At 46.8% G+C, this 230,699-nt stretch overlaps 5 protein-coding genes and 1 long non-coding RNA gene across 16 annotated transcripts; 3 read left to right on the forward strand and 3 right to left on the reverse strand.

Annotated features, from left to right (window-relative positions):
* Positions 1-40,161: 40,161 nt before the first annotated feature.
* LOC149857345 (uncharacterized) lies at positions 40,162-40,838 on the reverse strand. The gene is made up of 3 exons (XR_016444314.1): positions 40,733-40,838; positions 40,479-40,626; positions 40,162-40,256 (listed from the first exon to the last, which is right to left on the reverse strand). It is a non-coding gene; the product is annotated as an uncharacterized LOC149857345 (long non-coding RNA).
* Positions 40,839-54,794: 13,956 nt separating this feature from the next.
* ADGRG3 (adhesion G protein-coupled receptor G3) lies at positions 54,795-68,405 on the forward strand. Its single transcript, XM_090063175.1, has 12 exons — positions 54,795-54,842; positions 56,032-56,191; positions 56,779-56,917; positions 59,602-59,745; positions 61,749-61,871; positions 61,966-62,005; positions 63,143-63,243; positions 64,171-64,283; positions 65,317-65,597; positions 66,034-66,127; positions 67,125-67,414; positions 68,225-68,405. Exons 3-12 carry the CDS (start codon positions 56,879-56,881, stop codon positions 68,365-68,367), a joined length of 1,368 nt encoding a protein of 455 aa, XP_089919301.1. The 5' UTR covers positions 54,795-54,842; positions 56,032-56,191; positions 56,779-56,878; the 3' UTR covers positions 68,368-68,405.
* Positions 68,406-75,221: 6,816 nt separating this feature from the next.
* Positions 75,222-87,666, reverse strand: LOC149857347 (zona pellucida glycoprotein D-like). The gene is made up of 9 exons (XM_090063940.1): positions 87,649-87,666; positions 82,829-82,895; positions 81,979-82,143; positions 80,336-80,541; positions 79,177-79,334; positions 77,973-78,218; positions 76,872-77,031; positions 75,941-76,085; positions 75,222-75,322 (listed from the first exon to the last, which is right to left on the reverse strand). Exons 1-9 carry the CDS (start codon positions 87,664-87,666, stop codon positions 75,222-75,224), a joined length of 1,266 nt encoding a protein of 421 aa, XP_089920066.1.
* DRC7 (dynein regulatory complex subunit 7) lies at positions 86,444-112,197 on the forward strand. The gene is made up of 19 exons (XM_090063479.1): positions 86,444-86,475; positions 88,049-88,195; positions 89,140-89,286; positions 89,633-89,807; positions 92,161-92,286; positions 93,056-93,250; positions 93,648-93,806; positions 97,749-97,967; positions 99,352-99,480; positions 100,956-101,028; positions 102,127-102,255; positions 103,711-103,839; positions 104,798-105,024; positions 106,421-106,636; positions 107,607-107,717; positions 109,247-109,357; positions 109,837-110,031; positions 110,400-110,539; positions 111,846-112,197. Exons 3-19 carry the CDS (start codon positions 89,159-89,161, stop codon positions 111,937-111,939), a joined length of 2,556 nt encoding a protein of 851 aa, XP_089919605.1. The 5' UTR covers positions 86,444-86,475; positions 88,049-88,195; positions 89,140-89,158; the 3' UTR covers positions 111,940-112,197.
* Positions 112,198-114,477: 2,280 nt separating this feature from the next.
* KATNB1 (katanin regulatory subunit B1) lies at positions 114,478-146,090 on the forward strand. Of its 4 annotated transcripts, none has more exons than XM_090063136.1 (20): positions 114,478-114,501; positions 115,072-115,364; positions 118,045-118,175; positions 125,201-125,318; positions 127,969-128,069; positions 128,667-128,708; positions 130,354-130,437; positions 131,429-131,544; positions 132,061-132,132; positions 132,366-132,516; positions 133,625-133,812; positions 134,160-134,290; positions 135,089-135,139; positions 135,333-135,409; positions 136,018-136,137; positions 138,124-138,273; positions 138,713-138,789; positions 139,345-139,419; positions 143,309-143,425; positions 144,122-146,090. In XM_090063136.1, exons 2-20 carry the CDS (start codon positions 115,325-115,327, stop codon positions 144,252-144,254), a joined length of 1,974 nt encoding a protein of 657 aa, XP_089919262.1. In that variant the 5' UTR covers positions 114,478-114,501; positions 115,072-115,324; the 3' UTR covers positions 144,255-146,090. The 4 variants fall into 4 exon arrangements, with proteins under 4 accessions (XP_089919262.1, XP_089919259.1, XP_089919260.1 ...); XM_090063133.1 differs by having other exon boundaries at positions 114,488-114,549; XM_090063134.1 differs by lacking the exon at positions 114,478-114,501 and adding an exon at positions 114,523-114,598.
* A 3,590-nt stretch (positions 146,091-149,680) lies between these two features.
* KIFC3 (kinesin family member C3) lies at positions 149,681-197,892 on the reverse strand. Of its 8 annotated transcripts, none has more exons than XR_016444187.1 (21): positions 197,529-197,548; positions 196,019-196,136; positions 189,235-189,421; positions 180,150-180,346; positions 171,492-171,557; positions 170,561-170,701; positions 170,196-170,435; positions 169,552-169,725; positions 166,094-166,241; positions 165,329-165,459; positions 164,976-165,087; positions 163,507-163,688; positions 163,045-163,149; positions 162,066-162,196; positions 160,465-160,588; positions 158,965-159,094; positions 157,877-158,106; positions 154,812-154,946; positions 153,634-153,774; positions 152,599-152,642; positions 149,681-152,279 (listed from the first exon to the last, which is right to left on the reverse strand). XR_016444187.1 is itself a non-coding variant. In XM_090062876.1 (21 exons), exons 3-20 carry the CDS (start codon positions 189,362-189,364, stop codon positions 152,638-152,640), a joined length of 2,490 nt encoding a protein of 829 aa, XP_089919002.1. In that variant the 5' UTR covers positions 189,365-189,421; positions 196,019-196,136; positions 197,529-197,548; the 3' UTR covers positions 149,681-152,279; positions 152,599-152,637. The 8 variants fall into 8 exon arrangements, 6 of the variants coding, with proteins under 6 accessions (XP_089919002.1, XP_089919001.1, XP_089919000.1 ...); XM_090062876.1 differs by having other exon boundaries at positions 153,634-153,742; XM_090062875.1 differs by having other exon boundaries at positions 153,634-153,742; positions 154,794-154,946.
* Positions 197,893-230,699: the final 32,807 nt, after the last annotated feature.

The following is a 230,699-nucleotide window of genomic DNA, read 5'->3' on the forward strand; positions in this document are numbered from 1 at the left end:
CCCTGCCCTGTGCCCCTTATCTGATCTGCTACTTTGCATTCTGCTTCCTGTCCTGTGCTCCCTGATGAATTGCTGCTCTGCTTTCTACTTCCTGCCCTATCTGCTTCTGTGCTTCCTTCCCTGTTCCTCCCTCTGGTGCATGCCACACACAGAGGCTGCCCATGCTGCCAGCTTGGCACACCAGCTGCAGATTGGCCACTCCTGCTGTACATCTTTCTGTGGCCTCCTCTTCCTCTTAAAATCATTCCATTCTTGTGTTAGATTCCCATTTTGCAGATTCCCAGTTTATGGCAGAATGTCTGAATAAACTTTGCCTGAGGCTTATCAGAGGGATTCTCACCAGAGCTCATGCTATTCCTAGTTAATAGTGATTTTATGAACAAATTATTAGCTTTCTCTGCCATGGGCATAGCAGGGACTAATTACAGCATTGCCATGAAAAGCTGAATTCAGTAAAAGTACAGAGACCACGCACAGCTGATATACATTTTGCACAGATTAGTTATTTCCAGTTTGCCTTGCCCAGCTGTGGATACTGCAGGACCCTTGTAACCTCTGTGTTTTGTTCATTTCAAAGTGACTAAATTGCAACTCTCTGGGCTTCTGCATACTAACAAAATACCCTAGGATTTTTTTCAATACATTGAGAAAATACATGGGGAAGAGAGCTGCAGTGGAAAAAGGGGTCAGTTCTTACAGCGTTGCTTTGCTTTAGTTTCTGGATCATATTTTTAAAATAGGGCTTAGCAAGTGAAAAGACACAAACTTGTATTTACCTCCAGCAAGCATGTACTTCCAATTCTAGGCCATAATTCTGTTTCTAGAAACAAGAGCCTCTATGGTCTGCACAATCTATTCTCTAACCTGATCTAAGCTACTTAGGAGTCAATGCAAATCATGTTCTGTATCTCTTTCCAGGGTGCTTGCAGATAATGTGTATATATTTATTACACAGTCTGGATTCAGATGAACCACAGATAGAGAAGCAAATGAATATAAACATGGGGTTTTGCTTTCTTGTGTAGTTTGACAGCTTCTCTGTGAGGTATGAACAATGACACAGTTGCTACAGCCTCCCACTCTTGCCAGGTTTAGTAAGTAGCATCTTATCTTTCTCACAACATAAAGCCTGTCGCGTGACAGTTCCTCTCTTGCAAGGCAAACTAACTAACTCAATCCTACAAAGCAGGACTGAACCAAGGTGTCTCCAATTTAGCTTAGTGCCATCTCTAACTGTAGACAGCAGTGACGAATGTGTGTGGCTCATGGGTCAAAGAGAAGGAGCATTCACACAAGCATATTCCTGGACCATATCCAGTGGGGCACCTGCTATTTGTCCCGCACTGTAATGGCATGACCACATGCTCTGAAAACAGGAAACGGAAAACTGAAGTTTGCACATACCCATGGTCAACCCCCAAAGGCTCCAAAATCATGAGTCAGATGTCACAAACATAGAGCCAGGCTCTAGCATCATGCAATTTTTTTTAAAAGGGTAGTATTGTGGTTTTGCTCTGCCTTTTAATATTTTATCCTTTTCTGCCCACTCCCAGCATGCAAACATGTGTGCTGTTGCACATGTGCAAGAAAGAAGATGTTATTCCTGGCAGCAGGAGACCTCACCCCAATCTTGGTCTACCCAGAAGTCTTGTTCCTGACAGTCCCTCCTTCACTTCTGTCCCCTGACCTCTTCTGTATATCCTAGATTTGTCACTCCTCTCTACTGGATGCATTGGGATCCTCTCTGGCCCTAAGTTTAGTGTAGTGTTGACCCACTTCAGTTACTGAGTCAGGGTGTTGGGCCATCCCCACACCCATGACCCCGTACATCTAAATCGAAAGGTCAAGTACTATTGGTCCATGCAGTACCAAGTACTAGAGATTCATGCTGTGTATAATTGACCTACAACTGATCAATAGTACCTGCTGAATGTTGTCCCACTGGAGTCTCTGGCCCTTGTTCCTGTGCTGTACGCTGCCCTCCCCAAGGCACTTTTTCCTGCAGACTTTGATAGCCCTGTCTCTACCAAGCTTGTATCCAGGTTCCTTTGTGTCCAGGAGATCAGCTACAGGGGTTCTTCACCTGCTTTGCACCCTTCCCAGGGCACCCTTCCCAGGACACGTGCAACAGAGTGGGATGGTGAAAAGCAGAGGAGCCATTCCCATTGCCCAAAGCAAGGATAGGATGGATAAGAACCACTCTGGATTCTTACTGCTCCTTCCTCTCTTCCTCTAAAAGCTCTGTTGCTTCCCAAATGGACCCTGTTTCCTGCAGCATCCCTGATAGGCCACTGTAAGAGATGAGCAGTGGGGCAGGCAGACAGTCACAGGATTTTTACCTGGCCAGAGCTGAAAGTCATTATAAGACTAGTGCTTTGCCAGAAGACAGACGTAGAAATTGGTCTGAGCCTCACAGGGTGTGTCTATACATACCATTAATGCAAAGCAATAAAAATATTGTGCTGGAGTTTATTGCTGCTGGGTACCACATTTACACAGTCACATAGATGGGACATAGGAGCCCTGACTGGCAGCCCAGGGCTGCTCCAACTGGGCTCACTGTGCTTCCAAGGGGCTGGCTGAGGCATGAGGTTGGTCCAGTGTGGGGCTAGCCAGTAGGTAGCCCCCACCCTGAAGCACCCTTGTGCCCCTCCTCGCCCCACCAGTGTATACACGTGCATTGCTGCACGCTAAAGAATTCCAGAACAGGATAGTACTTGTATTTACAAGTACTAACCAATGGTGGAGTCAATTCTGTGTTCTAACAGGGCCACATGTGTAGATGCTCAGACTACTGTGGAGCTAATTAGGCAGTTCCACAGTAAGTGTCTTGTGTAGATGTGCCCACAGAGTTGGAAACACTGCAGGTACTGTGCATGTACACAATGACATGATCATGCCTAACTGAAATTAGTTTGACACACACTACATTTTACAGCAATGCCCTGTTGGCACTGGATTTATGACATAGGTACCTTGTTCTGGGGGGGCCCCAAACCCTCAGACTGACTACAACCTTTCCATTTGATAGTAGGCAAATATATTGATACACAGTGGTAACAAAGAAGAAGAATACAAGCAATTCTATAGCTACCAATCCCAGGGCTATCATTAGAGTCAAAATACATCTGGACAAGATGGGAGCTTCACTCTGAGGTTCTCTCTTGAATTTCGGATGTCAGCAGCCTGGAGGTTGGAGGTCGAGGGCTCTCCCCCGACCCCCAGTGGGGTAGATGAGACAGGCTGGTAGCCCTCTATCCATGGTGACTTGGGTTCCCCTCTCAGGAGACCCCTCTCAGGGGCCCTTCTCAGAGCTGGGGGCCCTTCGTCTCTGCTTTTTGTATTCTTTTTCTCTCCTGATGACTCTTCAGCTGTGGCTACCACTGTTTGTTCTTTTTGTGGTCATCATACTGTCCATGTTCTGTCCTGTCAGCCTATTTCTTTGTTTCACAACCCATCAAATGCACATATCCGAATTTGGGTTTTCTGGGTCTTCCTAATTTGGTCTGCTCCCCTAAAACTGGAACTCAGAGGCCCCCCACTCTTGGGCCTTGTGAGCTGGTGCCATCTTATCTCATGTTATGGAAGATGCCCACAATTTCCCAGGCTATGTGTACATTAGGCCTCTGTGAAGTGGCAGGTATTCACTTTGGATTTGAATTTGGTCGATTCGGAGGACAGTGATTCAATTCAGAGATTCAAATCACTGTTCTGATTCAATTTGGCCAAATCAGATCTGAAAGATTTGATGCCGCTTCAGAGATTCAGCCAGAGACTAAACTGTGCCTGAATCAGCACTGGGAGCAGGACTCTGCCCTGCCACCACTTGCCAGCCAGTGCAGGGGGGCAGCTGCTGCCACTGCTTGCCAGCTGGCGCAGAGGAACACGGGATGTGAGTGCAGCAGCACTGGGAGCAAGAGCTATGCCCTGTTGCCACTTGCCCTCTTCCACCTGGAGTGAACTGTGCCTGCATCCCCGCCTCCGCCCCAGCTGGGCAGCTTATCTCAGCCCCAATCCTTCCCTTCCCCCTCCCCCAATCCCAACAGACTTGACAGCTGTGTCAGCTGCCTGTTTAGTCTATAGCCAAATCTTTTCTGAATCTTTTCTAAATCAATTCAGATGCTTTGAATTGATTCAGAGCTTTTAATTGGTCTCCTGATTTGATTCAGATTCAGAGATTCAGTCCCTGAATCAGGCCGAATCTGCTCTGAATCAAATTGACTACCAAACTTTGCATAGCCCTAGTATACAACCATTGGTCTTGTTGCTTATATATCTACGTGTATTAGAATAATGGTTCAGGACAGCATCAAGCATTAATTGATTTATAAAGGCCTGGTTGTCACCCACAGTTCTAACAGCCTTCAAGGTAGACAGGGTGTTTAAGCCAGGCCTTTGGAAAACAATAACCCTTGATGCTGTCCTGAACCATAACTGTAATACATATGTATTTTAGGGCTTTGACTTCCGTTTCAACATTTTGACAGAACAGTTTCATTTTTAGTTTCATTTCATTTTGAAAGCACTGTTCCATTTCGTTTCTTTGAAACTGTTTCACTGTTTTGACACTGTTTCGACATTTCGCCCATAGGCTATAATGGGGAATCACAAAACTTCCTATAACTTTGTCATTTCTAGCCTGATTTGGATGAAACTTGCAGGGATGGTAGCCCCTTCTGTGGGCATCATGCTTGCTAAATTTCAAGGAGATAGGTTGCAGAAGTTTCTGGGAAACTGCACCTCAAGATGCTGACAAGCAAAACTGTCACTTGCCAGCAGTGGCAGCCTCCTGTCATCCAGCAGGCAGACCTGGAAAGATTGGTGCTGCCACTGGCCCCAGCCAGCAGCAACAGCATGCTGTCATCCAGCCTGCAGATCCGGGGACCAGCGCCCCCCAGGAGGGCTGGGGGTGGTGCCAGAATCCTCCCAGGTGGAGTGGTTCCCGTTTCTGTGTGGGATGACAGGAGACTGCTGCTGCTGACTGGGACCGATGCTGAAGCCAAGCCCAGCTTCGAAAATTGAAATGTTGTGAAACTTTTGAAATGTTTGAGTTTCATTTCAAAGCTGTTTGGAAGGCTTTTGTTTCATTTTGATTTTGCTGTTTCGAGTTCAAAACACATCAAAAAAGCTTTAAAATGAAACACATGGCGAAATTTCACACAGCCCTAATATACCGTATTTTTCGGACCATAAGACACACCTGACCATAAGACGCACCCAGTTTGACTCATACCGCTTGGTATTACTATTAAAGGGCACCAACCAACCTGACAGGCAAGGCTTTGCATGGCAGGAGAGACTATGTGTGTCTCTCCTGCCATGACGGGCTCCTTGCCTGCCTGTCAGGGCACTGTGCTGCATCACATAGTCCCGGCCGGGACGTTACCTGGTACCGTACCTAGCTGCCTCCTGTCTCAACGTTCTAATCCTGTCAGTCTGTCAGTGTCACACACACACACGCAGGGGAGGCGTGCGCTGTGCCGATCATGTGACCTGACTGACTGACTGACATTGAGACTCCAGGAGGCGGGACTTCCCCCCCCCCCACAGCAATCCACAGCATGGGAACGGCAGCGGACAGCGGACAGTAAGCGGGCGCATGGGACCGCAAACAAATGTTCTGGGGAACCACACCTTCGGACCATAAGACGCACCCTCGTTTTCCCCCCACTTTTGGGGGGAAAAAAGTGCGTCTTATGGTCCAAAAAATACGGTATTTACCTACAAGCCAATTTCCAAAAGCAAACCTCTAAGTGTTTAGCCATCATAGCCCACCTTCACCCATGAGCAAAGCCAGGTCCTTTTCTCATAGTTTGTAAATTGCCAGAAAACTCACCAGGGTCAGGAACAATACTTGGTAGGAGCTTTAGTGGGCTGTACCTCCATTTTGTTCTGTTTTAACTTCTGACCAAGTAGTTTGAATACCTTTATAAGATCTATATTTTTCCTTGAAACACCTGATAGCCAAGTCCCTTCATTTCTTTGCACCTTTGTGCCCTGCTGTGGTGGGCAGGAGGGAGTGCAAGGAAGGGGGGGAGGGGAAAGGGGGGCAGTGATATGCCTCTGCCCTGCCTCTGCCCATCACTCCTAAGCCACAGGCCCCCCAGCCTTGCTGCTGCCTCTCACTCCTGACCAATTATACTCCACACCCCCAGCCCTGCCGGTGCCCCTCACTCCCAACCCACAGCCCCCAGCCTGCCCCCCCAGCCCTGCCAGTACCTGTCACTCCCAACCCACAGCCCCCTGCTCCCTCCAGCTCTGCTGCCCACACAGTTTGCATGCATACAAGCACATACACTAACTGTGTCTCTGTCTCTCTTACCTGGAGCAGCTGCCAGGCCCATGTGCAGAGCACATGATCCCCTGACAGCCAATCACCTTCCCCTACTGCTCCCAGCCCTAAGCAAGCAAGCTGCAAATGCCAGGTAAAAGCAAAGGCAGGGTCAAAACAGACATTTGCTTGCATTTTAAAAACTTGCCCAGACACAAGGACAGGGGACCAAAAGAGAGGACATGTTTCAGAAAACCCAGATGTATGGTAACCCTATGCAACAGCACCGTGGCTCTTGCTGTCCCTGCACATGCACTGCAGCCATGGCTCCTTGCGCAGTTGCGAAGTGACCAACCTCTGGGATCCTCCATCTCCATCCCTGACTCCCTGGTCCTCCTGGCTGTGCACTGCTCTATCTCTAGACACCACCAATAAAATGTTTTATGTCCATTCCTCATTCAGAAACAGACATAGGACAAGAATTTAAAAACAAGATGGTCCACTATAAAACATTACCAATGGCGAGCCTACAGCTAGACCATCCATTGGGCTGAGTTCTACTGTGACTTCCAAATGTAACAATGTTAAAATGAGAAATGCCACACTGGGTCAGACCACAGGTCCATCCAGCCCAGCCTCTTCAGAGTAGCCACTGAGGAGACTTATAGTTCCCAGTAAGTGTAACCCCACTGCCACTGTACAACAACTATATAATAGTGTATAACTGTCACTGCCCTCGCAGAGCAGAGACTTCATGCAAATGGGGGGAAGTATTTATGCAGGGGCTGCCCAAATTGATCCATCCCCTGCCTTTTGCATGCACCCATGGCTTCTAGCATCCAGGGCTTCTGGGATTGTGAACAAAAGCCATACAATTGCTCAAGGATCCTTTTGGCACTGTTGCCACACTTACAGTATCATCATGAGTCTCACAATATTCAGTCTTTCTCTTACAGTTTTGAAGTTATATAGGGAGAAAGACCTATTTTTATTTGTTTGTATACATTTCTTCACTGCACCACATCTTCATTTTTGAATTTATATAGGAATACAAATACATTTATATATGTGTAGAAAAGATTTCATAGATTTCATAGACATTAGGGCTGGAAAGGACCTCGGAAGATCCTTGAGTCCAGCCTCCTTGCTCCAGATGACTGGCCAGGCACCCCATATGCCTCGCAGCTCACCAGTCCCGCTCTGAGCACTGGCCTGAGGCCCGAGCTCCCAGGAACCCTCATTCTGGCACTCTGCTGCCCCTCAAGATCCCAATGCCTTACCTGCTGCTGTCCCACTTCCCCAGGGAAGGTAAGGGGTTTCCTCAACTCACCAGCCCAGGTCCCTGCTCCACATAAGGATGCCGCCTGCTGCTTCTTATCTGCAGTGGAGTGGGGGTCTGACTGCCGCTCCTAGCCTCCAGGATGCCTGGCATGTCCAGTATACTGTGGTGGGGCCTTGGGGCACCAGCTCTCTGCCCCAAACCCTGGCCACTGCTCCCTCTCTGCTGCAGGGCCGGAGGCACGGCCGACTGCCTCTGCCACCTTCTCCCAGAGTCTTTGAAGCTCTTCAGAGGGGTCTCTCTGCTCTCTCTGTTGGGCCAGCTCACCCAGCTCTTCTTAGGCCTCCTGCATCATTCCCCAGAGTCACTGTCAGCAGCCCCCATGCCAGTTTGGTTGCTCCTTTTATCCCCTTTGGCAGTCCCTCCCTGGCTTGCAAACTGGCCAACCAGGACTCAGGGTGGCTGACCCCCAACTCCAGCCATCCCCCTTCCATGCAAATAAGGGTATTGAAAACCCCTTCTTTTGATTGGCTTCTTCTTTTCCTCAGGGCAGGGCTCCCCTGCTCCACCCTTGGGGTTACTCAGAGTTCATCAGCACTTTTTCTTGCCCAGGGTAAGTATCTCAAGCCAATCTGGTGAGCCCACATTGGCAGTCTGTTACATGTAGAAGGAAATGAGATTGGTCAAGCAAGACCTACCCACAACAAACCCATGCTGGCTATCCCTTAGGATGTTGCCATCGGCCAGTCTGTTAAGAATGGCCTCTTTGATTATTTTTTCTAAGACCTTCCCTGGGATAGAGGTCAGGCTGATGGGCCAGATCCACTTTCCTCCCTTTCTTGAAGATAGATATAACATTGGCCTTCTTCCAGTCATCAGGTACTTCACCTGAGCGCCAGGAGCTCTCGAAGATCCGTGCCAGAGGTTGAACTATGATGCTAGCCAGCTCCTTGAGTACTCTTGGGTGTAGATTGTCAGGGCCGGCTGACTTGTCCAGCCTCTCAAGGTGTTCCTTCATGAGGTCAGCATTGATGGGGGGTAAGGAATCTCCCTCATCCAGGCCTCCCTGTCCCATAATGGGCAGGGACGTCCCATGGGACTGGTGAAAGACTGACATAAAGTACCCATTTAGCAAGTTGACTTTTTCCTGGGCGTCAGTTGTCAGTTGTCCCATCTGGTTAAGCAGGGGCCCAATGTTGCCCTTGCTTTTCCTTCAGCTCCCCATATATCTAAAAAAGGACTTTTTGTTGTCCTTGATACTTGTAGCCAGTTGGAGTTCCATTCCAGCCTTGGTTTTCCTGGTTTTCTCCCTGCAGGTCTGGACCTGTGCAGAGTATTCCTCCTTGGAGGTGGATATAGTCATCCATCCCTTGTAGGTCTTTTTAACTGCAGGAGATCCACTAGTTCCCTGGAGAGCCAGGGGGGCTGCTGTGCCTTCCTGCTGCCTTTCCTCCGTGTTGGAATAGATTTAGCTTGTGCACTGAGGATCGCTTCCTTGAGAAGCAACTACTCTTCTTGAACTCCCATCTCCCTGGGGTCATGGTCCCTGAGGGCCTGACCGACTAGCCTCTTGAGCTTATCAAAGTCGGCTTTTCTGAAGTCAAGGACTTCTGTGTTGCTGACTGACTTGCCAGCTTTACGGCGGATGGTGAAGGTGATCAGCTCGTGGTCGCTGTCACCCAACTTCCCATCAATCACTAGGTCGCCGATTAGGTCGTCCCCTGTAGCCAGTACCAGGTCAAGCAGCGCTTTGCCTCTCGTTGGCCCATAGACTTCTTGAGTCAGGTAGAGGTCATCCACGCACAAGAGAAAGCTTTACACCCGCTCAGATTTAGCTGAGTGATCTTCCCACGAGATGTCCGGGTAATTGAAGTCACCCATGACAACCAAGGCCCTGGAGCAAGCAGCCTCAGTCAGTTCCCGGGCGAACTCCTGGTCAAGCTCAGGACTTTGAGTGGGAGGTCTGTAGTAGACTCCCACCATTGTGTCCCCTGTGCCGAATTCCCCACGAATTTTTACCCAGAGGGTCTCTAGCTGTCCATGCTGGTCGCCAACATCAGCTTGCAGGGACATGTAGCTTTCCTTCACATAGAGAGCTACACCCCCACCCCTTTTGCCAACACGATCCCTCCTGTATAGGGTATAGCCCTCTATACCCGTGGTCCAGTCATGGGTGGAGTCCCACCAGGTCTCTGTTATCCCAATGATATCATATTTCTTTGCACTGAGCAGGAGGACGAGCTCGTCCTGCTTGTTGCCCAGGCTCCTGGCATTAGTGTACAGGCAGGCAAGTGTGCCCTTGGGGGCTCTTGCCTTGCCCACAGATTGTGCCAGGGCTGGGGCAGGGGTGGGCTCCCTTAAGTGCCCCCTTAAGTGCCTTGGTCCGCTGGCTTTGCAAGGGCTGTTCAGCAGGCCAGCAGGGGCAGTAGTCCCCCCATCCCCCAGCGGGCTTAGTTTAAAGCCCGATGGAGCAGGTCAGCCAGTCTGGCTGAGAAGAGCCTCCTCCCCAGGGGAGAGAGGCGGAGGCCATCTCTTCCCAGCAGCTGGCTGCCTCTCTCGCCAAAGAGCGGGCTGTGGTCATGGAAGCCAAAGGCTTCCCGATAACACCAGCGCCACAGTCTTTGGTTCACCGCGTGGATCCTCCTCTCCCTCCTCAGCCCATAGCCCAAGACCGGGAGGATCGACGAAAACACCACCTGAGCTCCCAGACCCCTAAGCCCCACTCCCAACTCCCTGTAGTGCCTCATGACCTGGCTGGGGGTGCTCTGAGCCATGTCATTGGTGCCCACATGAATAAGGAGCATGGGGTAGTGGTCTGTGGGCCGGAGGAGCTGCGGGATCCTCTCCGCAATGTCTCGGATGCGGGCCCCCGGGAAACAGCAGACTTCCCGGGCTAAGGGGTCGGGGCGGCAGATTGCCCCCACAGTGCCCTGCAGGATGCAGTCTCCCACAACAAACACCTTACGCTTTGTCTTGGGGAGAGCAGGGCCAGTAGCTGCGGTCGAGCCTGGGTTGCCTGCGGGAGCTGGCAACTGCGTGAGCTCTGCTGGGGCTGCAAGAGGTGCGAACCTGTTGCTAAGCTCCAGCGGGGCAGGGGCCTTGGTGTGGCGGGCCTTGAGGCCCTTGACCACCTTGGTCCATGCCCCTGACTGGGCAGAGCGGGAGGTCCCAGAGTCCTCCTTAGTCGCGGAGGGAGACAGTGCTCTCCCCTGTGGCTCCCGGGGGAGAAGGGCCTGGCAGTAGGAGTCTATCTCCTGCTCACAGTCCCTGATGGCACTCAGTCTCTGGACTGTGGCCTGGAGCTCCTCCAGCTGGCACGCCAGAAACCCCAGTAGGGAGCAGACCCCGCAAGGGGAGGTGGCCATGCTCCCGGGCCCCAGAGCCTGAAAAAGGGACAGGCATCCCCCACAGCCAAGAGCCAGGGGCTCCGTCTGCGTGGAGCCCAGAACCATGGGCTCCGTCTGGGTGGCCGTCTCTGAGGTGTGCAGTGGAGGGGCCGTAGAGCCCGAGGGGACCCTCGGGGTGCGGCGCGTGCCCATCCGTGTCATGCCTCTGGTAGGCTGGCTACAGCTGGGTCTGGCTATGGCTGGGGGGGGTCGCAGGCAGGGTCTCATGCCCTCCCATGCCCTCCCCTGCACGAATTCTGCGCTAACTCGAGCGCCTGTTTACGCAGCCTGTTCGCACGGCTCCGGTCGCGTGGCTCCCTGGGGGGATGGGCCAAGTAGGGGCCTGGGCGGGGGCTTGACCCAGCCCGGCACCAGGCAGCGGCCTCCTCCCAGCAAGCGAGGAGTTAACCCGTTCCCACCATGAGCCCACTCACCTCCGGCTGTGCTGGGGGTCGGCAGGGGGCTCGGCGGCTGCTGAGGGGATGTCTAGGGGGCTTTGGGGGAGTGGGGGCACAGCAGGCTTCACCTGCGCGTCTCTCACCGCTCCAGAGCCTACCTGAGTGTCTAGATCATCGAGTCCAACCCCCTGCCATGGCAGGAAAGAGTACTGGGGTCAAACGACCCCAGCAAGGTGTACATCTAGCCTACTCTTAAAGACCCCCAGGGTAGGAGCCAGCACCACTTCTCTTGGAAGTTGGTTCCAGATCCTAGACACCCTGACCATGAAGTTGCACCTCCTGATATCTAGTCTGAATCTCCCCTCTGCCAGTTTGTGACCTTTATTCCTGGTCACTCCTGGTAGTGCTCAGGGGAACAGGGACTTCCGCAGTGCCTGCTGGCCCCCTCTGACTGGTTTGTAACAGGCAACTAGATCCCCGCTCAGCCTTCTCTTGTGGAGGCTGAACAGGTTCAGGTCCCATAGTCTCTCCTCATAGGGCCTGCCCTGCTGCCTCCTGGTCATGTGAGTGGCCCTTCTCTGGACCCTCTCCATGTTGTCCACATCCCTCTTGAAGTGCGGCGCCCAGAACTGGATGCAGTACTCCAGCTGCACCTGACCAATGCTGCATAGAAGGGGAGGATCACCTCTTTGGACCTGCTTGAGATGCATCTATGGATGCATGACAAGGTACGGTTGGCCTTGATGACTGCATCCCCACAGTGCTGGCCCATGTTCATCTTGTAATCAATGATGACTCCAAGATCCTTTTCTGCCTCTGTATTGACAAGAAGGGAGTTCCCCAACCTGTAGGTATGGTGCTGATTGTTCCTCCCCAGGTGCATCACTTTGTACTCGTTGGTGTTGAATCCCATCCTATTCTCATCTGCCCACCCCTGTAACCTGTCTAGGTCAGATTGCAGCCTATTCCTCCCTTCTAGCATGCCCACTTCACCCCACATCTTAGTGTCATCAACAAATTTGAACAGGGTGCTATTTCCCCCCTTGTCCAAGTCACTGATGAAGATGTTGAACAGTGCAGGCCTGAGGACCAAGCCTTGTGGAACCCCACTGCCCACATCCCTCCAGGTCGAAAATGACCCATCCACTACCACTCTCTGGGTGCAGCCCTCCAGCCAGTTGGGGACCCATGTGACTGTGTGGGTGACAACACCACAGTCCCCCAGTTTCTTAATGAGAACGGAGGGATTCATCATCCTTGTTACTCTGTGGTACAGAGGGGCTAAGTGGCATTACCTGTAAGGTGACCAATGGTTCTTCCTGCCACTGATCATCAGGGAACAGGGAGCAGTCTCTGAACAGCTGAGACATGATGATGATTTCACCCTCAGGAGGGGCTGCTGCTGCCGCCACTTCCTCCTCCACCTCCAACTCCAGCCCAACCCTGATGCTGAAAGTCTCCAAAGCCAGGTTGTTGCCCTTATCCGTGGAGAGGATAACAGACAGCTTGTCATAGAAGGGGGCAATTGTGCGACCTGCCCCAGAATGAGAGTTCGAATGTTTGGCTTTGTAAAATGCTGATCTCAGGGACTTGATCTTGCATCAGACCTGGGTCCAGTCACAATTGTGCCCTCGCGCCTGCATGCCTTCTGTGATCTCAACATAAACAGACTTATTCCTCCTACTCTCCAACCTGTCTATAATCCTTTGCTCTGACCAATGTTGATTAAGTCTTCCAGTTCTTCCTGGCTCCAGTTGGGTCCACAGGTATTGGAGGTATCAGCCTCCTGGGCCATCAGCTCCATACTGCTGGCCTTGGCTTTCTGAGATATGGCAAAGCAGTTGGTGGTCAACAGCACAAATGATTTGTGAAAAAGTGGCTGGCAAACATGGGGAGGGGGCCACCTTTATACTCAGGCTGTGCTTGCAGGAGGATCTGAGACAATTCCATGGATTAGTCATTACCTGTGAATATCAAAACACCCAAAGGTGATGAAGCACCCCAGTTAACACCAAAAAAGACCTGGTGATGGGGCAACTAAGGTGATTGTACTTTGAGATTGTGGAAGAAATCAAAACTTCATGTTGTGGTTGAATCAGAACTGACCTGCCAGCTTTTCTTTAATTAGGATTATACTGTGATCACAGGGAGAATTCCAGACAGCAAGGGAAATGACCCACTTGTCTGTTCCAAAGGAATCCTCCTACTCTCTAAGTTTTCAAGCATATTTATACTTAAGAAAAATAAAGAGAAAAAATATACAACCTTGGAGAAACCAAAATAAGTTTACTTAATTGGACATCTGTGCACAGGGTAATAAGGCATGGAGGATTCCTTATCTCAGAACATGTAACTGAAATAAGCAGTATCAGCACTTCTGGTCTTTGTCTGTTTTCCTAGTCAAGCAGGCCAGAAGCCTGACCAAATGTACTACTACCTAACAAGTTAGATATTTATAGCCATTAGCCTTTTAACTTCTAGTTTTTCTTTCTCTTTACTTTCTGCTATTTCAACATACAAATTATATACTTCGTTTCTGGTTGATGGGCTATTCTGCATTTTCTTGGCAGCACAACTTAAGCAACATTGTACTATCATAAACACTAGGCATACTCCAATAAAAACAACAAACAATAACAACAAACTATGAATGACGGTAGAGCCTAAGGAACTGAAAATAGAGCTAAACTAAGAACTCAAATTCCAACTATCTAACTCATGCAATTTAGCTGCATCTTTTAGAATAAGTTTACTTAAATCTTGGATTTCTTCTGAATTATTGGGAATATAAGTACAGCATTCTTTACCTATTAAAGCACAGACTCCTCCTTTGCTGGCTAGTATATAATTTAATGCAAGTTGGTTTTGCAATGTCATTTGCCTTTACTTCATTTCTATATTTATTTTATCAAAACTATCAGCAGTAGCATTAGCAATCTTTTCCAGAGATGCTGCAACTTTCTTTATCTTGGACATTGTTAAGCCTGCGCCATAGCTGGGGAACATTATACCCCAAAAACTTTGATTTTCTGTAATTTTGCGAACATTGCAAATTTTTCCTTTAGGTAAGTGAGTTATAATAGTAAAGGCAGGATACGCTGCGGATACATAGCACATTCCTCTCCAGCCAGAGGGAAGATTTTTATAGGCCTATCTCCACACACAAAATAGTGACCAGCTAATGCAGTGAATCCACCTGTATTACAGTGTGGGGACATCATCCATTGTGAATAATAGCCTGAAAATTGACCTGCAGGGGAATATTTAGATATCCAGGAACCATTAGAAAACCAAGCACCATTTATCTTAAATTCTACCTTGCACTTACTGACTCCTGCTGCAACACAAGATCCATTACAGGTCCAACAGAACTTTCCAGCGGTGGCATATGCTAATTGTACATAGTCAGACCAGTTGCAACTTACATTCTGACAAGTTTTGTTTCCATGAAAATCTGAATAGTAAGGGGCTAACATCTGAGTTGCATTCAAGGGTATTGTTATCATGGGTATTCCTCCGGTAGAAGAGATAGGGACATGACTACATATCCAACAACAAGAGACATTTAAATCTATCCCAATTTGATTAACTAAAGACATTTCATTTTTATGAAATGTTCCTCTTTGTCAGTGCGGAAGTGTAGTTTAGTTTACAGAGTTTCTCATAACTGATGAGTCAAGTTCATATAAGATGGCCCAAAAAGAAATACTGAGAACTACCCAAATCACAACTAACCAACTCCACCTCAGGAACCAGGAAGTAGGTAGAGGCCTTTTTCCTGTCCCGAAGGGCATAGTGGTGTAGTTGGGGCACATCCTCTTCACTCTGTAGTGGCAAATCCTCTTTGCCAGTAGACACTTGGCTCACTACTGGTCTTGAGCTCTCCTGCTGGCAGGTGCTAGGCTCACTACCAGTTTGTGGAGGCTGATTACAAGATTGATATGGAGGAGACTTTGGGTCTAACGGGGCTGATGTTTTCTTACTGTGTGAAGCGTGGATTCATGTCTGGAGTCCTTGACACTTTATTGCAGTGTTGGTGGTCAGGAGTACCTGAAATGGGCCTTTCCAGTGAGGTTCTAGCGATGACTTTCATTGATGGACTTTTACATGGACCCACTTTCCAGGCAGGATAGAATGGCATGGCTCATCTGGTTCTTTGGGGAGAGCCGCATGTACCTGTGAATGAAAAACCTTAACACATTTCATTAGTGCTTTGCAATAGTCCAGAATAGTATCATTAAGTGAATGTATATCGCAAAAGTGGGAGGCAACAGGTGGCGAGGCGGGGAGCCTCATGGGTCTTCCCATTAGAATTTCATGTGGGCTAAGCTCAGTCTTTTGGTTGGCAGTAGATCTCATAAGGGCTATGGGAAGTGCATCTGGCCATTTTAGGTGAGTCTTAGCACAAATTTTGGCCAGTTTATTTTTCAGAATGCCATTTTCGCATTCCACTTGTCCCAAGGCCTGTGGATGGTATGGGCACTGAAAGTTCTGTTGTATCTGTAGGACTTTGCAGACTTCTTTCATTATCTGTCCAGTAAAATGAATTCCTCTATCAGAGTTTGGGGATAAAGGAATACCAAACCTTGGAATAAAGTCTCTGAGCAACTTTTTGCTTACAGTGATGGTGTCAGGTCTTGCACATGGGTAGGCTTCTACCCATCAAGAAAACATACATACAATAACAAGAACATATTCATAAGAACAACATTTCTGCATTTGAATAAAATCTAATTGTAAATTTACAAACAGTCCCCAAGGTGGGGGATGTGCTGCCTTCTTTGTTTTTACAGGCTTTCCCACTTTATGGGCTTGGCAAATAGGACAGGTGTGGCAGTACTGTTGAGCCACAGATGGAAAAGTTGGAGCAAATCAATCAAGCTTAACAGCTTCTATCATCCCCCCTTTGCTCACATGTGACATGCCATGGTGTATGCGAGCAAGATGAGGAAGAAGGACCATTGGGGCAACCAGGCGGCCGTCTGGGGAGCACCACAAATGATCAGGGTGTAACAAACACCCAGCCAGTCTCCATGTATGTTTCTCTGGTTCTGGAGCCTGATCTTGGAGGAGGGCAACGTCATGAAGACTTGCCAATGGAGACTGGTCAGTTGGAATAGACAAAAACACAGGCGTAGCCTGAGGAGTGGAAATAGCCGCAGCTTTGGCAGCAGAATCTGCCAGAGCATTCCCACATGTAACATCATCATAAGGTTTCTGGTGAGCTTGGCATTAATAATAGCAACAGCAGAAGGTAATTGTAAAACATTCAACAAGGCATTTACGTATGGACCATTATTAATCTTGGCACCTTCTGAAGTGAGGAAGCCTCTTTGTTTCCAAAGTTGACCATAATCATGTACAATACCAAAAGCACAGCGAGAATCAGTATAAATATTAACAGGTGCACCATAGGCCAGGGTGCAAGCCCTGGTGAGGGCCACAAGCTCAGCAACTTGAGCTGAATACACTTTAAGTGATGACTTTCATTGGGAACATACTCCATATCCTGCAACAAGGGAACCTTTTGAGTTCCTTTGACATGATCCATCAACATAGAATACTAGATCTGGGTTTTGCAAGGGGTTGTTGTCCTTTAGATCAGTGTGGGGCATTGTTAGGTAAGCAGTAACAAAAATGCAATCATGGGTTCACCATCCAAATGGGTAGGTAACAGAGAAGCAGGGTTTAAAACAGGGCACTTAGGGTGACATTTCCAGCAGAGATATGCAAGATTTCATACTTAGTTAATCTAGCATTTGAAAGGTTTTTTGTTTTTAGTAAAAGGGCTGCTATAGCATGTGGGACAGCAACAGTAAGGGGAGAACCTAATACAAGGGTAGAGGAAAGTTCAACAGTGACAGCAGCTGCAGCTACAGCACAGAGACACGGAGGAAATCCAGCTGCAACAGGGTCAAGAGCAGAGCTATAATAAGCAACGGGACAGTGCTTGTCGCCGTGTGTCTGAGTGAGTACTGCAAGTGCAAATCCATCCTTTTCATAACAAAAAAGAAAAAAGGTTTAGTATAATTGGGAAGACCTAAGGCAGGAGCTTGGGACAGAGCGTGTTTAATAGAGGCAAAAGCGGCTTCAATCTCTGAAGTCCAGGGTAAAGGCTCAGGGGTATTAACAAGAGTCAGATTTTGCAATGGCTTGACTATAGAGGCATAGCCGAGTATCCACTGACGGCAGTAGCCAGCCATGCCTAGGAAGTTACTCATTTGGGACACAGTAGTTGGTCTAGGGATTTTAAGAATGGCTTCTATTCTGGAAGAAAGCAGTCATTCTCCAGCAGAAATATCATGACCTAAATAGTGGACATGAGGAAGACAAAGCTGCAGCTTTTCTTTAGATGCCTTATGGCCTTTTAGGGCAAGAAAGGTGAGGAGAGTTAAAGAATCAGTTTTACAGGCTTCAAGGGAGGTACAGGCCAAGAGCAAATCATTAACATATTGCACAAGCACAGAATTTTCTTTAAATATTATGTCATCTAGCTCTTTCTTCAGAATTTGAGAAAAAAGAGAAGGGGATTCAGTATAGCCCTGGGGCAATTGCGTCCAGGTATACTGAAGTCCTTGATAGGTAAATGCAAAAAGAAACTGGCTATCAGGGTGTATAGGAATAGAGAAAAATGCAGAACACAAGTAGTAAAATAACAAGCTTTAGGAGGAATATAGGCCAAGATAGTAGCTGGATTTGGTACAACAGGAAAAGTAGGTAAAACTGCAGGATTTACCATACGAAGGTCTTGTACAAAGCGATAGGTATTCTTTTCAGGTTTGTTTACAGGAAGAATTGGCGTATTACAAGGGGTCTTAGTCAGGACAATGATACCTTGCTTTAAAGGGGCAGTTATAACAAGGCGTATTCCTTCTTCAGCTTCTGGACGTAAAGGGTATTGAGCAACTTTGGAAAAAGGCTTAGCTGGGTTTAATCTAATTTTTACAGGCTGGGCATTATGGATTTGTCCTATTTCATTAGCATGCTGGGACCAGAGAGACAGAGGGACAGCTTTTATGATTTCTTCTTGCAACACAGAAAGATCAAGGAACTCAGGCTTGTCGCGCTAGGTTGAAAATGCCCAGTTGTGGCTAAGTCAGTGGGCTGGACACCAATGAGGACGCAGTTTATGATTAATATGCAATATTTATTTGGCTTTAACCTATAAAATATTGACAACTCAAGTAAATGATTTCCTATATAATACTAATCTATAACAACATACAATAATCAAACAATCGACGCTGAGGAGCAATGTCCATTGGGTCATGAGGTTCGGGTCAAGGCCCCTTGCTTTCAAAACCACGAGTGGTTTTGGTGCGGCTGGCTAAGGCCCTAGTCTCAGACCTGGTCAACGGCTCATATTTCTTAAAAGGTCATGTAACAATCAAAATAACTACAAACAGCTAAACGGGAAATTACATCTGTTGAGTCACGGGGTTCAGGTCAAGGCCCCTTGCTTTCAAGATCGCGGATGACCTTGGTGTGGCTAGCCAAGACCCTAGACCCAGACTTGGTCAACGGCTCATGTCTCTTACAGGAAAGACAGACAAATACAAACATAAATGACCACAGTCTTATGTGCACGCTTACCACTACAGCAAATAAAAGGAGTGGCTTCATGGCTGGGAACGTTAATCTCTTTGCGGAGGCCTCAAGAGTGACCCGAGGCAGCACTCGGGGGGGGCAACCCTGCGGGTGATCAGTTCGTGGGCCCTTTGATGCTTGAAGTTACAGTTCGAACTTCCCCCGTCAGGGCCTCGTGGCTCTACTCTTTTATACCCTTACTCTTTTTCACTTATTTTAACTAGCCAAATGTGTTACCTTCCTGCCAGCATCCTGTTCACTCGTCAGTAGCCCCTTCCTCGCTGCAGTCCCCTCATTGTTTTCTGCTTAGCCAGTTATGTTGCAATTTCCTTCCTGCTTCGATGGCAGTTCGATGCAGTTGACTTCCCTGAGCGTGACAGGGGTCACCCGTCCAGAGGCCTGTGTTATGGCCCAGCATTCTGCCATTTCGCTGCGGCCTGGCTATTCATCTGGGGAGATGCCCGTGACAAGGCTCAGGAGGTGAGCTAGCTAAAGCGGCAAGTACAGCCATTTCGTTATCACAGGGGACATGTAAATAAACACCATTAGGAGAGCAATAGATAGTACAGCCGAGTTTACAAAGCAAATCTCTGCCTAAGAAATTAACAGGAGAACAAGGACTAAGGAGAAAGACATGTTGATCAGAAACAGGACCAAGAGAAACATGTAATGGTTTGGAAACAGGATGAGGAACTATTTGATTTGAAATTTCTACAGCATTTACAACAGCAGAGGAGAGGGGAGTTGTGGAAAATTCTTCAGCTCGAAGAGTAGAGCAGCTACTAAACATTTTGTAGAAATGCCATTTATCACGCAAGAAATGAAGGTATCATCTTGATTAAGTGGGAGAAGCGGGGCTGTGCTGATGTTACTATTTCTCAGGCTGGCCTAACAGGAGGCTCCCTGATTAGGGACAGAGAATTGAGTGAGAGGAGGTGGTGGTGGGTTAAACGTCATCCCCAGCTGGCCAGGCTGGTGAGGACATTGAGCCTTCCAGTGTCCTGGTTGGCCACAATAATGACAACTGTCATTATTTTGGGACTGAAACCCTCCTCATCCCAACCAACAACCACGTCCCCTGCCTCTGAACTGTCCCTGATGGAAACCTCAGCTTCTACCTCTACCTAAAGTCTGTAATTGTAATGACATGAGCTTAGTTTCCATGGATTCTTTTTTCTTTTCCTGGCAGGTTGTACAATGGTTTGCAATGGTGACTAGTTTTGCAAGTGGCTTAGTCTGCCAACCTACAGCAATTGTGCACAACTGTTCCTGGACTTTAGAAAGAAGTCCGTGGACAAAGGCGGAAGCAACTGCTTCTGGGGCAGTTTCAGCTGCGTTTTCAATACCAGAATGTCTTTCAAATACTAGTTTCAAGTGGTCCGTGTAGTCTGCTGGGGATTCTCCTTTATTTTGTTTACAGTTATGTATTTTGGCCCAGTCAGTGTTCCTGGGGCAAATTTTAAGCACAGCCTCAAGGAGGCATCTTTGGGCATCTGCTAAGTGATCTCCTATTCTGGGGTCTTGAGTAGGCCAAGTAGCCTGTGTGATGAGGCAGTTGCAGCCCTCAGAGGGGAGAACACTTCTCATTAATTGGTTCAGATCTGCCCATGTTGGATTATAACAATGGATTACATTTTCCAATTCATCTCTAAATTTCTGGGGTTCCTCTCTGATGTTGGGAAATTGTTTAACAAGGTTTAGGAGATCTCCTGGGGTCCAGGGGACAAGGACTGTAATTGTAGTTTCCCCATTTGGACCTTGCCCTGGAAGTTGGCGTAAAGGCATGAGCTGAGCCTTTTTAGATTTTAAAGAAGGGTCTGGACCATACTGGGTACCAGACCTTAAACAAGAGGAGGGGGTTGAGATTTCAGGAGACAGACACCATGCCTCCGGTGGATGTGGGCATGACCCAGGGGCAGGTGACGGTTGTTGAGTGATAGTTTCCTGGTGAGGTGGGCTAATCCTGCTGGAAGAGTCTATTTGGTTACTTTGGACTTCTTCAGGTTCAGATTGTGCCTGGGACTGATATGGGGGTGGCACATTAAGAAAATCAATTATATCTTCTGCAGATTCATTCTCAATTATTTGTGGATAAAGTTGTTTTGGTGCTGATGGTACTATTGATGGGGGGCCTCTTTTTCGTGCACTTTTCTGTTTTAATTCCTTTAGCTGAGATTTCAGTTTCTCTTGGGAGTCCTTAAGAATCTGAACTTGAGATTCTGGACGTCTTTTGAAAGCTTCTTCATACCAAGCAAAAAATGTGTCCCACTAAGTCTGTGGTATATTATTACCTCTTAACTCAAGGTCTCTGCAGAGATGAACAATTTCACGTAAATCAAATGTTCCCTCCAGGGGAAACTGCTGGCTAAAATCATCTCTGGTATACCAATTCCATTTATCTAGAAACTTACAACTTTTATGGCCATAGTGTGTGTATGTGTACAATGCTGGAGTCCCTTTTGGCGGAGCCGGTATGTCTTTAGACTTTCCGCTCCCCATATCTTTAAACTCAATTCACACAGGTCTTTCATACAGGAATGGCTTATTCAGGGTGTCTGGGCAGGTTGTGAGATTTGCTAGTAGCACAGAGATGCTGTGGCTAATGTCCAAAGACAAGACTCCACTGCAATAACAGCACACAATGCAGTTACTCATGGTTAGACACGGCTCATTTATGAGGGTGGGGAAAGGGTAAACGTGTCCACTGGGTCATGAGGTTCCAGTTGGACCCCCTTGCATTCAAAACTGCCCTTCCGGACAGCCTTGGGGTGGCTGAACCCAACCATAGTCTCAGACCTGGTCAGTGGCTCATATTTCTCAATTCATACTCTCAGTTCACACAAGGGAATTTCTGCATTGAGGCACGAGGTTCAAGAGCATTTCTTTAGTCTCAGCCTTGGTCAACGCTTATCGTGGAAAACACTTACACTCTAAGAGTTTCCACCTTGCACCCTTGCTTTTGAAGAGCACACAGAACAAATCTGTTGTCTTCGGGGCAGCTGCACAAGGTTTCCACTCCTGGCCTCAGAGAGACCTCCTAGTTCTTTACAGAACTTAACTCAATTCACACGGGGAAATACTTTTATTGACAACAGCAACACAGAGTCTTTAACCTTAACTCTTTCTACTCACAGTTACTACTTACACAGCGGGTCTGACAGTTCTGGCAGAAAAAAGTTCGGATAGGGTGAGCCTCAAGCAGTGAATCAGGGAGACACAGAGACAGCCTCTCACTGAAAAACCCCAGTAGAGTTTTCAAAAGGTCTCTGACCTTGGTTTGGCGCCAGGGCTTCAGTGAAGAGATGTCTGTGTCCCAACTGATCACTCCAGGTGTCTCTATCCGAGTCACGGCACCAAATTGTGGAAGAAATCAAACTTCACAATTCAAGAGGGCCAACTTCAATGAGTTCAGGAGATTAGTGGGAGATGTGCTGGGTTCTCAAGGGCAGGGGCACTCAGTGCCCAAGATCAGTGGTTGTTCCTTAAGGAGACGATACTCAGGGTCCAAGGGGTGACCATCCCAACAAGAAGCAAGGGGGGCAGGAGTGCCCGAAAGTCCCCCTGGCTCACCAAGGGCATCCGGGAATGCCTGATTGCCAAAAAGGCGGCATACACCCGGTGGAAGGGGGGTGCTATCTCCAAAGAGGAGTATACCTCCTCTGCTTGGGCCTGTAGGGGGACTGTCAGGAAAGCTAAGGCAGACATAGAGCTAGGACTTGCATCCAAAATCAAAGATAACAAAAAGTCATTTTTCAAATATATAGGGAGGATGAAGAAAGCACCAGGAAAAGTGGGGTCCCTGCAAGATCCTCTGGGCAATCTGGTGGTTGCGCCAGAGGAGAAAGCAGACCTCTTTAACCAATTCTTCACCTCCGTTTTCTTGGGCAGGGACTGGGACTTCCCCACCGTGATGCAAGACGAACTGAGGGGAATGCCTCCAGACCTCAGGCTGGGGAGGACTGGGTTAGAGAGCTTCTGGAGGGAGGAGCTGGACTTGTTCAAATCAGCAGGTCCAGATGCTCTCCACCCCAGGGTTCTTGAGGGAGCTAGCAGGGGTTATTGCAGGGCCCTTGGCACGGCTTTACGAGTGCTCGTGGTGCTCGGGCTGGGTGCCGGATGATTGGAAGGTAGCCAACGTGGTCCCCATCTTTAAAAAAGGGAGGAGGGAGGACCTGGGCAACTATAGGCCCGTCAGTCTTACCTCAATCCTAGGGAAACTCTTTGAGAAGATCATCATGGAGCACATCTGTGATGGGCTGGGTTTAGGGATGATGCTCAAGGGCAACCAGCATGGTTTCATCCGGGGTAGGTCATGTCAGACCAACCCGATTGCCTTTTATGATCAGGTCACAAAAGCCTTGGATGCAGGTGTCGCCGTGGATGTAGTTTTTCTGGACTTCAGTAAGGCCTTTGACACTGTTTCCCACCCCATCCTCATTTAAAAAATTGGGTGACTGTGGCATTGATGCCTACACAGTCAGATGGATTGCAGGTTGGCTGAAGGGTCATACTCAGAGGGTGGTGGTGGACGGGTCATATTCAACCTGGGAAGAAGTGGGCAGCGGAGTCCCCCAGGGCTCGGTCCTTGGGCTCGCGCTGTTCAATCTCTTTATCAGCGATTTGGATGACGGGGTGAAAAGCACCCTGTTTAAATTTGCTGATGATACCAAAATGTGGGGTGAAGTGAGCACACTAGTAGGGAGGGAAAGACTGCAGCAAGACTTGGATAGGTTACAGGGGTGGGCTAACAAAAACAGGATGCGCTTCAACACTGACAAGTGCAGGGTGCTGGACTCAGGCAGTAGTAACCAGCAGCACACTTATAGGATGGGAAACTCCCTTCTTGAGAGCACGGAGGCGGAAAGGGATCTTGGAGTCATTATTGACTCCAAGATGAACATGGGCCGACAATGCGAGATTACGGTTGGCAGGGCTAACCGGACCTTGTCGTGCATCCACAGGTGCATCTCAAGTAGGGCCAAGGAGGTGATCCTCCCCTTCTACGTGACACTGGTCAGGCCACAGCTGGATACTGTGTCCAGTTCTGTGCACCCCACTTCAGGAGAGATGTGGACAACATTGAGAGGGTCCAGAGGAGGGCCACCCACATGATCTGGGGACTACAGGGCAGACCCTACAATGAGAGCCTGCAGGACCTGAACCTGTTCAGCCTTCACAAGAGAAGGCTGATGGGGGACCTGGTGACAGTCTATAAACTCACTAGGGGGGACCAGAAGGGTTTGGGAGAGACCTTGTTTCCTCTAGCGCCCCCTGGCATAACAAGGAATAACAGCCATAAGTTGTTGGAGAGTAGGTTTAGATTAGACATCTGTAAGAACTACTTCAAATAGAAGGGGAGGCCATCACCAGGGAGGATTATACTGCAGTTGATCAGGGGTGCAGGCGGGCAGTCAGGGAGGTAAAGGTGGAGATGGAACTGGGACTAGCTTTCCTGATCAAGGACAACAAGAAGTCCTTGTTTAAATATATAGGGGGCAAAAAGAAGGTTCCAGGTAACGTGGGGCCCCTGCAGGAGACGCTAGGAAATTTGGTCATCATACCAGTCGACAAAGCTAACATATTTAATGATTTCTTTGCCTCCGTCTTCCTAAGTAGGGACCAGAACAGCCACCTCCCTGCTGGGACCCCCTTGGGCCCCAGGGGAGGCACACCTGGGCCAAGGGTTAGCGAGGAACTAGTTAGGGAGCTTCTGGAGGGACTGGACGTATTCAAGTCAGCCGGCCCGGATGATCTCCACCCTAGAGTTCTAAAGGAACTGGCCGAGGTCATTGCAGGACTCCTGGCACGGCTTTACGAGCACTCATGCTGTTCTGGTGTGGTGCCGGAGGACTGGAAGAGGGCCAAGTTGGTTCCCATCTTCAAAACAGGGAAGAAGGAGGACCCAGGAAACTACAGGCCAGTTAGTCTTACCTCGATCCTAGGCAAGCTGTTCGAGAAAATTATGCTGGCACACATCCATGAGGGGCCAGCAAGGGACTGCATGCTTAGGGGCAACCAACATGGGTTCATCAGTGGCAGGTCCTGTCAGACCGACCTGGTAGCCTTTTACGATCAGATCACCAAATCCTTAGATGCAGGAGTAGCAGTGGACATAGTCTTCCTGGACTTCCAGAAGGCTTTCGACACTGTCTGTCACCCCGTTCTCATTAAGAAACTGGGGGACTGTGGTGTCGACACCCACACAGTCACATGGGTCGCCAACTGGCTGGAGGGCCGCACCCAGAGGGTGGTAGTGGATGGGTCCTTCTCAACCTGGAAGGACGTGGGCAGTGGGGTTCCACAGGGCTCGGTCCTTGGGCCTGCACTGTTCAACATCTTCATCAGTGACTTGGACAAGGGGGTAAAAAATACCCTGTTCAAATTTGCTGATGACACTAAGATGTGGGGGGACATGGGAACATTGGAAGGATGCAACAGGCTACAATCAGACCTAGACAGGTTACAAGGGTGGGCAGATGAGAATAGGATGGGATTCAACACAGACAAGTGCAAAGTGATGCACCTGGGGAGGAACAACTGGCACCATACCTACAGGTTGGGGAACTCCCTTCTTGTCAGTACAGAGGCAGAAAAGGATCTTGGAGTCATCATTGACCCCAAGATGAACATGGGCCAGCAGTGTGGGGAGGCAGTCAGGAAGGCCAACCGTATCTTGTCATGCATCCACAGATGCACCTCGAGCAGGTCCAAAGAGGTGATTCTCCCCCTCTATGCAACACTGGTCAGGCCGCAGTTGGAGTATTGCGTCCAGTTCTGGGCACTGCACTTCAAGAGGGATGTGGACAACATGGAGAGGGTCCAGAGGAGGGCCACTCGCATGATCAGGGGGCAGCAGGACAGGCCCTATGAGGACAGGCTACAGGACCTGAACCTGTTCAGCCTCCACAAGAGAAGGCTGAGGGGGGATCTAGTGGCCTGTTACAATCCAGTCAGGGGGGATCAGCAGGCACTGGGGAAGTCCCTATTCCCCCAAGCACTACCAGGAGTGACCAGAAATAACGGTCACAAGCTGGCAGAGGGTAGGTTTAGGCTAGATATCAGGAGGCACTACTTCACGGTCAGCGTGGCTAGGATCTGGAACCAACTTCCAGGAGAAGTGGTGCAGGCTCCTACCCTGGGGGTTTTTAAGAGGAAGTTAGATGAACACCTTGCTGGGGTCGTTTGACCCCAGTACTCTTTCCCGCCATGGCAGGGGGTCGGACTCGATGATCTACTCAGGTCCCTTCTGACCCTAGAAACTATGAAACTAAGAACTACTTCACAGTTAGGGCGGCTAGGATCTGGAACCAACTTCCAAGGGAAATGGTGCTGGCTCCTACCCTGGGGGTCTTTAAGAGGAGGCTTGATGCCTACCTAGCTGGGATCATTTGAGTCCAGCTTTTTCTCCTGCCCAGGCCGGGGGTCGGACTTGAAGATCTATAAGGTCCCTTCTGACCCGACTTCTATGATTCTATGAAGATCCAGACCATCCACACACACACAGTTCCTGCCACCCTGCTTGGTGCAGACGGGTGAGAGGCTGCTGCTGGGAGATGGGCAAAATGGAGAACGAGGGTGCAGTACGTGATATGATGGAGGACATGGAGCAGGAGGACGAGGTGGGAGAGGAGGAGGAGGACGCAGTCCTGCAAATGCTGTTTAACTAGGTAGTACTGCTGGAACGCTACACTGTTCAGTGGCAAGTTGTGTTCCTGCTTTAACAATGTTAAGACGATACAATGGGTACTCAGGGGAATGCACAAATGGTAGTGAACAAGTGGAACTTGACCAGGCTCTGTTGAGAAACCTGAGGAGGACCAGCAGAATCCGCACAGTGTGGGCCCGTGAGAGCAGCACAGACCGGTGGAAATGACTTGTCCTGACCACTTGGAACAATGAGCAGTGGCTGGAGATGTTCCCAATGAAAAGGGAGATGTTCTACCATATCATCTTGATGCTGGGCCAACACATCACGAGGCAGGACACAAACATGCATCAGGTCATCCTACCAGACAATAGGGTTGCAATGGCCATTGTGAAACTGCCCAGCCCATCCAGCCTCCACTACATTTCCAAGCAGTTTGGTGTGGCTGCCTGCACAGTGGGGCAGGCACCTTGTGAGGTATGCCAGCTGCTTAAGAAGATCACTTCTAACAAATTTATCCACCTGGCAAATCCACAGCAAGTCACAGATGTCTTTAATGAGAAGGGGTTCCCGAACTGCATGGGAGCTTTAGACAGCACTCACATCCTAGTGCTGTGCCCTGCAGGGAGTGGGAGGCTTTACACAAACAGGAAAGGATATGCCTCCATGATCCTGCAAGCCACTGGGGCTGGCTCATGAACATTTTTACAGGGTGGGCCAGCAGTGTGCATGATGCACTCATATTCTGAAACTCCCCTCTGGCTGACCTCATGGAGAAAGGACACTATGCATCTGGCATGGAGGAGAGAGTGATCCATGGTGTTGTCATTCCCCTGTTATATTAGCAGACACTACCTACCCCCTAAAGCCCTGGTTCATGAAACCTTATGGAGGGTGTGTCATTGGCCCACAGAAGCTGGCTTTCAGCTACCACCTCAGCAGTTGCAGGATGGCCGTGGAATGTGCGTTTGGCCGACTGAAAGGACAGTGGAAGGTGCTTATGTGCCAGCTTGACATGGATGAAGAAAATCTAACGCCTTTTATTGTGGCAGCCTGCTAGCTGCACAATATCCACAAGAGCTGAGGAGAGGTTTTCAAGAACTCATGGGAACAAGAAGCGTAGCAGGCAGTGGAAAGACAGCAGAGACATGGGGCAGCAGCACAGGGACCAAGGAGATATCCTTAAGGAGAGGCTGGTTGGGCGGCCTTTGTGCGAGATTGTCTTGCAGGATACATTGCTGACAACAACCCCTAAGGAGTGCTTTGTTCCAAAATAAATTCTTTGTTTTTCACACTTTAAAATTTGTGTCTGTCTACAGGGGCATGCGATGTTGTGGATGGGGGACCGAAGCGGGGACAGTTAGGGGAAAGGCAGAGGAAATTGGGACTGGGCTAAAGGTTTGCTGCTTTTCCAGACTGTGAGTGGTTTGCAGGAGGGGGGCATTATGCATTATCACCCACACATGAATGAGCCCCTGGGAAGGAGGGGGAACAAGCCAAACAGAAACACAGATTTTGAGAACAAAAAATCCAAAAACATTTATAAAGCAATTCACAACAATTCACAACACACCTCCACAAACCGTATGTGGCACTACACAAACAGATTGATGGTGTACCTGGCCAGGGAACTGGAGGGTTTCCCACTGATCTTCATATAGTTTCCAATGAGCTTGGAAATGCTGTAAAATATAATCCTAAAACAAAAACAAAACAACCCCCCCCCCCCTAAAAAAAACCCCACACCCCAAAAAAGGCAAAAGATCACCAACATAGGCAGCAATTGCCTATCACCCAGGCAGCAACAAACACCCACCCACCTGCTGCTCTTATTATATACGTAGTTATTAAGTCGTTATATTAATGAAAAATCCCATGGTGGAATGGAAAGGGGAAGGAGGGGAGGATTCACCCATGCAGCTTCTCTTTTGGGATTAGGACTGGGTTCTTGCTATCTTGTACTGATGGAGAGAGACCAGACCAAACCAAACAAGCATAGGCAGGTGCGTGTGACAAGGATTTTGAGGTGACCATGCCCATGCCCAGGGAGACTCCCAGAGTCAGGAGTGCCCAATGACAGTCCAGGGACTGGGGAGCCCAAGTGGTACACATGTGCCTCCTGCTTTAATACATTAGGGAAGATATTCTAGGGGATAAATTGGTATTTGATTGACTCCTTCTACTGACATCTGCAGGGAATGACACACAGGGGCTTAACTTGCTTGAAAGCACCGTTTATGCAAACACGAACGCCTTGTCATGGAAACAAAAATGCACCACACCCAAAAAAAGCCGCATTAAAATTTTTGGGTGGTCTACATTAACTCCCATGTCATCTACGCACGGCCTTGGATACTACATTCAAACATGTTTATTTTAAACCAATGTGGTCATTTTGAACTGGCTTACTAAGGGGGTTGTGGCTGTCTTTGGGCATTCCAGCCTGAAATTCTGGCCACCTCCACCCCCCCACCCCCCCCAGGGCTAGTGTGCCACGCTGCTAATTCCCCTGTGGAAGTGCTGTGGGGCAAAAGGTGGGGCCCCGCACAGCCTGATTTGCCTCAGGCCCCGCTCGGATAATCCCCAGGGAGGGGCACAAATGTAAGCATTGGCCCCTGGCAGCCAGGGACCCACAGTACGCCACCGGATTTATGTACATTGAACTTCTGTTACAGATTTAAACCAGTTTCTGATCACTTAAACTGGTTTATGTGTAACTTCTGGCCCTAGCCCTACTCGAAGCTGCCAGTGCTTTCTACCCACTAACTGGCACTAGGACCAGGCTGGAAGAAGGGATGTGTCTACACAGCAAGTGTTAGGAAGCATTTATATACCCAGAGTCCCTGAAGGGTTTGTATTCCTGTTGCTAAAGTTTGATCATTTCCAGCTGCTATTGTTACCTATGCCAGCTGGATTGAGGCAGGCTTTCATTTTGCTGTGTAACACACCCAGGAATGAGGCTAGGGTGAAGCTTTCATGGCCATGTCAGAGTGAGCAATTCCTGACCATGTTACTAAGAGAGTTTTCCTCCTTTTTCCCTCAAGTGTATAATGTAACCCAGGTGGTACTCCAAGAGGTACCCCCTCTCCAACTGAAGGGATCAAAGCAGGTGCACATGCACTGTGGGAGGTGTAAGGACTCTCCTCCCCTATACAGCAGAGCCAGACCACCAATGGAGACTTAACCATGTACCTTTTAATACTGGGAACATAACAGGCATAAATCAGGGGGTATAGTGGACACTACAATGCCCCAAGGGGACAGGATTCAACAAAGGTTAGACACTTACAATCATTGACAAAAACAGGGTTAACAAAATATAAAACACAAACAGCAGAGCAAACAACACTGGTTGGTGAAATATAAAAAGGCACAAAATGCAAAATGTCAGATGACACGGAAATATAGGGCCTAGGTACCTGGAGGGGGAGAAAGACAATAGCCCCTTTTCACTGCAAGAAGGTTTACTTCTTGTTATCGCACTCATCCCAAGTCACCTCAGCTGTGAAACCCAGATCACCTATGTGGTAGGCAGGAACACTGCAACACAGCCACCACTGGTAGCACTGCTCCGACCTGCTGGGGGTCTTGACCTTCCCAGAGCCCCAGCCTCACGTTAAACTGCCTGGCCTCTGATTGGAGGAGCTGGACACAGAGCTGGGAACCCCTCAGGTCACTGCTCAGATCCTTGCTGGAGCGGGGGGCCTCTCCTGCCGGCCGCACGCCGCGCTGCTGAGGGTCCCACTGCTGCCTGCAGGTCCTGCTCTTTCAGACTCTTCTGGGGCGCTGCTCCTGCCACGCTGGCTCAGTTCTTACCAGCTCTGTGAAGCCGCTTCCTTGTTGTTCCTGGCTGGTCTCTCCTGAGACAGCCCACACTGCCCCTTTTATCCCCCTCCAGGTGACCCAAGGGGCCAATCAATCTGATCCAGGTCACTGCCAGCCAGCCTGTCACAATAAATTAGTGAAGTCTCTGGTTCTTCACACCTTTCTAGAATCTTTGCAACCCATGGCCAACCTTGCAAGCCTCAGTGACTGTGAGAAGCCCTTTTCATCAGTGTCTAGCCAGGTACATGCACCCTTGTCTTGCAGATCTGCCCCTAACTTCTCTAAGCTTGTGTGACTTCCAGTTTAGATTAATGCAATGTGATCTTTTTGGGCCTATACTTGAGGGCTCCTCAGAAGCTCTATCTGGGGCAAAATGGTTGGGATGCATATATAAATATTATATTAATTCTTAGATCGTTTTGGTAGCTTCCTTGTACTTCTGGATGTAATTCAGTTGTTGACTTTGGTCTTGAAAACTCTCTACACCTTGAGTCCCACTCCGTGAATGGCTGTCTCTGTTGACGTGGTCCAGCATGGCTGTGGAGATCAGCTTGGGCATAGCAGACAGTAGTCTCTAGGTGAGAATACTGAGGGACTCGTTCTGGGCCATGACTTATGTAGCAGCTTCAACTATGAAATTCGCTTCTCATCACTAGCCCAAGAAAGCCCACGTCTAATGGGCTTTGATTCTTACTTCATGTGCAATATGATTTGGAGCAGTGCCTTTGAAGCCACGGCAAGTGATCATTCAAGCTATTTGGGGCAGATTTGCAAAGGCCTAAAAGCCAGAAGGACATTTAACTCTGATTGCAAGTCAGTGGGAGGTGGCCATCTCCAGTCCTCCCTGTACATTTGAAAATCTCCCCCATTGTCTCTATGGCTCAGTTCAAGGTTCCTGAGGTATTCGCCACCTCCCCAAAGGCTACTGAGACTGCGCTTTAACCCATAGGCAGTCATTGGCTATTTAAGGAATTGTAACATGCACCTCAAATGGAAACATGGTTTTTGCAAATATTCAAAAAGGAATAAATAATCAATTAAATGCCAGAGTCTCTAACATCTGAAATAATATATTTTTGTTATGTGTTGAATGTTTATATTTTTAAACTGTAATAGGGAGAGGAGGATCCACGCAGTGAACCAAAGACTGCGGAGCTGGTGTCATCGGGAAGGCTTTGGCTTCCATGACCACAGCCCGCTCTTTGGCGAGAGAGGCAGCAAGCTGCTGGGAAGAGATGGCCTCCACCTCTCCCCCCTGGGGAGGAGGCTCTTCTCAGCCAGGCTGGCTGACCTGCTCCACCGGGCTTTAAACTAAGCCCGCTGGGAGATGGGGGGACTACTGCCACTGCTGGCCTGCTGAGCGACTCTTGCAAAGCCAGCAGACCAAGGCACTTAAGGGAGCCCACCCCTGCCCCAGCCCTGGCACAATCTGTGGGCAAGGCAAGAGCCCTCAAGGGCACACTTGCCTGCCTGTACACTAATGCCAGGAGCCTGGGTAACAAGCAGGAGGAGCTCATCCTCCTGCTCAGTGCAAAAAATTATGACGTCATTGGGATAACGGAGACCTGGTGGGACTTCACCCATGACTGGACCATGGGTATAGAGGGCTATACCCTGTACAGGAGGGATTGTGTTGACAAAAGGGGCGGGGGTGTAGCTCTCTATGTGAAGGAAAGCTACATGTCCCTGCAAGCTGATGTTGGCGACCAGCATGGACAGCTAGAGACCCTCTGGGTAAAAATTCGTGGGGAATACGGCACAGGGGACACAACGGTGGGAGTCGACTACAGACCTCCCACTCAAAGTCCTGAGCTTGACCAGGAGTTCGCCTGGAAACTGACTGAGGCTGCTTGCTCCAGGACCTTGGTTGTCATGGGTGACTTCAATTACCCGGACATCTCGTGGGAAGATCACTCAGCAAAATCCGAGCGGTCGCAAAGCTTTCTCTCGTGCATGGATGACCTCTACCTGACTCAAGAAGTCTATGGGCCAACGAGAGGCAAAGCGCTGCTCGACCTGGTACTGGCTACGGGGGACGACCTAATCGGCGACCTAGTGACCGATGGGAAGCTGGGTGACAGCGACCACGAACTGATCACCTTCACCATCCGCTGTAAAGCTGGCAAGTCAGTCAGCAACACAGAAGTCCTTGACTTCAGAAAAGCTGACTTTGACAAGCTCAGGAGGCTTGTCGGTCAGGCCCTCAGGGACCATGACCCCAGGGAGATGGGAGTTCAAGAAGAGTGGTTGCTTCCTTGAGATATGTGGGGAGCCAGAGGAAAAGCAAGGGCAATGTTGGACCCCTGCTAAACCACATGGGGCAACTGACAACTGACGCCCAGGAAAAAGCCAACCTATTAAATAGGTACTTTGCGTCAGTCTTTCATCAGTCCCATGGGATGCCCATGCCTGCTATGGGACAGGGAGATCCGGGTGATGGGGATCCCCTACCCTCCATAAATGCTGACCTCGTGAAGGAACACCTTGAGAAGCTGGATACCTTCAAGTCAGCTGGCCCTGACAATCTGCACCCCAGGGTACTCAAGGAGCTGGCGAGCGTCATAGCCCAGCCCCCGGCATGGATCTTTGAAAACTCCTGGCGCTCTGGTGTAGTGCCCAAAGACTGGAAGAAGGCCAATGTGGTGCCGATCTTCAAGAAAGGGAGGAGAGTGGATCCGGCTAACTACAGGCCCATTAGCCTGACTTCTATCCTGGGGAAGATCTTAGAAAAGTTTATTAAGGAGGCCATCCTTGATGGACTGGCCCAGGCTAACATCCTAAGGGATAGCCAGCACGGGTTTGTTGCGGGTAGGTCTTGTTTGACCAATTTCATTTCCTTCTATGACCAGGTGACCTATCACCTGGACAAGGGAGAAGAGATTGATGTCATATATCTTGACTTCAAAAAAGCCTTTGATCTGGTATCCCATGATCACCTCTTGGCCAAACTGCCCAGTTGTGGCCTTGGCTCCACCACAATCCGCTGGCTGGGAAACTGGCTCCGTGGTCGGAGGCAGAGGGTGGTAATTGATGGCAGTCACTCATCGTGGTGCCCTGTGACCAGTGGGGTCCCTCAAGGCTCTGTCTTGGGACCCATACTGTTTAACGTCTTCATTAATGATGTGGACATTGGAGTCAGGAGTGGACTGGCCAAGTTCGCCGATGACACCAAACTTTGGGGCAAAGCATCCACGCCAGAAGATAGGCGGGTGATCCAGGCTGACCTGGACAAGCTCAGCAAATGGGCAGACGAGAACCTGATGGTGTTTAACACCAAAAAATGCAAGGTTCTCCACCTTGGGAGGAAAAACCTGCAGCATCCTTATAGGCTCGGCAGTGCTACGTTGGTTAGCACTACAGAAGAAAGAGACTTGGGGGTCATCATTGACCACAAGATGAACATGAGCCCCCAATGCGATGCTGCGGCTAGTAAAGCGACCAAAACGCTGGCTTGCATCCATAGATGCTTCTCGAGCAAATCCCGGGACGTCATTCTCCCCTTGTACTTGGCCTTAGTGAGGCCGCAGCTGGAGTACTGCGTCCAGTTTTGGGCTCCACAATTCAAAAAGGATGTGGAGAAGCTTGAGAGAGTCCAGAGGAGAGCCACGCGCATGCTCAGAGGTCAGGAAAACAGATCTTACAATGACAGGCTGAGAGACATGGGACTCTTTAGCCTGGAAAAGCGCAGGCTCAGGGGTGATCTGATGGCCACCTATAAGTTTATCAGGGGTGACCACCAGGATCTGGGGGAACGTTTGTTCACCAGAGTGCCCCAAGTGATGACGAGGTTGAATGGTCACAAACTCCTGCAAGACTGTTTCAGGCTGGACATAAGGAAGAATTTCTTTACTGTCCGAGCCTCAAGGTCTGGAACAGTCTGCCAGCAGAGGTGGTTCAAGCACCTACATTGAACACCTTCAAGAGTAAATTGGATGCTTATCTTGCTGGGATCCTATGACCCCTTTGGGCAGGGGGCCGGACTCGATGATCTCCCAAGGTCCCTTCCAGCCCTAATGTCTATGAAATCTATGAAATCTATGAATATGCTTACAAATCTGAATTTTCATTATTAAAATTCAGCAATGCTCCCTACTCTGATGCTGTCTGAGGTTGGGGCGTGATTCTGTTTCTAATCCACAGCCCTGGTGTATGTTTAAAGGAAACTTTCTGAAGGTAAAAATGTAGTTCTAAGTGCGTATCTCTGGAAATCCCCATTGGCCACAGAATCACAGACTTACATTCCCCAATGTATATCATTACATGACACTAGCCAATTGCCCATCAAGAATGACGGGGGGGAGGGGGCTGGGGTGGAGTGCTGTCACCTAACATCCCATGCTGCCGCTGCTCTGCCTCTTGCAGGAAGCGGGGGGGGGGGAACCTGAGGGCCCCCCCCAGTGCAGCTTCAGAATCATGACAGAGCTCGCCCATGCTTGGAACACTCTGATTGGCTGTTTCCATCAGCTAATCAGAGTGTTAATAAAGCATTACGGACAGACAGGCAGGCAGGCTGTGGCTTTTAGAATATTAAAAGCCTTTTTGGCAGGCATGCCACAAATTACTGTCCCTGCACTGCCACTGTGATCCCTTTCCTCAGCCTGCTCTGCTTTCTGCTCCCTGTCCTATGCCCCTCACCTGATCTGCTACTCTGCCTTCTGCTTCCTGTCCTGTGCTCCCTGATGAATCACTGCCCTGCTGATCACAGCAGTTTTACAGACAGCAAATGAAGCTTCTCATTTGGTAGTCTCATGAGATAAGTAAGCATAAAGGGATACTGAGGCACAGAAGGCTTAAGCAGCTGCCTGAGATTACATAGGAATGTGATCACAAAGCCCCACCCAGCGCTTTTGGAATCAGGTAGCACTCAGGGAAACGCAGTTTTGTAGGCCCTTTACAAGAAACCAGAATTGCAACAAAAAAAGTCCAATTTCATAACCCATTTCTCTTCCTAATGGCAACAGCCCACAACATCCTGAATTTGCCTAACTGCTCATGTCAAAACAAGTAATGATTCCGTGTGTAAAATACTGAGCTCATCATATATTATCCTAACAAATATGCTTCAAAGAGCTTCTCAGAAAAGGATAAATGTCCAGAAATCCTGGTGCATTGAACATGTAGGCTTTGAACATGTGGTGCACTGAACATGTAGGTGCCTGGCCCCACCCCCTGCCTGCCTCCCTGACACCCCTGATCACTTCCCTGCCTGGCCCTGACCCCCACCAGCCCCCTGGCGCCCCAATCACTTTCCTGCCCAGCCCCACCCCCACCCCCCGCCAGCCCCCGAGGCCCCTCCAACCCTGCCCTGCTTGGCCCCATCTCGTCCAGACCCCCAACCCCACCATCCCTGCCCCCCCCCATAGTTTAAAAAAATGGGAAAAAAACCCTGGCACTTACCGGCAGCTCCAACTGCCATCTGGCTGCCTGGGGCCCTGCTTGCACAGTGGGGGACAGAGAGACAGCCCCAGGGGCACCAGCCCAGGCCCTCCTGTCCTCCGCTGCCCTGTGCTGCCCAGGGGGCTCTGCCAGGAGGCCCTGGAGCCCTCCTCCACCTTCTAAAGTAAGTAGAGGCTTTTTTTCCCATTTTTTTCCCATTTTTTTTTTTTTTTAAGTGATGGTACCTGGGGTTGTGGGGGTACCCATGGGGGCCTGGGGGTGCAAACTGTGGGGTAAGACTGGGCAGGGCAGCCATTGGGGGGGCTGCAGCAGCTGGCAGGGGATGGGGTCAGGAGGGGCAGCAATTGGGGGGCTGGGGTGGGGCATGTGGACCTTCTGGGGGGGTGGTAAACCCTATGGGGGCCATTTGGCCCCTGTTGGGGGGCTGTAGCCATTGTGTGGGGGCCATAGCCCTGTTGGGGGGCCGTAGCCCTTGTGTCAGAGATGAACCCCCTGTTGGGTGCCACAGCCTTTGTGTGGGGACTGAATCCCCTGTTGGGGGCCATAGCCCCTGTGGGAGGGCAGCAAAATATATATTCATGAATTCATGAAACATGTATTTAGAGTTCACTTTATTATTATAAGTGACAAGCTTTAACACTGTAGATATATCAATAAAACATTGTCCAACTGACCGCTGTCTCTGTCTCACTTTCCCTCTCTCTTTATAGTAGTGATCTTTTGTTTTAATTCTGGAGGAACATGGATTTTGGGATATTTTACAGAGTGACTTTGGGATTTTTTTTGTCAGGGATTTTTCAGTTTTCCAATAGGGAACACCAGAATTCCTGCTAGGACCCTGCCTGCTCCGAGCTGGCACTTTGGACCCAGCTGGCTGTGGCTGACCTCCTGGCCAGTTGGGGCAAAACATCTTTTGGGTGATAGCTGCCCAGATGGCCAGGCAGGGGCACACATGGCAGTAGTGTCACACAAAGGCCACATCGCACTGGCAGCTGGCCCAGAGGGGAAGATGCCTTTACTGGCTGTGCAGTCCCCATCCAGGCCTGGCAGGTGCACAGCAGGTCAGAGCTGGGCAGCACCCCCCATTGCCAGACCCCTGTAGTGGGTTGAGGGTTCAGAGAACTCTCAGGGCTGCTTCAGCAGTGCAGCTGGCACAAGGGGTAGTGTCCCCAGGTACCAATTGGCTGGGCCCCAGAAGCTTCTGAGGGCAAGTAGCAGCTTTTTATACTGCTGGGGACAGCACAGGTGCCAGCCTTGGGCTCTAGCTCCCCCTGGCTGCAGACCTGGGAGGAACCAGGCAGTGTTATTTTGTCCCAAGTGGCACAATTTGCTCCACAACAAAGTGCATGTCCAAGCATGTGCGCTGAGGCAAAAAGCCCTGGCTCAAATTTGCACCACTTTTATTTGAACTGCTGCAAGCGGACATGCTTGGATGTGTGGACGTGCCCTTACAGTCCTTAGGGCACATGTTCTCACATCACCTTTTGGAGACAGGGCTGTGATATTATCCCCACTGTATAAAGAGGGAACTGACATACAAAAGAATCTAAGTGACCTTCCCAAGGCCTATGGCAGAGCAGGAAAGCAGACTTGATTTCTGAAATCCTACATTAGGCCTCTGACCGGCAATGCTTCCTTCCTCTCTGTAACCTGGCCTTGCACTCACTCCCAAACTTCCTTTCCCTGAAGCTCTGGGAATGAGAAAGGGAAAATGCAACCCAGACCTCTGAGGAATAGAAACTACCTATTCCTAGCAGGGCAGTGCTGCATCCCCAGAATACAGGACATCCCCTTGGTGCGGGCCAGGACCATTAGCCCCCTCAGCCAATCAGTGGTGAGGGGCGGTGCTGCCTCCTCCTCCTCAGCCAATCATCAGGCCCCCTTAGCCAGTCAGCAGCAAGGGATGGGGCCACTACAAAAAGATGGGGAAAATGGCACTGGCATTGACTTATTGGTGACTGTTATGATAAAATATTTATTCTCCTTTATTTTGCATTTTTCATGACATTGAATGCAAACAGTTGCAATTTTGTTTGAGAGTACAGGCATACCTCGTTTTATTGTGCTTAGCTTTATTGCGCTTCGCAGATATTGCGTTTTTTACAAATCGAAGGTTTCTGGCAACCCTGCGTCGAGCAAGTCTATCGGCGCGGTTTTTCCGTCGGCGCCATTTTTCCAACAGCATTTGCTCACTTCGTGTCTCTGTGTCACATTTTGGTAATTCTCGCAATATTTCAAACTTTTTCATTATTATTATATTTGTTATGGTGATCTGTCATCTTTGATGTTACTATTGTAATTGTTTTGAGGCGCCGCGAACCGCGCCCATATAAGAAGGCGAACTTAATCGATAAATGTTGTGTGTGTTCTGACTGCTCCACCGACCGGCCGTTCCCCCGTCTCTCTCCCTCTCCTTGGGCCTCCCTATTCCCTGAGACACAACAATATTGAAATTAGGCCAATTAATAACCCTACAAAGGTCTCTAAGTGTTCAAGTGAAAGGAAGAGTCGCACGTCTCTCACTTTAAATCAAAAGCTAGAAATGATTAAGCTTAGTGAGGAAGGCATGTCGAAAGCCGAGATAGGCTGAAAGCTAGGCCTCTTGCGCCAAACAGTTAACCAAGTTGTGAATGCAAAGGAAAAGTTCTTGAAGGAAATTAAAAGTGCTACTCCAGTGAACACACGAATGATAAGAAAGTGAAACAGCCTTATTGCTGATAGGGAGAAAGTTTTAGTGGTCTGGATAGAAGATCAAACCAGCCACAACATTCCCTTAAGCCAAAGCCTAATCCAGAGCAAGGCCCTAACTCTCTTCAATTCTATGAAGGCTGAGAAAGGTGAGGAAGCTGCAGAAGAAAAGTCTGAAGCTAGCAGAGGTTGGTTCATGAGGTTTAAGGAAAGACGCCATCTCCATAACATAAAAGTGCAAGGTGAAGCAGCAAGTGCTGATGTAGAAGCTGCAGCAAGTTATCCAGAAGATCTAGCTAAGATAATTGATGAAGGTGGCTACACTAAACAACAGATTTTCAATGTAGACGAAACAGCCTTATATTGGAAGAAGATGCCATCTAGGACTTTCATAGCTAGAGAGGAGAAGTCAATGCCTGGCTTCAAAGCTTCAAAGGACAGGATGACTCTCTTGTTAGGGGCTAAAGCAGCTGGTGACTTTAAGTTGAAGCCAATGCTCATTTACCATTCCGAAAATCCTAGGGCCCTTAAGAATTCATGCTAAATCTACTCTGCCTGTGCTCTATAAATGGAACAACAAAGCCTGGATAACAGCACATTGGTTTACAACATGGTTTACTGAATATTTTAAGCCCACTGTTGAGACCTACTGCTCAGAAAAAAAGATTCCTTTCAAAATATTACTGGTCATTGACAATGCACCTGGTCACCCAAGAGCTCTGATGGAGATGTACAACAAGATTAATGTTGTTTTCATGCCTGCTAACACAACATCCATTCTGCAGCCCATGGATCAAGCAGTAATTTCAACTTTCAAGTCTTATTATTTAAGAAATACATTTCGTAAGGCTATAGCTGCCATAGACAGTGATTCCTCTGATGGATCTGGGCAAAGTAAATTGAAAACCTTCTGGAAAGGATTCACCATTCTAGATGCCATTAAGAACATTCGTGATTCATGAGAGGAGGTCAAAATATCAACGTTAACAGGAGTTTGGAAGAAGTTGATTCCAACCCTCATGGATGACTTTGAGGGGTTCAAGACTTCAGTGGAGGAAGTAACCGCAGATGTGGTGGAAATAGCAAGAGAACTAGAATTAGAAGTGGAGCCTGAAGATGTGAAGGAATTGCTGCAATCTCATGATAAAACTTTAACGGATGAGGAGATGCTTCTTATGGATGAGCAAAGAAAGTGGTTTCTTGAGATGGAATCTACTCCTGGTGAAGATGCTGTGAACACTGTTGAAATGACAACAAAGGATTTAGAATATTACATAAACTTAGTTGATGAAGCAGTGGCAGGGTTTGAGAGGATTGACTCCAATTTTGAAAGAAGTTCTACTGTGGGTAAAATGCTATCAAACAGCATCGCATGCTACAGAGAAATCTTTCGTGAAAGGAAGAGTCAATTGATGCGGCAAACTTCATTGTTGTCTTATTTTAAGAAATTGCCACAGCCACCCCAGCCTTCAGCAACCACCACCCTGATCAGTCAGCAGCCATCAACATCGAGGCAAGACCCTCCACCAGCAAAAAGATTACGACTCGCTGAAGGCTCAGATGATGGTTAGCATTTTTTAGCAATAAAGTATTTTTAATTAAGGTATATACATTGTTTTTTCAGATATAATGCTATTGCACACTTAATAGACTACAGTATAGTGTAAACATAACTTTTATATGCACTGGGAAACCAAAAAAATCATGTGACTCGCTTTATGGCGATATTCGCTTTATTGCGGTGGTCTGGAACTGAATCTGCAATATCTCCAAGGTATGCCTGTATCAAATTAATAAAAGTAATTATTATAACTAATTTTTATCATAATATTTATTAATTTTCATACTATACCAAGAAAATAAAACCAACAAAAACAGTAAACTATAAACTAATATGTAAAATACAATAGGAAGGCGAAACCATAGCATTACAAATAGATAACTGAACATACATACTGCTCAATTGAAATAATTGAGCAAACACACTGCTCAGGGACCTTACCTCCCCACCATCAGCATTCAGCACAGATACTGGGCACCTGGGAACCTGCCTTGGCCACATTCTGGTCAGAGCTGGGCTCAGTGGGATCAGTGAGCATTGGATGCCTGTGGCAGAGCAGCCAGCTTCCTGGTGAGACCTTCCCCTCCACCTTTAGGAGACAGACAGGTTTGCCTTGATGAGCTGCCCCAGGACCCTGGAGGCTCTTGTGCTCAAAGCTGTCAATCCCCACTCAGCAGGACACCCCAGGGACTCACCAGGATGCTCTGTGGGTGCAAAGACGGTGACAAGAGCTTCCTCCCAGTCTCACTGGTGTTCCAGCAGATACAAATGCAGTGCTCCACCCATCTGCTCTCAAAGCCGTTATCTTGTACTGAGGCAGTGCAGGGGGGTGTATATACAGACCAACTGACAGCTCGGGTCCTGACAGCTCAGTTGTTCCCGGGGCCCAGGTCCACCTGCACACGTGTAGGCCAGGTTCAAGGAGCTCAGGCATGCAACAGCTCCTCGGCTCTCACTGTGCCTACACGTGCATTGCAGCCATGGCTCCTTGCACAGGCATGGAGTGACCAGCCCCCGGGATCCTGCACCTGCCTCCCTGCTCCTCCTGGCTGTACACTGCCCTATCTCTGGGCACAGCCAATAGAATCAGGAGGACAAATGACTGACGTGTATTCCCACCCATGAACTGAAAAACAGGATAGCTGTTTATTCCTCATTCAGAAACAGGGGACAAATGATATAAAAACAGGATGGTCTGGTATAAAACAGGACCAATGGCCACCCTGCAGCTAGACCATCAATTGAGCCCAGTTCCACTATGAGTTCCAAATGTAATAATGTTAATATGAGAAACGCCGCACTGGGTCCGACCACAGGTCCATCCATCTCAGCCTCCTCACAGTAGCCATTAAGGGGACTTGCAGTTCCTAGTAAGCCTAGGCCCACTGCCACTGTACAACAACTATATAATAGTGTGTAACTGTCACTGCCCTCACCAAGCAGTAACTAGATACTAATGGGGGAAAGTATTTATGTAGGGCCTACCCAAATTGATCCATGACCTGCCCTTTGCATGCACCCATGGCTTCTAGTATTCAGGGCTTCTGGGAATGTGAACCAAAGCCATACAATTGCTCAAGGACCTTTCGGCAGTGTTTCCCCCTTATAGTATCATCGCGAGTCTCAAATATTTAGCCTTTCTCTTAATCACCTATTATCTCAGGGAGCAGGGGCTTTATGGAAGAAGCTCAGCTTTTAATTAAGAGAAAGACAGCTTCTAGCTCTCACAGTTGGGGAACACAACATGTAATTGTGATCCTGAATGACTACTGCATCTTCATGCATAGAAAAGAAATGGCTTTGGCTGGAAAAAAGAATGATTGAAAATGTTTTGGTGCTTTGGGTCTCTTACTTCCTAAATGACAAGAGTTAGTGGTAAAGGGTTTGAGAAAGCTTGATGAAGCGTCACACTTCTCTGATTTTACTTAGATACACTGCAAAACATTTGAAAATAAAGAATTTAAAATGCACCCAAAGCACCAAAACATTTTCAATCATTCTTTTTTCCAGCCAAAGCCATTTCTGCAATTCAGTGTGGATGTGGGTTGTTATAACTGAGGTGAATATTCAGTATTCTACAAAAGCTGTTTTGCCCAACTCCAGTCACAAGGATACTATTTTTGATGCTCTCTCATGCTCTCTTTTACTTTCCAGGACTGCTAGTTGACTCCAAATGTCTTTGGGACTGGGAATATATGGTGCCATAGAGGTGTGGCACTTGAGTACTTGATGGATTGGGATGGCAGAGACTCATTTTAACCAGCTGCTCCCACATATCTGAACCATTTATACCACAGACCTTAGCACAGAGGAGAGAAGCAGTCCACTGCCCAAACTCTTGGAGACAGAGGGGCTTCAATGGGAATGTAGGTCCCCAAAGACAGATAAGGAAACCTCAGGGCTATGCCAATTCTGGCTTTAGCTCTAGGGCAAAGCTAAGCAAAACGAAACCACAGGCTTCAGCAGGAGCTTTCCAACAGTCATTCAACTGCCGGGAACCTCGTATCGGCACATTTGTGTTAAAATCATACAGGAAGGAGTGTGAGGTTTACACAAAGGAAATGAAGACACTTCCATTCTTTTCTATAAAACCGCAAGTCCAGTTTTGGCATCAGACTGAAAGAAAAAGAAAGAGAGTAAGTCAGAGAGGAAAGACAGCACAGAAAAACAAGGTAGCTGGACAGAAAAGAGACAAGAATGGTGAATTGGCTGCACAGTGTTAAATGGTCCCTCCTGGTGACAACCCTGATCTTCCTGTTACTGCCAGGTGAGTAAAATGGTGCTAATATGGCAAAGTTCTCTGCTGGCACAGAGAAGAAAGGGGAGGAATGAGGCTAGTTTCATCAACCCTCTTGAGAATGTCTTTACCTCTTGTAACCATTTTTGTAACCCTTCTTTACGGTTTACATTGACTGGGTTGTATATTGCACTATAGTTGCATAGTTTCATAGTTTGTAGGGTCAGAAGGGACCTGAGCAGATCATCGAGTCCGACCCCCTGTCATGGCAGGAAAGAATACTCGGGTCAAATGACCCCAGCAAGATGTTCATCTAACCTCCTCTTAAACACCCACAGGGTAGGGGCCAGCACCACTTCTCTTGGAAGTTGGTTCCAGACCCTAGCCGCCCTGACTCTGAAGTAGCGCCTCCTGATATCTAACCTAAACCTACCGTCTGCCAGCTTGTGACTGTTATTCCTGGTCACTCCTGGCAGTGCTCGGGGGAACAGTGACTTCCCCAATGCCTGCTAATCCCCCCTGACTAGTTTATAACAGGCCACAAGATCCCCCCTCAGCCTTCTCTTTTGGAGGCTGAACAGGTTCAGGTCCCGCAGCCTGTCCTCATAGGGCCTGCCCTGCTGTCACCTGATCATACAAGTGGCCCTCCTCTGGACCCTCTCCATGCTGTCGACATCCCTCTTGAAGTGCGGCGCCCAGAATTGGACACAATACTCCAGCTGCGGCCTGACCAGTGTCGCATAGAGGGGGAGGATCACCTCCTTGGACCTGCTTGAGATGCATCTGTGGATGCATGCCAAGGTGCAGTTGGCCTTCCTTACTGCCTCTCCACACTGACGGCCCATGTTCATCTTGGAGTCAGTGATGACCCCCAGATCCCTTTCCGCCTCCATGCTGATAAGAGGGGAGTTCCCCAACCTGTAGGTATGGTGCCGGTTGTTCCTCCCGAGGTGCATCACCTTGGACTTGTCTGTGTTGAAACCCATCCTATTCTCGTCCGCCCACCCTTGTAACCTGTCTAAGTCTGATTGTAGCCTGTTGCATCCTTCCAATGTACCCACGTCCCCCCACATCTTAGTGTCATCAGCAAATTTGAACAGGGTGCTTTTTACCCCCTTGTCCAAATCGCTGATGAAGATGTTGAACATTGCGGCCCTGAGGACCGAGCCCTGCAGAACCCCACTGCCCACGTCCTTCCAGGTTGAGAAGGACCCATCCACTACCACCCTCTGGGTGCGGCCCTCCAGCCAGTTGGCGACCCATTTGACTGTGTGGGTGTCTACACCACAGTCCCCCAGTTTCTTAATGAGAACAGGGTGAGAGACAGTGTCAAAAGCCTTCCGGAAGTCCAGGAAGACTATATCCACTGCTACCCCTGCATCTAATGATCTGGTGATCTGATCGTAAAAGGCCACCAGGTTGGTCTGACAGGACCTGCCACTGATGAACCCATGTTGGTTGCCCCTAAGCATGCAGTCTCCTGCTGGCCCCTCCTGGATGTGTGCCAGCATAATTTTCTCGAACAGCTTGCCTAGGATCGAGGTGAGACTAACTGGCCTATAGTTTCCTGGGTCCTCCTTCCTGCCTTTTTTGAAGATGGGGACCACGTTGGCCCTCTTCCAGTCCTCCGGTACCTCACCAGAGCACCACGAGTGCTCATAAATTTGTGCCAGGGGACTTGCAATGACCTCGGCCAGTTCCTTTAGAACTCTAGGGTGGAGATCATCCGGGCCGACTGACTTGAATACGTCCAACCCCTCCAGAAGCTCCCTAACTAAATCCTCGCGAACCCGTGGCCCAGGTGTGCCTCCCCCGGGGCCCGAGGGGGTCCCAGCAGGGAGGTGGCTGTTCTGGTCCCTACTTAGGAAGATGGAGGCAAAGAAATCGTTAAACATGTTAGCTTTGCCGTCTGGTGTGACGACCAAGTTACCCATGTCGTCCTGCAAGGGCCCCACATTACCTGGGACCTTCTTTTTACCCCCTACATATTTAAAAAAAGACTTCTTATTGTCCTTAATCTGGGAAGCTAGTCCCAGTTCCATCTCTGCCTTGGCCTTCCTAACTGCCCCCCTACATCCCTGAGCAACTACAGAATAGCCCTCCCTGGTGATGACCCCTTCTTTCCACTGGGTGTGAGCCTCCTTTTTAGCAAGGAGACATTCCTGGATTCTTTTGGTGAGCCACAGAGGCTTGTGTGCTCTCCTGCTCCCTTTGATCCTCGTTGGGATTACCTTCCTTTGGGCTTGGAGGATCGTCTCCTTAAGGAGTGACCACTCTCCTTGGACACCTGGCTCCCCTCCCCCCTGGGACCTCAGCGCTTCTCCAACTATCCTCCTTAGCTCGTTGAAGTCTGCCCTCCTAAAATCTAGGGCCGCTGCCTTACTGCATGCCTTTGCCACCTTGCGCTGGATGGTGAATTCCAGCAGGCAATGATCGCTGTCGCCCAGGTGGTCGAGCACTCTCAGCCCCCTCACCAGGTCATCACCCGTGGCCAGCACTAGGTCCAACAAGGCGTCCCCCCGGTGGGGCTGTGCACCTCCTGGGTTAGATGGAGGTCCTGCACTCTGGCCAAGAACCTATGGGAGCGTTCAGACCTGGCTGACTGCTCTTCCCAGCAGATGTCCGGGAAATTCAGGTCCCCCATGACAACCACATCCTTAGCCTTCACTACCTCTGTGAGCTGACCCAAGAATTCCTGGTCAAGCTCTTCTCCCTGGTTGGGAGGTCCTTTCTTCTGATCATGTGTAGAGAGCTTGGGCTGTTTCCCTACTCTATCACCAGCCCTCTGGTATCATAAAGGCAGTGGCTGGTAGGCTCATTCTTGTGCCGCCTGTATTGTGGTACAGCACATTGCCGACAATATTTTGAACTTCAGCCAATCCACTGGAAAGGGTTAACCTGCCACTGCCTGACACGGAGCCCACTGGGCATAGCAAGGGATTGACTTGATTTCTTGCCAGGCACTGTGGGTACACCTAGAACACAGCTCCAGCACCAAGGATATGCCTGGCCCTACACCCTCTAGCCAGAACTAGGTGAATCATGCCACACATAGCAATGAAAACACTGTCAATATAGAGTGCAAGCACTCTCTTGGGGCCTGTTCCAGCACCTTGAGTAGTCAGGGTGGGTCTTTCCATTGACCTCAGCAAGAGCTGGACCAAGTGCTAAGGCAGTATTTTCACTTGCATTCTGTGAACATTTGTTTGAAGGCAATATTGATGGAACAGAAAAAATGTTGCAAATGCTTATGGGCTTGCTGTAGCCACTGAAATTAGCCTGAGACCCTGTTAACCCTTGGAGCCCACATTCCCAGCCAACAAATGCAAATGAACTCATATATGTGAATATGTAGCACACCTATATTTATTACTTTAATGCCAGAGGCAATTAGGGAAAGAGCAAGATAGGATGAGAATGGAGAGTGAAGGACAATGTGCCTTATTAGAATCACCCATGTGCACCTTACAATTGCACCGAAATGAAAGACACTAGGGATAACTGGGCAGACCTTCCCCTGGTGTAGCAGAGATCTGTTGATTCCTGCAGTGCTACACACGGTTACATGAGCCCAGGATCTAAATCAGCATCAACAGCATTCTTATGCTGGCAGGTCAGTAGGGCAAACTGCATACGTGATATTAATTCATGGTGTGTAGATGATACTTAAGCACTGTTATAGTGCCCTGTGTGTCATGAGAGATCTAAGACAGACAGGGCTTTGTTTGCATGCTTCTGTGCTGTGGTAGGGTGACAAAATGTGCTGCAAGCTAACAGTGCATGACTTCAGCAGGATGGCATGGATCCATTCACGATCTTCATGTGACTGTTCAGCATTTGTGAAAGTTGTTGAGGGAAATTACTCCTTGTCAGGATGTTCCACTGATGGTCTCACTGCTCCTCCCCTTCTGAACCCTCTGACTGATCTCATATGGTGATACCAGGCAGGCTTGCTGCTCCTCTGCTGTTAGAATCGTTCCAAAACTAATGTTTGAATGATTCTAAAATTAACAGGAGTGATAAAGTGAGGCAGGACACCAGGAAAGCTCACTATGAACTGAGGATATCTCAAGGTGTGGGCAGTGGAGTCCCCCAGGGCTCGGTCCTTGGGCTGGTGCTGTTCAACATCTTCATTAGTGACCTGGACGAGGGTGTGGAGAGCACCCTGTTCAAGTTCGCTGATGACACCAAGCTGTGGGGTAAAGGGAATACACCGGCAGGCAGGGACCGCATCCAGGCAGACCTGGACAGGTTAGAGAAGTGGGTGGATCTGAACAGGATGCAGTTCAACAAGGACAAGTGCAGGGTGCTGCACCTGGGGAGAGGGAACCAGTACTGTGCTTATAGGTTAGGGGCTGCCCCTCTCGGCAGCACAGAGGCAGAGAGGGATCTTGGAGTCAGGATTGACTCCAGGATGAATATGAGTCGCCAATGTGACGAAGCAATAGGCAGGGCCAACTGCACCCTGTCCTGCATCAACAGGGGTATCGCTAACAGGACCAGAGAGGTCTTGCTCCCCCTCTATGCGGCGCTGGTCAGGCCGCAGCTGGAGTCCTGTGTCCAGTTCTGGGTGCCGCACTTCAAGAAGGACGTGGAGGACCTGGAGAGGGTCCAGAGGAGGCCACTCATATGGTTGGGGCCTCCGTGGCCAGCCCTATAAGGAGAGGCTGAGGGACCTGAATCTCTTCAGTCTCTACAAGAGGAGACTGAGGGGGGATCTTGTGGCTGCCTACAACCTTATCAGGGGCCACCAGCGGGGACTCGGGGAAAGTCTGTTCACCAGGGCCCCCCTTGGGGTCACCAGGAACAGTGGCCACAAGCTGAGGGAGGATAGGTTTAGGTTAGATATTAGGAAGAACTACTTCACTGTAAGGGTAGCCAGAGCCTGGAATAGGCTTCCCAGAGAGGTGGTGCTTTCACCTTCCCTGGAGATCTTCAAGAGGAGACTGGATAGGCACCTGGCTGGGGTCTTATTACCCCTGCCACCCCCAGTGCTTCTTCCTGCCTATGGCAGGGGGTCGGACTCAATGATCTGTCTAGGTCCCTTCCCACCATTGATTCTATGATTCTAAGGTCACATGAGCCAGAGAGTCTTCCAAGATGCTTCATTCTCAGAAAAACAAGGTTATTTGAGTAAATGTGATATCTTTTACTAGACCAACTAAATAGTTGGAAAAAATTGTTGTTTACAAGCTTTGAGCACAAATCCCCTTCTTCAGGCATAGGGAGAATCTGCTGTTTTGTGTTCTCCTGGACGGAATATAAGCCACTGAAGGTCTGTGAAAATGCAAATCCGCGGTAGTGGAGCTCAGAGACTATGGGACATAGCTACATTCTATCACCAGGTCAACTTCCCCCTTTCCCCAGCTACCTGTCTCACACCTATTGTCTCCCATTCCCTCTGATCCTCACTACCATGCATTTGCATTTTCACAGACCTGCATTTTGCATATTGGCTTCTATTCTGTCCAGGAGAACACAAAACAACAGCAGATTTTCCCTATGCCTGAAGAAGGGTGTTTGTGCCTGAAAGCTTGCAAAGAACAATTTTCCAACTATTTAGCTGGACTACTAAAAGATATCACCTTTACCTAAAGAACCTTATTTGCCTATGTCCTTAGACCAACACTGTTACTACCAACACCCTTGTTCCCAGAAAGGCTCATTCCCTTAGCCTTACTCATTGTTCTGATGCTGCTTCTCTTCTTCCAGCTGTACTTACTGCCCCCACTAACTCTTCTTCCATTTCCCTTTTTTCCCAGATTGTGTCAGAGAACAAAACAACTGTGCAAGTGAGTTTTCTCTGCTTTGAAGCAGTATTTTCTCATCCCCATAACACTTCCACTGCATCCCATTTTCCTACCTCTGAGACTACAGTACTTCAAACAGCCCCTTGTTTGGGATCATTTTGCCTCCATTAGCTCCAGAGACACCACCAAAACCATTGTCCTTGACATCACTAAGTTCCAGAAGGGCAATGGCAGTAAGGAAAAATAACTATACTGAGGAATCATTCTACCTCCCCCAGGGAACAGTGCTGCATCTTAAAAGAGTGGCCTGAGGAAGGAATAGAGTTAAAAGATTGCTTCCTGGTACTGCTACAACAGATCTGGGCACTTTTGGGGCAGTAGTGTCAGTGCCTCGTGTCAGCTGGCTCCCTGTGGATTCTGGAGTTTGAATAGAGACCTGGCTCTGCCCATGCCTGGTTTTTACCGTGTGGGAACTCTGCCCACTCCTGCATCCTGAGAGCTGGGACCTTCAGTTGAAGAATCTGCCCCCAGGACACTGGTGTTATCCACAAGATTCCCTTAGTTTAAGCACAGCCTCACCCAGAATGCCAGTAAGGTGGAAGCTCAAGTCAGCTCCTCAGGGGCATGCAGCAAATGAAGCAGCCAGACACACAGGCAGTCCTTGCACAGGATTACTGAACATCAGTGATCCTTACAGGGCAGCAGAAGAGAAACACACATCTGGACAAAATAATACACTTTGCAGAGTTTTTTCTGCCTATGTTTCCTCACCGCAATAAATTAGTCTTTGGTCTTGGGTCAGTGTCCTTTGGGGAACCCAGGATTCAGTGCATGCAACCTTTGTTTTTTCTTTAAAATGACAAAGACTTTCTCTCTTTGCTTCAAGGCAAACCCTTAGCTGGCCACACAGTTAAACAATCCCCTCCCCTCCCCTCCATTCATTGGGCACTAGGGACGCTTGGACACATCACAATTTTTGCCCTTTCTTGTGTTCCAGCAATGTTACTGTTTGCACAAACATGTTTCCCTGATACTTTAAAAGTCTTTCTCGTGTACTAAAGTAAAATTCATCCAGATGTAGTTTACTTTGAGTCGCCACGAACCAAAGCATTGTGTCCATGGATTCCTTATGTGCAAACGCAAATGAACGTAAATACTTGTAATGATCCCATTGTCCACCAAATGGTACTGCAGCTTTTTTGCGTTTCACCACTTTGTCCAGCAGATGTTGCTTCAAATTGCACTTACAAATGGATGAGATTGGCTGCCCTGTTTCAGTAAGTGGGTGTGATGTGTTTCTTCAGACGCCAGGTGTTTTGCATGCCAGATGCTGCGGTCCACCTAGCCCAACATGAAGCAATGTTCATTCTCCCCCACCACTCACACCCTAGTCATGCTCTGGCCAGGGTGACAAAGGCACGATCACCCCATTATATGCCCCTGGCTGAATGCAGCCTGTAGCTGCTTTTCTTTTCTTGTGCTGCCTGCTGCACCATTTGCAATTACACAAGGTCACCCCACAGTCAGACCCATGGCAGCTGGCAGCCCTTAATGAGAACGGCACAGTTAGCACATAATCTGCCCCAGGTTCAGTCCAGGAATGAACTGCTTGCATGTCTACAGGGGGGAGGGGGGGGGCGGGGCGCCATGGACTGCTTTCATTTGTCTTTCAGTCAGGACACAGCAAGTGGCACACAGCTTGTCATAGCAATGAATGCATACAACCCATAGCTGTCCTTTTTTTTGTGCTGGCTGCTGCACCATTCATGATTGCACAAGGTCACCACCTCTCCCGCCCCACCCAAGTCACACTCATAGCAGCAGGTGAGATGCTGTTATAGTAAATGGCACCCACCTATCTTCAAAAAAGGGAGGAAGGAGGATCCAGGAAACTATAGGCCAGTGAGTCTTACCTCAAACCTGGGGAAGCTTTTTGAGAAAATTATTCTGACACATATCCACAAGGGGCCAGCAGGGGAGATTATGCTTAGGGGCAACTAACACGGGTTCATTAGCGGCAGATCCTGTCACAACTACCAGCTGACCTTCTACGACCAGGTCACCAAATCCTTAGATGCAGGGGTGGCAGTGGACATGATCTTTCTGGACTTTTGGAAGGCCTTCGACACTGTCTCTCACCCTGTTCTCATTAAAAAACTGGGGGACTGGTGTCAACACCCACGCAGTCAATTGGGTCACCAACTGGCTAGAGGGCCGCACCCAGAGAGTGATGGTGGATGGGTCCTTCTCAGCCTGGAAGGACGTGGGCAGTGGGGTTCCGCAGGGCTCGGTCCTCGAGCCCACACTGTTCAACATCTTCATCAGTGACTTGGATGAGGGGGTAAAAAGTACCCTGTTCAAATTTGCTGATGACACTAAGATGTGGGGGGATGTGGGCACTTTAAAAGGAAGGAATAGGCTGCAATCAGACCTGGACAGGTTACAGGGGTGGGTGAATAGGATGGGATTCAACATTGACAAGTGCAAGGTGATGCACCTGGGGAGGAAGACCCAGCACCATACCTACAGGCTGGGGAACTCCCTTCTTGTCAGTGCAGAGGCAGAAAAGGAGCTTGGAGTCATCATTGATACCAAGATGAACATGGGCCGGCAGTGTGGAGAGGCAGTAAGGAAGGCCAACCGCACCTTGTCATGCATCCACAGATGCATCTCAAGCAGGTCCAAGGAGGTGATCCTCCCCCTCTATGCAGCACTGGTCAGGCTACAGCTGGAGTATTGCATCCAGTTCTGGGCACTGCACTTCAAGAGGGATGTGGACAGCATGGAGAGGGTCCAGAGGAAGTCCACTTGCATGATTCGGGGACCGCAGGGCAGGCCCTACGAGGAGAAGCTATGGGACCTGAACCTGTTCAGCCTCCAAAAGAGAAGGCTGAGGGGGGATCTAGTGGCCTGTTACAAACTAGTCAGCGGGGATCAGGAGGCACTGGGGGAGTCCCTGTTCCCCCGAGGGCTACCAGGAGTGACTAGAAATAACGATCACAAGCTGGCAGAGGGTAGATTCAGACTAGACATCAGGAGGCGCTACTTCATGGTCAGGGTGGCTAGGATCTGGAACCAACTTCCAAGTGAAGTGGTGCTGGCTCCTACCCTGGGAGTTTTTAAGACAAAACTAGACCTTGCTGGGGCTGTTTGACCCCAGTACTCTTTCCTGCCATGGCAGGGGGTCAGACTTGATGATCTGCTGAGGATCCTTCCAACCTTACTAACTATGAAACTATGAAGCTATAGGAGGGGGTAGACTGCACCCCACCCCCTCCTAGCATTGCTCCTAGCACTGAGTGTGGCAAGGCCATAGATGCCATGATCCCTTGCGCTGCCACGCTAGTCAAGTTTATATAGTCTTACCCCATTCTGCTTACCCTAATGCACCTCTGGCCTTGGCAGTGCCCATCACTCCTAACCTGTAGAATCCCCAATGTGTGCCATGCCATGTTGTCACCTTTTGTTGCCACTTGGGGATTTACTGGTTTTTCCAGTATTGCAGGGTAAACAACCTTCTCTCCTATTTCCATCAGCAAACCCAGGAACAAATAGCCTGGGACCCTGGCCTGATGATGTCCCTGATGGCCACCCACATTGAAAGAAAAGAAGACAGATAATTTTATCTTACATAATTAACCTATACTGATTTATTCACCTGAACTTATATAAATAACAAGTCAACCATTACACAATTTTCAAGGTAACTATCTGCAAGAAGCAAGAACCTCAGTCAGTATTCAACAAGTTTCATTACAAGACCTTGTTTACAAGAACACAGTAACTATATCTGGAAGGAACTGCATTAATTATAACTGTTTATTTGCAAAACCATAGTGGAAAATGGTGGCATTATCTTTCATGTCTTATTGTTCTCCATTGGAAGAAAGAAGATAGGCTTGGCCCTATGCTCTCAAAACCAGCTTATTGGCTTCTCCCCTACAAGCTTCAAAATACACTAGAAAATCCACCATGGGAGATTTCAATACAGCCTTCCAGCAGCATATCCCTGGGGAGGGGTCAGTCTGGGACCATGCACCCACTGTTCATGGGGTCCCTGGAAAGTAACTGTAATTTTAAGGAGTGGCACAAGTTACCATTAACTGGTAACATGGGCCAGGGCACACACCATCAGTAACAAACCATTTGTGCCACGTTCAGCACCCACCTCCAGCTACACAGGTGGGTGCTATTAAGGGTTGTGGGGGTGCACGTAATTAACAGGGAATGATCAGTTAAACTCAACTTACATAAATAAGCAACCGTTACACATTATTCAAGGTAACCATTATCAAGATGCAGTACTCTTCACATTTGTGAACCTCAGGCAATATGTAACAAGGACATATTTCATAAGGCAGCAGTAACCATAGGAAGTGTTGTTTATACTCAACTCAGCAAACAGGCAATAAACAATCATGAGCAATACTCAGCTACTATCGCTGCACATAAGCAATTCTACATTTCTGCTTTTCTGCGTTTGTGAGCTGGATTGCCCTTCTCTCCCTTTCTCGTGAACGCCTCCTGTTGTGAATCCGTTGGTGGCCACCCAGCACTCGACAACAGACTCCATGTGCCTGCCTTACTATCTCCCGCAACCACACCATGCAGATATTGATGGCACTGATAATCCTATCTGTCTGGACACCATTCGTAGGTTTCGTATGTGGTCTGTGTTTTTTCAGCGGCAGCAAAGATGGCAATGGCATATCAGTCGGAGCTGAGAACAGGAAGGAAGGAAGGAATGTGGGGGATTACTCTGTGCTTTAAGAATCAGAAGACCACATTAGAAGCCTTCTGCAAAAACTACCAAGAAAGGCTCACCTGCCTATCTGCTTGCCTGCCAGCCTGCCAAAATAGTTGGAGTCCAGGGCAAGCAGAGCCTCCATGCTTTGCATTGTCCTTCACCTTCCACCTTCCTGCCCAGTCCCACCCCACCTGTTACTTAGCTGTCAGTTGAATTAACCATCCACCTCGCTCGCATCTCTTGTCAGTTGACTGCAATCACCGATCCCGCCTCTTCCCCCTACCCCCTCACAGCCCAACTTAATCTCAGGTGTCATTTCACATCTATAGCTGTCCCCCATGGTTTAACATACCAGGTGTGGAGGACAATGTCCCTGGTCGCTCCCCGTTGGTGGTCTCATCAAGGGCTAGTGAACAGCTACCGTCTCCCTTGCTTGAGGCAGCAGGACTCACAGTCAGACCCATGATTGGTGATCTCTCAGGAGCAGACAATGGCATTTGAGAACCTCCATTCATGGTTGGACATACCAATAATGCAGCACGTTATGAACTGGGGTGCCACTATGATGAACTCTTGATACTCCATGTAGGAAAGCAGCTCTCACACTCTTGAACTCACCATGCACTCTGCTGCCATCTTGTTGTGCCCCACTGGGCAAGTCTCCCTGGAGACATCCAGGTAGATGTGCAAGTTATTAGTTGGGCTCTTGCCGACGCTGAACTGTTTTAACACTTCAGGGTTCCCCAGCACCCATACCAGGCTTTTAGTTGCTTCATAGGACCATGTTTTCCCAGCCTTACACACCCTGGCTGACTGTCTTCTTCCCTCCCTGGTCTCATCAGAAGACAGGTTGCAGACACAGGCAGACCTGGACAGGCTCGAGAGTTGGGCAGACCAGAACCAAATGAAGTTTAATACTTCCAAGTGTAAGGTGCTCCATGTGGAGGCAAACAGCCCTCAACATACGTGCAGGCTCAGTGGTGACAGCTTGATTTGCACCACGTCTGAAAGGGACCTCAGGGTAATGACTGACTATCATATGAACATGAGCCGGCAGTTCAAGGTGGTGGTTAGCAAGGCAAACAACATGCTGGCATGCATCAACTGATGCATGTTGTGTAAAACTAAGGAGATGATATTCCTGCTCTACTCAGCACTGGTGAGACCACAGTTGGAGTACTGTGTCCAGTTCTGGCCACTACACTTCAATAAGGACACGGAAAAACTTGAGAGAGTCCAGAAAAGAGTCACCCGTATGATCAGGAACTTGCAAGGCAAGCCATACAAGGAAAGGCTGAGGGAACCACCACAGTTTTATTACATTCTCCCCTTACCCCAATACCACCATCTGGCAAGATGGAGGTGGATGAGGAGCAGTGGAGCAGCAGCAGCAGCAAATGGTAAGTTTGCAGCTGAGGGGGTGGGTGTGGCACCTGTTCTTCATACTTTAATACTTTGAGATAACTTTTATATTTCTTATCATGCATTCCAGACACACAAGTAACAGTGAGGGTGGACGCTGTGTGCCAGACCTGGCCCCCGGGATAAAAGGCATCCAGAGTTATATATAGGTAATGTCAGAAATATCCCACCGACTTTCTTTGTATCCTGTAGGGAAGAGGGGAAGAAGGTGCTTTTGCGGGACTACGGGCCAAAACCAAACTTCTGCTTCTTTGTTTGTTCCCCTGCAGAAGACAGAGAAGATCAGAAGTAAAAAATGGTAAATGAAGAAAAAAAAAAGTTAAAGACAGAGAAAAAAGAACAATGAAGGAATAAATGAGACTTAATAATAGTTATAGATAGAGAGATAGTAGATGTGGATATGTAAGCAAAATAAAAATAGAGTATAGAATAAGTTTAGATAGATAGTATAAATAGTATAAATAAGTATAGATAGTACAGATAGTGTAAGAAGTGTAAATATTAGTAATATAAATATTATAAATAAATGTAAATACATAAATAAATATAAGTACTGTAGATACTGTACATAATATAAATAGTATCAACATTTTAATGTTTTATAATAGTTTATAATATTTTTAAATGGCCTTAAATAGTTTTCATATTATATAATATTTTCTGATGCTTAATAATATTCCTAGTGATGGTAGCATAGCTTATTTTAGTTATACTTAGGTTTATTTATCATAAATGATTTAATTACTTAAATATTTATTCAAATTTTACTGCTGTATCTATGATTCTTCTGTTTATTTACCCACTTAATTTATTTAGTGTGATGTTTTGGATCATGGCATTTTCAAAAAATTATAATAAAGATTTCAAATAAAGATTTGCCGAGGTTTATTTCACAGGCAGAATGGGCTGTGAGAATTCAGACTTCAGGGGTGTGGGCCTTTGGAGTGGCATGCAGGCGCTGGAGGAGGATGCAAGGGACAGGGCACCTATTTGGGCAGGTATAGGAAGCTGTGCAGCTGCATGGTGTGGTGATGGGTGATGCATGGTCAGGGTGCAGTAGGGGGCTGTGTAAATAAAATTGCCAGATGCGACAACTTTTTTTTCCTCCATAGGCAAATTACCGTGGGTTCGAGGGTCAGTTTGGGAGTGGGTGAGGTGGGCTTGTGACCGTGGGTTAGTGTGGGGACCCCTAATTTCAGGGGCTGGGGGTTCAAGAGTGAGGAGGGAGACTACTGGGTATTACATGTGCCCTCTGCTGTAATTCAGTACCGTTACAGAGCATAAGCAGGAAGTGGTATGACTTGTAAATTACCATCTTACTCTGCTTGTCTCCCTCAGCACGGGGGGACAATCCTGAATCATGCTGTCCTGAGACCCTGTCACATAACTCCCAAAACCTGGAGACATACAAGAAAGTCATCAGGCTGTCTGTCACGTGTGACAATCTGTGGCAAACAAACAGTGATCCTTGCATCTGTTTAAGGAAAGAGATCCTCAGGTAGGGGTGTGTGCACATGGGAAGGGAACATGATGTGTTTACGTAGGCAAAACTGTCTTGGAGCAAGTGGTATGTGGGCCTTTTCTGCAGTAGTGGGACGGTTAATGCTACGGCAGCTATTCCAACCTTCCCTCAAGACCCAACGCAGAAGAGAGGGTCCTGTCCCAGAGTCCCAATGTCCTTGTAAAGAGGAGAAGCCTGTTTCAGGAACCGGCCCTAGCATTTGGCCCTTTCTTCTCCCAGGGAGGAAGGTCTTGTGCTGAACTGCTGATTCTCACTCACCTGTGCCATAACAGGTAGTTCTCATAGTTTATACCAGTTGGACATGTTTCTCTCTCACTTTCCAGTCTGACAGAAATATAAAATTGTCTGTGCTGAGAAAGTACCTACCTTGGTAAAAGGTTCTCAAGTAGCTCAGGCCAAGATGGCCTCATTTTGCCATCTCCCTGCTTGTCCCCTGTGGGCAGGACTGTCACTCATGCATTGGACTCAGCAGGCATCACAGAACTCATTGGTGCATACACTGTGCTCTGTAAAGAACAACAGTGCCAACTGATTGACTCGACTTGTCCCCTTTCCCATTGCAGGTACTGGCTGGACTTTGAGGACCTCATCACCACAGCATATACACAGGATAGTCTGGACCTAAATTGGGCAAAGATACGAAGTCAGAACATCAGCGCCACAATGACCCAAGCTGTTGTCTTCACGTTGATGCCTTCTGAAGTATGAAACACAAATCTTTCTAAGTGGTAGCTCTTTCAGAGCATGGAAGATATAAGCCATTGGGTCTAAAGAAGTGATTCTCAGCTGGGGTGCCACAGTACCCTAGGGCATCATGAAATCCTTTTAAGGGTGATGCAGACAGTGCCGCAGCAGGTGGGGAGGAGGAGGGGTTAGTGGGGTGACTGCCCCAGGCGCCGAAGTGAAGGAGGCGCCAACAGGTGCTGCCCAGCTAGGTCGGGATGTGGGATGGAGCTGTGAGTGGCTCGTTTGGGGGGCCCACAGATGGGGGAAGAGCAGCTCCACCTGCTCCATGCACTCCTAGCAATCATGAAGCGGGCATGTGCCCCCTCCCCTTCCACCCTCCCGGATCTGTACACAGGACAAGTGCAGGCTGCCACTGCTGTCTTTGCCCCGGGTGCCAAACTTCAGTGCTTTGGCACTGAATGCAGAGTCCAGAGTGTCTGAAAACTTCTGGCCTGCTGTGGTCTTTCTGAGTTCTGTACAACAGAAAAATCATTCTATTATTCTTCTATAGTCGAAAAATGAGTGATAGTTAAAAAAGAGTTGCATTTTTCAAAGGTTGTCTTGAATTTAATGAGAGATGTTTTGAGTCTAAAAGGGATGAGAAACACTTATATAGAGTACCAAACAGACTCCTCAAGGCACTGGGGATATGATGTTATGTAACTGTTACCATATATACATACCTGTGAGGATGCAGGAAAAATGGTCTCTCCTGCTAGTACTATGCATCCACCTAATGCACTCAGATGTTTCTCCACATCCTACATCCCCAGTTGGACTCGCACTGGAGTCATGAACTTGGATTTGGAGCTACCAACACAGAAAGTTTGAGCAACTCTTCTCTACTGGTCAGGAGTAGGACCTCTGATTTCTAGTCCCAATTTCACCACTGATTCGCTGAGTAACTTTGGACAAATTATTTCTCACCTGGTTTTCAATTCCATCATTACAGTGGATATTATAATATCCACCTCACATGGGATTTATGAGAATGTAATAGGGTCTTGATCCTGAGACAGGAGATATTAGAGGAGAACCAGGTGCTGTCAGCAGATGATGTGCAGTTCAATATGAATAAAGGCAGAGTGCTTCACCTGGGGAGAAGTAACCTGCAACATGAATATAAGTTATTTCCTAAGCTTGGGAGGGGATGTCCTAGCCAGCATGATGGCTGAAAGGGACCTTGGGGTTACGGTTGATCACAGGATGAATATGAGCCGCCAGTGCAACACTGTAGTTGATGGAGCTAATGGCATACTGGGATGCATTAGCCAATGCATTGTGAGCAGGGCTAAGGAAGCCATCCTTCCTCTCTACTTGGCATTGGTGAGGCCCCAGCTAGAGTACTGTGTCCAGTTCTGGGCACCACACTTCAAAAAAAAACATGAAGACTCTTGAAAGAGTCCAGACAAGGGCCACAAGAATGATTAAGGGCCTGGAGGACAAACCTTATTGGAAAGACTAAGGAGAATAGGATGGGGTTTAACACTGATAAGTGCAAGGTGTTGCACATGGGGAGGAAGAACCGGCACCACACTTACAGGTTGGGGAACTCTCCTCTTGCCAGCACGGAGACGGAAAAGGATCTTGGAGTCGTCATTGACTCCACGATGAACATGGGCCGGCAGTGTGGGGAGGCAGTCAAGAAGGCCAATCGTACTCTATCATGCATCCACAGATGCATCTCGAGCAGGTCCAGGGAGGTGATCCTCCCCCTCTATGCGGCACTGGTCAGGCCGCAGCTGGAGTACTGCGTCCAGTTCTGGGCGCCACACTTCAAGAGGGACGTGGACAATATGGAAAGAGTTCAGAGGAGGGCCACTCGTATGATCAGGGGTCAGCAGGGCAGGCCTTATGAGGATAGGCTACGGGACCTGAACCTGTTTAGCCTCCGCAAGAGAAGGCTAAGGGGGGACCTTGTGGCCTGCTACAAACTGGTCAGGGGGGATCAGCAGGTATTGGGGGAGTCCCTGTTCCCCCGTGCGCTGCCAGGAGTGACCAGGAATAACGGTCACAAACTGGCGGAGGGTAAGTTTAGATTAGATATTAGGAGGCGCTACTTCACAGTCAGGGTGGCTAGGGCCTGGAACCAGCTTCCAGGGGAAGTGGTGCAGGCTCCTAGCCTGGGGATGTTTAAAAGGAAGTTAGATGAGCTCCTTGCCGGGGTCATCTGACCCCGGTGCTCTTTCCTGCTAAGGCAGGGGGTCGGACTAGATGATCTACCTAGGTCCCTTCCGACTCTAGCTACTATGAAACTATGATCTCAGACTGTTCAGTCTGGGGAAGATAAGACTGAGGGGGGACTTGGTGGCTGTGTGTAAATATGTAAGGGGTGAATATCAGGAGCTGGGAGAAAAACTGTTCACTAGGGTGCCCCAGGGGAAGACAAGGAGCAATGGCCATAAACTGTTAGAAGATGGTTTCAGGTTGGATGTAAGGAACAACTTCTTTACAGTAAGGATGACCAGAATCTGCAATAGACTTCCCAAGGCGGTGGTGCAGTCCCCAACCTTGGAAGCCTTCAAAATGAAACTGGACAGACACCTTGCCAGGATCATTTCATCTCAGCAGTATTCCTACCCAGAGCAGGAATAATATTTTGAGGATTCTTCCTGCCCTTAATTTCTATGACGCTCATCTCTTTTCATCCCATGATATAGGTGCCCACAATGATAGATGTGAATGGAAAGAGGAACACAAGCAGTGTTAAACTCCCCATGGAGATTTTTCAGTCTTTTAACAAGACAGATCAGGTCACAGTGGCAGTGACCATGATTAACAGTGGGGAATCGGGACTCTTCAAGGTAAGAGCTGGTATATTAGCCATAGCAAAGGCCCATCCAGGCCCTTCTCCACCCTGCTTCTATCACTGAACAATGTGTGATGCCTTCAAGGAAGGCAAGTGCACTCTTACTTTTTTTTTAGCAACCATTTATCCTCCTGGATCATGGTGTATGTATGAGGGCCACCCAGACCTTCAATACATATGCCTGGGCAGGAATTTTTGGAAGAGTGGCTGCCCAGACTTTCCACCCTCCTCCCTTTAGGGCACTGAGGCAAAATCCAAAGACTAGACTGTGTCCAGATATTTGGTGCCTCCATGGCTATAGTTGTATAGGAATCAAACCCAGATTTCCTGTGTGATAGACAAGGATTCTACCACTGAACCACACAGGACTCCACTCTACTGTGCTCCATTGCTTGTATAGTGTTGAACGGGCAGGAAACAATCCCTTCCTGACCATGACAGTGATCCCCAGATGCCCTGGAGCATGAAATACACATTTCCTCACTAAGGTGAAATTGACCATGGAAAGCAATCAATTAATTCCCTAGGACAATGGATAGATTGCATACCACCAGTTTAAAATGATACATCCTTAAGTACCTCCAGCAAATTTTTCATACACATAGGTAACAGACTGTGTATTAAAACAGAGGCAGGGGCAGAGGCAGGGGTGGGGGCAAGGGCCGGGGTGAATGGGGCCCTGGAGCAGGTTGGGGGATGATCAGAGCCCTGGGCAGCTTGTCCAGGGGCATGGGAGGGGTGTCTCCTGTAGCTGTGTGCACTCCAGGTGAGGCAGGGGGGCACATGCACCCCAAATTTGTGTGCAAGGCAGAGGCACACTAGGCTCTGCAACCTCCTGCTGCTGCCTTGGGAGCCACATGCAACACTGTGTACCTCCCACACACTGGCTACACTGCTTCCCCTGCCCACCCAGGGGCAGGAAACACCTGGTGCCGTATGCGGCTCCCCAAGCAATGGAAGCAAGATGCAGAGACCAGCGCACAGCAGGCAGCCTACCTCTGCCCCGTGCACAAATCCAGGGAGCATGTGCCCACAATACTTCCTCTAGGGTGCACACAGTGACGGGAGCCCCGTCATGCCCATGGATGGGCTTCCCAGAGCTCAGACCATCCCATGCCCTGCCCCAGCCCCAGGGCCCCATTCACCCCAGTCCCTGCCCCTACCCCTGCCTCTGTCATACTCCCTCCCTCACTGTGGGAGCCTTGATCTGCACCCCCATTGGCGACATGTAAGGGGTGTACGCGGGTGCATGTGCACTCAGAGCTTGGCAGTGCACCCCCTGTAAAAAGCACCATCGACACTGCCAGCAGCGTGCCACTGACAATGCTGCGGCTGCCTGCAGGAGTTCCCCACTCGCTGCCGACACGCCCCCACTCCCAACTGCTGCCAACACCTGTGAGTGGTCACTGTGCCCTCCCATCCTCCGGGGGCACACAGCATTCATGTGTACCCTCCTGCCCCTTCTGTCCTCCATGCTCCTTCCCCCCTACACACTTACCTGCTGGGCACTGCTCCACATGAGGCTAGGCTGCATTCCTGGCCACCTGCAGTAGGCTGCAACTGGGTATCTGTGTCTGTGCATACCCTGCCCTCCGGCCTTCTGTCACCTACACGCATACCACTCACAGGTTGTCTGCATACCACTGGTGGTACATGTACCACAGTTTGGGAACCACTGCCCTAGGCAGTTCAGAAAGGAACAAGCCAACTGGCTAAACTAGCTTGCTTTGACCCTCATCACCTCTAGGACCAGTGCAATGGTTGCTAGTGACACCATGATTCTTGGTGGGCCTGAACCTGGAGCCTTTAGATTTTAGTAGCTCATGCTACTGTGTGAGCTAAGGAAATATGGCTTGTTAGGTATGGTATAGAAAGCTCATAAGCCTCGCCACCACTCAAGGACAGAGCACAACTTGAGTGGATATGGGTTATACCTTAGCCTGGCAAGCTGAGGTTCCTGTTTAAACATACAGACTAATTATGGCCATTGCCACGCAGGAACCGAATCAGACAGGCACTGTCCTAGACAATGTAGTTATCAGTGTGAAGGTGAAGGGCAAGAGGATCACTGGACTCCGTGAATGCATAGAACTCAGCTTCTTGCACAAACAGCTGCCTCAGGTGAGCTACAGTCCCTTTAGCCCTCCCTGCAATCTGACGTCTTTCCTCCTCAATGAGAGACCTCCCTGATCACAAACCTTCTCTGTGCTTTCAGAATTTGACCCGCCAGTGTGTCTTCTGGGACTTTAATAAAGGTACCAACCCTGCCTCTGTTCCTGCAGTACTGAGAACAGACCTGCACTCTACACAGGAAAAATAGTCAGGCTCTGAACCAATCATGGAAGAGCCTGAGACAAGAGCAAGGCAAAGAAGAAGCCGCTTGTCCACAAAGGGTGCACCAGAGTGTGACAGAATCCTAGGGACCCTATTGGCCTGCCAGCTCCCCAGCCCTGAGGGTTAAGAGGGCCCATCTTTATCTTTGTATCAGTGAAAATGTGCTCCATGCCAAGTAGGGACATTCCAAGCACCTTATCTGAACTGCGGCAGGAGAGGGGCCGAGGGGAGGCAGCACTCTACCTCTTCACATAGGGCTGCTCTGGATGTGGCACAGGCTGTTGACATCTCATCTTCCTGAACATGGATAACTGCTCCCTGGGGGCTGCCATTTTGGAGCCCCCTCTGAGTTGGCCCCTGGGGCAGATGCCCCACTCACCCAAGCCCAAATTGTGCTGTGGGCTTTTGGTAGCATACTTGGGATTACTCAGGTTGCAGTAGCTTGCCGTCTTGGACTTGTTGTGTGTGTCCCACTTGCATTGCTCAGAAATCTGAAGCACCCAATCCAATGTCCATGCCAGTTCAGTATGTTTGGATCTTACCTTAGGCAGATGAGAGCCACTAGAAAAAAAAACTATTAGTATTTGAAGAATAATCCTCAGAGATGTCATGATGACCAGACCTCAGAACTTCTCTGTGGCCAAATAATTGATACAGGATCCCCCAGAGAAGTAGACTGTGAACCCAAATACTGAATGTGCTGCTTCATTCTCATTACTTTATATATTCAGCTTCTGGGTTCTGACAGGGTAGCCATGGAGAGTGTGTGTCAATACTTACACTTGCATTTATTTAATCTCTATAGTTATATATACATCTAATCTGTATACGTCTCTTACCACTGTCACATCTGAGCATGTACTATAACTGTTCCACACTATGCAAACAATCCCACCCTCTACATATTTCTTCATCCTTCTCTTCTGACTCAAGAAGCTGCATGGTATTTCTTTACACTGTGGTGTTAGATCTCCAGTGTGCTTATTAGTGTCATAGAAAGCTCACACTGAGGAAGTGCCTGATTTATACTAATTGGCTTTTCTGCGTGACTTTTGTAGGTCAGAATGGAGGATGGAATTCATCTGGATGCCATGCTAAACTCCATGACACAAAAACCGTGTGCTGCTGTGATCACCTAACATTCTTCACTCTCTTACTGGTACCAAGAACACTTCACATTTATTGTTTTGATATTGGCTGTTGCCACTCAGGTCACACATACTTCATTTATCTGAACCAGAGCTATTCTGGGCATGAACTAGTGTGGTTTTGTCCAAACACTTCTTCTAAGGAGGTATAAAATCATCCTAGCCCAAATGACAAATCTGGATTCCATCTCTGTACTAGCCAAAGTTAGAAAATTGGAAGCAAATCAAATCCCATATCTTGGATTGATGGATGGATGGGGGAAACATTCTTGATCCAGACATCTGCCTTGCAAACTACCTGTAAATTAGTGAAGCATAGAGAATTAGTAAGTGTTCTTCTCCAAGTCTGAGTGTCTACAAAATTACTATAATCCATCATAACCATAGCTAATTCCTGATCCTCCTCCCCAGCCTTGGGTGGCATGTCAGGGGCTACTTACATGTCGCTGCTGCCCCTCTCTCTCCTCTCCACTGAATGTCGCCCAAGGAGTAGCATCCTTGCTACTTTTACTTGCGTGGTCTGAATAGGAATAGATTTTCCCACTCAGGTGGCATATCTACACATGCATTAATGTGCCATAGTTACTGTGCATTAAGTTGTGTACCTGTAATAACAAGTACTAACTCAAATCTTAATACCCAGTGCTACTGCATGCATTCATTTTAAGTGATGCTAATGTGCAATAGACTAATTCTGCTGAGTATTAGCACAGCTTTTACGATGATGCACTAATGTACAGTTGAATTAGTCTACTGTGGATTTAGCATCTCTTGTAGATGCGCCCAGGATGTACCAAACAACAGAAGTCTTTGCTGTTATTCTCCTCCAAGCATTGTTATTCTTACAGCTCCAGCAGGTTGCTGAGTTGTAATATACTGCTCACTAATTTCATACCACATCTGTGCCTGAGCTAACTCAGAGCATCTGTGTTTGACAGAACCCATCCATAGACAACATCACAGCACAGTCCTTGTTGACTACAACAAATGTTGGTTGTGGAATTTCCATGGTCTTCTTATCCATCACCATTATCCTGTACTTCTTTTTAAGGTAAGGTGCTTTCAGCTTCTCTCTAGGATGCCAGGAATTATTCAGTGGAAACATGGGTTTGGAAGGGATCTCAAGGTTCATGTAGTTCAGATCCCTACAAGGACTGTCTCTCTAGAATTCCCAGTGGTTTCCCATCCCAATGCTAGCCAGGTCTAAGACATCCAATGTCACATGAGAGTAGAGGCATCCAATCTGCTTTGGCTGCAGGCAACAATAAAATCTCATTCCTTTTATCTCAGTCCAGTGCACCATCCACAGGACTACACTGTCTTCCCAGTGGTAGAATGCAGGGACTGAGAATGCGAGTCTACCCCTGATGAGAACTGCTGCAATTCCAATGATTGCAGTGAGTTTATACCTGCTTATACCGGGACTGAGATTGGCCCAGATTCTGCCTGAAGCCAAACAGAAGACAGGGTTGGGGGGAAGAACAGCTGTTCAAGATACTGTTTCTTGGTGAATCCCTCACACTGCAGTCACCCCATTGCAAGGGCCATTTAGTACCATTCCTGGTGAGCTGTTTCCCCTCTCTGCTGTTTACTCTCAACCCACTTCATTATTGTTTGAGTTGGGATTAAGTTCTGAGGCACAAAAGAGGGTTGAGGTTCATGGCACTGCTCAATGCACACATACACATGATAAATCTGCTCCAAAGAGCTTCCAGTCTCTTACCTGATGATCATCAAGTCTTCTGCCTCCTCCAACCCATGTTTGGTTCCCTTGTTTTCTCCCTCCTTCCATATCTCTCTATTTTTTGTTCCAGTTGTGAAGATCTGGATTTAAGATGTGACTCTCCCAACATGGTGGGAGGGACTAAATCTGTAACACAAGTTTCTGGGCATCCCTTGACCATATTCCTCCTATCAGTGAATGCTGACAAGGGAGTTCATCACCCCTCCCTCACTTCCTAAGTGGCAAGAGAGAACTGAGTCCTCAGAAGAGAATGATGTCCTTTGATCTATGTAATCTTTTCCTTCCTAGTGCTTTTCCCAGGTTGACCTCCATTTTCACCAGCCCTCATTTTGTCTCTCAGGTTTTTTTACAAAAAATTCAAGTCTGACAATACAGTGAAGATCCACATGAATCTCAATGGCAGCTTGTTCATCCTGAATGTAGCCTACTTGCTGAACAATGGGATTAATCCCCTGGACCATCCAGGGTTATGCAAGGGCCTGGGAGGCTTCACTCACTACTGCCTGCTCTGCTGTTTCACCTGGATGGCCATTGAGGGCTTTCACCTCTACCTTTTGGTCATCAAAGTCGTCAACACATACATACAATACTACTTAGTGAAGCTGTGCCTCATAGGCTGGGGTAAGAAACATTTCCCCCATGTTGCTAGGACCCATCTGGTCGGGTTCAGAGCAAATTTACTAGCCAGAAAGTTTTAGGGAAAGCTCTTAAAAGATGCTTCAAACGCATTTGGGACTAAAGTTTGACATTAAGAGGACTAATAGCCTCCTCTGCATTTAAATATCATTTTTATCTAAAAACATCACTGGAGAAGAATGTTACAGGTGTGGAGAGGGCACCATAACTCTGCATAGAGACTGGCACAGGGAGCCCAGATCTTTCCAATCTAGATTCCCATGTTATATCACAAGTTCCCTAAATGGCTTCCTACAATGTCTGCTGTCTCTTAAGAGGTCAGAGCATTTAGGAACAGAAAATGAAACCAAACACCAACATCCCCTTTCTCAGGGATTCAAAGCTCCCTACAATTCACTGACTGCTCCTTTGTTTTACTCAGGGTTCCCTGCTATTGTGGTCACTATAACAGGCAGCATTAACAGCTATGGAGAATACACCATTATGGATATGGCAAACCAGACCACACTCTCTCTGTAAGTTACCTGCTCTAACATGCCTGCCTGGACAAAGCTAACTTAGTCCTGTTCCTTTTCATTTGGGAAGAAAACTGGACAGAACTTTCCATTTATCTTTGAGCTGCTTGATCTTCAAGACCCTTTAAGACCTTTTATATCGGAGCCAGCCTCTACTATTCCTTAGCTTCACATCTGGCTTCCTTTCTAGGTTTCCAGTTAAAAGTTACCCACAGTAGGATTACCAAGCATTACCAAGTCCTTCCTGCTATATCCTAATGCACATGCATCATCTGCAGGCACATTTGTGGGTTTCCATGAGTGTTGTGCTACAGCGCTTTCCTTTCACAGCACTCTAACATGAAGTTCCTGGGGACACCACCACCAGCTCTAGAAATGGAAAGGAAAGACTTGGGAAACTGCTGTACATTCCTTGCATATGCAATATTCCCCCTACCTCAGTGGGAAATTTGGGGACACAAGGAAAGCAGGATCTTTGACTTTACCATTTGTGCTTATTCCATACTGCTTCATCCTGGTCCTGCACAGGTGACAGTGGATAACATTTCCAGTATTCCGGCTGCTCCTAAGCTTCATTCACCTAGGGGCATTTGTTTAGAAGTTCTTCCTGCTATATCCTAATACACATGCATCATCTGCAGGCACATTTGTGGGTTTCCATGAGTGTTGTGCTAGATGTAATTCCAGATGTAACAGAGAAGCTGGAGTGGGAAGACTATTAGTGCTCAAAGTCGCAGGATGGAGGCACTCAGCACCAAAGTGTTCCACACAGCAGAAGAGTCACTCCCTATCCTGTAGTTCTCCTGCTTCCATCATAATTGTCCCCATGATAATGCATCTCCTGCCTTTACAGAAGGAGGAGCTTCATGTAGTCAGGCCCTTCAGATACGGAAGATCAGATTTGTTGGTCTTCTGTCCCTCTTGATGGGCTGGCTCCCTGGTCTGAAAACTACAACTAATAATCTCAATCTACATTCATTGTTGCTATCTCTTGCAGGTGCTGGATAAACTCTGACCACCTGACCATCCATTATATCACTGACTGTGGCTATTTTGGCCTTGTCTTCCTCTTCAATGCCTTGGTCCTAGGGATAGTGGCCTGGAAATTCTTCAGCCTTCAAAGCATAACAGCAGGGAAGGGAGAGAAGACACAGGCCTGGAAGGGGGTCCTCACAGTGCTGGGGCTCTCTTGCCTGCTGGGAGCCACCTGGGGCCTGGCTTTCTTCACTTACGGCTCCACGTCTGTACCAGCACTATACTTCTTCAGTATACTGAACTCGTTCCAAGGTCAGGAAAGCTCTTGGCTACAGCACAAGCAAACCTCGCTACAATAGCAGTTGTGTGCAAATACTGCCCTGCAGCTGCACTGGTAGTTCATCAGAGGCTATCTTTATGGTACATAAAGTATATGAAACCAGATCACCACTGCCTGCCATTTTAACAGAGAGATTTCAGTTGGGCTAAAATCCTAGCAGGCAGTACTTCATCCTGAACTAAATGGCAAAGCTAGCTGCAGCAGGGCATGTTGGAACTTCTCTGCCAGCCACGCTTCTTTGGTAAAGAGGCTGGCAGTGCGAAGGGCCATTTCTGCAGGTACATTCTAACTGCAGTGCTGTTAGGAGCACTTCAGTTAAGGACTGGGGCCCCTCACAGAAGTGGAAGGTTGTATTTGCCAGTGGGCAGAAACAACAGTGTGAGTATGGCAACCATCCCATATCCACTGGCTGCCTGGAAGCATTTGCTCCCAGAATCCATTCTCTCATGGGTGAAAGATTACTACCAAAAGAATCAGAATAGATGGAGCAAATCAGAGCTTAGTGGTTTCAACTGAACCAACTCAAATTAACTTCGGAAGTCCTTGGGCTTATTGAGGAAGGAAGAATGAGCTTTGGGACAGGTGAACTTCCCACTGGAAGCAGCATAAGTGGGGTTGGAGCTGTTCTCAGATTGAAGATGTTCACACTGAGACCAGGAATTGGCTCAAAACTCTTTAACAACACAACCTGTGCCAGTAGCCAGAAGGCCTTGCCAGCAGATGGATTCCCAAGTCTCCATGCCTGACCTGCTAATGGTATCTTTCTTTTCTTGTCCCTACAGGTCTCTTCATATTCCTCTGGTTTGTACTCCTGTATTTTCCAAAGAATGAGGCAGCCACATCCTCCTCCAATGCTGCCAAGGATGAACAAGTCACAAATGCTTTCCACAGTAGCCATATCCCCAACCCGTCTCCCTCATTCTAAGGGAGCCATTTTGGACAAAGACCTGCCTTGCAAGTGAAGCCAGGAACTGGGGATTTCATTTTCCCATGTTCTGTGTCTCATTCTGAAAGCAATATGCACTGGAACATTGAGTGTTATACCTGGTCTCAAGCACAAGAGTGGCTGGGCCCTTCCAGGCCACAAGTACATACATGCTCTTGGGTCACTAAGCATTACATGAAGAACCCTCACATTTTAATTGACCCACAAGCTGTGCACAGAACAGTCTCCTAAATGAAGTACTTGTATTACATTGCTTTATCTGAAGTTTTCCTGGAATAACCTGATAGGAGTTTTTGTTTCAGTTGTATAATTCTAGTACGGCTTAGCCTTCTCTTAGAACTGCTATAACTATACTAATGGGCATATGCAAATGAGCCATGCCCACTAGGCCTGTGCGAGTCGGCAGTGATCAGATCCGGCTTCGCATCCGGCCACTTTGGATGGCCTTGATCTGATCCGTAGCTCCAGATCAGTTTGCTGCTTCGATCCAGCCTAAGCGGCTCCAAAGCTATGGAGCCACCTTGGAGATCCAGCTATAGGTTATCATGGGGGATAAATTAAATATCTTTAACTTTGTTATTTTAGCTCTGATTTGGGTGCAACTTGCAGGAGTAGTAGCCTCTGCCGAAAGCATGAAGCTTGCCAAGTTTCAAAAAGATCGGTGCAGGGGTTTGAAGGGGAACTGCAACCCTACTTCGTGAAAGCAAAACACCTGTCACGTCTATGTGTTACACCACAGGGGGATGAAACCTGCAGGGGTAGTAGCCCCTGGTGAAGTCACAAAGCCTGCCAAGTTTCAAGACACCCCCAAACTGCTGACAGGCAAAACTTATCATGTGGGTGGGAGCTTGGCGACTGCATCTGTCTTGGGGCACAGGGGGGTTAAATCTAGTGCAGGCCTGAGCGCTGGGCCCTGCCAGGCCACAAAGCCTGCAAACTGTGTGCGTCTCGCTGGCAGTAAGCCCCAGTTAAGCCTCCTCCTCCCCTACAGCCTCCCACCTGGTCCTCCGCTTTACATGACATCAGATAAAATAACTTAGCTGACTCAACACCAGTAGCATCAGCAGCAGCATCAAAGGTACCCAAACAGAACTATCACAGCGCCTTTCTTTTTATAAAGGAATTGACAGCAAGAGGTAAAGATGTTGTGTTGTGTTGGACATATGATGTTATTCATGGTGTGTGATGGCTTATCTTGCCTTTTTATGTCTATAGGTGTATTATGAAAAAATAAAGGAGTACTTAAAAAAATGTATCTTGGGAAGCTTTAGGGTTGAAAACCCCTTTGACAGGCTGAGGAAGTACCTGCAGTTGGTCCTGGATGGAAAGAATAGTAAAGAAGCTAGAGGCTGGCCTGGCCTGCAATGCAGGCAAGAAAGCCAGTCAGTGAAAATGAAAATGGAGGCACTGGGGGGAGGGACAGGCTAGGGTCGGGGTAGAGAGAAAAGGGGGATGTAGCAGCACAGCTAAAAGTTCAGAAGTGCCTGGGGTGTCAGATGTCCAGCAGGACGCAGTGTTCCAGAACTCCACTAAGTATATTGAGTCCATGAGTTTCTGTACCTACTACCTAGGAGGCTGATGAAATGCAGTTCATAGGCCCAGCTCTGAAAAGTAGTTTGCATTGTCATTTGTTCCCTCTCAGGATCAGGCCTGAGAGACTGGAGGCAGAATTTTTTTTTGCTGAGGACTGTGCCCCCACAGGTAGTTGGGTTTTGTTGTCTTTGATAGATTCTGGTGTGCAGCTTGTGGGGGTACTGGAGATAGTTGGCAGGTTTTGTGTTTTGAACTGTAGGAAGTTGGCTTCAGTTCTGGTGTTGCGGTTAGGTGCTTGTTTGAATGTACAAACCACTTTTCAGAGCTGGGCCTATGAACTGCACTTCACCAGCCTCCTAGGTAATAGGTACAGAAACTCATGGACTCAATATACACAGTGGAGTTCTGGCACACTGCGACCTGCTGGACATCTGACACCCCAGGCACCTCTGCTACATGCCCCTTTCCCCGCTACACCCCACCTCAGCCTGTCCCTCCCCCCCCGATGCCTCCATTTCCATTTTCACTGACTGGCTTTCTTGCCTGCATTGGGGGCCAGGCCAGCCTCTGGCTTCTTTACTATTCTTTCCATCCAGGACCAACTGCAGGTACCTCCTGAGCCTGACAAAGGGGTTTTCAACCCTAAAGCTGGCATCCCGGGCAGCTAAGCTGAGCTCACCGGGAGCCTCACAACTGCACTGCAACCAGCAAGCATCAGGCCTGTCAAAGACATGACAGGTCTGGGTGTTCCTCAGCCAGGACTTTGTGTGTGCATTATCTGGAGGTTATGGTGCCTCCTACCCGCCTTTCACCAGGGGATCGTTGGTCCTGGCATTTACGGGGCTGCTGCGCCACCAGCAGTCCCACCAGGCCTCCCTACCCTGGCAGGGTGCAGCTTTAGTGGTCATGCCCAGGACCTGGGGCCTCCTCCTTCCCCATAGCCCAATCCCATACCTCCAAGTTCGTCCTGGCAGGGGATTGAGATCAGCAGGGACATGTTCTTCGCCTGAGGGCTGGTGATGCAGTTAGTGTCCCCTCCAGCTGAGATCAGGGCAGTACTCAGCTTTTCAACAACTCAAAAAAGGAAATTGGTGCAGATGGAGTGAGGAGGGTGGCACTCAGTTCATTTGCACGTGGAGCTTGGGGAACCCCAGCAGCGGGAGGTTCACCTTCAAGAACACCAGCTGCTCCACCAACGTAGGATCCAAGCAGGTGCGGTGGGGTGTCACAACGTCCCCAGCAATGCTGAACACCCTCTCACTTGGAACACTGGTTGATGGACAGGACAGGTGTCGCTGGGCAACCGTGGCCAGATCCTGCCATATCTGCCTGTAGTTTCCCAATAGGCCAAGGGGTTGCAGTCCAGTAGCTCCACATCCTCAGCGAGATAGGTAGCCACTGAAGCCTCGGTGCTACCTGCCCGAGGCTGGGGCCTGGTGCGTTAGGACCCCAACATTGAAGCCATGCCCATGGCTCACACTGGCAGTGGCTGGCATGGATGAGACTGCCTGGTGCTGGTGCTGGCAGTGCTGGCATGGGAAAGTGGATCCTGCTCGTCCGCATCCCCTCACCTCTGCACTTTGGCCTCCCCAACTTTGTTCACCAGCACCTGCATCCAGTGATCGAGTGTTTTTGGGCTGCCAGTGCACATGCTCCCCTTCACCCTTGGGTCACACATACCCACCATCATGTGGACCGTACTGGACTGCAAGGGATCCAGCCGTCTCCTGATGCCCTCCTTCAGCCGCCTCACCAGTGCCTGCACGTCTGGTGACAGCAGCCTGCCCCAGCCAGGAACACTGATCCCCTGGAACCTCTCCATTTGGTTCTCCAGTTCCCTCACTAGAAGGATCCCCTGGCTGAGGAAGGCATTGCTGGTGCTAAGGGTCTCAGTGGCCTCAAGGAAGGGCTTGAGGACTACCAGCATCTGGGAGATGGTACCCCACTCAGCTCTGTTCAGGGGGGCACTGATCCCTATCTCCCCAAGCAAGGCCATCTTATGGATGGCCTTCTGTTGCTCTACCAGCCTCTCCAGCATCAGGCATGTGGAGTTCCACCGCGTCTGCACGTCCTGCGTGATTCTGTGCTGCAGGATGCTGAGCTCTGCCTGTTTCTCCTACATCATCTTGCCCCCCTTGCTGCTGCATTGGAAGTAGCCTGCCACCTTCCTGCATTTTGAAATCACTTGGCTTGTAGCAGTACTGGTGGCAGTGCCATCACTGGCAGCCCTGTCCCGCTCCAAGGCATCCCTCACTATTAGGTGCAGCCTGTGTGCTGCACAGCAGATACCAACTAAGTTGGCATCACAGACAGCCTTCACTATATTGACCCCCTTGTCAATGACCATGAACCTGCAGGTGAGCTCGGCCTGCCCAACAAGCCACCCCTGCACCATGTGGTTCATGGCCCCCATGATCTCCCTTGCCGTGTGGGACTTATTCAGGACCTTGGCTTGCAGTAGAGCCCACTGATGGCCTGACTGAACACACCAGTGCCCTGTGAGGGAGAGGTAGGTGCGATTGCCACCCTGGCTGCTCTAGATGTCTGAGGTGAAGTGCAAGGCTACCTGTGGCCCTGCCTTACGCAGCTCCTCCCTCAAGTACTCCCTGCAGACCTCATACAGGGAGGGCACCACAGCCCTGCTAAAGGTGGTGCGTGTCGGCACTTCGTAAAATGGGGCCAGAAGTGCTACGAACTGCCTGAACCCTGGCCGCTCAACTAGGGAGAAGGGCTGGCTATCCAGAGCAAGCATCTCCCCAGTGCTCTGGGTGATCTCACTCACCTTGGGAAACATGCCCCCCCTTTCTGTCCACCTTGCCCCCACTGGTCCAGGGTGACCTGCCTCTGCTGTGGGGTAAGGGGGCTTTGGAGCAAGCGGGGGGGACTTCCCTTTTGGCACACTCGCACTGGTGCCAGGTTGAGCAGTAGGAAGAAGGGCAAGGGGGTGCTGCCTCCTCAGATGCAGCAGCACAGCCATGGTGGAGAAGTGCCTCATGTCCTTGCCACAGCTTGTGTGCCTTCAGCGGTGCTGGCAGACAGCAAACCTGGGATCATCTGTCACCTCAAAGTGACCCCACTCTACACTACTCCCCCGCTTCTGGGTTGAGGGCGAGGATCCTGCCTTCTCCCCTTTCTCAGCAGGCTGAGGCTGAAAAGCAGGAGGAGCTGCCTTAGCTGAGCTACTTGCGTCCACAACCTCAGCCTCCTCCAGGGTGCTGCTTTCCAGAGGAGACCTGGGTCTAGGGGAAACGTGAGGGGTGTGGAGCACTCACTCCGATTCCCCCTCAGTCCCCAGAATTGCCTTAGTCAGAGCGCTCAGCATCCCTGGTTCAAGCTCCAGCTCCTTCTCTGGCAGTGGGAGGCTCATACTGAGAGCTGAAATTGGGGTGGAAGAGGCAGTGATTCCACTGCTGATGCCCACTTCTGGACTGAGCGGAGGTGGTGCAGATGCAGGGATGCCAGGTGCAGACACTGATCCCACCGCCTGGCTTCCACGGGCAGCGCCGATGTCACGGCTGTTGGGGAACAGAATGCATCTGTGTTTGTGATGGGGGGAGCTTGCAGCTCTAGCTCTCCCCCTAGCCCCTCTTCCTCCCCTGCCAGAAGACCTGGCACCTGCCTTTCCAGCACGCTTCATATTGATCTTTCCTGTGCTGCAAAAGGTCTGTGTGTGCATGTGAATCTTTCTGTATATCTGTCTGTCTTGTTCTGCTGTAAACATACCTACCCACTTCTTCATAATAAGAAAGAGGAGCACGCAAGTCTCAGTCTAAGCATACCTCTCTGACACAGTTGCTGACAGGGAATGAGCTGCAAAAAGAGGCTTTTATGCTGTTTCTAGTCCCACCCCACAGATGATACCACTGGAAAGGTAGCCAGAGAGAAATCCTTTTCACTGGCTACCTACAGACATCAGTCTTCCTCTCCACTCCCCCTCTCTTCCCCCCCCCTCCATCCCTCCCCTGCTCCCCACCCCCCGCCTTCTAATTGTGCCTCAAGATGGCCGAAGCAGGTCTGAAGCATCCGAAGTGGATCCAAAGTGCTTCAGATGCTCCAACCCGCTTTGGATATCATTGCTGAGATCCTGCTTCAATCTGGATGGGCCGCTTCAGATGCTGAAGTGTCTGAAGCGGCTCCGGATCCGAAGCAGGATCTGAAGACTCACACAGCCCTAATGCCCGCACAGTTTTACATGCAGTTGTGGGGGCACCCATTGTTTCAAAAGGTTTGTTCTCAAGTAGATTTGGGGAGTTTGCTACTTCAAATCACCTCCTATAGGAACCCAGGAAAGAGGTGCCATGACAACAGGCACCACATTTGTAAGATTTGCATGTTGTGCCCAAACTGAAAACATGGTACCAAGGTTCCAAAGTCTCTGAGGTAACTTAAGCATTAAACCTACTATCATAGTTTGCTCAAGACATATGTTTGGCTTATAGAACAGATCCTGTGCCTGAAGATTGTATGTTGTATTAGTCCCTCTGTTGAACAGTTTATTAAGTCACTTGTCTAGCTGGCTATAAATGTGTGTCCCCTTGCAGTAAAAAACCCTGTGGTATGTTCACCTGAAAAATTAACTAAATCCAAGAGCCAGGGGATCATGGACAAGAACAAGCTGTGGCAGTACAGACTGGCTAGGAGAGGAGGAAGCAGTGTTACAGGCTGATGGTAAAGTAGCAATTTGCATGAGACTCAAGATACAAGCAAGCAAGTTCTAGGTTTTGGTTTCCATGTTAACAGCCACACTAGTGTTGCTTTAAAAATCTTTTTAGTCAATCTATTCCCTGAAAGGACCAACACCAACAGCAGAGTGCTTTAGTGGTTCACAAGAATAAAACAATACTGGTTTAAAAGAACTGTATGCCCTCAGTGACCAGGATGAAATTGCCGGCAGTGTGAAGGGCAGTTTGGCACCTGATTCACTGACTTTCATGGGAACTGAACCTGTCAAAACTGTGCTCCTTAGAATGCAGGCCCTTAGCTGAACGTGCTGGTATCTGTCAAACCACCTGTTTTCAGACAATGGCTAGGCTTTGTGAATCCAGCAGAGCACGTATACACAGGGGATTGGATTTTGTGCAACAGGTCAGGGAGTAAGGAAGATCTGCTGACTCTCAACAGCTAGGCAATACAGGGGACACAGAAGCTTTAAGTAGTTTAACCTTTTGCAGCCCAGTGCATTGTATCATCTTCTCTCAGCTAGGGAAAGTAGTCTATTCTTTTGAAAAAAGTCTCTTTAAAGAAGCAGACAGACAGCTCTTCTTAGCTATTGTCAGGTTTATTTGGAAATGACACTGTGTTTATATCACTCGTTTCTTCATAACTATGACTACAGCAACCAGAATGGAGAGACCAACCGCGCACAGCATTACCGCAGCACCAGGAATCCAGAGGTGTGCTGCTGAAAAGAAAATAAATGGTTGCGTTCTTTAATCTTCCTGGCAGACCTTATGCACATTAGTAGAACATCTCCCATCTCAGTGAATGTTGGGAGGGTGGGGTCACTTCCTCTGATATGAAAGAGCCATATTATCTACTAAACATCACGAGTGAGCAAGATACATCTAGGCAGTGAAGACACACCCAGATTGTCATATCTGTGTACTTCAGGGCTATGGTTTAATCAGTTCCTTGCTCCTAACATTCATTAAAGAGCTAGCCCTTAGCACTCCCTTTCCAGAATCAGTACCTACTCTGCTCTTGATTCACCATCCACCTTTTCCTGATCTTCCAAGCAAATCAGTGATACAGCACAGACAAGCTGGCTGAGGAGAAGGCAGGTTTAGAGAGTGGGATGAGGCTCTCATTACCCATTCTACAGCTTGTAATTATGACCCTGTGCAGATTACAGTCTAAGAGCATAGAGATGTTAGCACCTGAAAGACTCTGAATTTCCACATTGTGGGGTACCGAACACAGCGGCCTCATTCAACAACAAAGCATAACCTATAGAGGAAGTGTCACTGCCCTTGCTCCACTTTGTGCTGCTCCCATCCTAGCCAGGAAGGGATATACATACCCCAAACATCCTGTTGTTCTCTACTAGAGTCAACGTCCTGTGCTCCAGAGAGTGGAGAGGCCAGAAGATGGATGGGTCCATAAGAGACAATCTTCCTGTAGTCATCCTCAAGAGACCTTTTCCTCTTGAACTTCCTAGGACATTCCTATGAACAAAATAGAGATGAGCAAGCAAAGATATGGCGATGAGGATATGTTTGCACTTTCTTCTTTCTCGTACACAGGAGAAATATCCCATCCTCTTGATTATGAGCTCGGCTTTCCTTCTTACTAAATGAATATTGTGCCCAACTTGTCGTTTACAGTGACATCACAATGAAAAGCCTGCAATTCCAAGTTTATATAAAACACTATAAGCTACATAGAGGTTAGCAGCTTGTTTCTTCAGCATTCAGGCAAACTGAAAAGCTACATGTAGATAGCTGTCATTAAAAGAAAGGCTTAAGTAAAAGGTCTTCCTCCATAGGTTAGTATTTGGATTGCAAAGAGGCAAGAAGAGGGCCTCCATAACTGAGCAACTGTCCCTTAAGAGGAAGCAGTCTGGCTGTGTTCTTCCTTTATGAAAAAACTAGTCAGAGCCAGGTGGCTGGCTGGGGAGAAACATGATAAAGGACACCATTTTTAAAGGGGCCTCAGTTTGGTCTCCTACTGCACATCCATGAGTCTTGTGTGATAAAAGCCTTCATGTGGCTAGCTACCCAAGTGACAGTCATAAAGAGGAAGGCTAGTCTGAAAATAAGTGAAATCAGGGCTCTTGTATCTTTACTTTATTTTTTTAATGCAAGCCAGCTCTTATGGAATGTTCTTCATTCAGCTGAGTTAATTGAACTAAATGTTGTGTGGAAGCAAAGCTCTCTAACTCCAACAAGCAAGATCAAAGGAAGAAGGTTTCTTGGCAGGTTAGGTCACTCCTGATGGCAAGGAAGCCTTACCCTGACGCAGGGCTCAGGGCCATCAGGATGACACAGCTGAACTTGGCAGTGCAGGAACACCTGAGAGTAGTTGGTAAACTTGAACAGCAGGAAGCTGAACTTTGCCATGGTGCTATTTCCAATAGCACTGATGTACGTTACTGTCTCATCATGTGGACATCTGGAACAGGGGGAAGCCAAAGGGTTGAGTCAGCCTAGGCCTTTCTGCAGTATGAGATGTAGGTCCCCGCCACCCCACCATGTTCTGTCATTGGAAAAGACTTTGTATACGAGAAGCCTTGCTTTCCACAGAACAGGTCAAATGGAGATGCCAGACACAGGTAGAAATGGGTAGACTTTTTTCAGCATTTAGCAAAATGAAAGATTTTTCTCATCAAACATTTTCATTTAATCTCCAATCTTTTCCCTCTCTTCTCCCACACATTATTTTCCTCCTATTCCTCCCCTTTCCCCCACTGGAATAGTTGGGGGAAATGAGAAAAAGAAACTTGCATTCTTTTTTCCTCTGGAAAAAGAAACTCTTGAATTAGAGTCTCCTTCAAATTTAAATCTCTTTGTTTGAAGGTTTTCAAGAAAAGTATGAATAAGTATCTGTCTGGGATGGTTTAGGAAAATAATCTGAAAATTAATGAGATCAGGGCCCTTGTATCTATAATTTAAAGATACAGGTATCTTTAATGATGAGCATCAGTTTAGGGAGATCACCCTTGAAGTCCTTTCCAACACTGATTCTATGATTTTGATCAGCCATAATCTTTGAGTTTGATTTTCTTGGTGGAACACTGCAAAGTGCTGACTTACCTTTGCTGTACTGATGTACTATCAGCAGAAGGATCTAAAGACACATGTTCTTCATAGCAACAATTGCTTGTGATTATATAACTATCACTTATGGGGTAGGCAGCTTTTCTACCTTGTTATCAGCATTACTAAATCCCTCTCCTGCCTGTATCTGGAGGAAGACAGGAGCAGTCTGCCCCTTATTCCACCTTACAGCAGCAACGAAAGATGTTCTCCCTCCAAAGATGGGTTAGGGTTAGGACACATGGGTTTTCTTATGCTCCCTTTGGCATGAGAAAGCTGGAGCCCTGCCACTCTTACCCCTTCCAGATAAGCTGGTGCCGCACTTCCTGGTTGGGGTCTGCAGTTGGGGTGGTCCAACAGTCCTTAATGCTCAGGAGGAAGTATCGCAGCAAGTTCTGCCCTACCAGCTGCAGCAGGACATAGAGGGTCTCCGTTACTGGGAGGACAGCAGGCTGATGCTGGTAGGGCTCCATGTAAGAGGAGGTCTTGTATAGGTTCATGGTGACATTGAACTTCCCTTCTTTGACAATGAACTGCACCTGCCTAGGAGAAAATCAGGAAGACCAGGCCTCGAGTTAGAAGAAGGCAAGACGGAAGCAGCACCAGACATCACCAGCCACTCATAACAAATGCTAGTGGAAAGTCCCAGTACCTCCCATGTGGAAACCTTTTGCTGGCACCCATTGCCAATCTTTAGTGACAGCCATGCACAATGAGATAGGCCTCTAATCTGGAGTATCTGGGCAGCATGAGGACAAAAGAGAAAGAGGGTTCATGGACATTGCCGTTCCCATTAAGGTTGGCCTGCTGGCCTATTTGTACAGTACCCAAGAGATCTCTCCTCACACACACCTCAAGAGGTGTTAGTTGGAAGTGTTTTCCTGAGCCCTCTAGCTCACTTATGAACTGCAAGACAGCTTGTTTGCATTAAATGGGTAGGAGGAAAGGTTGGTCTCCAATGTCCATGTTCTTATTAATGCATCTCCTGAAAAGTGAGACCCTCACTTCCCTTCAACATGTGCACCTAAACTATAGGCCAGCTTCAAACAAGATGGACACCTTGCACTCGCCTACCTACAAGTTTCTGTGGTTTCACTTCACCCAGTGTGAAGAAGGCAAGTCTGCCTCCGGCCCACTTGGGTCTGCAATCCAAGTTGGTCATTTGGCTCACTCTGAGAGAAGTGAGGGGAAGGGGCTTTGACATGATGCAGCTCTCAAAGCTTGCCCCATTCATCTCCAGATCTCTATTTCATTCAGGGGACTAATTCTCACAGCTTTTTTAAATACAAGAGACCCCTATTTCAGAGGCCAAAGCAGACATCACCCCTATTGACTACTGATGGAATTTTGGATAACTGGGATCAGATCTTCTATGTACAATTTTGACAGTGCAATATAGGCAGAGGGTAGAAACTACACAATGATGACCATGCTGCACCACTGGCCCAAGGGCAGAAAGAAAGCCGACACATCAAGGGAAAAGAGAGTGCAAGCAACTCACGTGTCAATGGCAGTGAGGGAGAAGGGAAGCCCAACAACCTGCTCATAGGCATAGACACAGGTGAAGTTCAACCTCAGAATGACACTCCTGGAGATCACACTCTGGACTTCCCTGTCTGACTCTATCACATTGGAGTAAGATACATGTGATGTGTTTTGCTGGAATGGGAGAGAAACGGTCTTCAAATCACATCCTTCATGTCAGACATGTGCTTGACTTTGTACTTGTCATGGCTTACCTGCTCCTGCCTGTAGCAAGGAGGTCAGAGGCCTCTGTTAGATACTGCTATTGATCAGTTTCCCAAACTGGGGTATACAATGAACTGCTAGAGGGCAAGTGAGAAGAAGGAAAGAGAAATCAGAGGAGGGAAACGGAGGAAAAGGAAGAGAAAGGAAAAATCAAGAACAATTCTACACTATCATTTGGGTTGCAGGAGAGGATATGATGTGGTTGCAGCAATGTAAAGTGTTGCTCTGTATTATTCATAACACAGAATCATAGGGCTATACAGCACTATCAAACTAAAACATGGGGCATGACACCCCTGCCCCCCAAAATTAGGGAATCATGGTAATAGACTTTCAATAGGAAAATGCATTGTATGTTCCAAGGCTCTGCTGTAGCAGACATGGTTCAGCATATAGCAGTGAAACAGAGATTTGTGCTGCACAGAGACATTAAGCTAAACCACACCTCATAGGTGTCCTATGGGACAAGAACTAGGACTTTATACTCTGGAAAGGAACTTCTGTCTCTTGATTAGTGAAGCTTTCCATTAGCTGGCAACAATCCAATCCAATTCTGAGGCTAAAGCCCCAAGAGATGGTGTTGTAGTACTACTATCTCATGGATCATTGGGAGCTTTTAGTTAGGAAACAGAGAATGAAGAGCACCATGCTCTGTTGGACAAGCCAAGCACTGTGACCCCTGAAGCAATTCAGCAACAGTAGAGAAAGAACCACTGACCATCCTACATGTTTTACATTGGCCAGCTTTTCAGCACTCTATTTATTTATTTAAAGCTAGGACCTTTTGATACCAATGCTCTTCAGAAATAAAATAAGATATGCCCACTTGTCTATCACCTTGGTATTGTGTCTAGGAATGGCTTCCTGTTCTTCCAGCTTCTAATCAGAAGTATCCATAGATGGACTCTTACCTGAATTACTGACCCACATACAGTATGGTTCTTGCCAGTGAGAGTGGCTGCAAAGAAGGTCGCTCCCCCTTCCTCTTTTTCTGACACCTTGCAAGTGCTGTTCTTCAAGTGGACAAGTGCCAAGGGGATTCTTAATAAGCTAAATGCTTCCTTCCTCACCATCATCTTCATGTGATCTTCCTCACATGTCAGCTTCAGGACCACATCTGGGGAAAAAGTGATCTGGAATAGCAATAAGGATGAGGCCTGAAGGGGCCCTCGGGTCACCTGTGGTATGACCCAGCACAACTGCATGCAGTGCATCATTTTGACAGTGACTAGAACTGCCAGTAGGGATTTGCCCCCCTCAATTGACAAGATCATGGAGGATCCACTGCTGCCTCCAAGCTGAAAGACATGACTTTTAAGTTTAGAACCACAGAACCACAGGTCCTGAACTTAAGTCATCATGGCTAAAATGTCCATAGAGACGTTACACCATATACCATCATCCTGGGAAGCTGAAAGGGACTCTTCTGGCTAAACAGCAAACAGCAATTTTGGTCACCTTTTTCTGGAAGCTCTTGATTTGGCTATGCTGAAATCTCTTATAAGTAACTAAGGGAAAAGCAGGTTCTCTCAGCCAGAGGTTCTTAAGTTTCCTCCTATTGTAAAGTCTTTGTGTTATGGACTCTTATGGATATCTTCTCACAGACTCCCCATTCTACATCAACACAGTGTTCATTTTATCATAGTGGCAGGGGGATAGGCTTAAGTTGACAAAGGGCAATTGCCCTTTTTTAATACAGTGACAGTGAGTGAAGCTGCTTAGTTAAGAAAAAAGGAGGAGGGGGTGTCTGCAGCAGTAATCTCTTCTCTCAAATGCAGCTCTTCATGTTTATTAACATCGGATCTCTATTTATCCTCCTGCAACATTGTCACCCTCTGATCATGGCTGAGTTAGTCCAGAAATCTGAAAAAAGACAAAGCAGCTGAGCTAGTGCCAGTAACTTTGCTCATTTTGCCCAACTTTTTTGGCTCCAAAAGGCCTTGAAGTGGGTTACAACCAGCAAGATTCATTCTAAATAGATTGAAGAATACTGAACTCTCCCAGAAGCACCTCCAGCATGTCCTTAGAAGAGATGGGCTTTCTGTGGGCCACAGATCAGCATAAGAAATGTTGTCATAGGGCCAAAGTGGGCTTCTGGGGTATTAATGCTGCTGTAGCAAGAGATGGCTTAGAGATCCACCCTTGTTTCCCCTCTCCAGGATTGGCAGACACCCACATTTTCTTGTGGAAAGGAAGAAATTAGTTTCTCTCATTTACTGTAGAAGGCAATTATTTTATTACAAGCACAGCTGTCACATGAAGCCTTCACCACCATTGGAAAAGATACCAGCATCATATCAAATACCTGCCCCATAACACTCTAAGTAGCTGCTCCTACTTCAGCAAGTCCTTTTATCATAGCAGTTGATGGAGACATGTAATGGAATGTAAAGGACTGACAAAAGCTTACTCACAAAAGCGTATGCATCGCGGATTCAATTAGTCTATATGGTGCCTCTCTACCCTGCCTTCAGACTTTGGTTCAGTGCCTGTGAGTAGGCTGAAGCAGAGCCCAGTGTCACACCCACCCTCCGGTCTATCTCCCTAGGCCTACCTTGACAGAATGGCCCAGTGAAGCCAGGCTTGCAGATGCAGGGTGATTTCTCCTCAACTCTCTGACATTCTCCCTGGTGTTTACATGGATTGGGCCAGCAAACATGTGGACTTCTTTTGGGACGAAGGACAGCTCCCATTCTGCCATGTGGCTTCTTCAGATCAGCTACATCAGAGGGAACATGCATGTGCTTAAAAGAAGAATGACTACTTGTAATAGTGGAGCAAGCTCCAGTCAACTCATGCCCAGGTCTGAGTAAAGGCTCTGCTCAGCAGGGGGTGGGACATTTATTTAAAGCAAAAGCAGAGTCTCTCTTATTTGAAGTCACCATTTAGATTCCCAAACAATCTTTATGTCAATGACTGACCTCTCCCGAGGCACCAGAAATTAAAGATACAGTCACACTTGAGCACCCACCAAGAAAGCTTCCATCTTCCGTTGTTTGAGCTGAAACCCTCAACATCTAATCTCAATTACATTCATGTTGCATGTTGCATGGACCAGTGTAGAGCTCAATGCACTAACTCTAGTACTGGGAACTATCCAGCTGAGCTAGCATGGTGCTCCTATGAGTTAACTTGCTTTGCTCAGAGACAGGGTGAATGTGATGATTTTACAGCCTCTGAAGAACTGTCACCACTGGCTTGGCAGGTAGTAGGCTTCCTACTGCCAGAAGAAGAGAATGATTTCACTGTGCTCCCAAAGCTTTAGTGTAACAGTTGCATTTGTGTGTGTGTTTTCCTCCTGTTTCCTCCCTTCCTGAAATCCTTCCTTTCAAATTAGGATTTCACCCTCCTTTTTCACATTTTATCTGGATTTGTCCCTCAAGATGTCATTTAAAGAAACTCACTATGGTAGCTCTCACTGCCAGCCAGCCAGAGAACAGAGATCAGCATCCAGAGCATCACAGTCGCTCCCTGAAAAAACAAGCAGGTTCCAGTTTGTTTGGATTTCTAGCATGCTCATCAGTTATCTGTGGAGATGCTGATAGTCAGTTATAAAGAATCCTCTCATAGCATGATAAGATGACATACTTAACCTGTCTAGAAGGCAGAAAGCACACTTTCCTTTACAATTATGGTTCTCCACTTTTTTCACTACCCCTCATTGGTCCCAAGGTATCTCTCAGAAAATGGCAGCTCTTAGCTTTCACTCCTTTTAAAATTATTATTATGGGAAAATAATAGAGCAATTCTTCTGCTGCAAAGAACTCGCAAAGCTCACAGCAGGTTGGAATGGTTTTGCCACTATAGATTCCTATTTGAAATCTCTGGGTTTATTTTTTGAACCATGTGTAAGTGTTTGCACATCTAACAGTGCTAATATTTTGTGGGACTCCACAGCACTACTGAAAAGATCTTACGGCACCCCAGGGTGTTGTGGCACCCTGGTTAAGAATCACTGCTTTCACATTAATTCACAGGCAACTGGTAGGAGGTACACAGGGGTGCACATGCACCCCCGATGGGGCCAGTGCCGCCCTCCCCCGCCGATGGCTGACACTGACACTGTCGGCTGTGCTGGTGCCCCCCTGACAGGGCCACCACCATCGGCGGCTTCTGCAAGTGCCCCCCCAGATTCAGGAGGCACCAGTCACTCAGGAGTTAATTCATTCAACATATGCAGCTATTTTTGCCTTGCATGCTTAGCTTACCCAGATTTTGGAAGAAACATTTTACTCTAGCAAACAATGTCATTAACTCCCCATGTGGTCTCCCCATCACCCAGCTGTATTTTTGTACATTTCATATGTTATTTCTTCTACTTCTAATGCTGTTTATTCCATTTGAAGGCCACCAAGTCAATGCCTACCCTCCAGGCATGATCAGCAAAACCTCATTCCCATCACCCATCCTACTGAAGACAAAGTGCAGGAACAAATTTTGTTTTACAGAAAAGCACTTTAGAGCGTAGCCAACCAGCCATTCCACTGACTCAGGGCTTGAAAGATCAGGAAACAGATAAAAATAAACGCAGATGACAAGGGACTGACCTCTTCCCCTTAGACCTCAGCCTCTGATCAAAATCACACAACAAAGTCTTCAGTAAACACTCACAAGAGAGGAAGGAAAGGGTTGTTCCTCCACACAGGGTCCACTTTTATCTTTTAATGAAATGTAAGTAAGTTTAAGTTACAAGGTGATCTTTTTCCTCCTACAATTCCTTCCACAGGTCTAAGGCAAGAGGGATTGCATAACAAAAGCTATGAACATGGTTTAAATTTATGTCACAAAGCAATAAAGTACAAGGCTACTTTCTTCTCTTCAAAGCTTATGCTTGCTCCCAGCAATCAAGCCAGACACCAGGGGTAGTTCCTTGCTTGAAGAGTTCTATGGCTTGGCACACAAGAGCGCTGTAAACCTGAATCCTGTATTTGAGATCTTATTCCACATTAGCATGAGCTCCTGGAGAGGGCATCAGATGGATTCTCCATTGCCCTATGCTTCGTGCAGTCATTTACATGAGAACAAAAACCTCCTGTTCTCATTTGGCAGCACTTGTACACTCTGATCTAAACTTTTTCTAGCACCTACAGTAGACTTTGGGTAAGTCACTTATTTCTGTGTCTCACTTCCCCATCTAGGAAGTAAGGGGTGTTAATATCCAGGCTTCACTTTATGAAGCCCTGCACTTTGCTCTGTATCAGGCACTACAATAGATAAATGGATGGAGCACTGTATAGATACACTACAATTATTAGTGCATTACTCTTATAGATCTGAATTAGACCAGTCTTGATAGAGGCTAACAGAAGAAGTAGAAACCAACTGCATTCCTTGAACCTGATTCCCCACTGCTGGTTACGTTATGAAAGCACTGATATCAGTGCCAGGCACCTGTGAAACACTACTGTTCTAGCTCTTTGCATACACCTTACCTAGGTGTAAAAAACTAGAAAAGGAGTAAAACAGTGGGGAATCAGGACCCTTTATATGAAGGGAGACCAGGATTTAGGAAATCCTGCCAATTGCTTTAATGACGAAAGAGAAAGACAGAGTTGTCTTCTTGGAAGCTACAACCTAGGAAGAAAAATCCACCACTTCAGCAATAATAATACAGAGATATTAATGTAATTAGCTTTCAATTTACTCACCATTCTCAGGATATTATAACCTCACTTGCATACAACTGCCCACTTTTCTGTTTCCCTTCACCCAGCTGGGCTCTTTATATCATCTTTCAAGAGCTGATCCTTCCCCATCCCCCCCTCAAACTTCCCCAGTGATTGCATCAATCCTTTAATTGTGGAAATGGAGGAAGTACTCATCAAGAGTACCCATGAACATCTTTCCTTCTAGCTCTCTTGTCAAGGACCCTGACATAACGCAGAGAGAAGTCAATGAAGAGAAATCTTTGCACTCTCCCCTTCATGATTCTTTTTTGTTTGTTTTGGTAAGACAGATAGATCCCAGTAGCAAGACTAGGAAGAGACAACATTGGCATGGACTGGTTTCAAATAACTCTACTACCAATGCAAATATATGCAAAGTTTGACTATATACATACTTCTACTCTGAATGGTTTTTGGTGGCTTGTAAAATATAAAACAAAGCAAGCACTACTAAAAGTCTCACAAACAATATCAAGAGCTACAACTCTATTCCTATACACTACACCTTTGGTCTTGGAGGGAATCCTCAAACAGTGGTAAACCACTTAATGCAAAGATTCTGAATGTTTTATAAAACCCAACAGTTTATGGATTACAGACCAAATAAAATTATTTAAGATAGCATAACCTCATCAGAATTTATCACTACTTTCATAATATTATTCAAGACTCAAATTGCTTGAATCAAAAGACAGAAGAATTTCAGACTTTACTAGCAAGAAGAAAAAGAATACCTTGAAAATGTAAAACAAGTGCACACTACAGGCTCAGAAACCAGCAAAGAAAAATAACTCAACATTTTTTATTAAAAAATATTTGCCAAATTAATATTAACAGACTCCCCCCCATAAAGTACATGTATCCATGTTATCATGTATCCATGTTAAAGTACATGTATCATGTTAGTAGTGAATTTGCATTGCCCTTTCATTGTTTCTTTGCAGTGTGTTAAGGCAAAAGGTGATGAGGGAAACCCTGATTCTGAAACCGAATAGAAGAAAGGAGAGAAACTCCTTGATCAAATTTCTCAATCCAAGATGAACGAATTACAAATGGTAAACAGAGAGCATTGAGGTGAAAATTAGATGAAGGACCATAATTAGATGAAGGTTCAATAACCATGTTCAGCAGAGGATGCAGTGTGGACCTGCTCTAAGCTCAGTCTGTGAATATTTAGGCCTGGATTTTAAATTTTCTTTCTATGTTAATACTCTGCAGCAGAGTTACATGGGAAAAGCACCAGCTCTTTCTTAAGCCACCAGTCAGGCTCCTTTCTCTTACAGGGAACTACTAGAAAAGCTGAGACTACAACTCCCAGAAGCCTCAGCCCAGACACTACAGTTGCCATGGTGAGGGAGATCAACAGGCTGGGAGCAGAGAAGCTGGTGAGGCTGTTCCTGGGGCTCCTGCCTGGGATAGGGGGAGGGTTGCAGGGAGAGGGATTTGGTTGTTGGGGAATTGATGCTTACCACATGGGTTGGGTGTGTCTCAGAGACAATTGCTCTGTAATTGCATGCAGGGGGCACCAGGAGATGTAGTCTAGGGTAGTGGAGGTGTGTAAGTGGGAGGCAAGGGCTATGCCAAACCCTGGGAGAGAAAAAGGGGGTGGGTGTCCATATGGGAAGGAGCAGGGGACCCCCAGGACTGTGGAGGAAGGAAGCATCTATTGGCTGGGGCCATGGTGGAGGGGAAGGGCACTGGTGGAGGAGCAAGGAAGCAGCCCTGGGCAGGGAGCCCTTTGGGCAGAGATGGGGAGCACCACAGGGCATTGAGAAAGGCTGTGGCTGAGGCACAGGGCAAATTCAGCCCACATACAAGCTCCAAGGGAGCAGTTATATTCAGAGGTGAATTTATCTGTCTAAGCAAGGAAGGCCAAGCTAAAAGAGCTGGTGCAGCCTTCCCAGGGCAAGGAGGGGGGGTCTCCGTGCTGCGGACAGATGAGACAGCTCTGAGCTATTCCCTCCCAGACAACATGAGTCTTGGGGAAACTGCACTGTAAATCAGAAAGCCAGACTTTTAGACTACAACAACAGGGGAGGGAGTATTCAGGGCAGGGAAGGATCACCTTGAAAGGTAGGGGTGAGGCAAGGAGAGGCTGGAAGCTGGAGGAGTGCCTGGGAGATAGAAAGAGATAGAATTGGGATCATCTATGACTGGGGGAGGGGGTGGGGCTTGACCTAGCCTTGGTCTTGATCTGAAACACCCTGTGGTCATAACTCGACTGAATGCAGAGGGAGCAAAGTTATGCATTGGCACAGCACGGTGGTTGGAGGAGATGGAATCAGAGGAGGGAGCTTCTCACTGCACCAGCAGAAGGAGGGGACCTGCAGGGGACAGTGCTGCTACATAACACCAAACAGAGGAGGGGGTTGTTCCCCACTATTTCCCTATTACTTTAGCCCTGCTACTGCCCCCAGCCCTGTTCCCCAGCAGAGGCTCAGCAATGCAACTAATAAATGCAATTAATAAAAACAAATATGGAGCAAGGTGGGAAATAGGGGAGACAGAAAAGCTGAACACATACATAGAGCAACAGATTTACAGATGTGGGATAGTACCCAGAGATGTACAGCCATAGGGTTGTCAATGATGAGATGAGCTGGTTCACTCTGGCTAGAAGCTCCACTCAGGTGGGTCTGGTCAAAGCAGAGTCGAAAGGCCAAGTCAGGAAGAAGCAGAACTCAGGGGAATGGCCCAGAGAGAACATCCAGTGTGAAATCCCTTCTTCCGTTCTACCCTTCTGGATATTTCTAGCTTAGTTCAGTAAATGTCCTCACCCTTCTGCTTTCCCCACATACCTTTCATACTGCCAAGCCAAACATTGCCTGATAAAGAGGTGTGTGTCTCCATGTTCGCTTGCTATCTCCCCCACAGCCCAAAACACACTTGGGGTTAGTTTGACCTAGAGAAACAGTCCTTGGAGATACTTATGCTTCTCTGCTATTTATTTCAATGTAGAAATTCTTCACTGAAGAACACTTACAGAGAGGTCTCAGAGCCCTCTGCACAAACTTAACCAAGAGTCACACAACTGCAAAACAGCACATTAGACAGGACTGAAGACACTGGAAAGTGAGCTGTATGAGGACAGGTGGAAGAAAGTAGGTATGTTTGGTTTGGAAAAAAGGCCAAGGGGGGACATACTAGTAGTTTTCAACTGTTTGAAAGACATCCAGTGGAGATGCATTATTTTCTCCATACCACAAAGGGCAGGACACATGGCAATGGGTCTAAACTTCCCAAAGTAAGTGCAGAACAAATCTCGGGAAATTTCCAAACTGTTTGAGCAGTAGAACAATGGAACAGGTTGTACAGAGAAGCTTTGAAATCTCCTTCTTTGGAGAGCCTAAGCCTAAGCCTCTGTTTGGGATGGTTTAGGGATAATGAATCCTCTGCCTGTGCAGGAGGTTGGACTAGATAACAGTTGTAGTTCCTTCAAGCCTTATAATTCTGTGATTCTATTAAATGATCATGGGACTCCAGCACTTTGGCCTACTGCTTAATAGTATTTCAAAAAGAAATACATAAGACATTTACATGGAAAAATGGGAACATCCAGAACTTTCATCATAAAGCCTGAAACGTATATATTCTTAAAGAGACCAAACCCTCAGGCTCTGTGGTACAAACCAAACTATGACTAATGAAGATCAAGAAGAAATTCCCTGTTGGGAGTTTTATTCTGTCTCTGCTTACTGAAGGCTTTTCTTCCTTCAAGCAGCTGGTGATGAATATTTCTAGCAACAGATTATTGGACTATAGGTAACACACAAGTCTAATCCAGTCTAGCAGTTCCAATGAGCCTAATCAATCAAATCAGTAATAGGCTTCTTGCTTACTCATTTCCCAGCCATATATCTTACTCCTTTGCAGTCAGCATCCACTGTGTGATTAAATTCATACTCAACATCAGGTTTTCCCAAGAATCCCACTCCCAGCTAAATCAGCTCTTCTCATCCAAAACACATCTGCAAGCAAAGTGTAACAGTGTTTCTGTAGCACCCAGTTCCACTCTCCCAGTCTCACTCTGGCAAGTGTTTTTCACCCAGGAGCCCTTGAGGGGACAAAATGGAGGCCCTGAGGGAGAACGAGGCAGAGGAGAAAGAGGAAGAGAAAAAAGCCTTTAAGATCAGTGATGAACTCCAAGACCTAGAGGAGAAGTTGTCGAAGATTCAAGTCCATATTCCAAACATGCTGTAAGCAGGGTGCATGTGTGTATATATGTGTATGTGAGAGAGAGAAATGAGAACTTATGCTGCATTTCTTATATGTTACCCATTGGATCAGATTTACAGAAGTCATACAAATGCACTTGCAGGCCTGTTTGTCTGGTCCTGTTCAGAAGAGCTTGTTTTCATTATGGCAAGAAGCTCAGTCAAGTTTAATTCCCACATGTTTGGAAAGATGCATCTCTAAATATGACCTCAAATTTATTTAATTTGCAACAGTTGTTCTGGGGAATAACCTAAGGGACTGCCCAATGCATCTAAACTTTGATATTTTCCTGATCTGTCTCTCTCTGCCTCTCCTAATTATATGAAGTGAATTTGACTGGAGCTCCATAGACACCTCTCAGTTACCAGCTTCCTATAAGATAAATTCTGCTAAGGAGAAGATGATGCTGCATATAGCTGCCAATTTTTGCCGACAGTACACACATCTCTGCCCAGACCGCAAGGAGCTTTTTCTTCACCCATTAAATGAGTGTGGTGTGGAGGTAAGAGATTGTCTGGGGAATGGGGCATCATGGATAGTCTGGATTCTTCCTTTTTTGCATATTGAGCATATTGATTATATTTTTATTCATTCTAGATATGGTTTTACTTCAAATACATTTAACAGAGAATTCTTAACTGTCCAGGGTTAAGATTCACTCTATTATCTGTCTCTTAAATAGACGTAAACAGTGCTGAAAACCCCAAAATTGTCCAGTTAGTGCCAATGGTATACACCTACCACCCCAGATAAACACTCCTCTCACCAGCTGTATGCTGGTCAGATTAATTGTATACTTGACCCATAGGTTGTACAATGACTGCACTGACTGTACACACACAACACTGATTATACCAACTGTACACTTGACAGAGCTAGCAGGGGACTGGACTCAACTATCTTCCGAGGTCTCTTTCAGCCCTAATGTCTATGAAATCTATGAAATCTGTTGCATACACATTATGCCAGTTGGGTCTTCAGCAGGACAGTTGTTACAGTACACGTGGGGAACAGTAACAAAAAGACAATGAAAAGTGAATCAAACCAAAAGAAATGCCTGAATCTAGAGGTCAACTCTTAAGATCCAAAGTATGTTCAGGCTCAGAACTTTAGGTATTTAGGTCTTAGAGGGCACGTCTACACAAGACGCTTAACTTTATATTAGCATAGTTTACTGTGAAGTAAGCATGTGTGTCTATATGTAATACCGAGTAAATTTGCTACCTGCAAATGTTAGTAGCAAATCTTGGCATTAGTAACAGCACTGTAATGCTCATGGAGATACCTGACCGGGAGCAACATCTACTCCAGGCCAGCCAGCCATCAGGGGGCAGGAGATAGCTGCCCCCCAGAGCTGCCTGCTGTCAGGAAGGGCTCTGCCACAGGAACCTGGGTGGAGACTATGTCCCCCTGCCCCAGAAGCAGGAAGCTCCTTTTCCCAGATTGCTATCAGGAAGCAGGGAGCTGGTAGACCCTTATCTCCCAGCCTGAGCCCTGTGATAGCAGAATTCAGGCTGAGAGATAAGGGTCTCCCAGCCCCAGTCCTGCAACCATGGAGCCAGTGCTGGGAGCTCCTTACTAGTGGGGGCAGGGGATCTTGTTCCCCACTCAGCTCCATGAGTGCAGAGCTGGGGTTGTTCCCCCTCACAGCTCCATGCTCCCCCAGCCCCACCCTCCGTGCCTGGGTGAGAACAATGTCCCTGTGCCCCAGCAGCCGGGAACTTCTAGCCCCCATTCCCCAATCATGATCGTGAAGTGGGAGCTGGGACTTCCCTGCATGGGGAAAGTTCCTTGCTCAGCCTGGAGTTGGCTGGGACCTGCCCCTGACCAGGATAGTTCCCAATTAGCCCCAGGCTGCATGGGGAAGCAGTGCAGCCTGGCGGTGGCTGAGGACTGTCCTGTATCAGACAGCCTCCAGCCAGCTCTGGGCTGCACATGCAGCCTTCCCCGTACAGCCTGAGGCTAGCCAGGAACTGTCCTGTTCAGGGGCACATCCCAGACCTGTGCCCTCATTGGGTAATTGAGACATGGGGCTTGGAAAGAGCTACAGGGGTGGGGTAGGTCCCAGCCCCAGCCCCAGTTTGTCAGTGGGGCAGCTTAGCAGCTAGCAGCAAGCTAGTTGCCCCACTGATAGGTTAGGGTAGGGGGCTGGAACCTGCCTTTCCCAAGCCCCATGCCCCGATCAGGGAGTCAGAGCCAGGAGCTCCCTGCTGCCGGGGCAAGGGGACATTGCCCCCACCCCAGCAGCAGGCAGTCCCCCTGGGCTAGGAGAGAGCTGTCTTCTGGCCTGGTGTTCCCTGCCAGCTGCTGAGCCAGTATCTAGGGGGAGCCTGGAGCTCTCCCCGGTGGGGTCAGGGGCCCATTGCAGAGCTACAGAGACCTGGGAGCAAATCTTCTCCCTAATCCCTGCATGTGTAGACATCTACCGCAAAAACCCTTACTGTAGCTGACTGTGCTGAAGACCTTCTATGAACTGTTGCTGCTGGCTGTATATCAGTAGCTATCAGGCTTCTAAGGGCAGTTGGAAGTAGAAAGGAGGGGCCTGATCCTGAAAGGGGCCTTGTGAACTCAACTCTCATAGGCTGAATTGGGAGCTGCTGAGTGAGCCTGAATGTTTCAGCTGAGGACAGACAGGGGTGTATTTTAGAAAGTGCAGTGATACGACCTCTCCATCCCTTATATATCCTACCCCAGGACAGGCAAAAAAGTTGTTGCTGGAGCAGGAATGGTAATCAAGCTCTCAAGATAATTAGAAGGGAGTTGGACATTAGTTCAAGCCTGCAGGCCTCAAACTCCCTCCCTGTTGTGTGATCTTCTGTGCAGTTACCTGCTATAACCGTCTTGTTGCTCTACAGAAGTTTGTGAGCACCACAGTGCGTCCGACCCTACTGCCATACCCAGAGCTGTACAACTGGGATGGCTGCGCCCGATTCGTCTCTGACTACCTCACAATGGAGCCTCTTCCAAACCCTATTGAGCCAGTAAGAACTAGGACTTCCTCTGATTCTTTCAGTCACTTTCCTTGGCCCATTGGGAGCCCAACATTGTTAATGGTGAGGGGTTTCTCATTAGGGTGTCACACTGAGACAGCCCAGCTCATGGTACTCTGAAAGGCCTTTTGCCTAACTGCCCCCTCCAACATTCACCTAAGGGCTGATAATGACCATGGTAAGAACTCCTTGTTCATTTTTTAGCCAGAGCTCCTGTTTACTTCAATGGGCCCTTGTGTGTGTTTTGTTTGGGTATGTTTACATTGCATGGGTGGTCACTTCCCAGGGACACGTCTTAAGTAAATGCATGCAATATATACCAGACCAGGCCAGATTCTGACCCCTCACCCTATGTAAACCCAGAGTGGCTCCTCTGAAGCAGGTTCACACAGGTTAGCTGGTTGCTTGTTGAAATCATAGAAATCATAGAGAAGCAGGGCTAGCAGGGACCAAAAATCCCTTATAAGGAAAGTGATTGCCAATGGGAAAAGTAGAGGGAAATAGTGAACTTGGGCAAAATTACTTCATACGCAGGATACTCAGGGACAGGAAATAAGCTAATAGGGCAAGTGTCTGAAGCAAACAGCTACATTTTCCCGTTGGGTACTGGTACTTACTTACATGTAGATCACACTGCAGCTCAGCAGATTTCAGTCTACAGGGCCTTGGTGAGTGTGATATCTTTTACTTTGTTTCTGGAGAAGGGGGAGATTCAAAGATATGACTGTAAGTAAAAGAAAATATATCCTGCTCTTTTAAGCCTAGCTGCTTGTTCTCCCCGACCACTATCCTGAAGTACCAGAGAGGAAACTGCTTTGACTTCAGCATGCTGCTCTGCTCCCTGCTTATTGGGGTTGGGTATGATGCCTACTGTGTATATGGCTATGCCACCCGGGAGATGTGTATGATGGACGAGACCAGGGAAGTGTGCCCTCTGCTGAAGAAGTCCAAAGAGGTGAGGACCTTGGGCTGAGCAGGATGGGAGGGGCTCCACTTGCTAGACATATTTAATCGGCTATAATACAGTGAAAAGTGCCAAGCAGGTTCGATATTACTGGTGTCTCATAGGTCTGTGACTGTTTAACATTTGACTTGTGGTGCCAAATTGAGGTTCCAATATATATGACCTGAATCAAGGAGTGTCTATAGGACAGGTCACTGAGTGCTTTTCCCCTGTCACCACTGGGACCTGTTTGGGCTCCAAGAGTTCATGGGCTCCCAGACCCATTGATTACAATCCCACAAGCCTGTTGAGGAAGCTGGATTACAAGGTACTTGGGATCTGCATGTCCTCTGGTCTCTGGCATGTCCTGCTGGGTTAAGCAAGGCACCTGGATCCTCTGCTCCTACAGGCTCAGAAAGAGACAGTGAAGGAGAAGACTGAGAAGTATGCAGTCAAGCCCCCACGTGATTTGCGCAGCAAGTTTGAGCTGCAGCAGGCAGCCAAGAAGGAGGCAGAAATCCAAGTTGCAAAGCAGAAGAAACAAGAGGAGGAAGAGGAAAGGATCATGGTGAGTAAATGTTTATGGATTTTCCACCTGCATCCCAGCAACGAGATCCCTGACAGAATGCCTGGCTCTTCAAGGTACAAAGTGAACCCCAGTGCTAAGGTGTGAGGTGCCCTCATCTCCCACTGACTGTAGAAGACTGGTGACCTATGGCAAATTGTTAGTATTCAGAATCATAGAAAATTAGGATTAGAAGGGACCTCGAGAGGTCATCTAGTTCAGCCCCCTGCTCAAAGCAAGACTGTCCGCAGCTATATCACCCCACTGAAAGCTGTGTCTATCTGGGTCTTGAAAACCTCCAAGGATGGAGATTCCATCACCTCCCTGGGTAAGTCTGTTTCAGTGCTTTACTACCCTCCTACTGAGAAAGTTCTTCCTAATATCTAACCTAAACTTCCCTTGCTGCAACTTGAGTGAAGACAACTGTGGCAGCCCAATTGTATGTATCACATGTATACTTCTGTCCAGCTCCAAAGAGAACTACATGTGCTAAATTTCTGCTCTCAGCCCCCTTCTAAGAGAGGATGGTAATACTATCTGTGCTGTGCAGATGGAGACAGTAAGGAACAGAAAGGTTAGGACCTACATTTCTGAAAGTGGTCACTGAATTTTAAACTTGTCTTCTTACAAGTATGTAACATGATCCACCTTGGACCTGGTTTTTATAGGTGATCATAGAATCATAGAAAATTAGGGTTGGAAGCGACCTCAGGAGGTCATCTGGCCCAACCCCCTGCTCAAAGCAGGACCAGCCTCAACTAGGTCATCCCAGCCAGGGCTTTATCGAGCTGGACCGTAAGAACCTCTGAGGACGAAGACTCCACCACCTGTCTAGATAACCCGTTCCCATGCTTCACCACCCTCCTAGTGAGAAGGTTTTTCCTAATGTCCAACCTAAACTTCCCTTGCTTCAATTTGAGACCAATGCTCCTTGTTCTGTCATCTGCCACCACTGAGAACAGTCTAGACTCCACCCTCTTTGGAACCGTCCTTCAGGTAGTTAAAAGCTGCTGTCAAATCCCTCTTCAGTCTTCTTTTATGCAGACTAAATAAGCCCAGTTCCCCCAGCCGCTGCTCAGAAGTCATGTGCTGTAGCCCGCTCACCATTTTTGTTGCCCTCCACTGAACTCTCCAACTTCTTCACATCCTTTCTGTCAGGGGTGAGATGTGGAGGCAGAACTGGACACAGTACTCCAGATATGGCCTCACCAGTGCCAAATAGAAGGGAATAATTACTTCCCTCCATCTGCTGGCCACACTGCAGCCCAGTATGCTGATAGCCGCCTTGACAACAAAGACACACTGTTGGCTTGTATTCAGCTTATTGTTCACTGTAACCCCCAGGTCCTTTTTTGCACAGCTACTGCTTAATTAGTAGGTCCCAAGCCAGTAGCAGTACATGGGACTGTTCCATCCTAAGTGCAGGATTTTGCACTTGTCCTTGTTGAACCTCATGAGATTTCTTTCGGCCCAATCCTCCAAATCCAGCCGACTCCCAGCTGGTAAGTACTAGGGGCACAGGAGGGGGGGCTGGGGAGTGGATCATGGGGGGACCCCTGCCAGCCTTCCCTAGCTCCCCTACCCACCCCATCTCCCAGTACTTTAAAAAAAAAATCCCGGCGCTCACCGGGTCCTGGTGGGGGGGAGAGCCCCACTGCCCCCCACTGCATGGAGGTCTCTGCCACGACACTTGCAACGCCCCCCAGCCTCCCCATGGGTGCCCTGCCTGGGCCAGCTTTGGCCCTTTAAGGAAAAAAAAACCCCCAAGAAACGCCCCAGGACTCAGAGCCTCCCACATGGCACAGGGCAGCGGGGATCACCCCCTGCCAGCAGAAGTAGTGAGTCCGGGGGCGGTGGTTCTTAAAGAGCTGGAGCTGGCCAGGATGGGGCACCTGGGAGAGTGAGGTGGGGGGGGTTGGGCGGCTCATTCAGAGACCCCCATGCAGCGTGGGGCAGTGGGGGGCAGCAGAGATCGTCCCCTACCTGGCAGCACCCGATGAGGTCAGAGTTGTTTTTTTTAACAAGTCCCAGGAGCTGGGGCAGGCATTGCCAAGCTGCGAGGGGCAGGGGATGAGCCTGGCCTGGCTGATTCAAAGATTTGGCAGCAGCCGAATCTCCGAATCAGATTCAGCTGAATCAAATCGGGACAGTGATTCGAATCACCAAATGAAATCACTGTCCCCCGAATCGGCCGAATCTGAAACGAAGACTAGCTCCTTCACGCAGGCCTACTACACATTAGGGTGGCCTAATGCACATTAATTTAGTACCTCACATTGGAGGTACTAATTTAATGTGCATTAGGAAAAGTGCATGAATGCACATGAAGATGCGCCTTCTGAATCTTATCCCTATCCTCCAGCGTATCTACTATTGCCTGCAGCTAGGTGTCATCTGTGTTGAGCCCCTGCAGTCTCTTTTAACAGAGTCATTGTAGATGCCCAGAACGTCTGAAAATCAGGGGGAAGCTGGACACCTCAAAATTAAGACACAAAAAATTAGAAGTCACTTGTGAAAAGCTTAGCATAAGTGGGTGCATCTACACGTGTGCTTTACTGAGGAATTGACTAATTAGTTTCGTAGTAAAGCGTCACAGTCTATGCATGCATCAGTATTAGGGCCCAGTAAATTAATTGACTCTGCCATAGGATAGTACTGTCAGGTGCAATACTTTCCTACGTCAGAGAAATTTACTCCACTAAAATGTACGTGTAGATGGTGATGGAGACTAGCTTGAACTTGAGGGTGCTAAAGTGCAGGGGCTGCCTCCCACTTAGCCCCACACTGTAGCACCCTTGTGCCTCAGCCAACCTCTCTACTGCCCAACACTGCTACCCAGAGCCTAGGGTTGATCCACCAGGTCCTCTGTCAGCCTGGAGATGCTCCATGCTGGCTCAAACTGCTATGGCCCCAGGTGCACATGTAGACACTGTGCCTACGAGCAGCTGACTGGCGCAAACTGCACCAGAGTTTATCACGTCACCTTAACGGCACAGGTAGATGCACCCAATGACTTACAAAACGTGACTTGGATAACAGACCTAAGACTAGAAATCAGGCGCCAGAGCCTAGGCAGGCCCAAATTGATGTAGCTGGGTTAATAAGGGCCTGTCATCCTGACCAATATTGTCTCAGTGTTCCCCTGTCCTAGTGCCCTGTGGCTGCTAGTATTCGTCTATTATCTTAGGTCTGGTATTTAGACTGGAAGTTCTTTGGGGAAGGGACCATTTTTTGTTCTGTTTATAAACACCTTACAAAACAAGATTCTAATGAAGCTAGATGATTTTCATCAGCTGAGGCTTGGGGTTCAAGAAGTTCCAGTCTTATGCCCATCCACTCTATCCTTTTATCTCACTGACAGCAATGACAGGACTAACCTACTGCTTTCTGATTGCTGTAGAGAAGAGATGCTTCACCTAATCAGGGAGAATATTGGGCCAGGTTGTCAAAGATATTTTGGCATATAATGGGAGTTAGATACCTAGGTAGCTTTAAAAATCTAGCTCATTGTCCGTAGCATGTTGTGTTTAAAGTATATTTGGTGCCAAAATGAATTAATTGGCTGCTGAACAGTTTTAATTTCTGTTTTTTAGTCTCTAGGAGTGAATAGGTACCTGCCTTTTAGCAAAAGAAATTGTGGAGAATTACTGCTGCTCTGCAGAGGAAATGAAAGCCAAAACTCTTATGCTCCATTCCACACCATATGTCTGACTCTGCATATGGCGTTGAGTGAACATTTCACTCCTGTGTAGCTCAGTTTACCCATCTATAAAATGGGGATGATAGTATTTTGCTTCACAAAGGAGGTCCATAAGGTTTCATTAATTATTAATTGTGAAAAGGCTGGAGATCCCTAGAAGGAAAGGGGCCAGAGAAGGACCAACTAAGATTGTTTTTGTATGGAATTGTAACTGCAGATAACCAGTGTATGTCTCTATGCTACAGGAAGCTGAGAAGCCAAAGCCAGACTCTTTGTATGGGTTACGTGTCCATGCATGGGTTCTGATTTTGTCAGGGAAGCGGGAGGTGCCAGAGAGTTTCTTCATCGATCCATTCACAGCAAAAAGCTACAGTACCACAGATGGGCATTTCCTTGGTATCGAAGCCCTTTGGAACCATGTGAACTACTGGGTCAATATGCAGAGTTGCTTGAATGGCTGCAAGGTAACTGTCCTATTTGAATTGCTCCTGCACTGTAGGACAGCAGCTATCAGACATGGGTCATGGGAAAAAGGTAGACCTATATGTTCACCCATTTTCCATTCTAGTTACACCAGCTTTAGGACCAGAAGCTGCAAAAAAGACTGCACTACATCCATGGTCTGAGCCTTAGTATAGAAAATAGGCTCAGTTCCCTTGGGCCACATGACCACCTAGCTTAGTTTCTCCAAAGTATCTGCAGAGCTGTCTCCTTAATATGTTGTGCCCCTGAGAAATCTTTCCAGCAGAGAAACCTGGCTGCATGTCCCTTCCCTATGTAAAAGCCTTCCAATCTCTCAGTTCTAATCCTCAAAGGCATTTACAAAACACCTTTCATAGACGAGTCTATGAACTTCACTTCATAAATCTACTGGATACAAACAAATCATGGACTAAAAATAGACATTGTATTTATGGCACATTTTAACCTGCCTGCCATCTGATAACTCCAGGTAACCTGTCTACATTTTACCAGCTATATTCTATCACCAGTTCAACATTCCCCACTTTCCTCCCCCACCTACCTGTCTCACACCTATTGTTTCCCATTCTCTCCGATCCTCATTGCCATGCATTTGCATTTTCACAGACCTGCATTTTGCATATTGGCTTCTATTCTACCATGCAGAACACATAATACCAGCAGACTCTCTTCTGCCTGAAGAAGGGTGTTTATACCCAAAAGCTTGCAAAGAACATTTTTTCCAACTGTTCATTTGGCTTAATAAGATATCACATTTACCCAAAGAACCATGTCTGCCTGGTAAAGAGGAGGCTTCCAGGGCCTTGACAGGGATTATCTACCAAGGGTGGCAGAGGACTTGACCTTGCTGTTTCTACATTTTGGCTGTTCTCCAGCTGCTATAAGCTTCTGGGGTCATGATAGACACTGCAGGTTAGAGGCCTCAGGATCACTCCAGCTGACACTAAGACCAGACCAGAATAGTACTGTTGGGTACAATACTGTCCTACAGCGGAGTAATTTACTCTGACACTAAAACCAGACCAAGCTTTAGAACAGATCAGGTTCAAGTGCATCCGGTCAGTCTCTGCTCAGGTACAATTGGGCCTAGGGCTTTTAATACAGAGGTGGAGCTCTTGGATTTTGATAAGCTGCCAGTAAAGCACTTAGCTGGACAAGAGTCTGACCATCCTCTTTCATTACAACTAAATGTAAGGACTCCCTCAAATAATTAAATCTCCTCAGGGTACTGACAGGTCCACTATATCTGCTGCAGAATGGAAGTAGCATTCAGGTTAGTGCCTCATGCCAGATTTTCGCTTGGCATCAGCATGTCCAGCAGGAGAGCCCTTTAAAGGTAACCAGGGGTTGTTCTATATTGCTTAGGATCTCATCTTTGACCTTGGTAACCCATTGAGGTGGGAGTTCATGCTGCTGGGGGCTGATAAGCCTCTTCTGTTGCTTCCAAATGAGGAGGAGGAAGAGGAATTAGCTGATGAGGATCTGGATAATTTGGTAAGTAAACAGATTCTTTGTTTCCACAAGGATTTATTGTTACAGGAGATTATTCATGCATGCTACTGCCCCTTCGTTGATAGAATTAGAACTATTCTCCTCTTCGCGTTAGAAATTCTTGTTTAGTAGATTCGAAGGGGACAGGTGCTTTTTCTGGAACAGGAGAACCTAAATTCTGTTCCCATTTCACTGTGCAATTACTAGTTCTTCAGTATGTGGCCTAACGCCACCACTGACATCCTAGTGATTATATGTTTGTTACGGTACAAAGAACTTCCGAACTCTGATAGCTGGGACTGATACCCTGAGCTCATCCACACTGAAGGGCCCTGTATGAAACATTTAACAATAAAATTAAATAAAATTAAAATAATAAATTTTACAGAACATCTTCTACCTGTCCCTCAGCAGCCTGGCTGCTGAGAAGATGAAGGAATAAGGCAGCTGAAGGAGGAAATACAGAATCACAAGAGAAAATAATTAGAGTTATTTAGCCATATTAGTCTGAAGTCAGACAGAAGGCAGGACAGAGTGACACTTCAGAATCTAACTGGTTCAGAGGCATAAGATTTTGTAGGCAACAGCCTACTTTGTTAGATGAAATCTATAGCAAGATGCTATCTGACAAAGTTGTCTGTCACCTACAAAAGCCCGTCAAGAGAAAATAATGTTTATGAAAAGGAACAACATCCTGGTATGAAGAACACAGGGTGATAGTGTAGGAATGATATCAAAACATCCTAACCTTTTATCTAATCTGTTCAGAACATGCCCATCACGAGGATATCTGAGTCCCTGCCATTGATTATGTAAAATAAACAAGCAAATCCTAGGTTCTAACGAGCACTTTCTTCCTTTATCCTGTTCTTTTTCTTCTTTTTCCACATCCACATCCACATCCATGTTAAATCGAAGAAACTGATTCTTTTAGGCAAGAGTGGGGCTCAGCTAGAGACAATGCACAGGGAACTTCCAGACAGAATGAACACAATAGTGTTCCTTAAAATATAATAGTCAGCTGTAGTGCAAAGATCTGAGAGATTTATTTCTGAAGCAAAAAATAGAACTCACTGCAACACTGTAAGGTCAAGAGTGTTCAGCCAACTGAGAGACTGCATTGACTACACAACCTGAATTATTTTGTATGTGAATTGTAGGTGCAAATGCTCAACTGCATGCCTCATGAACCATGCACAGGGCTATGTTTCTGGGGAATACAACAGACCTCCCTCACTTGCATAAGCCAAAATGTGCTGTGTGAATGTAGCCTCAGGCAGTGTGTGTAACCAGCATGAAGGATCCTTCATTGTACCACTATTTCTCCTGGGAGTTGGTAAAACCTGGAGGAACCATAGTCTAATACAGTAACATGGTATTTCTAGAGAAAAAAATGCCTCCTGTCATAAGAAGATAGGTTGCCAGGTATATTCTGGTTAACAGTCACATAATATAACATCATTGCTCTGTCTTGATAGGACAAAGAAGAGGAAGAAAAAGGTTCTGACATGCCACCATCCTGGGTAGAGCCAATTCAGATATCTCTGAAAGGTATTTTTTCTTCTTTTATTGTATGGTATAAACATTTAATAGTATGTTTATTCAGTATGTGTACTTCTTGTATACCAGTCAGTCAAGCAATGAAATAGTAATAAATCAATACACACAACAGGAAAAAGGCAGGTTACTTAACTTCAGTAGTTGTATTTTGGCCCTGGGGAATGTTCCTGGAACTGAGAACATCTGTCCTTGCCCCTCCTCTGACTATGCACATAAATTTGTTTTCTGTGTTTCCTTGCTAACTGGGTGATTTTTGCTTCTGATTATATGCTCTCCTGGTATTACCTAATATAGGCTATCAAAGCACAAGCTGTTACTTCTCATTATCATAATGGTTAAAGAAGCTGTTTATGAACTCTGGGTTCTCTCCCCAGGTAACACACTAGGGGACTTTGGGCAGTTCCTTCACATCTTGGTGACTGAGTTTCCTCCACTAAGATGTGAAGATTACTTTATGAAAAGGTTGTGAAAGCCTTGGATGGAAGGTGCAAATTGTTTTTACTGGTCAAAGAATTTCCATAAAGTTAAAGGACTTGTAAATGAGAAATTCAGGGGGTAACAGAAGTTGTCCCACATATAGTCTCATCAGTGTTCTACAACTGAAAGGCTCTCCCATTGCTAATCTCTGCTATCCAGTCACCAAGGACTATTACTTTCTTTTATAATCTAATCTAGTTATGTTTAGCATAACATGCATAGAGGCCATAGGATAGTATCAATCAAGACAATCCATAATATATAGTCACCGTGCCAAATATAGACCCTACTGCTGTCAATGGCAATTGGATCAGGCCCAGTTATTTGAGGTCCTGGGTGCTCTCAGCATTCACTCAAGTCAGCAAAGGGAGATCAGCCCCACACAATATGTTCTGACAAAGCAATGGCATCACCTTCCTCTAGCCATGGGCAGCATCAGTAACGGTCTTTCTCCCAAAAAAGGATTTTATGAGTTTCTCAGCTAATTTTGACAAGGGAACCAATCATTCATGCCGGGTCAGTGGTTTCATTTCAGTTGAATTCCTTTGGATGCTGGTCTCCCCTGCTAAGGGCACAAAATTCTTCTCACATAATTCTCTTTGCCATGTGCAGAATTTGAGACCCGCTGTCCCCAAGGGAAGAAGGTGATCCATTACAAGAAGGCAAAGCTGGAGAAATGGGCACCTTACCTGAACAGCAATGGGCTGGTCGAGCGCCTCACTGTCTTTGAGGATCAAGACTGTAAGAGGGATGAATGGACTCCTTGAACAATTATATTACTGGGGCAGGTTGGAAATGGTACCAGGGCAACCATTTTTGTCATTGTTTCTTCTGTCCTTTTCCTCTCCGTTCGAAAATAATGGTTCGCCTCATGTGCTTCTCCAATCATTTATTCACATTCCCTCACACACTCCCATACAAACTATAAATATTTCCAGGATTTTAAGAGATTCCTGCTGGAGTCTAGCTTGTCTTAAGGGATAACTGAAATGTTGTTCAGAGCCACTGATCAGCTTCACACATCTTTACCTGACTCAGGGCTGCTTTTAGTATGTGGATACATGACATGTATGCAGTGGAGTAAAATCTGGGATAAATTACTCAGTCATAAATTTACTATATTGTAAGAAGCAGGCACATGACCAGCTCTCCTAGGTCAGCTGCCTGAACAAGGAGCTTTACAGCCACTAGGTATCAGGGGAACAGCTTTACACTGAACAAAGGGGTACCCTGGGCTGAAATTGAGTAGTATAACCAACCTTGGTGGATTGTTAGCCCTTCATTTTCTCAGGTGACATGTTTTGTGCCCATGTCCTTTTTCCTATGGAGTAAACTTAATTTGCCCCATAGTAAATATGTTGTATGCCTGTATCTTTATTGTATATCTAATCCATGCAAAAGTCAAAGTTGTGAATGCAGCTCATGTAGGCATACCCAAGCTAGCTTCTAACAAGCCAGCTTTGTAACTGTGGCAGCAAATAACTCATGTGAACTAATTGCTTTGATGTTCCTTCTGCTTTCATGTGGCTCTTGCATCCTGCATTGAGCTCTCTCCTGTCATGGCTATACTGTACCTTTGTTAGTTAGCTTGGGTATGTCTACATGAGCAACTATCATTCCTTCCCTGCAATGCAGACACCTATAATGCACCATGGCACATACACAAACTAGAAAGGAGGGGAATGTGCTGTGAGGCTGTGTCCTTCCCATAAAGCAAGTCTTTGCTGACTGATGACTTGATCCTGCTGGCTGCTGAACATTCTGTATATGCGTAAGTGCTTAAGCACATACTTAGTTTGAAGCACATCAGCCATTCTAACTCTGTACATGCAGGAGCTGTGGTTGGAAATTTTTGTATTTTAATTTCTCATAGGAAAAAGAGGACTGCAGCCACTCCATTTCCACTGAAGTTAATAGCTGCCATGCAGCTAAATCCCCTTTCCTAGCAATCTCTTTTAGTTCAAGTCTTCCAATTTTTTTCCCTTACCTCTTGTGTAATGATCCTCATGGAGTGATCATCACAGACTCCACAGGGCTTGAGAAGCTGGTGATGGCATGAAGCTTCCTAGAACTTCCACTTCGACTCTGTAGCTCAGTGTGACCCACACAATGACCTTATGCTTGAATGCTTTCATCTGACATACAGAATTTCTAAGGGGAAGTAAGGTTGTGCAAAGATGCTTGGTCTCTTGCTAGGTACCAAAGTCCTGGAGGTGAGACAGTGGTTCAAAAACAGAGAAGACTTGCTGGAAATGAGACAAGTGAATAAAATAACAGAGGTGACTACAGAATACTTCAGCCCAGGACATGTATTAGGTCTCAAAGGTATAGAGTTCATCTTCCTATGGCATTCAGAGAGTCTTAGTGACCGATCATCCTTGATACAACAGAGAGCCCATATAAATGGAACTACCAGCTATAGGCACAACCAGCATTTTCAGAACCTGTGGCATATATGCTATGAAGCGGTGTAGGGAGGAGGGGTGGATGCTGACTGCCAGAGACTGGGGCCAAGGGGAAATACCAGGCACAGCACTTTGCACCATGGCTGCTTTTACTATGGCATGGGAATCATGTGCTGTTGTTTGTACACCTAACACAGTGCTAATACTGCGTGGCACCTTGAAGCATCCTTTAAAAGAGCTCATAAGACCCCTGGGTGCTATGGCACCCTAATTGAGAATCAGTATGGTTTAAGGTATGTTCAGATAAGTGGATTCTTTGGGTAAATGCATAGCCTTTTTCAGTCTCAAATGCTATGCACTTAAACAACACACAGTGCACTAAAATAAGATAATGTAACCATTATAGTTATACTGGTATTGTTCCCTGTATGGACTCTCTCATTCTTGTGTAAAGAGGGACTTTTTTTTAATATAAACTATGTTTGGAAGAGGTTTATGCTTTTTTTTTTTAAAAACCACTGTTTTCCAAAATAAAGGAGTGACATCAATACACCATGCAGCATCTTCCCACACAGACTGTTAAGTTTCATAGTCTGCAATCTTTGGGGGATTGGAGTCAAGCCCTCATCTATCCCCAGTCCACATGTGTGAGGGCATGTAGTGTCCTCATGAAACCTCATGGCACAGAGGAGTGAGGGGGGGAGTTACTCTCTTTGCTTCTCAGGTGACTCTGTAGTGACTAGTGGGACAATGACAAAGTAATACAATTTGTCTTGCTTGGCAAGAAAGACAAAACTTTCCCATAAGAGTGATATTTTGCAGCATCAGAAGCATTATTATTTATTTTAAAGCTCAAACAGGATCTCTCTCTACCATAGCCCATGTCTATAAGTCAATGAATCCTGAGACTGAGCGCACCATGGAATTTTACAACGAGACACGTGTAGATGGCCTTCAGAAACGGGTTGAAAATGCCTGTGAGATGACGGAATACTTTGTAGGGCGGTCAGATTTCCTCTACTACCGGCACACGAACTTTGGCAAAAGGACAAAGAGAGCCCAGATTCTTGTTGCTAACCCTGATGCGAATGCCAGGCCAATAATGGTATGCACTGGAAAGTATCAAAAATGCTGGAGCTGTACAAATCATACTGATCCTATTCTCATGGTCTTACTTAAAGTTCACACATTTTCCCTTGGCATATATAGCCAAGGCATATCTCATAAGCCTTGTGTAGGTTCTCTGCCTGCATATGGGCTTGTTTGACCCAGGATATTCTCCAAGTGGCCAGTTGCCCCAAATTCTATCCAGCAACCAAAATGAAGCCACAAAGCTAAGTCTTGTGAAATCTGTAGAAGAGAAAATGTTTAGGGATGAGTTGGACAGAAAAGTTTACAATATCCCAAAATTATCAGGTGGACTTATTTCTGTGGTCAAACCCCAGACTAGCTGCATTTATGGTAAATATCCCACATAATACCACCAATGTTGTGACTTTTACTGTGTCTTGAACAAGAGGTCATGGAAAGCCCCCACTGATACAATCATCCCTATCCACTGAAGGCACTTAACCACGTGCTTAATGTTAAGTATGTCCTTAAGTGCATTCCTGAATTAGCTATCATTACAATCCTTCTGCCTTTGATACCCAAAGTATCAAAACATGCAAAATACCTGGCACCTAATACCTTGACTGGACCATGGCTTTTCTAGTAGAACCAGGATTGTACAATACTTCCTTGGTACAGATTGCTACCGAGATGCCTTGGATCTATTCCTGGGGTTATCCTCCAATACAGCCCTTCCACTGCCTGAATCCAGCTCCTTAAGAGTCATCTCAGTTAAAGCTACCTTCCATCTCCTATTAAAGCCAGGTGTTTTAATGGACGGAGAGCCTTGAGTTCCCTTAAAAAGCCCTTATCTATCTTCCTTTCCCCCTAAACAGATCTAATCACAGAGGAGGGGATTACTCAGAGCTGATTCCCTGAAGTATGGATCACATATCCCACCACTTAATATTGAGCCAGATTGTGCCTGATTTCTATGTGCTAAAAGGGAAAAGTTGTTCCCCTTCTCCCATGTGTCTCGGGAAACTGGTGGTGGCATAATGCTTCCTGGAATTTGTGCTAGTATAACTCAGTTCAGCATGACCCACACAAGGGTCTTGTTCTTGAATAGCATAATCTGCTCCATAAGCAGTAGCTGTACTCATTGGTCTAAACAGCTCTTACTGTTCCTTTCCAATCACATACGAGAAAAGTAAGACCATGGGCCTAGCAATAAAAGATGCTATTATAGTCCTACCTTGAATACCGTTACAACCTTCAGAAATCTAGATCATGTTACAAAGAGAAACACATTAGATTTGGGATGAAATCCTTATTTTCATTATGGGATTTTTTCTTCTACCTGCTAATCCCAATCCCATCAAATTTTGTCACTTTCCTGTGCTGTCTGATAGGTTCTGACTTGGTTATATCTCATTCCTTACCCTTCCTAGCAAATCAAAGAGTGTTTCCATAGGAACCTAGAAAAGCCAGCTAATGAAGATGTGGCAGAACGCATCTTTATGATCTCTGAGGAGCGGATCCTGCTGACATATCACCTCCAGGAAAATTACATCACTGCCTCCAAGAGGGAGTTCATCAAACGGGCAGATGTGGATAATAAAGGAAACAAGATCATCATGACTCCAGACATGTGCCTCAGCTATCAGGTATAGAACAAGTGTGTAAATTATTTGGAGCTTTCTGATTTATACAGACATAAGGGAAAGCTGGAAGTCTTACTAAGATATGCAAAGACTCTAATTCGAAGGCTCAGACTGACAGTTCAAGAAAGGGAAGCTGAAACCCCTTTCTGTATTTTCATCCCAGAAAAGGGGACTAGAGATGAGAACACCTGAATTCTAGTTCTATCTCTACCACGGACTTGTGTGAGGCTTTCACTTAAGCTGTCCATCAGTTTGTCTCGCTAAAAATTGAGATAATACTTATAGCAGAGTGAACCTTAATGCATTGTTCATAAAGCTCAAGATACTTAAAATGCAGTATAAAAGTGTCAAGTATTGTTATTTGGGTAAATTTTGGCAGTTACAGTGGAGACAGTCAATTAAAGTTATCAGCATAGGTGACAGGCAAATCGGGCAAGTCTACCTTGATAGTTCCAGTTCTGATGGGAACTTGGGAAATAGCATGCCTAAGAAAATCAGGGGAATCAATCAATTTTGCTTTTTTACCCCTGTAAAAAAGATTTCCAGAAATATATAATCCAGTGAAATGAACCACCTAACTTGAGTTTCTAGCAAATGGTCTGGACTTTCTAAGCTTTTACACATCACTAGAGCAGTGTATCACATGATTGTTTTGCTTTATTTAAAAAGTCTATTTATTTCTATTGGAAAGTGCAGGCAGAGCTTCTGACCTGTTACAACCTGAAGAAATGCCATTCTACCTAAATCACAGCAGCAGTGGCAGTAAAAAAGTAAACAATCTGCTGACTGGTCCCCTGAAGTGTTATTTACAATTAACTCTTAGCCAGGGGCTAAGATGATGCAACTCTTAGCCAGATCCTCAAATTATGGAAATCAACAGAGCTCAGTGGAATTATATCAGTTTATGCCAGCTGCATATCTGGCCACATGTCTAGACAGTGATGCAATCTATCATTGGCATATTGGTGTTTAGGTGGGATCGTCTCAGGAAGACAAGAAGCTGATCCATCTGTACAAAATGATGTTGAAGCTAATGGAGGAAGAGAAACACTTAAAGCATCAAGTCTGGGAATCTGGAACAGAGGTAATATGGGAATTCTCTAAGCTAAAGTTAGAGTATGACAGAAGTCTGGACTTAAATGTAGCTAATTCATATCTCCACATCATTCTATATGTTCATATATTATCCAGTAAATAAACAAGGATAAGTGTTCTGATAACACAATGCTGGTCTCTATCCCAAATTATGCAAATATGACTTGTGTTGAGTCACACAGCCAGTATACCCTGCTCCTGTTTTATAGAAAAGGGGATAATCTAATAGCAAAGGACTACAATAAAGAAGCCACATGGTGGAATATCTAGAAATACATCTGCCTTTTGTAGAGCTAGATAGAAGGGAAGGCAAATAGTATCCAATCTAATTGTGAGCTAGTAAGAAGTATTGTACCTAGGAATGAGATACACAGAGGCATTTTAAGCACCTCATATGGGAGTCAGGTAGATTTTAAGCATGTAAGTAAAAAAATAAAAAGCAATTCCAGAAGTCTTCACTTAAGCAGCCACAAGATGTATTAGGAACATAGACTCTATCAGTAAAGGCCACTGGAGCCAAAGATGAGAATTAAGCTTGTGAGGAGAATGCCCAGCAGCAGTGGGTTAGGGAATGAAGATGATGGAACCAGTCTGATAGCAAAGTAAAGGGCCACCAAAACCCTAGATCCATGTACTATGGCTCTACACACCTATAGTTCACAATGTTACCAGAGTATCTCAGTGGGATTATAACTACACCCTTCATGTGTTACTGTTTATTCTATATATAAAATAAGCAAAGTGACATTTGATTAGGATTACAGTAGGTGTTACATATTTTTAGACACAGTAGAAATAGTTGAAAAGACAATATGCCTAGCGTCTAAATTGGGTATCTCTGGATTATAAAATCAACTCTTCCAGTGATTTACTGTATGATATTAAGCAAGTTTGTTAATTCCTTTGTGCCTCACATTCTCCATCTGTGAAATGTGAGGCTTCTTTAATTTGTAAAGGGCCTTGATATCCTTGGATAAGAGGTACTGTGCTCTTACACAATATTAGGAATAATTTATAAATATTTTCTGGAAGTATATATTGCAGTGAAATGAACCACCTAACTTGGATTTCTAGCAAATGGTCTGGACTTGCTGAGCTTTTACACATCAACAAAGCAGTGTTTTATATGATTGTATTGATGGCTTCTAGTATACAGCAGAATATATCAAAGCCAACACAGCAGTTTTTAGAATCAGTAGGAAGCTTATGATGTGAGAAGAGTTCTGGTTAATTCTACCAAAGATTCTATTAAAAATCTCATACCAAACTGATATTCTTGTGAATATCAGTTATTTCTCATGATAAGTCCCCTTTGAAAACGATATTATTTTGGTTATAGTGATGTAGCATTAGCGTATGAATACAGGCAGATAAGCCCCCTATCAAAATTGTTTATAAGCAGATACAGTTGTACTTGCATACTTTTCCCTTGCTTGTGCCCTCTTAGCAGAACAAACAGATGGAGGATGGTAATTTGATATAATACAAGGGCATCTTTTTTTTCCAATGTTGCTAAAGGTGCTTGAAATTCTGAAGATCCGCGAGGAAGAGGAAGGAGCCAGCAAGCTGACTGTTTCCATTTATGACACAGAAAGAAATGAAAAGGGCAAAAAACAGCGAGAGGCAATGGTAGGTAGCAGTCTCTAATCACAAACTAACACAATGTGCTATCTCCAGTACTACAGTCAAGGTTTAGATGTAAAAAATGTGTGGAATAAACCCAGAGTCTGCTGGTGTGTTTGGATCAGTGAGATCTAGTTCAAGTTTTCCTAGAAGGGTTGGATCCAGTGCTTATTACGTGTGGGCACAGAAATCCATCTCAAGAACTAAGAAATCCACTGTAACATAATTAAAACTTCCTGGGCTAGAACTTTGTCTGATGAAAATCAGCATAGCTCCACTGACTAACATTAAGCAACAGTAATTGATATTAGCTGAGAACCTGGGTCTCTGTCCCTATGACTTTGCAAAGGAACCATGTTATCATAGAAAAAAAAACCCTAGTAAACTTAACATGGTTTAACTGATTAGTGTGCTGTGGTTGTGCCTTGTCTGGGGATTTTTTGATTGCCGATGCAAGAGCGGTTCTTTTCACTCTTACCTACCAGGAGCGTCAAATGCAAGAAGAGCGCCAGCGACAAGATGAGCAGGATCTAGATTACCTGGCACCTTTTATTATTCAAATGGGAAACATAGAGAAGATGACCAAGTGGCAGGCCCTACGCCTCAAAGAGGACTGCCTGACTGACTTCAAGTACCGTCTCATTGACAAAGCCAACATCATCCAAGTTCGCTTTGAGAAGGTATTCAGCCCTTTTCTCTCCTTAGTCCAGCATTGGGTGAAAGGCTGTTTTACCCTGTATGGTGGCAACACAAAAGTTTGTCTCTTCATTCTGATGGAAGGTAAGAAATTATGCTACTCGTTTCTCTAGCTAAGATGAAGCATACACACAAGTACACACCCTCCTCCCCACTTTAATGAGTGAAAAATAGGAAGACTGCTTTCTTGTCTTCAACCTACTCATTTCACTCCTCCCTAAATTTACTGTTCTATATTCTCTTTCCCTCACCTCTGTTCCCTTAACTCTGAGATGCTGTCTTTTGCATCTCTCTTTCATGCTCTTCCTTGTCATCCTATGACCCTGATTTGCTTGCTTTTGTTCCCCATCAGGAGACACAGGAGCTGCAAAAGAAGCAACAATGGTACCAGCAAAACCAGCTCTCCATGACTGTGGAGGATGAGGAGGCTTACATAACTTATTGCTCTGATGCCATGTTCCGCATTCGCATTCTAGAGATGAGGCTCAACAGGTAAATAATACAGTACACCCTGTTATTCGAACCCCTCTGGAAAGCAGCTATTGTAAAGTAATTTGGACAGCTGAATTCATTTGGAACAGTTACAAATTACTGTACTGAACTTAATCATAGACATATAGCATTGTATCAAAGCTTAAAAGAGAACAGTATACAAGGCCAACATTTACAGACAGAAGACAAGACAGGGTGGCACCTTTGAGACTAAACTTGGAAAGGCACAAGCTTTTGTAGGTGAAAGCCTATTTTGTGGGGTGTTATAGTAACTTGGGCGGTGTGTAGACAAAATGAGGGGCACTTTAATGAGGGTTAAATGCTTTTGCACCGCTTTAATAGTGTTGGTGTTTACACGCATCAGCGGCGTATTGCACAGTAATTCCAGCCGCTCTAGCAAATTCGGCAGTGTAATGCACCTTAAATGACTTGGGGCGCAGCGAACTAAAACTCCTCTGAGGAGTTTCAGTTTGCTGCCCTACAGCCACAGAGTGAAGCACTGGGCTCCATGAAGCTCAGGGACTCTGCATCAAGCCCATGCAGGCAGCCTGGCAGTAGCCTGGGAAGGCAGACTCCACTCAGTGAGCCTGATTTTCCCCGCTCCCACCAGAAGCCTGTCTGCCTGAGCTGCACGGTGGCCCAGTGCTTCCCTCTGCAGCTGCACTGCTCCCTGGGACCGCCTGAGTTGGGTGCCGCCTGGCAGGGGGTTGCCATGGAGGGAAGCACCACCCCTTCTTCCCTCCCCCCACCCCTGTAGCCAAGGGAACATTCTGCCTGCCAGCAGCTCACCCTCCCCTCCCCAACTCCTGAGAGGCAGATAAGTTACACAGATGTACACAACACAGGGGTTTAAAGGGCCCTAAACTGAATTGGTGTTTTTAAAAACCCACCGCTTCAATTTCGGGCCCCGTTTCATCTACACAAACCCATAGCTACTAACTCTCTCTACTTATGGACAACATTTATAGGTTACAATACCGTATCAAAATTAAGAGTAGAGATGCAGTACTGAATTAAATACAGCTTAAAATGAAAACAGCTTTTTACACAATGTCATGAGTTTAAATCAGTAAAAAAATGTTGGTTTCTGGATAACCAAAGGTTTAGATAACCAAGGTTCTGATAACCAACAATGTACTTTAACAAGGGTTGATTAGCATGATTAAGAGTCTACAAGTGGATGGTCACTGTGGCTTTCCACTTAAATTGTCTGGTAATCGCATCAATTGAAAATAGTAAATTTCATCTTTTATTATTGGATAAAACAAACCTATTTCTCTCTATGATTTCCTCCTCCTCATTTTAGGCACAAGGAGACAGCACCACAAAAATATATTGCACTAGAAGAAAAATTATGCAAGGATCCTCGCCTATCTGAATATCTCAAACTTTATGCCTAATTGATTCCTTGTTTGCTCATATCAATCACTGAGTATCAGAGCACTGCCAGAGGGAAATGTGGAATCCTTTATCTACATTCAGTGAACCATTTGTTAACTGATTTGTATTTTCCCAAAGACCTTTCTGCAGCTTCTCCAGAAGCTGCTGGGACTTCTACTATGGAGGATATTACCAAAACATAAGTGCCTTCATACTTACTTTAAATAGATCTTTGCACACAGGTTGCATTTTTCCCATTAAATGCTTCTGTATGGAAAGGTATATCTTGTGTTAATCATTTCATACTTGGTCATCTGCATTCTTGCTACCCTGTCGTTTTAAGGCCAACAAACAAATCAGTCGAAGGGGAACACATTTGCCTTCTGATTCAGTTATATCATGGTCAAATTCTACAGTCCAAATGAGCCCTAAGTTTTAGCTGCTTATTTTGTAAGCTATGGATCAAGGTTACACATCAGGGCCTGTTGATTTTTTTGTCCACATCTTGAAACTTGTTCTATGATAATACTGTCCCTTGATATTAGCTATTTGTAAAGTTGATTCCCTTGAACTCCAAAAATATTTTCTAAATATGCAAAAACTCATGTGCTAGCATTATTTATAACAAAACAGCAATTTTAACTATATATTTGCTTGTTTTCCACAAATACAGCAATTCAGCAATTATCATTACAGCTTCCAAGTAATTTTAAAAAGGTAATAAGGAATAGTATTGAGCCCAATCACTTTTATGTGACTGAAACATATATACTAGGGGTTTTCAACCTTTTTGGATCAGTATACCCCTGGTGGCCAGACGTGAAGCAGGGGGTGATACCTGTGCAGCAGCACAGGATGATTTATGGCAGCGCTCCATCCCCACCCACCTACCTGCCTGCACATACCCCCTAGGGCCTTCTGCAACCCCTGGAGTAACTAGGAACAATGGCCACAAATTGACACAGAGATTTAGACTGGACTTTAGAAAGAACTTCTTCGCAATAAGGGTTGCCAGAATCTGGAATGGGCTTCCAAGGGAGGTGGTGCTGTCACCTACCCTGGGGGTCTTTGAGAGGAGACTCAACAAGCACCTAGCTTGGGTCATTTGACCCCAGCTCACTTCCCTGCCCAGGGCAGGAAAGTGCCCAATGACGTACTGAGTTCCCTTCCAACCCTCACATCTATGGATCTATTAATCTAAGCACCCCCGGACAATAATCCCTGAGATATGCAGTTGTTTGAAAATACCAGGAGTTGGAGAATCTACCACTTCTCGGTAGCTTGTTCCAGTCCTTAATCACACTCTGATTTCCAATCTGAATTTGTCAAGCTTCAACTTTCACACATTGACTGTTGAATCACTGCATCTCTTCTGATGCAAGCAAGTCACTCCCGCATGTTCTGTCGTATGACACAACTCTGGTTGGCAACAACACTGACAACACCCTGTCCCTTTCACTGCTGCCCCCATTTTGACATCAAAACATACTCCTTTGATCACAGTGCATTTCTTTTTCTTTTAACACTACGGGCCAAATAGGGAAAGAACACATTTAAAAGGATTTAGATATGTGGTGCGTATTCAAGTCAGGAGGGCCTGACAGTTTTCATGAAAGAACCCAAAATTTACACAAAAGAATCCTAGGAAATAGCCAAAGCAACCTCTGATTGTCTTCTTGAACTCCAGGCACTTTGGGGAGGTCTCAGAGAAATACAGAAAAGCAAATATAATGCCTATCATTTAAAAAAAGGCGGAGGGCGGATTATTTGGAGGACGATAAGCTTGTCAACCAAATTTGACACCTAGAGAGATAGGGATTAAATGATAAACAGTCCTTTTGTAAGCATCTAGAGAATAACTCATAGGTAAGAAACAGCTAAAATGGACTCGCCAAGAACAAGAACCAAGGCAGCTGAGAGCGCCTAGAGGGCGGGCGGCAGACGTGGCACATCCGAGTTTCAGTGAGAAGCTTTCGGACGCGGCCCCGCAAGAAGGTATCAAAAAGAAACGAGGGACACATGATTTACTAGAAGCAGGTATGCCCCCGCAGCTACTGGCGCTGCGGGGAGGGGCCGCCCACAGGCAGCGCCCCTCCTTCAAGTAGTCTGTGTTACTCTGCCCTAATCTACCATGGCGGCAAGGTGGCCACACAACTTCCCAGTCTCTCTCGCTTTCTCCTTCCTCATTGGCTACGAAGTGCGTGTTTGGATGGGGTCAGGTGGGGGAGACAGTCCGCTAATAAGCACTGCTCTCAATGGTCACAGGCGCCGCGGTAACTAAGAGGCCCAATTGAACCATTATTGGCCTCGCCGCTGCGGGCGGGGGCGGGTTTTAACCATTCTGCCTTCTGATTGGCCAACGTGACTGAAAGAGACGTCTCCACCGCGGCTCCTCACTGGCTGAGGAGTGGCGGGGATGGCGGTCCGCTTTGATTGGTAACACTACTTCCCGTGGGGGCGGGCCCGGATGCAGTCGGTGCGTGTGATTGGCGGAGCTCGGGGAGGGCCTGGGTTGGGCCCGAGGTTTGTTGTGAGGGGCTGGTTGTCAGGCAGTGGCCAATCAGGCTGGGGGATGGGAGCAGGTGGGCGCCGGCGCCGGGAGCGGGGAGCCGGGCTCGGGGGCGCTGCAGGTGGGGGGAGGGTCCGTGTCGGTTCGGCTGGGCTCGGCTCGGCTCGTGGGTGAGGGGCTTATTCATCCGGGCGGGACGTGAGCCCACGGGCACGAGGGAAGCGGGGCAGGGAGCCGGGGGGCCTCCCGCCCCTCCCCCTCCCCCTGCCTCGTCCTCCACCCACCCCTCCCCTTCTCCTTCTCCCTGACACTGCGGGAACGGGGGGGCACAGGCCTGTCGTGGTGCCCGCGCCCCCCCCCCCGCAGCACTCCCCCCACACAGAGACCCCCCCCCAGTGCTTCTCAGGGTGGACACGACCTCCTGGTACAGGGTTGCGCAAATCGGGGCAGTCACGCTGACTTGTCCAGGGTCAAGCCCAGGAGCTGCCACTGCGCCACTGTCAGTAGACCAACAACAGCAACTGGAGTGTGGCCAGGTCCAGTTCACCTGCCTGTCACACCCTCATCTGTTTTGTTTCCAGGCTTTCCTGAGGGCTTCATCTATCACATGACATCGCCTGACAAATTCTCTTTCCCCCTCCAGGCAGCTGCCATGCTGATGCAGACCAAGGTGAAGACAGAGCTTGAGATCTGACCCATTGGCTAGATCCACCTTCTGGATACAACTGTGCCCGACCTTCAAAAGACCAGTTGCAGGAGCCCAAATGTGGCGGAACAGCCCAAAGAGCAGGAGCTGAGGCCTGTGGGGTTGAGCCCTACAGAAACCGATCTGCCAAGTGAACCGTTGCTTCTGTGAGGGCACATCTGTGGCCACCAGCAAGTAGCCAAAGTTGGGAATGGCAGGTTCTGTTGCCACCAAAACAGCTTGGAAGCTGCGTGAGTATCGCTTGTGGTGGTTCTCCCCGTCCTTTGTTAGACAGGACACTCAGGTGCCACCAGGTGTTGTCAGCCACACCTCTTAGAAAGAAAATTGAGGCAAAGTATAGGGTATTCCTCTTTCTGTCATCAGAAAATAGTTGTTAAGTTCTGGGTTTTTTAGATTAATTCTCATACTCTTTTTCTCAGGCAAACTATACATTTCCAGATGATATTAATGTTATACAGGAACCGCTGGGCAACAGATTTGAGCCCTTTACAGACACCAACTCTGCCACAGGATGTGATGCATGTCTGGTATCAGTTGTCTCTCTTGGTTGTTTTATACTGTTGCCCTCAATGTGACTACAAGTGCAGTAGTTTCTTGAACCAGATTTGGAAGGGCAAGACGATCCTTTAGACCTGTATACCCTCCTCTCTTGGTACTGTCTTTGGTGCCAGCAGAACAGATTTATCAGGTTCTAATTGTTTGCTTTTTTGTGTCTCTGAACACAAGTGATAAAGCGATAGAGTGATAAAGCAGCTGTGAGATGCCCAAGACAGAACAGGAGAATGGATCCTTGTGGCAAATTATATTTAGGGGAGAGGTGCAAAGAATGGGTAGGAGGCATAGGAAGCAGTTGTTTTTTTCTAAATATGTGTTCTGTGGTAACTGTTGGAGATCCAGAAATGGATTAGTAGGAATATAGTCATTGTATATTGCTAGCTAATGTGCATTAACAGAGCCTGTATAGTGCCTATCCTTGCTGTATACCCATTATTGGTAAAGACTTCTGTTCATACTTTCCAGGCAAAAAAAGACTGTCCTCACTTCCTCTCCTCAAATTCTGGGAGTCATAAGTTATTGGAAAAACAAGTGCATGGTCAGTTTCAGATCTGCAGTCCATTTCACTTGAGAAGAGAATCTAAATTCTTCGTCTCTAATATGACTATACCTTACCCTGTTTTAGCATCCTCTTCATCATAAGAATTCTGAGTGATAGAAAAAGATTTCATCATGATAATTATGAGTTTAAGGTTGCTGAGCCAGTATGTAATAGCACTTTATGAAAAAGTATGGAGGTTTAAGAAAGTCAGCACTTTAGAGAGACAGGGTGCCACTAGTAAAAAGTTATAATGTGATATTTATAATCAAAGGGATGAAGGCTTCAAAGACTCCTGAAAATTATAGCAAATTGTTATGCTATCGAAGAGGAGCTGCTGACACCTCACAATAATAGACTTCAGCACGTGCTCCATTGAGTCTTTAAGAGTCAGTGAGTCCTCTAACACCAAAGAAAAATTTATTGAGCTAGTATTGTTTATGACTTTTCATTCTTTGCGTACAAATATACTGAGGTTTTGTATTGTCACATAGGTCTTTCACTATAGTGTAAGTACATCTTAAGCAAGTGTCCCTTCTTCCTCATTTAATTAATGACCTAATTACAGTTGTAACATGAAAGATGTTTCTCTAGCTAATGTGAAACTTGCATAGTTTCATTTTCAGGAGGGTGCTTTGAGATCTCAGATCAAAGTGCATATAATTATTTTATTATTCCTGCTCTCTACTGTACCTTTGGATTAGTGACACTTGTTATTGAGTGAGCTGCTTCTCACACCCTGTTATCAAAATGAAGGCTGGATTAGCTACTACCTAATATTTCTATAAACACATTTCATAACCAATTTTATACAAATGTAATGTTCTTTTTAAAAAAAAAAGAACTTTGAGGGTTTAACATAGAAAATTGATAAATATACCTGCCAGCACTTTGGGTGGGTTAAAATGTCCTTTGATGTAAAACTAAAATAGATCTGTCTATGCAAACATAGTTTGATTTCATTTCCTCTTCTCCTTCATTGTGGACTTGTCTCTTTCAGGAGTGCTTGGGAAATTCCTGCACTATTTTCTTTCACACAGTTTTCATAAAAGAAACTTTCCTTTTTTTCATAAGCAGTCTTTCTTTTTAGTCTCCATTTTCATATTCATCCCCATAAAACATATAATCCTCTTTAGCTTTTCAATAAGGAAATCCTTTTTCACTGCCACAGGCTTGCTGTATTGTTCTGTTTCACCTGTGTTGCATAGTGAGAACACAGACAAAACCTCTGCCAAAGCCTTGGTAGACAGGAACTCCACCTATAACAGGTGCTGAGTCTATTTTTTCTCTGTAAGATAGCATGCAGCACTACTACTAATCTGCCAGTTTGGCTGAGGCAGGGTAGTCTTCACTTCTATTCTCCAAGACAGCATTAGGGAGTCTTCCTTTAAATGGCTGGTAGGTGCTTCATACAATGTCAGCTTCTGTGACAATTTATCTTGTCCAGAGAGTGGATCCAGATATAACAGGTAAAGTAGCTTTGGTAAGCATTATGCTGGAGCCCAGCAAATTCTCTTTCTAAAATCTCTTGAACTGCTATTAGTGAGAGAAGTCAGTCATTGGTAACCACAATGACTAAAATAGGATCATAAAGGGTGATCAGCAGACACTGCAAAGAGAATAGAGCTTACAGAGCCAAGAGCAGCTGTTGTAGGAAAGATATGTAGCATGGTTTCTTATCTAAACACTAGGTTGCTGCAGCTTGTCTAGTGGAAGCTGGGAAGTCATTGTGAAGAACAAGGGTTCTTAGCTTCTTATAGGGGAGCTGTACAAGAAGAATTGTTGTAGTGATTATTTGTTCACTTTGTTTTATACAGAAGAGATCATAGCTCACAGCAGCAATGTGTCTTCACTGGTTCTGGGCAAAAGTTCAGGTCGACTGCTGGCAACTGGAGGAGATGACTGTCGAGTCAATATCTGGTCAGTTAACAAGCCCAACTGCATCATGGTAAGAGCTGGGTGGTTTTCAGCTTGCTTGGGGGTACAGGCACAAGCTGCAAGGTTGGAGTGATGGGGTTCATCCCTGATCCATAGCATATCAGTGCAGCTGAATGCGTGATACTAGCATGAGTTAGACTGACCTGAATCTGACTTGAAAAAAGAACAGTAATCTGTTTTGTAGTTTTTCCTCAAACAATCCAGGATGTCTGACCACTTCAATTTCATATGGGCCTTATATTTACCCATATATTTACCCAGGTAATAAATCTTGGTTCTGTTGTTACTGGATGACAGATAATTAAATGCTTAATTTTAGGGCAGGTTTTATAGCTCAACATTTATGATGGTCATCTGCCTCATATTCACTATATGCATCTACACATTCATTACTGCACCGTAATTATGGTGCATTAAGTTTAGTACCTATAATGACAGGTATTAAATGTACCGTAATCGGCACTACTCTAAATTAGTGGAGATGAATTTTTGTTAGTGACATTAATGTGCATTAGACTAAATCTACAGAACACTAGCAGATTAGCACGGGTTTTGCCTGCTACAGTAATGCACAATCGAATTAGTCTTCTGTGCATTAAGCATCTTGTGTAGATGCGCCCACTGTCTATCAGTGTGCTGAAATGGCATATGGAGTTGATCCTTCATAGGGAGGGAGCATCTGTGCACAATATACTAGACATCACTGCAATTAGAGTAAAATTTCCAGAGTAATACAGGGTGACTTGAGCACATACTAATCATAAAGGCATCTTTTATTCATTTATGCTGCCTCCTCTTTATTTGATTTGGTGGTGTGGAAGCTAAGCTAGACAGAGAGAGTTGCTGCAGGGAAAGGAGACTGTTTCCCCTTTTTCTTTCATAGTATCATAGTGCTTAGGGTCAGAAGGGACCTAAACAGATGATCAGGTCCAACCCCCTACCCCAGACAGGAATGAGTGCTGGGGTCATAATACCCCAGCCAAATATCTATCCAGCCTCCTCTTGAAGACCCCCAAGGTAGGAGAGAGCACCACCTCCCTTGGGAGTCCATTCCAGATCCTGGCACCCCTAACCATGAAGTAATGCCTCCTGATGTCCAGCCTGACCCTTCTTTCTAACAATTTGTGGCCATTATTCCTAGTAACCCCCGGTGGTGCCCGGGGGAACAGAGTCTCACCCGGTTTTCGCTCACCCCCCCCAGGGAGTTTGTAAATGGCCACCAAATCCCTTCTCAGCCTTCTCTTGTGGAGGCTGAATTCAGATTCAGGCCCTTTAGTCTATCTTCATAGGGCCTCGTCTGCCCTGACCAGGCGAGTGGCCCTCCTCTGAACCCTCTCAATGCTAGCCACATCTCTCTTGAAGTGCAGCACCCAGAACTGGACACGGTACTCCAAGTGTGGCCTGACCAATGCTGCATAGAGGGGAGGGATCACTTCCCTGGACCTGCTTGTGATGAATCTGTAGATGCACAACAAGATGCAGTTAGCCTTACTGACTGCTTCCTTGCATTGGCGTCTCATGTTCATTTTGGAGTCAACAATGACTCCAAGATCCCTTTTTGCCACTGTGCTGACAAGAAGGGTGTACCCCAGCCTATAGGTGTGTTGCTGGTTCCTTCTCCCTAGATGCAGTGTCCGGTACTCGTCTGTACTGAATTCCATCATATTCTCACCCACCCACCTTTGTAACCTGTTTAGATCTAGCTGGATTCTCTCTCCCCTCCAGCATGCCCACCTCACCCCACATCTTGGTGTTGTCAGTGAATTTGGACAGCGTGCTTTCCACACCCACATCGCTGATAAAGATGTTGAACAGTACAGGCCCCAGGACCGAGCCCTGGGGGACTCCACTGCCCACATCCCTCCAGGTCGAAAATGATCCGTCCACCACCACTCTCTGGGTGTGACCATCTAGCCAATTTGCCACCCATCTGACTGTGTAGGCATTGATGCCATAATCACCTAGTTTTTTTGAGAGAATGCGGTGAGAAACAGTGTCAAAGACTTTCTTAAAGTCCAGGAAGACGACATCCACCTTGACACCCTCATCCAGGAATTTTGTGACCTGACCATACAAGGAAGCCAGTTTAGTCGGGCAGGATCTGCTCTCAGTGAACCCGTGTTGGTTGCCCCTGAACATTACCACCTCCCCTGCTGGGCCCTTGCAGGTGTGTTCCTTGTTAATTTTCTCAAAGGTCTTCCCAAGGACCGAGGTGAGGCGGACTGGCCTATAATTGCCAGGGTCCTCCTTCCTCCCTTTCTTGTAAATGGGGACCACATTGGCCCTCTTCCAATCATATTGTACTTGGCCAGAGCCCCACGAGCGTTCATACAGCCATGCCAGGGGCCCCGCTATGACCCCCGCCGGCTGAAGAGCATCTGGACCTGCTGATTTAAATACATCCAGCCCCTCCAAAAGTTCCCTAACTAGGTCATCCCTGACCCTAGGCATGGCGGTGCCTCCCCTGGGTCCATCCGTAATCCTAGTGGGGGAGATGTCCCAGTCCCTGTTCAGAAATATGGAGGCAAAGAATTCGTTAAAGAGGTCAGCTTTTTCATTTGCTGCAATCACCGGATTGCCAAGGCTGTCCTATAGGGGCCCTATGTTACCCAGTGCCTTCTTACTCCCTATGTATTTGAAAAAGAACTTTTTATTATCCCCAATTCCGGTCGCTAGCCCTAGCTCCATCTCTGCCTTGGCCTTCCTAACAGCCTCCCTGCAGTCGCAAGCAACAGAGATGTAATCCTCCTTGGTGATAGTCCCTTGCTTCCATTGTTTGTACGCCTCCTTTTTTGCCCTCAGACATTCCTGGATGCCTTTACCGAGCCATGGGGGCTTTTTAGCACTCCTGCCCCCCTTGGGACTGACTCCCTTTGAGCCCAGAGGATTGTCTCCTTGAGGAACAACCACCCATCTTGGACTCCCATCTCATTGAAGCTCCGAGACCCGAATGCCTCTCCTTCCAGTTTTCTTAGTTCATTCATGTCAGCCCTCCTGAAGTCAAGGACTTTTGCCTTACTGCTTGCTTTCATAGCCCTACGCTGGATAGTAAATTCCAGCAGGCGATGATCACTGTCACCCATGTGGTCATATGCATGTTTCATGAAACAGTCTTTCTTTTTTTGAATATTCTTCCTTTATCATGTATACAAGAAGTCTTTTGTCCTTATTAACTGCACTGGACCTGTTTCTTAGAAGACTTAAGCAAAGTTTTTACAGAATTTTTTTGATGTCACAGCAATATGAATCTAGACAAGCACTGTTGTCCAATGGTGGAGCCATAAGATTGAGCATTTCTCTACCCTTCTGATGTGAGCAGAGAGAACCAGAGCCCCAGTCCTGGACCTCCGAACAGGCTGCATTTTCCAGGAAAGAGAAGAGGCAGAACCTATTCTAGTGTTGTTTTGTTCAATAAAACACATTTTTGCAGAAGGTAGAGAGGGGTGGGTGGTTGTAATCACCAAGATTTTCTGCTCTGTAATTTGGAAACATTTTGTTTGCATCTTTGATTTTTGTTTAGTAACTTAAATTGCCACAACTCCTGTTTGTTAGAGGGAGACAAATGATATTTTTTTCCAAGAAGCTTTGTAACCCTTAATCTGAGTTTGAGCTTTCTGATCCTTGTAATAGCTGCAATCTTACAGAAGTGCAGTCCCAAACTGATTTAACTTCCCCCCTGATCTTCACCCCTAACCAAATTACATTTGGACAGTTGGGTTTTAACTTATAAAGGAAATGTCAGGGAATGGCATGTGGCTTAAATAGAATAGGCTTGAATTATTCAAGGGACTTGTGCTAGGGACAGCTAACACCTATATTAGAGCGTGGAATAACAGTATTGATGTAGTAATTCCAAATACCTAATAATAATCTTATGTAGGGGTGCGCCGATAGAGATTTTTTTGGGCTGATATCAATGGCTGATTTTTAAAGAGCCATATCAGCCGATACCAATCCAATTCCAATATGCAGCCGGGCAACTTGGAGACCAGTGTTGGGCTGGTAAGTCTGTTTTGGGGGAAGAAGTGGTGTGGAGGGAAGGGGTGTGGAGTGAGGGCAGATTGAGGCCCCCACACTGAGGGAAGGAGTGGGGCTGGGGCAGGCATTACTCAGCCACCGCGGAACAACTGCAAGTGGCTCATCGGGGTTGGGGGAGGATGGCTCCCGCTGCTGCCCCCCAGATCTATGCGTGGAGCAAGGACGGGCTGCAGCTGGGGGCTGCGGAGGGGTTCTGGGCTGGGCTGGGCTGTGCTCAGGGCGGGGGCAGCGCTGGAAGGAGGGTTATGGGGGGGAGGGGGCCTGCAGCCACCTCAACATTTGCTGTAGTCCCACTCCCAGTGCTGCCGCTGCCTGTCCCAAGTGCAGCCCCAGCCCAACTGCTTGCCAGGAAGAGCTCAGCGCCACCCTGGCCCCAGCCCACAATGGGAACCTCCCTGTCCCACGCGCATATCAGCAGGCACAGGCCCCACATGCCCTCCAGAGGTGCATGCAGCAGTGGGAGCTGCCCCCCCAGCATGCTCACGGCTCCGCCCTGTGCCCTGCCCCAGCTGGGCAGCGGCTGCCCCAGCCTCACTCCCTCCCTCACTGCAGGGGCCTTGATCTGCCGCTTCCCTTCCCCCACGACAGACTTAACAGCCAATGCTTCCATCCAAGCCGCCAGACTGTGCTCCTGACCATGTGCATAGAATCATAGAAGTAGGGTCGGAAGGGACCTTGTAGATCTTCAAGTCCGACCCTCTGCCTGGGCAGGAGAAAAACGGCTCAAATGACTCCAGCCGGGTAGTCATCAAGCCTCTTCTTAAAGACCCCCAGGGTAGGAGCCAGCACCACTTCCCTTGGAAGTTGGATCCCGATCCTAGCCGCTCTAAATGTGAAGCTGAGCACATGCACAGGGCATTTATTGGCCACATCAGGCAAAGAAAACCAACTGGTGATGCTGTCTATTTTCCCTATATTGATGCCGATCTGATACGGGACCAGTGTATTAGTGCACCTCTAATCTTATGCACAATAACTAGATTACTAGAATGATTTTCAATATTTTTGTGATGTGTTTTGTTTTAATTGAAATGCTTTTCTGTAGCCACAGTATTTAAATAATTTGTAAATAAGTAAAAATGTTCAGGTCTTTGAGGATGAAAACTACTGTTTACTCAGGAATCACTGCATGTTGCATCATGCAAATACTCCACTGTTACACCACTCTTGGTTAGCAGCATGTGCCTCATTGCTTGCAAGAAGTCTTTTAAGTAGTCACGCTAAGTACAGGTGTGGTTTTGCCACCAGGTCGTGACACTTGTAAACCATTTAGAATAAACGTAGTGTAGTTGCATCTATACAGCAGATTTTTTTACAGTGTCAGCAAGACCTGACTTAAGTATCCACACCTTCCCTGTAACTACCCAGGTTTATATCCATGTATTCTGGAAGAATTTGGGAGATTGTCTAAGAGTATCTCAGCAAGACAGAGCATGGAAGATATTTACCTAACCTGTTCTGTAGTTCTTGGTGCAGTACCCTTCAAGTAATACACCATTCTGGGGACTAATGGAAGAAGGGCAAGCCAAGTTGCCCACATACTTAGGAAGTCTTGTCTGTGTTATTGAAAACCAAATGCTAGTTACCACAGGGATATTAAATTCATCCATCCCCACAAGCCAGATATGGGTCATGGGGCTGGTCCGTGGGCCAGATAGGGCCCACAGATCAGTGTTGCTTGCTGAATCCAACATGCAGGGCTGGTCTGATGCAGGTGCATCATATGGTGCATGCCCTAGACTGGTCCTGTGCACCATGTGCAGTGTGCACACTGGCTCCAACCCCAGGTATAGCACACACCAAACCAGGTCCATGTGACGCATGAAAAACTCAAAGCTGGTCCAAGACCCATAAGCAGTACTGTGGACTGGATCATGGGGTTCTGCAGCTGCATATTTGACACTTGTGGGTTACAGCATAGACCTCTGGCATGAGCAGCACATGTTAAATCCCATAATTACTAGCTAAGTATTACAGTTGAGTTGTGTAGAGCTGTTCATGTTGCTAATTAACTGCAGAGTAGGTACAACCTTAATATTCCATCCAGGTATCTTTGTGGCAGATGTTCCATCTTTCATAGATTTCGTAAACATTAGGGCCTGGAAGGGACCTCATGAGATTGAGTCCAGCCCCCCTCCCCACCCCCCGCCATATGCAAGCAGTCAGCTGGGATCAAGTGATCCGAGCAAGAAAAATATCAAGAATGTTTTTTGAAAGAGTCCAGAGTAGGTACTTGCACCCTCTGGGGGAAGTCTGTTCTAAACCCTGGACATTCGCACCATAAAGAACTTTTTTTTCTTATGTCTAGTCTAAATCAGCCTTCCTGGAGTTTATGGCCATTAGACCTTGTTATCCCTTGGGGAGCTGTGGTGAACAGCTGTTCTCCCAGGTCCTGATGTACCCCTCTTATGTAATTGTAGGCTGCTACCAAGTCCCCCCCTCAGCCTTCTCTTTTCCAGACAAGACTCCCAAGTCCCTCAGCCTCTCTTTGTATGGCAGGCTTTCCAGACCTTGGATCATACAAGTGGCTCTCCTCTGGACTCTCACAAGCTTCTCCACATTCCTCCTGAAATGGGGGGCCCAAAACTAGACACAGTACTCCAGCTGTGGCCACACCAAAGTTGAGTAAATCAGAAGGATGATGTCGCTGGTTTTGTTTGAGATGCATCGGTAGATGCATGCTGGAGTTTGGTTTGCTTTGCCAGCCACAGCATCACATTGGTGACTCATATTCCTCTTCTGGTCAGTCAGGACCCCCAAGTCTCTTTTGGTCATGGTGCTAGCGAGCATAGCATTGCTGAGCTTGTAAGTATGTTGAGGGTTCTTCCTACCAAGGTACAGCATCTTACATTTCTCAGCATTGAAGTCCAGCCCACCTTGAGTTTTGGTCAACCCACCTTGAGAGCCAGTCCAAGTCAGCCTGTATCCTGTTGGATCAGGGTCTTCTAGAAGTTGGGTCTCAAGTCCATTGAATGCGGCTGTTAATTTTCTTTGCAGAGCTTGACAGGCCATACAACGCCAGTGGAGAGCCTGAGGATCAGTGCAAATGAAGAGCTCATTCTAGCTGGGTCTCAGTCGGGATCCATTCGAATTTGGGACTTGGAAGCTGCTAAAAGTAGGTTTCGTTTTTCCTTTGCTGCCTCTTGTGTGTACACAGGAGGACAGTGTAGTCTGGGGAAACGCTGCAATGTATCGCTGCTGATCCTTTATTAAGAAGGGTCAGAAGCTGGAATGGCTCTTTTCAACAAGTGTACATTTCCTTCAGTTCAAAGGTGGTAGTGGTGATAGTGCATTAAGCAGTTTCTAACTGAGGCCATTTGCCTGCACACTAGAAGAGATGTGCTCACACCTGGTGTTATCTTTGGATGTACATAGGCTTATATGGAACCTGATGTCTGGGAGTTTGGCCTGTGCATGTGCAAGTCAGTGTTCCCAATCAGTTTCCGTATGTATGTGGGTTAAGTTAACACATAGAAAATGCACTTGGACTGCCAGCTTTTTGTCTGGTTTTTTAAGTGTGCATTAAATACCTGACCTTGTTATTGTTAAATTTAGTCAATTTAAAAAATGAAAGAGTGAATTTAGGTCCTACACTTGTCTCTGTGTTGCCTTCTTCAATTGCATGTTTTGTTTTGTAAACTTATTTTCCTTCCTGTTGCATGACCACACAAGCAGAAGTGGCCGACTCAGTGATGGACCTGAAAATATAGAAATGCACAAAGTAGATAAACACTTAATCTTCTGTTTACAGTGACATTAGGTGATGCTTTTTTTTCAGGAAGGAGTGTTGTTTTGTTTGTTGTTTTCTAGCTTTATAATAAATTGCCTCTTTAAGGTATAGACTTGTATAACTGCCTGATCTTTTAAATTGATAGTGTTAAATTTATTACACTATGAAAGCAAGGTTTTCACAAAACCCAAGCTTACATTTTAAAAAGAGAATTTTGATGTTCTAGTAGAAATGCTTAAAAACAAATCAGCGTTCCCTTGTAATATGTTAGTTGAGCATTGGCATGATAAGGACCTGCCAGGGAAACTTACTTTCATTTTCTTAGCTGAAAAATATAGAACATGAATATAGAATAATGACAAATGCTTTTTAAAAATATATATATTACAATGTAAATAAACAGATGCTACTTAAAATACCTTGGCTAGTAATGCTGGGTAGCTTTTTGGCTTCACTGACAGAAATTGTGTCTGATCTTGCATTAAGCTTGGCCATGATAGTAAGTAGTGGCTCTGTAGTTTCTGGGTAAATAGCCTCTCTTGGTCTGCCTCCATATCTAATCGGTCACAAGAATCACAGGTCTGTCCCAGATGACTGATTACCCAGTGCCTTAGTCATGGTCAGAGCGTTTCCTTCTAGAAATTGGATTCAGTATACATGCCTACTCAGAGTCATGTGAGACCTGAGAATTCCTGCTGAATTGTAGTTACAAGGTGACAGCCTGACTCCTAAGCATCCTTCTCTCTATACATTATCTTCATACAACACCAACCATTAAATATCACTGGAGGAAGCTAGTATTAGAGCATTGATAGTGGAAGTTGTGATTTGTGTATCAACTGACTAGACACAAAGTCATGTGGAAGGGCGTGCCCTAGAAAACAATATAATGGCCAGTGAAATGTCCCTTTATCTTCTCATGAACAGATGAATGTTGGCTAGTAGGCCTGTGCGAAGCGGCTAGTATTTGCTTCAGATTCAGATTTGGCCAATTCAGGGGCAGTGATTTGATTCAGTGAATCAAGCAATGTCCTGAATCGATTCAGCCAAATCTGATTTGGAGATTCAAACAGGCCCCATCCCCTGCTGGCTCTCCCAGCCTTGTCAATGGCTGCCCGGTCCAGCCCCAGTCTCCCAGCTCTTTTAAAAAAAAAAAAAAAAAAGCCCTGCACTTACCAGCTGCTGCTAAGTCGGGGGGTGATCCCTACTGCCCCCAACTACCCCGCACTGCATGGAGGACTCTGCCACGAGCCCCCCGGAAGCCCCAAAGGCTGCTGCTGAGTGCGGAGCTTTTTTTTAAAGAATCGGGAGCTGGGTCTGGGCAGGGCAGCCATGGGGAGGGGCTGGGAAAGTGGGCAGGGTTGTGGGGGGGCGCTTAGGGGGGCTGGGAAAGCAGACAGGGGATGGGGCCTGGTGGGGGTCCCCCCATGGTCTCCTCCCCCTTCCTCCAGCCCCCACTACTCCCACCCCCTACTTACCGGCATGGAGTCCAGGTCCAGCTTCCTGCAGCAGCGAGTGGGGACTGCTCGAATCTCCGAAGCTCTATGACTCTCTTCCAAATCCATTTGGAGAACTTCAAATCAATTTGGACCTTTTATTGGTCTCCTGATTCAATTTGGATTTGGAGATTTGGCCACCAAATTGAGCCAAATCTCCTCCAAACTGAATCAGCACCCAAAGCTTTGCACAGCCCTATTCGCTAGCTATTTTAGCATGGTGATATTCCATTTACAGCATGTAGCTCTTTGACCACTATGAATGGTTTCTGTGCCTAACTTCAAGAATTGCAGTAAGCGATGCTGAACCCTTGATCTGGGAACAATCCATCTGGTATTGTTGCTTTGTCTTCCAGAGGTGGACTCAGAAGTGTGCCTAAAATGATGTAAATGAACAGCCTGTGTACAGCACGGCCAACATATGATATTTGTGTGTGTCTAATGTTGAAGTTCTGAATGGCTGAATTTCTGCGCTTTCTCTGGGGGGAAAATGAGCTCTAATTGTTTGTTCTCTTTCTCTGCCACTTACCTCTTTGCAGTTCTTCGTACACTAGTGGGGCACAAAGCAAATATCTGTAGCCTTGATTTCCATCCATTTGGAAAGTTCGTAGCTTCAGGGTCTCTGGACACTAACATTAAGGTAAAGCTGATTTTCTCTGGAAATACTCTCTCTTCTCTGTGCCTTTATATTAGGTGGGTATAGATGGTTTGGTTTGGTTTTTGTCATTAGTGGAGGCTCATAAGTCATCCTTTGCATCTGTGTGGACTTGTGCTTGTATTTTTATAATTGCAATGTATCCTGATGAGGGTTTGATTCATCTATTATGGAATGTGGCTAACTTTTCAAGTCCCAGTATTAGAGGCCAAAACACACCTGGTATGAGTAGGTGCAATTGCATTAAAATAAATGGAGCAACGACAACTCAGCTAAGTCTGCATGCGTCGCTAGGAATTTACCTTTCATAACATGATATGTTTTGTCAATATTTGCTTTCCCTAGACAGCTGAAGGCTACAGAAGGTTCCAGTGCTATTTCCACTTGTGTGGATGCCAGGAAATATCTTGCGTGGAATTTGTAATAGCTCATTCATCTGCTGCATGCCTCTCCCATAGCCCTTCTACAGTGTTTATAGATGCTGTAATATGGAGAGTTGTAGCTCTGCTATGATGTTTCAGTGTCTTTCACAGCTGTAGTCCTAAGGCTATATTTTTTTTGCTTCTCTTCTCTTTCCTCCAGCTCTGGGATATTAGAAGGAAAGGCTGTGTCTTCAGGTACAAGGTAGGGTGCTTCACTGTTCTTTGAAGAAGAGGGAAAGTATCATCTCCAGTTAACTTGTAGGAAATTCCATGACTTGTGCACTCCATGTCTTGACCATAAATGGCTTGACCTCCTGTAGAGATCCTTAGTGAACAGAAAGGCAACATCAAGGGCGGGCAATTATTTTGAGCGGAGGGCCGCTTACCCGGTTTTGGCAGGCTGTCGAGGGCCACATGGGTAGCCCCACCCCTTGACAGGTGCCTGGCCCCTGGTCACCATCTAGGGACCAATGTCCCAGGGCCAGCACCGGTGGGGCCCAAAGCAGGGTGCAGGCTGGCAGGGGTGTGTGGAGCCAGCCTAGGCAGCATCAGCAGGGAGGGGGGAGCTGGCCCGATTCCATAGGACCCCTGCCAGCTGGGACCCTGCACTCCTGCCACCCTGCTCTGGGCCCCATTGACACTGGCCCCGCGAAACTGGTGCAGGCCCTGAGCTCCCACTGGCTCCCCGCCCGCTTATACCCAGTGCCCCCCAGCCCCATGGTACAGGTGTAGGGCAGCGCACAGCCCCAATCCCCTGCTCACCAGCAGGGAAGAAGCTGGTGCTGAGCATGGGGAAAAGTGGCCCCTCACCTGCCCCATGGCCGGTGCCCCACGCTGCAGGTGCTCACAACCTGCGCGGGGCTGTCTGGAGAAGGCACAGACAGCCTCAGGCGTTGGCCATGGGGCAGGTGAGAGGCCACTTTTCCCCATGCTCGGCACCAGCTTGTAACACGGTAACAAGGTGGTGCTGAGTGTGGTGGGGGGGGAGGCAAGCAACCCCTCCCCACCCTATGCCTGACACCCCACGGCCAGTGCCCCATGCTACAGGTGCTTGCAGCCCACGTGGGGCTGTCCAGAGTGGGCACAGGCAACCCCATGCGGGCTGCAAGCAGCTGCAGTGCAGGGCACCTGGCATGGGTGAGGAGGAGCCACTCCTTCCTTGCCTGGGGTCCCCCTGCCCCCAGTTACCTGAACTTCCTGCACCAGGGCAGCCACCTCCCAGCCCAGAAACCCAAGCTGGGGCTTCCAGCTGGGGGGGTGGGGCCAGGCGCCCGGCTGTTGTTGGAGCCCACTGGACTTCCCTTGGGTCCTACTGCCCTTCCTTCATGTTATTTTTGACAGGAACCAAGGGCAGAGGAATATTAATTTTCCAAATTTTTTAAGGGGCCCTGCAGGCCGGATGGAATGGCTCACGAGTCGGATCCAGCCCGTGGGCCGTATTTTGCCCACCCCTGGGATGCGTGGACTGTAGGCTGGCTGACACATGGACCCTTTTTTTTCTCTACATACCAAATTGATGGATTGCCTTTTTAAAGTCTCTGAATTGTTAGGCCTTGGTCTATTGAAAAATTGCTCCGGTTTAACTACATCGGTGTTAATTGATACCATCTACTTTTAAATTGAGTTTTCATCCAGGGTTCTGCACCAAATAGTTTTTTTTTTAATCTTATGCAGACTTGAGTTCAGGCAGGGTTTTATTGTTTTGCAGGCTGGAGTCTATAATACTATAATCAGCATTGCTGATTTTAATATATTAGAGAGAGACAATATAAAATGGAGAGAGAAAAACGGAATTTTCTACCAAGACTCCAAAAAAGGTATATGTTGTATGTGTTTTGTCTTTGTAGGGTCACACACAAGCTGTTAAGTGTCTCCGATTTAGTCCTGATGGCAAGTGGTTAGCATCTGCTGCAGATGATCACACTGTAAAGGTACAGCATTTGGTATCTAAGACTATGATAACACCTTATGCCCTCTCAAGGTATGCAGAAATTCAGCGACCTTTTTTTTTTTTTTTTTTACTGGGCATTGCCAGTCTTCTTCCCCAGTACTGTGTTTACTGTGCAATGTGAACCCCTTTCCCTCATAGGATTGATCTATAAACAAGGGCCTGTGTGATTGTCTGGCAGCCCCAAACATTCCAAAATGAGCTGTGGCTAAGTGAAGTGTACTTACTATCTGAGGGACAAGTTAGTGCCCTGCACCTGAAGGTTCACGGTATATTGACTGGCAGAAGAGTCAAACCAAATACAAAATTAATAGTAGCTTCCTGCCTTAGTTTTTTTGTAAATATTACTAGTTGACTTGCCCCTGGCCTGTGATTTTTGCTTTGATTTTGCACAGGAAAGGAAAGCTTCATGCATTGTAACCTATCTTCTCTTTCCAAAGTGCTGTCAGGGGCAGAGCAACTGAACACAGCCAGAAAAAGAAGTCAGAAAAGAATTGGTTCAGATTTCTTCTGATGTGGTATAGAAGGCCCTAGACAAAAGTCTGGTTTTACTTTCCAGCTGTATTCAGATGAACTGGCCAGTTATTGCATGTAGGAATTAAAAATGAATAGGAGATAAAGTGAAAAATAGACCCCTGAGCAGGAGTGTAACATGCAACAATCAGAACATTAAAAAGTACATTTAATCTATTGGAGAACCCACTGATAATATATATTTTCCTGCTGTGCCCTAAATGAGAGAGAGAGAGATTCTTCTTGGGCATGTCAACAAATAAAAGTGAAATTGGAGAAAAATACTTAATATTATTGAGACTGCTTTACAGCCATGATTGGGGTGGGTTTTTTTGTTAGAAGTGGGGGGTGGATGTATGTAGGTGGGACTAGCAGATTTCTGGCAGAGGTGAATCCAGAGTGTACTAGAAGATCCAACTGTGGATTGTTTCTAGAACAGAACTATTCTATTCTTCCTCTAGCTTTGGGATCTAGTGGCTGGGAAGCTGATGTTCGAGTTTACAGGACACACGGGCGCAGTAAATGTTGTTGAATTTCATCCCAATGAATACCTCTTGGCTTCAGGCAGCTCTGACAGGTATGCACATGGAAACAAAAAGCAAGAAGCTTATGCATCAGCTCCCATACCTTGTGTCCATCTTCCTAAGAATACTGCTGCATTTGGGTTGTGTGATATACCTGTCATGGAAGGAGCTGGTCAGATCACAACTGCAGTGTTCAGCGCATGCAGATTCTACCATATACATTCAGAATTAGTGTAGCAGAAAGTGCTAACTCAGTATTGGCAAACTAGACTTGGGCTGATTTGTAAATGCAGCCTGTTTTTAGGTTGAATGACAGGCAGTTCTTCTTTACTTTACAAGTCATCCATCGCTCTGGGTCATCTCTGGATACCTGGAGAGCCAATAAGCATGGCCCAGAGCCACCTCCTCTAGGTTTCAGTATTAACACATAGCAGTTAGCTTTCTTGTAGTAATTACTATAATGTTTAATATTAAACATCACGCAAGATGATGCCTGGCTGTGCCTGGCTAGAATGCAGTAGGCATTAAATGAATTGTACAATTATTCTTTCATTGCACTGTGTGTACAGGACAGTCAGATTCTGGGACTTGGAGAAGTTTCAAGTGGTGAGCTGCATTGAAGAGGAAGCCACTCCTGTCAGGTATGCCACAGTGGATAAGTTAGTGACCTAACATGGTGTGTGGCCTTGTTTTTTCTCATTAATGGGATGCCTTGTTGTGCATGTGCTCTTGAATATGTAACTTGTCCACAGTGTTCAAGTTTATGCTCTGGTCAAAAGATCCAGTGAAGTTGGCTGTTCAGCCCTGGTGTCCAGGAGGGAGGCAGAGACGGAGTGAAGGTTTAGCTAAATGTTGTTGTCTCTTCCTTTCCCAGGTGCGTTCTTTTCAATCCAGATGGCTGTTGTTTGTACAGTGGCTTCCAGGATTCACTGCGTGTGTATGGCTGGGAGCCTGAGCGCTGCTTTGATGTGCTGTTGGTGAACTGGGGGAAAGTGGCTGATCTGTCTATGTGCAACAACCAATTGGTGAGTGATCCTGCTTAAGATGGAGATAAGAGTATGTGCAGTAACTAGTTAGTCCCCTGGCTCTGAGTTTTCAACAGTAGCAGTATTCACAGTCCTTGTGGTGTGCAGCTTGGTCATATTCATGGCCTTAATATTTGTATGGTGAGTTCAAAGTGACACAAATGTGAGAGCAATGATCTCTTCTTGGGTTGCTGCATGTATGGTTTTGTACTTAAACCCCACTTCAGGACTCTGCATTCCTGAGGAAGGAGTGAGTTGTAGTTGGGATTATAATCACTTGGTTTTTTTTATCTTTGTGCTCAGATATTTCACCTCACATGTGCATGAAAGCTATGAGCTCAAGTGCCAAAAGTGTGATTCTACAAAGGAAACGCTAAGTTGCCTTGCTATTCCACTGTTATGAATGGAGTGGAAATAAAATGTACCTTACATCACTTAAGGCCCTGACAGCTGTGAAGAAAGCCCAGGTTTCCTGATTTCACTCCCATTCACCAGCCTTGCCCATGCTGCTTCAGTTCTTCAGTAGTGTGGCCGTTCACAGTTACATAGTACACTTCTTGTCTGCACTTAAATGGAACCTTATCTTCTCCTAAATGATGCCCTGTGAGATGGTTTTGGTTACTTTCCCAGTAGATTGTTCTTCATTTTGTTGGCACTCCAAAATGTTAAAGTACCTTCCAGTGACTGTTTTGGCATTACTTGTTTTGAGTAGTTTCTCCATACTATTATGTGATTTCTTTTTTAAACCGAAGAAACTCTTGGGACTAGATCTGAGTGGGAAACTGAGACCTCAAACACTTTTTCTTCTAGCTCTTGGGACGAAGACAGGGAAGGCCACCAGAGTCCTGTGATTGGGACACTCGCTTTGCATGTAGGACTTGAACTGTGGTTTCTCATATCCTAAGCGAATGCCCTAACCACTTGGTTACTAGCTCTTTCAGAGTGGAGTGGGGAGGGATGTCTCTGATTTTGATGAACTGCTGTTTTCCAGTGAATAGATAGTTCACTGAAAATTTTCCAATTGGCACTATTTGGGATTAATCCATGATACCTCATTTTAGAGCAACTGTTATCCTGGTCTCTGAAAAAGTTACTGTTTTGTTCACAGATAGGAGTGTCCTATGCAGAGTGTACAGTCTCTTCATTTGTTGTGGACCTCAGCAAAGTCAAAAAGTCTGGCTCCATTCTTCATGGGCTAATTAGGGATGACAAGCCTCTTATTCAGCCCATACCCACAGGGTCCTCCCTTAGACGCATCTATGACAGGCCATCAACTACCTGTAGCAAGCCACAAAGGTAAGGATGAATTTTGTGTGTGCATCTCCCCACAGTCCCAAATTGTAATGCACAGAGAGCACTTTTTCACACATGCTTCAGGGATGGCGGGGTGGTGATACACAAGATACCGTAGTGTATCAGCATCCCCATGCTTCAAAATGGCTGGGCGGGGGTGGGGGCACTTAAACTAAAGCGCATTTGACCATGTTCCAGGAGACTCAATTAATCGAGTCTGCTTCAACGCACTGTAATTACAGTGTGGCGGAGCAGCCTCCATGCTCGTGTACAGGCACCCAGAGGGATTGGTGCTCTCTCATCAGTATACCCTGCATCACCTCTCATGATTGGATTTCTTATCATCATAGGGTAAAACACAACTCGGAGAGTGAGAGACGCAGTCCCAGCAGTGAAGATGACCGAGATGAGAGAGAATCAACTGCTGAGATCCAGAACCCAGAGGATTATAAAGAAATCTTCCAGCCCAAGAACTCCATCTGTTAGTAACAGACTCTATCCTGTACCTAAGTTAAAGTTCAGGGGCTTCAGAATAAAACCAATTCTAGGGATGAACTTTGACAGACGTCCCAGTGACACAGTCTGTACCTGTTGGAATTTAGAAAACCATTACTTAGAATTTTGTGTTTAATTCCAGGGATGCTGACTCAAGGGTGACACGGACAAATTGTTGGAAGTTTGCATCTATTTAGCATACAGTGAAGCAGATTTTAGACCCTCATTTAAATAAAGGCGTAGCCCAGAGAGTACAGAATCTGACAAGTCATCTTGAACTGAATGCCTTTTTGTTAAGATCAAGAGAGACTACTGCTTTATAGGACCTTTATTCAACTAGAATTCTGGCAATAGGTACCATACAGTATATTTCCAATTGCTTTGATTAAAAATGGCAAGGTTATAAATGTCTACTTCAAAACCGACCTACAGCCATTTAGGCCAGTAATAAATTAAAAATAATATTAGCTACTTAATACGTTATTAATAGGAAGTATTTAACTTAGCTGCCTCTGTTGTTGATGTCTTAGATGTTTACACATATTTCAATTTTAGTAATGTAATTGCACTTCCCCCTGACTAATGAAATACATTGATTTGTTTGGCTCCTTGTAGCTGCAGTGGCTACAAACCTTCAGCTAAAGCGAAACAATAATAAAGGCAATCTCTGGAGAAGATACAGCAAACTGGGTTATCAGTGGTTGTGCTAAATTGACTTGGTTGTTATAAGTCATACAGATCCAAGGCTGACCTAATATATGACCCTACTTTTAACTTTTTATAGCTCGAACTCCTCCACGAAAGACTGAGCCCTTTCCAGCTCCTCCTGAGGATGGTGAGTTAGCACTGTCCATCTGATACCAAGGAAGGATGAGGGGTATGAGGTCCTTCTATAGGAATTTACTTATCTATTAAACATCTACAGTTTCCTGCTTTATAGTCAAACAGTCAAATTATGTAGAATCTTTGCTAAAAGGTTGTAAAAGAAATATAGTGCAACTCTTTCTGTTTTTTACCCCTCACCTCAGAACCTCTTACAGTAAAGGAAGCAACAAAGCCCAGCCAAACTGTGGATATTCAGACCCCATTGCCAAAGCAAGAAAATGTACGTATCCTGTGTCCTGTTAATCTTTCAGCATCCTGTCTTCAGAGTAATTTAAGCACGAGTATTACTGTTACTTTGCTAATCATGCCAGTTCCTCCATGACCTTGTGCAAGGTCAGATCTTTAGCAAGAGAGATGGGGATGTAGGCCAGGCCTTCAGCTTGGATTCATTCCCCAGCAGGTTTTGACTCTGCCTCTTTCAATTATTTTTCCACATTTATAGCCCTGTTTCTCCTCACCCCTCAAAAGCCAGTGTACCCTGAAGACAAATAGCTGCCAAATTTAAATAGTCTAAAATTCTTACTACTTTAGATCTTCTCCATCCACACTGAAGCTTGTGGCCATCCATCACCTCATTTTGGATGCTTTTAACAGTGAAACTTAGGACTTTGCACTTTCCTTGTTCCTTTCTCCAAGACATCTCCAGAAACTCCACAGGCATTAATTAATCCCTCCATGGTTCTGGGGAAATATTTGATTTCATTCAGTCATGCCAGTAAATTGGAGATGGGCCTTGCTCCAAAAAGGATAGGTGGGTTAGGATAGAGGATGTGAGGTCTTGGGCAGAGTACTGTTGCTGATGCTCTTACTCACTTAATTCTCCTGCAGCCTGACCCAGTTCAGATGCCACCAATTGCCTCCTCAACCCCTGTGTCCAGGGCAGAGCCATCAGTGATTCCTGCAACCAGGGATCAGCCCATCGGGTTGAAGGCCTCTGACTTTCTGCCAGTAAGTAACTAGCTTTTTACAAAGGAGGAGCGATAGGTGGTTTGGAGAAAAAAAGGAAGGAATTGTGCTTGGCCTGGATGTGCTGTGCTCCTGCGTACAGGTGCTGCCATTTATGACCCAGTACAAGTATTGCTGAAATGAAGTTGGTCTTTGTAAGTTAAAAGAAATAGATGGTGCATTATCCTGGCAACAGTTAAACCATTAGGGCATCCATACGCAAGTACAGAGGCTGGTCCAATGCGCTGGAATTCCAGTACATCAGAGCAGACTTGATTAATAGAGTCTGCTGGAGTGGTAATTCCTGTGCTCCAGCAGCCTCCTGTGTTTCGTGTATCAGCATCCTCACATTTTAAAAATGGCCGCCATTTTTAAGTTCAGGGACACTTGATACACAAGACACAGTGGCACTATTAATTAGAGCGGCTCTCGGAGCCACTCTGATTAAAATGCTGCCCCCTCCTATCGCTGGACTACATGTAAAAGTGCTCTTAGATGCCGTATGGGTGAGAGAGATAGAAGCAAGAACTAGGCAGAAGCCTGCTCTCTCACTCCTTAGTATTGTCCTTTCCAAAGTATTTGCTCATGTTCAGCTTTGATTCAGAACAAGCAGAGGGAGCAAACCTATAAGATGAGCTTAGGGGCAAAGTAAGCAACAGGGCTCTTTAAACCATAATCTGTTAGGTAAAAATTGCCCCATGATGTTCCTAAAGCTGCATTTCAGGTCATTGAATGAGATGGCTGAGGGAGAGCAGCAGTCCCATTTTCCCTCAGAATGCCTCTGAGCAGAAAGACACTCCCCTGTCCCGTTGTTGCTGTGTTGTGTATTATTTGTATTACAGTGGAGCAGAATCCCATTGCTCCAGGTGTTGTGCACATTGCAAATATGCAATGAAAAGATGATACCTGCCCCTGAAGAACTTAAGTCTATTTTCAGCAGGAGGGTGTTGACAGGCAGAGACACAGGGAGAGCACATACGGTTCCATGTAATCAGCACTAGTCCAGCATACCAGCTGCAATGCCATTCCTCTGTGTTTGTACACATAACTGCCAGGGTCAGTTTTTCTCAAAATTATTTCATTTGCATCTTACTGCAGACTTGGAAAAAAGAAGCTTCCAGAATCTCCCTGGGTGGGGGGGAGTTTTTTTCCCTACCTAAATTTGAACAAGGTGCACTCCTGATCTCAACCATAACTATGACCAGATGAAGAGGTTCAGTCTAACTAGCAAATGTATGAGTTTCCAGCAGTATGAGCTGGGAGATTTATGCTTTTTTATGAGGAAATATGTGACCAACTCTGTTAAAAATTTCTAATTAGAAAGGATTTGTTTAACAAGAATTTTTGCAATTTTTTATATATGTTAATTTTTTTTACAAATTTGTCCTGTAAAAATATTATGAGATTCCCCTAATTTTAGCACTCATTTTTAATTGTCAGCAGAAGGAAAACAATTGAGGGGAAGGGGATGATGAGAGGAGCTCCATCTATACCTCAGAATTAAAACAACTTTAAAAAAAGTTGAGATATTTGGAATTGAAGCCAAATAGAAATTTCCTTTCCAAATGTCTCAAAATAAAAACTGCTCTTCTGGAAACTTACCATGAAAAATCAATACTTTTGAAAAGAAATATTTTAATAGGATGTTTTTGGTTGTGTGGAGTTTTTTTGTTTTAAGAAAAAAAACTCCACAGGAAATAATTTATTTTTCTTCTAGCTCTAACTTTTATAAACTGGAATCAGTTTGTTCTTAAAGGTCACTTTGAGCAAAAATTCAGGCTTGCAGAATAATACTACTTTATCCATTTCCTTACTCTACCAGAAGAGTCAGACTTTTGTGCATGGATATGAATTCTCATATAGCCCATAGTTCTACCCTAGGGGAAAGGGATGGCTGTCAAAATAAGCCCCCTTTAAATGTCTCTGTCCAGGGCATCTTGTTCTGCCATGAGTGATCTGTTAGAGATTTTCCTGTCTCTCACTCTACAGGCTGTGAAGAACCAAAGCCAGACAGAGATAGTGGATGAAGAGGCCATGTCCCAGATAAGGAAGGGCCACGAGACCATGTGTGTTGTGCTCACAAGCCGCCACAAGAACCTGGACACCGTGCGGGCAGTGTGGAGCACTGGTGACATCAAGGCAAGGAAATGGGGATTATTTAGGGTCAGAGACAAATCAAACTTCTTGGGGTATAAAACTAAGGCAGTTTGAGCAGCATTTGCAGTTGGTCTGGAGCTGCCTCTGACCCTCAGACTACTGGAGGATGCAATACTGTAGCATCCATTCCTAGCTTTGCACCTCAGATTGATAATACCTGATTCAAAAAAAAGTGCAGGAAGGAGCATTGCTTGTCTGAGAGCAGAATGGGAGTAACTTTGAGCTTATACAAGGCTTCCTGTGAAGGAAATGGAGGAGTGGATGAGTATGTTGCTGAACAGTAAGATGGCTGCTGGCAACAATCTACCATATCTGCCTCCCAATGTCCCTCTCCTTGTTTTTAGAAAGTGATGCTTAGGATAATCTCAGGGGTCTGTCAGTGTGAGCCTTGCACTAACTTTCCTGCTTCCTCTTCCTTCAGACATCTGTGGACTCTGCTGTGGCTATCAATGATCTCTCTGTTGTAGTGGACCTCCTGAACATTGTCAATCAGAAGGCGTAAGTATTAATGGCTATTACACCTGTGTAAGGATGTCTCTCATGATTGCCTTCTGGGGCTGCCCAATCTGAAATTCGTTAGGTGTGTCTGCCTCACATACAGTGAAGTGTGGAGTTTTTTGGTAGCTGTGTAGCTGGGAGAGGGACACAGGGAGCTGTGTAGTCAGAAGAAATACTAGACAAGCTTTTGCCATTTCTTACTTTGTCCTGATGCACAGCATGTATGTACCACACCATAGTGAAATGTTTTTACCCTTGGTCAAATCTTTGAGCCTGTAGTATTCTAGCACTAGTTGTTGCAGTGCCTTTGTCTTTAGCAGTTAGTATTACTGAAGAAAACCAAGTCTTTTGGGAAAAAAACTTCATGAAATAATTCTCCCGGAAAGCAGATTGACAAAAGCTGCTGTTATGCCTCTTTCCATCACAAGGTGGAGAGAGGGAGCTCAGGCTCTGAGCTGAATTACCAGGGTATTTGTGCCTGAATGTATTGCATGTGTTAAATCAGCCCCTGAGGCTTCAGTCTCCAGCTTTTAAAGGGTTTTTTTTCTCTTCCAGATCTCTCTGGAAACTGGATCTGTGTACTATAATCCTGCCTCAGATAGAGAAGCTCCTTCAAAGTAAATATGAAAGGTGAGGTCACCAAGATTCATTTGTTCTGAGTGCAAATGATAGGCTAGGAGCATTTGTAGAATAATTTTACTGAGCAATGCATAGTGGATCAGTAAAGCAAAATCAGGCAGGGGCACAGTATTGCAGTTACAGCAACTGGAAGAGATGCAGTTGGCGAGAGCTAGAGGGTGAACAGGAGACTTGGGGATGGGGATTGGATCTTTTTTGTACCAGAGCTGAATTTCCCATTAAGAGTGAGATCTTGAGATTAGGAGAATGGTTATGAAGGCTCTGACTTGAAGGTAGGAGTACCAGAATTGGGGGCAAGGAGGTTGAAGCCTCGTTAGTCTGCCTCAAACAGTTAACGAAATGAACAGACATTTGGTTTCATAGTTTCGTAGTTGGTAGGGTCGAAGGGACCTGAGCAGATCATCAAGTCCAACCCCGTGCCAGGGGCAGGAAAGAATGTTGGGGTCAAACGACCCCGGCCAGGTGATTTATCTAGCCTCCTTTCAAAGACCCCTGGGGTAAGGGCAAGCACCACTTCCCTTGGAAGTTGGTTCCAGTTCCTAATAGTCCTGACAGTGAAGTAGCGCCTCCTGATACCTAGCCTGAATCTACTCTCTGTCAACTTATGGCCATTATTCCTTGTTACTCCCGGTAGCACTCGGGGGAACAGGGTCTCTCCTGTCCCCCATTAATCCCCCTTGGCCAGTTTATAGATGGCCACCAGATCCCCTCTCAGCCTTCTCTTGTGAAGAGATTCAGCAGGAAGCTGGTCTTTAAGGAAGCTTCTATGTTTCTTCACTGTACATTGAGGAGCCACAAAGAAATCATCCAAATAACCATGAAGCTGCCCCTTGACTTCAATTCCCTGGTCCAGGTCAGTGGACTTGTTTAAGTACCTGGCTTCTGTTCATGCTCCTACGTATCCAAGTGCTCTTGTTCAGTATCCTTCACATTGAAATTTATAGCTAGGGTTGGCAAAACAGGTAAGGAAAGGAAAGGGCTGGAACTGAGGAAGTAGGACCCCAGGAGATGCCTGGCTGCAGGGAAAGATTCATAGCCAGGCACTGAACAAGAGCACTTGGATAGGTAGGAGCATGAACAGAAGCCAGGTACTTAAGAGTCCATTGACCTGGACCAGGGAATTGAAGTCAGGGGGCAGCTTCATGGTTATTTGGATGATTTCTTTGTGGCTTCTCAATGTACAGTGAGGAAACATAGAAGCTAGAGCACAGCTACTACCTCTCTAGGTTTGAGTGAAAAGTCTTACTTAGCAGGCAGCTTCTCTAGGACAGAGTAGCAATTGGGACAATTGGTCTAAACATGTAAAGGCCTGGAGATGGTATATCATCATTGGATAATGGGGTGTAACTGGGCAGTTTTGAGCTGGGGGCAACAGTAGCAGCACATGGGGCAGCAACAGCTGGGCTGGCAGCTGCAGCAGCTGCTGTTTTTGCACGCTTCCCCCCCCAGGACTGGTGCCCTGCTTGTGCCCCCCCAACTCCTCCCCCTGCTTAGTTATGCAACTAATAAATTATCCTGGGAGATGGAGCAGACAAGTGACAATCTGGGAGTGGCTTCTCCCAGTAAGCACCTCACCACTAGGTGACAGGAGAGCAGGTAGTAATAGCCTGTCTGTCTTGAGTAAACAGCTACCTCTGGATTGCTACAGATGCATGATGCTTACAACTTGCACTGGTGTAGTTTCACACCTGATTTTTTTTCCTCCTGAATACTTCTGTGCTGTATTCAAGTAAGTTATGTTTGTAATAGTAGGGAGAAGTGGGCACGCTAGAAGGGAGGGACAGGCTGCAATTAGATCTGGACAGGTTATAGTGGTGGGCGGATCAGAATAAGATGGTATTCAATACTGACAAGTGCAGGGTACTGCACCTAGGGAGAAAGAACCAGCAGCATACCTGGTCATATATCTTGACTTCAAAAAAGCCTTTGATCTGGTATCCCATGATCATCTCTTGGCAAAACTGGCCAATTGTGGCCTGGAAAATTGGCTCTGTGGTCAGACCCAGAAGGTGGTAGTTGATGGAAGTCAATTGTCATGGTGCCCCATGACCAATGGGGTCCCCCAAGGCTCTGTCCTTGGACCCATATTGTTCAAAATCTTCATTAATGATGTGGACATTGGAGTCAGGAGTGGACTGGCCAAGTTTGCTGATGACACCAAACTCTGGGGCAAAGCATCCACACCAGAAGACAGGAGAGCGATCCAGGCTGCCCTGGACAGGCTCAGCAAATGGGCAGATGAGAACCTGATGGTGTTTAATGTTGAAAAATGCAAGGTTCTCCACCTTGGGAAGAAAAACCTGCAGCATCCTTAGAGGCTCGGCAGTGCTACATTGGATAGCACTACAGAAGAAAGAGACTTGGGGGTCATCATTGACCACAAGATGAACATGAGCCTGCAATGCGATGCTGCGGCTAATAAAGCAACCAAAACGCTGGCTTGCATCCATAGATGCTTCTCGAGCAAATCCCGGGACGTCATTCTCCCCTTGTACTCAGCCTTGGTGAGGCCGCAGCTGGAGTACTGCATCCAGTTTTGGGCTCCACAATTCAAAAAGGATGTGGAGAAGCTTGAGAGAGTCCAGAGAAGAGCCACATGCATGATCAGAGGTCAGGAAAACAGACCTTACGATGACAGGAGCCATGGGGCTCTTTAGCCTGCAAAAGCGCAGGCTCAGGGGTGATCTGATGGCCACCTGTAAGTTTTTCAGGGGTTACCACCAGTACCTGGGGGAACATTTGTTCACCAGAGCGCCCCAAGGGATGATGAGGGCGAACGGTTATAAACTCCTGCAAGACTGTTTCAGACTGGACATAAGGAAGAATTTCTTTACTGTCCAAGCACCCAAGGTCTGGAACAGCCCACCATTGGAGGTGGTTCAAGCATCTACATGGAACACCTTCAAGAGCAAAGTGGATGCTTATCTTCCTGGGATCCTATGACCCCAGCTGACTTCCTGCCCTTTGGGCAGGGGGCTGGACTCGATGATCTTTCAAGGTCCCTTCCAGCCATAATGTCTATGAAATCTATGAAAAACCTACAGGCTGGGGAACTCCCCTCTCGTCAGCACAGAGGCAGAAAAGGATCTTGAAGTCATTACAGACTCCAAGATGAACATGGGCCACCAATGTGGGGATGCAGTCAGGAAGGCCAACTGCACCTTGACATGCATCCACAGATGCATCACGAGCAGGTCCAAGGAGGTGATCCTCCCCCTCTGTGCGGCACTGGTCAGGCCGCAGTTGGAGTACTGCGTCCAGTTCTGGGCGCCGCACTTCAGGAGGGATGCGGACAGCATGGAGAGGGTCCAGAGGAGGGCCACTCGCATGGTCAGGGGGCAGCAGGGCAGGCCCTACAAGGAGAGGCTATGGGACCTGAACCTGTTCAGCCTCCACAGGAGAAGGCTGAGAGGGGATCTAATGGCCATCTATAAAATGGCCAAGGGGGACAAGCAGGCAATGGGAGAGTCCCTGTTCCCCTGAGCACTACTGGGAGTAACAAGGAATAATGGCCATAAGTTAACAGAGTAGATTCAGGCTAGATATCAGGAGGCGCTACTTCACAGTCAGGGCGGCTAGGATCTGGAACCAACTTCCAAGGGAAGTGGTGCTCGCTCCTACCCTGGGTGTCTTCAAAAGGAGGCTATGTAGACACCTAGCCAGGGTCATTTGACCCCAGCATTCTTTCCTGCCCCTAGCAGGGTGTCGGACTTGATGATCTGCTCAGGTCCCTTCTGACCCTACCAGCTATGAAACTATAGAGATTTATCCGTCTGTCCTCTCCTTGTTTTCACTGGCATAAAGGCTGAGTAGACTGGTGTAAGAGTGTTGTATATGGAGTGAAATCCAAGAGATAGCTGACCCTGTGGTTTTATGTCAGTTATGTACAGACTGGCTGCACCTCATTGAAGCTGATTCTCCAGAGGTTCCTGCCACTGATCACAGACATTCTTTCTGCACCACCTTCTGTTGGAGTGGATATTACAAGAGAGGAGAGGTAAGACATCCTAACCACCTCCATCCCCCCCAAGCCCTCTCTTGAAGCCATGGCATCAGGCTATTTTTTTTCCTTTTGGGCTGATAGAGGCTGAATGGGGCATCTTCTCAGCCTCTAATTCTTGCTTGTTGAAGCTAGAGAAGTTGCTGCAAAGCTGTGCAGTGCATTCCCTCTCTCTTCACTTCTATACCTCTGCTGTTTTAGGACTGAAGGGGCAGGCCAGAGAGGCACATTCAGACACATGAGCCGGTGTTCCTTCTGCTGCCACATGTGGTTCTGTCCCACACTAGGAGTGTTTATAGAATACCAGATAGCCCCAGTACTACAAGGCTGTGTTCCAGTATCTTCAGCAGGGAGTTGCATCTGTAGGATTTCTTCTTTAAATGTGGCTGTACTCTGAAAAGTGGTTCTGCAGAAATGGCATCTCCTTATTCCCCAGACCTGCTTGCTTAAAGGAGAAAAAAAGTAGAGGCAGCATAAATCAGAGGCAGAGAAACACTTCTTTCTGCCACCATCAGATATGTTTACTAGTCTCTGAATGGCTACCTTACATACACATTGATATTCCAGTCTGTCCCTTTGCTAACACCTACAGTTCTGAGGGGCACAAATCCTTTTTTTTTGTAACAGATCCATGTGTGTGTGCACATCTCCCATGGGGTGTTGGACTCATGCCCCATGCATCTTTCTTTGCAGGCTCCATAAATGCAAACTGTGCTACAAACAGCTGAAAAATATCAGCAACATAATCAAGAACAAGTCTGGACTGAGTGGCCGCCATGGCAGTGCCTTCCGTGAGCTGCATCTCCTCATGGCTGTCTTAGAGTGACAGTTGTCTCCTCCTTCTCCTTCTCACACACAAGCACACAGGTGGCCAAACTTTTCTGCCCCCACTCCAGCCATCTTCCATCAGTCTTGTTCTGTGTCCATCCATGTTCCTTACAATGAAGACCCTGCTGGCTGCCTGGCCACCTGCCCCCACCTCCAGTGCCTTCCAGGCTGGATTGAAAACCTGAGTGGAGATGTCTGTCCTGTGCCCGGGCAGGGCCTAGCTGGACTAGGACACTGCAGAGTTCATATCCTTGTGTAGTCCTTGTGTGGAATTTGCTTTCATCCAACTCTCTGCAGAATTCTTACCTGCTTGGCCTCCTAGTACTGGTCTCTGCCTGATGGAAGACTCTGAATCTGCTTTTGCTTTGTATTCTCCTATCCTGTGTGCACTGTTGTTACCTGGCTACTTCAGCCACGCGGAGGCCTTGTGGACCACTTGGAACACTTGAGTCTGGAACTGGAGATCTGTTCCTTCTAGGAGCTGCTGTTTGTGTGGGGGCACTGTAGAAAAGCCTGGCTCTGGACAGAGTGCCTTTTCCCCAGAGCATGGACATGACCCAGGCTTCCTAGTTGGCATTTGAGGCTAGCCCCTTCTGTGAATTAATTCAGAACATTTGAGCCCAGATGCCTCTCAGGACCAGCCTTGCTGCTGTTGCACCTGAAGTCCTCAAGCTTTTGTTTCTAATGGAAGGTGTCTTGCAGCTTGCGGTATAAGTGGGGTTTTGACCCCCCCGCCTTGGTGGCTTTGAGCCACATAGCTGTACTAAGGTTAAAATCTAGTCAGGAGTAGGAGGGAGATGGGGTCTGCCTGATCTGTTTATATACATGGGTGAGACAGGATTTGCCATGTGTGTATTGCCTGAGGGGTGGGGAAGGGGGGTGTTAAGCCAGGAGTAGGGGAGGGGCAAATGGACATGCATTAACTTCTTTCTATACCCATTGGACTCTTGGATTTTTTTCCCCAATAAATGGCTGTCAGAACTTTTCTGTCCCTTCTAGCTTCTTTCCACGGGGGAGTAAGGCTCCTGTGCTGGGGGTTCCCTCTTCCTCTTTGTCCCATTCATACACTGGAGCCTGCTGTTTGGGAAGCTGTAATTTATAATGATTTTATTAAAGATTTGTAACTTTTTTTGGACACTTGTGTTTAAATGTCTGAGTTTCTTTCATACCCACAGTCCTACCTTCTGGCCCTGTTGAAAACATGGAGGCAATAGGAGGACTCTGCTTTCTAGACACATAAAACAGAAGCTAGCCTGTGACCATGTCTTCATCCAGTGTGCGGGTGTCACTAAATGAGACTGATTCTAAATGTAGGACCAACTTAAAAGGCAGTACAGAATAAGGAGCCATGAAGAGGACTGAGGCATTGGTCCAGAGTAAAGCTGTCATGGAACACAAAGAGCAGGGCATGTCTTGAGGGATCAGTAGTTAAATTCTGGATGACCATTGTTAGGGAGCAGCAGGGGTCTGCAGCTCAGAGTAGTAGAGCTCTACATGGGAACCTTGCAGTTTCCCTAAACACTGACTCCAATGGTAAAAAGTTATTTACCACTCCATTGTGTTTGCACCATAATCATGGCTTTAGTCCACACTTGTCAACAATTTATTTCACCTGCAGGCCTATTAGCCATTGTTGGATGGTTCAGTATGAATGAGATAAAGGGGACAGGCATGATGGTTTGTCATCTGGAGCCATAAAGCCAAGTGTCTTTGCTCCTGTGTAAATTAGCAAGGACTCTCTCAGGAAAGGAAGAGCAGGGCTTGGGGTAAAATATGTTATAACCTGTTTGAGGCTGCTCCAAAGAGAGAAAGAAACCAAGGATCTGTAGGGGAACTTGTAAAACATCCACTGTCTCTCTCACTTTGGGGTGGTCCCTGGCAGGTGACATGCTTACTGCATAATCCAGGCTATTTTATAGAGCTATATTCATGTCTGTTTTTTGTCAGTGTGAAAAGTCTCAGCCACAGTCCTCAAGCTGCTAGTAACAGGCAGCCAGATATAAAAACACAACAGGGAGAGAAACGCTATCATGATGTAGGTTTTGATGCCTTGTTCCAGAGTGACCCCAAGGCCCACAGGAACAATTTCTCAATAAACAGTAGTCAGAACACAATTTTTCATCCACAAACTGTAACCAAGCAATACATGTTTGGGTGAGGTTTGGCATGGGAACCTAGAGAGAAACAAAACATGAAGTCAAAAGCCATAGCTCGATCTTCAAGATACCCAAGATGTTTTAGCACCCAGTACCATTGCATTCAGGGAGCAATGGAAGAAATGTCACAGAACAGCAACTGAAGAGAAACTTCAGCCTTTTTCAGCATCAGCTGCTGCTGCATCAAAAAGAACTGGACTGGTTTGTTTTCTGCAACTGGTCTTTCATAGACCCAGTAAATATAAGGTCATTGGAAGTGCCTGAATCCCTGTGGAAATGCTGAACTGAGATGGAAAAAACTTGTCTCTTGTGAACATGCTAGGAAAACAGCTGAGTTAGTACACATCTCACTCTTTGGTATATAAAATGTTGGGTCAGAGGGGGTGGGGGTTGGAAACATACTTGCACTGTATCTTAAACTGCTCGAACTCTGGCGTCTTCATGTGCGAAGATGAAAATTGCACAGTGCAAGCAGGTAGATGCCTTGCAGCCAGAGCCTGTTGTTCGTTGGAGACCCAGCTCACCTGGAGAGATCCAGCTTCATCTCTTGGGACGCTTTCTTGAAGCAGCCAGCCATTTGGTTAAGGTTGTAGCCAAGACACATTTGATGAAAGGAGCCTGACTGCTTTTAAGAAATGTAGTTAATGCCTCACACTGTGGCAGTAAACAGCCTTTATTTAATTCTATACAGGTTTGGTTGGCCCTAGCAATATACTAAGATTGCTAGCAACCTGGAAGGCCTGTTTTGTTTGTATGGCCTGACTCATGGCATCTTTTCTTTCTTGTTCCTACATCATCATCTTTCCATAATTCTTAGTATTTTGGGAACTGTGTGATCTTGGGGATTTTTATGCAAATGCTACTGATTGTGTTGTAGAGATCTAGGCAGGCTGCAAATGCTTCCTTGTAAATGGGTTAAATAAAAAAAAAAATCAAACCTAAAATATCAGCTAAACAAAATCCATTGCAGGTTAAATCAGTCTGCAGCAGGCTTCAGCACATCTCTAGTTTATAGCCCTGTGGTTATTTGCATTTCAGAGGTGGTGGGTAGCAAAGAACAAGCTTGGCCTTTCCCTTTTCCCCAATCCTGTCCACCGATTGTGTAGCCTGTAGGAAGTCCGTGTCAGGACATGTAGGTATTGCAAGGTTCTGCTGGTTCATAACAGCTTTGTGATCAACACGGTTAATTCCACACCCAACTATACCAAGCAGCTCCCCAGCAGCACAAGAGCCCAGAACTTTATAAATCAGGTGTGAATCAGACTACACTGAAGGGGAACCTCCTCTCGTGAATGTCTCGTTTGGCTAGACTGTCCATAGGAAATTTTGTTCTGAATGTAAAGGTCTGACATGAAACCAGGACGATGGCCTTGAGACAGTTCTCAGCAGTGGCAGATGCCAGAAGGAGCAATGGTCTCAAATTGTGTCAAGAGAAGTTGAGATTAGATATTAGAAAAATCTCTCTCACTAGGAAGGTAGTAGTCAAACAGGTTACCCAGAAAGGTTGTGGAATCTCTATCCTTGGAGGTTTTTAAGACCGGGGTAGACAAAGCCTTGGCTGGGACAATCTATTTGGGGATGGTTCTGCTTTCAGCAGGTGGGAGTTGGACTAGATGACTTCCTTAGGTCCCTTCCAGCCCTAATTTTCTATGATTCTGATAAAGGTGTAAGGTGTGTCCAGATCAAATGCAGGTGTACAGTAGTGACCTTGAGCGCAATTATAAAACTTTTCATTAGACCACTGCAAACGTCACACTGTAATACACCTAATAGCACTGGTCATAGGATCTGATCACTCCTTGATGATGTGATCAGACAGCATTTTTCAACCTGTGGGCTGCGACCCAAAAGTGGGTCACAAGAATATATGAAAGATCATAAACAAATTTTAAAAATGGATCAAAAAACTTTAAAAACGGATTCATCTTTAAAGGAGAAAAATGTGGGAAATGGTGGCTTTTCCCTTGCAGACTGTCAGACTTCCAGCCTGCAAGGGGCAGCTTAGGGACACCCCTGTCACATGCACACCTCCCCCGGCCCCACAGACTGGGGTGCTGGGGGTGGGGGACACCCACAGGGCCCGTTTTCTACATAAACTATTGATGGCCCATCCCGACCCAGTAGATATTTACAAATGGGCTCTGGTACCAAAAAGGTTAGCAACCACTGGATCAGAACACTGTTGGTTTGTTACAAGAGGATCCAAGAGGAAAATTGGCTGCTGTGGTAGAGTACTTGCTGGAGATTTCCTACACATCTGGACACTGCTCTCTTCAGCTACCTGATGTCGCAACTCCAGGGCCCCTTTCCTGCAAAGTTGCCAGTGATTGCTTGGTGGGTTTGCACTTTTGATTTCACTCATGATTGGTAAAGGCTCTTATTCTGTCAAGACACAGGTCCCTTGGCTGAGTAGGCTGGGGTTACTTTATTAGAGAGTTTGCAAAGTCTAGATCACACAGCAGAAAAGGTGAACCTTTAGTCCAATGGGATTAGCACCAGTGCAAAAAGTAGGATGCATATCTAGCTACCCCAGCTGAAACAGTCACCTGTATGGGAAGAGAAGTGTCCTTTCATACTCCTGTTCCACATTTGAGTAGGGGTAACGGTGTTTACTGAGCTACGGGCCCATTATTTTCCTAACACTGAACTCACAACTACCTTATTAGCCAAGGAGCCGGACAGAAAGATGTCCTCCTTTCCTATATACTTGCAGCTGGAATGCAGTGCAGCCCTTCAGTGTTCTTCCCATTTACAACAGCAATACTGAATCAGAAACCTCCAACTTACCCAATTGCACTTTTAAGGTAGTGCTCTAACTGGTATAGCAAGGCCCTTAACACCAGCACCAGGAAGGCTACAACATACAATGGATTCCCTTCCCAAGACTGTTCCTAAAGCACACTACCCTTTTGTTCATTCCCTCTCTCTGCTCCATGCCCCTAACTTCTAAACAGAAACCGAAACAGAGCTCCACCTCTCATCATCTCCCAACAACAAACAAGAGTGAAGACTGAGTCTGGGGATTATGCTAAAAGCTTTCACAAATTTCTCAAGTAGCACCTTGCAAAAAACCCAAAAGACACCTTAGAACCTGGTAACAGCAGCCAGAGATTTAATAGATACTCTTCAGTAAAGCACAGCAGGGTTGATCAAAGGGACATTTTGCAAGTGATAGGATAATTTGAAGCAAGTGTTCTGAGCTGTTGTCCCAACCAGTCCATAAGATAGCAAAACTGGCAGAAGACAAATGAATGGAAGCCCAGAAGAATTAGCTTTAAATCATTTATTTAAAATATGTTTTGTTACAAAACAGGATTTTTTTTTTAATTAAAATACATAAAAACATCTAATTTTACAAAAAGGCTGGATTTTAAATAGAACCCGTTGTGGGAGAGAAACAGCAGAAAGAGCTGCTGTGAGAAGGAGCAGTCAGTGCATTAGAAATGGTTGCTCTAATATATGAGACCAGAACATACCTTGTACTCTTCAATGCACCTGCTAGGAGGCAATGTGGGCAGCTGCTCCAAACCCTTTCCCTTCCATTTTCCACACCCCTTTTAGACAAAATCCAAACTTCACTACACAAAGGAGGGGAGGGTTCTTGGTTGTGTTTTATTCAACAAAATTGTAAACAGATTATGAATATTTCAGATACTTCCATGAGCCCATGCTGGGAAGTTTGGAAAGAGATTTAAAACTAGCTTTACCAGTTGTTAATTAGAAACTTAAAATACTTTCCAGAGCTACTCAGTGGCCACCTTCCTTGCACAGCCCTGTATTACAACCATGCAATATGAATGGGAGGGTACTGCTGAAGAGCAGAGCGGGGGAGGTAAGAAAGGGTTACCTTCTTTAGCATTCTGCTTCCTGTGCACTGGGGCTAGGGTCTGAACTTGCTGTCACTGAAGCCAATGGGAGCAGGCCCCTCAGCCTGCTGAGCTATGCAAGTCACAAACCATGGCTGTCCTTAAGGGGGTCCGGAGTGACTTTGGGCATCACTTTATGCAGCAGTAGGACTTGGAGGTACAGACCAACCAGGAATGGAAGACAACAAGGCAAACAGAGCAACTCCCCCTTTTTTTTTTTATTGCTGCTTCAGTCATTTCAACCTTGTTGGTTCAGACACAGGACAGAGCTAAACCCAGCACTGAGAGCCCACAAAAATTCCAATTTGGGAAGCAAGACAGCTCCAGACTTCAGGTACCAGCTGGCTCTTCTGACTTGTTACAGTTGCAAGCCTGGACTACAGCCACAAACAGTTGTTTAAGGACAGCAATGGCTGCTTTGATCTAGCCTTACACTCTGTGCTTATTGCTTTCCATCTCCTGCAAGACAGCTAAAGCTATGAAAATCACTTAAAATGCCCACTGGGCCTGGTGGTGGAAGAGCTGGAGCTAAGACACTGCAGTTGGCTTTGAGCAATCCAGGGTTTGAAACACGCTGCTGCTCATTAGCAATGCCCAGCTGCTGCTTTCATAAGCTAATTTTTCAGGCTGCATCATGCCAGTACACAGGAAGGAAGTGAAGGGACTGAGGTTAGAGTAGAGTCCTTGGGTAAAAGCTGGGGCTTGGCTACCTTTTCTCAAGCTGTGATTTTATACCATGCTAAACCTAACCCCCGCTAAGGGAGACAGGACAGCAAGGGACACACAACAGGGAAGAACCAGAACTGGGACTGGCCACCACTCCTTTCCATGGTTTTGTCCCCATCCTCCTGGCTAAGACAGAGGAAGGTACTGCTTAGGGTAGAAGGTATATTTGCAATTGTGAAAATACAGGAGGGTTTTCAAGTCAATGGACTGCGACTTCTAGAGCAGTAAGTTATGGCCCCACTCAATATCTAAGTGCTGTTTAAATCCAGACACAAGACAGAGGCACATGCAGCACCACACCCTTGGGTGTTCAGCAGCTCAGAGTAATCCAAAATTCAGTCTTTCCCAGAGCTCTGGGGTATGTACCAGGCAGAATCCAATGGAAGGTAACAGACATGCCAAGAGATCTTCATGAGGTTTGGCCAGAAAACCTCGAGCAAAGCATGTCCTGTTTGGGTTGTCCCAGGCAAGCAGGTTCCTTTGGAAGCTTTGCAGCAAAGTATGTGAGGAAGCATGCACACCTCCCCAGCCAACACAGCCACCACCATGAGCTGATCCTGACACAGCCAGTCCCTGACTATCACACAGAGAAAAGCAAACACACATGTGGTTGTTGGCCTGGAATCAAACACTTGTGACGATACTTTTTATTGTCTTAAAAACAAAGCCAGGGAGATGGGAGGAGCACCTGGCAGCTCCCCTCCCCCCTAAAAGTGATCAAAAACCTCCATATGGGAAATAAAAACCAACAGGTAGCAATGTCCCAGAGAGTAGCTACAATCCCTTGGGTTCCAGCTCCACCAGAGAACCCAGCTCTAGGCATATCCATTGCCAGCAATGAACCCCATGTTGCCCCTCGCCAAGCTTGGTAATCCTCTGCGAGGACACAGGTAATCCCAGTAGGGTTGTCCTGTGCCCTCTACCCAGGACTCTTCTTTCAGAGATGGACTGGAGAACCTGTCACCTGACAGCCACATTTTATATCTGCAGTGCAGCAATTCTGAGTCCATGCGCTCAAAAGGTTCTGCCTCTGCTCAGGAGCCTGGACAGGAATCATATCTTAACCTCTGGCTCATGGATCCATTCAAATGGGCAAATGCCCAGTCTTCGCTGTTAGTTCTATGAGATAGGTGTGGAAAAAGAGAGGCAATTAAGTTTTCACCTCTTTTAATACTCAAGAGTGGTTCTTAGCACCATGCACTGATTGGGTGGAGGAGAGCAGATCATCTTCCCCATGCTGGTGTGCTCCTCACACAGGGACTGGCCTCAGCTTTCCTACAAGGAAAGGAGAAGAAGAGAGCATCTAGACAGCAGCAAAGAGAACAACATGCAGCTCCTGCCCATTGGTCTCTAAAGCAAGCCGCACATATAGCGTCTAAGAGCTTGTCCCTGCTGCCACCAAAGGAAGGCCCCCAGCTGAAACCCTGGCAACATGGTTTACCAAAAAGACAGTGCCCTAGACCCTGTTTCACACCACTCCCAGAACACTAGCTCCCATTCACCATTTAGTGAGCAGAACTGATCTTCTCAGCAGAAAATTTCCTGAAGCAGAGACCTTCACCGCTAAGAGAATTAAACCCACTGATGCTCATACCTGCACGCACCTCCCCAGAAGCCAGGGCTGCAACTAATGTCAGGCTGAAATTAAATTGAACAATAGGGTTTTACTGTAGAATCTATGAATAGTTTCCACTCCCTTATCCCTGATGCCAGAAAGAGACCTTCTTCTCCAATTCACCAGCAGCCTCCCTTTCAGGGCAGGTTGCCAAAGCATTTTTACTGTGCTGCCTTGCATTGTTACATGGTCATTGCTGTTCCCTAAATGAGAGATGCTCATAGCATATAACTACAATGAAAAACCCACAGCCGGGCACATGGATGGTGGAGCAGTGATAGAGTAGAAAGGATGAGGACCTCTGCCTAGGCAGAGTCACTGTGGAATCAGATTTAGAGTCAATTTCACAGCAAGGGGATAGATACCAGATTACAGTGAGAGACTTAACTGGGACTGCTCCACATGATCAGTGGCTGGCTAATAAGCTTATACCAAGAGAACAAGCAGCTGGATCTCTGCTGAGCATGCACTTGTTCATTCTGAGATTCATCTGGGGAGCAGTCCTGCCACCGCATGGAGTAGCCAGAGTGTTGAGACCCTGTAACAGCAGCCTAAGCTACAGCACAACATGCCAGAGCATGTGGGCACCTGGGCAAGTTCTCTTAGCTCATAGAATCTCCTTCAACACACCAGGGTAAGACATACCAAAATCAGTCTCTCAGTCACTTGTGGCATGAGCTCCCTAACCTCCCGTAAGAACTGTGAATTTACCCTGCACATCCTCCATATGAGGTAATTTGCCTGAGCAAGATCCTAGGCCACAGTGTCAATGCTCAAGGGTTCACTGGGGATAGAAGCCAGGACCTTTCTAGGCAGTGTACAAAAATGCCTTCAAGATTACTCCTCTTCCTGCTCCGAGGAGCCCTGAAAGGAGTTATAAGGAGGGAACTGGCACAGTTTGGGCAGCAAGTAAAGAACATGGAGTCTGTTACTCACACCCATGTTTACTAGAAAAAGTTACATGAAACAGGAGAAGCATAGAGAAGCTGAAGGTGACCTCTTCACTACACTCACCTGAAGTCTGGAGCTTCCTCCGGAGAGAATTTGCCCGCCCTGTGGGTGCCCCAGAGTTAGAAGAAGAAAGTGTTCGAATAGAGGGCTGGGCTGCTACTGATGATTCACTCTGGAAAGAGAGAACAGGAGACTGGGATCAGTCTACAAAAAAGAGGAACAATAGGGAATTATTAGCTGCTAGTCCCTCATGGTTTAGTAGGATCAGGATGTCTCTACCTATCATCCTCTTACAACAGGTTTACAACACAGAAGTTGGGCAAGAGCTGTTTCTTTCACTAAAGAGTGCATTTGCACACTAGTCTAGAGCAAGGTCTGAAAGAAGGAATGGAAATGTCTACTCTGCTGAGTTTGGAAAGCTTTCAATGTCCTGGCAGATCCCATCCCTGTTGAGACTCTCCAAGACATTTTGACTTGTCAAGAAGCGGAGAAAACTAGAGAAAGTGCTCTGGTAGATGTGCGCCACAGCTTTATACTACTCTGTAGTCAGGGGCAACTCCAGAAAAATGGAATGACTCCTCCACCCTCTTCCAGTGTTACTCGGGACTTTCTGCATCCAGCCATACAAACAGTGTCAAACAGTCTCAAAAAGGTAGGTGGGGGGAGGAAAGCAAATGATTTATTTGATTTGAGAGAACTGAACAAGGCCAAACCCAACAACCACAAATGGTATCTCCAGAAAAGTGAAAAAGGAGCAGAGACAAGTGTCCAAAGGGACTAAGTTCTACTTGCAGTTGGGCTCATTACAGCCAAAGCCAAACAGCCTGTGCTAGCCTGGGGGAGCCTGCAAGGGAAGCAACATCTGAGCACAAGCAAGGAGTCCTGTCTCAAAAAGGGAATTGTCCAATACAGCCAGGGTCTGTATCATTAAGGGATTGAAAAATAGCCAAGACAGCAATCACCCTACAGAATGCCCATTTCTTACAGTGGTGAGAAAATGTTCAGGCATTTTCTGAGCCACTGCAAGCAATGTCAGCTCTGCAGGGAGGCTGGCTCAGAGGAATTCCCAAAAGTTGAGCCAAGAGGGTTGTGGAGACCCATGCTGCTGGTAAAAAAGGAAGTGAGGCTGTTAAAGAGCAGGGGAGAGTTATGGGATGGGAATGGAGTTATGCATCACAAGGAAACAGGCAGCATGCATCAAAAAATGAAGAGAAAAAAAGCACCTGGGATCGTCTAGTTACCTCCAGATGCTCCTGACTGGACCAGGACATGAGCTCTGCTTTCCGGGACACAGGGCCCAGTTCCACTGAGCGTACCCTCTCAGCAAACTTTAGGGAACAGAGCGTCTCACTTGTGTTCTTCTCAGCCGGAGAGACCTGCAGCCAGACAGAAATGGACGGCATGCGTTTGAGTTCCTTGTGCCACCTGAGCCCACATTCCCATACTGCTTGCACCAGAGGCTACGTTCCTGGATGGGGAACTGTTGCCAGCAGACAGCTCTTAAAGTGGGGGGCTGGAGAAAATTAAGCTCCACCTGTCAATCATAGCAAAGGTATCATGTCACTGCCGCCAAGACACTATTATTAATGATACTTTCCCAGTATAGCACTGTGCATTTATGCTGCCTGTAACTGACACACACTGCTTGGGGGAGATCTGAAATAAGCTATAGCAGGTGGCAACCATTCGGTGGCTCTTCCAAAGGGATTCCAGTAATTTATTGGTGGAATTCCCGGTGTGGAGGGGATTTAGATGATGCAAGAAACTTAAAAACCACAATCCATGGACAAAGAGAGGTGTGCTGGAGGAAAGTAGATGACAATGTTAAATCACAGCAATGTGTGCTGGGAGAGGGAGTGGGGGAAAGAACACCTACAACACTGCAAAAAGCTCACCCATCCCCTAGACTGGACATGAATGGCTTAGTGCAAGGTTCCTCAGATTTTTCCATTTCCAAACACAACACAGTGACCTTCATCTTCTGGAGTTTAACAGCTCCCCTCCCTCGTCTCATGCACAGCTGGAAGAATTATGAGAGAGAAACTAAAATATGAGGAAAACTTGTCACTATAAATGCACAAGCAAATACAGCTTGCCGGGAATCCCCAATAACCTGAAGTGATTTTGGTGCTACAAACGTATCCTGGAAGATCGTGCTATGCTCCGTGGAACAAGGTTCTGCCATCTAGACTCAGGCTGGCTCAGCCACACTGATTCTCTCGCGGCTGTCTCCCTTTGTAGCTCAAACTTACACTGATGTCTTTCCCCTTCAGTCCCTGAAGCTTTCCAAACAAACTACCCTGCCAGGCATGTTTAAGTAAGAAAAGGAGCTGAGAAGGAAAAGAATCCCATAAAGATATCCCAAAAAGCAATGCCAACCTCATTAACAGCAAATTAGGCAATATGAGGATACTCCCAAACAGCAACAGGAAAACTCAAGGAGACTGGCTGGTGTTGGGTGACCAAGGAAAGAGAGTCTCTTAAATATTGTGGGCTGCAATACAGCACTTTTACTCTGGAGCAGGAGTATGCTTTGCAGCAGAAAACTAAGTCATTAAGAAACAAGGTGGCTGCAGCAGGCTTCTGACAAAGGGCATTACACAGTCTGAAAACTATCTCCAATGAAACTATACTTGTGGGCAACCCTGGAAAGGACTAGCTTAAGTACGGGAGGGTTGTCCTCCATCTTACACTTTCCATGGAGACCAGCTGGGCAATATGGTGTCTGTTTCTAAAAGAACAGACAGCGAGCAATTCCCAGCTTTCCCAAGTCTGATAAAGGGAGCTACATAAATGCATACTGTGCATTACCCTAATAAAAATCAAGCGACTAGAAGGAAGCTGCTTAAATAAATGTCCAATGCACATATCTGCCCACTAACAAAATGTATGGTATTTGTAGGAGCTCTGCAAGCTTATACTTTAAAACACCATTTCATAGATTACACAGACATCAGGGCTGGAAGGGACCTCGGAAGACCATCGAGTCCAGCCCCCTGCCCCAGGGGCAGGAAGTCAGCTGGGGTCATAGGATCCTGGCAAGATATGCATCCAATTTACTCTTGAAGGTGTTCAATGTAGGTGCTTGAACCACCTCTAATGGCAAGCCGTTCCAGACCCTGGGGGCTCAGACAGTAAAGAAATTCTTCCTTGTTTTCAGCCTGAAACAGTCTTGAAGTAGTTTAAAACTGTTCGCCCTCATCATCCCTTGGGGCACTCTGGTGAACTAATGTTCCCCCAGATCCTGGTGGTCACCCCTGATAAACTTATAGGTGGCCATCAGATCACCCCTGAGCCTGTGCTTTTCCAGGTTACAGAGCCCCCTGGCTCTCAGCCTGTGGTCATAAGGTCTGTTTTCCTGACCTCTGATCATGCATGTGGCTCTTCTCTGGACTCTCTCAAGCTTCTCCACATCCTTTTTGAATTGTGGAGCCCAAAACTGGATGCAGTATTTCTGGTTTTAAACTGGAGCTTTCTTGTTCATCTTCTTGTTAATTACTGAAGCAAGCAGGCCCAAGGTGTTCAACTGCTCTTTACTCCATTATTCCCATGGAAGCAGATTTAGCTAAGAGAGAGGGAGTGGAATTTATTGATTCGCCTGTATCTGCAATGGATCTGCTGATACCCTCTCAGATACACCTGTGCAAATTCAAAGATAGCAACAGAACAGTACAGGTATCACTGAAGGCATAATAATATGCAGAAAGGGGTTATACACAGCTGTTGCTAAAACTATTTTTTGGCCTGCAGAGCATTTATTGTTGGCAATAGTAGATGGGCTGGAAGGAATCTAGGCTGATTCGTGCAGCTGCTGCTAATTAGGAAAGGTAGGTTTCCTCCATTTCTGAAGTCAGCACATCGGAGATTTCATAGATTTCATAGACATCAGGGCTGGAAGGGACCTCAGTAGATCATCGAGTTCAGCCCCCGCCCCCAGCTGACTTCCTGCCCTTTGGGGTCATAGGATCCCAGCAAGATAAGCATCCAATTTGTTCTTGAAGGTAAAAAGAATCAGTGACAACACCTGTAGAGCAGTATTGGGCCTTGTTACAGGGTCCTTTTTCAGAGTACCAGTGTACCTCAAGTGAAACCTTTTCTGCCTGTGCTCATCCAAACTAAAGCACTTCCTTTATGAGAACAGAGAGCTCATTTAGGTCACTTCCTCAGACCAGCAACAGCACCACCATTTCTGCTCCACAGACTTCTAGGTTTCTTTAGTATTTGGCACTGATTAATGTAATGTTTCCTCAATCAGAGACAACTATCCCTCCCCTATGTCTTTTTGCCCAGCAGGCCCAGACCCTACCTGCACCATCATGAGGGTTTTGCTGTCTCCGCTGAGGGAGTCTTGGAGTAAGTAGGTCAGTTTAGAGTTGCGGAATGGCACGTGACCCTGGCGGGATCGCAAAGCATAGATCACATCTCCTAGTGCTGACAGTGACTTGTTGATGTATTGGGCCTCCCGCAGCCTGTTCCCCTCTGCCCCAGACCGGCCTACCCGCTCTGATCCAGCAAGGTCTACCAGGTTAAGCTTCCCTGTAGGGAGAGAGACCAAAAACATACATACAGTTTTGGAACAGATACTAGACACAGACTTAATAGCCCTGTGCAGCTACCTTTTTGAACCATGTGGAAACAGCAGGTACAGTAAGGTCTACATAGCAATTATTGAACATGGGGAAAAACTAAGAACATAGAGCCCAGGTGGTGGCTGGGGTTCATAATGAGAACTGCAATGAAAGAAACCTGCAGCTCAGCTGCAGCTAAGAGGTTCATTAAGTTCTGTTTTATGAGTAAAGGCTAACAGCTCTATCCCGGATGGGCCAGTGCCCACTTATAAACTTAGGGTTCATCACATTATATCTAATGCAGCACCAGACCCAGGCTTGTCGCTTGCCTATGCATGATACAAAACCTACACAGCTAGTTGGGCACTGCTGAACACAGCAGTTGGTTGTTGTTTGTTTGTTTTTTTAAAGGTCCCAGCAGACCCTTGTAGCAATCATCTGGTGCCCCAAAGCATGAAACAATAAGTGCCCAATTTTACCAAGTGTAACAGGTGTTGATTAACAAGGCTCTCTTTAAAAATCCAGCTGCAGAGTCCTACCAATTCATCCCCACACTGAGTACATTACTTCCCAGCTCTGCCACTGTCTCTCAGCCTGAACTGCAACCCCCTGAGCATACCAGCCCCATGCACATACTCACCCCAGTGCTAAATGGGGTGTGTTTCTGTTTCTGTGATAAGCATCCACCAGCTATTTGATGGTATTAACTTAGTCCATGTTTTTCACTGAATCCCAATTCAGGAGTCCAAACCCAAATCCTCAGTACTTTGTCCCTCAAAGCAATCATTACAGCTCCTCCCCCTCCACCCTAGCAAGAGAGACAAACCTGTGGTTCTAAGTCCTGTGCTGTAGTCAAATCCTCTTACTGTGATGATAAGGAGAGCATGAGACCGTGAGCTGTGCTCATTCAGGTTGGTGCACTCAGTCGCTCTGTTTATATGCCCAAATTCAAACACCTAGGAAAGAGGCACAAGCTGAGCCTGTGTATCTTCACACAGTTTTTGGATGTATCCAGCCCACATCTGGCATTTTCTTATGTGGAAGCACAGCAGCCTGCTCTTTTCTGCATCTCCCTTACCACTCTGCAGCATTATTCTTCATTTTTTGTGACTAGAATTTGGGCAAGACTGAGGTGGATGGTAAGTCTTTCCTTTCTTATAGGTGTGGTTGCACTTGGCAGGTACCAGCCCTCTTTACCAGCTTCCTCTCTTCTCATTCATCTCAGCCTTTTTTGGTGGAACCATTCACAGAGGGACACATTTGTCTTCAGAGATTCCCAACAAAGATGAAAGCTAGTGTCCATGCAGAAGGTATGAAGATTTATGGCATGAACAATTAGATCCTGTGAACTGGGCTGTGGCCTAAGAGCTCTTCAAGAACTGTAGCCATCCACTGACAAATCATAGTCCCTACTGAGATGCAATAAAATTAGGTGAAAGGTCTGGTAACCTACTAATACCCCCAAGAGCCACCCAATCATAAGAATTCTTATTTTTACACTATTTGGTATCAACTTCCAAGATGCTCCTATCAATGTGGCATTTGTCACATTATATGGAAGGCCTCATTTTGATCTAGTACTATCCCTTTTCCCCTTACAAGTGCACGCCATTGTAAAGCATAAAACATACTTCAGACCTCTGTTTATCTCTGTTCTGCACAAACCTCTCATCTCTTCCCCGTTTATTTTTGCAAAGTGCTGAATCATGACATTGAGATTGCAGCAAATACACACATGTACAAAAATGCAGCTGGTACTACAGGCTGCCTCCTGGGCTATTTCTATTGGGTGCTTCAGATTCAGTCTGATGCATATGGTCTAGAGGCTAACACTGCATTTAGGAGTCTAGAAGGGCTTAAGATCTGGGCCCCCTTCCCTTCATGTTATGCATGGACGTATGAAGCACTGGCACCCATCTGACCCTACACTGTTCCCACTACTTCAGCAGCTCATCTCCATGCTTCCAGAAACTGGAATACTGGTAAATCTCTCCAAGGCAGAAGGGTGGTTCATACTTCTCCATAAAGTAACCTCTACCTAGTTCGCTCCATCACTGGGTACTTTCTCTGACCTTCTCTCCCTCCTTTGGTCTGTAATCAGTGTGACTGCAGCTTGTGCAGAACTACCCAAACTGGCTTTGCACCAGAGCTAGCGTAGCTGAGGCAGCATAGACCTCAGCACGAGCTAACTGCCATGCATTCACCCAGCTTCTCAGGCAGATTTTTCATCTGGTCATGAGCTCTAGGCTCCCATAGCTACACTGGTGGCAACACCTGGCCTCAGTTACTGCAGTGTAGACATACCCTTGGGTCTCCATCTTCTTACCTTGTTGATATCCTCAACACTCTGCACCTGGAACTCTGTCAGCCCTGGAACATACAGCTGCCCACTGCCATCTGGGCATAACTTGATGTCCAGCTTCTCCTGAGGCTCCTTCCCAAGCAAGTCCCTGAAATGACAAATAAAGTGACTCCCCTTACACTGAGTCATTTTACATTTCCTCCGTGAAAGGTTTGCCACACACAAAGGGCACAAGGCTTTTTAATCTGACTACAAGTGAACTGATCTCCCCAGCTAATGAGATACAGGTGATGGCAGTAAAGGTTCCTATTGTTTGCTTCCCTCCACAACCCTGCCAGTCATTTGGATTGTGGCCTAGAGGACAAGCTTCCTCCACCATTAGGAAAGTAGGTCCCCCTTGAGCCTCTTCCTCCCAATGGCCGCTCACTAGTAAGCATTTAACTGGTTGAGGTCAGGGGATGGTGGGGCAGGAGTGGGGTAGTGTGGGGGATGAACACAGACCAACTGCTCTGTCGTCCTAAGATTTTTCAAAAGGAACCATTCCCTCACTGGGATGTTTCATAATATATTTATAGAATCTCAACTCTTCTATACTCTCTGGGTTATGTTTGTCAGATGTGTAACACAAAATAGCTGTATGGCTCCCAGACGTAGCCACATTCAGAAATTCCAGTCCTCGTTTCTCCTGATCCAAATCACATTTGGCTTTGTAGCTTTTATTATATCACAACCAGACAGTCTCCTTCTCAGGTTCACTAGATCCGGCTCCTGTATTAACTCATTCTTGTGGTACCATCTTTTCCATTCCACCCCCTGCCAGCTCTCACCCTAACAGAGTCCACAAGAGGAAGAATGCAGAGAAGGAAAATACTTCTCATTCTTCCACACCCTAGTTCTCAGTTTCTCAACGTATCAAGCAGAATGCTAAAGGCACAATGCACAGGCAAAACCCCTTAATGTTAAAAAAAACTCCCCAATTAATTATTCCTAGGGCTTCCAAATCTATTAAAAAAAAAAAAAAAGAGAGAGAGGGTGAGAACAAACATGGAGTGGGGGAGGAAGAGAATTTCATTGTTAGCTGATGTCTGAGCACGTCCTGGCATGAACAAGCAGCCACATAAGCTGAAGGCATTTTAGGAACCCAGGGGCGGGGAAGATTTCCAGGCAAGAGTTCTGGAAGATGGGAAAAATCCCTCACTCAGCCTGAGCAACATACCACGAACAGCACATACTGCCAAGTAACATCTTAGTAGAATGAGGATTTCTGAGCTGTTCCATTACCTATACATGGGATTGGTGAAAGAGGCAGTAACGTAAGAGAAGCCTAAACGGGGAATGGGACTGAAGAGAATCGATTCTATTTTCAAATCATAGAGCATTTTCATGACTAATAAGCACAAAGAGACTTCCTGCTAAATAAGACAAAAGCAGGTGTCATTTGCACAAAACCCCAATGGCATTTGGGGTGGTGCAAGGACACAGAGGGCCCAGGCCCTCCTGGTATTCCTCACAAGGCTTGCCCTTCCCCTGGGGCTACTCTGTGTGTCATAAATTAGGCTATCCCTGCCCCTCTCCGTTCAGGCTTTTTTACTGCCTCACATCCTTCCCTCGTTCTCCCCTTTTACCTCAGGGCTTCATTGTAAATTTCTGCCACACTGACAGAGATGACATAGTTCCAGTCAGATGCTTTTCCCCGCACTTCAGAGAAGAGGAGCTGGAGAGCTCGCTGGTTAATTCCTGGGTTATCAGGAGTTCCCTGATGAGCAAAGGGAAGAAGAAAAATCTCATGTTACTCCTTTCTCTGCACTGACATAACAGAACAACTGGTGCAGGACTCCTTACAGAACTCAAAGCGAACACTTGTGAGGATGCAGCCAAGATCTCACATTGAGATAGAGCTTGAAACAGCTGCCCAGGTCTCACTGTGGAATCACTAACATTTGTATCCTGCCCCCCCGCGGAAGAAAGGGAACAGCCAAGGAGCCACAGAAAAACCAAGGTCCAACCTCCTGCTCTAAACCCTTCTGGGGTTGACAGCATACAACTTCAGTGGCGATGTGCACCCCCTGAGAGTCCCGGTGCACCCCCTGATCAGCTGGGACAGGCGGGAGTGCTGGTGCTCCCCCTGCAAGTGCTGGCTGGGGAACGGAGAGCCATGATGCTCGCAGAAGTGGCTACAGCCACTTCTGCAAGCGGCTGCAGAGATTGACTGTCTCGCAATTGACTGCGGGGGACCCCTCCAGTCAGTAGGATTGGCCACCGGCGGGGGGTCATGCTCCCCCTGACTAAGGCAGCACTCATCGCCCATGTGTGACTTGTTACATACTTAGGAATTCACAAGCCATCCATCAGGGCTGCCATGCATGATCTTGGTCACTGTGACAGAAAGGGAACTTGTACAGAATCACCAATGACCATATCCATTACACAGTCATTGGTGACTCACAGTCAACCAACCCATCTCTTCAACTGTCAGTTTACCCATGCACTATGCACACTTCCTAGCTGATCCAGAAGTGACAATGACGAGCTGTAGAATATAGTAAACAGAGCCAGAAGAAAGACTGAAAGGGAAAATGGAGAGAAATTAATAGGAAATTTTACCTCCATAGTGTAGGTCTTGCCTGCACCTGTCTGCCCATAGGCAAATATGCAAACGTTGTAGCCATCAATGCAAGAAGTGATCAGGGCCTGAACTTCCTGGAACACCTGCCACAGAGAAGCAAACAATGCATGATATTCACCTATCCATTCCCTCTGCTTCCCCCCACACCGTGAATGCCTTGCACAGATTACACATAAGAGATTCCAGTGCAGCCAGTCATTTCCAGGCATAGCCTGCAAGGCTACCTGAATTCCACTCAGCCTGCGTATTGTTAAATCTGGAAGGAAGTGCCCAGTTTGCTACTAAATCATATTGATGGTCTTTTCTCCATCCCTCTCTCACAAAAATCAGGGACCAGCAAGTGACTGTCAACCTTGTGTCCATGTCCATATTCACAGTGACCCAACACCTCTCTTTTCTGGACAAAGTCCATACCAATACAATGGTGTAGAAGGACTTACATCTTCTTGAGTTGCATGTGGGGGGAAAACCTTGTCCAGTTCAAATGACACCAACTTCCCCTTGTGCATCAGATGTAGGATAGCATCATCGTCAGGGTCAAAGGTCACTTCATTGACAGCTTCTGGCCCTTCCCCATCCTCCTTAGTTATTGGTCGGACTCTACCAAACACACGTATATTTCCTTTACATGAAAAAGAGAGAGATACAAGATATCTTATTAGCTTTATTAGGCTTATTAGGCTTCCAGCATGCCCCATCATTTCTTCACTCTGTTTCTGCAAAGTCTGGTGTGGTGAAGGGGAGGGACGTTGCTGGGGGTGGAGTGGGGCTGGAACAGAACAAAGCCACAGCTCGTCCAGGGGGTGCTGAACTTGCTCAACATTATCTGGTTTCACCCCTCTCTTGAGAAAACCTCCCATAGGACTCCTTTGATTGCCTGGGTGCTGCACTGGATGGGTGGAGGGCACGGGTGCACTGATAGAGATTTTTGGGGCCATTTCCAAGAGCTGATTTTTAAGGAGGAATATCAGCTGATAGTGATCTGATTTCCAATACCAGTCCTGCAGCTTGGAGAGCTGTGTGCAACTGGTAAGTCTGGTGTGGTGGAAGGGTAGCAGGAAGGGAAGGGGTGTGGGGGGGCAGATGAAGACCCCCGCAGTGACGGAGGAGTGGGGCTGGGGCACGCACTGCCCAGCTGGAGTGGGGCAGGCGTGGGATGGAGCAGGAAGGAGCGAGTGGCTCCTGCCACTGTGTACTGCTTGTCTAGGAGCCACTGCTCTGGCACTCACCTACTCCACCACTGCTCCTGCTGCTCATCCAGGAGGGACAAGCCACGGCTGTCCCACACCTGCCCCACCCCAGCTGGGCAACACTTGCCCCAGCCCCACTTCTCTCTCACCGTGGGAGCCTTCATCTGCCCCCACACACCTTTTCCTTCCCCACTCCCCCTCCACTACACCAGACTTACCAGCTGCACACACTCTCCAAGCTGCTGGGCTGTGCTCCTCGCTGCCTATGTGCTGCGCTGCAGCTGTGTGCAAGCATGGGCATTTATTAGCCAAATTAATCGGCCACATCAGGCCAATTTCTGACACGATAAATTTTCTTTACATTGGTGCTGATACGATATTGGACTGATGTATCGGTGCACCTCTACTGGACAGTGATGTGGCTCCTGCGTGGGGACAGTCATCTGAACCATTAAAACATGTCTCAAATGGTTATGATTTCAAGAGAGACCTCAGGCTCTTATAAATGCATCAGTTAATACATGTAAGCTCCTGTCCCTGTTTTTAAGGTCACCTCGCCTCCCAACCCCCCACCTCAAAGTCAGAGATTCTAGCCTCAAACCTGAGCAAGGGTCTAACTTCCAGCCTGTAACAGCGCTTGTACTGGGGAATTCTGTTTATTTCTGCTGCTACAGGAAGATGAACATGACCTGTCCAGAAAACCCTCCTCTCATACAGACCTTTCAGCCGCACCAGCTCATTGTGACATTTTTTGCGGAGTTGGAGCTCCCTCCGATATTTCCTTAGTAGCTCTCGATTTGTGTTGTTCACCTCTTCAATTGCTTGCCCAATCTGAGAGAGTAGAGACAGAGACTGAGCTACATGAGAACATGTGAACATATAGAACCCACCCTCCCCAGCATGACACCTTCTATTCAGTAAACAAGCATAACAACAAAAAGGAAAGGCTGGCATCCCATGTCAGGGAACTCATGGATCTCTCTCGGATTCAAATAGCAAGACTAAATGTTACAAAAGGATACCCACTTGGTCCTGAAGCAGTGCAGAGTAAGAACTCCCCCATCTTGCTCACCTCTGTCTTGGCATTGTGTAGGGTCTCCTGAAGTAGGAGTGGGAAATCTCGGACCTGCCGTTTCAGGCTGTTGTAGTCATTTGTGAGGGTTCTGAGTGCTGGCTGGAGTGTGAGGAGATTTGTCCGGACTCCTGCACATAAACATGATGATTAATAAGTCTCACATTAAAGAGAAGCTGTTACCCTACATACAGAGAGGACTCTACCTTCAAGGAAACAAAACCTTCCCTGACTTGGGGCTCTAAGCCTGAATGCAAATGACCAACAGGGTGGATGACAGAGAAGCATGTGGGGTGGGATAAGCCACTAATACTGTAAGGCAACATTTCTTAACCTGTGGGTCTCGACCCAAAAGTGGGTCAGAAAAATATGAAGTGGTTAAGAAAAAACTTTAAAAATGGATTCTCCTTTAAAGGAGAAAAACATGGAAAACCGTGGCTTTTCCCTTGCAAGCTGTCAGATTTCCAGTCTGCAAGGGGCACCTGGGCTGCTTGGAGACCTTCATGCCCCACATGAAGGGGGCTGGGAGAAAGGAACACTGGGTCAGGACTAGCTATTCATGTTTACAAATGGGTCCTGGTACAAAAAATGTTGAGAACCACTGCTGTAGGGCACACCTAAATTCAATTGCAGCTTCCACTGACTAACTCCTGAGCAAGTCCAGAGTCATGTGAGTATCTGTTACTTCATCTGAAGAGGAATTCCCCAGCACCTGACTCATGCAGACATTACACAGCGCACACATTAGTTTCCCTTCTTCCTCACCTGCTAGGTTCTCATGGACCGCTTTCATTTCTACTTGAGCTCGTGCAAATGCCTCTTCAATGGCCTGGTTCTTCTCATCTTCCATCTTCTGCATCTCTTCCAACATCTGTCCATGAGCCCGCTCCAGCTCAGACTCATAAAGCATGATCTAGGAAGGAAACCACAACAGAGCAGCTAATCTCCCTGTAACTGCTGAGAGCCTTGTTAGCACTGTGGGTTCCCAAACCTCACACTGCTGTACTTATTACCACACACTATGGGACAAAATGAATTTTGGAGGATGGGGGGACTACTGCCACTGCTGGCCCGCTGAGCAACCCTTGCAAAGCCAGCAGACCAAGGCAGTTAAGGGAGCCCACCCCTGCCCCAGCCCAGGCACAATCTGTGAGCAAGGCAAGAGCCCCCAAGGGCACACTTGCCTGCCTGTACACTAATGCCAGGAGCCTGGGCAACAAGCAGGAGGAGCTCATCCTCCTGCTCAGTGAAAAGAATTATGACGTCACTGGGATAACGAAGACCTGGTGGGACTCCACCCATGACTGGACCACGGGTATAGAGGGCTATACCCTGTACAGGAGGGATCGTGTTGACAAAAGGGCGAGGGTGTAGCTCTCTATGTGAAGGAAAGCTACATGTCCCTGCAAGCTGATGTTGGCGACCGGCATGGACAGCTAGAGACCCTCTGGGTAAAAATTCGTGGGGAATACGGCACAGGGGACACAACGGTGGGAGTCTACTACAGACCTCCCACTCAAAGTCCTGAGCTTGACCAGGAGTTCACCCGGAAACAGACTGAGGCCACTTGCTCCAGGACCTTGGTTGTCATGGGTGACTTCACTTACCCAGACATCTCGTGGGAAGATCACTCAGCAAAATCCAAGTGGTCACAAAGCTTTCTCTCGTGCGTGGATGACCTCTACCTGACTCAAGAAGTCTATGGGCCAACGAGAGGCAAAGCGCTGCTCGACCTGGTACTGGCTACGGGGGACGACCTAATCGGCGACCTAGTGATCGATGGGAAGCTGGGTGACAGCGACCACAAGCTGATCACCTTCACCATCCGCCATAAAGCTGACAAGTCAGTCAGCAACACAGAAGCCCTTGACTTCAGGAAAGCAGACTTTGACAAGCTCAAGAGGCTTGTCAGTCAGGCCCTTAGGGACCGTGACCCCAGGGAGATGGGAGTTCAAGAACAGTGGTTGCTTCTCAAGAAAGCGATCCTCAATGCACAAGCTAAATCTATTCCAACATGGAGGAAAGGCAGCAAGAAGGCACAGCAGCCCTCCTGGCTCTCCAGGGACCTAGCGGACCTCCTGCAGCTAAAAAGGAAAGCCTACAAAGGATGAAGGACGGGATTCACCTCCAAGGAGGATTATTCTGCGCTGGTCCAGTCCTGCAGGGAGCAAACCAGGAAAGCCAAGGCTGCAACTGAACTCCAACTAGCTTCAAGCATCAAGGACAATAAAAAGTCCTTTTTCAGGTATGTGGGGAGCCGGAGGAAAAGCAAGGGCAACGTTGGACCCCTGCTAAACCACATGGGGCAACTGACGCCCAGGAAAAAGCCAACCTATTAAATAGGTACTTTGCGTCAGTCTGTCATCAGTCCCACGGGACGCCCATGCCTGCTATGGGACAGGTAGATCCGGGTGATGGGGATCCCCTGCCCTCCATAAATGCTGACCTTGTGAAGGAACACCTTGAGAAGCTGGATACCTTCAAGTCAGCCGGCCCTGACAATCTGCACCCCAGGGTACTCAAGGAGCTGGCGAACGTCATAGCCCAGCCCTTGGCATGAATCTTTGAAAACTCCTAGCGCTCTGGTGTAGTGCCTGAAGACTGGAAGAAGGCCAATGTGGTGCCGATCTTCAAGAAAGGGAGGAGAATGGATCCGGCTAACTACAGGCCCATTAGCCTGACTTCTACCCTGGGGAAGATCTTAGAAAAGTTTATGAAGGAGGCCATCCTTGAGGGACTGGCCCGGGCTAACATCCTAAGGGATAGCCAGCACAGGTTTGTTGCAGGTAGGTCTTGTTTGACCGATCTCATTTCCTTCTATGACCAGGTGACCTATCACCTGGACGAGGCAGAAGAGATTGACATCATATATCTTGACTTCAAAAAAGCTTTTGATCTGGTATCCCATGATCACCTCTTGGCCAAACTGGCCAGTTGTGGCCTTGGCTCCACCACGATCCGCTGGCTGGGAAACTGGCTCCGTGGTCGGACCCAGAGGGTTATAATTGATGGCAGTCACTCATCGTGGTGCCCTGTGACCAGTGGGGTCCCTCAAGGCTCTGTCCTGGGACCCATACTGTTCAACATCTTCATTAATGATGTGGACATTGGAGTCAGGAGTGGACTGGCCAAGTTCGCCGATGACACCAAACTTTGGGGCAAAGCATCCACGCCAGAAGATAGGCGGGTGATCCAGGCTGACCTGGACAAGCTCAGCAAATGGGCAGATGAGAACCTGATGGTGTTTAACACTGAAAAATGCAAGGTTCTCCACCTTGGGAGGAAAAACCTGCAGCATCCTTATAGGCTCGGCAGTGCTACATTGGATAGCACTACAGAAGAGACTTGGGGGTCATCACTGACCACAGGATGAACATGAGCCTGCAATGCGATGCTGCGGCTAATAAAGCGACCAAAACGCTGGCTTGCATCCATAGATGTTTCTCGAGCAAATCCCGGGACGTCATTCTCCCCTTGTACTCGGCCTTGATGAGGCCGCAGCTGGAGTACTGCGTCCAGTTTTGGGCTCCACAATTCAAAAAGGATGTGGAGAAGCTTGAGAGAGTCCAGAGGAGAGCCACGCGCATGCTCAGAGGTCAGGAAAACAGATCTTACGATAATAGGCTGAGAGACATGGGACTCTTTAGCCTGGAAAAGCGCAGGCTCAGGGGTGATCTGATGGCCACCTATAAGTTTATCAGGGGTCACCACCAGGATCTGGGGGAACGTTTGTTCACCAGAGCGCCCCAAGGGATGACGAGGTCGAATGGTCACAAACTCCTGCAAGACCGTTTCAGGCTGGACATAAGGAAGAATGTCTTTACTGCCCGAGCCCCCAAGGTCTGGAACAGTCTGCCAGTGGAGGTGGTTCAAGCACCTACATTGAGCACCTTCAGGAGTAAATTGGATGCTTATCTTGCTGGGATCCTATGACGCCAGCTGACTTCCTGCCCTTTGGGCAGGGGGCTGGACTCGATCTCTCGAGGTCCCTTCCAGCCCTGATGTCTATGAAATCTATGAATTAGACGCACACGCACTAAACAAAAGGAGCCATTCAACAGTGAGTAACTTCACAATGGATCCTCTCCAAGTTCTTCCCCACTATCTCCCCTGTGGCACTACATCCAAGATTGACTGCAATCTGTCATATTCCTGTAGCCATTTTCTTCCCTTTCTCACAGACAAATTGGAAGTTTTCCCACCCTCTGAGTCGTAATAAATACCTGGGCTCTAAGCTGGGCTGCAGTCTTATGTGAGTTCTGAAGCTGCTGCTCCATCTCCTTCAGCACCTGCTTCTGCATGCCCACCTGCTCCTTCAAATACTGGTTTCGGGACTGAGCTTCACACAGAACTTGCTTTGCCTTGGATGACTCCACTTCCACCGTTTTGATGATACACTACAAAGAAATATTCCAAAATACAGGCACTTGAGAGAGAGTCTGCAGGAACCTCCAACCAAATGGAATCCATCTGGCCTAGGACAGACCTGACATTAGTTAAGTCAACGGCATCAAAGCATGAACCATTACAGATGTTACTCATTTACTTAAAATGCTGCAATTCTAACTCATGGGTTTTTACTTAAAAGACTGGGATCCTTACTGGGGCAGTATGTTTTGCCTAACTGCAGACATCATACAAGCTACAGACAAGCAACAGTGTTCCACAACTTGCAAGCTGCCCCTGGATTCTCTGAGCCAAGCTCCAACCTAGTTTATACTCTGTCTAAGGTCAATGGAACTGCTAGGAGGCAGAGTTTCGACTTTTCTCTCTAACCAAAATTGAAATACAGGTGTTCTGTGCTGTTTATTAACAGAAAGTGGGGAGAATGATGAAAAACCATCCTGAATCATGGGTTCCACCTCACCTTTATCTGCTGGGGCTGGGCTTTCAGACTGGCTATAGTTTCCTGGCTGTCCCGTAGCCGCCGGCTGAGTCGCTCCTCCTCCTCAGCCTTCTCAGCAAGGGAATCCTTCAAGCGCAACTCCACCTCAGCCAGGCGATTGGTCTTCTGCTGCACCTCCAGGTCCAACTCAGAGAGCCTCCCCTTTGCCTCCCCCACCTCTAGTTGCAGCTGGGCCAGCCTTTCTTGCAACCTTGCATTCTCCTGCAAACCAAATTGGGAGGAGGAGGAGAAGAAGTCACTTGTCATGCAATCAACAACAGGCACAAGGATGTTCTGCACCAGGACCGTAAGCAAATGCGTGCTACCTCTTGTTGTGACCTCTTTACCTGAACATGTTCACAGTCAACACATTTCACATGCTGCTTCCTCAGCTCCAGCAGCTCTGCCTCACATGACTTCATTTCCTGCTTTAGACGCTCGTTCTCAGTAACTAGCAGATCCCGGTGCTTTTCCAAGTCAGTGCCACCCTGACAACGGACAAAGATGAGAATATGATATTTTTCATTTCTCCCCCCACAGGCCAAATTCTGCTTTATTCTACATTCATGGAACTCATCTGATCTCAGTGACAGTTAAACCTGTAAAAATAAAAATCATGATTTGGCACAATGTCTTCAACAATAAAGAATTCAAACGTCCCTGAAGAATCAGGGCCACTATTTTTAAGACTGCATTGAACAAATTACTTAACAGACTTTGATTAGTCTACCTCAGATTTGTCAGACCTACACAGGATGACATCTATGATCACTGGCGATGCATAGGGGGTGCACGCAGGTTCACATGCACCCCGAGCTTGGTGGTGCACCCATTGCAAAAAGGCGCTGCCAATACTGTTGGCGATGCCTGTGGGCAGTCACTGCTCACCCCCTCTCCTCCCCCTGCTGCCGACACCACCAGTGACATCTGCGGGCAGTTCACCATCATCGCTGGCTGCTACTGCCAGCGATGTCTGCGGGTGGTTGCTCACCACCTCCATCCTCCTCCCCACCCCCTGCCAGCACTGTGGCTCCCCACTTGCCTGCGCATGCTCCTGCTGCCAACAGTGCCACCGCTGCCTGTGGGAGCTCACCTTGCCACCATAGCCTCCAGGGGCACACATCATTCATATATATGGTTCTGGCATTAATTTAGCCACCATACTTGGACCTCTAAGATGACCTTCATTTATGCAAAGATTTCTTTTTTGTTGCACACAAAATATGAGGAACTTACAACTTCAACTAAGAATCAACAGATCAGTTTTAAAAGACTCACCAGCCCTGAATGGAATCTGTTTATTTCTTGAGTTTGAGCCAGGAGTTTGTCCTTCAGATTTTCAATCTGTCAATCAAACAGGCAAAAAAGTCAGGCTAACCCAATGATCCTCTTGTCCATTCTGATTAAAAAATACCTCTTTCAAGCCCACAAAGACTCAAGGTATATATATTCTCTCTAAAGTTTGCAATCATCTGCCAAAAGAAAGGTGCTTCAAGTAGAAAAGGGAAGACTGTCAATTTCATACAAGCCATGTAGAGCTATGTATGTAGGACCACGCAGAATGTTAGCTCCAGTAGTCAGTAACCTCCTTAAAACAGCATTGTCCAACACAATATTTAGAGACTGCAGGTCCTGAGCAGACAACTTGTCATACACAATCCATCAGGGGCCATGTATCAGCACACAAGCAATGCCCTCTCTTTCTTACTGAAGAAACACTTATAGAGGATCACATAATCAGTGGAGAGCATAAACTAGCAGCCCTGGCTGACTGTAAGCTTCCACTGGGACCCCAGAAAGGGGAAGAAATACAGCTCAAGATAGAGATCAGATATTAGTAGTGGGAAGAGACCTAATTGATCACCTGCTACTAAAGGTGCACCTATACATCGATCCCATTCAGATTACCATCAATATAAGAAAAATGGGCTGTATTGGCAATCAGCCTTTTTTGGCTGATGTGGTCAATTATGCCACTGATAAATGCCCCGTGCATGCACACAGCTGCAGCACAGCACGCAGGTGGCCAAGAACACAGCCTGGCAGTGTGCAAAGCAGCCTAATCTGGCTGATTAGTCTATCTTTCTATTGTGAGGAAAGGGATGTGGCAGGGCCAGATCAAGGGCCTAGTGGTGAGGGAGGGAGTGGGGCTGGGGCACGGGCAGGTACTGCACAGCCGGGGCGGAGCATGGGACAGAGTTGTAAGTGGCTCATCAGGGAGCCAGAGTGCAGGGGGTGACTCCCACCACTGCTCACACCCCAGGAGGGCATGGGGATGTGCGCCCCTAGATCAGCATGTGGGCCAAGGGTGGGCTGCCACTGCAGGCTGGGGTCGGGATGGCACTGGGCTTTTTTTCTTTTTTGGGAGGGTGGGGGGGAAGGCTGGGCTGGGCTTGGGACAGGCAGCAGTGGCACTAGGAGGGGGCGTTGGAGAGGGGTATGGTGAATTTTGGGATGGCTGCAGCCCCCCCAGTAGCTTCCTCCCAGTGCTGCCACCGCCCACCCTGAGCGCAGCCTAGCCCCCCACCAGGAAGAGCCTGATGCAGCCCCGGTCCCAGGCCACAGCAGCAGCCTACCCTTCCCCCGAGCAGATCTGGGGAGCACATGCCCCCATGCCCTCCTGGGGTGCATGCAGCACTGGGAGCCACCTTCCCCCCACGCCCCCTAAACAAGCCGCTTGCAGCTCCATCTTGCGACCTGCCCTGGCTGTGCAGCGCCTGCCCCTGCCCTTGCCCCACTCCCTCCCTCACCATGGGGGCCTTCTTGGCAGCATCTTATTCCATCCAATTTAAATGTTAAATATTCCAATAGATAAGTTCCCACCAGTTCCCTTGAATAGACCATTCCCTTAATGTAAGATCACACTCCTATCATCCTTCCCTACCACCTCAATCAGCCAAAGTTTTCTTTCCTCAGTTTCATTTCATTTCTCTCAGTCAGTTATTTCTCTTCAAAAACCTTTTGGGTGGCTGGCCCAGCAAAGTGTAAGCTTCTGTCATAAGACACAAACCTCTCACATCTGATTATTTAAACAGAAACTTAGTTTTCAGGTAACAGTCTCCATTACATGAACACATTGGTCATTTGCCCACCACCCTTCACCAGTGCAGAAGAGAAACCTTAATAAACTGGGGGGGGGGCAGGGAGAGGGAAGCTTGGCTTCATTCATTGAGTGAATATTCCACACCTCAACTGTGTTTGGTGCATGAAAATGATAACCTCCTTAGCATAATGTGCCTTTTACTCTCCTACACTTTTTTTTTGTTGCTTTTTCCGCTAGGAAAGAGGATGCCAAAATATGGCAAATGTTGGCTCCTGAACTCCTTGAAAAACCTTAAGACATGGGAAAACTACTCCTAAAGAGCAGAGAAGTCAAACTTTTTTCTGCATATAGCACACCATTCTCATTCTTCATGTAATTAAAGATCCATGTCATCAATGTTCTTGTTTTCTGTGTCGATGAACAAGAGAAGGAAGACATTCAGGCAAAATGTATGGCATCTGTGCAGGATTCGCTATTATTTTTCAGTTTTATTCTTCCAGCAGCATAAAACAAGGAAAGCCATTGAAAAATATTACTAAGGTTATTAAAATTAACTGCTGCAGCTGTGATTTTCTAGAAGACATGCCAGCTACATTACAAGAACCTATTATTTTCATTTATAGTGTTTAAATGCCAACTATATGCTTCAATGAGGACACTGTCCTTGCCAAAAAATAAAATGCCTTATAGTCCAAGGCCTCAACCCTGCAATAAAAACAACACAGGCAGACCCCTGTACTTGTGCTAAGCCCCAATGTTTTCAGTGGGTCTTCATACAGCTGGAGTTGTCTATATGTACATAGCAATATGTAGGGTAACAGCCTAATATAACAACATGAATGTGTCAGATATACCATGGAAGACTTGTAGATGACTACACCATGCTCATCGTATATATTTAGTTTAATAGTTTTAAGTATCCACATTTCTATAGTTAAAAAAGCTCCCTAATAGGCAGACTTTTCACTGTAGAGCAGTAGTTTTCAACCTTTTTAGACTTGAGGCACCCGCAGAAAATGCCAGCTTTTACCTTTTCACTCATTTTTTTTTTTGACTACGGAAAAATAGCAGAACAGTTTTTCTGTTGCAAAGATCTTAGAAAAACCACAACAGGCCATAATGTTTTTAACATTGTGGATTCTTATTTGAAATCTCTGGGTATATGTTGTGAATCATGTTTACACTCGTAACAGTGTTAACATTGTGCAGCAGCACCCTTGAAAGGATCTCAAGGCACCGCAGGATGCAGAGGCACTCTGGTTGAGAATCACTTTTCTATAGTAACACCAACATGTTGCTACTCAAAATACCCAGGGTGCCGACAGCTCCCTGCTGTAACTCCTGGAGCTCCACAGAAAGCGTCATGAGTTACAGCAACTCCCAGACATTCGCTGTTGGGTGAAGAGTGGGGAGGGGATGGGAAATGGAGCTCCACTTTGGAGCTGATCCAGGACCAGCTGTGTGTCTGCAGCTTCTTTTCCTCAGCTGCACCCCTTCCACCCTCCCCCACCCCCAGCTCCAGTGCTCTCTGCAGGACGGGAAGGGGTAGAAGGGACAGGACAGAGCTGTAGGCTGGGGTTTGCCCAGCTTGCACCAGAGGGAGGGCAGGTGGATTGGAGTCCCCTGCCTTGGGGGGAGGGTTCAATCCACCTGCCCTCCCCAGTGCAGGCTGGGCAAACCCCAGCCCAGAGCTTCCTCCCCTCCCTTCTCTCCACTCCAATCCTGTAGACAGCATCAGGGATGGGGCTGGGCTGCATCAGTTAATGAATGTGCTCCACTTTGAAGCACCTTCATGTGAACCCTCATGTAATGTGGGTTAATTTGCTGCATTATCGGCACTTTTAAAGTGCTTTGCAGCCACGCACTTCTGAGGGCACAGCTGTAGAGAGCTTTCAACTGCCAACTGTGTTACAAATATCACTTCTGTCAGAGCTTCCCAGATTCTGCTTCCTGGTCAGAGCTCTCAAGCACATGAGCTAGCAGGACATGGAAGGGATGGGACAGCAGTGTGGTTAACCAGCATACAGAATTGGGTCACAACAGAGAACTAGGTGGAATACAGAGTACTTCAAAAGTAGAGAAAGGACACTGCTACATGGAGGAAGGACAGTGACCCAGAGGACTGAGCTTGAGCCTGGACAAAACTTGTGCTCCAGAGTCTGTCAGATTGCTGGAGAAGCCACAAAAATGTGGCAAAGCAACTCAATGATTTCTCCCAAACATATATTTCATCTGGGGTGCATCCATATGTACATGCATGTGCATTTCCCCAGGGGAGAAGCAGCAGGGGCACATAGTTGTGCCCCTGCTACTTGTCCCTGGAGAACACTCATGCATGCATGCTCTGAGGTGCAGCTAGTTGCTCCAGGTGGGGTTGGAAAGGCTGAGGCCAGCACCTGGGCTGGCCCCAGCAGCCTTACTTGGGGTTCTGGGGGCTTCTCAGAGCTCCAGTGGTGGCAATCCAGCACATGGAGCCTTGCTAGCATCTGGAATGTGGCTCTGGTCTCAGGTGGCGCACGTTGCTGCCTTGTGCACCGCTCAACTTTTTTCAGGCACGGGTTTTTTTTGATGCTGGGATCTCCCAGTGTTAAAGTAACCCATTGTGCTTTAAGTTATCAGTACAGCGAACACCTGCACATGCGGTGTGCACAATTTGCCATGCTACAGATGGTTCTGGTGCGCTGCATACCACACGTGTGTGCTCGTCTGGACACGCCTCTGATGAGCACAGAAGCAGGTCTGCAGACACAAGGGCATGGCAGAGCATATTTCTGTCCAAAGACACCAACTCTGTTTTTCTTAAAAGGAGAAATAAACATTAAAATGGCCAAAGTGGTTCTAGAGAATCTGGGAATGTGCCCTGCCTCCCTTCTCCCTCTAACTGGAATTAAAATGACCTCATCATGATTAGCTTCCCATGGCTCCTCTTGAGAAGAGACAGCAGAGTATTCAGGCTATGCCTCTTCCCTCTATCCTACCCCTGTGATACCAAACCTTAAAACTAATGACTAAGAAATAGGGCTATAATGTCTTTTCACTAGCGCAGAAAGGGACCCTAATGGAGAACTGGGCTCAAGCTGGTAATTTTTCCAGCTTGGAAAGGCAGAAGGGCTTTCTTAGCTTCTAAAGGGAAATTCTCAAATTTTCCCCATGAACTTTTTTTTCAGAAAAAAAATCAATTCAATGCACCTTCCTCTCCAATTTGTGACTGCAGATCCATCCTCCATGGGGCAACTAGAGCAGTTTGTAAGGGGCTGTAATATTATTTGCTTAGAGTATTTAAGCTTCTTTTGAATACCTTTTGCCAGCTGAAAACCAGACTGATGTGCTAAAAGAATCTGAAAAGAAAAGGCCTCTGTAAAGCACAATTTGAGAACTATGGACTTACACACACAAAATAGTTCCACTGTGCTGCAATTAATTATGTTCAATTGCTATGTTACACCCACATAAAGAATTGAAGTTAGAAGTACTCAAATACCTGATATTGTCTGAGAGAAGCCAACCTAGATGCTACATTTTAAAAAGTTACACTCTTGGGTGACAGATTACCTAAAGATCAGGTTTTAAGACAAGTTTTTATATCACTTAAGACTAACAAAATTAGAAGCTTCTATTTGGAACAAAAGATATTCCCCTGCAGTTTTCACAATACACCGCAAGTACTGAAGCACCGAGAAGGACTCAAGAACCAGAAAGTGAAAGGAGTTGCTTAAAGTAGCCTGTTTTATCCTCCAAAGTAAGAAAAATGTAAAGAACATTGACAGTGAATAAATTTAAAAAAAAAAAATCAACTTAATGATACAAAATATTTATGTCCATAACTTAAATTTCTAACATCCCTTTCAAATTGAAACTTTACATTATTTCAAAGAAACAATACATTGAAAAAGTATAAAAACATACAATAGCAAACACTTACAGCCAAATTATTTTGCAAGACAGCATACATTCTTCAAGGCAACCACACATTGACCCATAACACTTCATATCCTCCCAACTACTGTCAGATCATCCATGTCAATATCTTTCAAAGGAATAGTCTTTACAAACACACATACACAGCTATTCACCTAGCAAAAAAAAAATACTAGAACTGCCTCTCTCATGCTAGGACTACATCTCTCATACTAAGTTCACTATCAAAAACTCACAGTGCTAAATCAGAAACCAATAGCTCATCTCTCTTCCTCAAGGGAGGGCAACAACAAGAGACACTGATTCACTTCACCTAGTGCTCCACCTCTTCCTGGGAAAATAGGTGGAGTCTGACTGATCTTCTGGCTTGAAGATGACACCAATGACTAGAGATGACACCAACTAATTTTCTGTCTCTGGCACTAGGTGTGGCCTATACCATCATCCTCCAAAGTTGCTTTAGAAACATGGGGCGTGTTTAATTACCCCTCTCCTTTGCCCACATACTAACTAGTTGTTTTTCTCCATCTGAGAGCTTCCTCCTGCACACATACTCTCTAGATCAGAGGTTCTCAGCCTTTTTTCATTAATGAGCACTGTCATGACTTAGCCTTTTTCACAGAGAGAGCATTAACAGAAAATCAAATAGATATAATCATCATCCCATCATCACTTATGCCTTTCAATGTAATTCTTGACCTGCTTTCAAGCACTGTTTTTGGATTTATTGGAGAGCACTTTGCACAAATCACGAGAGCACTATAGTGCTCGCGCACACCAGGTTGAGAATGCCTGCTCTGGATGGTAATTTCATTAGCTGGTAAAGAGCCAGATTCTGCTTTCACTCTCATTGGAGTCATGTAGAGTAACCCAACTGAACCTAATACAATTACCATCAAATAAATTCAAGTAGTAACTGACAACACAATATGGCTATAATCACTTTTAGAGTCATTAACCGGATAATACTGATACATATAAGGCCTTTTATTATGACCTTACATTCCCACCTTTTTTGCAACAAAAATAAATTCACGATGCAAGAACCTACAACGCTGCAACAAATGATTTAAAACACTTTATTCTTTTTGGTTTCTTAAAAACCGCAGAGCATCTCCTTTCCTAACATACAGCCATCCCCTCCCTATTTCACAAACATTTATTCCCTTTACCACTTTTCTCCCTCTCAACTAAAAAGAGCTGTTTTTTGGATTTGCTTTTTATTTCCTGGCATAGGAAAGATACAAAAGTGAATCTGCTTGTTCAGTTTAATAAAGCAATGTTACTGCACTCTTTTTGGGCCAGTGTAATTAATAACAACTAAAGCATAGCTCTAATTCTCTGTTTTCCTAGGTGACAATACCTGGCACTTAAAGGTTATGTTTCATCAAAGGATTTATAAGTACTTCAAAGGGTTATTAATATGTCGCAACATGGACTAATTAGTAGATACACACTGAAGCTGAGGCAAACAGATGTTTTGCCAATTGTTCAGATAAAGACAGAGACATAGTGTCTGGAACTCAAAATCCTGATTTCAAGTATTTTGTTCCAACTGCTTCACATATAAGTTTGCTTTTACAGCTGCAAGAAAAAGAACAACAAACAGTTTATCTAGGCCAAGGGTGGGCAATTATTTAGGCCTGTGGGCCACACAGTTTTGGTGAGCTGTCATGAAATGGGTCAACACCCCCCTCCCAACCCCGCCATACTAGCTCACCAAAACTCCATAAGGGGCCGATCCCATCAGTCTAGCTGCACGCCTTGACCATGCGAGTCCCAGTTGCTGCTTACTGGTTTGGTTCTGCAGGCTGCCATCATTTAGCCAGGGATCCCAGCCCTGTCCCTGCCTGCCTGTCCCACTCCTGGATGCCACTCCCCACCGTCCACAGCTCCAACCCAACCAAGCACAGAGAGGAGCTACAATCCACTGCCTACATGTCCCTGCTACTCCCCACATGGCCCTGACTGTGGAACCAGCACCTATCACAGGAGCATGCAGGCAGCTGATTGTGCTTCTGCTCCACAGTCAGCCTGGATGGAGCTGCAGACAGGCAGGCAGTGAGTGGCTGGGATCCCCAGCTAAGTGGTAGCAGACTGTGGAACCCAAATAGTAAGTGGCAGCTTCATGGATGATGGGACTGGGTGTCAGGTGCTGAAGGACCCCAGGGCCAATGGAACGCAAGGGGCTCCCACCAGCTCTGTAGTCCTGGCAAGGGGCTTCGCTCTCTGTGGATGCCCCAACTCCTGGTGCTGCGCGGAGCTGAGAAAAGCATTAGCCCAGTCCAAACAATGCCAAGAGAGAGACTTAAGTGGGTACCAGGCATGGCAGAAAGGAGCCAGGGATGGCAACAAAGAGGGTGAAAGCAGGAGCTTTTCAGCAAGTTGGGGCTCAGGAGAGCTTGGGCTGAGCACAGCTGCATGGGGTACATTGGGCGGCAAGTGCCACGCAGGAGCCATATAATGGGGGTCACACTAGAGGCACTGTGCAGTAGGGGTGATTGGGAGCAACAGCTCTGTGAATACAGCTGGTTGCTACCGGGCTCCTGTCCTGAGGTTCCTGGTGCGAGGTCCTGCCCTGCAGCCTGCATTAGGCACCAGTGCTCCCTCCGATCACCAGGGCAGGTGAGCAAGTGTGGTCGCCTTGGTGCTGGGGTTCCGGCTCAGAAGCCAGCAGCTGCCTCTGCTCTCTTGGCGGGCATGTCTAGCATTGTCAGGTGTCCCAGCCCAGACTGCCCTCTGTGCCTGGGCTGTGTAGGACCGAGGGACCTGCCACAAGCCAAAAAAATCCTTCTACAGGATGTATTTTGCCCACCCCTGATCTAGGCCCTATAAAGATTGCTTTAACAATATTTTCTTGGCAATAGCAATCTAATTTTAAAAAAGAATTCAAGCAGGTTAAAAATTTGACCTAAATGCCATGACAGCATCCCTCTTCACACTCAAAGTTATCTGCCCCACATCTCAGGCAGTACCTGATCCTGCAGTTGGACAGACACAGTGAGTTCTTCATTCTCCTGTGCAGACAGTTTCCCCTGCAGAGCCAACAGCTCTTCCTGCAGCTGTAGCTTTTCTTCCTGCAACTGAGCCATGGATTCCACCATCTTCTGGATCATAGGAAACTGCCGTACTCCTGGCAAACTGGAGCATTTTCCACTAAAGAATCTTCCACCTACAAAGAAGAGTGTTAGAATCATATTTATGGAGTGGCAAACAGACACATGTATAGGGCAGAGGAGTGGGGGTTTGGAGTGATGGGAATGACTTGACAAGCCCCACACCACAAAAAGCCAGTAACTGTGGACTTTAAAGAAGGATGTGATATATGACTGCAGTGCAGCAGGAGATGAAAAGGAAAGGGCCAGGCCAACAGAAGCTATAGGGGCAGTAAAAATGCCCGACCCCTTTCTGACCTGTGAGGGCTGGTGCTGCTGCAAAGGGGCCTTGCATGGCTCAAATAACCACCTGCTGCTCCAGTCAGCATTCCAAAAACTTTGTAGCACAGGACACTTAGAATATATTGTGTTTAGCTCATAGTAAGAATTAATGTGCTGTATGAACTGAACTGGCTCTGGTGTGGCATAACCATGGCTTTTAGGATTTGCACACATAGGGGATTTGGGTCTCAAACCAGCAGAGCTGGGACCAACAAGCAGCTGATTTTCAGCCTCAGCTCTGACACCAAAATGTGGCTGATTCAAGACATGGGTACAGTGTAGGCGCTAGGACTGACAATCAGCCAAATGTCAGTACCAGTCCAGGGACCAGAGCTCAGCCAATTCAAAACTGTGTACCCCCGTGTTGGCAGCTCCTAGAAACCATATTTGCATTGCACCAAAGCTGGTTCACAGCTCCAGTACAGTGCCAGGGCTGGGACTGACAGGCACTGCACCAGGGTGGTTGAGACTCTAGTGCAATCCTGAGACAACAAACTGTTCATAGCATCTCTGTGGAGTGGTCAGAATTATGAATTCGAGATATGCTTCCTGCAAAAAGACCTAATTTTACTATAATATGATCATACTTAGCATGAACACACAAATGCTCATGTTTTAAGTGCAGTTACACCCTTAGTCTAACGTGCAACATGGCCCTGAGTGTGGGATCCAGTCAACAAAAACAGCACAACTTTGCCAGCCCCAAGAACAAGCTCCAGTGAGGCTCCAAATGTAGAAAATGAAGCCTTCAATAGGAAAGATTTCCCCATCACCACCACCGCCCTACCCATAACAAGCAGTCATACAGTTAAAGCCATTTATAACAGTTCTGTGCACAAGTGGCATTACTGACAAAACAAAACCAAGGCCCCAACCCTGAAAGCATGTAAATATGTACTCCTGTGAGCAATTTTATTGCAACTGACAGCAGTCACAGCAGTGAAGTTACACACATGCTTAAATGTGTATAAGATCAAGATCGATTACAGTATCTTAAAGGGCAGTGGAGAGAAAATCCTGATATTTAACACCTTGAAAAAATATTTTTTGTTTTCCTTAAAAAATATTCAGCTTGCTTATGACAAAATGGTGGCCACCAATACAGTGAAAGTACATGGGGAACAACGTTCCAGGCAAAGACACAAGCACAGGTGTCAGAGAAACAACAGAGTGAAAGAGAGAGGACACAGAGACGTCACATCTCCAGTCACACCTGCCCATGAAACTCTCTGTGGGAGTCTGGCTGGTGGAATGAACACAGTGACCACACAAACACATGAAGTTCATAAATACCGCACTGCCTCTATGCCCTGGGCCAAGGAGTTCCTCACCCGCTGACTTCTGCGTTCCTGTCACCACAAGCAAAAAAGACAGACAGAGGAGCCAGTGATTTTTTTTGGTAAGATATCAAAAATCGCTTTGGGGCAAACAGAAGTATAACCCAATAACCCAACTGCAAAGGACAATAGGCCTGTCAAGGGGTGGCTGAGCCCTGGAAACAAATGTGTTGCTCTTGGCCAAAAGCAACATAAGTGAAGCAATGTGCTAGCCACAACTGAGAACCCAAAGGCTAAAAAGTGATGTGAATAATACTGAAAGGTAACAGAGCTAGAGACTCACTGTAACCTGTTCCATAAGAACACCTCTTTGATTTTTCACACACAATTCCTATTCATAGAAATGTAATTTGGTCCTGTGCAACAGTAACAACCAACAACAGTAGCAACCAATCTACACAGCGACTCTTGTCTATATATCAAGGCAGTCCTCATAATACTGGAGAGCAGTTTAATCAGTCTTAGACACTGCTTAGCTATTTTCTCATTAGCCTGCTCTCATGAGACGACAACTGATGTCACACACAACTCAGGAACGAGGACCAAAAGTCACCTCACAGTTCATTAGGCCTTACCGTACCGTACTGACTACTGACACTGATATTGTTGGTAAATCATAGGAAAATAGAGCTGGAAGGAACCTCAGGAAGTCCCCTAATCCAACTCCTTGCTCAAGGCAGGAACATTACTGTCTAAAGTATTCCTCAAATATATCCGTCTAACCTGCACACAGAAACTGCCACTCACGGAGATTTCAAAACCTCCCGAAGGAATCTGTTCAAGTGCTTAGCCACATAAGGCACCTACGTACATGCCCAACGCCTGCCTTGATGCATGCTAATAATAAGCACACGATTAATCAAGTCTGCTGGAGCCTGCTAATTAGCACACTCCGGCAGCCTCAGTGTCATGTGTATCCAGCATCCCTGTGCTTCAAAATAGCGGCGAGAGCACTTTAACAAAAGCTGGAACAAACTTTAGTTAAAATGCCCCCAGCACCATTTTGAAGCATAGGATGCTGAACACACAGATGCTGCAGGCACTTTAATTACAGTGGCTCCCAAGAGCTGCTTTAATTAAGTGCTCCCCCACCCTGGAACACATGGAAAGATGCCCTTAGTTCAAAAGCTCTTCCAAATATTCAATATCAGTTTCCCTTGTTGCAATTTAAACCCATTACTTCTTGTTCTATCCACTCTGAACACAGAGACCAGTATACATAACAAGTCATTTTGGATTTGAAGATGTATTAAATCCCTCCTAAATTTTCCCTTCTTCAGACTAAATAATCTCCAGCCCTCTGCTGTCAATAAATATGTATGATACCTGCTGGCAAAAAAAGGCATCCCAGTCTAATCTAAGGCTTGGTCACATTCAGGATAACAACCAACTACTGCTATCAGTTACTTCAGTAGCTCAAGTGGCAGAGATATAAATGGTAAATCTAAAAGCTGATAAGCTACAGGTATACAAAATACCACATAAATAAAAATTCTGCCCTTTTTTCGTTTGCTTTAGGATATTATAACCCCAAACCCCACATTAAACAGAATCTTGCTAAGGTTGTGAAATTAAGCATTCAAAAGTTAGGAAACACCAGAATTAAGACTGTCCATGCAACTTTTAATTCTGCTACCTTGTAAACGCATGAATGATGGAGTCTTTAATTATGTGAGGACAGGATATCTTTTCTGCAGGCCTGCTGCCTCAAACAACAACTTTCTTTATTACAGAACCCTGATTCATCATCCCTGGAGTTCAGTGCACCCATTCTCTATGAATGAAGCAGCTGCTCAAGGAAAAACAGGCAAGTGATCACACTGCTAAATTAAAAAACGTATCATAGAGCGCGTGCACACAGGAAGATGAATTCAAACTTCACATGCAATCTTAATTGTAGCATTTCCCAACTGAAATGCTATTGAACTCTATTAAAGCAAAAAACCAATGTTATTAAGTTCATAAAATCAAGTATGTTCACAGAGACCTACCTGTGCTATACCTCATTTAATTAATGCTTGGAATACCTGGTAGCCCTCAGGTGCAATAAACCAAGACTGGCTTGGCTTTAGGTTTATTGTAAGACTAGGAGAAACTATGCTGGGGAGAAGGGAGAACCTGTGACCACCAGGAATAAAGAACTTTAACTAACTGGTGCTGGAAACAGCACAGGCCTGTATCACTTCTGAAGGCAAATAATCATATGACTAGCTAGTTGCAAGCAGCTTCTGTTACTTGCTATGTAAGAACTGTAGGAATGCTTTTGCTGCAAGATATTTTTTCTGCGTGAAGCTTGTATCACTATCTCTGTAAGATGAAGTGTTATTATATAATAGCTATATACCATAATGCCGTGTATTTAGAAGAGTTGCTGGTTAATAAAAGGAGCAACAGGCTAAAAAGTAGGTATTGCTGAGGTCTAATCCTAGTTCCACCATGGGATTTTGGGCATTTAAAGTGGGCCAACATTTTTGTAAGTGGGCAGTGCTTTTTGGTTGCCTCAATTTCTGGGTGTCCAATACACCTTTCAAGTGTCTCAAGTTGGATGGTTAAGAACACTGGTCATGTTTTATTTGCTTTGAATCTATTTAATGCTTTAGTTCCCTCCTCTATAAAATAGGGCTAATACCACCTCCTGGGCGGGGTTGCAAAGATTTCATATTAAGAAAAGAATTTGCAAAATTATATATCAAAGCAAAGCGCTCTTCCTTTGGGAGTGTTCTCTCAACTCAAAAGAGTTAGACTGGGATTAAAGGTAGTGTCAAGGCATGTAGGAAAGCCCAGTGTATCGGAGTGTATTATCCATTTTAATCCTGTACTGGGACACTGAATCCCTCTGCTAGGAAATTTAAGCATTCATCTAAAAAACATAACAATCAATTCAAACACAGAACAGAAATAATTCTATCCTTTGAAAATGTTCCCCTTTTGTCCAGGGTATACCATTTGTTCCAGCATGTTATCATCTAGAAAGTGTCCTTGGGAAAGCCAGGACTAGAAAAAGTTAGTCTACCAACAGAATAACGTGGCCTGCATTATATAATATGCCATGCAAACTTACCGGTTTCGAAGCTAATCACACAGCAGTGTTCCATGTATGCCCAAGTTCAAAGCAAGGCAGACAATACACCAGGAGGGACATATACAACACCTGAAAGACTTTGGGAGTGACTACCACTGAATGCCACAAAGACTGCAGCCAGACATGTACACAAGTGCTTATAAAACATGCTCACTACATGCAAGGGTGGATCAGACTAAACAATTTATATGGGGCATTTAATGCTTAAGTATTACAAAAGATGCTAAAGTAGCTAGCTGTTGGTGCATAATGTGCCCTGTTGAATATTAGGTCATTTCACACTTTCTGGATTTTAAATTATTTATAGGTTTCTTTGCTGTCTCTTGGGCCTTCCTACACTGCGCCTTGATAGCCACATCCCAGGGAATGGAGAGTCTATAAAGCAGAGAAGCCTGCTACAACTACAGGCAGAGCAAGAAAGGAGAGCAAGAAGCATTGGATGTAGTGAGCCTGAGCAAAAAAATGAACCTGAGCATTTTCCTCAGGCAGAGTACAACCCAAGAAGCCACTAAAAGCCATGGAAAGCAGCAAACTGGTCCCAAGGGATGCATGTAAGCGTGATGGGGGGTTGGTCCCCTAAATTGAAATGGTGGGTTTTTAACTGTAATGATTAAAACCCCACCATTTCAATTTAGGGGCTTCTATTATTATTATGGCAAGGGGTCCGATCCTCTCCCCTTTCCCCCACAGAAAGCTTGCCAGTATCTCCTGCAGCCTGGAAGCCAGCTGCCAGCAAGCCGAGCAGCCGAAGCTGAGGGGGGGCAGCAATGTCCCCTGCAGCTGCTCAAGTGGGGTGCTAGCTGCATGGGTGCTGCCCCAGCTCAGGCTTGGGAAACAGTGCTGCCTCCAAGCTAGGGCAGCGCCTGCCCACTAGCCAGCCGCCCCAGGTGGTGCCACCACCACAAAGGGAAGAACTGGAGCCCCCTGCAGCTCAGGACCCACTAGTAGCTCGCCTCCTGGCTGTGGGAGAGGTAGGCAGGCTCCATGAAGAAAACCGATAAAAAAGATCAGGCCCCACGCTGCTTTTTTCTCCTCCCAGCGGAACCTGCCTGCACAAGCTGCTGCCAAGCCACGTAGCCATTGAGCCATGGGAGAACCTGGTCCTTCCCTCTGTGGTGGTGGCACCCCCTGGGGCGACCCAGACGGGGTGCCAGTAGCTACCCGAGCTGCCAGGAGGTCGAGTGGTCCCTAAGCTGGGGGACAGGCCCCAGTCCTTCACTCCATGGCAGTGGCGCCCCGGGTGGGTCACTAGCTGTGCAGGTGCTACTCCAGCTCAGGCTTGGGGAAAAGTTGGATCCAGCAGGTGCTACCTCTGAGTTGGGCCAGCCCCTGGCTTGTTAGCACTTCACCCAAGCGGCCCCAGGAGGCACCGCCATCGCAGAGGGAAGGACCAGGCCCTCCCACAGCTCACGTGGGCAAGCTCTGCTGGGAAAAAAAAAAGAAATGGTGAGGGGCCCAGTCCTTTTTTTCCCCCCACAGAGCCTGCCCACCTCTGCAGTTGGGGTGCAAGCTGCAGGGGGCCCCAGTCCTTCCCTCCACAGTGGCAACACCCCCATGGCCCTCCAGGCAGGCAGCTAGCAGGCAGGTGCTGTCCCAGCTCGAAGGCAGCACCCAACCCAATCTGTTTCCCAAGCTTGAGCTGAGGTAGCACCCACACAGCTAGCAACCCACCCAGGTGGCCCCGGGGGGTGCTGCTACTGTGGAGTGGAGGATAGGGGCCCCCCACAGTTCAAGAGCCACTTGGCCTCCTGACAGCTCACCACCCAGGCACAGGAGATGCAGGCAGGCTCTGCAAAAAAAAAAAAAAAGAAAAGGATCAGGCCCCTCGCCACTTCTGCCCTTAGCCCACCTCTCAGAGGATGAGCTGTCAAAAGTCTGCAACCTTACAAATATCTATGTTGCAAACTACACTAGATGCAGACATGGTTTAGTTTGCAGCATAACAAGCTCATTTAAATCATTAAAAAAACCTGCATGTTATAGCATGACAACTAAACTGCACAAATGGGCAATTTTTGCCATGTGTACAAGCTCCCAGGGGAAGCAAGTGAGGAAGTAACTCAGCAGTTGCAGAGGGAACACAGATGGAGGTTCTAAAGCCTTGAAGATAAATCCCAGGAAAAACACAATGTATATGGATTCTATCATTTTCATACATAAAAAATCCCCTACATAAAAAGTTGCACATTATATTTCTCTCTACCCCTTGCATTATTTGTCTCTTTCCCTCTTGCCAGCTAATAGATTCATAATATTCCCTCTCTTTCTTGGGCTCCTTACTGTATTTTTGTCATTCCTGATTCCTCTCTTTAACAGTAGTATCCTCCTCTCTTCACTCCTGTGTTCCTTCACATGTATGCACATGCAGGCATGTAGGCTCATGCACTCACACATGTGCACAAACACACAGAGTCCTTAGGCCCCACATGAGGCAGATAGGCCTACCACAGACATCCTCATAAATTCTACACCAGAGCCAAGTGGGGAGTGCCTCACTCCAATAGGTCTGGACAAGCCCAGATAATTACTTTCTGGTGATGGGAATAAGGAAACAATGGAAATGAAAATTAACTTCCAACACGGTTTCTGTTTAGCCTCTCTCACCGAAGCCAGTAACACCCAATTCTGATTACACTCCCACCAGGGAAAGTCATAAGTAATGCCACAGATAAAATGGAGTTAGACTGGAATAGGCGAGGGGAGGAGCATCAGACCTAACATCTCTGTAGTCACCTGTATGCACTATTAATGAAAAACTCTCACCCTCCAAACAGTTTACAGATGTGAAAAGAACACTTATAACCTCTTGACTGTCCTATAGATAAGAGGATGGACTACAAGACAAAACAGCAATAAGACTTCATTCCTGTAAATCTACATCACCATTTCAGCCATTAGCCTAGCCAAGGAAAGGTTAATTACAGGGCTGAAGGACTATTAACAGAAGACACTCTTCCCAAAAATTGCATGACCATCAGGGAGAAGGCCATTAGAATTCAAAGGTCATAGTATGAAAAGAAGCAAGAACTACAGTCTTTAAGTGCCCTTAACTGCCCTTTATTTTCTCTCATAGTACAGAGACCGCAGATGAGAATAGGACATTTAAAACAGTACATTTAAAACTGGACCACCCAGAACAGCACTGTTCACCTAAGACAACAGAACTAGGTTTACCATACATCCAGATTTTCCTGGGCATGTTCTCTCTTTGAGTCTTTGCAGCTCCATCTAAAAATCAACAAGTGTCCAGGACTCTGGTCTGCTCAGCATTAAAATTTTTTCTGGTACTTCCCAGCCTGCCCTAGCAAGGAACTGCTTGGGGCTGGGACAAGCAATGGGAGGGCAATTGAAGGTAGAGGGCATCATGTGCACGTGGCCAGCATGCAGCCAGGCAGGGTGGTAGGACCAACTCTGACAGCTGCACACAGGTAAGTCTATTGGGGGGGGGCGTTGAAGGGCCAGGGCTTGGGCGCTATCCAGGGCAGGGGAAGTGCCTGCCAGGCTGGGGGAAGTTGTCCGGATGCTGGGACTACAAGGGAGGTGCCTGCCCCTCCACTGGGGGAAGGGGACAGGGAGCCCCTTTGGGGGCATCAGGGAGCTGCGTCACCAGCCTGGCAGCACCAGGGCCAATTGTGCTTGCAGGGGAGGCATCTGGCAGACACTGCAGGGCTGGAGGGAGCAGGGAGCTGCTGGTTAGGAGTCAGGGGCAGGACACAAGCATATCAATATCCCCATCCCCCTCCCTTCCTCTCCTCTCCCCTCCCCCCACAACAGGTGTCTTCTTTTTTTAAACTGGAAATACGGTAACCCTACACAGAACAGGATACAAACTGAGGAGATGCAAGGCAGGAAGATCACAAGGATGGGAGGCAATACACTGGGGATAGGGGTGGGGGTCCTAATTCAACTGTGAGAAGTTTCCTTGAAAAGAAAGAAACAGACACCATTACTCTGCTTCAGACCAGAGGGTTAATTTAAGTAATCAGTGGTCTTAAGCAATCAGCAGAGATTTTGTCACCTGTGTAAACACTTGATTTGCATTTGCTCCTCATTTAACCAAATTAGTTTTCTAGTAAATGACCAGCTTCTATTTATAATGAATGCAGTCACTGCATTCACTCTAAAACAAGGACATCCATCTACCCCAGCTCTTTCCACTGCCTTCTGATTTTGTTACCATTTGTTCTCATGCCTCCCCCTTTACCTGTTTTCTCAATGTTCATGATGCTGGCCTCCTGCCCTTGAGCAGCAGTGTCCAAGTTGGAGGCAGACCCTGGCCCCAGCTTCTTCTGTGTGCCCAGCTTCTGGGTTTCACTCCGTGTGTGCAGTTGCATATGCGTCTCCTTGTTCCTCACCCGACCCCTGTGCTCACACACCCTGTCTTGCAGGTCCTGCATCAGACACATAAATAACAAGGTTCTGTTGAAAGGGCACTGTAATACCCAGGAAGCACAAATACCCTCTAGACTTCCATCCTAGACTCTAGGGCCAAGTGTGATTTTTGAAAGGACACGTTGTGCCCAAGAATACTGAGATCATTTCAAGCATAATAGTACTATACAGGAATTCAAGATGTCCCAGTATTTTTGTCCTCTTCTCATCTTCATTGCTTCTTCACACTACTCTGATCCAGTCAGCTCCCCAGCTGCTAATAGCAAACTGTTTCTTGTCCCTGCTCCAGCCTACTTGAACTCTAGCTGCAACACCCCTCAAAAGCATCAGTGCCCTGCTCTAAAATGTCCCCCTATTTTCTTCTTCACCTTCCCTCTCAGTGTTCATCACCCTGATATTTCCAGAGTTCAGTTGCAATGCAGGAGACAGGCAGCAGCAGGCACACACAGGGATTCAAATACAAACTACAATGTGAAAGCCAACATCCAACCTACTGTTCATTTTTCAGAAAAAAGAGAGTCTATTTTGGGGAAAAAGGGAGGAGGAGACAGACAGGGTGCAGGAAAAGAAAGGATAACAAAAAAAGAAAAGGAGATGTTCAAATGACAGTGACGGAGGCAAATTCATTCATCACACACCAGGTGATTTCCTGATTGCAGTCAAGCAAGTCAAAGAGACTGATGAGAAATAAAAAGAAAGAAAAAATAGTTTAAAGAGGCATTAAACAAGACAAGACCTGAAAACCAGAGACAGAAATATGCTTTAAATCCTCTAGTCCATCCAACTTCAAACATGGTCCCGTGGAAAAATGTTGCATTCATTATATTTGCTAGTGCCTTAACCAATCAAAGTTGAAATGATCCAAGTAATGGGGCTTCCTCCATGGCCCCCCAGAAATTATACCAAAGCCTAAAAGCCTTAATGTTCTAAAGTCTTGCTGACATCCAATCTTCATTCTGCTTTATTTAATTTCACCCTGTTCCTTCCAGGTACAACCCAATCCTTGAACAATTTTAAAGTGCTCACCCTGCTGCATTTTTACACTTTGCAAATGTTGGTAATCAGTCGCATCTCTTCCCTCCTTCATGGTTAGTTTAATAAGGATGCATGCATTTAATTCCTTTAATCTCTCCTTGTAAATCAAAGGCTCCAGCTTCTTGATCATATTCATTATTTCCTGTGTTCTTTCCAAACCGTCTATCCCTTAGTGGTGGAATGAGGCCCAGATCCTTATACACTATCAGAGGCAGAGTCTTATTACAGCCTATCACTTGTGTGCTCCACAAAGTGTTGCATTGGCATGCAGCTTTAAGTCCAAACTTTGTGCTAGCTTTTTCTGCTGCTGTATCACATTGCAGGCTCATTTCCAATTTGGTATCCATGGATCATTTAACTACAATGAGCCACTGCTCAGAGGCAGAGCATGAGAGCAAGCATAACTCCTAATTTGGGATAAGACTGCATATAAACTCTGGAAGGATAGACAGCAGTAATCCCAATTTACATATCAATTGTTTAGTATCTCAGGGATGGTGGGGAAGGATGGTGGGGAGGGGGGAAGAACTGTACATTCTTCTCCATTCAAGCTTGTTTCCACTATCACAAGACTGATCAAACTACTTCTGGTGCCATGCCACGGCTACTAGAATGTCCTGCAGAGAAGACTTTTAAACTGTCTATATAGATCATTTTATGGAAATCATCACTACTGATCTAGCATCAGTTCATTCAGGTATGTTAGAGCACAGTACATCCAGCCATTTCACCACAGAATATTTTCTAACCCTGCTAAGACCAAGTCTCAATGACCCAGTGATAAAAATGCCAGTGGCTAACTCACACTAGTGCTTTCAGTACTGGTATCACCTACCATCCGTGCAATTTCCTAGGACAGTATTAGATTTCCTGAAAACTGCCAGGGCAGGTAAAGGCTTTAGTGCAATCTGTTCTCTGACCCAGATGAGAAAACTCCCTTACCTTGTTCAGAAATTATTTCTACCTTATGTAAGAACCAAACACATTACCCAATAGATGGGCAGTGCCGAAGAGATAAGTCCCTGTCTTGAACAGCATTCAGCCTAAAGGCTTGAGCAAGTGGAATACACAAAACAGACTGACAAGTGATCATTAGAACTGAATTTAATTTCAGCAGCAGCAGGAGGACTGATTCTCAAACTGCAGCCAACAAATGAGATACTCCATTCCTACAGTGCCTTTCACCCCAAATTCTAAAAGCACTTTACAAAAGGTCATTTGCCAGGATACACAGATACCTTAGAAATACAGTTTAAGTGACCTGACCAAAGCCCCAACTGAGCTAGTGGCAGGAATTAAAACAGAACCCAGGAGTCCTGTCTCTGTTCTTTGTTCTAACCTTTCCATATAAAAACCCTGTCACCTTCTCTCCCAATCCTGTAATCATCATGGTAAATACTGTCACAAAACCCTTGATCTGGGGAAAAGATGTAGGCAATGCATTTTCTCATCTTCTTCCTCTTTTAAATGATCACTGTCTGGCTCAAGGATAACACAGAAAACATTAGTCTCAAAAGTTCCACTAAGTCTTTGTCACTTCCTCACTGGATTTGATTTCCTAAACCTTTCCAGACAATTCAGCTATTCTTCCCCCCACAACAATCTCCTTTCATTTCCATTCATGGATTTGGGGATTACACCAAAATGCACAACAGAATAAAAGGGATTTTGAAAAGGGAAAATCTGGTTTTAAAAACTAGCACCAAAATTTGAGAGGATTGTTTTAATTGCCTGGCAGTTACTGCTTAGCTAGAGTGCCTGCTTTATTTCCTATGGGGCCTTCCTCCTGGGAAAACATGATATTTAGTTAGAACAGCTGTGAGCTCTCCCAACAGGACACCTATCATATTCATCCCAACAGGTGGCTCTCTGGGAAGTTGAGATCTTTACTACTGATGTGGAGAATTGGAACCTGTATTGATACTGACCCCAATTCTGGGCCATAGTCAAGCTGAGTTCAACGCAAACCCAATATCACTAGAATGCAAAGAGGGCTGTAGGGAACTTTTACACCTCTCAGATTCTGGAATGGCAAGTGAGCAATTAAAGACCTAGAAACAGCTTCAGGGAATGCTCTGACTTATCCTGTCTGCAACATCCCCAGGGGACCACTCAGCAGACCAAATAAGCCACAGCCCATGTCTCTTAACATATCCCTTCTTTTCTGAAGACATGACCACAACATGCCCATGGAATAGAGCTTGTAATGGGGCTTTGTGCGCAGTGCCCACAAGTCCACCAGCCCACTGCCACCTTGAAACTCAGCTTACATCTCAGGTTTTCCTTAGGAAAAGGGGTAGGAACTGATCCAACTAGTCTTTTTACTCCTTTTCATTACAGACAGATGACTTGAAGATCTCAGGAGCACATTTAAGTGATGATTCTTCTCCCTCCCTTGTAAAAATATATTTACAAATCTAGACAAGTCCATCAGGAAAGAAGAGGTCACCAGTACTTGAGCCCAGGCTCTGCAGTGTGCTAGAGAGTCCTTACTGGTAGAGTCAGGTAGAGACCATGTGGGTTCCCAGGGTCAGACCAGTTCATATGGAGGATTTTATGTTGGACCACAGTAAGCAGCACAGGAAACTGGGCAGAACTGCTCTCTTCACTGCCACTGGTGAATGAATCCTCTCCACTCCTCACACAACAAAAAACAATGTTAAACAAACTGACTAACTGGAGACTGGCTAGGAACACCTTGTCTTGCTGAAAAGTGAGGAGGGTCTCTTTTAGGGATCTGGTCTCCTTCGAGCTGTCTCTGCCCACCCCCTTCCCCCATTCTGTTCCATGTCATCCATCATCATGCTAGTAACTCAAGCTGGTATTCAGCCCCCTCCCTTCTCTGGCTCACAGCCAAAGTCATTAACAACTACAGTGAAGCTTTCAACTCCTGCTGCCCAAAATACTTCAGGTTAATGGAGAAACTGAGAGCTTTGTATGAAATCTCAGCCACAGGTCTCTCCCACATACTAAAGTAGGGGGAGGGTAGGAAAAGGGCTGAGAAAAATTAAGCAAAGATACAGCCTCAGCTGAGTGAGCAAGAGTCCTGTCCTATTCACTTCACAAAAGACCCATTCTTTCTTTTTAGCATGTTGTTTAGAAAATGTAAAACACTACTCAAGAAGTAAGCATTATTGAAATGTTTGCTATGCTAATGAGAGACACAAGTCCTCCAGGGCAAGTGAGATCTGTCAGCAAATCCATACATGTTATGGGAATTAATACTGTAGCTTCTACAATCTGTTTTTGTATCTTTATGTAGAAACCTGTAAAGAATCCTAGACTGACTTATACAAACTCTCATTCCACAAGCCTGGGAGACACTTGAACTTTTCTATTCTGGCAAAACCTCATACAAAGAGACTGGTAGTCAGGACTCCTGTGTTCTCCTCCATATATGTTCTCCTCCTCCTATATGTGTTCTCCTCCATTTGCCTGCCATGTGACTTCACTATCAAAGATCTTATCCAAAATAAGTTGCCTGACCTGATCTGCATCACAGAAACCTGTCTGATTAAGAATGTAGGTACAGAAGTGCTGGCTTACCTCATACCACATGCTCTATTCACCACAGAACCAGAACCAGACAGGACAATCTAGAAGCAAAATCACTGTTCTGTTCATTGTTAGTCCAAATTAACAGAAAAGCTCACTTGGGGGTGTGGGGGAGAAGGAAGGATTATCTAACAGCTCTCTCAATGCTCAGCTGGGATGATCCCAAGGAAGGCTGAAATGATGCTGGTGAGAAGGAAGCACTTTAAGTAACCTGTCTTGTCAACATCATCCCCAGTCCTCACATGAATCTATTATCCCAGAGCTGTAAGATGATGCTTTGGGGTACTGCTCAGTAGTACTGGATACATGAATCATTAAAGGTGCAAAAGACACCTCCAACTAGACAAGAGATTGTAGTCCATGCTAAGGGGTGGTCATGGTGAACTACTCACCAGTGACGTCTGGACTTGATTATAAATCATTCCAACTAAAAATGCAGCCCAAGGCCCTGAAAAATCTTTAGCTGCTACAAAATCATAGCAACTCTCTGCTTAAGTAACACAAATCATCATGACCTCAACTTTCATTGCCATAAAGTGGCACAAGCTACTCAAGAGAATATTTCTCCCTCTATGACCATCACTATCTATGACAGCTATTTCTCATTCAGACAATTAATACACCGACCAGCAGAGGGAAACTTGCAAGTGAGAGGAACAAAACCTGTACTTCGGAACCGATTTCTGGAAGAAAATAAATAAATAAATAAATAAAACATTCAGAGCTAAATGCAAAACCCTCTCTTTGATTTAGATTTTCCTTGATCAGTTCACCTCCCTCATGAATACACAACCCCCTACCATCAATTAATCAAAGTAATTTATTTTGTAATTGGGAAAGTAACAGATTCTTGCTACAGCTTTGGTTTTTAAATACTGTAATTGAAAAGCACTCAAGAGACTAAAGGTGACTAAAGCTGTAAGTGCAGAGACAGATAGATAATCTCTGCTAAATCACTTCATCTCCCACTATGTTTCTTTAACTGTCCGTATATAGGAACAATGGTATTTCATACAGTGAAAATGAACTAATGTTTTCAAAAGAACTTGTGGATCATAGGATGAATAGTGATGTGTACATGCAAATAGTATGCATTATTATTCCAGCACCAAGCAGGACATAGATAGATTTTAATCACACACAACACCCACTCTCCACCTTTCTGTTCCTCAATACCCACCATCCTGTCCACCTAATACCAAAGGAATGCAGAAAGGTCAGTGAGGAAATGAGAAAAATGTATTTTCAACCCCTCCACCCCCACAACTGCCCTGCCTCCCAAACATGTTTTTATGGTCAGCAAGAGTTAAAACGAACTTTCAATATCAAAGCAGGTACAACTGTCCAATAAGCTACTGCCAAAGCTTAAGAACTTAAGATATCACAGCAAACAATGTTTCCCATCAAAAATCTCTCCCCAAAAAGCCTGGCATTAGCATTTAGCCCCAAAGTGACCCTGAAGCCCAAGACTAGCATGAGACAACAGCTCTAGCTGTGTGGAACCCCAGACAAGCAGCAGCAGGTTTCAACAAGCAGCTTTCAGTTCTTTCAGCTGCTTTCTGAAAACATTTCAGTCCCTGTGGAACACCACACAAAAACTAAACTCACCTATTTGGTTTACATGCAGTTGGGAGACAACACACCCTTTCAAGGAGCCGAGATGAAGGACGACCAGAAGCCACGTGTTTTTTTGTTCTACAAAGCACAGATAATCATTTCTTTCATGTGTTAAAATTTAACTTTTCTCCCAAGGCTTCTCATTAAAAGAGGGGGCAGCACCCTCAACACAGCAGCACCTTTATCAGCCAAATCCTGTTGTTACCTAGCTTACATTTGTACGGGAATCAGTTTCCCCAAACCTTAGTTTCCTCTCTGACATCTGAAAAACAATGTCAGAAATGTGGACTCACTGGTTTCCGAGCCTCTCCTTGCCAGAGTGTGAGAAAGGGCAGGAGCAGGAATGGGCCGGGCATGGAAGGTAGGCTGAGCCATTGCACGATACTCACCGCCTAGAGGGAGGTACTTTTTCCACAGGTCTTTCTCTGAGGGATTGGGTCTCCAATCCCAGGTCTTGCAAGATGTAATCATGGCATCGCGTTCCCAAGAAGACTGGCACCTCAGGGCCTGGGAATCAGTGCAAAGAAAGTTTTGGGATCAGTACTGGATCAAATACTAGCTGGAGAAAGGTAACAGCCCAATGTGAAATACTCCAGCAGGTTATGCAAACAGCAGTGCTGCAAACTCAACCCTAACCCCAAACCATCTTGCAACTATCCAGATTTAATGCTGGGGATTTATTACAAGAAATACTGAAAAGCAGATCTTACACACACTGTGCTCATCATTCACCCAGTAATTCCTCTCCTATTTCTAGCTTCTTTCACTACTAAAATTTGGTTTAATAACTTCTTAGATCATGAGTTATTCAGGGCATAGACCATCCACTGCCCCTGGCCTGGGGAGAGAGGGGCAAGATATCATAAGGCAAGATGAACCAGCAACCTTCCTATGAATCTGAGCATCACCAAGCACAAGGACCAAGAAACAAACATCAGGCTTTTACCAGCTCTGCTCTCTACAGCACTGTGCTGTGATCCTGGCAGAGGCCTTCAAGTTAGCACAATACAAATAAATCAACTGAAAATATGCAGTCGTAATTCAGAGACAGCATCTTGCATTGGTTTCCTCTTCAGCAGAATACCCTTTAATTTACATGCTTGCAATTTAAATCTGATTTGATGCTGGTGATCTGACTTGGTGCTGGTGTTATACATCTTTAATGAGAGCATTATCAGGCCAAGCTACAGGATGAACACTACAGAGGTTGGGAAAAGGCAGGGGAGACAGCGAGAGAGAAGCCTTACCCACAAAAGAGGTGCAGCTGCCCTTAGATACTCAGACTGCCCTGGCCCCCAAGTCTCACTCAGCCAGGGAAGGACTGCCTCACCCACTGCACAGCCCTTTTTAAATTCTCCGGTTGATGTTTGAGGACTGGCAGGGTTTACTCCTATCCAACCTCAGTGGGATGGCTCAGAATCAGTGCCCACTGCTGGCATGCCCACCTGTGTCCTGTGCAGCTCACCCACTGGGTCCCCTGTGGAGAAAGCACCCAGGAACCAGCCCAGGAGCCCAAAATGCCCCCAGCCCCTGCCTGGAGGCTTTGTTCTGGCTCTAAACCCAAACCCCAGGTGGAAGGAGGGGTCTGACCCTGAAGATTAACTCGCCAAAGGGAACAGCTACAGAAACAGGTCTGGGGCTCGGCAAGGGGGAGGCAGCATGAAGGGCATCAGTTGCAAGTAGGGGTCACCACAGCCCTGCGCTCTGCTCCAGGCCTCCCAAACCAGCGGAGACCAAGCCAGGCTGGTGGGTACCCAGGCACTGCCACACCCCCCAGGCAGAAGCAGGACAGTGGCTATGAGGAAAACTGAGTCCGGGGGGGGGAGGGGGAAGCGCCCCTGCCACCGCCCCGCCCGGCCGGCCGAGGACCCCCCGCCCCGAGCCCCGTCCCGCACCGACCTGTGCCCGCGGGGCCGGGCCGGGCCGGGCCGGAGCGCAGGGCGGCGGCCGCTATCCCGCGGCCGCGGCTGGAGCTGGAGGCGGCAGCTGGTGCCGCGCGGGTCGCCCGGCCGGAGCCGCCCCCTTCTCCCGCTGTCAGCGCCGCGCGGGGCGGGGCAGGGGGGGCTCCCCCCGCAGATACTTTTCCACAGGAAACGACTGACTCCAGCCGCCGCCGGTTGCTATGGCGACCCGCTTCCCGCAGCGCCGTCGCCGCTCGGCGCCCGCACCGCACCGCACCCCCGGGCGGGCTGGTCCGGGGCCACCGCGGCACGCGTCCTCCTGCCTGCGCTGTGCTGTGCCGTGTCCCGGGCTCAGGCGCTGGCCGCAGCTGCACGTGCTGGGGGCGTCTAATAACGCACCACTGATACTTGAAAGACGCCCCCCCCACGCAATACCCTCGCCCGGGGGTGTCCCGAGACCCCTTCAGGGACGCCCCGCGCTGCGAGGTGGGCAAATGTGAGGCACAAGGGGAACGCAGAGGTCTCAAAAAGGAAGCCACGGTCAGTGCTAAAAAAAAACAAAAACCCAGCACTGTGGCCCTTGGGTCTTTGCAACGGAAACATGGCTGCCTTCAGCCTTGCTTTTCCCTAGCCGAAGACCGAGTGAAAACTGAAGAGCGGCCTCTCCAAGCGAGCTCCTTCATCTTAACACCCAAGGCAAAAAGCTGTTACTAAATGCTTTAAATCTCAAAGAAAGATTATCTGTGGGGAGTATCCTTATTATTTGTTTTTTTATTATTTTAAAATACACCTTTCAGCCTAGAGGACCCCCGCAGGTCCCTGCCAGCCCTATGCATCTGTGGTTCTAGGAGGATGCTGCACTGGTGCAATTGCAACAACACCCCCCCCCCCCCCCCCCCCCCGCGATTCCTGCTAAACCCAGAGTTAGCCTGGCAGTGGCAGCAGCATTTCTAGTCACCTAGTGCTGAGGGACCCAGTTGACTTCCTGGCTCATTATCATCTACCTGATCCCTTCTCAGCATTTCATTCTCCCAGTGTTAAGCACCCTCTCTTTTTAATGGTCTTGATGTTACACCCATCAAGCCAGCCTTTTATTCCATTGTCTGTTAGCTGCTCCATGTAAGAAAGCCCCTATTTCACAGCCCTGCAGATGTTTCTGGGCTCCTTCCAATGAAGTTCTGTGTTTTTCCTTCATTCTTAAACTAAGTAACATAGCCCTAGGCCTCCAGCATATTAGTAGAGCTTCTTGTATATTTTTACCTGGAAGAAAATTGTGTTGTTTTATATGCCACGGTGAATGTCACCATCTCTGCCTCGCTTTCCAAAATTCTAGATCTGCCCATGGGTTCTATGATTCCAACGTGCAGCCGCCAGGTTAGGCTACTCTGCAATTGATTACCATTTTTTATACAAGTACCCAGGAAACCCCATCTGCCTGTCACTAAGTGCCTCTCTGATGCACATTCCAAAAGTCAGATCTGCTGAAGCCAACAGCTCCCAGCAACTCAACCTGCAGAGCTCCCACTAAAATATGTATTTCCCCACAAGTCTTATTCCTTTCACTCTCTTTATTCCCCAAGAGAGCAAAAGAAACCAGAACAAACAGGTATGCCTTACTTCCTGTCAACTGTTTTACTTACTCAAGATACCCAACCCTACCATGCATGGCTATTTGGTGGATCAAATAAAGTTCAGTCAACTGACCAGTCAAATATCAGTCAAAAGTTGTAAAAAAAAAATTGTTAATAGGTCCAAATAACACACATAAAAAGCACAAATTTTCCATTAAGAAATGTGTCAAAAAAACCCCAATTGTAAAAATTCATATTTGTCAAAAGAGCTACAAAAGTATGATGGGGGGTGGGGTTGTAAAATTGCTATAATCTTTGATGGGTCAAAAATACGTAGTCAATTGACTGGTCGGTTGACAACGTTTAACCAGTCAAATGACCATCTTGCCAACCCTAGTCCAAGCATTTGAATTTTTCACAATCTCAAATTAGTAAATAAAACAAATGAGGGATTTTTAACACAGTATACTTTTTACTTGACACTGACCCAATACATTGCAATATTTTGCACATCAGTGGCACCTTAGATCTTAAAATCTCAAGGCACTTCGCCAACCTTAATGAAGCAAGACCAAAAGCTTATTTTATAGATTCAGATAGGGAAGCAAATGCAAAAGAAAGGGGAAAAGTGATGCACGTGTCATCACATGTTTATAGCAGAGCTAAGTAAAATCCAAAGAGCCTATTCCCAGTCCTATACTTTAACCACATACTAGTCCTTCCCTTTTCCACAAATTGCAGGAGTAATAAATTACTAGTTCTACATTTGCTTGTAGAGGGGCAAAAAGTGACTTTAAAATAACATTCATGTAGTTTCTTCCTACAATTACAACATAAGTAATGCATTGCAGGTGGCTTAGAAAAACTCCCCTGGAACTAGTAATTTACTAAAGGCAGGTCTACCTTTAGCTAACTTTGCCAGTATAACTATCCTGCTTTGCTGGGATAGTGTATCTGACACAGCTTATACTCATAGGCGATATGTAGGGGGGGACACGGGGAAGCACATGCGTCTCCTAAGATTGGCCCTCGCCAACTGGGAGTGGGGGCGCCAAGAAATGCACCATTGGTATCCCCCCAAGATTGGGAGTTTGGCGCCAGCCGCGGAGCTGGGGCACTGAGAAAAGTGCTAGCAGCACTTCTAGTTTTGCTGCCAGTGATCAGCTGCTGAAGGACCCCTCCCCCCTGGTCAGCCATCAGCTGCTGGCACCCCCACCAAACACAGGAGGCACCAGTCACCCATGTGCAAAACCATGCTTTTTGATGGCTTAGTTTATAACTCCTTACCCTTCCAGAAAGAGAAATAGGCTGTTGGTAAAATCCAGTTTTACTTGTATAACTGCATGTAACTGCATGTATACTGTGGGCCCTTGTAGTGTAGCAATTTGGTCACAAATCAAACCTCATCAGACTCCTGACCAACATAGCAAAAGTTTATAGCATAAATCTGACCTTAGAGCAGGGGCAGGCAATTATTTTGGGCAGAGGGCTGCTTACTGAGTTTTGGCAAGCCATCGAGGGCTGCATGACACGCAGCCCAGGGCAGACAAATATTAATTTTCTAAATGTTTTAGGGGCCCCGCAGGCCAGATAGAATGGCATCCAGCCCCCCAGCCCACCCCACCCCACCTTAGAAGAATGTGGTTCCCATCCTTCCTCCCCCTTTTAACTGTTGCTGTTGAGAAGTGCAGTGGACACCAGTGGAAAAGGCACTGAGAAGACATACAGCTATATGCCCTGAAAGGGCAAAGAGAACATTTGTTCTTTTTTGAACAACCAGGATAGATTTTCTCTCTGCTGCAGGGCAAAGCCAAGCTTGCTTTTAGTTCCCTTGCTCAGTGGCTGCAAGAGCCAATGCAGCTCCTTGTATAGGGCAGCCCTGTATCATCTCCCTGCTGCATTGACCCCAGGGGAGTTTACAATAAAAGAGAACTGCTGCAAGGTAGGTAATTCTTACCCCTGACTTTCAGCTTCCTTCCTGCTTCTAGTCCACCACTCAACACTGTCCCTCACCTTCCAGGACTTTGGCACAGGACTGTGCAGAGCTGAGAAAGCTGGCTCTGTGCCTGGAGTCAGGAGCTCCTGTACTAGGCAAATTCTCTGTGGGATCCTCACACCTGCCCTGCAGCTGCTTTCAGTGAGCCATGCAGCCATGATGAATCCAGCCTCAAAACCATACCCATCAGGAGAGCTGACCTAAGCAGGGTGCAGGGCCAGGGCAAATCAGGTCATGTGGAGCCACACCCCCACTCCGATCCCATGGGCCCGAGACACAAAGACACTGTGGGGGTGGGGAAGATAGCGAGCAGGTGGATAGGGAGCTGCCACTCTGCTCAGCTCTGCAGGGCCCCCCAAAGCACAGGTCCCACGGTGGTCACCTCAATTTGCACCCCCCAGGACAGCCCTGCCCATCAGCATACAGTTGACCTGGTTCTCTGGCCTCTTCAATGTTCTCTTTTACCAGAATCAACATGGTTCAAGTTAAATCAGAATCCCCCAGCATCCCAGGATTTTGCAGCCCTGAGCTGGGCTGTTTGCTTCAGAAAACAGGGCTTGCCTGCCCCTCTGCTCCCTAGCTGGAACGGTGAGTGCTGGCTCACTGGCCCCTGAAGGCAAACCCCTGCTGGGATCTGGGGGCAGGGAAGGGAGTTAAACTTCCCTTCTGCCAGGTACAGAGCTGCCCTACCCTGCTTACTTAGTGTTGGCTGTAACTGAACTACAAATCCCAGAGGCACCTGGAAGAAGAAGTGATAAGCAACCCTGCAGAGTCCTGCTGCTGTGATTCTGGACTGCAAATCCCAGAGACCTCAGGGGCAGCAGGAAGAGGAAGTGAACACACAGCCCATGCTACCTATGTGTCAGAGAGCCATGCTGTAGCACCCCCAGGCTTTTGGCTTGAGGCACTGCAGGCATGTGGCTGCATTTCCTGAATCAAAAGTGAATGTCTGTTCATTTGCTTTATTGGTTCAATCTTTGCAGTTTAGACTAACCTACAAAGACTGAATCAATTCAGCCTCAGGCTTTTTGACTATCTGTACTTAGCCAAAGTGACTGAATGAGGTTCAGTGCTTTTCAGGGTTCCATGCTGCTTCAGCAGTAACCCAGCTCCTTCTTACACTAACCACCTTGGCAGCAGAAGCAAAGGAAAAGACAAGGCTTATTCACCAACTTCAGGCAAACAATTGTGAGGCTGTATGTGCATTTGATTTTCCACCCAGATATGGTACTGACAGTGCTTTCCTTTGAAATACTCCTCTCTCAACTAGACATAAAACACTTCTCAAAGCATGTTTTATAACCACTTGCATTTTAAGGGTTTGGCTAGGAAAGATGTTGATTTGAATCTAGGCACTTGATGCTATTCACCGGAAGGGAGTGGAGAAAGGCAGGACCCACTGGACAAAAACACGTTTATCTTCTTCTGTACTAAAAATGAAAGGAATGCAGACAAAGCGCCCACGTGGCTGAATGCAACCAAGTACTTGGTAATTAAAAGATTTGGTCAGGGATTATCCTGTGAGAAGCAGGCAGGGTGTAAAAATAAATTTCATCTTTTCCTTTGTCCTTCTCCAGTCTCTTTCCCTCTACAATGTGAGCAGAGGCTAAGTGTGGCCAACTCTCATGATTTTTTATTCTTTTAATCTAAAGTCCCAGCTTCTGGAGATAAGTGATGCCCTAAGATCTGAGTAGAGAAGGAGAAATCTCAGATTTAAGAAGGTTATTTCTAGCCCTCATGGTTGAAGAAATGCATGAAAACATAACTCAAAGGTGATAATTTCAGAAAGCAAAGTACCTACTTTTTTTTTTACTTTTTTCTGAAAGAATCTCATGATTTAAAAAAAGTGCTGGATCACAATATTTCAGTGCTTAGAGTTGATTAGCAATAGCTGGCATCTCCCACAGCAGTGTAAATGAACACCTCACCACACTAGCATCCCAAATACTGCTGTCATTTTTACGGTTCATTTCAACTTCAAACTTGAAATACATAGGTTTTGTGGAAACATACCACTAAAGGTCATAACCCAACTGATCCTAGCCAAAGTTCCAGATCTCCAGCCTATGGCAAATACAAAAAGGTGCTACTCAAAACTGATCACGATTGCCATCTCTTTACAACTCCATTAGGTGTCTCCAACTGGGGATTGTTAGAATAGCAGCTTTCCCTGCCATCAGAAGGGCTTTTCCATTAAAACAAAGGACTAAAAGGCATGTTATTTTAATTTCGTTATTGGTTCTGTTGCTGATTTTCTATTTGACTTGTCCGGTCACTTTCCTGTTTGATCAAATTTTTCTTTCTTTAACCGGGAGAATAATGTGCACAAGAGTGGTGACACATTACATTCATTTTTCTGCTGAAGCCCTGTTGGGAAGCATTAAGGGATTTATAGGGTATTGCATTGGCCCTCTGCACCAGACTGATTTACTTCCTAATAACTGATAAGTGTTTAGTGATTCAAAGGTGAAAGGCACTCTGAATAGAAAACATTTTATTATAGAAGTCTAGTATTGTTTGACAGAGAAAGCATCTTGGGTCCACTAGAAAGCAATGAATGCTGTCTTTATGTGCCACAGAATTTAGTTAACAGCTCCCTTCCTCTCCCACACTGCTGAATTAAATCATGGATGGAATATCCCCCATGAGAGGGTATATCAGGTTTTCCTTGGTTGGGGGGAAGGGGATGCAATCTCTGTTCATTCAGCTTTGCTGCCATCATAATATTCCCCCTCATAGATACACCCATGCTCATTGTAGCCGATTAAGGTCTTTATTGTTCCAAGTAGAAAACTCTGAACTCTAGAATTAGGTACATGTTAAATTTAATTTTGTATTACTAACATATTTCATGGATGATGGGACCAGAAAAGAAATAATCTGTAAGTGAGGGGAAGAGAAAATAAACATGAACTTTTTGTTTTTGGTTAAAGCTATTCATGGGTTTTTCAAGCCTTGTTACCTTTTTTGCATTTGCTGTAGACCCATTCACCCCAGTAGTCCATTCTAACAGTACAAGTGGGAAAATGCTGCTGCTAATAACTACCATGAAGATGAAATATCTCTGCATTCACCTGCATCCCCTGCAATGATCCTCAGGGGACAGGTCTAACTTGCAAATAGCAATTTTGGCAGAGCACATTAACTATATCAGCCCCATACTCCCACAGCTGCCTCCACCTTGAAACTACAGATACTATCTGTTCAATGTACTGTCCATCTTCTCCTAGATTTCACTTTCATTCCAAAAGCTTTGCCTTCCTCCCATATATGTATGTGGGCCCAGACACCACAATGCACTTGAGTCAGTGGTTCTCAGTCTTTTTAAACTCAATGCACCCCTTGGAAAAAAGCCAGCTCTAGCTTTCACTTGTTTTTTAACCACAGAAAAATACTAAAGCAATTCTTCTGTTTCAGATAATTCAGAAAGACTACAACAAATTAGAATGTGTTCAATGCTATAGATTCTTATTTGAAATCTCTGGGCTTATTTTGTGAATCATGTAAGTGTTTGCATACCTAACAGTGCTACTATTATCATGAGTCACCCCTAGAAGGATCTCAAGGCACCCTGGTTAAGAATCATGGGCTTAAGTGGTTTAGTACATTAAATACATGAATAGGCTCTTTGAAATCAGTTGCACATGTGCTCACATAGTTCATAGTTGGGAAACAGCAGACCCCATTCAAGAACTGTTCCATTATCTTCAAAGGGCTTTAGCTCAGGCCCTTAATAGAGGAAGAACTTAAAGGACAACAGAACCACACAAAAGAGTGCTAACAGAATTAAAATAATTAGTATAATTATTTTGTATTCTATGTAGCTACATTGTTAATGTTAGATTTAAAGATACAGGAAATAATGAGTAGGGTATTTTACATACAATTTCTATTAACCGTGCAGTCATTCATTTAATTTAATGATAGTATTGACACACAAAAAGTTGCTTTACACATTCCAAAAAACAACTGTAATATCATTTTGTCATTAACTTAATTTATAAGACGTAAGGGTAATATAATATTTATGTAAATTACTTTTAACTAGTAAGCAATTTCCTGTCTTTTGAATACTCAGGGCTTTTTTATGGTAATACTGGAATCATGCATTGTGTATAAGGTTTGTAACAACTGCATTAGTGCTTATTCTAAATTAACAAGGATTGTGTAGGCATTTATTAGTTTAGAGAAGTCAGACTGGCACAAAAATATGAATGTACAGGTAGGCCTATTCAATACTGCTACAGCCAAGCATATAAAAAAAATCATGAGTTAAGTCCCCGGGAAAAAAAAAAGTCAAGAGGTTTGCCTTTTAAAAATATGCAGGCTACTTAGTACTTATCTGTTAGTAGAGTTCCCTGAGGGGAACTCTGCACATTGACACTTAAGGATGTACTGGCTGAACAGCCTAATAGGAATGCTTCACAGCAGTGCCAGCTACAGCAGCATATCAGCATAGTTGCCTCTGCTACTTCCACTGCTTCATCAGGTGTGGGGCTGTAACTGGAATTCTAAAGAGGAGGGGAAGGTGGATACAGAGCATGAGCAGATAGAGCTTTCTCAAGAATCTCTAGGTGCAGGTGACTTTCTTCTTCAAGCGGCTTCTTCACATTCTCCCCTTGAAAGGCAGTTCAAAAATCAGCACTAGCCTCTGAGAAAAATGGGACTTAATTAAAGGACTAAATACTGCACCAAGAAACTGAGCATCCCAGTTAGATGCTAGGACTGATATATATTGCTCCATGTTTCAGTGCTACGTTTCTCCCATAGGAATGTAACTAATGCATACCATGGAAGCTGCATGGACCTTTATGGAATGTGATCTAAAACCCTACTGGTAGACAGGAAAAAGATTATGTTGTAGCTCTCTTTAGTGCACAGCATAACCCATTTTAGCCCTTGTGCTGTAATTGCCTGCTGTACCTAACAAATAAAAAGATTTGGTGCCTTTCTAAAACACTTTGTTCCTATTTAAGCAGAAAACTAAAGCCCTTTAAGCATCTAGTACATGGCATTTTTTCACCTAAATAAGAGTGGGAGCTCTTGGAAGGAATTAAGGATTGTTGAGGTGGAAATTAATTGCAGGTTTTAGCAAGAATTTCATGTAGGGAAGACAGCTGCTTGTCCTGTAGAAAACCATGAAGACTGGATCAGCAAACAGGATTTGATGACTTCATACTTATCTAGTGTTATGTTGGGATTATAATGAATAGTGTTTTGATTGCTAGGTGAAACATTAAGCATTCATTAAGTGGCTAAATGGACAGGCTTCATAAACGGAATAAGGGACCATGGTGTTGCCATAATGGTACTCTGGCATAATGGTACAGTGATGGAGATGGACCCTTAATCAGTGGACAGAGGCTAACCACGTCCTTTACATATCTTTTTATGGTATCACCAGCCAATTGCCTGTCAAGAGTGCCCGGGGGGGAGGGGTGGGCTGGGACAGCGTGCTGCTATCTGACGCCCCATGCTCTTGCAGGAAGTGGGGTAGGGGAGCCCAGGCCAGCTCAGCTTTGGCATCATCGTGGCACTCCCCCACACTTGGAGCACTCTGATTGGCTGTTTCCATCAGCCAATCAGAGCGTGAATAAGACATTACCGACAGACAGACAGACAGGCTTAGGCTTTTATAATATTAGAATAATGAAGAAATACAGTCCTGTCATCACTTAGTATCTGATATGTATGTGAATGTTGCTGCTAAATGAATTTTCACAGACAAAGAGAGAGTGAATTATTTAAATGTAGATTTGATTAAAGCTGAGGTTTGACTTATGTTGTTATTGGATGACTAAGCTTGAAACTTTTTCCATTTGAGGTAGTCAATTTTTGTGAGTAGATTGTTCCCTGGAATTTACTGAGAAATTTTGCATTTCCAGTTGACAAGACCTCTTTAGATCTGCCAAGAGTCCTATGATCCATGCTGGCAGGTATCACTGACTGAGGGTAGAGTTGATATCCAGCCTTTTGTTAAGAAAAATGATCTGCAGTTACACAGACATGTTAAGCTAATTCTCTGTAGATGGAAGAGGTCTTGAAACCATTGCTTTCTAAGCCATGTTTGGGGAATCCAAATTATTTTGGCTTTGTCTTGCTTCATCATCATCAAGCTTCTCTCCCGGCTATACAATTGGTCCAAAAACGGTATCACAAAAATACTTCTGCCTCTTGTACATCTCACAGCTACAACATTACTCCACTCCAAACATACTTCATCTTCCTTATTATTCTTTGGAAGAAAAAAGTGGAGGAAAAGGCAGAGAGGAGCATTATTACTCAGTGAAGTAGGATGCATCCAGAATAAACTTAGGCATCTAGCATTGTGTTTTCTTGCAAACAGATCTGTTTCTGGAACCCCCTGGTGAATAAAGATCTTATCTCTCACCAGTGTTTTTAGATATCATTCATGCCATTCATGCTGTTCTTCTCTCTCTGCTCAGTTGAAATGGTTCTTTTTGCACACTACATCACAGAATCATAAAAATACTTAGTTGTATGGCAATGAGAAAAATAGTATGAAGGATACAGTAGCCCAGTAGTGCAACTTTTTCCAATACCCTGCTTCAACAAGGTCCTCATTGCTTATTCAGATAATATATTTTAGTTCTGCTGGCCATGACAAAAATGGCTGCTGTGTCTTTTAAATGACAAAGGAAAGATCAAAGAGCCAAGCAAACTGTCCTTAATATTAGAATGGTGACACACAGCTTTTCCAAATAGTCCCAACCACTGCAAATTAAGTTGGAATTGTTGAAACACACTCTAAACTCCATATGGGAAGAAAACAATAATAACCTGCTGATGGAATGGGAGGAATGAGTGGGGGTAAGTGTGGCAGGGCACTATTGGTGCCTGCCACTTTAAGAGTGGAGCCCAAGCAGCCAGCAGGTGCTTGATTGCAGTGGCCATTTTAGATCTTTGGCCACCTATATAAATAGAGCAGTTCACTGCTGGTAGGTCAGGCAGTAACATTGTTTGGTTGTAAGGTTCGGGGGGGGTGTAAGGATAGGTGCTTAAGGGGATGGTTTGGAGGTTCCTGGTTCTGGGCATGACCTAAAGCTGCACCCTGCAGGGAGTGGGTAGCCTGGTGGGGCTCTCAGTGGCACAGAAGCCACCAGGAAATGCCAGGCCAGTTACCACCCCAATGAAAGGTGGGTAGGGGCACCTCAACCTGTGTCATTGGAGGTAGTGGGGGCCAGGTATGGCTGTGGCCACCTGAGGCCTGTGGGGTGTGAGACCCTGAGGAAAGGTAGATGGGGCCAGGCATGGCTATGACCACCTGAGCCCCCCAGGGAGGGAAGCCCTGTGGCCCCAGTGAGGGGGGCAGTCTGAGATGAGGAGCCCCAGTGAGGGGGCAGAGAGGAGGAGCCCAGTATGTTGGAATATATAGAGTTGCCCCTGGAAGAAGTCAGGGCAAGCTTAGACTCAATTGGGTGATTGGCTGGCCACTATCCCAGTGAGGGTTGTGGGAGAGGCCCAAAAGATAGTATGTCTGCCACCCATGGTATGAACTAGCTAAAGCCTATGGTTTAAGGGGCCCACTCCAAGAGGGAGAAAAGCAATATAAGTTGTTGATGTGTGAAAGAGACCTTGTGAGAGGCCTTAGTGGGAGGAAGGCAGTATGAATGTGTGTGTCTGAGGCCTGACAATGAGGCCTAAGCTTGGTCTGGTCATAGCCTGGGATTATTGTGTTATCTGGATGCCATCTGCGAGGCTTGGGCTGCAGTATAGGGGAGGAACAGAGCTGCAGATAGTGCCCCCTGGCATTGGGGCAAGAATGGGCAGCCTCCCACCTTAGTTAACAACTTAATTTAATTAACAACAAGGCATGGCAGTTGAGTCAGGTGGGTGGCGTGCCCAAAGGCAAGCAGGGAAACTAGCACTGTGGCTTGTCAGGGAGCCCCACTTTGCCACAGTAAGAAGAATCAATTTTTCAGTATATGTTGTTATCTGAAATTCCGAGTTAATGCTCTGCTAACAAACGCTGCAAACAAATGCTTATTGGGAGTCCAGTACAGAAGTCATGTGTTCCACTGAGTCCATGATAACTGACACCTTTGTCCAAGTGGAATTCTCTTTTAAGTAGCTAGTGAAAAAACACTTTCCCTTGATTGTGTTGGAACTTCCTCTATTGCCCCTGATTCTAGGGGTGAGTGAACATCTATTCTTTGTAATTTCTCATGAGAGGGATCCTTGAGTAGGGAGGAATGCAAAGAGCTGAGACAACAGAGGGTGTTGTATATTATGGGTTACCTCTCTGCACTATTCCCAGGCTCCAGCTGCCTATAGAGTTGGTATTCCAGTTGTTGCAGAATTTAGGGAGTCTGTCCTCAAGGAAGGTGGATAAGGGAGAATAGCTTAAGGTTAGTTTGCAGCTCTCAAACCTGATAGATAATCTACAGCATAAGCTCTGATAGTGGCAACAAGCAGGTGTTTTCAGGTGGGTTTTGACACTGTCACCTGTGCTGTCATTGAGAAAGAGGTGGTTGGTACAGATACCAGCATCTCTAGGCAAACTGGGTAGTGACTTTCAAATGAATTCAGCGCAAGCAGCAGGAGAAAGGGGAAAATAGAAAGATAAGAGTAAATTGGTCTCTCGTCTAAGGAGTTTGAAAATATTTCCATCCTGAAAATAAAGAAATTGTCCTCAGTATAGCCAGAGTTAAAATGACAGCCAGAAACTGAGAGTAGCTAGCCTAGAAAAATCAGTTCTATGCACTACAGAACCTTTTATACAGTCTGTGGCCACTTGCATCCTTCAGCACAGCATACTGAAAGACACAGTAACAAAGGAAGACATCAAAAGAATTAACATGAATTCTACTCCTAAGATAATTGACCTTTCAAATAACAGAAAAGACAAAAGCTTTTCATCTACAGGATTCAAAACACCAATGGAAACAGGCCTTTCATGAAGTTACCATAATGCTACAAAAAGATGCCACCTGCCTAAAATATTCCCCAGCTGGCTATATTGTTAAAAGATGCTTTTGGAGACATCTGTTTGCATGCTACAACAGACACACAAAGAAAAAACACTGTCTTATCAGAGTGTTAGCAGGAATCAGGGCTCTACTAATCTTCCCACAAGTTATCAAGTGTGTAATCAGTAGCTGGAGTTAATAATGACTAAATATTGACAGGTATCAAGCACTTCCCATACTAAATAGTGTTCACCTAACTACAGGATACTACTGTGCTATGGTGCACACTGCAGATAACACCACAAGCTACCATTTTTCCAGTGGGATAATGATGATCATGTGGTACTAATTATTCACCTCTTCAATCAGATACAATTCCAGTAGAGTGTATGAGACTTTGTCCGGATAAGGATGATGTAAGAATTTCAGAATCTGACTCAACAGCAAGCTTAGCTAAGGACAGGGACATCAGGATTTAGTGGAAAAGCTACATTTTTTAGGAAAACCCCAATCTGAAGTGAGTTCCTGGCCCCACTGAATTGCAGACTGCATTGTGACCTAGTTAGTTCCATGTAAAGAAATCTTCACATTCATGCACTTGTTAATTTAAAAATAAAATTATCATTCAAGAGACCAAAATCAGAGTAGAACAGAGATGGCCAACCAATGGCACTAGTGCCACAAGTGGGCTGGGTAACTTCTGTATGTGACAGGTAGCACAACAGCTGATTATGTAGGGACCAGGAAGCAGAGCAGCAGACTGGGGAGGTGAAGGGGATTGGAATGGTACTCAAGGGGGCTGTATGACTTAATTTATGATACATCTGCCTTAAAGGTTGGTGCCCAATGGGGCAGAAGATGCTTAAGAAGTATATCATGGCTAACACTTTCTTTTACCTCTGGGTTCAAACACAAATCAGATGCATTTAAAACTTATCTTTTTTTGTGTGTCAAAAATCATCATGGTTTTTGCTATCTGCTCACCAAAAATATCCACATGGCTGTATTAACTGGATCTTTGGGATCAATATGCATTAGCAAAACTATAAAAGGGAACCTGTCCCAGTGCTTTTAGACTGCTTTCCCCAAGCATAAGTACACAAAAACCACAAAGATGGACAAGTAAGCTAGTAGTTAAGTCAGGCAAGCTAATTCACATTTTACTTGCCAAGTGGAGTGCAATGGATTAAGGAAAGCTCCAGCAATCCAGCCATGTCCGCATGCTGATGCTTTTTGCATTTAGCCATTTGTTCTTCCCCACATCTATAGAATGTCTAGGCAGACAGTGACTATCTAAAAATTGAACTGCACTTTATTCTCTACACAAGTTACCCGATACAAAATATCATTAATCCACTATTATTACAGGTACAGTCTCCTATTTACCTAGAATCTGTTGTGGCAAGCCCCTCCCAACCCCCGAAAGATCAACTGTAATGAGAACAACTCATTATAACTTATTACAATTCTGCTGTGGCTTGGCAGGCCTAAACTATATGAATCCTATGTGAAATGATTACTGTAATAAGGATACTCTGAATTCCTGCATTGTATTTCATCCAACGACCTACTGAACCTCTTTACAAAGCTTTGGTTAATCTGTGGCACACTTTTAAGAAATATGTACTCATTTTGAAAAGCACAAACTGAATTAATTGAAGTCAGAGGCCCAGATCTTAAGATGAAGGCGCTCTGAATTTGAGCTCAGACAGCTTGAGCTCAGTACAGCTCAGGATCTGAAGGAAGATTATAACAGTGGCTTTATACTACTTTGTACCCTGATCCAGGGGGGAACTTCAGTCCACAACATAAATCGGAACTAAAGCCATGTCACTTGGCTGTCTATAGCCCCAGTGATCCATTCCAGCAAACAGAGATGATGAGGTGGCTTAAAGTATTAATGTATTTCTATGTGTTCTTGTGCCAACAGCTAGCAGCGAACAAAGGAGCTGCTATAACAGTTCTGTGCCACCTGAGAAACCCCAAGACAAAGGGAAACCTCAAGGAACCTAGTGAAACTGACTTCATAGATGCTTTGAGACAATAGAGTGACATAAAATAGTTTTAACTTATGACTGAATCTGACCTGCAATTCTCCATTTATAAAGGTCAGTCATGACACACAAGGATAAACCATGAATTCAAAGCCCTAATAAGATCAGTTATAATCTAGAGCACAGTTCCCTCATGGTTGTATGCAAACCTTGAGATCCCAAAGTAGTCTTACTAACTGTAGCCTTTGCACTTCAAGTTCTTTAAGAAGCACAAGAATCTAGACTGAGCCACTGAAGCTGCTTGGGTCTCATAGAGGTAATTTTCCTTCTATTCAATTGACGCAACTAACAAAAAAAATTTGAGGATTTATTAAACTCCTCTCTCCTCTGTTTTGCAAACCTACCTTCACGTACAAAAGAAATATAAGACAGAGAAGGAGGAGAAAACTCATGCGCATTGGGTACAAAGAAGGGGGAATGCAGCAACATCATGCTCCGTCTACACAGTGCAACAGCTTTACGCTGGTATCATACAACCCACAACAGCCCAAAGAAATAGCTGCTGTCCCAGCAAATACTGTTGCACAGATCAATTAAAACTGCCCTGGAAAGCTGATTTCTTACAAAAGCTCAGCCCCTGTATTGCCCAGATCATTTATCTGCTCCTGTTAAGAACACCTACCTTTTATTTCCCTCATGTTTGTTTCAGCCAGCTTCCACTGAAACATACTTTTTCAACAGCTACCAGTGATTAATCTTAATGCTAAAAGTTTATGCGTTATGAAATGTCCATTTCCTTTTACCTCCCTGCTAAATAAAGTGTCAGGCAGGCCTATGTAGCATAGTCCCAGCTTTGTATGATTTCTGATGGCTGCCTGGAAACTGAAACCAGATGCTGTACTGAGGAACACAGTTCACCCATTAGGTTATTAATGTTTCATGGCATTAACCAATGTAGGTTTCTGCTAGGAATATACACCTTAGAAACAGGACTGACAGTAAGAGCAAGATGTACAGCTAACTATAATCCTGTCTCATAAAATCCCATATGTTGCCGTCTCCCAGTTCTGATGGGAAGAGACTCTCTCTTGGAAGAGGCTAATTTGACCACCAGGTTAATTTAACTCAGGAAACCCTGTTGTAAAAAGACCACACTTCCCTGGGTCAAATTTACCACCTCTTTCTACCGAAGATAGTTATTCTCAACCTTTTCAGGGCTAAACAGCTGCAGTTTTCAGGATTTGATGAAACTTCCCAGCACCAATAGTGAATCAAACATCAAAAGCACTTTAGCTACAGATAAATGCTATATATTTAGTGATACTAAAAGGATAGGCATTTGTTTGTAGTAGTTGGAAGTCATAGATAAGATACAAAGATTCCTGGAAATGGCCATCAATAACACATTATAAAGGTGCAGACAACCTATGAGGAAATGTTTGAAAGATTCTGTTTTATCATAAACCTGCTGAAGTATAATATTGTGCACATCTCAGATGTTACTTTTTACTCTTTAGCCTGGCAAATGTGCACGAAGACAGAAGTGCGCTTATTTTTTGTAAAAGCTCCTCTTTTCTTGCTGCTTATTCTGCACCTCAGGTCACAATCTCACATGTGACACTGCAATTGGTTGATCCCCCTCTTCACCTAATATAAGCAGTTAGGTTGGTGTATAAAGAGACAATTATGGTTTTGGTCAAGGAATATGCAAGAGTGAACCACTCTAAAAACAAAAATCAGGGTTTCGGGAAAATGATTGTTGTTACATCATACAAATGTGTGCTAAGTGTTACAGGCTAAATAATAAAACATGTTCTCTACTCTGCGGAGTTTATAACTGGTTTTATAACTGCCCAAGGAGGGCAGTGAGAAACAGAGGAGAGCTGAGAGAGGACACAGGTTTCAGCACTATGTCTGTGCAGTTACTTAGAGTAGACATGTGCACATCTTGATCACACAGTTGAATGTACTGTTCTAGATGCTCAGCTGGCATATATTAGTTCACCTCCACTGACTTTAATGAAGTCCTGCTGACTGATGTCAACTCTAGATTTGTATGAGGGAGGGAAAGGGTTTCTTTTGGTGTATTGACCCTTAAACCTAAATGGCAGCAAAAATGTGAGAGAAGACAAACTAAAAAAACAAACAGAGAATAAATCCTCTAAAGAGAATTATCTACCCATTTTTAATGAGGTGTAAATTGATGGTAAGTGCTAGCAGTAAGTAGTTCTAGAAAGGAAATTATTCTGTTCCATTCTTGTAGTGAGACTATTAGAACAAGAATGCCAAGCAATAAAAAGCAAATCTAATCATCCCAGTAACCGTCTTTGTCCGAATGAGAAGATTACCCAGCACTTGACACTGAGGACTGCAAATCTGAATCACATGGTCACAGGTGCCAGCTTTTATTTCTGCCAGGGGGAGCCTAAGATGATGGACACATGGATAATTTTAAGCATTTCAGATGACAGCCCTCTTCCCAAGTTGGGGCAGGGCCTTCAGACCTTCTTGTCTTCGCTCCTCTACACAAGATGACCAGACATAGGAAGGGTGAAAGGGTGTGTAAAAATTGGGCAGAAAATTAAAGCAATCTCATAAAATACTCACAAAATCTCAGTTCTAGGAATCTTACAGTTAGCTGTCCAGTGATAAACTTGAGGAAGACATGAACAGCAAGGCGTATGCTACCTGGTATCTTGAGGATAATTGGCCTTTTCACTCTGCAAAGTGGGTATTGATTCTGATTTCTGCTCATGAATACGAAGACATGAGATAATTTGCAGAGAGCCAAAAATATTGTGTATTATGGCAATCATTCAACTATTTACTAGCCAGGTATGTGAACATGGAAGGCATTCACGGTTCTAACTTGTAAGCAAGAAACAATCTGAAGATCATTTTCTGTGCACAAAATAACAGAACTAAAGTGGGGCTATTTTAGGGTTTTTCTGCAGACTTCATTCAGTGCATTCAAATAAGAGACAAATATTTCCTTTATGAATAAAACATTCATGCATGGACAGTGAATGATTTGGGTTGAGAATCCAGTCTTTAAAACTCAGTCACTTATGTTCAATTTCAAAAGTACACAACTAAATAAATACAGAGATAATTTGACTGTGTATGTGAGAGAGGAAGGAACTGAGATGTTCCCCAAAAAAGCTAAATAGCATTCCTGTTAAATTGCTTTGGTAAACAGATAATGGTCTAATTACTAAGGGTGCTCAAAGCAGGCCCTATTCTATTTGGATTCGGCCTGAATCAGAGACAGTGATTCGATTCGTTGATTTGGATCACTGTCCCTGATTCGATTTGGCCAAAATCTGAATCTGAAGATTCAATGCTGATTCGGAGAATCAGCATTTTGGATGCAGACACAATTTTAAATGCTTTTTCTACATATCTTGAGGTACCAGCGTGGCTCATGAATGCTGCGATACTGGGGCAGATGGAGTGTCCCACAGGAGTGCAGGAGGGGGGACCCTCCACCTACTCGGCGGTGAACCCGGAATTGGACCAGAAGTACTTCCAATCCATTTCCAGGTCCACCGGGAAGCGCGTTGAGCCCCCTCCCATCTGTGTGCCCCTGGGCTCGGTGACTGGCCACAGGGAGACACCAGGTTCCCCCCTCAGACCCAGGAGGCACTAGTTGCTGAGCCAGGGAAGGTGCGGGTGGGGGGGGGCCCAGCGCACTCCCCAGCAAACCTGGAAGTGGACCTGAAGTGCTTCTGGTCCACTTTTGGGTCTGCTGCCAAGTGCGCTTGGGAGCCCCCTGCACTTCTGTGGGACACTCCATCTGCCCCAGCATCACAGCATTCATGAGTCGCCTGCTACCTAGAGGTACACAGAAAAAATATTTAAAGCTGTGTCTGTGTCTGTGTCACCAAATCTTTCCGAATCAATTTGAAGTGTTCTGATTTGATTTGGAGAGATGAAAGGGTCCTCTGATTCAATTCAGATTCAGAGATTCAGCCACTGAATCAGGCCGAATCTCCACCAAATAAAATCAGGGACCGAGGCTTCGCATAGCCCTATTAATTACAGAACCTTGCTGTCAGTACCAGTATTCATTGCAATAACATTAATACCTGCTGCCACCCGCAGGGGTCACCATGATCAGCAATTAGGAAGGTGTAAGTACTTCTTTTCCTATCAGCTATTGTATTTTATCCTGAGAAGATTTTGTAATGATAACCTAATTACGCTCCTTTTCCTGTTTCTGCTAATTATCAGTATTAGCAAACCATTATAATACAACAGCATTTTGTGCCTCAAGATTACCAGAAAGACAGAAATCATATGCTATGTATATTATGTTCTACAGTTACATGTAACGTATGTTGCCACATTCATGATATACGTTTTACTGGTAAGCAGATTAAACGCCATACAATAATAGCCTAAGACAGATATATCCAGGATTAATTTGTAAAGGGCTGCTCTCTAGAAAGGACAAACAGGCTTATTCTAATGTACACAGTTTAGTGAAAATAATTTTAAAAGGGCAATTTTGCCTGGGATATGGCTCACTGGATCAAGAATCCATTCTGGCCCAACCTACAGGGCTGTAATAGGGCACAGAAGCTGATAAACAGTTTTCCCTTCTTTGTTAGGGCTGAATTCAGACACATAGACACAAGCACTGTGAGTCTGCGGCTTCCCCTTTGGATGAGTGGGCAGAATCTTGGCTTCAACCCTGTAGTGAAGGTGTCAGCTGAGCTATTGTAGGGCTGGCATTGGGCAAGGTTGCTACTCAGTTACTTGGTCATGATTCTTGGCAAAGTACCATGTTGTTTCCCTGTATAGGGCAAACTACACCTGTAGGAGGTTTCCACACATGCAAGCACATTCGCTTGCAGCAGCTCAAATAGAAGCGGTACAAATTTGAGCCAGGGATTTTTGCCTCAGTGCATGTGCCTGGACATGCATTTTGGTGTGAAGCAGATTGTACCACTTGGGGCAAATTAATCCTGCCTGGCTCCTCCTGGGTCTGCAGCCAGTGGGGGCTAGAGCCTGGGGCCAGCACCTGTGCTGGCCCCAGCAGTATAAACACCTGCCCTGGCCAGAAGCTCAGGCCTACTTGTCCTCAGGAGCTTCTGGGAAGAAGTTGGCCACACCCCTTCCTGTACCAGGCTGCTGCTGCTTGCTGTTGCTGCAAGCTTAGTCTCAGGAGCTTCTGGGGAAAGGTTAGCCAGGCCCTTTCCTGCCTCTGGCAGCTGCTGCTAGCTTGTTCTCAGAGCTTTTAGGGGTAAGCTGGCCACACCCCTTCCTGCCTTGGGCTGCTGCTACTGCTGTTGCTGCCCCCCCATAGGGGGATCCTCTACTGCATGCCACTACCCCCACTCAGGGAGGGGCCCACCACACTGCACTGTACCCCAGCACTGCACCCCAGCAATGCACCCTAGCTTCTGCAGCCCTGTTCCAGCCTGCTGTCCAACCTGCCACCAAGCTACAGTTGGGGGTCAGCCCGGGGTCCCCTCCCCCACTGTCACTGCTGGAGCCTAAAGGTGCCTTGCCTGCCCCAGCTGCCTTGGCAGGCCACCCCCGGCCTTCACCTCCACTTCCACCTGAAGCACACCCTGAGTGGCTGAACTGGATTGCTCCTACCACCACTTCCACTGTTGCTGTCATCTGTTCTGCTGCTGCCCTCTCTCAGGAGAGAAGGAGATTTCCTTCCGCATCACCTTGCGTCACTCAACACCACACCTGCACTGGATTACACCCTAATTGACTGATTGCTCCTTCATTCCCCCACAGCTGCCTCACTGCATCTGATCCTGCTTTGTTATCCTGCCTGCTGACCTGCTGCTGAGTGCCAGGCTGGAGGCTTGAGGGGCTCCTGGACTGATCTTCAACAAACAAAGCCCTTCCACTGCTCCAGCCATCTTTTTCAATCTGCCTCAGCAGCCTTCCCTGCATGTTTTGGCCTTGTGTGTTAAGTCCTGTGGTCCACTCCCCATATCACGGTGTTTGTTGTGTGGCTGAGTTTCATAGTTTCATAGTTGGAAGGGACCTGAGTAGATGATCTAGTCCGACCCCCTGCCATGGCAGGAAAGAGTACTGGGTTAAATGACCCCAGCAAGGTGTACATCTAGCCTCCTCTTAAAGACCCCCAGGGTAGGAGCCTGCACCACTCCTCTTGGAAGTTGGTTCCAGATCCTAGCCGCCCTGACCGTGAAGTAGCGCCTCCTGATGTCTAGCCTGAATCTACCCTCTGTCAGCTTGTGACCGTTATTCCTGGTCACTCCTGGTAGTGCTCGGGGAAACAGTGACTCCCCCAATGCCTGCTGATCCCCCCTGACTAGTTTGTAACAGGCCACTAGATCCCCCCTCAGCCTTCTCTTGTGGAGGCTGAACAGGTTCAGGTCCCGTAGCCTGTCCTCATACGGCCTGCCCTGCTGCCCCCGATCATGTGAGTGGCCCTCCTCTGGACCCTCTCCATGTTGTCCACATCCCTCTTGAAGTGTAGCGCCCAGAACTGGACACAGTACTCCAGCTGCAGCCTGACCAGTGCTGAATAAGCCAGTTCAAGTCTCCCCAGCCTTTCTGTGTGCATTCCCCATTCCCCAAGCATAGCCTTCACAGCTTTTTTCCTGTGGGGATGTAGCTCAGTGAGCTTCAGCCCCTCTTCCCCTTCCCCCATATTTCCCCCCCAACCCCAGCTTGCCCCTATTAGATTCACCAGTGCCACTGTACATTCATAGATTTCATAGACATTAGGGGTGGAAGATACCTCAGAAGATTGAGTCCAGCCCCCCACCCAAAGGGAAGGAAGTCAGCTGGGGTCATAGGATCCCAGCAAGATAAGCATCCAATTTGCTCTTGAAGGTGTTCAATGTAGGTGCTTGAACCACCTCCAATGGCAGGCTATTCCAGCCCTTGGCGGCTTGGACAGTAAAGAAATTCTTCCTTAAGTCCTGCCTGCAACAGTCTTGCGGGAGTTTATAACCGTTCGACCTCGTCATCCCTTGGAACGCTCTGGTGAACAAACATTCCCCCAGGTACTGGTGATAACCCCTGATAAACTTATAGGTGGCCATCATATTACCCCTGAGCCCACGCTTTTCCAAGCTAAAGAGTCCCGTGGCTCTCAGCCTGTCATCATCAGGTCTGTTTTCCTGACCACTGATCATGCACATGGCTCTTCTCTGGACTTTCTCAAGCTTCTCCACATCCTTTTTGAATTGTGGAGCCCAAAACTGGATGCAGTACTCCAGCTGTGGCCTCACCAAGGCCAAGTGCAATGGGAGAATGACATCCTGGGATCTGCTTGAAGCATCTGTGGATGCAAGCCAGTGTTTTGCTCGCTTTAATAGCCACAGCATCACATTGAAGGCTTATGTTCGTCTTGTGGTCAATGATAACCCCAAGTCCCTTTCTTCCATGCGGCTAGCCAGCGTAGCACTGCCGAGCCTATAAGGGTGCTGCAGGTTTTTCCTCCCAAGGTGGAGAACCGTGCATTTTTCAGTGTTAAACACCATCAGGTTCTCGTCTGTGTATTTGCTGAGCCTGTCCATGCTAGCCTGGATCACCTTCCTGTCTTCAGGTGCGGATGATTTGCCACAGAGTTTGGTGTCATCAGTGAACTTGGCCAGTCCACTTCTGACTCCAATGTCCACAACATTAATGAAGATGTTGAACAATATGGGTCCAAGGACAGAGCCTTGGGGGACCCCTATGGTCACAGAGCACCATGACAATTGACTTGCATCTATTACCTCCCTCTGGGTCCGACCACAGAGCCAATTTCCCAGCCAGTGGATCTGGGTGGACCCAAGGCCACAGATGGCCATTTTCACCAAGAGGAGTTCATAGGATACCAGATCAAAGGTGTTTTTGAAGTCAAGATATATGACATCAATCTCTTTTCCCTTGTCCAGGTGATAGGTCATCTCGTCATAAAAGGAAATGAGATTGGTCAAGCAATACCTACTCACAACAAACCCTTGCTGGCTATCCCTCAGAATGTTGGTGTCGGCCAGTCCATTAAGGATGGCTTCTTTAACAAATTTTTCTAAGATCTTCCCTGGGATAGAGGTCAGTCTGATGGGCCTGTAGTTTGCCGGATCCACTTTCCTCCCTTTCTTGAAGATCAGCACCACATTGGCCTTCTTCCAGTCTTCGGGCACGACACCAGAGCACCAGGAGTTCTCAGAGATCCGTTCCAGAGGCTGAGCTATCATGCCACCAGCTCCTTGAGTACCCTCGGTTGTAGATTGTCAAGGCCAGCTGACTTGAAGGTATCCAGCCTCTTAAGGTGTTCCTTTACAAGGTCAGCATTGATGGAGGGCAGGGGATCATCCTTGCCTGGACCTCCCTGTCCCATGGTGGGCATGGGTGTCCCATGGGACTGATAAAATACCCATTTAATAGGTTGGCTTTTTCCTGGGCATCAGTTGTCAGTTGTCCCATCTGGTTCAGCAGGGGTCCAATGTTGCCCTTGCTTTTCCTCCGGCTCCCCACATATCTGAAAAATAACTTTTTATTGTCCTTGTTACGCAAAGCTAGTTGGAGTTCAGTTCCAGCCTTGGCTTTCCTGGTTTGCTCCCTGCAGGACTGGACCAGTGCAGAATATTCCTCCTTGGAAGTGAATCCCGCTCTCCATCCTTTGTAGCCCTTTCTTTTTAGCCTCAGGAGGTCTGCTAGATCCCTGGAGAACCAGGGGGGCTGCTGTGCCCTCCTGCTGCCTTTTATCCAAGATGGAATAGACTTAGCTTGTGCACTGAGGATCACTTCCCTGAGGAGCAACCACTTTCTGGACTCCCCTCCCCCTGGGGTCATGGTCCCTTAGGGCCTCACTGACCAGCCTCTTGAGCTTGTCAAAGTCAGCTTTCCTGAAGTCAAGGACTTCCATGTTGCTGACTGACTTGCCAGCTTTACAGCGGATGGTGAAGGTGATCAGCTTGTGGCCGCTGTCACCCAGCTTCCCATCAATCACTAGGCTGCCGATTAGGTCATCCCCAGTTGCCAGTACCAGGTCGAGTTGCACTTTACCTCTCGTTGGCCCTTAGACTTCTTGGGTCAGGTAGAGGTCATACACACACGATAGGAAGCTTTGCGACCATGCAGATTTTGCTGAGTGATCTTCCCACAAGATGTCTGGGTAATTGAAGTCACCCATGACAATCATGGTCCTGGAGCAAGTGGCCTCAGCCAGTTCCGAGGCGAACTCCTGGTCAAGTTCTTGACTTCGGTGGGAGGTCTGTAGTAGATTCCCATGGTTGTGTCCCCTGTGCCATGTTCCCCGCAGTTTTTAACACAGAGGGTCTCCAGTCATCCACCCTGGTCGCCAACATCAGTTTGCAGGGAAGTGTAGCTTTCCTTAGCATAGAGAACTATACCTCCCTCCCCCGCTTTTTATTTACTCGATCTCTTTCTCCTGTACAGGGTATAGCCATCTACACCCATGGTCCTGTCATGGGTGTAGTCCCACCAGGTCTCCGTTATCCCTATGATGTCATAATTCTTTGTGTTAAGCAGGAGGATGAGTTCGTCCTGCTTATTCCCCAAGCTTCTGGCATTAGTGTACAGGCAGACAAGTGTCCCCTTGGGGGGCTCTTGCCTTGCCCACATATTATACCAGGTCTGGGGCAGGGGTGGGCTCCCTTAAGTGCCTTGGTCTGCTGCCTTTGCAAGGGTTGCTCAGCAGGCCAGCAGTGGCGGTAGTCCCCCTGTTCCCCAGTGGGCTTAGTTTAAAGCCTGGTGGAGCAGGTCAGCTAGTCTGGCTGAGAAGAGCCTCCTCCCCAGGGGAGAAAGGTGGAGGCCATCTCTTCCCAGCAGCTCGCTGCCTCTCTCGCCAAAGAGTGGGCTGTGGTAATGGAAGCCAAAGCCTTCCCAATGACACCAGTGCCCCAGTCTTTGGGTAACTACCTGGATCCTCCACTCCCTCCTCAGCCCATACCCTGAGTCTGAGAGGATCGAAAAAAACACCAGCTGTGCCCCAGACCCTTTAGCCCCGTTCCCAAATCCCTGTAGCACCTTATGACCTGCCTGGGAGTGCTCTGAGCTGTGTCATTGGCACCCACATGAATAAGGAGCATAGGATAGTGGTCTGTGGGCTGGAGGAGCTTAGGGATCTTCTCCGCAATGTCTCGGATGTGGGCCGCTGGGAAGCAGCAGACTTCCTGGGCTAAGGGGTCGGGGTGGCAGATTGCCCCCTCAGTCCCCCGCAGGATGGAGTCTCCCACAACAAACACCTTTTGTTTTGTCTTGGGGAGAGTGGGGGCAGTAGCTGTGGTTGAGCCTGGGTTGCCTGCGGGAGCTGGCAACTGAGCAGGCTCTGCTGGGGCTGCAAGAGGTTTGTACTGTTGCTGAGCTCCAGCAGGGCAGGGGCCTTGGTGCCTCGGGCCTTGGGGCCCTTGACCACCTTGGTCCATCCCCCTGACTGAACTGAAGGGAGGACTCCAGGACCTCCCATTGTCCTGTAGGGAGACCATGGTCTACCCTCCGACTCCCAGGGCAGAAGGGCCTGGCAGTAGGAGTCTATCTCCTGCTCACAGTCCGTGATGGCATGCAGTCTCTGGACTGTGGCCTGGAGCTCCTCCAACTGGTGTGCCAGAGACTACAAATGGGAGCAGACCCCACAAGGGGAGCTAGCCATACTCCTGGGCCCCAGAGCCTGAAAAAGGGACAGGCAGCCCCTGCAGCTGAGAGCCAGGGGCTCCGTCTGCCTGGAGCTCGGAACCATGGGCTCTGTCTGGGTGGCCGTCTCTGAGGTGCCAAAGTGGGGCCGCAGACCCCGAGAGGACACAAGGGGTGCAGCGAGTGCCCATCCACAGCATGCCATTGGTAGGCAGGTAGACTCAGGCCTAGCCCACCCTAGGGGGCTCACAGGCAGGGCCTCAGGCCCTCCCACTAGCCCTCCTGCGTGAACGCCACGCTAACTCATGTGCCGGCAGACAAGCGCGCTAGTTTGCGCAGCCTGTTTGCGCGGCTCCAGTTATGTGGCTCCCTGTAGGGCTGGGTGAAATAGGGGCCTGGGTGGGCGAGACCTGGCCCAGCTCCCACTCAGCCGCCTTGTCCCACTCTCTAGGGTCTAATCCCCTCCCACAACGGGCCCTGCTTACCTCCGGCTGTGCTGGGGATCAGCGGGGGGCTCCGTGGCTGCTGAGGGGTCTCTGGGGGGCTTCAGGGGAGTGGGGGTGCAGTGGACTTTCACCTGTGTGTCTTTTGCTGCTCCCAGAGCCTAACTGAGGCTTTTTGCTGTTGGTGGGCCCTTTTAAACTACACGCATACACAATGGGTTCACCATCGGTGGAAAGCTGTTCCCAGGCTAGGGGGGACCCTGCCTGGGATTCCGGGGACCCTGCCCCACTGGAGAAGCACTGGTAGGTACCCTCCCCCTACTTCTCTCTCTACCTGGCAGGGGAAGCACCGTGACCATGTAGGCGGACTCCCCGGGGCAGGTGATTGTCTCTGATATGTGCTCCATTCGAGGTCTATATCGAGCAGATTCTTTTTGGTGTTGGGTGGTGGAACTGGAGCTTGCTCCATCCACTCCATGCATTGACCTGGTATTACCAGGACCGGTGCAAAAAAAACAGAAAAAAAACACAAAACTTCTCTCTCTCCCCGGGGGGCTGGGCCAAGTAGGGGCCTGGGTGGGGGCAAGACCCAACCTGGCTCCCACTCATCCGCCTTTCCCAGGACCCAGAGGCAGACACCAAAGCCACCCCAATGCCTGACAGCTCTTTTCCCTCCCCCTCCCAAAAGAACCTCACTTCCAGCCTACCCCATGGTCCCACATCAGAGGGGGTTGAGGTTGGGGTTGGGTCCCCTGTTCAACACGCCAGTCTTGTCTGGGACCCCGCATAGACCTCTCCTCCCAGAAGTCCAGCTCTACCCCACCATCTTATAAAGAAGCCCCACCCCCATCTTTACCCCCACCCCTGTCCCAAGGGGCTACAGAGCTCTCCCAATCCCAACCAGAATCCAGGGTCTTAATGGACTGGGTGGGGTTCAGATGGTGTCTAACGAACCAGCTAAATCCCAGAAGAAGGACACCTGGGACCCAGCAGGCTCCATGGAGCCTGCAGAACTCTTGGTCCCAGTGGTCCCAAGGGGTGAGCTACTTGCATTTCCTGACCACTGCTAAACCTGCTGGTCCGCCAGCAAAGTACAGCTTGCCTTTGACTGCTGGGGAGACTTTGCCTTCCCCTGCCAGTGGTCTTGCAGTGGCGAGGACACTGTCAATGGGCCCAAAAGCTGCAACACCCAGATCTATAGGAGGGCCCGCAGTTTCATAGACACCCTCTATACTTATGGGAGGGCACTGCATGAGCCAGCAAACCCCACGCTGGGTATTGAGATCTGCAAGGCCCCTGCTGAACCATCTACTCCACCCCCACCACCTCCCCCAGCCACGAGGTCATTTAAGATTGTGACCCTCAACACGCACAGTTACAGGAAGAGTCTCCGGATATGTCGGGTGCTCTCCTTCCTTCAGGAGTGGGGGTACCCTGTGGTATTCTTGTAGGAGACACTGATGACTCTGGCTGCCAAGCCTAATTGGTGGCTGGCATGGGGAGGCAGGGTCTTTTTTAGTCACCTCTTGGTCACCTCTTGCAGGGTGGCCACCCTGTTCTCCCCAGGCCTGCAGCTGGAGGATCTCCAGGACGTTCAGGTGGTGCCAGGTTGCCTGCTGCACCTCCAGGTCCAGGTGCAGGAGCCAGTCCTGAACCTTTTGAACATGTATGCTCCTGCGGGGGACCCAGAGTTGGTGGATTTTTTCTGCTAGGCAGCCACTTACATCAGCACCCTCAACCCTCACGAGTGCCTGGTCCTTGGCGGGGACTTTAACATCGCCCTAGATGCGCAAGACCAGTCAGGCAGGGAGCGGAACCAGGCCACCATCGGTGTCCTCAGAGGGGATCCTGATGGACTACTCCCTGGTGGACATCTGGCGTGCCTGTCACCCTACCGACCCCCCTGCCTTCACCTACGTGAAGCGGGGGAAGGAGCAGGCATGGTACTCACAGCAAGTCAACTTATGGCTGTTATTCCTTGTTACTCCCGCTCAGAAACAGGGACTCTCCCATTGCCTGCTGGTCTCCTTTGGCAAGTTTATAGATGGCCACCAGATCCCCTCTCAGCCTTCTCTCTTGGTGGCTGAACAGGTTCAGGTCCCGTAGCCTCTCCTTGTAGGGCCTGCCCTGCTGCCCCCTGATCATGTGAGTGGCCCTCCTCTGGACCCTCTTGATGCTAACCACATCCCTCCTGAAGTGCGGCGCCCACAACTGGACACAGTACTCCAACTGCAGCCTGACTAATGTCGCATAAAGGGGGAGGTTAACCTCCTTGGACCTGCTTGCAATGCATCTGTGGATGCATGACAAGGTGCGGTTGGCTTTCCTGACCACGTCCCCACATTGACAGCCCATGTTCATCTTGGACTCCAAGATCCTTTTCTGTCTCTGTGCTGACAAGAAGGGAGTTCTCCAGCCTCTAGGTATGCTGCTGGTTCTTCCTTCCAGGGTGCAATACCTTGCACTTGTCAGTATTGAAACCCAATCCTATTCTCATCCACCCACCCCTGTAAGATGTTCAGAGCTAGTTGCAGCCTGTCCCTCTCCTCTAGCATGCCCACTTCTTCCCACATCTTAGTGTCATCTGCAAATTTGAACAAGGTGCTTTTCACACCCTTGCCCAAGTGGCTGATGAAGATATTGAACAGTGCAGGCCTGAGGACCGAACCCTGGTGAACCCCACTGCCCACATCCCTCCAGGTCAAAAATGACACCACCACTCTCTGGGTGCGGCCCTCCAGCCAGTTCGTGACCCATCTGACTGTGTAGGCATCAACACCACAGTCACCTAATTTTTTAATGAGTACGGGGTGAGAGGCAGTGCCGAAGGCCTTCCTAAAGTGCAGAAAGACTACATCCACTGCGACACCTGCGTCCAAGAATTTTGTGACCTGGTCATAGAAGGAAACCAGGTTGGTCTGACAGGACCTGCCTCTAGTGAAACCATGTTGATTGGCCCTAAGCATAATCTCCCCTGCTGGTCCCTTGCAGATGTGCTCCTGGATAATCTTCTCAAGGAGCTTTCCCAGGACTGAGGTAAGACTAACGGGCCTATAGTTTCCTGTGTCCTCTTTCCTCCCTTTTTTGAAAATGGGGACCACATTGGCCCTTTTCCAGTCCTCTGGCACCTCGTCAGAGCACCATGAGTGCTTGTAAAGCTGTGCCAGGGGTCCTGCAATGACCTCTGCCAATTCCCTCAGCACTCTGGGGTGGAGATCATCAGGACCTGCTGATTTGAACACATCTAGTCCCACCAGAAGTTCCCTGACTAGATTCTCACTGACCCTGGGCCTGGCTGCGCCTCCCCTGGGTCTGTCTGGGATCCCGGTGGGGGGGGGATGTCCCTCACCCTGCTCAGAAAAATGGAAACAAAGAATCTGTTAAAGAGGTTAGCTTTGTCGTCTGGTGAGACCACCAGATTTCCAAGCATGTCCTGCAGAGGCCCCACGTTACCCGGTACATTCTTTTTACTCCTTATGTATTTAAAGAAGGACTTTCTTGTTATCTTTGATCTGGGTCGCTAGTCTCAGTTCTATCTCAGCCTTAGCATTCCTAGCAGCCCCACTACAATCTCGAGCAATGGAGGTGTAATCCTCCTTGGTGATGGCCCCTCCCTTCCATTGGGTGTATGACTCCTTTTTTGCTTTGAGACATTCCTGGATTCTTTTAGTGAGCCATGGGGGCTTTTGAGCACTCTTGTCCCCTTTGATCTGTGAGGGGATTATCACCCTTTGGGCTTGGAGGATCATCTCCTTAAGGAATGACCACTCTTGGACTCCCAAATCCCCTCCCTTCTGGGACCGCAGTGCCTCCCCGACTAGTCTCCTTACCTTATTGAAATCCATCCTGAAGTCCATGGCTGCTGCCTTGCTGCAGGCCTTTGACATCCTGCGCTTGATAGTGAATTTGAGTAGGCAATGATTGTTATCGCCCAGGTGGTTGAGAACCTGCAGTCCCCTCACCAGGTCATCGCCTGTGGCCAGGACCAGGTCCAACAAGGCATTTCCTCTGGTGGGACTGTGCACCTCCTGGGTTAGATGAAGCTCCTGTAACTTGGCTGAAACTACATGAGTGGTCAGACCTAGCTGACTGCTCTTCCCAGCAGATGTCTGGATAGTTTAGGTCACCCATGATGACCACGTCCCTTGACTTAACTGCCTCCACGAGCCGACCTGAGAATTCCCAGTCCAGCTCTTCCCCCTGGTTGGGTGGTCTGTAGTAGACCCCCACCATTAAGTCCCTTTCCCCCCGATCTCCTTGTATTTTGACCCAGAGCACTTCAGTCTGCCCCTCCTCTGAGCCAGTGCTGTTTGCTGAGAATGTGTATTGCTCTTTGACATAGAGCACCACACTCCCACCTTTCCTCTCTGTCCTATCCCACCTATACAGCCTATAGCCCTTGATGTTTACCACCCAGTCGTGTGTTGGATCCCACCAAGTTTCAGTGAGCCCCACTATGTCTGGGTTTGTGTTAGCTAGCAGGAGGGCAAGTTCCTCCTGCTTGTTCCCCATACTACAAGCATTAGTGTAGAGGCATTTGAGGCCTCCTGAGGGTATATGCACTGACCCCCGCCCCCAATCCCAGGACTATTCGGGCCCCTGTCTCTTACCTAGGTACTTCTTGTGCTCATCGCCTGTCTTGGCTGGGCTGTTCTTGTGGGTGTCTCTTGATTTGGTGCTCAATGGCTCCCTCGGTCCTCTTCCTCCCCCTCCCCCAATGAGCCTAGTTAAAGCCCGCCAGAGGAGATCAAGCAACCTGAAAGAGAACACACACTTACTTTTGGGGGAAAGGTGAAGCCCATCTCACCTGAGCATGTCTCTTGTTCTGAAGTATGGGTTGTGGTCCAAAAAGCCGAAGCCCACCTCGAGACAACATTTCTGAACCCACAAGTCAACGTCCCTGATGCAGGTGTCATGGCATCTTCCATGTCCACTCACTGGAAGAACCGATGAGAAGAACACCTGTGCCCCATCTCCTTCAGCTTGCCCCCCAGAGCTTGGTAGTCATTCATCAGGCTGAAGGCTGAGGTCCAGTGATGCATCTGTGACATGAAGAACAACCAGTGGGTAGAGAAGGCACACGTGATCCAGGGCTATGCCAACCAGCATGACATGCATAACTTTTTTTGAGGCTACCAAGACAACCCATGGACCCCACTCCATTGGACAAAACCCCCTCCAATCACAGGACAGCTCCTGGCTCCTCAAGGACAATGATGCCATCTGTCTGCATTGGAAGAAGCATTTCAAACTCCTCCTTAACTGGGAGTCCACTGTATCAGAGGAGACCCTCCAAGCCATCCCGTAACGCCCTGTGGTGGATTCCCTTGGTGATCCACCAACCATTGGAGAGCCAAAGTGGGCCATCCAACAGATGAAAACCAACAAAGCCTGCGGGCCAGATGGTATACCTGCAGAAGTCTACCATACTGGTGGCTTCTGACTTGTATAAGAGGCTTGGCCAGTCCTTGAATGTTGCTAAGACGAAGGTTCTCCACCAACCCTCCCCAGGCCAGCTGAACATTCTTCATGCTATCTACGTAAATGGGGAGGCTCTGGAGTACATAGAGCATTTTCCATATCTTGGCAGCCACCTCTCTCAATGGGCTACCATCAATGAAGAATTCCAGCACTGGGTCAGCTGCACCAGTGCTGGTTTCTTCAAGCTGCAACAATGTGTCTTCGAAAATAGAGACCTTCAGACATCAACAAAGGTCCTGGTTTACAAGGCTGTCGTGCTGACCACCCTCCTCTACTGCAGTGAAACATGGACCATATACTGATGCCACATTAAAAGCCTTGAGAATGGGAGGACCTCTGGACCAGTGTGAGTGTCCTCCATGAAGCTGCATCCACCAGCATCGAAGACTTGCTCTTGAGAAATCAACTCCGATGGATGGGCCACTGTGTCCAGATGTTCAAGAACTGCCTCCCTCACCAGATTCTCTTTTTCCAGCTCTCCGTGGGCCAATGCTCAAAGGGCTGCCATAGGAAGCAGTACAAAGACACACTCAAGGTCGTCCTCAAGCACAGAGGCATTGACACCAATGGTTGGGAGGAGCAAGCTGCTGACTGTTTGGTATGGCGCCACTAAGGCACGCACCACTTTGAGGCCCAATGACTCAAGCGGGTCAGGCTAGATGATCTGTTCAGGTCCCTTCTAACCCTAGCTACTATGAAACTAAGCTATGACTCAATACTGAGGCGGAACAGCAGCTGCGAAGGAAGGAGAAGAAGACCAACCCAGGGCTATGAATCCCACTCTCCCATGCAACATGCCCCCATTGCTGAAGAGCGTGTGTATCCAGAATTGGGCTCTTCAGTAACCTGAGGACCCATCAAGCCTAATGGATGTCATCCTTGATTCCGAGGGACTGCCAATGCTAGGTTCAACCCATGTGCTACTCTGTTTCTGCACAAACTGAGTGCTCCCATTAATAGGAAAAAAGAATTACTAGGTTCACCAAAGTTAAGGTTGCAAAATATACTTAACTCTGAGATAACTGTTTGAGAAGCCAATGGGGAGCACTTTCTCCTTTAATTTTTGTTTTGTAGCATAATGTCAAGTATGAGAAAACATCTCCAATTAACATGCTCAAAGTGCATATTGCTTTGATTGAACTAAAATTCACCAGAGGGGAAAATCCATTGTTCTAATGTGTTTTTACTTTACACATTAATAAATGGGGGCAAACAAAACCTTTATTACAAATAGCAACCATAGGGGAAAAGCAACTAAATATTGAGAGCTGGAGTTGTAAGGCACCAAACGCTAAATCCAAAAAAGGAACTGGATGCTGAAACTTTGGGTACTGAAAGGCCTAAGTCAGTGGTTGTCAAATGTAGACACAAGAAGCCCCTTCAAAAATGCCAGCTCTTAGCTTTCACTTTTTTTTTTATCGTTTCATAGTTTCTAGGGTTGGAAGAGACCTGAGCAGATCATCAAGTCCGACACCCTGCCATAGTAGGAAAGAGTAATGGGGTCAAATGACCCCAGCAAGGTGTACATCTAGCCTCCTCTTAAAGACCCCCAGGGCAGAAGCCAGCACCACTTCTCTTGGAAGTTGGTTCCAGATCCTAGCCACCCTGTCTGTGAAGTAGCGCCTCCTGATATCTAGCCTAAATCTACCCTTGTGACCATTATTCCTGGTCATTCCTGGTAGTGCTTGGGGGAACAGGGACTTCCCCAGTGCCTGCTGGTCCCCTCTGACTAGTATGTAACAGGCCACTAGATCCCCCCTCAGCCTTCTCTTGTGGAAGCTGAACAGGTTCAGGTCCTGTAGCCTCTCCTCATAGGGCCTGCCCTGTTGTCCCCTAATCAAGTGAGTGGCCCTCCTCTGGACCCTCTCCATGTTGTCCACATCCCTCTTGAAGTGCGGCACCCAGAACTGGACGCAGTACTCCAGCTGCAGCCTGACCAGTGCTGCATAGAGGGGGAGGATCACCTCCTTGGACCTGCTTGAGATGCATCTATGGATGCATGACAAGGTACGGTTGGCCTTGATGACTGCATCCCCACACTGCCGGCCCATGTTCATCTTGGAGTCAATGATGACTCCAAGATCCTTTTCTGCCTCTGTACTGACAAGAAGGGAGTTCCCCAACCTGTAGATATGGTGCCGGTTGTTCCTCCCCAGGTGCATCACTTTACACT

The sequence above is a fragment of the Crocodylus siamensis genome, chromosome 9, assembly GCF_052110815.1.
Source record: "Crocodylus siamensis isolate JL-2025a chromosome 9, ASM5211081v1, whole genome shotgun sequence".
Classification (NCBI taxonomy): domain Eukaryota; kingdom Metazoa; phylum Chordata; order Crocodylia; family Crocodylidae; genus Crocodylus; species Crocodylus siamensis.

What these genes read in the sequence shown, in the direction of transcription:
- ADGRG3 (XM_090063175.1), top strand. Translation starts at nt 56,879, where the DNA reads ATGACCCAAGCTGTTGTCTTCACGTTGATGCCTTCTGAA. An exon ending in CATTCTTCACTCTCTTACTG is followed by an intron (nt 63,244 to 64,170) that starts GTACCAAGAACA and finishes TGTGTTTGACAG; the next exon opens with AACCCATCCATAGACAACAT. An exon ending in GCTGTGCCTCATAGGCTGGG is followed by an intron (nt 65,598 to 66,033) that starts GTAAGAAACATT and finishes TGTTTTACTCAG; the next exon opens with GGTTCCCTGCTATTGTGGTC.
- LOC149857347 (XM_090063940.1), bottom strand. An exon ending in CACCAGCTTATCTGGAAGGG is followed by an intron (nt 77,032 to 77,972) that starts GTAAGAGTGGCA and finishes CCCCTGTTCCAG; the next exon opens with ATGTCCACATGATGAGACAG. An exon ending in AGAACAACAGGATGTTTGGG is followed by an intron (nt 75,323 to 75,940) that starts GTATGTATATCC and finishes TTTTCTTTTCAG; the next exon opens with CAGCACACCTCTGGATTCCT.
- DRC7 (XM_090063479.1), top strand. Translation starts at nt 89,159, where the DNA reads ATGGAGGCCCTGAGGGAGAACGAGGCAGAGGAGAAAGAGGAAGAGAAA. An exon ending in TGCTGAAGAAGTCCAAAGAG is followed by an intron (nt 93,251 to 93,647) that starts GTGAGGACCTTG and finishes CTGCTCCTACAG; the next exon opens with GCTCAGAAAGAGACAGTGAA. An exon ending in TCCAAGTTCGCTTTGAGAAG is followed by an intron (nt 110,032 to 110,399) that starts GTATTCAGCCCT and finishes GTTCCCCATCAG; the next exon opens with GAGACACAGGAGCTGCAAAA.
- KATNB1 (XM_090063136.1), top strand. Translation starts at nt 115,325, where the DNA reads ATGGCAGGTTCTGTTGCCACCAAAACAGCTTGGAAGCTGC. An exon ending in GCTTCAGGCAGCTCTGACAG is followed by an intron (nt 131,545 to 132,060) that starts GTATGCACATGG and finishes CTGTGTGTACAG; the next exon opens with GACAGTCAGATTCTGGGACT. An exon ending in CTTCAAAGTAAATATGAAAG is followed by an intron (nt 139,420 to 143,308) that starts GTGAGGTCACCA and finishes GTTTTATGTCAG; the next exon opens with TTATGTACAGACTGGCTGCA.
- KIFC3 (XM_090062872.1), bottom strand. Translation starts at nt 189,364, where the DNA reads ATGCAACTGCACACACGGAGTGAAACCCAGAAGCTGGGCACACAGAAG. An exon ending in ACAGATTCCATTCAGGGCTG is followed by an intron (nt 170,702 to 171,491) that starts GTGAGTCTTTTA and finishes GTCCGTTGTCAG; the next exon opens with GGTGGCACTGACTTGGAAAA. An exon ending in CACATGCAACTCAAGAAGAT is followed by an intron (nt 163,150 to 163,506) that starts GTAAGTCCTTCT and finishes TCTCTGTGGCAG; the next exon opens with GTGTTCCAGGAAGTTCAGGC.